Consider the following 249,618-nt stretch of genomic DNA (forward strand, 5'->3'; position numbering starts at 1 on the left):
ATACTATGCACTGTGGAAAAAGCCTGTTCCTTTGAGATGATAAACAGATTATCTACAACAACCCCCTATCCTAGGACCACTGCAGTCCTGACATTTCTAGACTAAGTAAATTCTGTTCCTTCAAACTGCCATTACAGGTTGCATTTTCTACTCCCTCATTGCTTCTTGGCAGCACTTTGCTGCTTTTCCCCAAACTAGCAGTACCTGAAGCTACACACAACATGAGCTGAGGTGGATTGCGAACACTCCTGGCTGGCTCATTCCAAAAAGACATTTGGTGTCTTTACCACGCAGCTGGCTCCTATTATAACTCCAGACTATTCCCTGTAAGTAATTGCTGCTTTCAGTTTCCCTTCCCTAGCAGAGGACTTGCTCTCAATTAAAGAAAGAAAACAGTTCTGTATGACAAATCTAATTTCTTCACTGAATTTTAATTCAGTCCTTCAAAACACCCACTCTGTTGGGTAAAATCCACCAATCTCGTAACAGTGTGCTCATCAAGATGTTTTGATCAGTAAGAGGGAGTGCTACTGGACCCCCAAAAAACATCCTCAAGACTTTACTTGATATGGCCTCCTCAGCTGGAGAGTTGAGCCTCCATAACTACTGATTACCAAGTTTTCACACACCCATGCTCCCCTAGAATAATTTTGTCAGGATCGTGTCCATACCTAAGACTCATCAGATTTCTATAAGTAAAGCCTCTAAAAATTCCCACTGACTGACTCTACATGGATCTGTTGCACAGATCTCTCAGTGTAGACCAGAATATTCCTGTGGCTTCCCAGAAACAGCTGAACAACCTCTCACCAGCCTGAAGATGCACAGGCAAAGTCAGATTTTTCTCTTTAGTGAAAAATGCTGCTGGTAAGCTCTATGCAGCAGCAGAAAGGAGCAGATAAGGAAAAAGAAAGAAAAACCACAGAATCAAGAGAGGAATGGAACCTAACTGGGAAAAAAGAAGTGGAAGACAGGGAGCAATGCCCATAAACTAAAATACATGGAGACACATCTCAGCATGAGGAAGAACTCTAGACTGAGGGTGTTAAGGCTGCCCAGTTACCTGTATTATATTAAATTATTCCTATTTCAATTCAACAAGGACTATAAAAAAGACCTGCAAAAAATTCACAGTAAACTCTTATTAGTCATATTTAGACTTCCGGGTTTTGTCTTTTTAACCTGTACAAGTAATGTCACTTATGTAGCAGAAAAAAAGGTAATATAATATATTTAGGGGAATTTTTGGCAGAAAGATTTTTTTAGTTTATTGCATATCGTATTTTTATTTCTTCTGCTTTTTGGTTATGTTATTTTCATTCTTCTGAGCTTAGTTTTGCACTCTGATGCTAACAGTAATATGTTACACATTTGCCGAGACTACTACAAATGAGGATTTAGGGTTGTATCAACAATTTTGTTAAACCAAACAAGCAGCTTCCCTTAAAAATAGTTCTTGAAATAACAGAAGATAGGTAAGAGCCAGGAAAGTAGCAAATGTGGAGGTTTGGGATGAGCTGTAAAACAGAGGTGAGAATATGGATGAAGTGCATAAAATCAAGTATGCAATTTATCCACATGCCAGTGCATAATGATGTTTTCTAGCAGCCTTCAGCCTGTCACACACATTCCTCTATGGATATTTATGAATATTTCAATAGAGTTCATTCACTGCTACAGACCTTTAAAACTTGGAACTGTATGTCCTTAGATAACCATCCCCCACGTGCTAACACAACCATCTTCCATTTCTGGTAATTCCCAATGGGCTCTTATGAAGGGTACCACCTTCTTATGGTGAATAATTTATTGTTAATAAAAGCCATTAGAAGAGTGATATTTATTGGGTATTTATTTCACTGTACATGACTGATTTCTGCAAAATCACTATCTTGTAGGGCTCTGATTCTGGGATCTGACCCACTCAACAGCAGAAGCCTGCTTCTGAAAACCTAACTAGAGCCTGGAGACCAAGTGGTTTGGTTCTGCTTTAATTCATGAGATTGTAATATATTTATATATATGTGGCATTACAATGCCCACAAGTGATCAAGCAAAAGTCATACAAGTAAGTCATACTGGAGAGAGATGTTTTCAAAGAGATGACAAACGTGCTGCTCTGGCACAAAGCAGATATTTGTCAAGCGGAAAGGTCACCAGTAATTTCAGATGTAGTATTCGACAAGAAAATGCTGACAAAGGAAAAACTGTACTGTCAGATGAATGAAAAATTATGTTATTCAGCTGTATGCTCAGGATTGTTCAATCAGGGCAAAGTTTCAGCTCTGGGATTTAGCAGGCTCTCTCAGTCCATGCAGATTATTTTTTTTGTTTGTTTGAAATCACTACAACTTTAGACATGATACACTAAGAGCAGTGACTTTTTACAGCAGGGTACAAGTCCCGTAGTGAGCAGCACAGCACTTCATGGCTGCCCTTGATCCTGCCAACACAGCTGGACTAGGCCACCTTCTGTGCCTGCACCAGTGCCACAACAAGGATGTAGCCTGGATAACCCATCCTTCCACATCTGGGAATCATTTCCTGTTTGCACAAGCATCCTTTTGCCTTCAGGGACCTCACCTGCCCAGCCAAGCACCTGTGTCCCCCTTGTTTGTGCTGAAACAGTGCTTCAAGCATCAGACTGAAAGTTTGCATAGGAGATATCCCACAGAATGAAAACTGGGCCTATGACAGCTACTGGAAAGGAGCTACAGTAGCATTTCAGACAAGATGCACAACTGGGAGGATGCTGAGTAGGGCTTTTATTCACCTGGCAGCAGCAGACACCCAAGTGAGTAACCTTGGTAGACTGCAGGCTGCTGCTCTGCTTCCACCTCACCCACCCTGAGTGCCACTCCACCACCTTGCTCTGAGACATGAATTTCTCTATCACTCACCAGTGAAAATGAACAGGGCAACTCAGCCCCAAAAACTATTTCCAGAACTCTACTCTTTCCAAAACTGTAGTCAGCTTTTTTACAGCCTTACATGGTACTGCACAGCCTGCAGAACAGACACAGGTTTTCTTGATGAAAATTATCATTAGTAGAATGATTAGGTCAAGGTCTTCCTAGTATCACAAAATTACTTCTCCAGAAATGTTTGCAATTATCTTCTAAATACACATCATGGACTCAAGCAGTTTAGATGGAAAAATCTTTCAGCTTAGATCTTCAACAGTTCTCTGAAACTCGAGAGTGAAGTCAACAAGCCTCGGTTCTGACTAATTTACTTTCATTTTCTTTCAGAAGGACAGTCTAAGTGTGAGCTGACAGTGTAAATTTGGGCTTTTAAGAATCAAAGCAATGTACCAGTTGCATGTATCAGTTGACAACTAGTATTTTTCAGTCAACATATGCAGAAAGAACTAGAATAATCAATTTGCTAGAATAACCTATTTTACATGGATACACACACATACAGCGCAGAATAATGATGTTGCTAAAAAACTTGGTATTAATCTTCATCTTGGTAGGTAGCTCTCTGAGGATATTAAGAAGTACACAGGTTTATAAGTCTTTTGACTATCTATGCTATTTCTTGTTTGTTGACCACTGATTTCTACATGTATCCAAGTCAAAAGAAGTAGAAATAATAAGCAAATAACAATGGTATAGAAATAATCTACAATTACTCCACACCATAGAAAACCCTTAAGAGGAGAAAGCACATGCTCACATTAGGACTAACTACAGTAATGACCAAACAGTTTCAAGTCATTCTACAGGAAAGTAGCAAAAAAAGATATGTGAGGCCCTTACCTTTCATAGCAGCACTGCTAAGGCTGTTAGGCTAACAGCTGTCGAACAATACAAGAAGCCCATTCACTCATTTTCACTTTTGCCCATTTTGATCCGTTTCTAATATTTTAAATCCATTCTTAAAACGGTTATAATTCAACTTATCTACTTACAAGTGCGCCCACACGGTCTCTAAGCCAAAATCTCCACCAATGAAGAAAAGTTTCTAAACTTAACTGGTATTTTGTCCTCGAGAGCGAAGAGACGTTAATTTTGATTCCTGTGCTGTAAACACAGCTGCCCGTGAGAGGAAGACCTTCACCGAAACAGCCGACACGGCTCCTAACAGGCTCTTTCAAGACTGGAGTTTAGATACAAACAACCGGTGCCCTAAGTGGAAAAGGGTGGAGCTGGCCACAAAAAAACCGCCAAGGAGAGAAGGCTGGCGGGGAGAAGATAAGAGTCACAACAAGCGTTTGTCAATGCCGTGAAAGAGAACAAGGGGGAGAGGGCTTCTGTGTTAAGAAAAAAAGAAGTAGCCTCAGTAATAAGTATGGGGAATTAGCTGAAGTTATAATAATCTCTCACTCGCACTGAGGGTACCTGGGCTGGATTTAGTGACTTGGCTGACAATAAGGTGGTCCCATCACAGAGCTCAGCTTGTGCAAGTTTTTCCAGCTCCTCTGACCTGGTGCACACTGGCTGTCCTCGGTGAGCTGCAGCAGAGTGTTCACTCCTGTGATAAGCAGCCCAGAGATACCCTATGATTACAGCCAAACCTGAGGCACTGAACTCCTTTGCCAAGCCCATCTCCAGCACACCCAGCCTCAGAGTCCCAGTGCCAGCCACTCACACAAATGCTGCTCTGTATGGGAGTCTGGGTCCCTCCCTGGTGTTCTCTCGTGGAGTAAAGCCATGCTACACCTTGCTAAATTTAATATAACCAATGAAGTTTAAAATGCTAGGAGAAATCAAATTTCAGCTTGTCAGGGGTCTCATGCATTTCTGAGCATAATTAATTGGGTTTTTCAGTAAGTGCAGGACTTGGAAGGGTCTGAGCACACGTGGTGGAGATGCACTAGGAGGGATGGCAGAGCTCTTGCAGGGCGTCCTGGATGCACATGCTCCTGCAGCCAAGGAGGAAAGTCACCAATCATGGCTTTCCAAGGTTTTCCAAGTACTGTTCAACATGCATCTGCTGGCATTTATATCTAATGAAAACCACAGTTCAAACTAAGTGGAAACGAGCACAACATGGAAATAGGAGGGAGTAAAAGGTAACCCATTTTTAAGGTAAGAAACTAGGAAATACCCACGATATGCACTTGTGGTGCAGGACATTGGTGTGAATTGACAATGCATTGTTGCAGCTATAGAAATGATACCTAGGCAGTGGGATTTCTTGGGTCCTCACAGAGATCTAGTGGATGGCCTCGATTTGAGACATTACCCTAAGCACGAATTCCCTCTCACTTAAAATGTTGTCACAGCACAGAGGGGATCTTTAAGGGACATTTTGCAGTATGTCTTCAATGAGGTGTCAAGTTGAGCTCTTGCCGCTGGGTGAACAAAATGCCGCAAAGGTTGTATGACAAAAGCATGCAATTAAATAAGCTATTACAAGGAGAAGAGAGTCATGACTTCCCAGCAGGATATCAGGAAGATGTCAGAGAAGACAAAAGTCAGAGAAGGGAAGCTGCAAGGCGAGAGGACTGCCCAGTGAGGAGGTCCTCAGGTGATGTAAAGGATTGTGAGTCCTTTGTGGCCAAGGGGTGAGGCTTCTGAAGGATGTGAAAGGCTTTTGAACTTCTGAGAAAAGAGCAGTAAAACCCAAAACATATGAGGAACCGAAAGGACTTTGATATTTTTAAGAAAATAAACTGCCCCAAAAGGGAGTGGTATTGCAAAAATACTGGATATTCACATGATACAAAATAAAGTAAGCTAAACAACTGCAAAAGCTTGGGAAAAAAAATAAATTAAATCATCCTTCATCTCTGTCCTGATGGTTTGAAAATAACATAGCCAGAAAAAAAATTCAAGTGTGGGTGGGATTGCTTGTTTTTGAGGAGAAAAATCTGCCTGCATGCTGCATGCTAAGGCAGACCTCTGAATAGAAGAGTTGCTAAGCTGTATGGTTATCTCCCCACTTTTTTTGGGCAAGACCGGCTAGTGTGGGAGGCAGGGGGGTGTGTGCATGTACAAGGCAGGAAGGAAGAGAGGTACAGTAGAGAAATACATTTTTAACCTCATCATAACCCCCCAGAATTTTGCAATCTGATTGGGTTGACCTGAACCTTCACACAATGGCAGTGTCAAGGCAGAATGGCCCCAAACACACTGCAGAATCGTGATGGGGTGGTAGACACTCTCATAGATCCAGCATGAAATTAAAGCAAAGCCTGATGAGATCCTGCCAACCCAGAGCTCAACTTAAGAAAAAAACAAACAAGCTCCAAATAGCTGAGTTTTACATGTAAAAATAGCAAGCACACATCCAATGAGTCTCAAGAAGCCACACAAAACTTCACTGGTAAATTAAAAACATAAATGGGACATTTAAATTCCAATAACCTTTACATAAAACAGCTGTCCCACTCAATCGCTTCAGACACAACTTCCTCTTAAATCAGTAAAAATAATGAAGTATATCTCATATATGAGCACATCTTTTGTATAAGAATGCATCCTCTCCCATTTCCACCCTGACCTGTAGCTTTTCCTTCCAATACAGCAATATTAGGAGATGTCAGGTACTCCTCAGTGAAATTTAAGCCCTGATCCTAATTTCCTGTTTGGTTACACACACTGTCCTGTTAGCTAAAGCTTGTAGTTAGCTTTTCTGCTGGGTGGATAATTGTTTCCCTGGAAGCAGTGTGGCACTGCTGCCTGCCTGCAGAAACATCCAACACCTTCCCTGCTTCGCGATGGCTGTGGGGATTTTCTCTCATCTATATGTTCGTTCAGCTCCTCAGTGCTGAAGTGGCTGTTCAGTTTTCACAAACACCACAACTGCACAAACATTGCCCTTTTTTTCTTTTTAAGTGTTTTAAGAGTTTCTGGTTGCTATGGTGAAGGCATCAGAGAAATGCTAAAAGGAAATAAAGGCCAGAAGGACTTGTATACCGTAACTGAAATAAGGGGTTTGATGGTACAGCAATGATATGTTTGCTCTTTGAAAGACATAGTTACTCTGTGTAACAAACAACATATGACTGTTTAGCATACAGACAAAACTGTTTTTCATTGTAGAGTTTAGTTGGAAAATATTAAAAACCCCAAAACAACCAACCTATCTTTTCAAATTTTGGCTATATTATAGGGCAAGTATATTGGACCCAATAAGCAATAAAATTAGGCCACTGCATAAATGTAGTACCCTTCCTTTAAAAATAACAACATGCTGCCTGAGTCTTTTGAAAGTGAAGACGTTACTGAAATAAACCTAAATAGCTTTATGCTAAAGATTGGCCAGCAGTACTTCTGGATGCTATCAGGCAGCTCAGGCCCAGCTGATACTAATTTCTTTCCACCTTTCTAACAGACACAGAACAGCAAACATGTTCAGTTTATCAGATTCTCCAGGCTATCAGATGCTCAGGGGCTACATGCAGTATTAGGCAAACACATCTGAGAACTCAATGATAATGTCAGGACATTCTCCATGGGCAATGGTCATAAAACAACCATGATTTGTTTAAGGTTTATTATGAACAGACTCCAAGACATTAGCAAACATCAGAGGTAATGGAAATAGCTTTTCAGTAGCTTTTAAATTATTTAATTTAGGAAAGGGAAATTGTGCATCAGAGAGGAGTAGTCAGTTTGCACACTAGTATGGGCACTGAGCAGCACATCAGAGAGATGCAGCAGCTTGATGTCTGAAGATGTCTGGTCAGGCCTGTAGCCCTTACAATAATATGCACTGAATAAAATATACTGTGATTCCTGGAATATATTCTCTAATTTATTTTCTTGCTAAAGGATTTAGATTTTCCTACATGAAAGAAAGAAAAAAAGCTTGTTAATAAACCATATTAAATTAGTCCCTAAGCTTCCTACTATGTGACAGTGATTAACCCTTTAGTTTTACACCTTTGCTCAGAGAAAGTGCATGTCCAAAGCTCACCTCAAGTCCATACATGCTCATGTACATTTAAGACAGTCACTATCCTTGCAAGATACATTTCACATTTACTAATATTTGCCAGAAGAGGAGTCAATGACTGTTTCTTTGATTTGAATGCATATATCAAGGCTTGGTGAAGATACGCATTTATGTATCTAAGACTGGGTGAAGATTTACCAGCGAGCAAGCTCTTCCTTAAACTGTGTCTCATAACTTGTGTTCCTCTTCTTCAAAACACTTTCAAACTACATTCTCTCTGTCAAGTGGAATAATCCAGAAAAGCAACGAAGTTCTACGAAAATGTCTAACACAATGTAATTCTGCAGCTATAGGACAAAACCACTATGGACAATACTCATCAATTCAATCCTGAACCTGTGTCACACAGACTGGTAACAGGAACAGTACTTTCTGGCCATTTTGTGATGAATATCAAATTCAGGAGAACAAGGTTAACACTTTCAGTCCTGAGTCCCAGGAACAGTATGGCACACAGCAGCAGGAGCCTGGAAGACATACTGCACCTTCCACCCCCAAATAAATTATGAAATTCTCTTGATGGAAATTTGGTCACAGATACTGTATAAAAATGCTTTTATTTCCTTACATGAGAAATCACAGCAGAGTTCCTTTAAATTTTCTATATCAGGAAAAGAGAGAATAAAAGGAGATACTTGAGGGGAAATGGGAGCTCAGACAACTCCTCCTCATGCCTGATCACACACTCAGCTCCCACGTTCCCATTTCTCTCTAAGCCAAGCAGGCAGCAGGCCCCTGGCTTATTTGAACAACTGCTCCCTTACACAACAAAACCTTGCAACTTCTTGGCAGCTCCAAAGAGTCACTTTTCAAAAAGTGCTGGGCTCAGCTTCTCTTGCAGCAGGACACTGACAGCAGCCCAGAGGCTCTCCGTCCCACAGTCTTCTATTACAATAGCAACCTAAACTCAGGGGGTCATACTCCTCTTCACACCCCATCCTAAAATCTGCATGCTGACACTGCATCTACTAATAAAAACACCACAGAGGCTGCAGCAAAGGGACATTAATTACATCTGGCGGACTTGGCAAAAGGTGCCCCAAAATGTTAATGAAATAGTTACGCTCATCAGATTCAATACTGTCATCAAAAGGAGCAAAAAAACCCCACACATACAAACCCAAATGATCTCTCCAACTTATTTTAACTGATAGGCTAAAGATTCGGTATTTGCTGTGAATCCTGGCTACTCATAAGCATTTTAACAGGAATGAGCAGACTCTGATCACATTTTACAATTGAGTATTTAACATTAAATTATCATGATTAAAACATTACGCAGTACCTCCGTAGAGTATTTTCTTTATAAAAGAGCTTGGCTGCAAACCCAAGCTTGCATAAATTGACTTGAAAAATAATAAATTCCTTAGTCAACAGGTTCACATTATACTCAAAGCAACACACAGATCCAAGAGACACTCCACGACAACACTTTAGCAAACAATCCTGTTATTCATGGATGACTATAATAGGGTGATTACTAACAGCTGTTTGCAATCTCATTACATATGGAAAAGCTTTAAAAAAAAAATTACAGAAGCACCCCAATTTACAGAGGAACTGAAGACAGGAGGATATGTAAAGCTGCTTAGCCCCTTCCCAGTCCCATTATCCGCAATACTTGCATTACACCCGGATACCCCCAAAGGATCACCCTTGCACAGGCCTTACTCACTACCTATGGCTTCAAAATACTCAGGGCAACAGTATTACTTTCTAATGTATTTATCAGGTTAAGCTCAAAGAATACATATATTAAAATATAAATTAAAACTATTGTGAATGTGGTTCAATAGATTTAATAGTTTTACATGTAGTCGATGCAAGCACTGAACTTACACAATCAGAAAATGAGTGCTAATATGGCCAAGCAGGGGTATGATCACTCTCAAGGACATAAAAAGAACATAGTCTAGCTTTTAAATAAACTTAACCCAATTATAAATGTTAATTAAAGCATTCCTGATGCAAATGATAGGTTAATATTCAAACCCAGAAAGCAGAACACCACGTAATGCCCTAATTTGTTCCTATTTGACCAGTGACTCCTCCACTCTCTTCCCTGACCCTAAGTTTTAATTAAGTACCCTGCAGCCAGCCACGTCTTTTTGTAATACTGCAGTGAACCATAAAAATATAAAAGTATTATGAAGAGAAAACCAACACAATAAAGGTTCCTTGTCCACAGACAAAACACCATGCCAACAAAATGTTGGATAATCTGTTTAGTGACTTTTTGTAGAAGATGGTCCAGAGATATTCTATCTAGCTGCGACACAGATTTCTTTTTTTATAACATCCTTTCCTTTTTTACTCCCCATTAATGGCACTCACAGGGCTCTGCAGTATCTGGGTGACCCTCTTCCTCTGCTCCATCATATTGAAATCCTGTCTCAGGTCAGGGGACATGTTTCTCTCCCGGATGTACTCAGGGTCATTCTCATTGATGCGATCAAAGTACCGCTCTTTGTGAGGCATCGTGGCAGTGGGAGGAGTAGTGATCACCACCTGGCTGGCATCAGCACTCATGCTTCAATAGTGTGGATGGAAGGCTTTCCCTGGAACAAATGGAAAACAGGGAACAATGTTAGTTCAAAGGAGGGCAGTGCATATCACTTCCAAGTCTGGACACAACTAGTATTCCTTCTCATCTCTGTTGACCATCTAAAATGAAAGAAGAACAAGTGAATAACAATTACAATTTGAAAACTGAGGAAAAATTCTAGAAAATGTTTAAAAGCCACTAATAAGTTCCCTGATAGTGCATAACCATCTGTATTAGAAGTTAAATAAAAATCCAACAGAACAGAATGAAGAATGACATTCAAAATGACCTTTGTACATTTTATGATAAACCTCCCTGTATCATTTTACACTACTCTTATCACCTCCCAAGGTTTTTATACAGCTCTCCTTCCTGAGCTGTTCAAGCAAACACCCAAAAGATAAGGCCTGTTTAATATCTGTTCAGAGCTCATCTCCCAACTTGAGTGAAGACATTCCTCAATTACAGCATTTCCAAAGCATCTCATAACCCTGGTTTAAAGACAAGGCTCCAGGACACTCAAAGACCACCAGGGACTTTCCACATAGCTCCAGCTGGTGCCTGCTCTTTCAGGAGACACTTGGAGACACTGAGGGAACTGCAGAGAAGGTTGTATGTTGGGTTACACAGCACTGAGGCTACATCCATGGCAAACGGCTGAGCTTTAGCTTTTCTCCTTTTGTGTGCAATTATATGCAAAGATTCTCACTGAAGCTCATTACATTGGAAAAAGAAAAAAAAACTAAAAAAAACCCTTTCATGTCTTGGTAGAAAGCTTAAAAATCTCATTAAAAAATCTGATAGGCATTTGTAAACACAAACAGAACTGGATCAAAAGCACAGAAGCAGACACCTGAATTTTCATACAAAGAATCAGTCTCAAAAGCATACTCAGGAACACCATTCCTCAAAAGCTAATGATGAGGGACATCTTCTAAAGTTTGAGGAAAAAAGAGAAGCAGGATTTGAAGGAAGAGATAGTGTACTATGAAGATACCTTTTAACATGCAAATATCTAAATTCAATAATACATTTAATATAAAAATATTTGCATGCAAAAGTATTTGGTATGTAAATTCACATCTTCAGAGGAAAAAAGCTTGAGTCAAGCTGTGTTGAACAGCGTGGTCTGACATTCTGGTATCAGTGGATCAAAGTGTCCTTCCTCTGTGGCACAGTTCACCCATCCCTCATTTGGGTCACTGCAATTATCATTTGGGGTATTCTGCCAACAGTGAGCCAATGTGGAGCATCTGAACTGCTTCCACTATAATCTCACATATTTCCCAGGTGAAACACTGGGAAACCCTATTAAAACCAGCTTCAGCAGCCCAAGCCCTCCTCCTGCCTGCAGCAAGTCCTTTCAGTCCTTGCGCTGCACCCTCTGCTTCACAGCCACGCCATGACCCAGACTGGCAGGAGGATGCAAATTGGTTTCCAGCCAGTTTCCCACACTGATTCCCAAACAGCTTTGCTGACACACTGCAAGAGAGAGCACAAGGATGAAATCCTGGGGCACCGCAGCCCTGTAACCAAGTACGAAACTCCAGACAGATACCACCTACACAGCTGGGAAACCATTAGCAGGTAAGAACCAAGAAAACCATGTCTATGACTTTCTTATATATTACAGATTGTGATAAAATTTGGGATTGAGATGAAATACAACAGTTACTACAGGTTTAATTGGTTTTGTTCTTTTTGCCTTTTTCTTTTATTTCCAGAGAGGGAGAGAGAGAAAGAAAACATCATCTGGGATGCAACATTATCCAGCTGCACACACAGAACTCCCAGGAGGTACCTGGCATGCTGGATGAACATACCATGTTCTGGGATTTATAATTCACATCCTGGAGACAAGCTCCATGAACTCTGATGGCTTCATTCCAAAGGCTGTGGAAACCCATTGGTGAGTTTTGCATTCACTGCTCGGGTGCAGTAGGAGTTCATTCAGCATTTGCTGACTGACTGCTGGGAAACCTGGTGTGTGTGATCAGCTTGGGGATGCTGGGGAGAAAACAAGGGCCTTGCTTCAAGGAAGTGAGAGTCAGGGAAAAATCTTGTAGAAGTATAAAAGGAGCTTAAGTTTTTCTAAAGAATTAACTCTTGGGATGGTGTCTGGGGATCTGACCACTGCTCAGCTTAGTAAAGACACCCTTATAAATGTAACCATGTATTATGTGTCCTCTCCTCTGCCCTGTGTCTACCTTCCCTTTCCCCCCTGCTCAAAATGGTGAGGTTTAAAAACAAAAAGAAAAAAATAAATCGGGAGAAAACATAAGACTGTGAGATCACTGGCTAAATGCCAGAAAGTATGAAGAGCTTGTGACCAGACCTATCAGCCTCCACTGCTCTCCATCTGTGTTGGGGTAAGAACCTCCATCTGAGCCAGAACAGACACCTTCCAGCACCTGCAAGGAACTAAAAGGACTCTAGAAATGCAGATAGCAAGAACCTTGCTTGAACTGGTGAGCAGCTGTGACTCCTGCTCTTTTCTTCCTTCCCAGGAGTTGGCTTATTTGACCGTTTTTTCCCCTAAAATGCTCCCGAGTCCTGTTAACCCCAAGCAGTTCGACTCAGTTGGCTGGATCAACTACATGCATGTCTGAACTTCAAAACACATTTATTGTTATTATTATAGGTTTATAGGGCATAATTAGTTCAAGTCCATTACTTTACAATTCATTCTCACAGTGACAGAAAAGCCCATTCATCTGTAAAAATGGCACAAATGTGACTGGCAATACTCAAAATCCACAAAAGAGATTTTTCTAATTGCTTTGGACTTTACTTTTTCCTCTTTCCTTTTAGCCTGGTTTGTTACCTCTAGCCATTAAGATTACAACATTGAAGTCCTTGTAGTACAAACCCCCTCCATTACTGAACATAACATGGGTGTTGGGTCCAGTTGTTCTTATTAGGTCTGGTTCAATGCCCGCTCTGTTGGGCCCAGGCTGACTCTCATATAACCCCTACTGTTTCCTGGAAATTTTTCAAACAAATCAACCATTCTTTTATTATTTATTTGCATCTTTTACTGATTTTTTTTTTAAAGAAAGAAGACATTTGTTAAAGATGCCATCAGCTGTTGGGGACCAAAAAATCACGACCTCCTTCCCAGCACAGAACCAGCAATAACACAAAAGAATTTACAGAAAATCCAGGTCTTAAAATCTATGAAGTGTGATAGAGGATCCTCTCCCCCACCCTTTTTTTTTTTTTTTTTTTGTGCATGCATGTGTGTGTGACATACTTGTGCCTAGAGAAGAAATCAGCTTTGCTGCAAGGCTACTTTTGGCTTCCACCCCGCCAATGATATTTATGAATTAAAGAAAGTGAGGTACCACCTTCCTGAACAGTACTAGTTAACATTTCTTATGCATGCTCCAGAGTGGTTCCAGAAACTGAGGCACAGGTAGAAATGTGAGACCCTGTAGCAACAAGACACTACATCTAGACTGGTGAGAAAGGACAAACATACACAGAGAAATCAAACATAAACTTGAATCTGATTCTATTCTGGTGAGAGCCATCACCCTTGCTCTGCTGAAGCACACATTTTAGCCCACATTTTGGCCTAACATGCACGTGGCTGACACGCCAAAAAGAGATTCAAAGTTAAAGAAGACAAGTTTTCCCACACATGATTCAGCTGCTCCATTGTGGGGAGAAACTAAGAAGAAAAAGTCAGAATGGATAAATTTTTGTTAGACAGAATCCTAATCTCTGGTGAAAATACTTTTAAAGACCTATAAAACAAAAAGGCTCACAAGCTCTTGCTACAATGTAACTTGCTAATCTAACACTACTTCCCCCTCCTAGTTCTGCCCTTCTGGTTCTTGCTGAACTGAATTCTGATACAAAAGAAAACAGGTCGTGTCCTCCCGTGCTTTGATGCCTTATATAGCACATGGGTTTGGCTTCCATATCCTGTTCTGTATTTTATACCCGTAACTGGGCTACAGAGAGAAAGTAGAACATACCCCCTCTGTCAGCAAGCTGTGTATCTCTCTACTTAGGAGTAAGTTTTATTTATTGAAAGCTTCAATTTATTCCAGGAACTCGGAACTGTTGATTTTAGGTTGCAACATTACATCCTGAGCATCCCCATCTGACACTTTGTAAAGTCTAAGTAACCGGCTGTGCTGCTTTTGTTGCAATAACTGTATTCAATGTCACAAATCACAAAAACAGCTCAAAAATAATAATGAGGTCAGAGAAACAAGAAGTACTAAAGTAAAAAAAGTGCGAGAGACCAAATGTGAGGAAAATTTATACTGAGAAAGAACCCCCCAGAAAGCACTGACTTGATATATTTACATCTTTCATAATGTACTGAATGTATAAAAAAATAAACGCCACTGTAAGACAGAGTAACAGAAAAGGGACCAAATTATTAGATCACCTAGCAACAGAACATTAACCTACCTTTTACGCTGATCTTTCCTGGCTGGTTTCAGACATCTCCATTTTCTCTATGCAGTGCAATCCATCTTCCTGAGAGCTCCCAGCACTGCAAACCAGCAGTGTGTGCATGGCATCATTAACTCGTGCGACTGCTTTGGGGTCCGAGCACTCGAGCTGGACTGCACTGCATCGGAGAGCTTCCTTTCTCAGGAGCACCTTGAGCTATTCTGCTCCTGCGATTTCTCGCCTGCTTGTTTTTAAGGAACAGCCTGCTCTTTCTCCCCCCTACTCCCCCTTCCAGTATCTTGTCTGCCAGGAGACTTGTTGGAAGCAAACTGGGCGTCTCTTGATCTCAGTTCCAGCCTCTCTATGAAACAGGTTCCAGTCTGAATCAAAGACTTGGCTTTAGCAAATACCGTCAGCTACGGTCGTCAGCTGGCAGCAACACACACACTTCAGGAATAGGAGGGGATGGTTGAGAGGGTCAGGGAAATATGGAGGAGAATATGGACTCAGAAGAGGGCCACCAAGGCTATTTCCAGATACTAAAAGTCAACTGTTCATCCTCCCTCCTATCCATTTTAGTAATGACATAGAAATGAATAATTGCAACTCCTCTAAGGCAAAAAAAAAAAAAAAGGATAAACACCTCAAAATTAAATTAATTCTGAAATTCACCTGATGAGGATGTCAAATACCATAAATATCTGAGTTGACAGATTTTCTTTTTCTTTCTTTTTTTTAATGTTACAGTGGATTTGGGATTTTCTTACTTTACACATTGTTCAGGCGAGTAAGACGTTCAGACATTTTCAAAACTCCTCAATTAGTGGAGCTGAAAATAACTCAATAGGTAGCATTTGTTCAAAATTTTATTAACTGATTTTACTAATATACAGTAATTCTTTACACTAGCACTCAAGTCAAACTACACCCTTAGATTGACACAAATTATTTTGCATTTTAAAAATAAAATAGTCATGCCTCCTCCCAACTTGCCCAGCCATTCAGTCTTTCTCCCTTTATCACACCTTCAGATTCACATCAGCAAATGCTTGTAAGGGTTTTTTAAGGTTTTGATTTTTTTTTAATGGATTAATTTTCAGCTGTATCAGTTCCCCTGCCAGTTAACCGCATATCTACACAAATGTTTGTTCTGAAATAAAGATAATGATAATACAGGAGTGTCTAATACCATTTCTTCCAGTAGCAATGCAGTCACAAACAATTTGTCATACTACAGCCTTAACTTGTTACTAATCAAACAGTCTAATCCAGCACTGCATATTTAAGTTGCTCTGCTTTTAAACAGAGCAAGCTAATAAAATTATCATCTCTTTTCAGACACCATATTAAAGAGACTATATGGCAGCAAGATACATTTTTTCCTATGAAATAAGCACTTGAGTGTATTTGAATCTTGTTTTTGTGTTGGTGCATTACATCTAAGGCATTATTTTTCCCCAATTACACCATGCAATGTTAAAGTCAACACAAATAGTCAAGCTGTGCAACTCACACTTTACTCAGTGTAAACTGGAACTGAGCCAGACATACTTTATTGTCAAGAAGTGAGAATTAAGTGGGTTGCTGACAACCACATAGACTACGAGAATTTGAGGCCTGTAGCTTTACCTTTAACTGCTGGGGTGATGTTTTTTCTCTTTTAAGGAAGCCTCCTTATAATGCACTCAGCCTGTAGCAGGTGCAGGCTGCACCTCCACATTTGCAGGCTGGCTTGCCAACATTTTTCAGAACAAGCAGTGGGGAAAAAACTTCCGGAGCCTAGGATGCTGGTTTGATGCATCCAATATGCTCTAACACATGGCCATAAATGCTATTTGCATGTGTTGAGTCTTCTAAATGAACTTCCACGCTTAACCCTGTAGACCCAAATTACTTTAATAATTTACATTTTGCTATGCCTTCAGTGTTTAATGAGTTTTTCCATGAAAAAAAGGGGGAGAACTTGAAAAACAAGTTACCCAGTCACCCTTTTCTGAGAGTCAGTATGATAAAAGACAAAACTGGTCTCAAAAGCACAACCTCGAGAGCTCAGATCCAATGTCCACGCTATGGAACCTCTTGTGCTCAGGAAAGGCAGTACATAACTGGGCTGTTGCCATCATTGCATTGTGTGACACTTCAGCAGTCAGCAGCCTAAGGGTTTCTTTGCTTCACTCCACAAAATGTTTTCTTTTAATGAAAATTTTTAAGATTGTGCAGACAATATGCACATTTTGAGATTATGTTCTGTACATAAACCATGTGAGTCAGAACAAATGCAGTCACACAAGAAAACTGGTTACAGAAAAGTAGCAGAGGGAGAATCCAGAGTTTGTTGGTGAAACAATTCATGCAAGGTGACAATAAAAAGCTCTTTTTTATTTTTAAAGACTCACCTCTGCTTATCTACATAATCACTTGTGCTTAAGTTACCTAAAAATATTTCAGGAGTCAGTAGACAACAGAGAGCTAAATTAAAAGATTACGTTCTGGTAGCACTTATCCGTACTAAGCTGTGAAAGTAGGCAAACACATAAGCCACACACAGAGACAATGGCTGAACAATGTCCCTGTGCCATTTGAAAAACGTGAAACCTGGGTTCTTCCACAGTATAAACTAAGAATTTCTCTGTGAAAAAAAAAAAACAACCAACATTTAACTGGAAAAGCTGATTGCAATCAGAATCTTCCATATTTTGCAATGCTCTTCCTCTCCCTCTCTTGCAAAAACTCCAGCTTCCTCTGGTAACTTTTTTCTTGGGCTGTCCCTGACCTGCACAGAGGCAGGGGAAAAATTCACTCTATATGCAGATCTATGTAAGGTCATGGAAGAAAAGAAACAAGTCTGTTGTATAAATAATTTTTTAAAAATCCATTGATTTACACCAACCAGGATAGAGCCATTTGGAGTAACAAGGACTACTCCCAGCAACCTGCACTGGCTGGGTCACTGGTACAGCGTGTGACATTAGAGAGCAGGTAAACCTCTTATCAATCCCAGGGCACATGAAAAGCCTTTGTGATTTATGGCAGTTTGATTATCCTGAGAAATGTCATGGCCAAAGCAGCTGCCTCCTGGGTTTTGCTGGAGGGTCAGAGGCTGTGACGGTGGGCAATCCAGATGATGGACACGAGGCAACTGCTAGATTTTACAAATATTTACACGAACAACCGATCTTGTGCATGGCAGCATGTAGCCAAACCTTTTTATAGCCCAAACCCCTGGAACTCCTCTCTCTTCCCATCAAATCCTGACCTTTAGCACCCCAGGCAGCTCAGTGTAGACCCCATTTAAGACCACCACCATGCACTGACCACACTGAATTGCAGCTCAACGCCCTCCATAACTCACAAGTGAGGACTGGGAAACCTGGCCAACAGCTAATCTCAGTAGGACATTTGTAACTGGAAACTTGAGGAAAAGATGAAATTCTGCCAGTTCTTCGATCATGCAGTCTTCAGGACAAATTGTATCTTTATTAATATTAGGCACCACACCCTGCACAATTCCCCCCAGTTTGTCTTGGGACCTCTGAATCATTCTGCCATAAATTTTAAATAAAGAGCTATAACACAAGTCACATTAATACATCAATATCAGCTTGAGCATGTCAAATTAAATTCGCTAGCCTCTCAAAAAAGGAATTTTAATATTTTACTGACTTATACATCATTCTCACGTTAAACAGAAAACAAGAGCATTTCAAAAAAGCTGATTTATGATAGCTATAGTTAAAAACTCAAAGTATTTTAGATAAAACAGTATAACTATGTATATTGATTTCACACAGGAAGAAGCAGCTTAGTGGGAATGTTATGGTTGTCTTAAAGTTTTTAACTATTATTTACAAATAGTAATTTCAGGGACTGATGAAAGTGTGAGATAAATGATATCAGCCAAGCCCAGGTCTGAGTGTGCAGCAGGCACATTGCCACTGATGGGCCATGAGCAAGTAAAAAAACTCTAGGCATTGTGGGAAAAAGACTACACACTTACTCTAGTAAATGCTTAAAAAAGGCAAGCTCAAATTGAGGTGTAGAGACAAGGCTCTGTTAACAGGACTTTAACAGCTTATATCAGCCATGAGATGGCATAAGGGACAAAAAACTGTAAATCATGATTTCCAGATTCTGCTGAGAGTGTCTTTTCTCACCCCATTCAAGACTCCAAAGGGTGTCTTTCTTTTTTTTTCCATTATCAAAATTAGTTTTCCTTTAGCACATGGGACACTTTTTCCCTCTTTGGTCCATTTACAAACAAATGTTCATGACCGTCAAAACATAACATAGGAAAAGTTAACAAACATGCAGAATTTGATTGAGGTGATAGTTGCATCCCCAATACTTACAAAATTATCATCTTTAGAGGACTTAAATATACCTTATGCTAATGTTCTCCTGGCTGGCTTGAGGCAATCCTGCCCCTCCCAGAGCACATGTTTCAGGCCCCCATCTCTGAAAATGTCATTCCCTAATTGTGTTAAGCACATCTCTCCATGAATCTTCAGTCTGCATTGCTTACACAAAGGCATCATGGTCAAAAATAATCTGGGGGAGGAGAGCAGGGGAAAGTGTAGAGCAGAGCAGGGCCACAAAGGCCTGGCTGCCCCACTCAAAAGTTCAAAAGGCAACTACTTTATTAGCTGCATTCACAGCATGTTGCTTTAATTATCTTTCCCAGGGAAATCCCTTGGATTTACAGTGGTGATAAACACTTTTTCTGTGTATAATCACATGGTTAATATTGTCTTCAGCTTGCTTGAAAATAATTAACCCCTCCAACAAAGTACACGACTAGCAAATGCAAGAAGTTTCATTTTTATTCAAAGTTTAACCTATATAAATACACACCTCAATCTCAATTGACTTGGCCTGAATTTGACCTCCTTCTTGTCTCTGCCACCTTCTGCTCATGGTACTAGAAAAGCAAATTGAATTTAGAGAGGCAAAGGTCTTCTGCACCTTCAGGAATGGAAAATATTCCTGAATTTCAAGCAAGCCCAACTGATAGCAGAGGGTCACTTTGGATTTAACCACAGCACTGAACAGAGAAGCAGATGTACCCAGAGCAGCAGCCAGCACAACTCTGAGCGAGTGCTGAAAATTTACTAACAAAAGCTTTGGTAAAACACACAGTGAGGGGTTGGGTGAGTCAGCATCAAGCCCGATAGTAAGAGCAGTATTTTAAAAGTCAAAAGCAGAATATATAAATATTTCATAATTAGGTTACTACGATTTTCCAGTGCAAGTAAGCAATTATCTGTTATCCCATAATTCTCCTCCTCCATCGTTACTTGTAAGCCCTGGAAACTTGGATAAAATAAAAGATACTTTGCAACAAACAAAAGCCAAACTACATGTATTACAGAGCATGGATGCATCTTGGCATGCTACATAAAATCATGGGGACTTGCACATGTCTGTGATTGTTCCTAGAATGGAAAACCAGCTGACATTGAACACTTGTCCAAGAGATTTAAACCATCCTCTCTTATGTCCAGAGCAGTTGCATGAAGCATGAATATTTCATGTCTAAAGAGGAGTTGGTCCAATCTACTGGGAACAGAGCTTCCCAGCAGCCAAGCTGGTACAAGCAACCATCCACCCCAGACTGCTTCAGAAGACACTTAGTTTATACTACAGCATTGTCAGACAATTGAAGAAAAGCTTCCTCGAACCAGGGACTTGAATGAGCTGCAGCATCACTCAGAATTCCAATTGCAAAGGCGTCATTTATAATTTTGAAGGATCTTGCAGCTTTTGGTCAGCCACATGCAGCACTAAAGACTCTCCCTCAAATCTTTCCCGAAACAATTCTTTCAGTTTTGATGTTTATTTTTTTTTGTTTGTAATTTAAAGAATATTCTGAAGCAAACAAATATATTAGATGGATCTGTCTCCTAGATAAAACTAAATAGATAAGAGTTGTTTCATTTGAATTTCCAAAGCTCATTCACAAACCTGGCCTGAAAATGCTATTAGCTTGTTTGCAATTAAACATGTATATGTTTATATTGAGTGCAAGTATCTGACATGTTACCCATGGGCTGAAGTTCAGACCCTGGGATGAAAAGGCAAATTTTTCCCTCAACTAGAACATTAATAATTAAAAGCAACAGATTTAAAAATCAATTAGCAATTTTTAGGAAAATGACATTATGTGCTGAGCTTTGGTGATGCTTTTTTTTTTTTTTTTAAATATTTGAATATGTCATGGAAATCATCCCAGGTAAACAGCATTTTGGCTTATACTATAAGAAAATTATTGGTGATAAAGAAAAAAGTCTGAGGCTGTACAGATTACATCTGCTTGATGAATAAAGGTAAGTAACATCTTTTCTAGGTCTTTCAGTTATCCTTTTTTCCACTTATGTGTTGGGTGTTTTGTGGGGTTTTCATAAACATCTGTAAAAACCTAACACTGTTTGAAGAATTAAAGATCTCCATGTCACTGCAAGAACATGCCAAAAAATACCACAAAACTTGATTAATAAAGTGCTGAATAATAGGTGATTAGATGCTTGCCAAGGGGTTCTTCATGACAGCTCTCACAGGCGTGCTGGAATGCTGTGAAGGACGACACCGACCCAGGGCAGCCGGAGCTCTGCCTCAACCACAGTGGGGATGAGGAGGAACCACATCTTTTTTTTGGAACTCCTTCCTTAATCCAAAGAGGAAAAAAGGAATCTGCAGAACTAATCTGGTCTCAGGAGTCTGACGTCAAAGGTTTCTGGAACAGTAGGAGTAGGTGGTGCTTTTAGAATTGGACAGTATTTAGATTTACTCTTTTTCCTGTAAGATGCGTTGCTCTAACTTGCTAATTTCTTGCACTGTTTTGGGCAGGGAGGTAACTGGATTTCTATTTTTATCTTAATTACTGAATGATGCTTCCAGTGTGCGCTGAAATAGGCATGTAAGATGCCATTTGTGGGTTGCTTTGGGTTTATCATTTTGTTCTTTTTAATTCTCTGGCAAATTGCTAGGGAATTCTGATTTCAGCCTGCCTCATCAGTACATGTTCTCTCTCTGTGATAAATTATCAAAACTAATCAAAGTTTGTACTGCAAAGCAGTCAGTATGATATGATGAAAGCATGCAAAGTTTTGTGCTATATGAACAGACATTTTCTTGAGACTTCTGGCTTCAAACTCAGAAAAGTGGAATTCATAATGAGAAACACTCCTACCTGGCACACAACCCCCATCTCTCAGAGAGGACAATTATACAATAACACTGGATGAAACTTGAAGAAAGGTTTTCATTATGTCTATCCTGTATTCATTTCCATGTCATATTCAACGTCTTGTTTGTAACTGTGAGATACTGGACTGGAAGAGCAGCGGTTTCTAGAAGGCTAAAATGGACCATTTATTTTTTTGAGGTTATTTTTAACTGTCACATTCACAAGGCATGGCATATGAAGCCTTTAATAATTATACATCTGATATATAAATAGCAAAACATGAGAAATAAGTAAACAAACAAATCCATCCCTTCCTGGCAGCTCCTGGCATGGTGCAACAGATCACGGGCATGTCTGGCTGTCCAAAAGTAAGTCATCAGCCATCCTGAGCCAACACCACATTCCACCTTTTTGTTCTCTATTAGAAACTATCATCCACAACAGTAAGTTCTCCAAGTTTGCTGTTTCATCCTTGTATCCATGAAAAGTAATTACTAAGTGCTGCCTTGTGTAATTGTGACAGAACTTTCACAAGTTCAGAAACACAATTAATGCCTCGAAGGTACTGTAAGTTGGTAATATTTTATGCACCTAAAAAATTTTTGCCCTTTTTGTAGTGGAGTATGTTTTAGTCTTTAAAACTGAGAATTTTAATTGTCTCTTGAGTTTGCAAATTTGTGATCAAGTTCAGTTAATTACCTACGCTTGACCTGGACTATTTTTAGTCATTGTCCTATAATCAGATGGAACGAGCAACTTGTACTTCAAGTACTGAGGGTGTTCAACTTCAGCATCAAAATCCTTCATCTTTCTTTTCTAACCAGATATCAACTTCTGCAATGCACAAGCAAATTATGCTTTTACCCTTGTACCAAGTTTGTTTTCAAGTAACCAACAGGTTCAAAAGTTAAGTGGCAGGAATGAATACATGCACAGTGTGATCAGTAAGATCTCATTTTCATAGAGCAGCAGGTGAACAATAAGCAGTACCTGGATCTCTCTCTGACCTGCAGCATGAGCCCAGACACAGGTTCAGGCATTTAAAATAACCTCCCATGATAATTTTAAGCTGAGCCTGTGAACAAGCACAATTTTGTGACCATGGAAAGTCAAATGGAAATTTGGATAATGCTACAGAAGAGTTGGTAGTTTTCTTTCTTCTTAATAAGCAGTGTTTGAGCACATGGTGGGAGTATTTCCTGAGGCACGAACAAAGCAATAGGTATATTTGGAAATTTAAATTTGTAGGAAAAATTTACAAACAGTATGAACTCTCAAAGCATACTAAAGCCTAGCCAGTGTCAAAACTGGTATCTATAAACAGCTCATAGTTCTGAGAGGAGACCAGCATTCAAACTTCCCCAAATGCCAGTGAGTAATGACCTGAGTTAGTTCTACCTGAGCAATAAAAACACTCAACAAAAATGCGAAATGTACTAGTAGGGGAGAATAGGTTGAATTTTTTTGGTGCCCTCTTCTTCCATTTCCAATTGAATCATTATCACTAACAGATAGATAAATCAATTCAAACAACGATACTCAAGTGATCCCATGTAAAAAAAAAAATTTAAATGAGTACCATATTTTCATTGTTATTCTTGCACCTCATTTGACCTCCTCAGTACAACCATGAAAAAGCTCAGAGAAGGGGGGAAAAAAAAGGAGGAAAAACACAAGACCAAACCAAAAATCTGAACAAATTGCTGCATAGGCTCAGAGTATCAGTTAAGAAATATAGCTGCTCTGAAACATTTAAAGAGAATACAAAAGGGCCTCTACAATAGTATAACCTTTGCTTCTGTCTGCCAGCATCACAGTTTACACGGTTTCCATGGAAACCCTCTGCAAACATATGAATGTGCTTGTTGCGTTAGATGTCGAACAGAAAATCCTTTGTGGCAACTCTGGAGGGCCACGGCCAGTGCCAACCTCCCAGAGGAATAATGCCCTTCACTATGCCTTGCCCAGCAGGCTCATGACACACTCGCTCACATGGCACAGCTGCTGCCACCGCTTGTTTTTCCCCAACTGATAAAAATAAAAATAAAAAAAGAAAAAAGATGCGCACATCATAACTATTAAGTATTTCCTCCCTCATGGAGAGCCTGTTTTGCCTTCATCAAATTGACAGCAAACTCTTTGGTTCTGGATTCTCAGATGCAGCCCAGGAACTGCACAGTGAGGACTGACTGGGAGGCTTCCAGCAGGCTTCCACTCAGGGCATTGGGAATACATTTGCATACTGAGTAGATAACTACTCAGGAAGGGGATGTCACAATTCTTCATTATTATGTGTTTTCAGAAAAACACATTAAAAAGCACACATAAAATCTCAGCACGCAATAGGTACACCAGTACAGAAGATAAAACTAGTTTCATCACCTTGTTATTTCTCATCATGGAAAGATCAACTGGCCTACAAATAACTCACTGGATGGGCTCTTCCTCCAGTCCTGAAGGCAGGAAAATTCTACCCAAGACAGTCATCAGGAGGCCTGGTTTCTTTTTGTTGTGAGGGGTATGTGTGCTAGAGAAAGCTGAGGAACTAAAAAAATGGTTTCTGCTTTACAAAACAGGAGTTTTGCTACTAGCAAACATCTGAATGTTGCGCCCCTTCTCAAAACTCATGTCCACTCTGCAGCAATACATATTTTACCAGCAACGAAATATGAGTGCTTCTAATGAAAGTGCACCTTTCAGACCAATGGCACACACAGCTGGAACATACCTGTAGATTAAAACATTGTCCTACATCCTTATTCCTCTGAAAAAACAAATTCTTAGTACGCCAAGTTGGATATTAGAAAAAGTTTCTTCACCCAGGGGGTAGCTGGGCACTGGCACAGGCTCCTCAGGGCAGTGGTCACAGCATCAACTCTGTTCAAGAAGTTCAAGAAGTGCTTGGACAATGCTCTCAGGCACATGGTGTGATTCTGGGGGATGTTTCTTAGCAGGGCTGAGTTGGACTTGATTTATAATGGGTCCCTTCCAACTCAGCTTACCCTGTGATTCTGGGACTCTAATTTCTGAGATATCAATGGCATAATCTACCTAACTGCTTACAGATGTGCACAGTCTCAGGGAGGACACCTCCAAAGGCTACATTTCAGATCAAAGCCTTTGGACCCTGTGTAGGATATGAAAGCCTTCTTGATCCATTCCATGCAGAACTGGGGAGGCCAGCACCTTTCTGCTTGTGACTGGACACTTCACCTGCCATTCAGCCATTTCCAGCCACTTCTACAGCCACAGAGACAACAATCAGCAACGTAACATTTTGTCTTAAAAGCCGAACAGCGAAGGAAAACAGACCTTGTACCAGAAAGAAAAAACAAACCGAACACGTTTAACTTTGCCAGCTCTCCCTTTCTGTGCTTCTTTCCTTTTTACAGACAGCCCTGAGGGGAAGCACGCTCAGCTCCCTCATGGCCACCCTCACCTCACAGCCACCACCAGCCCAGGCCCCTCACCTCACACCCACCACCAGCCCAGGCCCCCTCCCTCACACCAGCTGCCAAATTAACTCTGAGGGCAGCCAATCTCTCCTTCTAGCCTGTCCCGCACGCCGCAGTGCCGCGGGGGTCACTCAAAGCCCGCCTTGTTCCAATGCTCCAATAACCCATTGTTCCCCCGCGGTTGCCCCGGCGAGATAAAACGAAAGGCCGCGTTTTCCGAGGGTAAGCAAATTCCCTCCGCCGGCCAAGGGCTCGTCCTCACGGCAGGGCCGGCCCGTCCTGCGGCTCGGCGGGGAGATGTGGGTTTGTTTGTGTTAGTGGGGGTTTGCAGGCACATCTGCTCGGTGAAGGGATGGCGGGGGTCTCACTGTCATCTTCCCCGCAGGGCTGTGCAAAGCCGCGTTTGCTCGCTCCGAACACGGCTGTCTCTGTAAAGATACCGCATCGACAGTCCCGTGGCTAAAATCTGGCCTAAAACCTGCTGGATGTTTATAATCTGCTCCCTGCCTTAAGCTGTGGAAGGATTGAAAAGCTAATGGTTGCTACTGTAAATTTCCCAGGAGGGGAAACAGGGCAGAGAGCCCACAGCAGGGCTGAAGCATCCCCAGTATCACCTCCACCAGGTTCCAGGTAATGTGTAAGTACTGGGATGGGAGAAAGGACACAACAGGCAGAAATTAATCCAACAACACAAGAAATTATAAGATTGAAAAGTCACTCGTTTTATATTTTCACCCCTTCCTCTTGTCCAGTAATGAAGTTCACTGAACATCATTAACATTCCGCTAATGAGACGTCCAACTGCCCAGAAAAGCAATAACGAACGTGAGCTCTGTTTCCACCAAATCTACCAGAAAGATTTTTAAGGGTCTGCTTTCCCACTGACACGAACACATGACTCCCATTAGCCTTAATAAAGGAAGAGTGCATTTAGTGGGAGAGAAATTTCCCAAGGTTGCATAACTGAACTGTAGCATGCTCAAGACACAGTATAGATTGCTAAGAGAAGTTAGCAGTCCCAAACTATAGGGACAGGCCAAATTCTTTTATTACTTTCCCTTTAACTTTTTTCATAGCTCAGACTTCCTTGCTTTAGGCTAGTGAAAGTACTCAAAGCTTTTTTTATGACAGAAAAATGGAAAAGTAAATTTTTAATGGAAAAGCAAATCAGACAGTGGGATGTTTAGATTCTATTTTTAGGCTGAAAAAAATATAATTTCAGATATGCACTTTCTTTATCTTAATGCATTGTCTCTACATACTATTCTTGACTCCATGGTATATAAATTCTTACTTTTGTAACAATGCAAATTTGTTGACAGGATGACAGGTTAAAGTTTATCTTTCAGGCTGTTTCCCTTGCCCCAGTCACAAAAATCTAGTTATGTCAATTTATGTCCCTTTCAGTGCTCAGTGAGGCGAGGAAATGGAGCGGAGTGCCAGAATGTGGAAACAATGCAAAAAACTAATGCCAGAACTCAGTATCTGCCTCCTAGGCTAAGCTCTGCACGCCCTCACAAAGCTTTGGGATTAATACTGCATATCTCAAAACTGTGTTTAAGAAAAAACATAATTCCAGATGTTGAAAGCATGATTGATCTACTGAAAGTTAGAAGCTTTTCCTTCATAATTTCTTCCTAGTTTATGTATTTTAAAATACTTGGGTACTTGCCTTTTTTTTTAAGCAAGGTGCATATATGCTTTTGGATAGCAGGAAATTGAATTTAATAGACAATTTAAAACTAGTTGGTCATTCCTGTATCCTAAGAATCTCTCTGATGTAATCAAAGAAATTCAATGAAATTGCAGTATACATTAACGAAGGCTGCCTCATGCATTCTGCTTTAGCTTTAAATGAGAACAGACTTTTCTATTATCTATCACACTTAAATTACTAATTTGGGAGAATATCTAGTCTATTACTACTCACACACATGATAAGAACCCATTAACACACATACTCACCGAACTTGAGCTACTTTAATACTGTAAAGGGAAATGAGGAATTACAGTGCAACAATTGCTTTAACTGTGTGACCTGCAACAAGCTGTGCTTTAGAGTCATGTGTTAAAACATATCAGGATTACCTACCTACAAAAAAAAAACCCCAATCCAGCAACAACAGCAACAAAAAAAAACCAACCCAAACCCAAGTCAACCACAAAACAAAACATCTTTGATTTATTTTATTTTACAAACTTTAAATTAAAACCTCAAATGTCAGTACAGGAAACCATGCCACTGCAGCACAGCAGAATCAGCCCTGTGCCCCATGTGGCTGTGTTCACTTCAGCTGCCAACACATACTCAAAATTCTGAGTCCAATCCTACTGAGTCTGGCATTCTCCTTGGCTTAAGCAGAAGCAAAGTCACATCTGATTTCCTAAAAAGAAAAGAACCAAACCAACAAACAAACCAACACACTGCAAACCATCCCATAATATGCAGAACGACCAATGCTAACAGCCATTTATGGATGCATAGATACCAACTACAGTGGAAAACTCTATTCAAGTACAGAAACTGTAACTTACCAGTCATGTCACAACACCGAAGATAAGAATCATGCAGGTCTCAAATAGCAGACACTCAAATTACAAGACAACTTTCTGCAGCATCCATCCCCAACCATTCTGTCAAACACACAACTGCAATAGCACAAAGCATCTTTATGACAGGAATGAAAGGCTCTTTAAATGCTCCTTTTATTTTTTATTGAATGAACCCACTCTTATACAAGGTTCACTCAACGATGTCTCGAGCTTTAGTACTGCCAAATCCTGTATTTCATTAGTTAACTATGGCTTGTCAGTCACATACAGAACAATCTGAAGTATTTATTAACTGCATACATTTTCTTCATGTAGCAAGTCAGGTGATTGTTTAAGACACTGAACTTATTACTATATTGATAAATGAAGTTGTCAGGAAGATAAAAATCTTTTCAGTGTTTCACCACAACCGACCAAACACTTCTCTGCACCAAGTCACTGGCAAAAACCAAAGGGAGTTAAGAACCAAAGCCACAGACTCCTCCCAGCCACAGTCAGTTTCAGCATTTCATGCAGCTGACTCTTCTCACAGAATCAGTAATCTTTACTAACAGTGTTCCTCCCTCCAAGGAAGCACATTGCACCACACCTCCCAATTGTTTTAGAAGTACATATATACAAAGACCACAGTTGAAAACGATATCATCAGACATGGTGAGTCCAGAGAAATCTTGTCCTAAATATTTTTCAAGTTTATTCATGAGAAAAGGGTGGAGAGAGAAACCACAGCTAAAAGATTCACAAACATGAACTCATTTACAGGTTTGCAAAGCAAATCATGCCACCAACCTGTCATGTAATCCACAGAAAAATGCAGTGCAGATTCTCTGGATCAAGATACTTGCTGTTGGATGAAATTAAATTGCCCAGCTACTATATGAGTTACTCAAAACTGGTTGGGTTTTTTTGCCACTCTTAATCTCTCAGTCAGACAGGCACTAGATCAAAGTGAAGGCAGAGCAGAGAACAACCAGTTTCTAAACTTTAACAACTTCTTACACTCCAGGGCAATTAAGAACACTGTTCTCATACACTGATAATTGCCTTGAAAGGATCACCAGTTGGTTACTGGCCATAAAAACAACTGCAGCTCTATAATTCCTTAAATATTTACTGACAAGATACACCAGAGTGCAAACCCCAGAACTCTATTCCTGATACTCAGACCTTTCTGTTCAAACACAAATTGACAAAAAGACCTTCTGGCAAAACCACTCCAGAATACTTTTACACTTTGGTTTTGAAGTGCAGATCTGCCTTTCCCCCCCTCCCTATAACACCACCCACTCTTCCAAACAAATAAGTAATCCAGTGTTGCACAGGAATTTTAATTGTTTCCATAACTTCTACTACCTGCCAAAAAAGTACTTAGTATGACAGATATGGAACAGGGTGCCTATGATACATGTATATTTATTATAAGACATGAACCTATATATGCATATGTATAACATACAACTTATGTAATAGTTAACTTTTGTATAGCTATAAAAACTAGAAGCCTTTCAAAGAGGCAACCTTTGTTCTTTGAAGTAACAGCCATGATTTGAGTTACTGACTCTCTGGCTCAGATTTACAGTCGAATTACTCCAGCTGAACTTCCTGCATACCATGTGAGCCAGACTGGGGTTGGTGTCCCCTTGCATGCTGTTAGCTTTGACAGACACAAGGTCACAGTGGAAATCCCTTGCAAGGAAGGCTGAAAAACTAGGATGTAAGGATGCACTCCTTCGTATTTGCTGCAAGTACAATCCCACAGCTCTCTGCAGCAGTCTCTGCAAGAGTTTGGCTGACGTGGGTGCTGTGACTGAAAGCTTGGCTCCTTTCAAGAGTTGTGCAATTTTTATTTATTTATTTATTAAGATTTTGGTCTGTCAACCCTTCCTCACTCCGCACAGTATTTACCACAAATAATGGCCCTGGTTTCAGTGGGACCTTTGAAATACTCATCTTGCGGTACAAGGAGTTGCACAACCCAATCTGGTTGAAACATTTTCAGCATATTTGTACAACTTCATTTATTTAGTTATTAAGACCACGTCTTAAAACAACAAAACGATTTTTGAGCATTTGTTTAAACAATGCATTCTAGGTATGAGACTATTTGTAAATACATGGTATGCAAATGCTGCATACTAGTAAAATACCTAGGAGAGTTGTAATTATTTTGGCAAAAGAGCTTAAAGATCTTCCCTTGAGTAAACTGCGTGGCAGCATAAGCCTACTAGCAGGGGAGGTGTAACAATTCCATAAAACAAAAGCGTATTTAAAACAGTTTAATAAACAGGGGAAAATATCTGTTGCACTTTCATACTGGAAACTCACAAAATATTATCTTCAACAATAGGTACCACACATTTTTCCACCAATTTTACAACTGAGCCCAGCATGCTGCAGCTTCTGACAGCATTAGGGCTCAGAATCTACTTTTGACAGCATTTTTTGATTTGTGATGGGTGGTTTGTTTTTGGATTGTTATGGGCTGGGTGAAGCCTCGAGGCAGACATGCAGCCCTGTTGATAACATATGTATTTTCCAACCCCGTGATAAATTTCCCATAACTGCTGGCCTGGAACATGACTTTCAGCGACTTGACTGTTTCACATTTGGCTAAAGCAGCATCAGTCCATTTTAAATAATAGCTCCAAGACTATACATGGAGGACAACCATTTTCATAACAGATTGCTTTCAACGCTCCACTTCAGATTCCTATTTTCAGAAAACAATGATTATTGCTTTCAGAAATCCAAGTCTCCTCAAATAGATTTTTTTCTCAAGTTGGAAATCCGAAGTCAGAAATTACTTTTGGAAGATGCACCTGCAATTTGAATATCAACATCAACAGTGCTGGTTGTTACAGCTTAGGAGAGGTTTTACTTCGTATGCAAATCCTAATCTACACATATATTTCAGTGCTTTTACATCACTCCCACAGAGAGGGTCTGCACTGTTTTCAAAGACTTAAAACCTTGCCTTTCACAGCTGCAAAGGAAATGACAAGAGAAGAAAAACACAGCCAGTGCATATCAGCAATTAATTCCATCCACAACTGCCCAGCTGTTTGCGCATGGAGGAACTGGCCTGTTTCCCCTCTGAGCTGTGGCCACTGAAAGCTGATATGGCACTTTCAGAGATGTGGGCTGCTGGTAACGCGTCAGGAATGCGCGCGAGATCACACCGAGCTGAGGGAGAAGAAATGAAATCCAGACTGGAGTGCTGAGTATCTGCGTTATGAGGATAAAGTTATCTGGGGGAGAGGGTGGCCCAGGGGGGACGGGGAATTGCCAGCAAAGCCAGGCTCAGCATGCAGGACACAACCATCACTGGCACAGACAAGGTGGGATGACCTCAGAAACCTGCACGTCTGTATCAGCTCTGCCAAGATGTTTTTACGTTGGCTGATGTCAGCTAGCTAGATCTGGGGGCACTTTACCAAAGCTGTTCCTCTCACTTGGGATCGCACTTTCCCAACAAAGTTGCTATAGAGACTTGGCTCCATCTATTCTGGAGCAAGACTTATTGGTGAGAAATTACTACTTAATGGTAAGTAATCTCACCAACACTTGCAGCCCTGAAGCTCCAGAACTTAAGGCAGAATTCTGTCCTTCAGAGTCTTTCCTATGAATGAAATCCCCCTAAGCCACCCTTGGGATTTCAGGAAAGGCATGGATGGGGGATAAGCATAAAAGGGGGATAAGCATAAAAGGGGGATGCTGTTGGTACTATCAATAAACCTCACCCTACTGAGCCCTGGAAATTTCATCCCACTCAAACTCACCAGTTTAGATGAACAGCTCTTTTTTTCCAGTAATATATGGAAAAAACAAAAACAATACATATTTTTTTTCCTCCCTTAACTCAAGCCAGTCCCCATTTAAAAATTCCAAATGGATTCCTTCTTGCTGGGTAAAGCCACACACAGCAAAACACTTCTAATATATATTACTGGCATTTTTTTCTTCAGCTCCAACACCACTGGTAAAAAAGAGCTCCTTTGCTCTTTTGTAGCAGCAGGTCACCTTTTCATTGGCTGGAGCACTCAATCCTCTCAAACTGCACAGGTATTTAAAAGAATGACACTAATAAGAAAGTATTTTCACTTGACCATTTTCAAGAACAGTACCTAACGTTAAGAAGTAACTACCATAGGGCTATTTCCTTTACAAAAAAAGCAAAATACAAACACAAAAAACCAAGAAATACCAGCTTGTGTATTTTGCTGAATAAACTGAGTCTGCTAAAACTACAGGCTTGTGCCCCAAAGTGTGGAAAAAAACATTCTGCAGAAATAAGACTGTGATATAGTGTCCATACAGTAATTTAAAAAATGGGAGAAAAATATCCTTCTAGCAAACAAGATTGATGAAATATTTAAACATTACCTTTTTAAAAAAGGATCTCTAAAGTTTAGAGCTATGCTTCTGGAAGATTGGTATAATCTCCACTATACAAGCGCGCAGTGTTATCATTTGGAAAATACAAAAGCAGAGGATTTTCAGTAATTTACAGCTTCCCAAGGAGAGCAAATCCAAATCCTATGGTTGACTGGAAGATATGAATTTGTACAAATGGCTTAAAATGCCACATCTTTTTTCTCTCTCGGAACCAATGACTCAATAATGGGTAAACAGAAGCAGCACATTTTTAAATCAGAAGCATAGCACAATTTAGACTGCAAGTAATCTCAGTATATTGCTGCATGAACAGTTCCACTGCTGCTGGAAAGCAGGAGCAGCACTCATCATTCTTCCCACAATTTCATTTTTAGCTACTCAACATGGGGCAAATCCATTGGGGGATGATTTCCTACATTGCTTATTGTTTGCCACAGCAAAACCTGGCTTTCCCACATATTAGAAACATGCACAGAAAGTTTCTGGAGGTGATCAGTTAATCACACCAGACTGAGCAACACCAAGACCTCCAAGTTACATAGGCCACCTTCCCAAGACCATTAGTTCTTTTCACATGAAGTGCTGCAGTACCAATAATCGTATTTCTTAATATGCTACTTATCCTAAATATTGGGCAATACGAGACAAAGCTATTCTTAAACAGCAGAACATGGAGAAGTCTTTAATCTAAAAATCCCAGAAGGATTAGAAGCTTTCTGAGACCTACCACAAAATGGAAGATATATCAGTAAAGTAGGGAAGGCGACAGAGCTGTAGATGCCTTAAAAAAATTATGTAGCTTCAAAATTACTCTCCCCCCAGTCATACTTTCTAGAATAGGTGTTAGTTATTGATTTCAAAATTGTTTCTCAGGCTCAGTTTTCAGCAATATTTTGATAGAAAGCTGTGAAAATACTGATAAATGTTAAAAGTGATAACAGTAAGTTTCACAGCATGAGTAGAACTCAGCTGAGCACTACAAATAGAAACCTTTCAAGGGAATCTTGCAAGTGCACATATGCCAACTGGCTAACTAAACACAACTCTTCACTGACTAGTCTCTTCTCTGTTTCCTACTTCTTCTTCAGAGCAAAATTCTCTCTTGTGCAGCAAACCTATCCAAGATCTATGTATTGCTCAAAAACATGAAAGATCTGTCCCAGAAATAAATCACAATTCTGCTCTTAAGGAATTACCATTGAAATTTAGGCATGATGCTTCAAGCTGGAGATAAATTTTAGTGACTAAGGCTAAAATTCAGATGCAGAGAGGGTTCCAAGCCAACATACCACTTATGTCCCAAACCAGACTTACAGGAGAGTAATAATGAGTTTTAGCAGTGCACATCTCTGATTTGATATAGAGCGAAGAATTCCACACTTAAACAATGCAAAAGGGGTTTAGAATGTCCCTCATTTTCACATCCAGCTGTAACACAAACAAACTGCTTTACCTATGCTGAATACGAACACATATCCCATTTGCTGGAATAATTACTGAAATGTGGAAGTTGTCTAATAGTGCCTAGAAATGCTTACATCACATAATTGTTAAGGATAAATAACACCATCTGAACTTGCAAGAGAAGTTCATACTTCACGGTTAAATAATTTGTGAGTCACTTGGGATGACTTAAGTTTTTCTTTCTCCGAGATGTGAATCAGGAACAAAGTTGCTCAATGTCTAAAAGTTCCCCGTTTGAAAGAAAAATTCCTAAGTCCTAAAGTAACAGTTTTCATTTATCATCCACGTTACGTACAAAGTACTGAAACTTAACATCTTCATGTTCAGCATTTGTGTTTGTGAAACCATTAGGTCCTAGAGTGCAATTCTTTTTGCCTAATTTTAGATAATTACATACCATTTGAATTCACTGTCTAATTAAGCTCTCTCTCTAGCATGAAGTGAGTAATTTTCTAGACTTCATTGGCTGCACCACAGACTTGCAGCGGTTCCAACAGAGGCACACAATCCACAAGTAGGCATTGATATTGCAGAGATTGTGAGTTATGCAAGGCACGTGCTGCTCTATAACACTGACAATCTACAGGCAAGACGGAACAAACACATAAGAAGAGATCACTTAACTATTTTATTAGCCCAGGGGAAAAAAATCCAAATGGCAGATTTAAAAACCTATTCATCAAATTCTTGCAATTCACGTGCACAACGGGTAGTACACTTTTCTGTGTATCTCACAACCAGAGTTCTTTTTTACATTGCCCAAGTCAAGAACACATCTTATAGATTAATTCTCAGCAGTGAGATACAACACAGCATAAAACGAGAACCTCGCAGTGCCAAGCACATCCCAGGATCTGGCAACAGTGTGAGTGTAGACTAAAATATGCTGTGAGAAACTGTCACCAGGCACAAACAAAGTTTCAGAATACAAAGCTGCCAACACAACAATCATTAAGTGAAAATATATATGACCAATTCCTTAGAAAATAAAAAGAAATAAAATCTCAACATGGAGAGAGTAGAGCAGGAGGAAAAGTGAAGGAAGGAGGAATGGGAGAAAGGTAGCAGACACATTTTAATGGGTTTGTGATCAAAATACAAATTTACTTGATCACAAGAATGTTCATCCATGGGGACTACTATAAAATGAACAAGTTTAATAGGAAATAGTGTTTAATAAATTCCATAAATGATTTTCAAAGTAATGACAATACTTTCTCTTCCGCTCTCAGTAAGTGCTTGAAGCTAATATGCATCTCAAAGACTGTCTTCTGTATATTATTATTGCTGTCAAGAAAGAAAAATGAGCCAGAAAGATAGCAAATGCATTACACAACTCACATTTCTGGACATCAACATGGTACTAGAGTCTTTACATCTCAATGTTAGCAAGACATGTAAATAAACAACTTTATACCAGAAATCCTTTAACAGTTCATGCTGAAAGCTGAGTGAAAGCAACAACAAACCCCTCACATCCATCAGCCCGCTATGAGCACCTTGCTGTATTCACAGCAATAAAGAGCTTATTGCAGAGAAATGTATTGAATACATTGCACTGAAATGTACTTTGTAAAAGCTGATTTAAGCTCATGTCCTTATATGACAGTTGGATGAGCCAGGGTTGAATTGGCATGATTCATGACGAACACGCAACACTAAGTTATGGTGAAGATGAAAGGATTTTGGAATACTTTTCTAAATCATACAAGCTTATCAGAACCCACCTACAAACATATGCTTTCTTCCATATGACACAACGTGTGCAAAATAACAATGGTAAAAACTTCATGTTTTATGCTTTAAAGAGAATACCACAAATTTATCTACAGTGTATATTCCCAAAGTGTAACAGACAGATTTGGTCAAAGAAAATATTTCCATGGAAGTAAACTGACCTTTCTGGTAACCTTTGCTTACTTTGTAATTCTTTGGTACAAAGCTGGTATAAAGCTGACAGATGCTTTACCTTTTGCTGGTCTAGGAAATCTGTTTCACTTTAAAGCTATTTCACCATCATTAAGTACCTTAAAGAGGCTGTACTCGTGAAAAAGCTTGAAGCCACTTTTAGCCCAAACAATATTTTTTCCTAAAGCCTGGTATCTGATGCCAAGATGACACTTAACCTTATTTGTTTTCTATCTTCTTACCAAGAAGTGTGTGTTATCAGCAATGTAAAATGAGAGTCACACACATTCTGTCTGACATGTGCCAATCACATACTAAGACAGGAGAAAGTTCAGACTTGGCAGATTTCATAGGAGTCTATTTACTGACCATGCCACATTTACCACAAACTAAGCTTCACCTACATCTTGTGGTCAGAACTAGACCAAAGTTAAACAAACATTCACATCTAAATTAATGTACGTCAGCAGTCTCAGACTTTTACTACATACATGTCATTTAGTGGTCTTGAGGCAATACAGTTTATTTCAGTCCACTACTTCCTATAATCCAGTTATTTATTGACATCCTTCTAATTCACAAAGTTACCTTGCAGTATAGTATTCTGTTTCTGGCTGTTAAGTAAGTACATTTTCAAAAAGTTTTATAATTACAGAGCAAATGATTTGGGTTATTTTTTGCATTTGACACCAACAGCAAGTTCAACTCTAAGCTGAAGAGGAGGAAAAAGAAGAGACCTAAATAACTGCATGTCCCACCCTAAGGTTAAAGGCCATCTATTTGAAATGCACATGAGTACTTCCCTCAAATCCTGAGATAAATCTTTGCCCACATATTTGCCCACGCGTTTACCAATTTTGTGGCCTTTGTTCCTAATGAAACATACCAACTTGCCTGTGCAGACCTGCAGGTCTGTGGTACCCTGACTATTCCTGGAATGCTTTTAATATATTGAAATTGTGTTTGGCTATCTTCCTGCCTCTGATCTTGCAGCCATTTTAAGTAACAGATCACAGCTGCCAGATCAATGTTGTCACTGGTGGTTACCGTAAGCTCTCTTGGGCAAATGGTATCTACTCCTGGCAATTTGCTGCTTTTTTTTCCCTATGTTCTAAAAATCTTTAATACCAGCATTTCGATTTGAGACCAATTCTCAAAATATGACCTACAAAGCGAAGTTGCTGCTTTAAAATCTCTCAGGAAAGTCAACCTGGATAACAATCATTTACTTTTTGTTCTGTGCCTTACCTTCACTGCGTATTTCTTCTATACTTCAGTCATCTATCTGCTCTCCAGTCTGTCTGGCAGGATGTTCATTCCTGATGTACTTGAAATGATTCTATTTAAATGATTTATCGTAGGCTCTAGTATCTTTAGCAAATTGTTTCTCAGAATATCTTTTGGCCAGACTTATTATACTTTAAAATTTAATTTGTGAGAGAGGTTTTTTTTTCCCCTATTTTCTTCAGCGAAAACTTCAGCTTTTGAAAGATGGTTCCTTGTTGCTAAGAGATTCCTAAACCCTGCTATAAACCCCTTCTTGCCTCTTAAAGATAAAAAGTAGCAACAACAAAAACTTTGAAGTCTTCGGCAGGTGCGTATATATCTTATCCAGCTTCTAATTCATTCTTTAAAAAGCCACTTCACTACCCACATGCTTTAACTTCCTCATAACAAGCGTTCTCATTTTTATGACTAGCAAAGGCAGAAGGCTGGCAGGGAAATTGCAGCACTCAGTTCTCCTCAGATGTAACCACTGAGCTTGAATCATACAAACACATAACTGGGAGCCAGGTAAGAACAGCTTTCCTATACCAGATGAGAATGTACTGAAAGCAACACTGATGCTTTCTGAAGTCATTGCCTTCAACAAGTTTGAGATTTTTATCAGCATGCTTTGGAAACACAAAATTCCTCCTTCCATACCTTCATGGTAGCAGGTTGCTGATCCAAACATCAAGGTGATATGGTCAATGCATTATAACCACTATTGGGATTCTTGTGTGTTACAATGTTTCAAAACTTTTTTTTTTAAGGAACACTTACTCAAAGACTGCAAACAGGACGCAGATGGGTTTGTTTTATTGTTGTTTAATTGTAATATATGAGGGATTGACTGCTTTAGCTTATTAGAAGAATTAACTCAATCTAAAGTAACAGCCTATGTCAAATATATATGGTCCATTTCCACGGAGAATAAACACATCTGATTCAGCAATTCACTCACTGATTTGTGTAGCTGCAGTACTGTTAGTCCAAAAAATGTGATTAAATAGAATTTAAAATTAAGATAATTACAGGTTACTCCAATTACTGGCATAGATAAGCTTCAAACTGAACTCCTTGACATGAACCCCTCCATATCTCTAGGTTAAGGTGTAGACACTGGGCAATAGCAGCAACTGTAAACCACTGGAAAACTTCCTGAATGCAGAGCATAAAGAAATCAAACTTTCATGCTTTGTTAGTGATTGTTTTTACCCCATTCCCCTTCAGCCAAGACTCTCCTCAGCCTAAGATGACACAACACAAATCACAGTTCCTAGCACTCCACACTGATAACCCACATAGACTTGAGTGTTGGCAAGTCTCAGTTAGCAGCAAAAGCTCTGCAGGAGGAGCAGAGTTAAGGGAGCATCAGCTGCAAAGAACTCAACTGAGTTGTTTTAACCTGACACACAAAGGTGCACAACAAAGCCAAATCTTAAACCTGCTTCCACATTTAACAGATTCTTTTCTATGAAGAGTCATTGGTCACTAGCAGACAGAGAAAACCTTCATGTTACTACAACTGAACTGTTAAGAAGCTATAAAAATCCAGCTTCAGCAGAGGGGAAACAAAAAATCGACTTTCTAAATATCAGCATTTGCTAAGGACATTGTAATTTCTGAACACAGCTTAATAAGTGAAGGGTGGGGGGAATCACTAATATACATCTAGCCACATTTGGGTTTTTTAAACTTCCAAAGACTCAGCAATTTTAAGCCATCAGGGACAGACTTATTCCTAAGCGAAGGAGCAATTTAAAAAAATTAAGTAAAATGTGGTAGATGTAGAAAGATACATTTAAAGCCATTTCATTAACAGCTAAAATGCTAGTAAAATAGAATGAGTTTACCTTTTGGAAAAAATATTTAATTTTAAGGTAGATCTGTTCTCTTGCAATTAAAAGCCTAATGATTTAAAATATACCAGTCTGCAATTTGAATAGCATTTCCAGCTTTAATTCCAGCATCACACAGAAAGAGCAGAAAATCTGATCACCATGTCACAAGCAACTGAAGAATTATATCAGCTCCTCTTTGCAGGGCTGTTCTTCATTAATTTATAATTAACAGGATGTGATAAAACAATCTGTACTACTAACTTTTAACAGCCTTCTTGTGTCAACTGAAAAAGGACAGGTTTTTGTGTGGTGAATGCCAGAGCTCCAGTGCTTCTCTCCCGTGCTTGGCAATGCACACTCCCTACATTCTGGAGGTGCCCACCAAGTTCCTCTGCCCCCTGCTGCAATCAGGGACTTCACATGAATGCTGTCCTCTTCCTCCTCCTGCCTCCCATGAAACTCTTTATCACATGGACTGAGGAATTTGACAGGCAATGAGATACAGAAACTTATCTGCTGCCAGCAAACTGTTTCCATGAAAGGGACCTCAGAAAGGGAAAGGGGAAAATGGCAAAGAGCAATCCAACACTCTTCAACACATTCCAGGCACTCATGGGAAAAAAAGCAAAAGACAAAAGAAAAAAAAAAGGCAGCACCAACAATTCAGTATTTTAACATAACTAAAATAAAGCCTTTGACAGCTATGCTGTCTTGGAAAGCCTGAATGTCTTTTTCCTAAATCCACAACAGAAGTAATAGCTACAGAAATTCTGTACGAACTTGGGGATTAGCAGCATGCCCGAGGAAGCAGGATCTTCGCTCCAAGAACCCTATTCGCATTTTAAAAGGTTGCAGGAATTTGGATAAGCCTTCCTTACTGCTGTGGATCATAGAAGTAGCAGCAGTTCTGAAAGTACCCTAGGGTGATGTTTTCCTGTTTTAGTTATTAAACTTCCTCATCCTCAACTCCTAAGCTACTCCAGCTTTCCATCACAGTGAGAGAAGCAGTACAAGTGCTCAGATTTAGTCTGTTTATGCCAGAGAAACTTTAGGTTTGGCTCTTTTGAGACAAGAAAACCATCACTTGGTGCTGAGGTTACAGAAAACCAGGTTCTATTTTGTAATAACAACCTATGCTGAAAATTACTGTGTTTTTAAAATAATTATTAAAACCGCAATCAATAACTCCACAGGTCTTTCACATATGTACTAAAAGCAACAGGAGCCACACCAAAAGCAAGTGGTTTTTTGGGCAACAACTATAGAAATGTTGGACAGGATCTCGTCTTTTTTTTTTTCTTTTTATTCTCTTTGATTGCTGTAACTTGCACAATATATATCCCACATTTTATTTCATTTGTTTATGAGTATCTGGGCAGAGCTCCAGTGCTTTGATGAACTGGTCACAGTGAACAGCTCAGTTCAGCAAGAGCACTACCACCAGCAGGGAAAGCTGCAGAAATGGAGGAGATACAACACCATTGTCTCGTCCATACAGGACAAGGTTGAGACAGCCAAGTAAACAGGAACTGAGTTCCACAGAGTTTCTTCACCTCAACAGGAAAGAAAAAATCCAAAAAATGCAGGACTTTAAATGCAAATCGTCTTCACAATTAATGGGGTTAACTTTCAATCTGAATGAGAAAAATGCAGAGTGCAGACACAGTATGAACAAACATTACTGTCTAAAACTACAAATATTTAGTGAGATTGTCAGACTCAGACTTCTATGCATTGAAGCTTCTCATACTAGGAATAAAAAAAGCTCTAAATTGATTCACTAGAGAATGAGGCATCAGATTACACGATTGTATGAAATGTGCATAAGCCCAAATCCGTGTTTAATTTTGTCTTTGTTATCAGACTGCAAGACAACTTCTTTTTACGAATATTTACTGGAAACAAGCATTAAAGGCAGGAATACACTTGTATCGCATATTCTGTTTCATCATTCATGCAGACAGGATTATCTACAGTCACTGACATTTGAAGAGCCACATCTGGGCAACTTAAACAGAACCAATTAAAAAACTGACCAAAATCAGGAAGTTCACTCTGAGAATAGGGCATGGAAGGGACAATAAATTCACATTTAGCCGGAGGACCCCAGGCTTCTAGGATGTTTAAATATGGTTCCATCAGGGCTGGTAGCTGACAGAAGATGGAGAACACAATCTTTTCATGTTTGCATTAAATACTGTACATCCAAGAGTAAACACTTACTAAACACTTTCCCTTGCTTGAACCTAAGAAGCATCATGTCTAAAAAGGGATTTTGAACCAATGTTCATCCCAATTCCTCCTCGATGGACTGGAAGGGTGAGAGCTGTATGGAGAATGGAGAGGAAGTGTTGAAAGATGCACTGGGCAGGGTGGGAGGAAAGCACTCAAGAGCATGCTTAAAATAGTCTCACAAACACCATCTAGCCTCTCCCAAGGATTAGAAAGCCCAGGGGCTCAAAACCACCAAAACTACAGCAGCCTAACTGCAAACATGACCTTCAGCAGAACTGCAAGCCATCCTGCAAAACAGGGTGTGTGCAGGTGGTGGGAATGGGACACCAAAGTCTGGCATTTTCAGTAGGACACTGACAAAACTTTTATCCAACTCCACATCATTTACATGCAAAAACACTTTGGCAACTGTCCTGCTCTGCCCTACTTTGGCCTCTTCCTCAGTTCTATGTGTAAGGGGATTTTAAAAGTCTAAATGAGTAATGCTACCTGCAGCTTAGAAATGTGCTTCTTATCATAGAGGCATTGAAAAAAAATCAACTTTACAAACTTGCTGAATCTTAGAGTTTTGTGAGATGTTTTCAGAAAACAATCCCGACAAGTCCCTTGAATGTTTTAATAGTTCAAGATGTAAGGGCTCCTCACAGAAACCATGTGGGAGTGCATGAAGGGAGTGCAGCTTGCCCAACAGCTAAAAGACAACATTGAATTTTATTTGACCAGATTAAATGGTTACGGGTAATGCAGCCACACTATCTGTATTTCAGGGCTTGGGGTTTTATTAGCATTTTTTAAAGAAAAATCAATTCAGGTGATAGATTAGAAAACAGATTTATGTTAGTCTTGCATCTTACTGTATTTTTTTACAAATTACTTCTAGACTGCTCCTTAGACAGAACAGGAAATAAAAAGGCAATTGTTTTACCATGTTCTCCCATCACTATAATGAGATGCATCACAGTGGAGTTATTGAATAAGCTCAAAACTCCGCAGGTTACATTCTTCTTCATCCTCAGCCTTGCCTTTCAAGTGAGCTTAACTCTTATTAAAAGGACCAGGGCTGTCCTCAGGCACACCCTGTCTTTAAAGATGAAGCCCCAACCACATTTTATGGAAAAGACCTCTCAGTCTGTACCTTTGCCAAACTGCATAGCAGGTTTAAATAATTATGCAAGACAGTAGATTTTGATTCCAGGCTCCTCTTACTCAGTCTCAAGTTCTAAAAATAATATTTTTCTTTCTGCTAGGGCACTTCCAAACAATGATGATCCAAAGGCATTAAAGAAAAAGAAAGTTACAACTTAAACAGCGTGACACAGATTATGAACAAAGAAACCCTTCCCATATGGAAAAGTTTTAAAAATTTGACATTTCTTTTCAATATGTGTTAATCAGAAAGACAGTAGTGAATTCTCACTGCTTTAGACAGAAAAGAATCAAACCTCTTGGGACACATTACACAAAAGAGCAATTGCAAAGAAGGGAGAACAATCCTGTAGTTTCTTTTAAAACCAAACTCCTAACAGTGTTTTCTTAAATGGCTGGGAAAGTCAGCATTTTGGAGCCAGCCACATGTTACTTATCAATGCTTCAAATGCAGGGTGAATAAGAAAGGCCATGCCTGGTTCCTTTTGCAATTGGGAAAAATCTCTTTTGAAGTCTTTCTGAGGGACTGACGGGGGAGAAAGTGTCAGGAAAAGGATTTGACAGGTTCTGCACAGTGAGGGGCAAAAAAATGTCAAGAGTAAAATCTCTTGTCTAAAATGAGCAAAGAGATAGAAACCTCTCCTTCAGCACTGGAGACACCAGATAAAATGTCTGAGAGTCTCTTGTATCTTTTTTCCAGCCACACATTAATTCCTTTTTATGCTTTTTGCCAGCTTCTCATCTTACCAGGAGCCTACAGGAGAAGCCAGTCCAGGACTGCAGGGATTGCAGCCTCACTGGGGCTCCATGTCTAGCAGTCTCCCAAGATCCCAGGAAAACACCTTGTATTTTAAATACCCCAAGCATCACAGAAGACTTCCATTTAAAGGTGGAAGCAATGATCTGAATGATCTTAAAGCAGAAGGCCCAATAAATTACCCAGTTTCTTGAAATGAAAGGCATTATCAATGAACATGTCAGTGCCAACACTGTTGGTTTTGCTCTTGGACAGGATTTCTCTCCTTTATTTTCAATTCTGTGCAAATAACAGACATGAGTACTTTTATATCACCTGCAAAGCACAACTACCCATCAGCTGGTCAAGAACTGAACACATTTTATTTTTTACCAGGACTGCAAGCTGCTCTGCCCTTTATTTTAAATTCTCATACTCTTCAAACAAAAATAAAACACTCATTATTTTTTCCCCTCAATCATAAAGACAAATGCTTGATATAACAAGTCTCTAAAAGCTGTATTAATAGTAGAAATTTGAGAAATTAATTCTGTACAAACTGTATTGTTATCTGTAGCAACCTACACAGCTACAAACAATGCAAACTTGGCATTAACAAGACAGAAAGCACCAGAATTCACTACATCATTACTCTCAAGTAACAATTTGATACACTCTTAGTGGAAGAAAGCAGCTCAGCACCTCTCAATTTGAAGTGCACAGAAGTAGAAGATCAGCTTTTGTTAATAAAAGCCATTGTGTTTCCATTCTGATGAAGTGATAATATTTTGACTTCTTTTTTGTTTCTGCCTCGTAGTGTTCCATTTGCAGGGTACATGGAGCATTTCATAGCAAATAAAGGAGAAAAACTTTCTCCAACTAAGAAAAATCCCCCAAAAGAACCCCATCCAAGCGCTAGCAACAGGATTATTTTAATATAGTCTTTTCAGTTACATAACAGACATGAAAATGCAAGTTATAACACTGTCTTATTTTAATAAAGACCTGGGGAGCTATAGGAAAGAGTGGTAGAAAAAAAAATACTTCAGATAAGAGATTAGGCACTCAAATCCCTAAAAGACTCCACTGTAAGAATGTTTGCTGCCTATTATTATAAAAATGAAGACCACAACATGATATATGTTAACTATACCACAGATACACTTGTAAGACGTAACAGAAGTCTCTCAAAAATGTATAAAAGAATCCCCAGTTCCAACTTGTAAAGCACAGGCTGCTGCTCAGGTTCTGCCATCTTCATACCACTCCTTTTGCACCTTTAGGGACTGTACTTGTAGCAGGTAACTGCTGTGAGCAAAGTCTGCTAACTGCTGAGAAGAATGTCAAAGCTGCAAGCACCACATCCACTGATCTTTGATGATATTTATCATCATCTGGTGCCTGTACCCAACTGAAAATAGGGAATATCCACCTCACTGTGGCTGGAATTTGCACGATATCCTTATGTCTATGCAGTTTTATGACAATTTAGAGCAAATATTATGCAGCTTTGCTCACACTGTTGCACTCACACCAAAGCTGAGGTACAACTTCATCCCACAAAAGTATTCTGCACAACATTAATGAGAATATTGTGATGGGTTTTTTTGTCTGTGCTTTATAATAAAACCACTTTAAAAGTGGCAGTTCACTGATTCAGTTCCCTCTTCTCCCTTAATATTGTTACACTACAAAACAGCAAGAACACAGCCAAGAAATCAGGCAGTAAAATGTTTTAGGTACCTTGATTTTTTCCACGTCTCTCTTCCTCTCTAGTAATATACTTGATCTGTAAAAGAGAAAAAAATACATTACTGACTCCTGGTAGGTTTCTCAACATTACTGGAATACACTGTACACTTAAAGCATTAACAAAACATTTAGCTTCTTGAACTCTTTCAGAATCTTTCATTGAATTACATATTATCTTGTTATCATATAATGCATTTTTCATTCATCAAAATTGCAAAGTCTTATTTAAGAGCACCTAGTTGGGAATCTCAACACTGACCAGGTTACAAATCAGAAAATCCAGACTACCTGCTGGATTTCTAAAGCAGAGCATAACAGCCACAATCCACAATTCCTCTTGTAGCCCTGAGGAAGCTGAACTCCAGAGCAGCTGCTGTGCTGCAGAGCTGGGGCAGGAACACAGGACAGGAACACAACACCTCCTTTCGAAAACTGACAACTGCTGGTGCTCAAAGTTCATACGGAAACAACCGCCCTGCTCTGACCCTTTCCCACCACTGAGCACTAATGGCTTTTCCTCTTGCATTCATCTTCTAACATGAAAGTAAAATGAGTAAATAAAATAGCAATTGTTTACTTCTATCATCTTTTGTCTTCACAGCCCTTGAGCACAAGTTATCTTCAGTGAAACTTGACAAATTATTTCCATCACCTTCCTTTTCCCCTCAACCACTCAACCAAGAAAAAACACTTATTTCCAGGGGGACAGGGGCCAGACTCCCTCATTTCATACATACATACAAAACATATGCTACATTTTCTTTTTTAAGGTCTATACATTGCAAATTAGACATTTTATGCATTGTGAAAACACTGAGCTCAGCCTACCATCAGGCAAGGCTGGTACTTCTCACCAACTTAGAACCCCATTTTAATTCATCACGCTGTAATAGACTCTTTGAACCATTCCCAGCTTTTCCTTTTTACTCTTTCATGACCTTCACTGTAGTATCCTCAAGCATTACTGCTTAGGTCTTCTCAGCATATCACACTACTTCAGCAGTTTCAACACTTCAGCAGGCTGGTTATCCCATTTCCCATCATCATGAAAAGCTGAATTATTCAATGTGCCCTATGAATTTCAGGAGAACTGACTTCCCAAAAAAAAGTGTGCACAAAAATAATGCAAATAGAATCATACAAAACTTACATAAGACACCATTGTCACAAGATACTCTGAAGCAAAAAATAAACTTCTAAGAGAAGTCAACGTAAGGTGTTATTGCATCTTGTTATTGCTCCATTTGTCTATTTTCCCTGAATTATTTACTTATATAAAGTCAAATCCTTGCTCAGCAAGTTTGCATTTAGGCATGAACAATGTACCTATACAGTGTTACAGCTGTAATACAGGTAAACAGCCCCAAAACTATTTCATCTACTTTTAGACCTGACAGGAACACAGATTTAGGGGAAATTTAGGGGAAAGAATTCTCTACCCAGGTGCTTTAGAAGGAGCTTGGGCATATTTGTTTATTTTTCTGCCCTGCCAGCTGCTCTCTGGCAGACAACAAAGCGATGGCAGTGATTGGGGAAAGAGGAAGAAATATATTGGCATCAAAATGCCATGCTAGAGCAGGAGTACTCCACAGCACCAGGAATTTAAACACTCTAACGTGACTGTTTATCCTTGGCATGAGTACAGTTTATTTTTCATCTACTTCACACTGTTAGAGATAAGGCAATGCTATTTTTACGCAAGCTCCTGACATGTTAAGTGTAGCCATCACAGGCAAGAAGAGACTCTGTCTTCCAGGCTAGCAGCTACTGTTTCCAGAGGGCATTGGAAGACCATTCTCAGACACGAAAATTTAATAGTCTCTCCAATTTTGCCAGCTTCAGGTCTAATGGCATTGGTTTGCAGCAGACAGAGATGCCCATATCTGACGGTGTTTGACACTACTTTGGTTGCTCCCATGGGGGTCAGAGCTCTTCATCCCTCCCCAATTCAATATACTCGTCATTAAAACAACAATAAAAATACTTGACAATTATGAAACTACTCTGCCATGTAGTGCCATGACTCAATTCCCTCTTCTTAATCCATCGGGGTCTTTCATCCCATTCCTCCCACCCCAGAGTATGAGCAAGAAACTCTGACATAGGTACTGATCAGGAAATCTCTTCACTGCACTTTGCGTTGTTTATGCCACATTCTCAGCTCTTGTTCATCAGTTAAATGCCTCTATGCCCAAAATAAAATTATATAATCAGTAACAAAGGATGCAGATCATATCAAGAATGGGAAAAAGAAAATCTGGAAAGGAGTAACAGTCACACATTAAAGAACAAACTCAGAGTTGGCTGTCAGATCAGGGAAAATAACAACAATATACATTCTTGGATGAATAAATTAGGAAGAGAGATGGATTTTAACTCAAGATATGACAGCAGTAAGACAGGTATTGAATGTGAACAGCTTCGAAAAAATTTGCAATACATCTGAATAAATGCGTATGTCAGAAATCAGACATACTACACAAATCCTAACAGGATATTGAAAATACAAGTACAAATTAAATGCTAAATGAGGACTTCAGCCTACAGGACAAAAGAATTTGTGTGTCAGAGATATCATTTATCTTCTTGAGAATTAAAGTGTAAAAGCTACTCAGTTACTTGAGAGCTACCTCTCCCTCTCCCTCTCTTAGAGAAGTAACATTTTAAAGCTGCATCCAGAAACTATGAGTAATCACAATGATGGATAGTCCAGGAACTGATGGGATATCCCAAAGAAACATGGCCTGGAATGAAATCATAATCTCCCTCAACTACTCATATTATAATGGCTGATCAGTGTGCATTAGGAAAATACACTTCTGGTTTGAATCCAAACCTTGAGTATAAAAGCAAAGCTCTAGAAAGCTCTAGTAAATATTTCAGAGAATTTTGAGTTCCAAACTGAAGAGCTGGCAACTAAGTTCTTTTTTTTTTTTTTTTAACAAACAAAACCATCAAAAGATTGTGCAACTCAAAGAGCCCTTAAGGAAACAATTGGGAATTTTTCATAACATGGTATTTCCTTATACTGCTGACCACAGGAATGCAAACAGTTCCACCAAACAGAGATTTCTTCATTGGAAACAACTGACCATCTAACCATGTTTCCATCTTTTCCATTCTCAGCACTCAGCATACAAAACAGATGATATAACAGAGTACAGAATTGTCATACCAGGGCCACAGACATCTTCACTAGAAATAAGCACCTGAGAGAATTAGCAAAAACATATTTCTTAGGGGTTAGGGAGAGAATTTATGTCTAATTATTTAGCATCCTTGTCTAAACAAAATTGCGATTTATTACTTATTCATCGAATTTCCCCTAAATACTGTTAGCATCCCTGTCAACCAGAAAGAGACCCCTATCCCCAACCATAACTCAGCGTATCAGTAACAAGACTCAATCCCACAGCACTCCCTGACAGTAATGCAGGTGAGGCTAGCAAGGCACAAAACCATGGGCTGGTACTCAGCCGAGTTAGTGAAAGGAAAAGCAATGCTATTCTTTCTATACCCTTTGTACCTTATAAAGTATCTATCCCTATGTAAATCTAATGGATGAATTTCCTCACCACTGTCTCCATTTGGGATTATTTGAGCAATGCCAACTGGCAACGTGAATGCCTCCAAATGAAGCTGGAAATGTTGTTGTATCTGTATAGCAATGGCACTCAGAACTCACAGTCTACCAGACCCTACATGAGGAGACCAAGTAACACAGACACCTCAAGGGAAAGGCAAGACAGGACTTACAAAAGGACTTAATTTTCCTGACAGATAATTAACAAGTCACTATCGTGGAGAAAGCAATTTACACTCTGTGCTGAACTTCATGCTGTGAAGAGAAATAGAGGATAAATGAACATAAGCAACTGTAAAAACAGAATATTGTCAGAATTCAGGAAGGCACCAGGAATGGTAAAAGGTGCTACATCAGCACCCTGACCAATATCTGTCATTGCAAATTTGCAACTCAATTAAGGCAAGATTTTAATCAGAGCTACAACTGCACTTAATTCTCTCCATTCAAGCTGAAGGAAATCAAGAGGAACAAGTCATAAAAGCAGAACAACACTGGAATGTGCTACAGAGAGACCAAATTGTTTTCAAAAGGAAAAACCAAAACAAACAAAGCCAATGAAAGACAAGGCTTGATGGAGTTAGTTTGCCAAACAAGTCAAGAATTTTGGATGGTAGAAAAGACAGACAAATGTCTTAGCTTCAGATAGAGACATAAAAAGACTTTGCTTGTGTGGAAGTGTTTATAATCCATGGCAGAGAGATTATTACTCTTGTAGTCAAGGAAACCACTCTTACAGTTACAAGATTTCAAATTTTGGAATTCCCCTTTTAAGAGGGAACATGGAAAAATCCTTCATGCTCTTCTAAAAGGAGAATGGAATATGGCTCTGGTGTCCCATGTGTGGACAAACAGTGCCGCAAGGTTTTGACAACAAACTGGTTCCAAGGGCTCTGCAGAGGAAGAGGTCACCATCATATATGAAACATCTATACTTTAACCTTCTCAGATCATCAATGATAAAATGGCCACAACATCCCAAAATATTTTCATATACAAAACCATTTACCAGGAGTTACTAAACCAGAAGCTAAAATTTTCAAGATAGGCTTTATTTAAATTATTGGATTTCTTGATCTTTTTTTTCAACGAGATGCCCACTGAACTCACAAAAGCTGATGTTTCATCACAGCACACTGTTAGTGCTGGAGAATTCAACTTTTCTGATGCTACAAACACATGAAACTTCCCCTCCTTTTTAGATTATTCTGAAGCTCTAAACATAAATTATACAAAGAAACATGTTGGTTTAATTATAACAGTAGAGCAAAACTTATTTTTCCAGTTATTATCTTAACTAGATAACCAAAACCCTGCTTCAGCTGATACGCCAGAGCATGCTGAGATTTAGAACACTACTCAAAAACTATCTTTTATTTTTACTGCTGCCAACATAATAAGAAAAAAATATGCCCCAAAAACTTTTCAATTTAATCTCCTGGATGATGCTAGAGAACTACCCAAACTCTGCAGACTGTAAAGCAAAGCAACAGATACAGCACACTATGACTGCCATAGTTAGAACATAGTAATACCAAGCGATGCAAGAAATTATTTGCTGGTTTTCATTAAAATGCACAGCTCATTTTTAATTTTTCCTACAGTCATTGCACCAAGGTGCATGTTCAGAATGGCAAGAATCTACTGGGCAAAATTTATGTAACATTCATACTCAAGTTGACTTAGCGCTACAATCAGTAGAAACTTCGGTGCTGATGAGGAAGCAGAGACTGATTTTAGAGAAATATTACAAATCAAAGCTATTGAGGAGTAACTGAAAAGCTTTAATTATGACTTCTGGCTGAAATAAATACATATAAAAATGAAGGTCCTAATTCACACTCACCTTATAGGTCATAGTTTATAACAACACTGGTTATTTCATTTTACCATTGACATCTAATAAATCCCATTAACAAAGGCCCAATGCTCAATAACTCAGTGTTGTAAAGAATAGAGTTGCTGTCTGGTACCTCTATTAATGACTGCTTCTCAGCAAGACTAAAATTAGTTTCAAGTGGGGTATTTTAAGTACTGCATTATTAAATTTTCACATAGATACAGTCTAAGCAATGGGAAATGGCACTGTCAGAAATCATCTGAGTGGCCTTATCTGACTGCTGGGTACAGTTTTGCAACAGACCTTCTAACTGGCCTCAGGGAAGTAATTTCTGCATTATATACTTCTGCTGCCCTTGCTCCCTTCAAATGAGGTGAGGTCCCTGCTGAGACTGGCATGAGAGAAGGTGTGAGTTAATACACTGCATCTCTTTCAGTAACAGGTACTTCAAACCAGACAAAACACAAGTGCTAACTGCAGCTTCAAAAAGCCTGTCAAGAGGAGGCAGACAGTGCTCCTTTAGCCTTCATTACAAAAATTGAAAAAGCATAGGTTAAAGTGACACCAAATCCGTTTAAGCAAAATAATTTTCAAGCTATGTCCAGGGTCTGGGCAATTGTGAAGAAAGAGACACCTAGCATTTTTCAGCTGCTATTTAATGCCCCAACCTGCTTTTTTCCACCTTTTGTTTTCTTGTCTCACTCCACATATATTCTTGTATTCAGACTTCGCAGATTTTAAATCACTCCCGAAAGAAAAAATATCTTACATTCCTTTTAAAAAAGAAAATGAAATGTGAAGGCCCAGCACGACTCCTTTCTCACCTTTTGTTAACACAAGTTTCCTGCTTTCTTCTTGTCCCTGAGACAAAATCTCTCATTTTCTACCAATCTTTCAGTGTCAACTTCAACCCATTAGCTTTTCCTGCAGTCTCATTACTGTCCTCTGACCTCACCTACTCATGTGTCTTGGGCATTTTCAAAGTTGCTTTCAGTTTCTCACCAGAAACTATCGACTCCAGTCACTCCTAACCCGCAGTTTGCAGGATCCTATTCCTAGCAATACACACTCATTCCAAAATACCGAGGCTACTAATGGTTGTAAAGAATCCTACCCTCCACCCATTGCAAGTCCCTCCTTTCCTGCTCCTTCTGCATTCTGTTTTCAGCACCATCAGCCCACTCCTCCTCTTCCACTGCCATGTGAACTGCTGGCAAGAGAATTGCCCAGACACATTGTGCTGGCCAACTACCTCAAATGCAAAATTGGAAGCAACTTCTTTGTGCTGTACACAGACCATCCACCTCATACTCTGCCCCAGAGACCTAACACAGCATCAAAATTTCAAGAAAGCACTTCAAGAAGCAAGACTTCTGCTCCCTTGGTTCCAACTCCCACACAACAAAACCAAGACCAACTTCCCAACTCACTCAGGTATGTGCATTTGAGACTCCATTCTCATTAGATTAACTTGTAAGAAATACACTTAAACATTCACAGTTATAACAGTGCTAGAACAGCAGTGTTCTGCCTAAGGATACAAAACAAGGCAAGACTCATAGGGAATGTAAAGTAAAAAAAAGACCTAGCACATTCTCACACTATGTTTAATTTCTCAGCAATTTTTTTTGCAAGCTGCCTTTGTTGCTTCAGTCCTAAAAAACGTCCATTCAGAATGTTTTCACTAAGAAGTGATGTTTGCTAAATTGGTACTTCAACCACCTGAGCAGCCACTTGTTCCTTTCTAATCTCCCCTGTTCCTTTAATGCTATGTTGGTTTTATCTGCAAGCCATCAAGTCCACAGCACCTCTACACCTGCACTCACACACAGTTTTGTCTTTCAGCTCTGAAGCTGAAGTGTTACTCTCATTCCACTGCAGCAACATTACTTCTGAGCATTCCCAGCAAGGCTACTGGCACTCTGCAGCTCTTTCTGAGACTGTCAAAACTTGCCTCATGCTGTGCCTGCAAACAAGAAGAGAATAGTGGAAATAAAAGTGAAGACCTGCAGCTGAAGTTTGAAGAGGCTGGAGAGGATTTTCCCCATGCTCCCAACAGTGATTATTGGGGCAATTAGCCCAGTTGCATCAAGATGCAACAAAACCACCCACGAGGAATCTTTACCTGACAACAGATGATCAGAAAGTGTTTCATGACATAGATTTCAAATGTATGGTATTATTTTCTTCCAGCATTAACTTATGGATAAAGCCATAGCTGGATTCGTGACACCACTATTGCTGCAAAGCTAATAATGTTCAGTGTACATAGAGATGTTAAAATATTTTTCCTGAGCTCCAAAATACCAAGCCCCTTATTTATTAGAACAAGCTGTATTTGGAAGTTGAGATTATGATTTGTTTACAAACTGACCAACTCCACTGGTGAAAGAAAAATACATTTTCATCAGTATTCCTCCTACTTTTTTATGGCATTATAAACAGAAGCATTGCCTCTTTATATTCTTTTATTTAATCACGCTCATGAAACAGTCAATCCAGCCTCCAAACCTGACAAAGAATAGGAACTAACTACACTTTTTTTCTTTTTTTTTAAATTCTGTATCTCACTTGTTCACTTTTGACTTCTACAAAGCTTAATTCAGCCAACCTCCACCCTAACCCCTGGGAGCATCTTGTACTTTCCAGCCATCTGGACTGTATTTACATTACTAAGAAGAAAGTCAAACTTGCTCTTGAACAAAGAAAATTTCCTTACTATCTTTCTGTCTTGTCTGCAGTTATTTTCGAAGTTCTCATTTTTTCTAAAAAATTACTGTTCTCTCTGGGGAGCTCACTCAATCTCCCTCATGAGCTCTACTGATGTCATAGCACTTCTTCACTTACCATTTCCTAGCTCTGCCTTTTAAAAAAAAATTAAAAATTAGAAATTACTCTTTTTCCCCTCAGTTTTCACCCTCTCTTCACAAAAACCCTTACAAACAGCACAAAAGTTCATGCGTGATGGATTAGGATAGAAGTAATTGTACCAAAGTGTTTATTTAGACAGTAAAAGTGACAGCTTTGCAAATAAAATGAACTATTGCCAAACTAAGACCAGAGACAAGTTTTAAAAGGAACATAGACAAACATTTACTCTTGATGGTGTATCCATTTTAATGGTATCCCTCCCCCTGGCAGCAACTGCTGCATCTTGGCTCCTCCACAAGAGATGAGCACATAATATTTTTTTAATTATATTTTCATCAAAATATCTGCACTGTGACCCCTCTCCCAACACTGCTGATCCAATGTGCTGAGAAAACTTGAAGAAAAAGCACAAACTGCAGAAGACAAGAAACTACCTCAGACTGGCTTTGCTTTCAACCACATGTTCTTAAACCCCACCTATTTTTTATTTTGTCTGAGCTGCTGTATAAGTCTGCCTTTCAGTATTTTATAACCCTATTTTTCAGGGCACACTATCTCTTTCGATCAAAGGTAGTCAACTATAGCTTATCATTAAAAGCTATTTTGCAGATTTACTCTGCTCCACTTGACATGCACCAGAAATCTGCATCAAGTTTAAATGAAAGCCAGATTGGTGCCTTTGTTACAGGGAAAATTAATGAAAGCAGTGAGCAATGCCTGACATTCAGCTAACTTTCTAACTCGGAATTGAAGAGCTACAATGCTTTGAGATGCTTGACTGAAACATCTGATTAATTTCAAATATTAATTGAGTTTAATGAGCTAATTTAATACCTGCATAAAGGAGAAATGCCAAAGCATACCTATAGTGTAACATTAAGTAGAGAACACTTCCTAGGAAGAAAAATACCTTTCCAGAGGGGTGTTTGTTTAAAGAGAATTACATACTGGTGTTTATGTTCAAGCTGAACCTATAAATTTAATTCAACAAAGTGACCCTTCAGAGGCATAATGACTTCTAACAATCATGTCAAGTATCTTCTTGTCTCTTCAGCAGCTCTTCTGAAATACCAAGGAGTAGAAGTTCAATTACAGATGTATGGGAGGCTGCATACCACAACCACAGTAAATTCATTACAGCAGGAAACACTCAGTGGAGAGGTAACAGTGAATTAAAAATGTAATTAATATGCCCACATGAAAAAATAACTACTGAAATATCTCACCCAAACACTACCACATTCTGCTTGCTCTCTTTTATAGTTGCCAGTTTCTAGAATGATTCAACATTGTCCCTTCCCAGTTTTTTCCTCCTCATCTCCAAAACTCACAAAAGATCATCAGTATGAATAAACAGGGTTTGTCATTGGAAATAGCTGAAGTATTGTGAAGATGCAACATATCTGTGCTTTAGGGAAGCACAGCCAAAATACTTAGCAGAAACAAAACCCCAGGAGGTCTGTTATCAGTTGAGCAATACCTGTACTAAAAAGGACTTCTCCCCTCCATGCGATTTCAAGCTGTTTAAATTTTCCCCAAAATTTGCAATATTCTTTCTTTTTGAAGTGAAGACATGGACAGTAAACAATCAGGCAACCCTGGACTTCCTTTTCTTGAGACACAAGCCAAACGTTTCATGTAAACTACTAAAAATAAGTTTTACTTCCAGCAGTGACAACTCCTCACAGCTTAATCAAAGGAACAGCAATCACAGCCTAATGGGGCCTGTTCTCTGGAGCATCCAAGATGAAAAATTATCAGTAGGACAATATTCACTGCAAAGAAGAGAAGAATCTGCAAAGAAGAGAGGACTAATATATTTGCACTTAGTCTGCCTAAATTTGATTTTACATGTTTCTTACAGAGAGAACAAGAAGTGACTTGATGCTCAGTCTGCAGCTACGGTATGAAATTAGTTTCTAAGGAAACAGGGCAGAATCCAAGGGACAAAATTTCTGTGTTTGTGCTGCTTCTGTGGCAAACACAGCGTCATCTGCAGAAGGCACATGAAGCAAAATTCCTCCAAACCGATTAAGGGATTGGATCTTTAGCATCCTGAACCAGCAATTTAACCAGCAGCCTCCCTGGTGAGGCACATGCATCTGTTTGAGGAGGAACAGCACAGAGGTGTAAGCAGGATGAACTCAGCTCACGGCCACTGCCAGCCTACTGCTCTCAACTGCAGTGCAGGAAGAGACACTAAAAATAATACAGCTGGCACTTAACAGAGTCTGCTCCTCCATGCGTGCAGAGGCTCTGCTATGACTTTTAGAAAAACCCTACTGCCCACATCTAATGTGGGTTCCTCTTCATAGGAAAAACAAATTTTGACTAGTGAGGCAGAAAACTTTTCTGTCCAAGAACTCAAGACGGGTCAGGTAAAAGGTGCTGATTTTCAGGAGAGGTTTCCACACCATGAATGCCAAGCAGGTTTCCCTGCATGATGAGCACTGAGTGTCCCTCCAAGCCTGATGGCACGGGGCTGTTCCAGATGCTCTCCCCAGCTCTCCCAGGGATTGCACTCAGGATGCAGACAGCCCCAAAGGGCAGCTACGCCAGGGAACTCCGGGTGATGAGATCCTCCAGGCCAAAATACTCAGAATTCTTTGGAGAATTTAAAACTTCAGAGGTACATGGTGCACTTCCCAAACTTTGAAATGAAACATTCCTCATATCATCACCCACTGCTTAGCAACAGAGGTTGCACACGTGTACCTGTCTGGAAGAGGCAAAACAGTTCTTGTTATCCATCATTCTCACCACAGAGCAACACAATTTCTCTCTGAGAATACACAGGGTTTGTTTGGGTTATTTTAAATTATCTTAAATTCACATTTCAATATAAATCCAGGTCTCCTCTACGTTCAATGAAAACTAGACCTTGAACTGAAAATATAATATTTCTAAAGCAGTTTCAATACAGGTGTCTGAGTGAGGCTAATTTAAACTTGAGAGGGAACTCTCCCTGGCTTGCTTTTTCAGTTCAGACAATGACAATTCTTTTTTCACAGCTTTCCTTTTTAAAAGGAAAACATCAATGCACCTCAAAACCTCAGTGTTAAGCATCTACTTCTAAAACTGTTTGCATGAAGGCCAGCAGCCCAGCCCTGAAATCCTAAATACATTACCACAGGCTGTGGTATTATTTCCACTATGCTGTTCTACTGCAGAACACACATCAATATTCCTCTCTATCTATGGAATCAATGGAGCCTATTTTAGGCACAAAAGCTTCAAAATAAATCCTTCTGACCAACCTCTCAAATTAATTATGCAAATGCCATATCAAAGTGCACAGATAATTTTTACTTCAAATTTTTAAAACCCTGCACAGATACTCTGAAAGGAAAAGTAAGTAAATGCCTAATTATACACATTGAATAATCCAGATAATGGCCTGTCAAATGCATCATTCTGAATGCAAATCAGAACGATGGTTTTAGCAGTAAACACAACATGGAAAACTCATCTTTAATCTCATCTTTGGCAAGAAAATGCTTCTTTAAGATTACCTTCTGTATTCAATAGGATTTTTATATTTACATACATATATATATATATATGTATGTATGTATATAAAATATAATGTAGCATTTCCCCCTGTTGAATCTCAAAGCTTTTCCTTACAAAACATACTCTATAAGATATTCCAAGAGAGATGGATGGTATTTTTCCAAACAGAAGGATGCTGCCTCTTATTGCCCTGCTAGAAACACTAAAAGCAGCAATATTTTGTTTAGTGCATTACTTTTGTTCTAGCACAGTGTGATTGGTTTTGTATCCAAATGTCCATGAAGGAAGGCTGTACTCAAAAGCTCCAGTGCTGAGGAGCACTTGGCAGCTTAAGAGAGAGGAAGAAAGACATACTCAGAGCAAACAACTAACCTAATGCCTGCCTTGGAAATGAGTCCTAGCACGCACTCCAGGCATGTTTAAGAGGTAGGATTTTCTTCATTTCAGCTTACTTCTTCCTAACATAGCAAGCAAACCATGCAGAAATCAAGCAACCTAACAAAGGAAGGGCTAAAACTGAATAGATGAGAATGCCAGGTTAGACATGCCATTGAAACGACTGCTCTCCTCTTTTCTTCGTTCTAAAAAATTCCTTACACCACTGTCCATGCTATTAAGACAAATTTCAGCAAGTATAAAACCTTATTTCGTGACAGTGTTATTAAGGGGAGATTAGGCTTTTAGTGAGACAGTTCCACAACTCAAGAAATTGAGGCTGTAAAGAAAAAATAAAGAATTTCAGTGGCAACAGTGAACTATGGCTAACAGTGAACTATGGCTAACAGTGGCTGAAAGGTGTAAGTGCAACAAGAAAGTCTATCTGCAGCAATCTTCACTTCCCACCCAGGCTTTGCTTTCTAACATCTTTTGCCACTTACACATAAAAACCAAGATACGAAATTTCATGTTGAGGTTATATTGGTTTTAAGGCATGAAGAAAGTCTAGGAAAGCACCCGTACAGGAAAATAAATGCACAACTTTTAAAAGTTACCTCTCAGTAGTCACGTTTCTAACAAGATCCTCAGCTTAGGCTAAAGGCATTTGCTGCACACACTTGGATCCCTTCAACAAAAATTACTTAAAAGAAGGGGAGGAAACATGTGCTGATCAAACAGAATGCTACATTACATGATGATACAAAATGCATGAGATACACATTGAAGGCCAGCAGAATTAATCCACGTCCAGGTCTAAAATAAAACAGTACTACAGAAGTGTAAGATTTCCTGAGTATGTACACCTCACTCAATTTACACAAGCTCTTACCTATCTCTGCAACTCACTTTTTTTCCACTGCTGAAACTGCTGAACTCAAGAAACAAAACAGCCCCTTTCATGTGCTACTTCTACAAGGCGGTCACATCGAGAACTTGTACATCAAATTCAGTTAGGAAAGAGAACAAAACTAGGACAGACACCTTCAACTTGAATTTGCTGAACATTTTAATGATTCAAGTATCTTCTTGAAGTTTTAGCAAAGCTTTTCTTTTTACTCTTTTACAGTAATATCTGCCTATCCAGACCAGGTTTCAAAATGTAAACAGGGACTTGTTACCTAACTAAACAGAAATCCTATCCAGTGTAATATCTATTAAGACAATACTTAAAACACCATCCATGTTCTCCCCTCACTGTCTTCCTGGACATCCACTCATTCCTCATTTGCTTTTCTATTCAACAAACTCCTGTTACTTGGACCATTTCTGTTGGTCAAATGCACAATTTTGTGTGCTTGTATGAAAACAACCATAACTACCTGACAAATACCTTAGGAATTGCAAGTTGCAATTATCAAAACATCTCATGAGCTTTCTCCTAAGTTTGCATCAGCCTATAGGCTTACTAGCAAAGGGCAGTCATGCACTCAAGTTTCCTGTTTTAATACTCCTCCTCCTCCTTTTTTAAGCAAGATTATTCTCATCCTTAGAAACAGGAAGTCATTAAGTTAAAAATGTTTATACTAAACGAAAACACACATATTGCCATGACTTCTACTCGGTGACTATTGGGTGGTCTCAATCTGAATCCACTTTCTGACCAGCAAGTGCTTCCCTTGGAGAAATTATCAAAGCACACCCTCAGAGACCAAGGACTGGAAAGGTATAAACTATCAGCTACTATAATTACAGTTCAGGATTTAATTTTTTTTTTTTTAGAAGACTTTACTATACCCCAACAAAACCCTCAAACATCTGTTTTCAGTAAGTATTTAAATAAATGTTTTTCCTGAACTATATCAGAAATTGGCTAGTGCTGTGTGTTTCTTGGGATGAGGTCAGCAATGTGCGTTAGTGCAGAGCCTTTGTTGCAGTAATTACCATGTTTATTTGCGACAGAGTGGTTGAAGGGGGAAATCCACAGCCCACTGGCATGCTCCACTGAAACCTTCAGAATCCCATCTGCAACTGCCTGTGATCAGTGTCTGCAACATGCCAATGTCTGGTCATACTCTTCTTATTCATAAACTCCTCATGTTTCCTCTAAAATTTGATAAACATTAAAAAAAAAATCTTCATTTTAGTACTGGGATAATAATACATTGATGTGTGGCCCACAAAGACTTCCCATGCACAGAACATCTGACTACAACTCTCCCCATACTAAGAAAAATCTGTCACTTGTGATTCAAGTTCATTGTTAAACTTAAATTTACTGCTATTTGCTCTTCATGGATATAAACTTCAGTCCATCAGCACACATTTTCAATTGCTTTTTCAACATCACCTGTCCTTATTACAGGAAAAAGTACTTCCTCCTAACCTTAGTATTTTAACTATTAAATAATATCTGGAAGAAGTGAAGAATGCTTCTCAGAAGGGAGCTGCACAGCAGTTCCTCAGTGAACATGAGCACTTTCGGGAAACTTGAATGCTCTTCCAGCACGCCCACTTGCTTCCTGTGAACAACCAGTGTGCAGAATTACTTGGAGAGGTCTTCCAGAGTGCTGAGAACATGATTTCTGTGCATTTTGATGCTCTATGAATCACCAAGAACGGAATATGAAGCCAAGAAACAGTAAAACATGCACATGCACATGTACAAACAACAAATAGAGCTGCTAAAACTAATAATACCAAACTATATCCCAAAAATAGCAGGAAAAGGCCAACAGGAAGTTACACATTATGCCACTTCCACCTGAGACTCTTCACTTTTGTTTGGACCCACAGATCAATATGAATGTCAGGAATTAATAAAGCTAAGCAGCAGAGATCAGCTCTCCAGAGACCAGCCACATCTGCTCAGCAATGCCAAGCTGCCAGCTGGATGGAGTCCCAAAAGCCTTTAAAGGGTCATCATGCACAGCAAAAGCTTGTACTTGAGTAAAAACCTTTTAGCTTAGCAACTAAAAAGGTAATAGATATTCTGTTAATTACATTAAGTAATTAAGTCATGTTTAGCTCTGTTAATTAGGGTGCCTAATTTTAAAAGGTCTAAAAGCCACAATATTTAAATTTCTGGTTTGTTTGGGTAATGCAACAAAAATCTATTCTAAACCACTGCATTTTTTTTTCTTGGCTGACTCAAAAAAAGAAGTTATGCTGTTAACAGAAAAGTTAATCAGTTGCAATGCAGAGTCAAATAAATTATTACTTGTTGAGTACTGCATATTCTAAGCAACTTTAATATATGAATAATCAGTTAAAAAATCCAAAACTAAAGACACCCTGGATCTCAACTGAGATCATCAACCACACAAGGATATTTATTCTGGGTACAAATTGTCAAAATGCCCTTTCCTTGAGCACATTTGTAGCATGTTCAGGGAAGAAATAAACTCTGCAGCAGATGACATTTGCCTCCCTCCCCAGTACGTCCCTCACTGACACACAAGGTCTGGCAGAGTAGAAAATCTCCCATCAAGCTTTTGATACATGAAGCTATTTCTGAAATATCTGCTGGCCTACATGGAAATTGCTCCTTCCAAATACCTCACATTCAGGAGTACAGTACTGTACAAGCTCAGTTAAACACAGCTTCATCTACAGCTTTTTCTACAGCTGCAGGTGGCTCAACTTGCATGTGACAAAGGCATGGCTGACACCCTTCAATACCTTGGCAGGCATGTGCTGAGGAGATCTGTTGTTTAGGATTACAAAGCTGAAACCCCATTGCATAGCTCCCCCTGCTCTGAGGGCATGACAGCCCAAGACTCTTTTTAATACAGGATATCACACCTCTGATGTTTGCAAGGTATTTCCAATTCTTATCATTTGGCTTGTTCCAAGCAGAACCCAAAAGGTAAGTCCAGGCTGGACCACCACAAGCCCCACAGACAGCTTGTTTTGTAAGCAGAGAACCCACTTTTAAGAGCACAGTTAAGATCAACCTGCTGAAATATAGTCTGAACAATTCATGTTCAGCACAGCAACTGCAGGACTATCTATTTTAATAAAAGCAAATTGCTGCTCTCAAATTTTGCTCATAGCAGTGACCAGTTCCAGGGGGTTACTACCAGTCCTAAAAGGCATTGTATCTGTGAAGGTTTGTCACTGCACAGTAATGCTCTTTCTGACCCCATGCAATGCATCATGAGCACTACCAGCATCAAAGTGCCACTACAGGATGTGGGACACTCCCCATGAAGGCACCTGGAATTATTAGCCCCCATTCAATTAGCAAATTCAGCTACTAATTTTATATCCCTTTAAGCAGGGCTTATAAACCACACAACAAACACAGTGCCCCAGACCAGCCATCTGGAAATGCAGATGTCATCTGCTCACCTTGGTAATCTGCTGCAAGGTTTTTCAGATGAAGACGTATTTCATCTTGTGGTGCTATATAAATAAACAAAGTATTATAAACAATCATTTTATCTGACTGGGGTTATGTCATATGGTTTGCTTTCTCTATGAAAGAAAACACGTACATAAAGTGCAACCAGATGTTGTTGGCAGAGAATCCATTTAATATGGACTCATTTCTAAAAACATGATTACAGATGTGGCCTACATCCTGAACCCAATGTTTAAGGAAAAATTCTCTCTATGTGAATTTCACCCATTTTCTATGTTTTCTCTGAGTCTCCTAACTCACACACACACACAAAAAAATGTTTCCTAGAACTAAAAAAGTTGCACACCCTCCCCTTTCACAAACCCACCACAAAAATAACTCAAGCACACCTTAATAAAAAAAAAAGCTGAGCATGTTACTGAGAAAACCCTGCTTTGTAGCAGCTCCCTGCTATACCAGCCATGAGAAGGCAATGATGCAGGTTATGACTAAGTCTAGACTGAGTTTTTTGCTACAAACAATGCTTAGCTACGACTGCACCCGACCTGTAATTTGATTTTCAACGTGCAAAAATAGTTACTACAACTCTGCTGACAGAACTGGGGAAACTACAGACACTCTAGGCAATTATTTTTAGTGTTTTAAGTAAAAAAAATTAAAAGTCAGCTGAAACATACTTAAGTTTTTGATGAATAATATCAACCTTGGAATCTTTTACAAATTCAGAGAGCCCTCAGTAAGGCAATTAAAATATATGATAAAGATTTAATTGGTGTACTATAGGATTGCTTAGAATATAAAAGGTTTTTTAATTCTGATAAAACTCCAAGCAACCAACAAAAAGAATAGAAACAACTGATAAGTTTTAAATTCAAAATCAGTAAAGTCTGAATAAGAACTGTTCTTTCATGCTTGTTGATTTATAAAATCCCATCTAGAGCCTCAAGAAAATTAGAATAAAGCTCAAGCTCTTTTCAAAACAGCAGAGAAACAGCACAGAAAGACTGACTGCATCATTCCACATCTGAACCCAAGAGATTTTCACCATATTTCATATCCAAGTATTGAATTAATTAAGCACAGTCCTTTTAACAAGCACACTCCTGAACTAGATCAGACAAGTTCATGTTCATATGAATAGAGAATCCAATATATAAGGAAAATTTTTTCACTATATAAATCCTTACTTTCACTCCACATTCATGATCATATAAAGTTAAACTAGTAAACCCCAACTGTTCAATGAAGACTATTGCCTTATCAACGTATTTATTGAAGGAATGAAAATACTTGAAAAGCTAGGTTAGTTAACTACCAGTAACATCACTGAGAACCAACAGTTGAAAAGAAAACAGCCTCTTTCCCCACGTTATCTTTTGATTAGACCTTTAAAAAATAAAACTAAATAACTCTTTCAGAGGACACTGCCACTTAGGAGCACCTACATTTATTGGTAAAGGTCTGATATTTGATTAATCTAGATTATCTTCTCCAAGCAAGGTATTAAAAAGGTCATATGAAATGATGAAAAAATCAAAGAATAAAAATCCAAACAGGGAAAAGTCCTACTTTCACCTAAGAAATTCTGCATCAGATGATGTGAATGAAGCTACAGTTTTAAAATCCTCTCATGATGAGCCAATTTCTAATCAACAGGTACATAACTATTTGCTTCTGGAGCCAGGAAGATGAGACAACTGGAATTTTACACAACTATTTTAAACGTCCCAAGCGACCTTTAACAAGAGCTTTAAACATCTGCTTTGAGAATCATTTTCAACAGGATTAAATATATACGTATGGCTGTGTAAACACTGTCTTCAGTGGGGGAATCAGACTGATTTAAAGTGTGGTTAGACCTAACAGCTTTGTTCCGAGAGGAAGCTCTGGTGAGGATGGATAAACAAGCACTCTGAGCCCAGAGGTGAGCCAAGCACTTGTTTCTGCCCCACGAAGGAAAAGTTCTCTCAGGGAGAGAGGCTGCTGAAGTGTCCAAGCTCTGAAGCTCAGCTATGCTCTCACCCAAGTGTTTCCAGCTACTTTGGCTGGTGGGTGTGATGCAGGTGAGTGACTATCTACAGGGTACCTAAAAATTGCTCCCAAATTTCAACTGCTACAGCCTCACGCAGAAAGAGAGCCCTGATGTGTAGGTGCACTTACATACTACTTATAACAGAAGCCTCGCTAGAAAAGCATTATCTTTAAACATAAAAGAGCCCCCAATTTGAGAAGCCTACCTATGGATGGGGGTAGGAGAAACAAATGAGGATGTGTGTGCATTTGTTTATTTTATTCAGAGGGAAGAAAAATTAACTGAATTGCTTGAGAACCCAAAACATCACAGGTGGTTTCTGGACACATTAATAAACCAATGGCAAAACCTTCGTTCATGTGCTAGTTGCCAGCTACTTCACACGAAGGGTTTCACTGTTGCCAAGACGGATGAACACAAGCAGCTGTCACATCAGTATGGGATAAAATATCTTAAAAGGAGAAAGATAACATATTGCAGCATTTACACAGCTTGTGGTAAAAGTCTGAAAAAAAAAAATCTCACAGCCCAAGTCTTCTCAGAGATTAAGCCAAAACGCAGACAGAATATTTAAATGTAACAGCAATCTGTATAATGAGCTGAGAATTAACAGAGAGGTGTTATCTGGGTGTTATCTGCACAGAGCTGAGAGGACCCACGGATCCAGGCTCCTCTGCATCAAGAATCTGTATGCAGGCACCACAACCTAAGTGTGCTATTCACTGCTCTGCTGGGGCACCTCAATTAGCCAGCCAAGCCCGACTTGAGTTTGCCTTGTTTTAAGGCTTCCGGACTCCTTCGAGACTTCTCCAAAAAGTAACTCAAAGAAGGAATATGATTAAGGGGGAAGCCTTAGCTGGCCACAAATAGTGCTGTAAATACCTCCTGCCTTTCTGCTCCCTGAAAGTCTGAGCCAAAAAAAGAGCTGTGGCTCAAAAGTCTCAGTAGCTGTGGGTCTGAGTCCAGTGCAAACTCCTCCCCATAGGATGCTAGAAGGAAATCACTGCATCTCACAACCAAGAGAGTTCTACTTTCTGCTTTTATAATCACCACCCCTCAACACTGATCTATCAAATACACCGAAGAGAGCAGCATCATTGAAAAGCTGCACAATTGCACACTTTTGGCCGTTTGTGTTAGTTCACAAAGAACAAACAGCTACAAGATGAGATCCTCTTACAGTAAATACCGTCACACTCAGACCTCTCAGGAAACTTAATTTCACACAACTGCAAAGTAAATAAGTGATTTGAAGGTATCAGCTGCAACCTTTTATGTTTTTCACACTGAGTTACACAACCTTGCAACCCTCAAAATCCTCAGGCTCCTGCAGATGAGTAGGATTTTACAAAGCATCCATGCTTATTTTGCCTCTGGTCAGAAATGGACATTGCAAGAAATTTCTGGACAGGCAAATCCTACTTTTACGAATGCTTTAATAACTTAGGCACTTCGGGGCAACCTTTTTTCCTTCTTATGTAATGCCCATTGCTGGAATCCATAGAAATATTTCCAAAATTTTATCCTTGGGGCAACATGTAGTTTTACTCCTCCTGTCAGCTTGCTTTCTTTCATCAAGCAGAATCCTCTTGTACCACATTTGGCATAAAATGACTAAAAACGCTGTGTCCAACAAATTTGACCATAATGCACAGGGCTGATGCATTGCAAGTGCTGATCTCAAATCACATACAGCTTTTTGCTCCATGAGGAATCCAGTTTTCATCCTCCAAAGTGCTACATGATAGGCCACTGTAAGGTCTTTCATTTTTACCAGAGTGCCTTCTAAGCCACTAAAGGTAGAAAATATGAAGGAACAGAAGTTAAAGTTATGTCATTGAGCCTAAATGAAAGAGCATTAGGAAAGCTTCTCCTAGATTTCTACAAATAAAGAATTGCATAAGGTATATTGAAGAGCACATGCAGAAATAGAGGGGAAGAGGAGACTTTTTTTTGTACTGGGTATGATTCAACCATTGCACCCTATTTTACTAATGCTCAAAGATGAAGAAGTTTTTGAGAATAAGAGTGGGGAAAAACACCCCAAAACGTCCCAAAATAATTAAAAGGACATTAAAACAATGGCTACAGTTTCGACTTCAGCTTTACTGTAGTATCTCTTAGGCTGTAAATGTCAAAACTGTTTTTTCTTCCTCCTCTCTCCTGGAGAACTATCTACAGAGAAAACTGCAGTAGTGCACACTCTCTACCCTGAAAGACCAATGCTCTGGCACAGCAGAGGCAGTGAAAAACACATTCAGCATCATTCCCCTTCTGGCAGCGCTGAACATGAGAAAGAGAGAAAGCTACCGGCATACCCTGCGCTCTTGCTTCACACCGTATTTCTGGCTGAGAGGCACAGTCATTTATTTATAGAATCTCACACCAAATTTGCTTGCATCCTGAAGTGCATTCTGATTATTTTACCCCTATTTTAGCCCATTACAGTTAATAACATTTTATAACCGTAGTAAAAAGCAAAATATACCAGTAACAGCTAAGACAGTTGCAGCGAGAGGTGACAGAAATGAAGGTCAGGTACTCACTCTGCCAGAAAACAGCACTGCTTCTCACTAAGAAGAGCTCAACGCTTGGAATCAGTGTTTTAGAAACCCCAGGCAGAACCAGGTCTGTTACACTGGCTTTAGTGATAGCCCTTTCAGTGAATCTGGATGTCTCCTGTTGGATTTACTGCTTTAATGGACTTTGAATCAAGGGAACTTCCTAAGTGAGCCAGAATTGAAAATAAATGCACAAAGATAGGATATAGTGATTAAAAGTATCATCCAAATCATCTGCTATTGGTCTCTCAGTTCCTTCAGGCACTCAAACTGCCTCAATTTTAAACTCTGCTTAAAGTAAAATGAATGAACGCCAATAAAAAAGTTTGATGGAAAGTCCAACATCATCCAAATCTGGCATTGTTGGTTTCAGTTATATAGAATCGTTGTGTCCGGTCCTTGGATCCTCTTTATTATATCCTCATTTCCCCTGACTGAAGAAACCTCTGTAACAGAAAACCCTCAGGAGCCGTAATTTAACAAAGAGAGCATCCAAACTTGATACAACGACTGTATGAATGAAGCCAGTAATCTGGGTATGGTTAGAGATGAAAAAAACCCAGTAATTTCCAATGGACAAAATGAAAAACTACATTTGATAATAAATCTTCTTTTTATGAGTAGGCTTAATACTCTTCCTCTCAGTACAAGAATGCAATACTGTCTTCCTTGCCAAGAACCAAAAAAAGGACAGAAAACCCACACAGAACAAGAACTGTAAAAAACAGAATAAACATCAGATACACAAAGTACTTTCAAAAAGCTGTACCTTTCTTTTTTATACAGCCGATATCTCATTAAACGGACTTTTTAAGGATATCAATGCTTTAAAAGGGTCTTCAGAAAGGCAGCAGAAGTCAGAGACACACCAGGGCTGGGGCAAGATGAGACATCTGCACAGGGATTACTAGAAAGCTTCTCCACGCATTTTACTATCACAAGAAAGCAACAGCCTAAATGTGTGCAAGCATGGCAGTCACACACACAGATGTCGGGCTGGAAGGTACTCACACCACTTTTTTCCTACAAACATCAAACAGCTGAGAACCCAAAATGAACTGAGCTCAAATGAGGGTGGTGTTTGCAACCAAACCCAGGTACTGCTTTTTTGACAATGTGAACAAGAGCAAAGGTTCTGCTAAATGCTAGAAGTGCATTTAAAAGGTGCCCACTGCAACAAGCTCTCTCTGAAGCCATTTGGCTACTCACTTTTAAAATTCAAGGGCTCTGTTGTGGTTTATCTAACAATGAAATGCTAACAACTGAAACCAAGTTCACACTGGGGCAATATTGCAACAGGCAAAGTAATTTTGAGAAGCTCTCTCTGCTGAAGTCAGTATCAGGTCGTCCAACACGCTGACACAGCCAGAGCTGTTATTTTTAAACACAGCCATAGTCTATTTAACTAAAGCATCTTTACTCTGACTGAGCCAGTATTACTTTGATAAGACTCCTTAAGTCTCCATGCTGAAGCCTGCATATCATAGGAAACATAGAAAATGCAAACTTTTGAAGCCAATCCTTCACTGCGGCAAGGAGAAAAGAAAAAAAGAGAAGAGAGGTCCAGGAGAAAGCTGGGAGGACTTGGCACTGCAGACAATAAAGTGCAATCTGCAGGACAGCTATTCACACTGAGAACTTGTATCACTCACCACCTGCACAGAGCTGCACTGGAACAATTTCAGTCAACTCAAACAGCAAACAGCTTTCTGCTGTTAGAAACTCAGCATTGCACTTCTAAAACAATTCTTCTGCCAAGTTTGTTTCTAGCAACACTAGGTTTTCTTTACACATCATTTAACTGATGAGAACCTGGATGGAAGGAGAAGAGAGGCAATGCCACTGTCAAAGGCACATAAGAGACTGCAAGTTAAAATTATGCATTTTGGGCAGCTCTCTGAGATATGCTACCCAACTTATTTGTATACATTTCCTTCACTGTAATTCTGAAACCTTTATATATAAAGTTGTCCTGTAAACACATGCATCAGTTCATTACTAGAACCAAAAGCAGCCCCACCCTTCCCTCTCACCAGAGAAAGAATTTGCTCTGTACTATAGACAGTGTGGCCTACCTGCTATAATAAAGTTCTCCTACGGCAGTATTTAGCCTCCACTTCTTACACATAACTTATGAAATAAAAAAATTGTAAGAGTAGCAATCATACACACTGCTCAGTAGTGAGAACCTTTGGATTTTACAATAGAAAATTTAGTTGTGCATCTTGAGCTATGCATGGATACTGCAGGCTCTGGATGCAAGTGAAGGCTGCTGTGGAAATCACCCCCAAGAACCCAAAAGCAGGACACCACACAGGATTGTCACCCACTGGCAGCCACACAGAGCTGGGACATGGCAGCCACTCAGCCTAGCATGTTGAGATTATTTTAACTAAAATATTTTTGAAATCTGTGTAGTGTTTCCAAAATATTGCATTTCTCCCAGAATCTCCCTCTGGACATGACTGTTCGCCCTCAGATTCTGAGAGCACTGGGAAGGTAAAGGGGAAACTCCTAATTTGGAGCTGCTACATTGTATCTCAAAGCCTAGAGAAATGGTTATTTCATTCTTACTTCGCTACCGATCAGTCCCCTAGCAGAAGACTCAGTTTACCAACACCTTCCACACCCATTTCTGACTGCCTCCCAGTGCTGCAGGCAGTGCCTGGCTGCAGAGCCGTCACCACCCAAGGATTAAGGGGCTGGAATCCACCTGAACCCGGCGCTGACAGAGCCCCATCTCCCTATTCCCCCCTTTTCCCTGCTTCTCACTACTGCCTTCGACACCTCGTACACACCCTGGTGTTCACTCAACCCTCTCTTGAGTTAATTCAACGTATTAAAGAGAGTTAATGCAGTCGAGGAGGGGAGAGGAACTTTTCTGCTGCAATTCACAGCGAATTGCACAAGTTCAGCAAGCAGCAGGGCTTACACAAGAGAGGATGAGGCAGGACCACAGGGCCAGGGGGGAAGAGCAGGATATCCCCTTTAGATTGGTTGTAATGTACAACCCAAATATTTCAATCGGATGGAAATCGGTCCTAGAGAGGAGTGACTGCATTAAAGAGGTGATTATATTTATTGGAACAGTGACATGCAGACTTCTTATTCGACAGGGTTCTTAAATAGGATTACAGGGCTTTAATTTGGTTCTTTAAATTGGTTTTGGGGAGGGAGGGAGAGAGAGAGAGAAACACACACACAGAAAAATATTAGAGAGAGGGTGGAATAACCTTGGAGCAAGTACACTACATTATGCCATGTCAACCATAATAGCTTCCCCAGCACAAATATATGCTAGTGCACATTCTCCAAGTTAACTAATAAACAGAAGAGCCATTAAAAAAAAATTACTTGCACTATGCATTTGCACATTGCAACTAGTAATTTTGTAGCTTTAGTGCCATCTTTCAACTATCACTTACATTGACAAGGAACAGTGGCAGCAGGAGTAAACAAACGGCCTTTATCTAACTTTATTAAAGTAATAAAGGACAGAAAGAACAGACTTTTTTTTTTTTTTTTTAACTTACTTCAAAGAGAGTTTTATAGCTAACTACCAGCAGGGTGTGGACTGAAGCTAAAAACTTTGAAATGGGTCCCTGTGAAATCTGAAACCAAAATACAGCAGAGGTCACCTCTCTGTGAAGAACCGCCTTGTCTGTATGTATACTATAAGCAAAGCACTGTTAGCTCAGCCTCAGTAATAATGTAATTCAACTTAGCCCCTGGGAATAGCAACAACATCAGGTTTCTACTACAAAGATAAATTTACTGCACACAATACCTGTTACTATATATTTGTAGCATGTTTCGTAATAGCCAGACACTAGTGTTACATGGTATACCTCAAGCTATTTTTTTCTTGTTAAAGGCTAACCCAGGCTATAAATAAGACATTTTTGTTCTTACTCTTACCATTAGCTAATTCTTTTTAGTCAACATTGCATGTACATTAATTTTATGCAATATACTAGCCAATATTAATAGGAAAAGAAGCAATACATCTGGTTTGTTTGTTCAAGTTTCAGTATTTTTCCCTTAAAGGGGAGAATTTCAACTTGGAAACAACAAGGAAACTGATAATTTTTCCAGTAGAGAGACAGAATCCTTCAAGACCAGTATTGGGGCAGTAAGACTATTGTACTTTGGTCTGTCTTGTGGGTTCCTGTGAAACAGGTCACAGACCCAAACTTGGTGCCAAGTGCCATAGAGCCACATTGCTCTGCTGATACATGTGGGCTGCGCTGTCTATTCTTCCAGCTCTAGGAAAAGACCAGGCAGACAAAGCTTCTGGCATTGGAGCCACTGGATGAGCCTGGGGTCCTGCTTGCCCTGCCTGTGGGGCAGAGCACTCCTAGCTCCTGCCTCCATTCAGAGCTCTCCCTCCCTTTCCCTCCCAGGTCTGCTGTATGTGTTTGCCAAAGCTCCTCTCAGATGGAGATCTCCATATCCAAGCAAAGATTTCCTAAAGCACTGGACTGAAATGTTGACCACTCTGGCTGGATGACACTTCTCTGTACAGAAGAAATCCCACCACACTTAACTGTCTCCATTGGCCACTTTGGGCCCATCAGTGCCTTGGTTCAGGAAATTGGAGACTTGCAGTCTTAGGATACTTTGAAAGGCACAGGATCCCACCTGGCAATACATTAAGTACCACTTGATTTGATTAGAAACGCCGACATGCAATAAAACACCCATGTTAGTAATGGCAAGAAAAAAGAACACTTTCTGCTGACCAGACAGCAAAAACTTCCACTTTGAATGGTGTGGTGCTTGAGAAGAACTAAGCAGACTTTGAAATCCAGCCCTTAACCAGGAGCTGTCTTAGGACATGTTAAAACTAGGGGCACTGCTCTTTAAAAACATCTAAGTTTAAGCAAACACACACAAAGAGCATAATGTATATGCAACAACCCTTCAGAGAGGAAACAGTATTTCAGTTTTTGCCCAAGTTCTTGGCTCGCAGGAAAACATCTGATGTAAAAAGGGAACCAATCCAATCTGCCCCTCTGCCACCTAAGGGCAAATTATCCAGGCACCCATAAAAAAAAACCCTCCTGACGCTTTACAGCTTAAATGTTTTATATAGTTAAACTGAGTTGTCTTGAGTTCACATGTTTTATGTTATTTGATATGTTTTAACTAGGAAGCTACCTGGATTCATTTCAAGATTTTCTTTTTTTTTTTTTTTTAACTAACCTGTTTCTGAGCACAGATTCTCTCATGCTAGCACTACACAGATGTATTCAATCTCTCTGCATGCAGCAAAAGTATTTAAACAAAGTTTGAAACAGAGTAAAAAATGAGGGGGGGAACCTGACTGCCAGACCACTTGGTTTGGTTTCTGCTTTCGTGTTGGTTCATTTATTTATTTTGAAACACCATAAATTTCAATGTATTTTCAAGTTCTTCTGCATATTTTTTTTCTGCTCAATCCCAGACTCATGATTTTGATCAGGTTGATCAGGAACAAAACAAACACCTAAAGAGGGCTTTGCTGGTTTCAGACATACTTGGCTTTACAAAACATTGTACTAGCCATTATTAAAACATATATCACAAGTACTTTTTTCTTTTTCAGTTGCTCAGGATTAAATTTTTGCAATAAAAATATTTATGAAAATTTGACTGAGAGATCTACTTCGGACAGTTTGTCTTCGAAGATGGAGCTTTTTGTTCCAAATCATGCACACACAGAGGTATCTGCCAAGCTCTCCAACTGTGTCACTCCAGTCCTTAAGCCATTTAACACAGAACATGCACGTGTCCTTCCAGTGCCAAGTCAGCTACGTGTCAAAGACAAATAGCTCTGCATAGCCAACCCATTCCAATCAGTACATCAGTAAGAAACCTCATTTGGATTTAGTATTATGCCCATCGATGGGAATGAGGAAAGAAAAGAAAAAAAATTAACACATGCCCACAAATTCTTCTACAACCCCAGTAACTTTAAGAACAAGAAAGTTACACAGACTGTGGCCTAAAAATACACAATTTGCCCTAAGGGGGAACAGCTTCTATTTACTAAGTGAATTAAAGACCATGAACATCTTTGCTTTCTGCCCTGATAGCTGGATCAAAAAACATTTGAATTACCAAAAGTTTTGCCTTTGTCTATATTACTAGACATATTTAGGCATTTAAAGACAGCTGCAATTGAAAGCCAGAAATGGTACAGATTAATTGTGAACACTACAAAGACAATTATCCCTTAACCAGGTATTTCATATGTAAAGTTTCATATGCAATCAAGATCTGAAACAGGATGATGGGCTTCTTGTGGGCACTATCACAATTTAAACATAACAGAAATATCTATTGAGCTAGGTATTCATTTATTATTGCAGTAATGCTATATCAGAAAGGCTAATGTTGAATTCAGTTAGCATAGCAATGCAAGGTATTATTTTTATACACAGGTTCTTACACCCTAAATCTCAGCACCTTCACAGAAATTATAGTCAATACAGCTGAAAACACTCATATGAGAACACTTGATCTGACCTTCCACAGGGTACATCTCCAAATACAGTTTGTATGTTCCAAGAACAAAATTTTAGGTTAAGTTTTGGTAGTTTAGGATACACAGCAAATATAGTACATTGTCTGGTGTGTAGCAATAATTTAAATAATATTGAAAGGCAGCTTGCTTAAATTGTGTTATTCTCCTGTTTAAGCATGGACCAGGACCCTGGAGAAACTGTTATACAATTCATTAACACTCCTAAAAATGGTTGTGTATCTGAGTCAGGAAAACACAAAGGTACTTGTGAGGTCAGTACTTTCGAATCATTGTGTTCAGCTCTAGACAGAGCTGGATGCACTGCCTAGTATTGTCCACTGTTTCCGTCCCAAAATCCTATTTTCAATTTCACCTAACTTCTCATATGTTAGGTTGAAGGTTGCCTCTGCTAAGTGTCTGCTAGATCTGAAGCATCTGAGCCAAAACACTTCTCCCTTTCTGACATCAGGCCTCCTAAGTGTACTTTCCAATGCCGTAATTTAATTTTTAAATTGAAGATATTTTCTTTGGAAAGCACTACCCAGCTTTCAAACACTTGACTTTGTGGCCTTAGTGATGCTCTTTATAAATAGAGAGGTTTTTTGTATATACATCCATAAAGACTAAAACGTCATAGGGGTTGTTAAGGAAGTACTGGGATACTGGATTATATGAAATGACTTACACTAATACCAGCAATCTCTCTGAACCCAGCCAATTTATAATTTACATTGCTCTAGAAACTATTTATTTGAATAACACAGACAACTTCAGTACCAAACTGCTCCCACAGCATTCTGCCAAGCCTTCTAGAGCTGACCAAAAAAAAAAAAAAGCCAGTCTACATTTTTAGGGGGAGAAATAATATATATTTCAAACTATATTTTTTCCTTCCTTCTTTTGACTGTATTGAACAGTTAAGCAAGCTTTACCCATTAAGTAAGCCTTCCTATTTTGCACTCTATTTACCATCAGAAGGACACATGCAGGTTGGGTGGTAAGCATCCTCCTCCCAGGACTGACATTTACTGTACATTTGCAAACAGAATATGCAGGTTCACCTGGATGCTAAACTATGTTGTGCTTAGTGCAATAGCAATGGATGATATGCAGAGGGATACTTGTTTTCTACAAGACAAAAAAGTCAAAATCAAAACAACGAAACCCCTGTATCATTTAAAACTTAAATATATGCATTAATATTTAAAAAAAAAAGGAAAAAAAGTTTGAGATCAAGTATTATAGGTATGGATGAAGACAACAAGCAGAGATTTTCAAAGCAATTCAGTGAATCCTCTTAGTCTGGCCAACACAGCACAGTTCAGCTCTTGGCTGAAGTGCTGCCAGGTACTCGCTCAGGGCAGTGCAGTGCAGCAACAATAGGAACAGCAGCAAACTGCTGTCAACTCTGTGCTATTCAGGAGTGCCACGTACTTCAGCTGGAGAAGTAACTTCAGGAGATTCCAACTGCACAAGGGAAAAGGGATTTACCAGCTGTTAGCTGCTGTGGGTCAAGAAAGCACGTGAAATGCTGCAAAGCAAGCTGGAGCTCTCACACCAGCCTGTGATTTACAGATCTTCACCTCAGCCTGCTGACTCACATGAAAACTGCCTCCTGCTTTGATGTCACTTGGATTTTAACACCTTAGACAATACAAGGCAAGAAAAGAGTTTCTTCCTAGCCAAGACCACAACAGTTTAAGTGATGAGAACAGTGAATGAGGCTATTAGACTACTTCCTTAGCACTGTGTAACAGCTGATTGCATCCTTGTCAAGCAGAATTGACATTACTACCATAAGACACAAAGTACATTCAATATGCTCCCGGAGTCCTAAATAAATAGATACCTACATCACATTCACCAGACTGTAAAGCTCTAGAGGGGAATAAAAGAACTGGGAGCTGTCACCCTCACACTGAGGTCTGAAGCTCTCAAGCTTTCTTCCACTATCCAACTTTTCAATGAATCCGTAGAAAATCTCAACTTTTTACTTTCAACATTTTCCACTTTACTCTACAGTTTTGAACCACCATCCCTCTGCTACCAGCCCAGATTAAGAGCATGCTATAACTGAACATACCTTCTTATCTAACTAATTAATTAAAATTTGTTTCTCTAAACTAATAACCTGGACCACAAATTATCTGCAAAAAAAGCTGTGTACTTGCTAGGATATCTTTAAATGAAATCCCTCAAAATCCCATTTGTGATGATGTACAATGACACATGTTATCTTGAATACAGAAAAGAAACAAAAGTGTTTTCCCACATGTCAAATGACTCAGAGTTAATATAGAAGCAGAGTGGACTCTGTGGGCAAATAGAGCTAATATTAACACACAATGAGTAAGTTACTGCTTGTTCCCTAAGGGTCAAGTAGCTTTTATTCATCTTCATCTGCCAAAAAACACTAGACAAAAGACAACTACCCCCCAAGAATCCTACCAGAAGCCACACCACCATCTACCACCATCTCTCATATGGCAACAGGCATTTCAAAACATAGCTTGAAGAAAAGCTTGTGATGTAATGGGAAGCAGTGTTATTTAATAATATAGATTGCATTCTTCTAAGTCAATACCAAAACAATGACCGACTCAGTTTTTGAAACAGCAGCATTATGAAAATGCAAAATTGATTTACAAGGGAAATAATAGCCAGAGGTTACTATGGCTGCTAAAGTTACAGGACATTTTTAAAAGAAACTAGAATTTGTATCCAGTTTTAAAAAAGCTAGCAAAGGCAATTTTATGCACCATCTCAAAGTGAAACAAGCTATTCTCCTAAATTAAAATTGTTTTTTTAAAGTATTATCATTCCAGCACCATCCACAGCGCAGCAAGGACAGCGCTGCAGTTTTAACTGGCAACAATGATTTTAACAAAGGAAAAACTAGCAGCCTTTTGCCTTCTTTCTGTTTCGTTCTTGATCCATAAAACATTCCCCTTACAAAAGGAAACAAACTAATGCTGGCCTGTCTTAAAACTGTTTTCATTTCTCATCTCTTGCATGTTAATTTCTCACGATTTTCACAGCAAACAGAGCCTTATGCCAGGTCATTTGGCCTGTAACAAGTGGAGCTGAACAAAAGCAGGCGGCCCCTGCGTGCAATGTCACCTCTAACATCACATGCAACAGGGACCATTCCAGCACAGTCACACCGAGCCCAGCTCGGTTCAGCCAGCCTTGTCCAACAGCTCATTTCACAAGCAGCAAAGGGTTGACACAAGAGCTGCAGAGCACCTTGCTGGCCAAGGAAGTGACACTGTCCCATTCTCCCAGATCGCTCCACTCCAACCACCCTACAAGCAGGGCAAAGCCTGGGGTGTCAGAAGCACCACCTGGACCTCCTCTTTGGGTTAGATGATTGTGGTGTACATGACAGCCTGAATGCACCACCCTGAAACCACCTTTCCCTTAAATAATGTCAGCTGCTTCAATCCTCAGGCAAGAGTCAAGGATAATGACTGATTTAACCAAGAGACCATTAAATCCCCAGATATCCTAAAGCATAGCAGCACTCCATCTATTGGTCAGGAATTAAGGACGTGCTTAATCATCATCATCATCGTGCACAAACCTCTATCATTAAACACTCAACCCCTAAGCAGCCCACCCCTGCCTGCCTGGGACTTTGAATTCTTCCAGCAAAAATTAAACTCGAGTAATAATGTCTTCTGAAAAATAATGTGAGTAACACTAAAAGCATTAAAATGACAACATCTAAGGTTAAAACTGCTATACTTTATTAGTCACACAATTATCATTTTGTTTCATTGAGAAATACACGTTCTTCTTACTCAAAGCAGCATTGAGGAGCTTGTCTGATAACAGCCAAAGAGCTTCTGCCGTTCCCAGGGCTGAGAATTTCTTTCCCTGCGAGTACTGGATGCCACCAAGGAGGTTTGTACAATTTGTTCGCACACAGTTTCCAGCCAGCAAGGCCACTTAAGTGACAGGGTGTGCAGTCCTGAGAAGTCCCTGGTACAAGGCAAACCCTGGCAGGGAGGCAAAAGGGAGTCTTTCATAGTGGAGCTGCTGTCAAAGCAGACACGTGCAGAACCTGCCCCGTCTTGCACCGCTCCCCCCAAAAAGCCACTACCATCCCTTCCCAGCAGATCGCACACAGCCATACATCTGCCACACCTGTGCTTTACTCCAGTCATCAGCAACTGGACCAGAAGGTAAGTGAGACAGGACACTGCCCCAGGCACACCAAAGCGCTCTTTGAAAGGCTGAGGTTACATTTGTCAGCTTCATTCCTCTGGTACCAAAGCTCATTTGAGCAGCAACTTCTCCCACACAATTCAGCAATTCCGTACATTCATGCTTTTGTAACCCTTGGCCATTCATTTTTTTTTTTCTCAGATATTCATTGCCATTGATTTTATCTATTTGTTTTTTTAAACTTAACTCCTCCACACAGTGGCACCACGCAGATGAGGCACAAGCCTACACATTTTTTCTTCCTCCTGGTATCACATCACTACCCTCCAGACACGAGTCCAGGACATGTGAATGAAAACCAGCAGATTCAGGCTCAACCTGCCTGTAACATAATGATGCTGAGAAGACAGAAACAGACGCAACCCACCTCCACGACCGGGTTGTTGCTTTTGAGGCATGCTTTACCCTCCCTACAGAGCCAGTCCAAGGCTTCCCTGCCAAAATCACATCGCCCAGCCGTGCAGACCCTGCCTGCCCTGAAGTCTACAGCGAACACTGACTGATAACTCCACTCTGAACTCCTTAATACGCTTTTTAATGGGAGGTGAAAACTGACCAAAACCGAGGAACAAACTCCCAAAAGGCCCATCGCAAATCCTCATTTCTGGAGCCTAAAGTTCAAGGCAGCTATCTTGAATTTCCTCCTCGCTAAGCCAGGCACAGAACGGAGCTGATTCCGAGCTGCGAGCAGAGCCCGGGGCCGGGTGGGCACGGCGAGCCCGCAGCGGCGAGCGGCGCTGGGCTGATGCTTGTCACGCCGGTGGCTCCGCGCTGCCGTGACCGGAATGCCTGAGCCCGCACCGGGGCAGCGCATTCCCGGGCTCTCCGCACCGCCAAGGTGGAGCTGTGCGCGGCTACAACCCCCAAATAACGTACATTTTAAGAAGTTTTCCAAGGCGCGCAGGGAGTCCGGAGCCTTACGGCGGAGCAAGGACGATCCACACTCGCGACAATTACTCCCCGGGTTTTATTTGATTAGCGGAGTTTCCGAGCGGAGGCGCATTATTTAAAGCGCCGTCCTCCTCCTCAGCCCGGCGCCGAGGCAGCGCGACAGCACTGCAGCATCTCCCCGGGCGGAGAGCTGGCGCAGACCCGCGGGCAAGTTCCCCCCGGGCCCCGCGGTGTCCCCGCACCGCCCCATCCCGCCGCCGGCCGCGGCCCCGCGCTCCCCCCTCAGCCCGGGGCGGCGCGGCAGCGCGGGGAGCGCTCGGGGCCTCCGGCCGCCGCCGCCCCCCCTTCCCGACCGCGGCCCGGGGCGGCCAGGGCCCCGCGTTCGGCGGGAAGGGACATCCCCCGCTCCCCCGCCGTCCCCCCGCCGGTGCCCGCAGCCCGGGCGGCGTTACCTCAGCGGGCCCGCGCCTTTGTGCTGCAGTCCATCCCCGCGCCCGGCGGCGGGAGCGCCAGCACCACCGCGGGAGCGGGCGGGGAAAGGGGCGGCGCACTATGTGGCAGGAAGGGACACCTGGGCTCCTCCTCCCGCGCCCGGCCGCCCGCCCGGCTCACTATCTGGCAGCGCTGGGGCTCGCCCGCCGCCCTTCCCCGGCCGCCCCTCGGCCCAGTTGGAATCGCGGCCGCCTTCCCTCGCCCTTCCCCGGCTTCCAGCTTGGCCGGGGGGCGGCGGCACTGCCACTCCTCCGCCGCGGCTGCCCTCCATTGTTGTCCCCCGCCCCGCGCCTCGGCGGTACCTGCAGTGCGGGGCTGGAGCATCGATCCCCGGGCCGTGCCGCCCGACAGGCGCTCCTCGGTGCCCAGCGCACGGCTCGGGCGGCTGGGGGGATACAGGGAGGTGTGTGCAGGGAAAATGGATACAGAACCCGCGCCCCCCAAACAAACCACGACAGCAACAACAAAACCCTGGGCTCGAAGTGAAATGTTGAGAAATTTAAACAGTTGTTGGGGCTGAAAGGCGGCAGACGGCTTCTCCAGATGGCTCGTGCTGCTCAGGAGAAAGCTCTTGCGCCGAGAGCAGCCCTGGCTAAAAAAAGCTGCACAAAATGCTAAAGTCATCTTGGCAAACGCTGTCCTTTCTTTCTCTCCTTCCTCCCCCCCTGTGTTTTGTTTTCTTGGCTTTCTGTAGTTGTTCCGCTTTGCAGCTGAAATCATCCCTGTCTTGGTTCCCCACCCAAAGTTCCTTGGTTTGTCGGTTTCAGGGCTGGTTTGGTTACATCTGGGCGGCTCTGACCAGACGTTTGAAGTCACAGAAGCACTGGGTGATAGTTCTACTTTTTATGCAAAAAACTCCTCTGTATTTTAATTATATTTTTAAATATTTCTAAGGTGCAGAAGTCCTCAAGTCCAACAAGTCCCCATGATTCAGGCTAAGAGTGAATTAAAAGCAGGATCAAGTAGCAGCTTCGTAAAATATGCTTGAAAAGCTTAGAAGGTCCCTTTGAAATCAGCACTGCTGCTTACCGGTGTAAAGTTACACATATTAACTAACTCCATGTACGTTCAGGGACAAAACCTTTTTAATTCTGGGTACTGCTCACTTTTAAAGAGCCCCTCGAGTACTGTGGTCACAGGGAAAGCAGCAGGGCTGGAGCAAGGATAGGATGGACACTGTGTGCCAGGACCCTCTTCTGATGGAGTCACCACAGAGGTTCTAGCCCAGCTGGCTGCTGCCACATCAGTGTAGGAGCTGCAGGTCCATCACTGAAAGGTGACCAAGGGCCCTCGGGAGCTAGAGAGGTCCTTGGAGATAAAAGTGCCTGAGGCACCAAACTGTCCAGCCACAGGGTATTTGATTTGAATAGGGAGAGGACGCAGAACATGTTTTGACTTTGCAAATGTGTACATGGCACTGAGATGTCTCCACCTGACCAGACCAGCGCCACAGTAACCTGCAGGTACTGGCCACTAATAAGGGGATGAGGTGGTACAGCATCTGCTATTTCATACAGGACTTCTAACTATGTGGTGTCTGTCGGAAATTAAAACTTACCTTGGGCACAGGAAGAATGTATAACTACATGTGGAGTGTGCTATGAAGGTTAAGCAATTTGCTTTCTCCAATTCACACATTTATTCAGTTTAACACTCATGGAATTAGTATGGCTGTCCCATCCTTGTTCATCTCCTCTTTTTTATTTCCTTTCAGAAGAAAATTACATCTGTATCACATTTTAATAAACTTTCAACCTGAAAAGGCCAAGAAATTACAAACTTTAGGTGTGGTTTTGCAAATGAGGGTGATACTGGAATGAAATTGGTGGATCAGGACCTGCCTTGAGGTCTGAGCTCTGGCTCAGACAACTGCTTAGCTAGAGAGAGGGTGCTGGCACATAAGCAATTGACTATGAACTGGCCACACACAGCTTTCAGCTGGAAGCTAGAAGAGAGTTGTTAACCACTAGAGCAATCAAATACTGCCTTTTCCAAGGGGGGTATTGGGAATGGAAAAATCTCACTGCTTTTGAGTTGTAGTTTATTACAGTCATTATACCATGCATTGTCTGCAGCAGCAGGGGACAGACTTGATGTCTCAGGAGGCTGATTTGAGTGCTAAGGTGCTGCGTGACATTGATCACACACCCTGATATTTGAATTTCAGAGACAGCAGTTGCTTATCCCAGCAGATGCCTTTCCTGTTTATTGTAGGGTGAGTTTTCTTCTCCTGGGCATGCAGATGAGTTTTACTTTAGTCTTGGAAGGATTATGAATCTGACAAGCAGTGATGATTCAGGCTATAAATGGATTACAAGCAGGATCAAGAAGAAACTTTCCTTCATGAAAGAGACTTCTCCCATTAGTTCTGGAGCTTTAGTTCCCTCCTTCAAAACAACTGCCAGGTGCTCCTGGAGAGTCAGGGGCCTGGGCCAGCTCTAATAAGGCAGATCTCTGGGCTGCAGCTCCTGCAGATGATGCAGCAAATGGAGACCTCTGCCTGTGCTGCCTGGGGGCTCCTGCAGTGCAGACATCCTTCTGTGGAGTAGGACAGGTAACATCTAGAGCAGGGAGGAGAGATTAATAGGCAGGACTGTTCTTTTGGGGTTGGACTGTAGCTTAGCATTAAAAACCCCCCTTAGCAAGTGAAACCAAACCCATAGTAAACTGCAACAACAGTTTTTGGAGAGTGAGTCCTCAGACATACATCTGGCTTTGTTACTCTCTCTGGACCTCACAGTGTTTCTCTCCATCTGCCGTGTCAAGGAAACCCTCTCTCTGTACATGAGTCGCTAAATACATTGAAAAAAATCCGCACAAGAGGTAAAGTGTTCCTTTTCGGGGACCCAAAGTGGTAGAGATGCTTTGCCACTTTTTGCCGCTGTACATGGTAGTGCAGCCTTTTCACCCTCCATAAAGCCATGTGTCTAATCAGTGGACCTAGCTGAGCTACTCATTAGAAACTTGGCCAAACCACAAACATTTGTTTCCTTGCTTTATGCCAAACTCGGAGAAAGGAGAAGGGAGTGGCATGGAGCTCATGTTAATGAGTTCTTCATTCCCCACAGAGAGATAATCAGAGCACTGCTCAGAGATTCATCAACTTTTTTTTATTAGCACTTTAATGACCTATATGTTTGTGTTTTTTTTAAGAAGTTACTTCAGCTAAGAGCTAGATAATTCCTCATGCAGCTGTGGTTTAGGAAGCAGCTCAGGGGACACACATGCCAAATCACTTTAGCTCTAGTGAAAAAAAAAAAAATATATATATATATACCACAAGGTTTCCTGGGTGCCTCCCTTTTCAATCAAGGGCATTATGTTCTCAATCTGTCTCTTCTGGGTCACGTGTGGGGGGGTTGGTTTCTTTTGCAATCTTTGCAGCTTCGTGAGCTGTACAGCAAAATGCCAAACACTGGTGGTACTGCCTGTTCCCCACGGACAAAGGACTGTAACAACTCGCTGACCCTGGTCACTCCCGGAGTGAGGCAGCCTCCCTTGGGAGTGATTAGAGGCATTTCCGGGGACCAGCACAGATCCCACAGAACTCATCAGCTTCAGCGGGCTGCATGAGGAGCAAAGCTAAGTGCTGAGAGCTGGAACCTTTTCCATGTTGCTGCAGGGTGAGCCTCTAACCAAGGCAATCTCCAGTGCCTGCTGAGGAGTCTCTGGCCCGGCACATGTTGTGGGAACTCACTGCAACCATCTGCACATTGCAGGGAAGGCCAGTGGGAACAAAAAGCTCTCATGGGCTTGGCAGAGGCTGCTCAGAAATTATCTGAAGTTTGGTATTTGCAGCTTTCCTCATGTAAGGAACTGCTTATGATGGCAGTCACTAATGGCAGCTGCTCAGGAGTCCCTCTGGTTTAAGAGTGAAGAGCTGCTGGCCTTTTGCTGTCACTCAGGAGGGCCATCGGATGGAAAATGCTGTAAAATCTCTTCCCATGCCTCCCCCGCTCCCCAGTGGCCAGATTTCCTTCTGGTCTTCTGGAGAGAGCTGTGAGAATATATACATTAAAGACAGGGATGCAGTCAAATACTGCAAGATAACCGGGGTTATGAGAGTATTATAAAGGGATACGATTTACTTTTTCCTGAATCAAACCCCAAGTGTTTCCTGTCAGACCTCAGTACAATGGGATACAAATGTACAGTCCATTACGTTCACATTTCCTCCAAACTGCTGTCTCTTTCCTTGAACACAGAGCACAGGAAAGGATGCTTTCTGCCCCCACTCATGTCTCTCAACTGACTTTACCTCATTCGAAAAGGGAATTGAGACATTTAGCATGCACTGTCTTCAGTAGGTTGCCTCCCATCTAATGCCTATTGCCTTAGGATGAGAGAGGTTGTAAACATGGAGGAATTCCTTTGATATCAAAGAGAGCTTCGCTGGAGTAACATCAGCATGAATGAATGCAAAATGAGGTCCACAGGGAATAAAATGCTAAGCCTGGAGAAAAAAAAAATCAAGATTCACAGCACTAGTCCAGAAGAATAGTCGCTCATACCATATAAGAGCCCCATAGTTCTCATTTCCTCCTCATCCCTTCAGGACAGGAAAGAACATCCTGCTCTTCTAATATGAACAAAATAAAAGTTATTTTTGGAAGCAAAAACTCATGTTCAGAGCACATTTTTAAAAAGACATCACTAATCTGTGATTCTGATGATGCATTTGGAGCACAGCATGTCCCTTTGCACCAAGAATCCCACATTTATTGCCTCAGCACCATCTAGGCTCAGGCAAAAGGTTTACATTAGTTGAACAACAAGGCAGGGATTCTTTGTCAGCACATTAACAGTGACTTGAACCTGAGGTGCCATCTCTGCCACGGGTCTGATGTCACCAGACACACACCAGCTGGGAAGCACAGTGCAACTGCCTGGGGGAGAGGAGCGTGGAAGTATGGAAATGTAAGGTCATGGGCTGGTGGATGTGAATGTTGATTCAGTAAGTCTGAAAAGGGTTTTCTATGACTATCCTGGAGTTCCACTTTCTTCTTCATTACCCCAAGACAAATTGAACATAGGACAAAGCTTGAGTCACTCCCTGTCCTCAGTGGTGAGGTATCTCTGCATGCTGTGCTTGTTGTTCTAGCTCAGGACCCACAGAGGAGCATGTGGAGTAATTTCCTGGACAAATGTTTTGAAGTTTAGAGCATCAAGTCAAATTGAGAGCCATTTGGGCCAGCTGTTGCTTTTCATATTTGATGGATCACTTGAAAGGACAGCACCACAATGAAATCAGCCTCAGATTTGTTAATATGCCTAAACAATATTAACTAATGAACAATGCTTTATTTTGGATTTTGGTAAGTAGCTGTCACTCCCAAAGCTTCTTAGAAAGCAAGTAAGATAGAAGAATGTGTATTAGTGCAATATCTAACAATAAGGATAAACAAATTGTAGAGGAGTTAATAATTTACCAGTTCAAGATTACCAAACAGCTAATGTACTATAAAAAGAGTTCCACTTTCCCTTTAAAAGCCATTCATAGAGTATAAGATTTTAGCTCCTCTCAGTGTCAAGGGCCCCAAATACCTAAGCAGACTCTTGGGAATGACCTCATCTGTAGTTTCTGAGTGTATTCCCAGGGATGTGTAATGCTAGGAAGGGCTGGATCAAAAGCTGGGGGGCAGGAGCTCCGTGCCCCAGCACAGCAGGGCTCCCCAAATTGCAGCACTGCCCAGCAGTGCCTACAGAGAGCTCCTGGAACCCTCCTGCAGTGTGCAAGAGTATGCTCAGGGCAGCGTCCTTCTGTCACTGCAGCCATCGAGAGCAGGCTGAGAAAGACTGCCCAGAGATATTCCTATGAAGTCAGTGGATTACTCACATATTTAAAGCACTGATTTCCCTGGCGGGACAAACTGTGTTCCGTGGTTTTCATAGGAAAGGATGTGAGATTGCTGCTGCTGACTGTCTCCATTTGTTCTCAGACAGGAAGCAGAGAAGGGCAGTGGGACCGATGATCAGGTCTGTGCAAACAGACACTGGAAATTCAAAACAAATCAGTCACAGAGGTATGTGGATAGAGAGGAAAACCTTTGCTTCTCTTTGCCCAGCAAATCCTGGTAATTTTTCAGAATGTGTACTAACCAGCTCCAAGTCTGTCTCTTACCCTGTGATGATTTACTCTAAATTGAAGAGTCTGTGGTTTTAACTGGGATATCTGAACTCTCTGGGACTCCACAAGGGAAAGATAAATGAATCTGTGCAGCAGACTTCAGTGTCACAGCCGTTTTGCTGAGGGAGATAAGGAAATTGTGGAGGAATAAAAGCACAAATTCCCTTTAAGAACAACAATGTGTAATTCTACGTACCATCACTTACATATCAGAAAATAATACACAGATCCACTATCTAATTAGAGTTCTGAATGAGTTTGTTATACAGCAGAAGAAGCAGCTCAAACTACTGTGCAGAAAACAGACCTTGGATTGTCTAAAGATAGATGATGAAAAACTATCAAACATCCACAGAGTTTCCTAGACTTCAGCAGAGTGAGAGATACATCAGTACAAATTGAGTCTCTGGCCTCCTGGAGCTCTGCAAATCATCAAAAAGGACATTAATGTCATTAGCAAAACCAACAAACGTGCCTATACTTATTACTTGTTTGTAATAAGATTTGGCTAGTGTATAATTAGCAGGCTGCAGAAGTCTTTTACGACCTCTGAGAACAGTCTCTGCCACACTGAGGCTCACCAGAAAATTCCCATTCTTTCCATGTAGTTACAACTTCCCCATTGGTTTCTACCCCATCAGATGGACTGACATAAGCATATGCAACATGTCATATGAATCCATGTGAACTATATTTATATATATACACACATACACATGCATTAGTTTGGTTTGATTATTTATTCTACAAGGAGAATCTTTGACCAGGAATGCTTGTTTCCCAAGAGGCAATAACACACTTCTGCCAAGCAGAACAGTGAGTTATCTTGTGTATTTGTGGTACACAGACACAGGATTACCCATTAGTTGGCTTGAGCACATCTCATTGTGAGTGGTTGATTGAGCTGGTTCTCTGCCCTTCTGCTGGGATGCTTTTTTCTCAGGGATTAAGCATGGCTGTAGTGAGTAATTTAAACCTGTGTCTAACTGGGGACATGCACAGGCCAAGGGAGACTGGAATGGGACAAGTCATGGGGTAGTGCTTAAATGAGGCCCTGGTTTGGATCCCAGTGTCAGCTGGGTGACAGCAAATGGCACTGAACAAGACTGCAATTCATGCCACCACTCTATAGAAAGCTGGGGGAACTTTAGTCTTTGGTTTAGGCTGGTGTTACGCTGGATGGGAAAATGGCACACAAATACTCAGCTGACACTAAAGCAGATGAGAACAGCGGTGTTGGAGTTGGCCCTCTGTCAAGCCAAACTGCAGCTACAGATCCAGCATCCTGCCTGGCTTTCAGATAGGAAACCAACTCCAGACCTCGCAGCTCTGCTGCATTTTTCTACAACTGGGGGGCTTTTCAAAGCTGTTGAACGTATACATGAGAACCGGCTGTTTCACTTCCTTTTCCAACACCAGAGGTGTAAAGAGGCCAGCATGCAGCCAAAAAATGGGGCTGTGAGTCAGCTGGGATTTTCTGAGCATCTGATTGATAGATACCCCTTTTCAGATCAAGCACTCCAGCTGCTGGGGTTGGCTGCTACTGCTGCTCAGGTCAGCTCTCAGGCTCCTATTGTGCTCTCTGTGCTGTGCTCTGGAGCTCAGCTCAATGATGCAAGTGCTTTGGGATGCTGGCATGGAGGGACCTGTTTTGTGATTCACCCTCTGTCACTTGCACCAGTGTTGTGCCCCCCATGCTTTTGGAAAACTGCTCTTGGTTTGCAAAATATGTAACTCAGATGTTGTCTCTCTGCCTTCCAAGTGGGTCCTTGGGACAGCAATGTGCTGGGTCTGTGGGAATGGCTCCTCCCCATCTCATGGATGAACAATACAGTCCCTTCACTTGTGATATTGTTATCAATGATTCAAAATGAGATAGCAAAAATTCTTTCCATGCTGTGTAACAAGCTTCCTAGCAGAGAGATCCAGCTGCAGATATGATACCCACGCTCTGGTGCTTTCAAGGATTATCAGTGTAACGTTGGATGCTAATGGAAAGATAGCACTGAGTGTTAAAAAAACCCCCAAAACAACTGCTGTAATAATATAAGACTGTAATTCTGTTGCTGCTACAAACTTGGTGTATGAACATGGGCAAATCTTCAGGAGAAAACATCAAATTTGTATGCACACATCTGACAGTCCTAGTTTTCCGATATCCTGAAGGATGGCTTTTCAAATCCCACTGCAGCAGGTATGGTCATGATTCATAACCTTTCTTCTACCTGGGTGTTCGTGTTCCCAACCCTTGACTAAAGTGTCCTGAGCCACTAATTTCTCTAACTGGATCCAACACTGTGCTTCTGTTTCGAAGCCTGCTAGCAGACAGGCAACGCCAGCCAGCTTTACTTACAGAGTCCCTCTGGTTTCTGGGGACCTTTCTCTCAAAGTCAAACTGGTGATTCAAGACTAATGAACTGCTGTGAATACTCTGCTTTATCAGAGGAAATAGTTGGAGGCTGAAGTCTTGGTCCCTAACAAGTCTTTGCGAAGATATTAACATGTCTTGCCAAGACCTAGTAATTCCCTCGCAGCCAATGCAACATTCCTCAGAGGCCATAAGGCAAGATTCAAAAAGGGGATCATGTGGCTGGGTCCAAGCTGAATTAGCTACTCCAGAGAAACACCCTGAGCATGTGACTCCTTTGCAGACACAGATCTAAATTAACAAAAGCCACCAGATTTTGGTGAATCCGTTCAAGACATATATTCTCAAGATGTCTTATGTAGGAAAAATAAGAATAAATTTTCAAAAAGCAAACAAAGAATTGTCCATACAATGTTGTAGCCATAAAACAAGCAGACTTGATGATTGGGGTAAAAAAAGGACTTGGGGAAGAGGACATTGCACAGCTATGTCTATATTTTAATTTGCTTACTCTCCTGCGAGGAAAGTGTCAGGAGAAGAAAAACAGAAAAATGCTACGCATATTCCCTGTAACTGATTATGCAAAATACTGCCCTTCTGGGAGCTGCTTACAATAAGTTAAACCTGACTTTCAGAAGATGAACAGCAGGTTTTCAATTATGGCATTTGAGACCTCTGGAGCAGGGATTATGAGAAGATAGCATAAGTCAGGTGGCCCTTTTGAGACGTGCTTTTTATTCAGCGACAGACGAGCCCTCACACTGGTACTCTTGCTGGCACTCAAGGTATGTACAGTAAAGGGCAGCACAAAGATCTTCAAACAGGCTCCAGGAGCAGTGGAGCGTGGTTTGGGCTGGGGGAGGATCGGTGCCTTGGATCCCTGGGTGTTACCATTGCTGTGCCTCTGCTCAAATGCCATGCAGCTAATTAGTTGTGGGAGCAGCCTTGGAGCCTGCTGGGTGGGTTACCTCTGTGCCACATGCTATTGCTGGGCTGTTTCTCCAGCCTGAAGGGCAGTGGGAATTTTACCAGCAGCTTCAGTGAAAACAGGCCAGCAGGCAGTGCTTTGCATCTCCTACTAGGAATCTTTACTTGGTTCACCACTCATTGTTCTGACAGTTGTCTCATTTATTCACTTTTTACATCAAAATCCATTCCTCTAAAGCTTATGTTTAGCCTTAAGCTTCAGCATGTGCTAATAGTATTAATCATTCTGGAAATAGCTCTGTCTGCTCTGCTATCAGCAGCTATCTCGATGACACACTGTCCCGGCTCCACATTGCTTCCCTGCTCCCCGGGGGTGGCTCTGGAGCAAGTGCACAGCAGGGGAGGGGGTAGGAGGCAGAAGGAAGCAGAGGGAAATGCCCTTGGGCTGTGCATCCATATTTTAGAGGCTGTGCCAAGGTGCATTTAGCTGCAGTGCTTTTCAGCCGTGGTTCTTTCTGGGGGGTCTGAGCTTCCCCTATGCATCCCATCTGTCCTGGAGGAGGCATCACACAACAGGTTCAGGTGGTAAACATGGTCTAAAAACCTTCCAAGAAGGATCCCACTGTCACAGGCATTAGGGGCAGATGGGACTTGCAGATAGGAGAGCCAGGTCTTGGAAGTGCTCTGGGGTCCTGCAGTTCAGCTAAATGTTGATGTTGCTGTGTGACTGCCCATATGGTTTTGCCTTTTTACTAGCCTGACTTCTGTGTATGTATACTTTCAGAAAAAGGAAGGATATTCTGGAGGGCTTCAAAACCTTCTCCTGGATATATTAAGAAATAACACCATGTGTGGAATCACCAGTAGATAAACTAAGACTAAAAATAGACTTTCTTTTTGCTTTCTTGTTAAAAAAAATGCTAATGCCCAGATCTAGGATTCTCATGTTTCTTTATCTAATGGACAGTCTCCAAATAAAAACATCCTCTGGGGCAATGCCATGTTCCCTTCACAATTGCCTGAACCAATTTTTCCCTTCTTTCTGATTGTATAATATCTCACAGCTAGCTATGGCAATTGTGGAAAAATGCCAGTAACAGTAGTAAGGGTGCAAGTAACACATTGCTAGATTTTTTTAATATAATTTAGCTGCTGAAAACCAAATGATGGCTACAAGCATATGACCAGTCACCTGCCTGCTTCCTGGCCCACAGCTTAAGATCTTCAAAATAGTACAAAAATATTTCACAGTTAATTAAAAACCTGACTTTTATGAAGGTCAATAGAGATGGCTCTGCCAAGGAATGCACACAAAAAAAATTCCAGCACAATTGGCAAATCACTTCCCATGTCTTAGTTTCCCATTTTTAAATAATAAAAAGTACTTGCAGATCTGAGTTTTCCACGATCCACAGCAGGTGCCAGAAGAACAAATTTCCACATAGGGTATTTGGTCAGGTAAAGTACTACCATACTGCAAGTTGCACATGATGGAATAGTCATTGAATAGGAAAACATGAGGTCATTCTTAGCTATTGATAATTAATGGAAATGTAAAATACCTAGGGCATAAGTGGGAGTGCATCAGAATACTGCTATGGTAATTGTCCAAGAAATGTTATGTTTTTATTCACAAATCAATAGACAAGTCAGCAAGTTCATCTGAGATCATTATGTATCTGAGGTACTTCTACAGTACTTGAATTTTAGAACCCTAGTATCCCATAGCAATGTCAAAATATTGTATTTATAGTTGAAATTAATGTAATTACCTGGCTTCTTCAGCACTGATAATTTATTTTGATTCTATGGTCCTTGGGGTAATATTCTTCCTTCAATTCAGAGTATACTGTCAGCATTAACAGTGAATCATAGACAGGAGAGAATAATCAGCTTGCAGCTTCATCTCTTTTCCAGCTAACCTTTTGCTATGAAGCCTTTAAAAAAGGCTGGAAATGAACATAAAATTGAAAGTTGACTGAGCTACTTCCTAGTTTTTACAGCAGCAACAATACCCGTGCCACTAAACAAATTTACTGGGAAAATGATTTTTGCTGTCAACACTATTGGGAAAAAGCCAAAGTTCCCATTCAAATTGCAGCAGCACTGCCCAAGCTAAACAAATTTAAAAAGTGAGGATTTTGTGATTTTTTTTTCTAGTCCCTCCAAAACTGTGGCACATTTCTTGCATCACAAGCTAAGACATCCCATTCAGCCACGTTGTTTTTTAATCAAACTCTTTCCTTTACCTGTTTCTTGACATTAACCCCTTGCTCCTCCTCTGGATCCTCTCTATATCTGCGCTCCCCTTTCCCTTCTGCTGCTGTGCTCTTTAATTTAACATCACTTTTAAAATTCCCCCTTTAATCAGCCCAGGCCTGCTGGCACGAGCTGTCAGAAGCTGTCAGCAGAATTCATTTCTCTAGGCTCTTGCCTTGTGTTGCATTGCCTTGGCAACAAGATTTAGCAGCAAGGCAACAGCCTTGAACTTGTCAGAGTCTGTTGCAACGCGCCGAGCATGTATTACTCTCCAGTACCTCAGGTTGCTATAACAACTACCAACAATAAAACTCATCTCCTGGCTTTTAAATACAGGAACTTCTACAGTCTGTTTCCTGGCAGGACTGCAGCAATATTATGTGATTCCTGGCTGCGCTTGTTTTGCTTTCTCCTTCCTTTTTGCACATGATAGCAGCCTCCAGGACCAAGGCACGGAAGGAGCTTGGGCACTGCCAGTGCTGAGTGGGGCTGGGGGAGCAAAATTCCAAGTGATCCCAGAGACAATGCAGTGCACAGGGCTCCAACAGCAAACCCCAAATGCTCCGGGCTGGTGATGCTCAGCACCTGCCTGCACCAGGCTTTTGGCAGTGGCATTTTGGTTTTTTCCCCTGTTCCAGAAAAATACACCCTGTGTGGCTGGTAATGGCATCCTGGGGGGGAGACTGCAGCTATCAGAAGGGCACTTGTGGTCTCTATCAGCACAAAGTGTTTTCTCCCATCCTGGCAAATGCTCAGCTGGCAGTACTGATGAGAGCAAAGGAGCAGTCTAGTGTGGAGAGATGTGCAGGGGACCAATGACTATCATAGGATCATATAACATCTCAAGCTGGAAGGCACCCATGAGTCTCATTGAGCCAGCTCCCTGCTCCTCTCAGTACTACCTACAAATAAACCATATGGCTGAGAGCATCCTCTAGATGCTCCTTGAACTCTGGCAGGCTTGGTGCCATGACCACTCCGCCAGGGAGCTTATTCCTGAGATCAACACCCTCTCAGTGAAGAACCTTTCCTTAATGTCCAGTCTGAACTTCTCTTGACACAGCTTCATTCCGTATTCTTCTGTCCTACCACTGGTCACCAGAGAGAGATCAGCACCTGCTCATCTCCTGCCTGCTGTGAAGGAGCTGTAGCTTGCAATGAGGGCACCCCTCAGTCTCCTCTTCTCCAAGCTGAACAAACCAAGTTATCCCTGCTGCTCCTCTCAGTCTTGCCCTCAGGGCCTTTCACCATCTTAGCTGAACTCCTCTGGACACACTCTAATAGTTTGATATCCTTCTTATACTGAGGAGCCCAAAACTGCACAGAGTACCCTGCAGCAGTGCAGAGCAGAGGGGGGCAAACCCCTCCCTTGACAAGCTGGTGATGCTGTGCCTGGTGCACCTCAGGACATGGTTGGCCCTTTTGGCTGCCGGGTGCTGTTGTCTCATATTTAATTTTCCATCAACCCAAACCCCCAGATCCCTTCCTGGGGGGTTGCTCCCCAGCCTCTCCTTCCCCAGCATGTACATATAACCAGGACTGCTCAGTCCCATGTGGAGATGTTTGTACTCAGGTACGTGTTCCCTGCTCAGCATGGGTTGTCACCACGCAAATGTTACAAATTAAGTCTGAATCACTGGTGCTAGGTATTTGAAAAGCCTTTTAGCAGAGACTAAGAATTCTAGTGCTAGAGGAGCCCTTAAGGAGAAACATTTTCAGTCAATGGAAATGCAGGGTAAGTCAATGGAAATGCAGGAAATGCAAATTGAGCCAGTGCAGACTCAGGAACCATGGAAATTTCTCAGCAGTTCACCCAGTGCCCTGTCACACCTCCTTCCTGTGGCTCCATTCATGAGGACAGAGCAAAGCACTCATCCTTTTCCTGTATGTCACATCCATGAGTATCTCGTGCAGACTCAACATCATTCTCACTTTTCCATAACATGGGTCACATTTCTTCAAAGGGACAGAATTCATAACCTGTGACATGAACAATGGGAAAGCCTCTATGAGAACAAGTCAGGATACAGCTCATTTCAAGCGTGGTAAGGGATGCAAACAGGAACAGAAAAGAAGCAGCAGATCTTTCCTTCTTTATTGAGTGAAGCTCAGATTCTACAGCCAGGAAGCACTGCCTGTGATACAGTGATTGGTGGGATGTGGGAGGAGGCTGAGCTCTGTCTGAGCAAAGGTCTGTTTGTTTAAACAGATTCTAAAATGTAAAAATGGTGCTTTTCATTTTCCACAGTTGCTGCCAGCTGAAGAACAGTGGTTGCAGGTGACAGGAGCTGCTACAGGTCTGGCCACACTGCTTTCCACTGACTTCCACCCTGCAGGGCCAAAGGCTGAGATCCCTCAGGGTCCCCAAGCACAGAGCACAGCCTGGACCCACAGCTCTTTTAGAAATGACCCCAAGCAGGACCCCTGTGGGTAATGCTGATGATAAAAGAATCAGTGCAGGACACAAAAGTTGCAGGCAAGGAGCATCCCTTGGTTTGCATGATCTTTCTACAGGGATCCTTTTCATTACCTCATTTGCTTTTTTGGGCTCCTGTTTTCTCCTGTTCAGAGTTCTGAGTAAACATTCCCTGTACTGAGTTGCTAAGAGTCAAGCAGCCAGCCTGACAGAGACGCCCCAACCACCAAACTTCTCTGGAGCTCCTCATATTTCATGTTTCATTTGGGGTAAAAAGAATCAGTCCAGGTTTTTTCATTCCTAATATAAAGCTTTGGCTTAAGAGATAAAACAACTAATCAAACATAATGAGACTTTATTTTAAGGAAAACAGCTCATTTGAAAAGCCCAGGGCTCAGTTCTGCAGTTAGATCTTAGGACAGCAGTGTCTAAAGGTATGAAATATCATAGATGGGGGTCTCAGATGGTCCCAAATCTCTCACAGATATTGCCTATGGAGCACTGTCCTCTGAGCAAGGGAGTTAAGGAATGTGTCCAGACATCAGACTAAAGCACCCAAGTCTCAGAGTTTGGTGTAATGTGCAGGGCAGTGCCCAGGTTTGTGCCCAAGTGCTGATCACAGCCTGGGAATGCCTCATGGCAACTGCAGGTTTGTTCCCATAAGGCCAGGTACAGAACCTGGGCTACATTTTTAAGGTTTAAAGTTTCTACGCTGAACACACAAGAATGTTTAATCCCAACTTTTCTCTGCTTTGTCCTGTTATCTGAGACAGACAGTAACCCAATACCTTGTGTCTGGACTCCTGCACTCACTGGAGTAAACATCTGTTTCTTGTACTATGATTCATTTAATATATTATGCAGCTTGGGACACCAAATTATTTCAACACGTTCAGGCTCAAGGGATTTTTCAGCAGGTGAGTGGGCCTCACTCACAAAGGCAGTGACTTTGGGTGGGAGCTGGGGCTTGTAAAATGTGACCCTTTTATATATATGTATAAATAAAAGTCTATTACACTGCAAATGTTAATTAGAAGCAAAATCCATGTCTGGTCTCTCACTGGCAATCCCAGATGCTGAACTGGGGTTAACACTGTGAGAAGTGCCACTATCCCAAGCCATGGCAGAACTCACAGGAGGGCTCTCATTTGCCTCCCAACCAGACAGGACCTAGCAGACACCTGGCTCCATTAGTTTTATTGCCAGAGCAGATAAGGAAACCTTTTGTAATAAAAATATTTCCCAGGTGTCAGGCCAAAACACAGGCAGGTCATTGTGCCCTGGTAATGTTTGTGATAGTGAAGATTTTGAGGAAGATTGGCATCACAGGAACTTGATAAAGTCTCTGTTGTGCAATAAACATGATTTTAAAATTTAAATGTGGAATATATCCATAAATATATGCAATTCATCGGGATATACTTCCTTCGCAGCATGGAGTTTTATGCAGGCTGAACAAATGATCTCCTGAAGCACTTAACACCAGTGTTGCACCAGCGACCACTGTGGTCTCTTTTGCATACATTAGATCTAGCCTTTCCCATCTCTCTTCCTGCTACAATGGATATGGGAAAACTAAGGAGTCCTGGAAATAGCCACAAGGCTCAAATCTGGGCCATTTGCAAAGAGGCAAGTGCAGGTGAGGGGGGATGTGTGTGCACTGTTTGGTGTTGAAACAAAGCCAGGCAGAGAACGCAGCAAACATTTCGTTTTCATCTGCGTCGTTAAAGGTTTACAAGCAAAGTCCGAACATCTGGTATTTAACTTAAAAGAGCAGACGTGGAAGTACTCAGCTATCTACCTGGCCTAGTGCTGCCTCCCTTTCCTTTCCAAATGTGGCTGCTGGGAACCACCCAACCATGATCAACTTCCAGTGCTGGCCAGATAAATTGTCTTCCCAAGAAAAACGAAGATAAGATCTCTAGATAGGCTTGTTTCTTCTCTCCCTGCTATCTTTTCCCCCAAACACAACATTTGTTGTTGCAGTTTCTAGTTTCACTGTTTCCAAACATACAAAATTTATTTTAAACGTGATCCAAGAGAACTCACGCCACATGTTTGAAACCCTCACTTAACTCAGAGCTGAGAGCTGAAAATACAAACAATTTTTTTGCTGCTCTGAGGCCCTTCCTTGTCTTGGCACATTACAGTGCTGCTGTTATATACTACCAAAACCCCGGCATTAAATGTTGTTTGGTAATTTTCTAGGGTGGAAATAAGAAGAAAACTGGACTAACAATGCTTGCTGTCCCCTGCATGGACACAGGTGTGGCCCTGGGCAGGAGGATGTGACCCTGCCCAGCCAGCACGGAGACGTGAGCGTGGCCAAACTCACTGTGGGCTTTTGTGAGTAAAACAACTCTCACGTGACAGTTTGCAGGACAGCCCCTGGAAACACAAACACAACACACTGGAGGGTGGGTTATTGTACAGGCAATACCAGTGTTGTCACACGGATGGGAGGGACTGTTCAGTCATGTGTGCAACCTTGTAAAAATGGGGTTTGGATCTGTGCTGGCAGGGACCAAGTGATCCCACACTTCACCTCCAATCCCCTGAATGTCTCTTAATATTTCTCTGCTTGGAAACAGTGCTGAGGCTGCGGCACTGTGGGGCCATGGCAATGGGGGAGCCCAGTGGTGCTGGTGGCACAGCCTGTGTCAGGGAAGTGGGGCTGAAAGCACCCTTTCACCTGTCTGGTGGCCAGGAGATGTCCCAAGACACTGGTAATCACCACTGGCATCCCCTGTACTTGGTGAGAGCTGTGTAGATACTCAGTCCCCTGCCACAAATCCCCAGTTCCTATTGCTCTCTGCATTACTCTGAGGGGAAGAAAAAAAATGCATCCTGATCACTGACTGGTAGCTGGGTCGCCTTCTGGCACCACAATCTTACCAAGGTGCCAAACAGTTTCTGCCACGAAAAGGCTGTGGGATGCTTGAGGTGGGTGGGAGTCATTTTTGGAGATTAGATGGCAAAGCAAGAGTCTAAATTTCACAGGTGCCCAACTGGAGAAGGTGAAGGAAATGAAAGTTACGACCACAGTAAAGGTATAATGGGTGTAGGTAGGTTGATAAGATAAAGCAAATTCTTTTGTGGCTTATTTCCTGGCCTTGATCACCTGATACAGATCGAGATTACAGCAGTTAATGGCTCTGTCATTTGGTGAGGTTGGTCTCTGGGAATTTTGGTTGCCACTCCTCAGGTCTTTCTCCCTCATCCCTCTCTTTTGTCATCAGATGCAAAAGCAGCATTATAAGGACATAAAAGACATTCCAATTAGGACAATTTAATTCAAAGCAAGGTAGATTGAAGTGCTTCCATAAAAGATCATTGCATCAGAATTTTCACCATTTTATTTGAGGTCAAACAACCACTTAGAAAGGACAGTTTCATCTCTTTAAACATTTCAGAACATACATCATAGACAGCGCTGCCTGATAAATTAATTATTAAAGATTTTACATTATCTACATTGGCAAGTTCATTAGGACCACTTCAAAGCTTCCCAGAGACTCAAAATGCCCAGGAAACAAGCATCAAACATTTTGGCTTAACCGGAAGGCTCACTCTGCTTTCTCTTATTTAACTTATTAGTCATGTATTATTCAAATGAAATAAATAGTGCTGTCTACTGTGCTCATGCAGGCAAAGCCTTTAGCAGCAATCCAGTGGCTCATTCAGCCTGGACATGCACCAGCCATGGGCCTTGCAATCCAGACCACCTCAGGGCTCATCCATGGGCTCATCCTGCTGGCTCAGGTGGCACTGGGATGCTTGCAGTGTTTAGACCCAGGTCCCTGCAGACAGACAGGACAGCAGCTCACATGGCACAGTCTCACCTCTACGTGACATAGGTGTTTTCTGCAGAGGACTTGACACCAGCGTAGGCAGGAGATGTCTGCAAAATGCTTTGTGGTCTGAAAACATTTTTTCTTACAAGATCATTACTCTTCTGGAATGAGGTTCCTATGCAGAATACCCATCAGTTTGTCATTATTAATTCTACCAGGAAGGAAAGCAAATTAGTCTAAATTTCAGTGCTCAATGAGTCAGAACCAGTTAGAAGTCACCTCTGGCTACAGAAACCTTAACACTGTGGCTCTGCAATACTAGGCACTCAGTAACAACCTAGGAGCTCTTCCAGACATCAATATTTTCCCTTCTGTTTCTGCTTTCTTTAGCACATTTTTAGGAGATGGGAATGCAGACTTTTTTTTACCTTTATTAAATAAAGAACTTGATGAGGAAGACAGAATGGGGGCACATTTTGGCCACTAGACAAAGCAGTAAGGTGTTTTTGAGTGGTGGCTTAATTCATTTTAAATTACATAGAGACATCAATATCACATTGATAGTCTGTCCACAGTGATGCTTGTTATTTCTGCCTTGAGCTTGGTCCAAAGTAGAGAAATTCAATCAAATTCAATTCTTGTGGTTTGTTCTCCTCTCACACTGGGGTTGTAGGATAGCCAAAGGAGGGAGGACAGATCTGCTTTCACACTGTAGTTGTTTTCCTTGGACTGGCTGTGGACAGGCAGGATGGCACCTCTAGACCTGGAGGAATTGGGACAAATTCTGTGAAAATGCTGAGCTTTCCCCTGTCCTATCCTATCCTCCCCCTGGTACACTGGGATCTGCCAGCAGCTTGATTATTTCATGCTGTGCATGCTCCCCAAGTCACACTCCCACATAGGAGTAGTGTTTTCTTTCCTTTCTGTATCTGATTGCCACTGCTCCCACAGTCCACCAGCTAGCCCAAAGTGATATAATAATGATGTGCTGGCAAAAAATAATCCAACAATTTCAGTGGCACAGGCTGATTACCTTGTGTTTAGCCACTGTCCTAAATTCATATAAACTGAGAATGCTACAGAACAGGAGAGGGAAAGGTGTCCCCACTTGGAGAGCTGGAAAGGCACATGACAAAGGTTTGAAATGTTTCGGACTGATCCTTCCCCCTTCCCTGGGCTGGTGCACAGCTCCAGCAGGTGCAGATTTCCACAACCCTCTATTAAGAGCCACAGCCAAATTCCAAATCTAACCCCAAATTATTATCATTATTATTATTATTATAGTGAGTCAGAGGAGGCTGAAAGGACCATTTCACAACCCTGATTGGATTCAGCTGCAGAGTTCACCATTGGCAAATGATCTCCGTGATCATCGTGCCAATGTTGCAGTGCTTTCAAAATGTCCTGACACGTGCTTTAGTATGAGCATCACTGGATTCTGGCTGGTTTCCAAGAAATGAATCTTCTCAGCAAATATTCTGCAGGGTGAGCATAATGTGGTCTGTAACACAAATGCAAAACACGGCTGTAGTTTACCCTGAGGGGGACACTGATGTGTGATGATCTAAATGGGCCTTTTTGGCCCAGACTGCCAGGATTGTAGGAGTCCCTTGTGGGCAAGGCTGGAAGATAAGGTGAAAATAATCGGGAAATAGCAATTAGCTTCACCCAAGGAGGTTAATGAGGAAAGAAATTTTCCTGTTATAACAGTCCTGGTCACCAGCCTCTCCCTCCCCTCTCTCCTGCCCCTCCTCAGGGACAGTCTGCAATCCCAGCCCCATCCAATGACCCTTCCCAATGCTGGGATGCTGGTTGCAGGACAGACCTTTTATTCTCTTCTGTCGGATTACAAGTTTTGCTGTGCTGTGTTATGCCCTAGATTGTATTCCAGAGATCTGCAATGTGGAGAACACCACAGCTGCTGACTGGGGCTAACTGCAGGGGAGCTAGAATTTTTGAGCCTGGAGAACAGTCGGAGAGAAAAAGGAGCCAGACCCTTTCCAGATGTCCACAGCAAAAGGTCAAGGGGCAAGTTGCAATGAGGAAAAATCTGCTTGGGTATCAGAAATAAACCTTTTTGCTCCATGGTCAGCACTAGCACCAGCTGCCCAGAGTGGGTGTGCTTCTTTCTTGGAGATACTCAAAACCTAGCAGGACAGTCCCTACACAACCTGCTCTAGAAGTTAGCCTTGCTTTTAATAGAAGGTTGGACTGGAGACTCCAACAGTCCACTGCTGCAAGCAAACTCCTCTTGCCTGGACACAGTAACAAAGCAGAATTTTTTTCTTTTGTTGTAGCTTTTCTTGGTGGTCTTCTCATTTGTCAATGTCTGCATTTCTGTAACAGCCTCCTGTTCCTGTCAGTAGGGCTCATTTATAGCCCACCTGTAAAAAACTGCTGGGGCAGAGCAAAGTGGTGGAAAGTGTTTTCTTTAGGGAGCGTGCAAGGCAAATGACCATGCTCATAAAAACATACAATAGTTTGGGCTGGAAGGAGCCTTAAAAATCATCTAGTGTCAACCACGGGCACTGGACCAGGCTGCTCAAAGTCCCATCCACCCCTGCCTTGAGCATTTCCAGGGCTGGGGCATCCACAACTTCTCTGGGCAATTTGTTTCAGTGCCTCACCACCGGCACAGCACATTATTTCTTCCTAATAAATTTCAGCCTGTCCAGCAGTTTGGCGGTGGAGGGGGCGGTGTGACCCGCAGCCTCTCCGCTCCTGCCCCTGCCCGGCTCCTTCTCCGCCGCACTGGGCCGAGGCGGGCGGGCCGTGCCGGGCGCGGAGCCGGGAGCACTCGCCGCGCGGCCTCAATCCCTTTCCAGGCTGGGTTTTTGGAAGTTTACGAGCGAAGCGGATGGCGGAGGCGAGCGCAGACCGACGTGCGGGACAGGCTTCGCTCCGGTCCGGTCTGTCCCCGCCGGCTGCAGCGCCCGCGGCTGCCCTGGGCTCCACACCGGCCTCCCCTCACGCGGGACACGGAGCCACCGCCGGCGGGGACGGGACGGGACGGGACGGGACAGGCGGTCCCGCAGGGCTCTGCCGGGTGGTCACGCCGGGAAGAGCGGCGGTGACCGCGACGGTGACCGGTGTGTGGTCCCGATCCCGATCCCGATCCCGATCCCGATCCCGATCCCGATCCCGATCCCGGTCCCGATCCCGATCCCGATCCCGATCCCTATCCCGGCCCTGACTGGTCCCGGTCCCCGTGCCGGTCCCGCCCGCTCGCCCCGTGACGTCACCGTGACGCGGGGGCGGGGCTGTTTGCCCACGTGGTTGTGACGTGGCGGCGGGCGGGCCGGCGGCAGGTGAGGCGCGGCGAGGCGCGGCGGGCGGGGGCAGCCCGGGTGGGTGCCCGAGCCGATGGACAGCGGGACCTGTGCCCGGGGCCCGGCCCGGCTTGGGCCCGGCGTTCCCCTCCAGCCGGTCCCCGGCGGGTCTCCAGGCCCAGCCCGGGCGCTCAGGCCCTGCAGGGGATCCGGCAGTGACAGCCGGGCCCAGCCGGGGTGGCCAGGCCCAGGCGGCCCCGTCAGTCCTGTGGAGGGCTGGGGGAGGATTTTGGCCAAGGTGGGCAGGAACATTTCATTGACGAGGAGATACGGTGGGAGCTGGGCCTGTTCGGTCTGGAGAAGACTGAGAGGGGATCTCATCAATGCATGTAAATGTCTCCAAGTGGGTTCAAGAGGATGGTGCCAGGCTCTTTTTGGTGGTGCCCAGTGACAGGACTAGGAACAATGGCCATAAACTAAAACACAAGAAGTTCCACCTCAGCATGAGGAAGAACTTTACGTTCAGGGTAGCAGAGCACTGAACAGGCTGCCCAGGAATGTCCTGGTGTCTCTCTCCGTGGATGTGTTCCTGTGTCACCTGCTCCAGGTGACCCTGCCTGGGCGGGGGGGTTGGACTGGACCAGAGGTCCTTTCTAGCCCTAACAATTCTGTCATTCTGTTTGGTGAATTTGAGGTGCTGCAGGTACTGTGGAGAGGGGACAGGCAATGGGCTTTGTGCCTCAGTGCTTTAAAGGTCGGGTGATGAGTACTTGGCCCTGTGTGCAGCCAGCCTGGGCCAGAGAGGCCTGGCTTTGAGGTGGTGCTGCTGGCTCCTGACAATGCGAGCTAATGTGCTTATTTTGAACAAGACTATTCATAAAAGAGAAAGCAGAGAGGAAGTTATCAGAAGGATGAGCATATCTGAAGAAAACATGACATAAACAGTCAGGATGGTCTAACACAGCCGCCACAGGCAGACCCAGCTGTAGCCAGACCTCCTGGCCTCTCCTCCCTTCCCCACTGTGGCACTGACACACACCCTGACACAGTGGGCCTGGTGTCCCTGGCCATTGCTGGCGCCTGGGCTTGCAGCAGCCCATTGCTGTGTGTACATGTGGGAGGCAGGAGGACGTGTCTGGTTCCTCTGGCAGCATTTTCGTGGTTGCTCTTTGCCCCATGTGTCTGATGGAGATGCTGTCCAGGCAGGATCTGGTCTGGGCTCTTGGAGAACTGCTTCCTGTGGTCTGAGTGAGGTGTAGATAATATTTGTCTAGACAGTGACAGATTTTGGGATCCAGCTCTGACTGCAGTCTTGCTACAGTGGTACTTTGCATGTTACTTCTGCTCTGCCTTGATTTACCCATCTGTAAAATGTGGAGCAGCCTCTGACAGAATGACTAAAAAAACAGATTGGCATAAACCAGAGCACACTTGCAAATTTTAATCATAAGTCTTGACAAGCAAATGCCTGGCCCTTGACGTTCCCTGTTGCCTCATGGTTCACCCTCAATGCATCTCTAATCTTTACACCGAGAATGTGGTGTTAATGCATTTTCAGCTCATTGCTCTGGGATGAGAATGTTTTATGGGGGGGCAAAGTTTGTTAGCCACTTCATTTTTGCCCTTTGCTTTCTCAGGCACAGGGGAGCTTATGAAGGCTGAGCAAAGAGCTGGATGGTATTTTATGTGAGCAGAGACAAGCAGCATCCAGACGTGGGGAACTGCAGAGACAGGTAACAAGGGAGCCTGATACCTTTGAAAAAGTTAGGGCAGGAAATGGGACTGGTTCTTGCACTGCTACAGCTGCTACCTTAATTTCAGCAGTGTTTGGTGTTAATCACTGGACTGATAAAATAATGATAGAAATAATGATAGAGAAGCTGTTTTAACTTTGTAGAGGCTTGCAGTTATGGCCAAGGAAGGAAAAGTCACCTGTTAAAACTTACAGAAGTGACCAGAGTAAATGACTACCCAATATCTCTGAGAAAACAGCTTTGTGTTTCTCTGGAAATTCAGAACAATTTTGATTGTAGAATTTGTGGAGGATATTTTGAAAGCCATTTCTTATTATGTGGCAGTTATCTAAAATAGAATTCCTTCTTAATATGGGTCTTGTTGCTAATCTATCTTAGTTGTGTTTTTAATATTGCAAGCAAATCTTTCAACAGTGAGAGTACTTTTTAAATGGGTTTTTTTTGTCCTTGAGAGAATCTCATCTTGCTAAGAAAACCATGGCTTGTCAGCAAGGAGCTTTATTAGAAGGCAAAGCCTTGTCATGCCCTGCCTATTTATATGAGACTTCTAAACTCCTGGAGACAAAGCACAGGCCAAGAAAGGAAGCTGTGTCCTTATGAGTTTGTAGAAAGAGATTCTTTTCTGCTGGCTAGTCGCTATGTTGTTGCTCTCTCTCCTTTGTGTTTCATTCTATCTGAACATAAATCAGCAGCAATGTTATAGAGTGTTACAGCAGCTCGTTGTGGAGGACAAACAGAAACAATCACAGTATTATAAAGTTCACTGTAGCTTGCAAACACTATAAAACAATGAAATTTGTCCTGGAAATAAATCTGAGGTGTAATCCCCAGCAAAGGAACAAGGTACCAATTTGAGGATATAGTGTATGGAGTGTTTTGAGCTTGATTTGCTTATTGTGGTCTGGTTTTTAAAAACCAGTGTACCTGTGGGCAGAGTCAGTCACACACAAGTCTGGTGTGCTCTAAATTTCCTGTGATGAGATATGTGAATGGTGGTCTTGGGTTTTTTTACACCTGAATGCATCAGATCTTGGTTCAGTTCCTGACTTGGTCACAGTGCTGCTGTGTGACCTTGGTCAAATCTTGTGATTTGTGAAAGGGAGGCAGCTTTTCTGCCTTCCTGTTTAGATGGCAAACGTCACAGGGCAGGGACTGTGCCTTATTGTATTCTGCCATAATACCATAATGTCATCTGGGACTCCTGGTAGTTACTGAGGTGTAAATAGAATAAGTGCCTGGATAAGCAAAAAATGTTTGAGACTTGCATGCTGTTTGCTTCTCCCATCTATGGCCTGCTTGTAGACATGGCTGTGAAATGAGCTGTGAAATTAACTGGTCAGAATAAAATACTGCATAGCATGGCTTTCAAGCAGCACACCACAAATGTGGTGGTTTTGATTGGTTTTGATTGACAACAACCTACCCACCTTGCCATGGAAAGTGACAGTATGAAAGTTATAAGAGTTCTTAAAAATGTGAAAAGAGTGGTCAGGAAACCAGGAGGGCCCCCACTTTGGGCCCTCTTTGGAGATGTGAGTGAAGAAAAAGATGGAGAGAATCTCTGAAAAGGTTCAGGTTACTTGATTTTCATAGTCTTTCTGGCCAGGCATCCCCCACAGCTTGAACATCCTGTGCAGCCACCACTTGCCTCCCACTGCAGCCATCTCTTGTGCCAGCACAGCAGCAGGGCCTGATGCATCACTGCCTGGTGCTCACAGCAGGTTCTGGCTGGTGAGGGCTTTGGGGGAGCACATTGAGAGGCTGTTGTTCACTGCAGTGCCAAAGATACATCCATTGCAAAAACACAGCCAGGGAGGGTGACTGGCCTGTGCCCTTGTTTTCCCCTCTGATCTGCTCTGTGCCATCCAGGCTCTGCCCCACCCCTGCCTGACAGCTGAGATCTGCAGAGCATTTGCCAAAGGTCTTTAGAGAACATTCCCATAAGCATCCTTAGTTGTCCTTTGGCAGTCACTTGTGAGAACTCATTGGACTGTTCCTCCTATTATTGTTGTGTTCTTGCTAGGTGAACTAGCATGTAGCCTAGAGGTACATGTGGCCACTGAATGCATCCCTCTGAATGTCCCTGAGAGCAGATTTCTTTTGTCTGTTAATTCTGTCACCAGTTCACCATGAAACTCTGGGCTGCAGCAAAACTTATAAAAATTGTATTTGTAATTGTTCCATTTCTGGGTTCCTGACGTGCATGTCTTCCTCTCCCAGCAACCTGTGTTCCTGTGGCATACAAGCCACAGCATCTCAGGCCCTGGAGTGAAAAGACTGGCAGTTTTTCTCAGTGCACATCACAGGTGGGGCTGATTCTGATCTGTGGGTACTTGGGACCATTGATGTCCCATGCATGCCAAGACCATCCTGGCATGGTCACAGGGTGTGTCTGAGGTGCTTTGGTTCCTGATACTGGCTCCTGGTCCACGCTTGGCCAGTGTGTTAAGCTTGTGTGGATCACCACAGGGCATGCCATCCTTCACCAGGTGGGAAAAATCCTTTCCAGGAAAGGCCAGCTTTGACTCTCTGGCCTTAACCTGATTCCTTGTTCTCAAGGAACATGAATGAAGAGACAAGACAGGTGAAATTCTGGTCTGAGAGGGATAGTGTGAGTGCAGGTGTCTTCAAGGGGAGTTTCCAGTGGTGACAGCCTCCTCCAGCCTGTTCATGTGGGTGGCCTGGGATGGCTGGAGAAACTCCAAAGTTTCATGCTTTGTTTTAGTCACAGGTAGGAAGATGAGTCCGAAAATTACAACAGAGCTGCTGAAGCAGCTGCGGCAGGTGATGAAGAATCCCAGGTATGTCCAGGAGCCTGTCCAAGCCTACATAGTGCCCTCTGGAGATGCCCACCAGGTATGTATGGATGCATTATGGGAATGGTCACACTTTCCTTCCCTGAAAAAAATAAAAGCCAAGTGTAATTAGCATCATCCTTCATTCACTTGCTTTAATGGTTCTAGCATAAAAGTCTGGGGACTTGAGAAATACCACGTTAGAAAACATTTCTGGGGTCTTTTCAGGAGACTGAGGTTTTTATGTTCTGGTAACAAATCAGAGTGAAGGTACCACTAGTGGCTTTTCATCAGATTGTCTTCAGGGAGCTCACACTGTAGAAAAGGGAGCTTGCCAGGGCACTTGCTGTGCCCATCCTGGCTGCTGGGAGGAATGGGTTTACTGGGGGAGGAACAGGCATTATCTGAGCTTAACTTTCCCCAGTAGCACTTCCTGATCAACACCTACTTTCAGGCAAGATAGCAAAGGTCTAGTTGCAGAGTTTTCCCTTTGCTAGATCCAGTTCTTGCTGGAATTCATTGCCTGATGCTAAAGCCTTTCAGATCCCACATGGAGGGGCCTTTGGGGAGGCAGGGGAGGAAAAGAACCCAGTGATCCCTCCCTTTCCATGCTGCTCTGCATCATATTCTTGGCGTGAAAGACAGGAGGGAAGTCTGGGCCCAGGGTGGTTAACCCATGGCAGTAACTGTTGTGTGCTGCTTCCACTGTTAAGAATTTTGTAGTCCGTGACATAAATTTTAAATTGCTGAACTGCCTTTTACCTCCCCTGCTTGCTTATGTACAAGTTTCACTCTTCACTCTGTTAGGAGACCCAAGAACTGCCGAGGGTTTTTCCCTCCTCAGCCATTTTCAGGAAACAAAAGACCTGAAGTCTGGCTCACACCCAAAGCTCCCTTTTACCCCAGGGTGCACAAGAGCAAAATGCAACTGAATCAGAACCTTTGCCCTTGACTTGGCACTGGGGTGAGCTGGGTCCAGACTTGCCTGTGCCCTGGGACCATATGTGCAGCATCGTGTTTCCTCACAGGGAGATCCAAACTTGGGCAGGTAGGGGGAAGGCGTTTTCTGCAGCTGCTATTGTCTGCTGCATTCCTGCCTCAAGCTGCCTCTGTCCATATATAACTCTGGTTTCATTTCACTAGACATTAAATGCTGTCATGTGAGTTGAAGAATGTGACCCTCAGGACTTCTGGGTTTTTCTGTTGCTTTCTTTTCCTTGACAGAGTGCAGTTAAGCAGAGAACCCCATGTTGCTATTTCCTGCCAGGCGAGTTGGTCAGGTTTCTCTGCAGAGGGAATCTATCTGAATGGAAACGATTACTAAAAACTGCTGATTCTGGTGCCTCCTGAATAGCTGGTGCAGGATTTTTTCTGTGAGGGCTGGGAATTGATGCAGTGTTTGCCAATGACAGAAACCTGTTGATCCCAGAACAACCTTACTGGTTCCAGGTAAATTGAGATGACCTGTGATTTGAAACTTCTCCACATTTCAAGCAAGGGTTTGTTTCCTGTGTGCAAACAAGAGCTTTACAGCCCTGCAGTCAGATTTTGCTCTTAGGCAGCTCCCTCCATGACTCAGAAAACTGTGGTTTAATGATACCCAAACGTTTGGTGGCCTAAGCCATTTCCTCCCCACAGCCCAAACAAGCTGTGTACTGCTGTCCTCACCTCTCTCAGCTATTCCTGAGGCTGTCCTGGCATCCGCATCACAGAACTTGTCAACAAATAGGGCTTTCCCTCCTGTGGTGTTGCCACAGGGTTTAGATTGAGGGAAGCTTAATTCCCTTCTGTGTTGCAAGGGAGCCCCTGGATTGGATGGATGCTGATACACCCTGATGCTGAAACTTGCTGACTGATTTCTCTTTGTAATGCCGGGAATGTTGATGAGCTCTGAGTTCTGTGATACTTTTAATATTGGTTTTTCTGCAAGACTAGGAGGCTTAGATTATCATACTGCCAGGAGTCTTGCTACCAGTTGTATCCTTTACTTTCCATGCTTAGTTGTGTAAGGAATTGAAAGACTTGCAGAGCTTCTCAAACACACCTGACTCTGACTCAGGCTTAACCAAGGCTGCCTTGGATTTGTGGCTCTTGCACTCAGCCCTGGATGTTGATTGGCTGCTTTAATTTTTGAAAATTTTGATGCTGATGATAAGAAGTCAGGGAAACAGACTTTTGGGGACCTGAGTGGTCCAGAGGCTGAGAAAGGAAGGCAGTCCCAGGGAAAAGTGGAATGAAGCCCAAAGAGTCCCACTTTTTTCATGTGTGCTGGGTGGCTACGGGTGTCCAAGGATCGTGAAGGGATGAAAGGCCATGCTTTTGGGAATGAGGCATCTAAGTCCTTTGTGGTTTGGTTAAAAATGTCTGTGAGAGCTTTTGGGATGTTGCAGTGGTAAAAGCAGGATCCATTTTTGTGTTGACTCGGTGTGTGTTTACATTGAATATGGAGTTTGCCCATATGGGACTATTCAGAGATTGGAAGAGCTTCTTAATGGGAGGGAATGATGTTTGGATTAGAGCCTGGGTTTGGAGCCAGTCAGAGCTTAACTGCGGCTGGCTTCACCCTCCAGGCCTTGACTCAAAACAAATTTGGTCAGATTTGGCTGGTTGTCCATATGAAGGAAGCACCTGCCCAGCTCAGGGCCCTGTGTTTGGGTTGGCAGAGGTGCTGTCTCCTGCTCAGGGCTGGCTCCCCTGACACACTTGTGCTGAGCTGAGGAATCAGCCTAGTTACGAAGCAAGAGGTGGCTTGTGCACAGGTTGCTCTGACCTGTTCCAGATCTTACCAATGCAGTTAGGTTTTTGGCAGTGAATACCTCCCTCCCTTCAGGTACACGGCAGTGTTTATTCTTTAATGACACCAGTGTTGTGGCTCTAAGGGTAGCCAGATGCACTTTGCATTGCTGATCTTGGTTGACATTAGGCTAGAATGAGCTTCAACATGTTTACAGCACAACCATGCAGGCTCTGGGGATAAGCAGCACTGATTTTTTGGGGTTCTTCCTAGCTTAGCTGAGGGGTTTCTGTGATGTAGCCCCCAGTTTTGTCTGTGTGACTGACAGGTGTGGTGAGAAGCAGATGTGAAAGGACAAAGGAGGGCCAGGTTGAAGGCCATCAGAGCTACAAGACAGGCCCCAGGGAAATACCTTGTTCTCACTGTGCTGTGGTCTGTGCTTTGTGTGGCGTACACAGGTGTTCCCTATGTAATTTTAGCTTGTGCAAAACATGGGCTCATCTTTGCACAGTGGGGGTTGCTGCATGGAGCAGAACAGGTGGGTGTGCAGGAATTCAGACTGAGAGATGAATCAACTTTCTTTCCCTCCAGATCCCTGATACTCCCTTTTAAAGCCCTTCTGCCTCATTGTAAACTCTTAAAACACTCCCTGGATTTGTCTGTGAATGGGACAGCGTGAGGTATGTCCATGCAGTCAAGGTCTTTGCCAATTTGGGTCAGCTTTTGCCAGATCTAAAACTGATACACTTCTTTTCTTTTGTATTTTATTAAAATTGTTTCCATCCATTTCACTGTTCTGTGGTTAACCCATGCTATAAGTGTGAGGTTGCTTGTCTGCACAAGCAAACTAACCTGTAGTCTCTGCTGTGTTGGTCTAGTGAAATGAAAAAGAAATCGCTAGTCTGATTTGGGATTTACTTAAGTGGTGTGATCCATGATGGGAAATTCCCAGTATCTCCTTTGGACCCTGGGAGATGGTGTTCCACCTGTGAGCTGGGAAGTGTAGGAGAGGGGAGTCATAGCAGCCAACAGGCTGAGTCTCCTCTAGGAAATGTTGAAATGAGGAATCCTCAGGTCTGGCATCGCTCTGCCTTCATGTTCTGTTCTGCTGCTTTGAGACAGGCCACGGGGAAACAGCCACTTGATTCTGTTCCCTGAACAACTTTGTCCTCTGTCTGCTGATGACTTTGTCATTATTTTCAAGGCAGTCAGTGGTGACAGTGAGCTGTGTGGGGCTGAGGGATCCACCCCATCAGCTAGAGCTGTGCCAAGGGCACTCATCCCTTCCCAATGTGGGTATCATGACCTCCCTCTTGGCAACAGATGCTGACCACATCACAGCCCTGTGGGGCTGGAAAAGAAGAGGGAGAGGAAACTAACTGGGTCAGAGAGGAGAATACACATGGCCTCCATACTCCCCTCCTTTCTGCCAGCTTCCACCAGTGTTTGGATAAAATGGAGGATTTCTTTGGAGCATATACCAGGAATCTTCCCTGGCAATTGAGAGCAAAAGCCTCTCAATGAGATCCTCTTTTGGGCCATGAGATTTGCTGTCCCAAGATTCAGTTTCAAAATGTTAGTGGTGAATGGTTGGTTGGCTTCTCCCAGGAGGGGAGAGACATGGCTTTTGTGGAAGGGGTTTGATCATGGCGTGATTTGGAGCAGAAATAAAGTGTTGGTCTCAGGTGCTGCGATTTGTGCTGCTCGCTCACTCCTGTGCTTTGAACCCTCTGCCTTTAGAACAGTGAAGAGTAACAGATTTGAAAGGAGTATTTTTTAACAATCAGGTGATTCTATCACAGTAGAAACTAAAACCACCCGAGAATTGGGCTGTGATTCCTTAGCTCAGTTCCTAAGATGTTTCTTTTGCCCCACCACAGCTGGGTGCCGAGAAATTTTATGAGCAGAAAAACAGACTTGGGTTTCAGACCATTTGTAAGGTACAAATCCAGGGGTTTTGCAGCTCAAACAGCAGTGCTGTCAGCCTGGATTAAGCTGATTTGCTGATTTGCACTAGTTCATTAACAGGGCTACTCAGCAGTTCTGACTTACAAACTTGCCAGAATGGGATCCCGTAAAAAAGGAATGTAGGCCGTGTGAAGGTACAGTTGTTCCTTTAATTTTGGCAGTTCCTGTTAATATCAGGTGTCTGTGCATTCTCAGGCTCTTCTACAACATTGCCAGGAGCTGTGTCCAGAAACACAGGTTGTGACAGGTTTGGGATGAAGATGGACTAATAACCTTTGATTCCCTCTCATCCGTCAAACCATGGTCTGGTGGTTTTGGCTGTAGTCTGATTTTGAGTAGGCAAGGAAGAAGTGAGAGGATCAGTATCTATTTATGAAAGGTCCCAAGGTTAAATTTTTAACAGTTTTACCACCTTGATGATTTTCATTCAGTGTCAAAATGCAGAAAAAAAAGTCTTAAAGGAATGCTTATAAATGCCAATGAGGGGACTTCACTGGAGTTAGTGAATTTTACAGATTTTATGCGCTGATTACTCTCCAAGATCAAGGGATGCTTCTCGTTTCCCTTCCCTTCACGTTGTAGCTTCAAAGGCATGATTTGTTTGTTGCCCAAAGGGGAGGTTGAGTGTGAAATAAACGTCTGCAAACTCTGAAGCACTTCAGTGTTTACAGATGTTTGTGGGAGAAAAGTGCTGCAGCTTAAAAAAACGCACCAGTTGAACATAAATACAGTATAATCACAGTGGAATAGAGCCCAGGAATTTTTAACTCATTTTATTCTCTCTGTGGTGTCCTTTAGGAGAAAAAGCTTATCAAAGTATTTGTCATCAGCTGATTGTTTTTTTTCCCCTGCTGCTATAAATAATTGCTGCCTCTTTTGTTTTCTAGAGTGAGTACATTGCACCCTGTGATTGCAGAAGGGCATTCATCTCTGGATTTGATGGCTCTGCAGGTATCTTTCCAGAACCTGGGTTCTTGCATAATTCTCCTCTAAAGAAATAGTTCCATTCATGGCATAGAGGCAGGATGGAAAAGAAAAATCTATCCAGCTTGTTTGGACTCTTTTATTCCCATTTCAGCATCTGCAGAATTATGTCTTGGCTACCCGCTGGAATTATGTAATATCAGCGGAATAACAAGTTTTCAGAAAACGTTTGACCCCTGAATGAACCCCTCATAAAGCAAAATCCTGTTAACTCTTTAATGTGGTGCTCGTAACCTGCGGTCATTTCTTTTGATGTACAGCCAGTACGAGCAGATCTTTACGTTGCCCGTTCGGGCTGGGCGAATAGTGGATGGACTTTAGGTGGCCTTTCTGTTTAAACAGAGCCAGGGCCAGAAACTCTGCATTTGGAAACTGAGCACTGTGGAAAAGTTTGCTTATCTTGCCGAGACAGGATGTTTTCTTGGCTGTAGGACAGGTCTGTGTTTCAAGAGACCTAGTTTTTACCCTAGCTGTACCCTAAGCTGTGCAAATTACTTTGCTCTGTGGTTGTTGGAAAGTCACTTAAGTCTACTGAAGTTTTCTTCCCCCTCTAATTGTATATCAGTTTGATAAATACTGGTACCTATATGTTTGGAGGATCCATTCATCAGTTCCTACGAGCTCTGGGACCTCATTTGGAAGATGATAAATCCAGGGCTGTGGGCTGCTGTTAATGGCTAACATGAATCCTGTATTAATTTTGCACCTTCTGCGTGACCTCTTCATAACCTTCCTCTCTAATTTATGCCCTTGTCATATACTTGGAAGGTCTGTTCCTAGCCTAATGCTCAGCAAATCAGTGAGGTTTCACTCAGGAGCTCACCTTGTGTTTCTTGCTTCATCTTTTCAGGCTGAAGCAACTTAAAATGGGGTTTGTGTTGGGAGAAGTTGGTAGAAGACAGTGAGCTCATATTTGGAAACTGCTCTGCTAATCTGGGCTTCAGTTTTTGGTGGAGGAGAGTATGGTCAAGATCAGACTCTAAAGACTTGGATTCAGTTTCAGTTTGTGCCATGGTTTGTTTTGTTTTGTATTGTCAAGGGCAAGGCAGCTGGAGTGCCTTGCTGGGATGTCTCTGCCTCCAACTTGCATCCCTTCATTTGGAGTCAATGGAATGGGACAGACAATGAAACCAACAGAAGTTTATGATGTTCATGTTTCCTGTTCAGCCATTTCTGCTAGAGCTGTAACATTTGGGAAAGGGGTGCAGCTGACAGCTGGGAGTGGTACCCATGTCTGCTGGCCTGGTATCAGCTGTTTCTTTTGGGTGGTTAGCACCCAGGCTTCCTTCCCAAAAGAGGATGGGATGGAGTTCAGGGATGTACAGTATGTGTTACTGTGACAACAGCCAAGTGGAGACCACAGTTGCTGTTACAGAAGGTTTGAAAAACCCCATTTACCCGGTTCCACTGGCTGGCTGAGATTTGCTTAAGTTGAGTTCATCTGAGGCAATTCATTAAGGTGCATCCTTGTGCATACTGTCTCCAGTAGGATTTGGAAGGTCACAGTGCAGGGGAAACAGTGAATATCTCCACTGAAACAGGAGTAACTTTTGAAGAGTGATCAGAGGTGCCTTGTGGGGAACTAGGGTGAACATCAAACACTGTCCCTGCTGTCTGTCTGCATGGTAGCAGCCTACCCTGAATCACCCCTCCTTTCTGCCTCCCTGCCTAGGTACTGCCATCGTCACTGAGCAGCACGCGGCCGTGTGGACTGATGGACGCTACTTCCTGCAAGCTGCACATCAAATGGATAACAACTGGACACTCATGAAAATGGGTATGCAGGAGCCTGGGGTACTGCTCCAATGATTAACAGAGAACAGTCACTTTACACAAGTACAGCTTGAGCTGTAGGGATATCCCATCATGCAGGGACTTAGGGACATCTTGGATACACTGCTTCTGCTTTAGTGTCCCATGACAATTTTTGCCTGTGGGTCTAGACATTCATTAGTAGACGTATCTGATGCATTAGCTTGGACTTTATGCATAGTGTGGGAATGTTTCAATGTGACTGCTTCTTTGAACTTTTTTTTAATCCTTGAAGGTCTGAAAGATACACCCACTCAGGAAGATTGGCTAGTGAGTGTCCTCCCAGAAGGCTCGAAGGTGGGAGTGGACCCTTTCATTATTCCTGCTGGTTGGTTTTGCTTTATGTTTATAATTTTGGGTTGGGCAATTAGATTTTGCTTCCTTTCTCCTCTGGCTGAGCTGTCATGTGATGGTGTGCAGCTAACCATGTTTCAGACGTAGTGGAGGTTAAACTATTATGCAAAACAGGTTGGATTTTGGTTTAGCCATGTATCACAAGAGTTCCACAGCAGTGCATTGACTCCAAAACACAAGGGATGAGAACTACTTTCTAGGCTTGCAGTGACTTTCTCTGAAAAGCAGAATCCTGATCACCTCTTTCTGTCTGTACTTTGGCTTGTCATGGGCACTTCAGTACAAAGGTGCAATTTTTGAGTTTGACCTCTGTGAATGGAGCTGTTGTTGAATGTGTGTGTGTTCATTAAAGCCACCAGTCTTGACTTTTTTCCCTTTGGCAGACCAGTGGAAGAGAATGTCCAAAGTCTTGAGAAGTGCTGGTCATGACCTTGTGCCTGTCAAAGAAAACCTGATCAATACAATCTGGACAGATTGTCCTCAACGCCCCTGCAAGCCTCTCATCACGCTTGACCTGAGTTACACAGGTGAGAAGCTTAACTCCCAATAAACATGGGTTGTTTCTATTGCCCTATCCCCCTTTTGCTTTTCTCTTACAAAGGAGAGAAGAAGACAGTACTGCAGCACAATGAATAGGCCAAGAAGGTGATCAGACCTTAGCTAATGACCCCTTTGTCCTCAAAACTTCAAATAACCATTTGCTAGAAGTCAGGTAACTTTGAAACAAATCCATGGGCATCTAGAGGGCAGCTCATTTGAGATAGATAGTTCATATCAGTTATTAGAAAGGAATGAGTAGCACAAGCATGATATGTTGGTCTTTGTTTACAGCATCATCCCCAGCAAAGTGAGGGTCTGTAGCTTCTCCTGTTGTGTTTTGCAGGGGTCAGCTGGAGAGACAAAATTGTAGCCCTCCGTTCAAAAATGGCTGAGAGGAAAGTCATGTGGTTTGTGGTAACGGCCTTGGATGAAGTAGCATGTAAGTCTTTGCATCTCCTTTCTCAGTTCTTTCTACAAAATAAATGTTCTTCCTGTCTTGGAAAAAGAACTATGCCAGGGTGAGAGGCACTTATGACAGCATGTTTGCTAGACATCAGTTAACTTCTTATCAAGTGCAGTGGTGGTAACAGGTCACAGAGAGCCTATATTTCTGCACAGTGCCTTATTACACCAATGCAGTTCCTGAGTACATTTTTGGCCCAGGAAATGTAGCAAATCACCACCTTTGAAAAACAGCCCAGGCAAAGGGAGAGGAAGGTCACATATAAGGCTTGAGGCATCGTGATGGAAAAAAAAAGACCTGTGAGATTTTCTGGCTGTAAAATACCCTGATGCTGCCTCACCCATTGGAAAGATGGAGACTCTCCTCTGCTGTGGAGTCTAGGCTATAAACAAAGCAGTGCAACATGTGGCTTTGTATACAGAAGGCAAGGGTGGAGTGCACCGCATTCACAGTAATCTTCCTAATTGTCACAACTTCTTAAGTCAGTCTCTACCTCTCCAGTGTTCAGCTAATGCTTTGGTTAAAACAAGTATGTCAGGGCTCAACTTGTTTTTCCAGGTCATTTCAACCCAAGGTCTCACTAAAGTCCCCTCTGTGTTTGGGGCCCCAGGATGGCTGGGTCTCCACACCCTGGCTCCCAGCCCAGTGTGTAGGAAGGCAGAATGGCCAGAAACAGCACTGGTTTCCCCAGGACTACTGTTCCAGTGCTGTGTGTCCTTTCTGCAGAAATCACCAGTGCACAGACTGGTGTAGGGGGAGTTTAACATTGGCAGAGTGTGAGTGCTGCTCATGCCTGTGCCCCATGTCTGATCTGGAAAGGTAGAAATGGAGGTGGTGTTTTCCTAGCTCCAGCTCTGCCAGCACAATGTCCCTGGCACTGGGTGAAGCCAGCTTGATGAGGTCTGTGGGCTCTCCTGGATCTGGGACACTGAGCAAAGAGCTTTTTTTGTGAAAGAAGTACTTCTGAGAGTGGTGAATATGATGCCTCCCTGGGGAGGCCTGCATGAGCAGAGATTGTATGTCTCACCTTTTCAGGCGCATCTCCAATTAAATTAATGATAAATTGGTGCCCTGAGGTGGTTTCAGATTAAATGTCTCCAGCAAAGTGAAGCTTGGTTATGAATCAAGAGTGTTAAGATGAACCAGAGAAGGTCATGAGAGAAGCTCATTTTCGGGTGCCTGGTTGATTTCTTATCCTAGAGGGGGAAGGGGAGAAGTTTCTTTTAATTTTAACTAATTCAATTCACTATATTAAACTCCAGACAAGTTTCTGGGGACAGAAAAAGAGCCACAAAGGAGATTGTTGCCTTCTTACTGCATTGGGAGTCGGCTGAGCGAGGAAGTTTGTGCCCATGCAGTAAAAAGTTCTTTGTGGCTCTTCCCTGCATTCAAGTGACCTATTCCTTTCCTGGGGAGAATTAAGCTCTATTTTTACTTTCATGGCAGAATTTGCACAGTTCGATGAATACAGTGCTGGGTTGTAATTTAGGACATGTTGGTTCTTTTCCCAGCTGTCCTGCTGGCTGGCCTTATTGGCTTGAGTAACTCATTTCAGCTAATTGGATACCCTGGAGTTTTTCTTTGACCCTAAAATCAGGATTTTAGAGATGCTGAACATCTACTTCTCCTCTTGACTTTGTCTGGAGTTGTGTGGGATAAAATCTTTGTGAAAAATAGCTAAGACTGTACAGTCTGAATCTGAGATATTGGAGGGGCCCAAATGAGAGGCCTTTTTGGGGTATTTTAGTCTTGCCTATTGTGTCTTCCTCTTCCCTGAAATGCTAAAAGGATTGGAATGAAATGATAGTTTGTAACTCTGAAGTTTTCTGACTGTTCAGAAGTGAGCTTTTATTGCATTGCACAGACCAGAAAGGGCAGATACTCCTTTTTGTATAAGTGTCCTTGTATTTCCTTGCCTGTACCTGCTTTTTTCCAAGCCAGCCCCCCTTTAGAAGTTAAATACCAATTTAAATACCGGGCAGTGTTTATACTGTGGTTCTGGTGCCATCTCCTGGCAAAAACTTAGGATTGCCAGGAATGCAGGGGGACGTGGGACAGCTGGGTGGGAGCTGGACGCACTGCCTGCATCCATGATGTCTCGTTGCTTGCCTGTGTTTTTGTGAGATTATTTTTGGCTTTCTCTAATCTTGCAGAAGGTGAACCAGGACTGTGATTCTTGGTGTTTTTATTTTTCAGGGCTTTTCAACCTTCGAGGCTCTGATGTTGAGTATAATCCTGTGTTTTTTGCATACGCCGTCATAGGAATGAACACAATCAGGTGCTTGTATTCCCTTCTTCTGTTCCCCAAGATGCATTTTTCTGTGGGAGAGCTGTTCTACCAAAGCATTTATCTTTTCAAAATGCCTGCACTTGGATACTTTAGTGTCCTTTCTTGAGCACTTTCGTCTTCAACATTAGTTACTCTCCTCCCCTGATCAGAGCTAGAGAGGCAGCCAAGAGCTCTGCTGTGTTCCTCTCAGCACCTTGGCTGCCTTGCTGGATGACCTTGGGCATGATGGCTGAGCCCTCTGTCTGTCACCCTGAGATAATGTGTAGGGCCCTTGGAGCTCTGGGTGAAATGTGGGTGAGAGCCAAGGCTGGCCTGGACATTACAAAACTCTAGGGAAAAATCTAATTGCTGAGTCACTTCAAAACCGCAGGGACTGTGCAGGAAAGTTTCAGGGCTGGCTTACAACAGAAGGCTTCTTTCCTGTGACTGTCCCTTTACTGAGCCTCAGCAAGCACAGGATTTTTAGAAGCAACTGTAAGCTGCTACCTAAATCCATCTAAGGTAAAACCTGACTGGGTGAGTGAGTACAGGTTGTGTGTGAAGTCTTAGTTGAGCTTTTCAACTCAGTGAAAGTGAGAGCAGCGTGATACTTAGAGCAACAGTAGTGTTTCTATTTCCAGATGTTGCCCTTAAAAATTAGAGTGTGGCTGTTATTTGCCTCTGTTACTTTCCTGTTTCAAGCAGTGATGGGATGTAGCCATTTTGAATGTGTCATACAAACAGAAATGCTATCAGCTCTTTCCTCTCAGTGGGGTGGCGCATCTTAATTTCAAGTTGGGATTTAAGCTGTGTGAAAGCCAGTGTTTAAAATCACGTAGGACAAAGTAGAGTGCGTAATTCACAATCTCCTTTCTCCCTGAAATGTTGCCAGAATGGTTTGTCCTTCCCTCCTTTACTCCAGCCACTATCAGATGTGGTCTCACTTACTTGTTCTCTCCAATTTTGTTCTCAGGCTCTTCATTGATGGTGACCGTATCATGGACCCAGCTGTGAGGGAGCACTTACAGCTTGACTCCACCCTGGAGCCCGAGTTTAAAATCCAGGTGATGCCCTATGGATCTATCCTGTCGGAGCTGCAGGCTGTTGGTGCAGGCCTCTCACCCAAGGAGAAAGTGTGGCTCAGTGACAAAGCCAGCTATGCTCTGACTGAGGCCATTCCCAAGGTCAGTGGCCCTTGCAAGGGAAGATACTTTTCTCTGCACATCGTGGTTAGGAAGGGTTTTAATGAGGGCAGCTGGCCTCAGTTTCCCCTCTGCAAAGCCCCACACAGGCTGGGGCTTGTGCAGGAGGGATCCAGCTATGCTGAGGTATCGAGGGGTTGTTAATCCTGGGGTTGCTCCTGCTGGAGCTGCCCTTCCAACTTGCTAAGCCGATTTATCCAAAGAATTGTCGGCTTAAGATAAAACAAGTACTGTGAGAGAGGGGAGGGAAGAGGCAGCAGGGTAAACTCAGGTCATTCTGCCCACGGGTAGAGCATCAGCCTCCTGTGGACAAGCAGCAAGAACTGGAAAACTGCAAAAATCAAAGCAGGAAAGTTGAGCAGGACTTCTGGGAGGGTGCATTTGGTTTGATCTGAGTGTCTGAAGGTGGTTGCCATTATTTAGTTCAGTGACTTGAGGATATCAGGCAATATGTGATGTCTTACTGAAGGCAGTGACAAGATGACAGTTGTTGTAGCAGGGAACTTTGTGAGGACACAGATAACCTGCAGGCACTGGTTGTCCATGCAGTGAGTGCATCAGCCGAGGGACAGTTGTAGCATCAGAATAACTTCTGTATATCCATACTTGCTATGTCTTGCTACTCTTTTGAACTTGGCTGTCTGGGACTCCTACAGTCCACTTAATATTCCAGTAGCCATGAAGGAAGATACTTGGGGAAGGGTACAGCAACTAAGGACAAATAAGCTGGTTTCCATGCATCCTTGCATACATCTCTGGTTTGCTATAGATCACGTTCTCTGGAATATCATCCAGTTTACAGTGCTGTCTAGTAAGTAGCAGATACTGTGACTTAATATTCAGTTTTTTGTCCCTGTCCAGACTTAAATCTTCAGACACCATCGATACATTTCTAGGCCTCCTGATACAGAATACTGACAGCGTAGTGTCTATGGTGCATTCAGGATAAATTGTTCTTTTGACTTCAGAATAGAAACTCCCTTGCTGTAGTTGTAGTCAATGGTCTGTCCCCAGTTTGGTTGAGCTGCTGTAGTTGATTTATGCAGAATATCCATATGGAGAAGTACAGAAGGTCTGACCTAGATAAAGGAATATAATGAGTTGGAGTGACATTATTTACCCCGTGAGCACTGGAAGTTTTGGCTGATACTGAGTCATTACAGTGCTGCATGCCCTCTGTATGTAATGGGCAGAGTCCCTGCCTCAAGGAGCTCTGTGCAATAGAAAGCAGGCAAGGAGGAGTGAAATGTCTTGATTAAAAGCCACTTAGAGAGTCACTGAAAGAGCCAGAGTTTTTCTAGTTCCTCTCTGGCTCTCCACCACTTCACACCAGCTGAGCAACTGGCCTGGAGTGCTTTGAAGAACACCAGCGCTGGAAGTCCATCTACTGTCTGTCTCCAACAGAGCCAAATATTGACACTGGCAAAAATCCATTCCATTATTAAACACAGATCTGCAAACCCTTTATAGATTTGTTTACAGCTGCATGTAAATATACTTTTCACAGAAGATTAATAGTACTTACCAGTATCTATAAAAGGCAAGCCAACCTAAGAATCTGACTGATAAAAGGATTTTTCTGACTTTGTTGTGACTTCTTCTGTAATTTAGTTTCTGCATTATGTAGTGTAATTGTTTTGCTGTTTTTAAGAATTTGGAAATTGTAAGCTGTTGGAAAACGCAGTTTCCCAGCAAAACTTATGCTAACTGAATACATCTAAGCAGGGCCTCAGCATACTCAGGCCTCAGTAAAATCCTAACAAGCTACAGTGACTTGTTTACCTGAGAATGTTCTGTGAGAAGAATGTAATGGGAAAGAATAGGGAGTCAGAAGTGTTATGAGAAAGAAAAAGGGATTTACCAGGAGGATCCCTGAATGTGTGAGAACAGACTGCAGATGTGTGTGTAGCTATAATTAGTAGCATCTGTAACAGTATATAACTCTCTCGTTTGGTGAAATAAAATGGAGCTTACTCTATATCTCATATTGAGACTGCCGTGAGTTCCCTCTCGTTGTTATGTCAGTAAGCCTGTAGGATTTATGTGAAATTAGTCTTTGCAGAGGGTTTGCCAGGCCTTTCCTTGAATTTGAGTGATATTTGTTTTGTATACTGATGCATTCAAAATAGGAAACACCATGTTGCTTGGGCTATGCTTGTGTAGATGCTCATCCCATCTCCTGGTGTGTAATGGGTAGAGCAGAGGACTATGGGGCAAAGGACTTGATTCTTCTTCCTTCTTCTGATGCCAAGTGTGATGAGACTTGGGCAAATCACCTCAGCTGGTAAATTTCTGAAGATGTGCTCAGAACCTGCCAAGCATTCCTACTAATCTAAGGACAGCTGGTGTTTGAGGAAGTGTGCAGTGGTAAGGGATCAGTTACTAGTTCTTAATGCAGGGTCACCCCATCCAGGCACAGGAAAGCTTTGTCTCAAACCACAAATGTAAGCTCCTTTCAGAATTGGCAGTCTGTAAAGCTGAGCTTTGCAAAGGCTTTCATGTTTCTTGGGGCCTTGGATGTGTTAGTGAGAGCTGCTGATCATTAACAGTGGTGGTACTCAGTGCTTGGTACCTGGGCTGGGTACCCTTTGCTCCCTGCTATTTTAGGGTGACTGTCAGGTAAAAAGTCAAGGTGGTTTTTGGGTCTGTTTCCACAGCCTAAGTTCCACCATAGTGCCTGGGATTAGTGTTTGTTATTGGTCTCTGGGCCTCCAGTGTATATCAGCAACAGGAATCATATGGCTCAGACATTGACATAGATATATGGTATTCAGGATATCCAGGTCTTCACCCTGCTTCATGACAAGCTGTTGTTTAGTTCTTTGGATTTCCCTATGGCTGTTCTTCTTCAGTCAGGGACTGTTTCTCCTCTCTGTTCCCCAGTGCACTTAGCTGACTACTGGCAACCAGCATCTCACAGCGCTGAAGGTTGAGAGAGGCTGCCAAAGTACAAATTGTGGCCAGGCTGAGTTATTAAATCTGTAGGATTATGTAGTCTGACTAATCCACAAGTAATCCCTGTCCTTCTGCTGCAGGCTTACCGATACCTCACCCCATATACCCCCATCTGCATTGCAAAAGCTGTGAAGAATTCAGCGGAAACAGAAGGCATGAGAAGAGCACATGTAAGTGAAGCCTTGAGTGTCTCCTTGCACATGGCAACAGGTTTGCTTTACCTTTAGGGAAAGAAATAACATTTTCCTTTCAGTTTTAATGTTTTGGATAAAAAGCAAATAAGAATTTGGATGGCAGGATGAAGAAGGTTTTCTGTCAGACATCTACTGCTGTTGAAGCAGGTTTTTTGCTTGTTTTGCATTTCCCTGAAGAACAACATTTGCAATAGTGTGAGGAAACAGCCTTGCTCTGTGGGAAGACCATGCAGATTTGAGAAGTGTTGTTTGGAGTGTGGGCCCTTAAAGGGGTGTTCTTTCCCCTTTGCTAGTTCTGTTGTCTTTGTCAGTGGAGTCTTCAAATTGTTATCACTTGAATAAACACAGCCTAAAGAACACAGAAATTCTTTGACACATGGTGCAAAACGCAGGCCAAGATGTTCAGAAGCAGCCAGTGTCCTCAAAGCACTCTTTTTAGTCTCGTCATCATGACACTGGAAATGAGGCTGAATTTCCAGGAAGTTTCATATTTTCAAGCAAAGAAACTGCCTGTAAAACAGGTTCATGGTGGGACTGAACTTTTCTCTTGTGTATTTCCTGTTAATTTTCAAGCAGTGGTTTTCACAACAAGAGAAATAGGCCACTTGAAGCTGGCCTGGCAGTTTTGGGAATGTCCCATATTTTCTTGGGAACTAGTACTTTCTATTTCAATGCTTTTCTCTCCCTGTTAGTTAAAGGGAAGTAAAAATAGTTATACTGAGAAGAGGCACTTTGTCACCTGCCACCTGAGCACAAAACTGTGCCTTGCTCTTGTGCACATCTCCTGCTTCTTGCCCCTGCATGCTGCAGGCATGTAGGGAAAAAAGGAACAAAAATGGGTGTCATAAGGCAAGAGAGCCAGAAGCTGTGTGACAAGGGACTGTGTGGTGGCCATGTGCCCAAAGGACATGTTCCCCTGTCACATCACCAGATGTGTCGTGTGGTTACCTTCTGTGATCTGAAATACAAGATCTTGGGTGTTAAAGCAAAATAGTCTGAAAGTCATGTGTGGGGTAAAGCCAGTACTTCACACAGTAAGTTATGTCCCAGCAGTTAACCTTTATTAATGTTTATTTGACTCTCCAGATAAATTTCCAGTGCTTATGTTAATTACAGGATGCAAAACCTGAAAATACCTCTTGGATTATCTCTTAATTTGTGTTTCTGAAATGTACAGGTTGAATTCTTTTGCATCAAAACCTTTTCATATTGAAGCTTGATAAATCTATCTTCTTCTCAATTCCCTTTTCTTGTGCCTGTTTTAACACAGATTAAAGATGCTGTTGCCCTGTGTGAGCTCTTTAACTGGCTGGAAAAGGAGGTATTGTATATTTTTTTTTAAAATTTGGAGATTATATTGCTGTGTAAAATTCTTCATTGGCATAAGCTTTTTGCCAGTCTTTATAGTGCTTTTGCTAAAGGTGGGAAACAGTTGGGGGTTTATCTGGTGGTTTGGTGTTTTTTTGAGAGGATTTCAATCGTGCTTTCATCCAAGGCTGAATGAATTTTTTTGAAAACATGCTCCTATTCATTTTATACAGACCAAAGCTATAACAAGTGAGAAATTATCTGAGCAGGCTTAGTGTAGTGTTAATGCTGTCTTGTGTTAGTTTGGTAGTGTAAATCATGAAGTAATATTCAGCTTCATACAATAATTAGGAGTTATTCTCATGATAATCAGCATTGTCTGCCAGTATGAACAAATTTGGCATTTATGAATGGGAGGTGCAGTGAAAATGGGATAAAAACAAATTACTTGTGTATTTACTGGGTTAGAAGTACACAGTGGAGGTGCAGAGTGCCAAGTGTTACACAGCGACTTACTAAGCTGAGCTAATGCATGTCTGAGTCTATTGACTTTATTTATGGAGAAGGCTTGATGACTTCCAGAAGGTTCCTTTTTACATGTCTGAGTACCTAAGGAAGTCAGCCTTAGGGTTATGAAACCTAGCTCTTGGCCTGCTTTGCCTGTTTTCCAGTCTGTGGGAAGTTGTGTCTCAGGTTTGAATTTATCAAATGCCTAAAGTAAAATTTAACACGCTTCGTTTTTTCTGCAACTACTTCAATTCCTGATTTAAAAGCATAAAATTTCTAATACCATGGGCTGTTGAAGAGAACTGTTTAAGCTTAGAGTAATCTGTCTGTGAGGAGATGTTGCTGACCTCTGTACATCTCAGTGAAGTTAGTACTGCACTAACTGCTCCCTAGTCAGGGTTCAGCAATCCTGCTGTGACTGTCTCCACTTCCTGCTTCTCAAATGCCCTGACAATGTTGCTGGGTTTCTGTTTGTCATTACTGAGGAATGAGGACAGAAAACCTGGAAAGAGGCCACTTCTAGACTGGGTTTCATAATGCACAGACAAGGCCCAGTGCTTAAGCATATAGCATTTTCGTTGCTGTTTGCTGTACTAATCCAAGCCATGTCTTTGTCCACCAGGTTCCAAAGGGAACAGTAACAGAAATAATTGCTGCAGACAAAGCAGAGGAGTTCCGCAGGTAAGAAGTAAATCCATTCTGAGGAGGTTTTCTGGGTGACGTTTTTGTCCTTTGTTTTTATTTTATTCTTTAGAAATGCATCTCACTTGCAGATACATTTTACCTGAGGACCAACCTTTACTAATGGATTTCTTTGAAAACTTGAAAGAGTTGGGAAGAATTGGGTCTCTTGGGAGATACAAGTCCCAGCCCACTGGATCCTGTCCACTTTCCTTTTGAGATAGCAATGAGGAGTGCTGCAGGTTAGGACACTTAAATATAAGACAGTTGCCTTCCTACCACAGAGGAATTGATTTTAAGAGTTAGATTTCCTCCTCTTCTGATGGAGAAGGAACACCATTTGTTTTCGGAATTAATCCCATGTGTACATCAGGACAGTAAATAAGAAACAAAGTAGAAAACACATCTCTTCCCTGGGTGGTTTGGGTGGTGAATTTTCTGCTTCCAAGGAAAGAGTAAATCTGGAAAAAAGGTTTCCACATGGTTGGGAGAAGAGGGCTTAAAACTGTACATTTCTTCTACCCAAATCTGCTCGTCCAGACAGCTTTCAAGGCCAAGGGGAAGGCTGAGGTGATGTGAAATTGAGTATGGGCTATTCCAGGTGCCCTAGGTGCCTGGTGTGCTCCTCTTATATGTGCTGTAGTGATCACAATCTTTTCTTTCAGTCAGCAGAAAGACTTTGTTGAATTGAGTTTTGCTACCATATCAAGCACAGGTCCAAATGGAGCCATCATTCACTACAAGTAAGAGAAACACAGCTTCTCCTTTCATCCTTCAGCAAACATACTTGGAATGAGCTGTCTCTCTTCTTCATGGAGTCACAACAGAGTACTCCAGGGAGATGCTGCTTTCTATCCTTCTCTACTCCACATTTACTAAATAAAGATCTTTCCCTGCTGGCAGCATGCATGTATTATGACGCTGATCTGCTCAGAGTCATAGAAAAGGGCTATTTCAGGGCTAGAAGTCTGGGAAGGATGAATATGAAGTGCTCTGTTCTGCAACTGTTCTGAAATATGTCCAGAAACAGATGTTGAGGGTTTTGCTGGAAGCAGCAAAGCTCTGTACTGTAGTGCTATTTGCTGTATACAAATCCTCTCCTCAGTATGATCCCTGGCTCAGCATGTGTGGGATTTCCATCACTGCCACAAGAAATCAGAGCTGACACATCCAGGCTTGCACTTAATATGGTTTTTGGACTGTGGACGTGGGCTGGAGACCTTAAAATTGTGGAACAAAAACCTTTGTGTTTAACTGAACAGGCCAGTTCCTGAGACCAACAGAACGCTGTCTGTGAACGAGATCTACCTCCTGGACTCAGGAGCACAGTACAAGTGAGTGCATGAATGGTGCTGAACTGCCACGTTTTCTGCTCCCCATTACCCCTGCACAGCTCACACTTGCCTTGGCAATGTGGAGTTTTAAGTAGGACAGCAGATCAGGGCTGCTGACATGCCTTGCTGGGGTTGGGGACAAGATGTCAAAGTACGGTTCCCATCTGAGTCCCATCCCCAGCGTGAGGGGAGCTGTGTTTTAGCTTGTGGTGCATGTTTCTGTCTGTTACATCTCTGCACGCTTGGCACATTGGTGTTAGAGTTGCAGGAACAGGGAGCAGGCCTGCCTGCCCTGGCTTAGCCTTGGGCTGCCAACTCAGCAGCCTGCACAGCTGGGTGGAGCACCTACCCTGCCAGGATCTGCCCTGTGGGCAGATTAGACTGATGTTGAGGTCACAACAAGGTGGGGCAAAGAAGCAGGACGGCACTGCCTTGTGGTGCTCTCTGCCTTTTCAGAGAGATTCACAGTCAGGATTTGTCATCCCAGTGGCCACTTGGGTGTTTTGTATGTTTTAGGGAAGGCATCATGTCTGAAAACTCACTCAATGCTGTTTTGACAGTGCCATTCAATGGCCTCAGTTCCTTTACTGTGGAACTCTTGACTCCATGGAAAATGAAAGAAGTGATGTTTTTAACCAGTGTAAATAGATGAGAAGTGGCTTGTTCAGGAAGATGCAGGAGAAGCCTGGCTGCTCCTTTTAGATGAGCTTTGTCTTTAGAGCTATGCCTTTTTGTTATGTCAGTCAGGAAGAGCTTTGAAAAAGAGCCATACAGACATCCTTTGATAAGATTTTTACAAGGAGATCTTTTTTCCTCTGCTCTGATGGCCTAATTAACAATTTCCTTAGTGCCACCATGAAAAGCAGCCCTTTGAATACAATGTGAGCTGGACATCAATGGCACTTACCACAGCATTGTGACAGGGATGCTTTGCTTGTCCCTGCTGGGAAGTTAAACCGTGAGTTCTTTGTGGCCACGGCCTGTGTGTGCTGGGGAAGAGCACAGGGACAGGAGTGAGCGTTTCAAAGGGAACTCGTTATTTCAAGAGCCATTGTGTTTTAGACACCAGGCTCAAAATGCTATTTGCAGAAGGAACTTAGAGCCAGTTTCTGACGTATTGGATTAACCACTATCCAAATGGAGGGTAATTTATAGAAATCTTAGTGCAGGACATCCCGAGGATGAAAGAGATACTATCCTCCCTTACACTTCCCTTTTCTGAGCTGATTTGTCCATAAGTATGTTTTAAAGCAGTTAATGAGTTGCCTTCCATACAAACAGGCTAAATTTGGCCTGTTCTAATTGGACAGGTACCAGCTGCTAAACCTCAAATTAGCATCATTTTAAGAGCAATTTAGATTCTAATTTGTCAAGAGCTTTGGGATGCTTATGGTTGAAAGATAACAGTTTGAATTGTAAATCATTATTGCTACATCTGGGGCATTGTGTTCAGGAATTTTTGAGATTAGGAACGGTTACATCATCAGTCTTGTGTAGCACAGAGCAGATGACTTTATCCATTTATGAGCTTGGTTGGTTTGCTGCAGTGTGACTGGGTTTTCTGTGCATTCTCACTTTGATCTTTTTTTTTCCCATCCCTTTGGTTCCTGCATCTTTGTTTGCCTCTGAAGAGATGGTACAACAGATGTTACCAGGACAATGCATTTTGGCACACCATCAGCCTATGAAAAGGTAAGTTGGGATTACAGTGTGGTTTGTGATCTGACCCTTACTATTAGAGATAATTAAATTAGTAATGTGCCCTATTGCTATGTAGTCTAAGTTCTCTATCGAGTTACCATTTATTTACCAGTGTGTGGCAGCATTTGGATAAGGACTGAAAAGGAGTCTGTCAGACTTCAGACTTCCAAAATATAAACTGTTTTAGAGAATTTATGCCTTTCTATCTTGAAATGCACAGCTCTCACCTGCAAAATTACATGTTTCCTCTAAGAAATAAGAAAATCAGCAGACTGAAAATAAACATTACTGGCTTATGCAGTATAGGAGCCAGAGGGTCATAATTTATTGCAAAGCTCAGTGTCTGATGCAAGGTTCCAGTTATGTGCCTAGTGTACCATATAAAAAATCAGTCTCAGACTTACCTGAAAAGGTCTGTGTTGGAGATTCAGCAATGTAGTTTTGTTTCTTTTAAATTGCTTCTTCAATTAAAAGTAATTTAATTATTATGGTTCGCTTAGTGACAAAAATAGGCTGTAGGTATGCCCAGGAAGTAAAAGTAGAGTCACAAAGAAAATCAGTCATGTAGATCAGGTGAATGCTGCTGCTAAACCTGCAGTCTGGATTTGTGATGTTCTGTCCATAATTACTGGAGAAGGATCTTCAGAGTGATTTAAACTCCTTCTGCTCATGGTTTGCTTTGGCGTTACCAGCCACAGGAGAGTACCAGCAAGTCTTTCCAAATCCTTCGCAATTTGCTACAAGATGCAGCCTTTCTTTGCCTTCCAGGGAATACAATGCTTTGCCTTTCCCTGTTTACTTATGGCGCACATTTCTTTGACAGGAATGCTTCACATATGTCCTGAAGGGACATATAGCTGTGAGTGCAGCCATCTTCCCAAATGGAACCAAAGGTGGGTTGGTGAGTTGGAGTGTTTTGACCTCTGAAGAATCATTAAGTGATCTGAGAACAACGTTATGGTCTGGATGTGTTAGGCAGATGTTGGTGTAACTGTCTGTTTCCATTACAGCAGTTTGGATTCTGGATTACTGATGTCTTCTCTCTCAGCATCAACCAGTGCTGAAAATTCTGAGGAAGTGGGAGAGTCTGAAGGATGTTAGAAGTGCTCTGGTTCTAGGGTGATAGTGACTTTCATCAGTCAGTTGCACTCTAACACATCTTTGACCTTTCTGTGCTTGGAGGCTGTCTTTATTCTTTACTAATGGCCCTATCAAAGTGAAAGGTCACTTTCCAGCTTCATAAGGACTGGCTAATTCTCTTCCTGTTACTGTGGAATCTCCTTTATCAGTGGGAAAATAAGACATAAAGGAGCTGTTTTGATTTTGTGGTGGAGAAGCTGTGACATACATCCACCTCTGCTGAACTTGTTACACTTGTTACAGAGTTGTTTCCTCTCTGGTCACACCTTATACAAAACAGCCTCTTTATAGCAATTTCTTCAGTTTGCATTCTTGGCAAGTTAAAAGCAGCTATACACTGCTATGAGAAACCCAAACTGAAATTGTAGGGTGTCTGAACTTGGATACATGGGCTCAGTGTTCACATGCAGGCAACATAAATTCCATGCCCTCTAGTTGGAACCGTGTGAAATGAGTGGCCATCCAGGCAAGAAGCCTGGCTGATTAGTCTGCCAAATACAATTGTCAGGTCTCCTGTGTTCAGTTCAATTAGTGCAGCTCCTTTAAGAAACGTACTGAATTCTCTGTGGGACCTCTAACCATTAGATTTTTTCCTGAAAATGCCAGTGGAGCAAGGAGCAGTGCAATGTTCCTGTTACAGACCATCTTCTGAAGACCTTTGTAATGGAAGAGAGAGGGGCTCTTTAGCTGCGAAAGCGCTTGAATTTCAGAATTGCCAAATCTGCCCTGTAACTTCTAACCATCCTATGACTTGCTTTCTTTGGTTGGTGGTGGGACTTTTTGAGAGGGTGGTGGTAGGGTTTTTTTTTTTTTTGGGTAGGGGAGGTCTTTGCATATTTTCCAGGCATGAACCTTCACTGTGATTATCAGTGTCTCTGAGGGAGCCTGACTTGATTAAATTCTCTGTCTGTGTCTGTCTACAGGTCACCTTCTAGATTCCTTTGCCCGCTCTGCCTTGTGGGACTGTGGCTTGGATTACCTGCACGGGACAGGACATGGAGTTGGCTCTTTCCTAAATGTACATGAGGGTCCTTGCGGCATTAGCTACAAAACCTTTGCAGATGAGCCCTTGGAGGCTGGCATGATTGTCTCTGATGGTATTTAGCACTGGTGATTCTCTCTGGTCACTGGGGAGGGACCAAGCTCTTTAAGATGCAGAGGGGATAAATGTGACAATGATGTAAAGGAAAGGCTGGATAAAAAACTCTGGTCATGTCTCCTCAGCTTGTTGTTCTAGTTCTCTAGGTTCTCTAGGTAAAGTTCTCTAGGTAAAGACCATCACTTTAGCTGTTTCACCTTCCATGGAGCACCTTTGCCGTGGGGTGCTGCAGATCTGCTTCCCACTCTCTACAGCAGGAGAGCTGTGCTGACCAGCTGGTTCTGGCATACTGTGGAAGAGCTGGCTGCAGTACAAAGTGGACACCAAGCTTCCAGGAGCTAATCCTGTCTTTGCTATGGGCTATTTGAGGCAGCTGTTAAATCTTTGCATGCCGTATTCTTCCAGGAGTAAATTAACAGCCTGCTGCGGTTTACTGAGAGACTTACATTCCTTCAGGGCTGCAAAGTCCTCTCAGGGAGTCAGGGGAACAGTCTCTAAAACAGTGTTTTGAGGAAGGGGTTACCCACCTGCCTTTCATGAAGACATGAATATTTTCAGAGTTTCTGGTATTTGAACACATGTATTCTGTGCTCTCTCCTGACTTTCAAGGAGATTCTGAAGCTTGAGGGCTGTCTGTCTTGTTTCTTCTCTCTTTGAGAACTGCTGTCACCTTGCTCCGGGCTTCTGTGCAAATTTAGTAGAGTCAGAAATTTGTTTCCCTCTGTGGTTGCTTGATGTCAAGATTGCTTAGTGACTTCAGTGGACTAAAGCCATAGAGGGGATGTTTGGCCACAGGGAATAAGTACTTGCAGAATGCAGCAATGTGGCTTAGTTAATTACTGTCTGTTTCTGCAGAGCCTGGCTATTATGAAGATGGCTCCTTTGGGATCCGAATAGAAAATGTCGTCCTCGTGATCCCTGCCGAAACCAAGGTGAATGTCCTGCTCAAGATGCACCTTTCTCCATTACTTGCTGGTTATAAAAGTATTGGAACTTGAGGTGGGACCATGCTGCAGACAGTTGAATCCTGCTCAAGATTCCTGCTGTCCAAAACTCCACACTGGTGAACACTGGTTCTAAGTCTCCCTTGCCAGTGGGGGAATGGAAGACAACTTTGCTTCTGCGGTTTCCATGGGTTGAAATATGTGTGTGAGAGTTGTTTTCCATCTGTGTGTTGAAGCAACTTTATTCAGCCCCTTGGAGTTATTGCTGTAGAACTGGCTGATCTCAAGTTGGGGTTTTCCTCTTTGGTAGAGAGTCGTCAGTGGCAGTAGAAGCAAAACTACAGACAGATTTTGATACTATAATTGCCAGTCTGGCTGGGTTATGCTTTTGGAAATGCCAAACTGAAAAAGATCTAGCTGAAGTCCTGTACAATTTTGACCTTTAGAAAGGGACCACTGAAAGAAATAACTAAGGTTTATATTGAGATTCTTTTCTTGAGCTGTAAGAAAAGTGTTATTGTATGTTACTACCCTCTCATCTGAATGTTACCTGGGTTGTTCTGCAGTGATGACATAACCAAGGAGTAAATGTGATCCAGGTAGAGCTGTTTCTAAAACTGTAAATCCCTTTGTCTTTCTGCTGCAGTACAATTTCAAAAACAGAGGGAGCCTGACTTTTGAACCCTTAACCCTGGTTCCAATCCAGACAAAAATGATTGATGTTAATTTGCTGACTGAAAAGGAGGTAAGTAAAACAGGTTTGTATTGCCTTCTTTGCACTAGAACCAGCTTGTTCTGTTCTGTTTGCAAGAGCCACTGGACTCTGTTCCATTTCATAGATCCAGAGAGCAATCCTGAGCACTGACTTACTTTTAAACTTGATTCACTTTGAAGTGAGGGGGTGAACTTAACAAGCTTTTCAGAGGTCCTTCCTATCTAAGTTATATGATGGAGGCAGTGAGGATCCCATCAATTATGTTGTTTTGGTAGTTCCCTTAATATCATACTTGCTGCTATCATCTCTTCTCTTTGCCTACTCCTGCCTTAATTTGCTTCTGGCAAATGTCTGTTTTATCATGCTGTCTCCCCGAGGACTACAGTGATGACTGTCCCATCTTGTTGTCTGTATCTGTTTGTGACCAGTCCCATTCAGGCACACCCCATTGCTCAGTACATAGGAACTCTGAGCAGACTTCTCTGATACCTGTTCAGCTGCATTTATTTCCTGAATAGCTTCATACTCTTAAGCTTTAAGTCTCCCACTACCTTCTCCATGGCATATTTCATCCTGTTTTTCTATCATACTCCTTATTTTACCTCAGCACATCCTCCTTTTTAGAATGATAATGCTGTTTTGCATTTCTGTTTGAGAAGAGGGTTGTTAAGGGTACCAAGACCTGCCCTAGGGTTATCTGTTCAGATCAATAGGGCAGCTTGTGCCTCAGGAGTGCATTGTCCAGTTAAAATTTTGCAAAGCTATTTATTAAACTGTGCCAAGGTAGCTATTCAGACTTGCTGGAGGCAGTGATTTGCAGAGACTCTACTTGTCAGCTGAATTGACCCTTGGCTCCTCTGAAAACCCAGGACAAAATGCTTCAGTTCCTACCCTCATCGAATTTACAAGTCACTTCTATATAATAGAGATCTATCTCTTCGGGACAGGATTCCAGCCCAGCCTAATAGCTCAGACCCAAAGAGCACAAGGGCCTACAAATGTTTTTGGCTGTACATAACTAGTAGGGTCACGAACTCTCTCCTGTGTTTATGCTGAATGTCCTACCCCTCCCTTTCTCCAGTGTAACTGGGTGAACGAGTACCATCAGAAGTGCAGGGAAGTAGTTGGAGCAGAGCTGGAGAGGCAAGGACGGCATGAAGCCCTTCGGTGGCTCCTGCGGGAGACGGAGCCTCTGGCCAGAGTTCAGTAGCAGCACCATTGTCTGCGGCGTGTAGAGCAGCAGGACAGCTCTGTGTTCCGATCATCTGCGTCTTCCTGGACCTTGGCACCGCGGGGAGAATGTTCTTCAGTAAGCATTTGGAAATCAGGAAGGGATCTCATGTAGTGTTTCTTGCCCCACAACACGTGCGGGTGATGTGGGGCTGAGGAGGGTCACTGTCTGAGCAAGTGGTTGGGGGGGAGGGCTTGAGCATAGAAAACAAAGTAAATAAGCACGTTGCCTTTGAAACAGGGGTCTTATTTCAATAATGGTTCTAAGAGGCAATACTGGAATATTTTATACTGTCGGGTTTTTCACTGTGAAAACTCAGTATTTTTGCATACTTGGGTTCCAGTTGCTAAGATGTTACCCACACAGCAGGACTGATTACTGAATAAAAGATTCCAACCCACTGTTTGCTCTCTCTGTCTTCTCTTGCAGTCAGTGAAGCGTTGGGTTGGGCAGCCTGAAGAAGGGCAAGAACCTCACCTTCCCACCCTTATGTGTGCATCCAGCTCAGACAGGGAAGAAATATGTATAGGACTGTGTGGTGCCAGGCGCTGGGCAGAGGTTTTGGACAGGCATGGCAGGAGCAGTCAGTTCTGCTTTGTGACAGGTCCTGGGAGGATGTGGAGACACTCAGCAGAGGCTTGTGTGCGCAGAGCCCCCGGGCCAGTACTTCTGTCTATTGTTATGCCTTACTGAGTGCTTGTATAGCCCGTGGCAGTGCAGGATGTGTGGGCAGTATCACGGAATCCCAGCTCTTCCTGGACGCAAAGCAATTAGTAAGTTAAAATAAATAAATATGCCCACAATGGACAAAGGCCGAACTCTGCGGGGTCAGCGAGCGCGGCCGGGCAGGGCGCAGGGACACCTGGTGGCCGAGCGAGGTAGTGCGGGCTGAACGCTTTGCTCGGGCATTGCCTTCAACGCAAGCGTTTGATCAAAACGGCTTCAGTATCAGACAGGAAAAGAGCAATCGGGTAACAGCAAATCAGATTCCTTATATTTCAAAGAAATTTTCAGAGCAAATGGGAATGTTTGTGTATGTAGTTTTCTTTCCCTCTTCCCCCAAGAATTTCTGAGGGAAATACTAATCTCTGTTAAATGGCATGAGATAGGTATTTCCCTCAAGTTCTGGAAATCAGAAACAGTATCATGCAGCCAAACGGAATAGGACTGGGAAGAGGAGCAAAGTTCCTGGCCTCCTAGCTCTTTCTTCAAAGGAGCTGATAAAACGAAAGTGCAATAAGTGCTTTAAAAGGTCATTTTCACCCCCCAGCCTCTGCAGACAGGTACATGTATTAAAATATCCAAGTGGTTTCCAATCACCTTCTGGAAGCATCAGCTTTCAGCTCAGCTGTGTCTGTAGAAACCCAGCTCACACATCAACCACTCCAAAGTGCCTCATGAATATGTGCTGCCGATTGAAGCAGATCAGGGCAAACCTTTCTGCTGAAGGAGCCTGCTGCTTCTGTGGGTACAGGATCAAAGGATGAGTGAGGGATCTCTACACGGTCTGTGCTGTGACAAGGAGGGTCTTTCCAGGAAAATCCACGTGTGTTCAGTGAGGCTGAGCTCGGGACATTGGCAGCCCAGCACTGCAGCTTCCCTGGGGGCTGAAGGAAGGCAGCAGCTCTGCAGGGCAGTGCCGGGAGCTCGAGCAGACTCTGCTGCTTGGTGCAGATCTGGGGGGCCACTGCAATGGTCACCCAGGTGTTCCCAAGGACAGCATCCCAGATCTCCTGGCAAAGACCCAGCCTGGATAGGTCTCTCTTCAAATGTAAGGGCAGGTGTTTCCCACAGGAAGGGGGAAGAGGAGGATTTACACGAAATGGAGAAACACAGAAGCCAGGAAAGCTTTTATTCCCTTAGCCCAAAGCCAATGTGGCTGGCTGGGACACTTTAGTTTAGCACAACACCAAAAGCAATTTGCTAGGTTTGAATCAGACCTTTCCCCCATCTCAATTCCCTCTTTACAGCCAGATGCTGCCCTGGGACCATTCCCACACATATCACAGAAATTCATGGCTCATTCCCATCCCTAAGTCTCCTCCAATGCACAGGACCAGAGGTGGGGCAATCCATTCTTCTCCTCTAGGCACCAGCCCTGGGAGTCTCAGCTGATCTCTCCCACCATTCACTCCCTAGCCCATCTCCCCATGCCACACAGCCCTGTGAGCTTTTGTTGCATGGAATCTGACACCAGCTCATGGTCACAGCTTGGAGATCTTGGCCCCCTTGTCAGATAGGTGTTTTGCAGGGCAGGGCTGCTGACACACATTCCTAATTAAGGCATTTTTCCCCTTCCCTATTCACTCCTTGAAAACACAGCTGCGTTTTGCATCCTGTCCTGTCTATGCTTTAGGTTTCCAGTGGAAATTAAACTTGGATTCTTTTTTTGCCTTTTCTTTTGGGTTTTGACTTATCCCATCAGTGCCTGCTTTCCCTGAGTGGTCTCTCCCTTCCCCTCACCTGGTGGAAGGAAAAAGTTAAGAAAGAGCAGAGCAAGGAAAAGATTGAAGGAAACCAAGTTCCTGCCAGGTTTAGGTTTTGTTTTTGTATGAACCATCCACAGAAATAGCCACAAAATTATACTCTTCAAGTGAAAAATGTAATTGCATTTGACTTTGAAAAACAAAAATTCCGTGGAGGCTTTTGTTGTTGTTGTGGGAAAGCAGGAAGGAAGGAAGGAAGGAAGGGGCATTTTCAATGACAACATACTTAATGGTCTATTTTCAAACCATTTTGTTTTGCAGTATTTTTAACCTAGTGGGCATCCCATAGCTTTAGATCATGCTGCAAAGCACAGTTTCTGCTCCTCAGACAGCATCTCCTGAAGGGGTGCTTGTGGGGTAATCCCATCCCATCCCATCCCATCCCATCCCATCCTATCCCTGCACCAGCCCAGTGTGTACCTCACCACCACCATCTGATCCTGTCTCTGCCCATGGGACATGACTTCAGCAAATGCAAACCATACTCAAGGTCCTGTGGCCATCCTGCTTTATGTCACCAGAGCACTTCCCTCTCTCTTCCCTTCCCAGCTGTTTGTTAATGTCTATGCTAGAAACTCCAACTATACTGGTGCTGCATTTAGGGGCTCTGGCATTCTTTGTTCCCTTGGGCAAAATATGTTACAGCAGGAGACAGGCCTTATTTTCCAGTGAAGGAAAAGCCACATCTGCTTCACTGTTCCTTCACAAATCATGATGCACACATTGGCAATGTGCCTGTTGGTGCACAAGGCATTTGAGGCAAATTAACTATTTCTCCTTGTGCAGAGGGATCCATGTTCATTCATTACCAGCAACACATGCTCCTTCCCTCTATAAGCCAGGTGACTATTTGGCTTCTGCAGTCACCCCTCCTTCCTCAATCTGCTCATATTACCTGAAGTGTGCTTGGTAGCAGTAAAATTCAGTTGCTTTTTAACTTAAATTGCTCATAACTCACCTATAATGGAAACCCCACTATTGTTTGCGTGACTATTAAACTGGTCACTTCCCACAACAGCTGTTGGAACAAGTTTTGATTTACCCCAGTGCAGCATTAGAAAGAAGACAACTTCTGAGGACATGGCCACTGAGGGCCTCCTCAGCAAACCCATCAAACCAGCCTGACATTCAGGCTACACACAGGGCAATAGTTGCCCAGAAGCACTGGAGGGCTGGGGTGTGTTGTGGGGCATGGGTGCTTGCTCCTGTGTTTCCTTCAGAAGAAGGTGGCAGTGACAGCCAGGTGGTGGGAGCAGCCAAATGTCAAAGCTCTCCTGGGGATCTGGAGATGCCATCTTTTTTAATTTGCCACTTCTCTTCCTCAGGGATCTGCTCTGGGTGGTGTGAGGCAGAGGACAGCATGGAGCATTTTGGAAGATACTCACAGTATTCTGAACAAGGCTCCTCAGTCGTTCAGGCAATGGATAAAAAGTCCACCTGATGCCTGCAGAGGACCTCTCTTTGCCCAACACCACCTCCTTTTTGCACTCAGTGGGGGTGAGTTGGCTGCTGGTGCTAAGGGTTGTTGACATTTATTTTTGCTGACTTGTAGCAATTCACATCTTGTTCCTGGAGTCCTCTGGCTTCTTATTTTTGGAGAAGAAACTGCAGGCCTGGACATCTGGCAATGGTGTCTGGAGATTAGGAGTTAAATAACTTGCATGGTGTCACTGCCCTCAGCTTGTTTTACATGATTAGGACAAAACTCCCCATGGCTTTGGATGTAATAAGAAAAAAAAATGAAACAAGAGCCTCTGGAGGGTAGAAATATGAACTGTGTTAGTGCTTAATTAAGTTGCCTATTAACAGTTGTGTAGTGGCCTGGAAGAATTTTAATGTACCAATTAAAGCAAGGAGCTATCTCCTCGGCTTTCCACCACCTCTGGGGACGCTGTCAAGAGCGGGGAGCTTGCAGATCAAGTGTTGTTTATTTTGTTGCTTCCAGCTTGTTAAAAATCGTTCTAAATTTGGGATGCCCATGGATGTGTTTGCTTCCTCGAGGCTGTGGAGTGATGTCTGTCTGAAGGGGATTCATGTGGTAAAGAAGCAGGGCTGTAATGCTGTCTGACCCCATAAATCCCATAAACCCCCTAAACCCCCTCCTGTTTCTTAGGGTTCCTCTGTGTTGCAGCAGGAGGAGGAGGAGGCTGGTGGCCTCAGGGCAGCTCCATGCTGACAGTGGGATGTGCTGGTTTGGCACATCCAGCCTGGACATCTGGATGTGCCAAGTTATCCTGTCTGTTCCCTGGCTGTCCCATCACTGTCACTCCACCTCTCTGGAGTTTCCCACTGATTTAAACCACAGGGATGGGATCTCCCCCTCCAGATGTGTCTTGTGTGAGGTGGTCAGGGAGTGTGGCTGCTCTGATGCCTAAGATCTCTCTGATTTACAGCCAGAAGGTACTCAAGGCTATTTTAGTGCCAGCAGATATAAGCCTAAGACATATCAACAGACAGAGAGGAATGCTTTTTTTTTTTAAATTTATTTTTTAAAATTTAATTTAAATTGCTTGTATTTTACTGGCCTGTGGGCTGGTGAGGGTTTCAGGGAATTGGTTCACTAGGGCTGCCCACTGCCATGGGCTGCTGGAGAACAGTGTTGTCCTGCTCCCGTGAGGCACCATGTGCAACCTCCATGCTCAGATGGCATTTGAATTAAAAAAAATCCAATTCCATCCCTTTTTCACATCCCTGCCGATGGATGGCTTGCTCTGGTGCCTGGTGTCAGGCCAGGCTTTTGCTCACAGGGCCTGAAGGTGGGTGGCCTCCTGTGTGCAGCTCTCAGAGCCTGTGACTGCCATGCACAAAGCCACACTGGGCTGATCCTGCTTGGAAACCAGTCTGGGGCCAGCATGTTGCAAACATCTCCCAAATCAGAACATTAGCCAGCTGAAGGATGTCTACTGAGTACCTTTGGTATCTCCCTGTCAGCCCAGAATCCTCTCAGGCTTCCCTGGCAGGGCATCTCTGGAGCTGGGAGTGATGCCTTAAAAGCTGGTAAAAATATGAGGCAGACACAGCAGTGTAGGGAAAAAGGGTATTGGTTTTAATAGGATCCTAGGTGCACACATGGAAACATGCCAAGGAGCACACCTGTGTACAGCATGTATAAAAATTTATGGACCTTGTAAACTAGCATATTTACGTAAAATCCCCCAATAAGAAACTTAACAAATGCAGTAATTGTCCCCCTATTCTAATTATCCCCTCCAAAGTGAGACTACAGCCTAGTTTACAAAAACATGTTCCAGAGAGGAGGCTGTGTCTAAGGTTGGAGCCTTTAGTTTTGAGATAGTTATGAATGTTTTGTCTTCCCCCCTGGAGAACCCCAAACTAAGCTAAATATCAGACTACAAGAGTTATAAACGTGGGGCTAAGGTACGAGGAGTGTTTGTGAAGGGTACAAGGAGATGGAAAGGGTATAAAAATGTATAAACAGGGTATAAAAAGGACAAAAATCACCAGGCACCAGGGGAAGTCCCCACCCCCTGCAGTCTGTCCCTCTGTGCATCTTCTCTCCTGCACAAATGCTGCTCTCCCCTCTGTGGGAACAGGCAGTGTCCTCTGCTTCCATCTGCTTTTGCAACACATCTTCCAGTAAACACTAACACATTCCTCTCGAGGTCTGAATACAGAATGAGCTGGGGAATTTCAGACAAAGGTAGCATTAGTTTGGAGCACCATGGTCTTCCAGGAGGGGATTTAAGGAGCTTAGAGTGGTTGTGAGAATATCTCTGCTTCAAATCCAAACAGGCAGCTCGGTAAGTGCAAAGTTGAGGAATGTGTCCTCTTCTCCTTGTATTCTATTAATATTTAGGGCTGGGCTTCAATTATTCATTCCTGCAGGGTGTGCTTTTATCATCTCAGTGCTATGGAATTAGCCTGTGCACTGTCTCTGGGCGCTCAGAAAAGACCTTTCCATAATATTTGTGAAATTTCATATCTGAGAGGCTTTTTGCAAGCAAAATGTGTGCCATGCCATTAGTCAGAAAAAGCAAGTCTTCCCCATCCCCACCCAGGGCTTCTTTAACCCCACCCAGAGCTCAGCCTCAGTAGAAATACAGGAGCTGGCCTTGGCTGGGGATGGGCTAATCCAGCACTTTTTGGTGAGAGATTATTTATTTTTTTATACAAGAACAAGGATATATGCCATGATATTAGCTAGACCCAGCCCAGTTCCATACACACCCATGGCCCTTGGCACAGGCAGCTCATTTGTCTGAGCTGAGGACAAATTGAAGTGTGCTGTGATTAAATACTCCAAATTGTTGACATCTGTGCTGTAAATACCTGACTTGTTAACAGCCCATCTTCCTGCTGGGGCACAAAGCCTGACAGTTTGCTAAAATGAGGATAATCAGATTACATGTTTCTGAGTGCAGCTTGATCAGGGCAGGGTCTGGGAAATATTCTGCTTTATTTGCACAATATTTGGGCAAGAATATTTTTATTTCATGAAGTAAAGCCAACCATGAAATTAGCATTCCCTTACTCCCTTCAGGAGGTTGAGTGCCTGTGGGAACTCAACACTACAGAAATTTCAGAGTTGGTGAAAACAAGAGACAAACAGAAAATCTTTTTTTTTTTTCTGCCTTTTGAAAATATTTTGTAGGGTTATTCTGTTCTGAGTTGAGATGATAAGAGCATGAAAAGTTTTGCTTACAAAAAAACATGGAAAAATTATTGAGCTGAAAGAGTCACATCCATCAAACATTTTAGTTTTTATTATTACAAAGATATCTTGTAAATAGTGGCTATTCTAACTAAACTGAAAAGGTTGGATTAGTTTCTAAAGCAAAAGAAAAAATATTAGCTGGAGATTTTCCATTTAGAACTTGTTGGAGCAAGGTAGTCTGACATTTTTTGAAACGGTGTTAAAATACTTTTTGACATAAATCTGATGAAACTCCTAGTTTGGCCCTAAACTCCTGTGCGGGCTGAATTTTGAAGAACTTGAACTTTTCAGATAAGAAACACAAAAGCATAAAAAAAAATCCCCTGCAGCAAAACATTTTGTTAAAAAACTGCTGCAGTGATCGCACTACTGAGAAACAGGAGTATGAGCTGAGAGACATCTGAGTGTGGGTTTATCCTCTCAAACAGGGCTAAGACCTTGCCTTTGCACAAGGTACCTTGTGGCCAGCAGCTGTTTGGGCATCACTGCTGCTGCTGAGCCCTGCTGTGGGATCTGTGGGCAGCCAGCACAGACCCTAGAGCAAGCTGCATCCCATCCCCACTGCCTGCAGCTGGGCCATGGCAGCTCGTGTTTTGTCTAACATCTTGTCTAGATTATGGCAAGGCAGATAAAAGGGCTCCCCACCTGGGGCAGGGGCAGCAGGTGCTGGTGCTGTCTTTGGGTTTTGCACAGGGGAATAAGGGCAAACGTTTCTGCTTGGCAGCACAAATAACCCTGGGCATTGATGCTTCTGCATTTCCTTTTCTGGAGGCTGAGGGTAGCTGCACACCTCGTGGGGCAGGGGATGGGATGGAGATGTCTCGTGTGGTTTGCCTTTCTTCTTCTGCAGAGTGGAGGTGACAGGGGGCAGGTCTGGGCCATTGCTTGGAAAATAGCCCCTCTTCACAAGTGCACTGTTTAAAGAAAAGCACTGGTTTTATTATTACCCCAGGAGCAAAGCTGGGTGTTTCCACAACACCATAAAGCATAAGCTCGTGTTTGCCCCACAATAAGCAGTGAGTCAGCAACACAAGCCTCTTCCTGGGCAGGAAGCAACAGGTAAGACTGTGGCTATTTTGGGGCAACCAGCCCTTTCTGTAGCCAGGCTGAAATATAACATCTCCTGCAGAAAGCTCCTCTGAAAGCACTGTGATAATGTGAGCAGCCTGATGGAGAGATACCCAGCTCCCTCGCCTTTCCTCACAGGGTCTTTCCACAAAAGCTGCAAACCCATTTTGTATTAAAGGTTCAGCATAGCTACAAGGAGGCTCAGTGGGACTCAATTTTTCTTTGTGAAATATCAGTAGAGACAGCTTTTTGCATGCTCTCTCTTGCTCCTGCAGCAATGGCTACAACTTGTTATCAGCTATGGATTCTGCAAGCAGCTCCTGCTGAGCACCAGGGAGGTGCCAGCATTAAAGAGGGACATTGTGGGCCCTGATGGAGAGCAGGAATGGTAACTGGCAGTAAAAGGTGACAACCACAAATTAATGTTGCTTTTAAGTATCAGCTCTCAGTAAAAATAAACCTTGAATCCTGCAGAGCTGTAAAATTGCACGGATCCTTTAATCACCAGCTGAGCACCCTGTGCTCTCTGCCACTGTTTTGGGGAGGATGGCTCAGTGCCTCGCTGTCTCATTTAACTAAAAGTGGAGATAATGTGAATTCAGCACGCTAGGAAGGGGTGTTGGCACTGTCCAAACTGGGGCTGTCCCCAGGGAACAGCCTTGTCCAGGAGCATTCCCAGCTGTATCACCAAGGCCTGCTGTGTCCTGCCACTCCTGTTCTGGGATGGAAGATGAGCTCCAGGGCAGGGCTCACTGTGTTCTTCCTCCTGAGCTGTGCAAACCACCTTCAGTACAGTTGGGACACCTATCTTTTCCTTGAGCCTGAAGATAGGAAATTAATCTGCGACGTGTGTGATCGCAGGCTGTGCAAGGTCTGGATAAATGAGAAAGCTCCTGAAAAAGTAGGAGGCTTTTCTTCAAGAGAAAAGTACAAATACAAAGACAGAGGAGGCTGTCTAGAAGGTGTTCCAGCTCCATTTATTCAGTTCTCTGTGTACAGAGGGACATCACTCAATCACAGCTCAGACAGTCTTTGCAGGGTGAAATATCAGGGACTCAGTTAGACCTGCAGCAGGAGAAAAGAGTTTCCAACATGGGGTGGAAAAACTGTAAAAATTCAGAAAATTCCAGCTGAATCAAGATGAGACATGCAATGGCACCAGATAAGCAGCAGTCACAACCTACCTGGTAATCACCCTGAGTAGAGCAGGTTCCCATTACCTTTAAAGAACAAAGCAAGTGAGCTTTCTGCTGTACAGCCAAGCACTAAAAAGTGCATTTCATAAACATAGAATTTTTAACACAGACCTTCCCACCATTAATAACAATCTGCCAGCATTACAAATTGCACGGCAGATACATGGTTTTGCTAGTTTTGAAACATCAGCTAATTTAGTTTTAATCTGCTGTAGAGCTAGAAACATTCCCTGTAAGGATGACACTGTTTTACATTCAGTGCCTTTATTGAGATGAGAAAACCAGCAAGCATTAATTTAAAGTGATTAATTCAGTAATATGCAAATGTGAAGGCTGCGTGGAAGCAACAAATAAGGTGTTGCAGAACCAGAGTTGGGCTCCTTGGCTCCCCTGGGTTCACACCTCAGAGCAAACCTCCTGCACACAGGGGGAGAGAGCACAGTGTGAAGGAAAAGTGCTGATACCAGGGGGATCCAGGATGGGGTTTGGGTTGGCACTCAGCTGCCTGGGTGTCAGAAAATCATCAAGGAGGGTTTCAAGGGCTGGGCAGTGAGCTGGACACAAGCCTGGCCAGGTGGGACACTGTGGTCCAGAGATTTCTTGCACAAGAGGCCTGAAATGAATCCTACCCAAAGAGAGTGCAGGGGATCTCTGTGTAGGAGGAAGGCAGTGTGACCTAGCACTGCTGTGCATATTGCATATTGAACATGACTCTCAGCTATCTGTGACATTTTCACAGGACTTGACAGTGTCAAAGTGCTTTTAAAAGAGAGGAAACAGGCCAAGGAGAGGAGCCTTTCCATAGCCCTCACAATTTGTTAAGAATGGTCAAGGGACCAATGCAAGCTCTGCCCTGCTGAGTGGGGCAGCAGCAGATTCAAGCCCAGCACAAATTGTTCCTCAGGCTCAGGATGACTTTTGGGACGATGACAGCCATAAGTATCCTTTATCCCATTGGGGAGCTTCCCCCCCAGGCTGCAATAAAGAAACCACTGTAGTGATTTGCCCTCCACTTCTGATGACCAAACCTTGGCTTGGTCTGCAACACACACATTCCAGCTGGCAAAGACAAACTGGATCATTAAGAAAATAAAAACAGCCAACGTATAGGGAAACATGAAAAAATTACCCTGGGATGCATTCACTTTTTATGCATTTGCTGGGATAAAACCTTGAGTCTATAATATTAAATCAGAATGTCAAAGAGATAGCTTATGCTAATTTAATTAAAGGCAGCATCCTGGCACACATGGGTAAGGAGCTGAATTAATATTGTGCACCACCCACTAATTTTGCCTGCCATGGGTTGCTTAGTCTGGGTTGTCCTGATGTGCACTTGGCTTTGTTTATTTTTTCTGGACAGAATGATTATATCCCTGCACACAGAGTCTACCCAAATTAGGTAGGGTCAAATTTAGCACTTTTAAGTCCCAAAGCTCACAAACTCTGTAATAATTCCACCTCTAGGCACCTGGGCACTAATTTATCCCCTTGTGCTAGAGAAGTGGGAGTACTTGCCTGCCTTTGCTTCCTGTCAGGGGAAAAAAAGAAAGGTTTCTCAAGAAAGTCTGTAGTTAAGTGCTGTGAACTGCTACCTCCTGTCCCTTTCCCTAAGCATCAAACAGGACTGAGCTCTTGGAAACAAATCTACTTGTTAATGGAGTTTGAGACATCATAAAGGTATCATAAGCCTTCAGCTTCACATATCATGTGTCTATATTCTAATTTTACTTTGGGCATATTCTCTTCCCTCATGTGTGTGGGAAAATCATCTTTCACGAGCACAGTAGGGCATGATTTTGGAAAGTTTGACCTTTACATAGGTGCCAAAATGGAGCTGGGATCAGGGGATGGTGAACTCTGTCTGCCATTTGGTTGGAGAGATGCATCCAGGCATTGCTCTCCTCCCTTCCAGCCATGTCCTCCCACTCCTGGCAGTCAGAAATTACAGGTGTGGATGTCCCTGTTATTTATACAACAGACACACCTTAAATCCTCAAAGCAGAAACAACTAGCTTACATCCTTATATGCTGGACCTTGGCAAAACCTGGATGACTCTTTAGGAAATTGTCTCTGGGTGCAACTCAAACCTCAGCCAAGCTAATGGGAAAGTTTTGGTGGATCTCAAAGGAATGTGGATCAAATGGATTCTTGTCTCAGGGTTGGATGCAGAAGAGAGCTTATGGCTTCTCTGTGCAATATACTGTAATGCACTGAACTTGCAGAATATGTTGAAGTCCCTTAAAATTTCTTAGTAGCACTGAAGCTGCCAGACAGCTTCTGAAATGCCAGGTCCTCACTGCTTCTTTGGCATGGTACTGCCTGTGAAACAAACCTGTTTTTCTTTCCCAGCCTGGGTTGTGAAAAGAGACAACAGGCAGTTAAATAACTTTTGGGTAAAACCTGGTATCAGTCCATAATACTGATTTCACATTTAGATCTTCAAATCTTCTTGCAAGGAGCTTGTTGAATGCTTTTGCCTTCTGCAAATCAGACAGAGAGCTTGAGTCCATTGCAGATGGAGGTACTTGGGACTGAACCTGTAGCCTAATTTGAGCCCATCAGAATCAGAGGCAATGTGTTTGTCAGCTCCCTTTTAGTGGGGCACAGGCACTCCTCCAAAGTGCTTGGTGGTTAAGGGTGCCAGGAAAGTGGAGTTTCATTACTAGCTGTGAGAATTGTGGAGGTAAGATCATCTCTGAGGGTATGAGGATTGCCTTGCTGGGGAATAAGACTGTCATTATAAGCTGGACTAGGTGCAGTTTTGATGAGAAGAAAGTAAAATAGGAATGAATTGCAGTATAAATTTTCCTCTTAGTGCTCTTTTTTCCAGGCAGAGGAAGCACTAAGCATGAGTGCACTGTAAGACTGCAGTAATACCTTCTGCTGATAAGTAATAAGAGCAAAGCATTGTCTGGATGGCACCTGTAACTCCTCACTGTTAGGCTAAAAATGGCTTAGGGGATGTGTAAATGCCTTTGCAAAGGAAACTGCTTGTGTGCAGAGATGTCTGTGTTCTGCAGCAGACTTGATCACAAGGCCAGTTCTGCCCATGAGCTGTGAGCATACTGAAAGGAGTTATTGTGGGGCAAAGTATCCAGTACCACAGGAGGTGCTGAGACTGAGCTCTTAGACAGTCCAGGTGTCACTGAGAATGAGGGGTCATTGCCACCACCCAGGATATGACATGTATGGGACCTCTCTGGAGCACATCACTGCTGAAACACAGCAGCTCCATTGTGTGGGCTGTAGAAGAGATGCTTCAGAGTTTTCTGAGCTGCCATCCTCCCTGGTTCATAGAACACCTTGCTGCTGCCTTACAGCACTGGCAGAAAGCTGGCACACTGCCCATAGCAAAGGTGCAGCTGCAAACATCTGTATTCAGCAAACACGAGGACTTTTGTTCTTCTGTTAAAGCTGAGCTCTTCAGATGATAAACACCTACTTATGAGAGCTGGGAAAAGCTAATATGCCAAACCAGGAATGAAACCTGAAGTATTAGGGACTTGGATTTGCACTTAGTTCTGCTTCCCACTAAAGGATGTGAATGAAGCAACTTAATAACTTACTTGTCTGAGGAGTATGTAATGTCACACCCCCAGAGGAGTTGGAAGGACTCCTCTCACCCCTCAAAATTTCCTGCTGCTAACCAGGTATTCTTTTATCATCACACTTTAAAGTGAAAACACTCTACATTATTCTCTATGAACTGTATTGCAGAACATGACTTGGGAATGACCTGAATAGGAAGGTCTGACAGATTGCTTTTTCTAAAGGCTCTTTAGGGAAAAAAACAGACATGACCCTCTGCTAAATTATACCTGTGTTAAAGCAGTGCATTGCCACTGCTATTGACAGCTTTGCACCTGGCTAAATGAGTGTGAAAGAAGGATTGGGATCAACATCAAATTATTTTCCACTTAGCAGAATTGCTATGGTCTGCACTGAACCCAGGGGAGTCTAAAGAAACCTCCTTGGTTCTGACCTCCTTCCCCCAGGTTTGACAGGTCATTAGAGATGGTGAATCATTCATATCTTCAGTACAGTGATTTGGGGCACTTAGCATGTAAATAGTGTTCTAAATAAGATTTCATTATTTTGGACTACATCAGTGGGAATGTGCTGTCGATGATTTGTGAGAAAAGTATTGGATGACAATTTGTTGGGTATGAGCTGCTGAACTCATGAAAATCACTGTTGGCCCATCCTCTGCCCACTGCACTAAGATCATCCATCCCTTCCCCATTCTGCCTTTCCTTCCTGTGTGGGGATTTGGGATTTGTGTCCTTGTCCCTGTTGAGGAGAGTGGCTATAGATTAATTTCCTTAAAGCTGGGGAGGAATAGTAATTCCCGTTTGCAAAAGTTCAGATTATTTGGCAGCCTGAAAACCTGAGTGCAGGCAGTGCCTTGTTTTGTATTTGGGTTGTGATCTGCTGATCCCCTCCCTGCTCTGAGGTGGAGGAAAGGATGCTGTGGGGCCACACTGCCACCTGCACTAATGTGGGAAGAAGCAATCCTACGGCCCTGGACATGGGGGTTATCAGCACTGTCCTGGTGCTTTGCTGCCTGCCCAGTGGGCTGTGCACCACCACGGGATCAGATCCCATCCAGCCATGCACAAAAACCCAGCTTAAAACCACAGAATCATAAAATTGTTTAGGTTGGAGAAGACCTCAGATCACTGAGTCCAACAATTAACCCATCACTGCCATGGCCACCACTAAACTCTGTCCCTAATCACCACATGTGCACTTCTTTTAAATACCTTCAGGGATGGTGACTCTACCACTTCCCTGGGTGTTTATTCCAATGCTTGACCACCTTTTCGGTGGAGAAATTTTTCCTAATATCCAGTCTAAAACTGGAGGCCATTTCCTCTCATCCTGCTGCTTGTTACCTGGGAGAAGAGGCTGACCCTCACCTGGCTGTACCCTCCTTTCGGGAGCTGAGAGAGATTGACAGGGTCTCCCCTGAGCCTCCTTTCTCCGGGCTAAGCACCCCGAGCTCCCTCAGCTGCTCCTCATTTGATGTATTTTTCAGACCCTTCACCAGCTTCACTCTCCCCTGGACACACTCCATCACCTCAATGTTCCTGTGATACAGAAATCAAGCACAAAACCGAAAGCACAGAGCTGAGTCCGGCAATGCTGGGCCGGGCAGGGTGCGGGACACCCAGCGCATCCCGGGCTGGCAGCAGCTCCCGGCAGGGAAAGGCAGGAGCATCCCAGCTCTGCTCCGCTTCCCATCGGCAGAGGGAACCCTCGCCCTTGCCATGGTCCCCAGCGCGGGTCCGGGAGCTGCCGCCGGGACACAGCGCTGCAGGAGCGAGCCAGCCTGGGGGAGACCTGGGGACGAGCGAAGAACAGGGGAGGGGGAAAGGAAACAGTGAATAACCAAGTCTTCCCAATCACCTGCGGTTTGTTCAGTTTTTGTTGGCAAAGTATTTGAAATTATGAAGAGGAGTCTTGATAAAACTAAGGTCTGTTGCTACCAAGCTTGTTTTGTAACAGTCTTATTAATGCTTTGGTGGGCACTAAGACACAAATAAGGAGTGATTATGGGTTTAGGTGGATGCAGGTTGCAGATCTCTTTGCTTGGAGAACAACACTGTTCTCCAGCTATGCTGGTGGCTCAGTGAGTGTCATCCCTGTCTTCATCCTCTCCCTCCCAAGAGAGGAAGAAATGTCCCATCAATGTCCTGGTAGTAATAAATAGAATCATCATAGAATTATTAAGGCTGGAGAAGATCTCTAAGATCATTGAGTCCAACCATTATCCTAAATTAGCAATAGGAAAAAAAGCAGAGCAATCAAAGGGCATCTGCTGCATTTTAAGAAACTGCTGGACTTCACTGTGCTAAAAGCTGCAATTATTAATGTAACAGATAATGGGGTTGATTTGAAACCTTTAGTGAAGTCAGCTGTAACATTTCTTTTCACCCCATCAAAGCTAAAATATGAATTACGGACTTGCAGAGAACAGTTTTTCCTTGGAGGGAGTGCAGCTCCTGGTTTTGAAGGAGAACACAAATTCCCCAGCTTCGGCTGACTCTGAGAATGGCCCTTTGGAGAGGAGTTTGCTGTGCAGCCCGAGGGCCACGTGCTCAGGCTGCTCCAAGAGCTCCCTGGGCACCCCTATGAATCCTGCATCTGAAAATGCTTCAGAAAGTTCTTGTCTTTCCCCTGTCCTTCAGAAACTGCCAGCTGGAGGGGGGAGAATTTTAAGTGCATTGATCAAGATCTTTTCAGGAAGCCAAACACTTCGGTTTGTCACTCTTTCTTTTTGCAAAGGATTTCCATTCTTTCATAATTACCAGCTGCAGTGTTTTAGGTGTGCCTAGGAGATGCCAAACACAGGTAGACAGACCTCCAGCCTGAAGCTCTATACCCAGCTGAAGTGGAAGGGTCCTGTCCTGACAGTTTGAGTCATCTGTATTCATCTGTGCTACAATAATCCTTCCTGCAAAGCCAGCCATATGCCTTCGGTACAGCTGCGTGACTAATCCTTAAGTAATCGTTTATTTGGGGAATGTCACCTCTGGGTGTGCAATTTATTGGTCCATAACAGTACATTTTGAAGGGAGCAGGTTGAAATAATCTAATTAGTGTTTCCTGAAGGGGGATATGACCCTTTCCCCTTTTCTCCTTGTCCCCAGCAGAGTACGAGGAGTACATGGTGTGCATGTGAAGAGATGGGAATCTGAGTTTCAAGGAGATGAGGAGTGTCTGAAGGCTGATTGCAGTGTGAAGGACAGACCTGGGAGGAAACACAATGTGGGAAAAGCTGCTTTGCCTGGCTCTTGGGGCTGCCAGCTGTACAGCAGTGGAGTCCCTGAGTGCTTTTTGAAGACGTGGTGGGAGCCATAACCCTGTGCCTTGCTGTGGTTGCTCTGTGGCTGGAGAACACCTGAGCTTCTGTGTCTGAGGCCCCATCATGGCCACGCTGTGCTGCATGAGTTATATGCAACACAAGCATTTCTATACTCCTGAAATGTCCAGGTCATGACCCTCCAGGTGGAAAATTCTCTTGCACTGATCCCTTGAGAGCTTTGACGGGCTGGAGGAGTGTAGTTGGGTCTAGATGTGTCTCTCCTGTTACAAGCTGGTATGTTGGGAAGGTCACAGCACAGCCAGCTAGACTTTCAGGGTGCTAGGAAGTCTGGCAGCTAGGAAGAATTTTGTGTCTGGAGCCAAATCCCACCCCAACAGCCCCCATGGGGTGGAGAACTTGCCTTCCCAAAGTCTGGCTCCTAGACATAAAGCTCCAGCTTTCATGTGCTGGTTAACACCAGTGGAAAGAACATTTTCAGTCCAAATTCCTCCTGCTTTTTTGCTTCATATATTTTTTCTCCTCTTATAAGACAACTTAGGAACTCAGCAGCTTTGAAGAGGAGGGTGCTGGCAGTCCCTGGGGCTGGTTCCCTGCTCTGGCCTGCATCCCAAGACATGATTTGAGTTGTTGATAGAACTCAGGGAAAATCCAGCCCATTGCAGGACTGGTTGCTATGACATTTTGTAGAACCCCATATCAAGAGCTATTGGTGCAAGAGTAACCTACATTCTGCTTTGTGTCTGATTAAAGCTTTTCTGACAGGAACTCTGTGTGTTTGACATGAATATGGATGATTTGGGCTTCACAAACCAGAAAAATCTCTATTCACCCAGTGGTGGTAAAGTATAACTCCTGTGGGACAGCTTTGGGGTCCTTATGCCTTTTCAGGGATAAGATAAAAATAAAGCTATTATGTATTCATCTGTTGCTTCCTTTGGCAATAATATTCATTACTTATATTTTGACATAGTGGGGAAGAATTTCTAGGTGATGATTTGATTTGAAAAGTCAGAGAAAATGCTTCTAAAAAACCTGATTCCCATAAAACAAAGAGTGGGCTATTTTTTTCCTGTAGTGTAACATGCAGAGATCAAAACTAGGCATTTCCAGACAAGGCTGAAGGTATGTTTCTGTCCTGCTCACTAAAAACTGGAAATGGTCAATAGGTCACTGGTCAGTTGTCCCAGGGGCATTATATGTAAGACAACTTTGCTGACTTTCAGTCAACCTCCTTAACATTGCTGCGGTGAAGGGAAAAATAGCTGGTTCAAATGAGGACCAAAATCTGGATGCCTGGTTCCAAGAGGACTTTTAAGGCAAAGCAAATGTTTCTTAAGGCTATTTTTTTGCATTCTAGTTCAAACTGCTGTCTAATCCTGTCTAGCATCTGGTGCTTCAGAGAAAGGAAGAGAAGAATGAAATGAAACCTCCCTGTAGACCCAGAGCCTTCAAGTAAACTGCAGTTTTTCTTGTCTTAAAACAAGATTAGCAATCATCAAAAGGACATCCAAGAGAAGAGCAGTGCTGGGCTGTGGTCATTTCCGTGAAGTTATCAATACATCCCTAGGCATGAAATCTTCATTTTCAGTGAATCCCATTAAAAAAACAGCTCAGTGGGGTCATCACGAGGTCGCTGACATTACGTGCATTGGTTCCTTTCCCAGCTGATGCTATTACCTATTTTGACTTTGCCCTTTGGCTTGCCTTTGGCACTTGAACTGTATTAACCACTGGCAATATGAATCAGCACACAGGACTGACAGTCTCACAGCCACTCAGGCGAGCTGGAGATGTGCCGAATAAATAATCAAAGCTACTAATGAGGCTGCATAACGCTGGGGGCTTGTAGGGAACTTTCTTGCAATGTGGTTGTGTCACAGTTATTTGAGTAGAAGAGGAAAAACATAATGTTTGTTACAGTGGAGAGAAAATCCAGCTAGAATATTTTAAATGAGCAGTAGCGATGGTGTTGTTTAGATTTTCTTGCCACATGGCTTATGATGTTCATTATTTATGATAGTGCAGTTGGAGCTGCAGTGGTGTGAAGAGAAGAGCAGAGTGATTTTTAGAACAACTAAAAGCTTTTAGTTGTAACAGAAGCTATTGCCTCTATCTAAACCCACTTTGTTTCATTGTTTTCACACAGTTGTCCACATCTGCGGAGTGATTGTGCAAATTGCAAGCAGATCATCTACCTTTTTTGGCAAGAAGGATTCCTCACTATAGCATTTGAAAGCTATAGACTTACCTCCTCCTGGAATTTCCATGTGTTAAAACAAGAATATTCAGCTGGAATTTGGGGCAGCCAATTGACTAATAGGTCCACTATGGAAAATGCTGCTTCTGCACTTCAGATTTACCAAGGGAGGGAAAAGAAAGGAGATGCAGAGCTCACAAGCAGCACTGGGAACAAATTGTCACAATCCTCAGTAACCTTCACCACTGGAATCTGCTGCCCATTTTGTGGAGGGCAAACAGGGTCAGGTCTTGCTACGACAAACTACCCCTGAGTGCATTTTTCCTCATCTGGCCATCCAGCTAATCCCTGCCTGTCCTTAGTTTTGTGCCGTCTTGCTGTAGGTCAAGGCCAGGGAAAGAGGAGAGAGTAGGAAGCTTGTCCCTTTCTGATCTGTGCTCTAACATATATTTTCAGCCTCTTGCTCTGTCCCCCCACGCAAAATTAAAGGAGACGGGGTAAAACCTGATTTTATAGAGGTAACTGGAAGAGTTTGCCAGGTAAAAGCCTATGGGCCACCAGGCACAATCCACCAGTTCTGTGCAGGAACTTCTCGTCACATTTTGAGTATTTCTGAGAATCCTTTCCTCTTTCCCCATCTTTCTGAATGCTAAGTTTGGAATTTTTCAGCCCACCTTTAAAAAAACCCAAACAATCAGGTGTGCTATACAGTCCCTTCTCTTGGTCTCTTTCATTTTGCAAAATTTTGCTTTAGTCATTGTTACTCCTCAGCCACTCTGCTGGGAGCTTCCCAGTGCTGTGACTGCTAAATCCACCTGGGTGCCTCTATGTATGGGGAGGGATAGTGGACACAGCACAGGGGAAACTCTTTGTTCCTCCTGGCCCTGGTCTCAGAGGACCTGGATACCACTTTGCCTGGCTGATCCAGGGAATATTGCCTTTGGAAACAGCTTGCACAGCCCAGACAAGTGAGGCAGAGCCACCGATCACTTTAAAATCCTCCGGCACCTTATGCAGAAGTCAATTCATTATGCCCCAGCCTCAAAATCATTAGTCAGCAGTGGCCATTTTTTTTCAATTATGGGGTTTAAGGGATTACTGTGAGTCATTACCCTGAGGTATTAATAGCTGCATTGCTTCTGAAACGATTCAGGTAAGGAGGTGGCTCAGCAGCTGCACCCAGGGCAGCCAGGAGCTGGGAGCATGACCCTTTCTTTTAGTCTCTAGAGCAGAACTGAAAGGAAAACATGCCCTTGTGTTAAAAATTCAACTCCTTCCACAAGCTTTTCACTTTGTCTCTCGAGGGGTCAATTAAAGCTTCACGGTCTTTCCTGCCACACTGGCAAAAAAGATCTTCATCTCCCCTTCCTTTGATTAACTGTGTTGTTACAAACAGACGATGCAGCACAAGCAAGGGAAACTAATATGCCTTCCCCCCAGCCAAGGTCCTTGTAAATGAATCCATTAATTTGAACCAGGGCACCCCTGTGCTTGAAAAGGTGCAAAGCTGGCACACAGCTAAAATCCTGCTAAAGTCTAGGTGTTGTGGGGCAAGTGGCCTCTGACAGGGGAAGCCACCCCTGCACACACAGACTTCACACATGCACCTGAGCATGGGCTTGCTGAAGTGGTTTGCTGCAGATCTTTCCCCCAGTTCGGCCTCTCAGTTCCTCAAAAAAGATGCTCAGAGCAGGCATTTAAATTTTTATGAAGTACTTGCTTTATTATCTTAATAAATCCTTGTTTGGTTTGCAGAATGCATCCCCATTGAAGTTAAGAGTTTATATGAAAATTAAAACGGCACTATATCTTCTTAATTAGACAAATGTACAGATAAAAAGAAACAAATGTCAGCTGGCAGTGGAATTTAGCTTTGCTGGGAGGGCTATTTTATATTTCTCTCTCAAGATGCTTGCAGAGGTTAATGCTGGTGCTGCAGGCATTCAAAGGGACAGCAAAACTGTCCCTTATCAGTAGGCAAAACATAGGCACAGTCCATTCTTCTGTGTTGTGCATCTCATCTGTGCTGAATTATTTACTTCCAAAAATAAGTTACATAATTGTTATCATATAAAAATTAAGCATATTTAATTTTTCACAGGTGAGCAGCCAAGGCTGAGCCCATGAAGCCTTTGCTCTGGCACATTTTTTAAGGTACACTAACTTACAGGCTTAATTGGCGAAAAACAGTAGGAGAATATTGATCAAATAATTTTTTATTCAGATTGTTTTTGGCTTTCAGAAGCAACACATTTAAGGAGGTCATAATTACTTCTTACATCTCCTAAAGGCTCCAGCTGTAAAACAAGGGGAGTCATCCAATGCTCTTTACAAGACAGACTTTTTTTTTTGAAAGAGACAGGAAGAAAAATTTAGCTGAATTGGGGGAACAGTTTTCTTCTAGCTCAGAGCTGGCTACAGGGTGGATCTCAGACTGCATTTGGTCTCTTAGATACACATGCCAGAAGAATATCTTGTTCTCAGAATGAAATAGAGTGGGAGAAGCTACTGGGTTATAATGTAAATTCTTGCAGCTACTGGCTCTGATGTCCAGGGTTTTAATAAGTGTTTTTGTCCCATGTAATAGATTGGGATAAATGCTGTTTTGCAGCACATCTAGTGCAGCAGAGATGGGCCTGACTACAGGGCTCCTCATCCTCTTTCTTGGGATGAGGTGGATGGAGACTTGGCAGGAGGCATCAGTCTGGAGATTTCCTACCAAATTGTTCTGAGACACTTCGTTTTATAAGGAGGGCATTGGCTTCATAACCCTGCCCTGAAGCATGAAGAGATGTGGTAAAGCTGTCACTGCAGTGGCTGAAATGCAGGTAGAAAGCAGAGAAGGAAATATGTAATACAGAGTATAAAGTATATTCTTAAAGCAGGTTAGATACTTTCTGTTGACGGTATAACTTGGAACACTATTGTCAATGAATTCTGCTTAAAAGGTTTTTCATCTTGACTTCTCATCCTTCTTTTGAAACTTTCTAAATTAGGGAATTTCTCCTGCTTCTAAAGGGAACATAACAGACTTGAAGAGACTTTCACACTTACAGAATGAAACCAAGACCATCAAACTCAAATCCTTGATTAGGGCAGTCTTTTTGTCTAGTGGAAGGCACAGATGGGTATTTTCAGCGTGAGAGGAGACCTGCAAAGGTCACAGTGGCATGGGGTGCAGTGGTAAAACATCAGCATGTGGGAGCTGGGACCAATTCCATGAGCACTGCAAGTCTGTGGCAGGTGCCACTCATCTGCCAGGCTGGGTGTCCCTTGCTTTGGTGACAAGTTCTGTCACTGCTGAGGGCTGAGCAGGGGCTGGTGACTGCTGGGCTTGGATGTGCACTTGGACGATCACTCTGTGCTTCAGGAAGTTTTTGCTGGAGAATTTGAGGTGAGTCCACCTCAGATTTTGAAGCATTGAGCTGTGACCCCTTGAGCTGGGGCTGGAACAGAACGTATTTTCTGCCTGGGTTATCCAACCTTCATCTCCTCTGGGAAAGGCAGGATGGAACCAGCAGGCTTCCTAGAGAGAGCAGCCTTTTGGGAGAGATATCCTTTCCAAAGCACACAGCAGCAGCTATCATTAGTTTTGTTGCAAGTGTGTCTTCCAAATGGGGAGATCAATTCTGAATATTTTATGGCTTTAATTACACCACCCTGCATGCAATGCAGAGAATGGGTTATTAGGCTGCTGGATGCTAATTTCCTTCTAGGATGAGGTTTTGTTTTTTTTTCTCATGCTTTTCCTGCTTTAGATAGCAAAATATTGTATGCAAAGAGGCAAAAATTCATGGCTGCATTGAACTAGTGGTTAAGCTTAAAACAAGGGCTGGCAGAGCAAAAGGTCTCCACTCTTTTCCAATATGACTCAATAGCTGAGTTGTCAACAGTGTATGGATTTCAAAGGGCAGGGAAGGAATTATTTATTACAAAGTCGTTCATATCTTCTGCCACAGAGGTTCTCCTGCAGTTCAACCAAAAAGTTCCTGGAGTCTCTGGGTTTTGGTCTACCACCCAGGACACATGGATGGTGCTCAAGTGGGGATAATTCAGGCCAAGAGTGTTGCCTGGCCCTTCCATGTCCAGTTCAAAGAGAGAGACTAGGCCTGCTGCTGTAAAGTGCCACCAGACTCACTCTTAGCCAGCACAGTCAAAGCCTGGGTGTTGGAGCTTCATGCAGGGCTGTGTTTCTTCCAGGGAAACAACAGCAGAGATGCAGCAGACAGGGTCTGGACTCTCTCTTCATGCTCCCTCAGCTCACCTGCAGGCAGGTCAGTCTGTCTATGCAGACAGGTTTGCAAGCCCTTGCAAAGTCAGGTCTAAGGAAACAACACTGCAAGCTCAAATCAGAGCTTTGATGAAGGGTTTGCCTTGTCCCATCTGAGCCATCTGTCTGCCTCTCCCCTGGTATCTTTTACCAGATCTTTCAGTCATTTATTTTGACAGTCTGCACGATGACATGATATAGCAGAGGCTGTCTGCTCCAGCAAGTAATGTCTTCAGATATTTTGCTTTGCATATGGGTGCAAAAGGCCATTGCCCTCAGGTTGGATAGGTTGCCCTATCATCACATCAGATCTCATTAATGAAACAGGCTTGAATCACAGAATCAGCAATTGTTTAGATTGGAGAAGACCTCTAAGATCATCCTGTCCAACTATTAACCCATCACTGTCAGGTCCATGACTTGTCACTAAGTGCCACATCTACACATCTTTTAAATACCTCCCGGGGTGCTGACTCCACCGCTTCCCTGGGCTGCTTATTCCAGTGCCTGACAACCCTTCTGGTGAAGAAGTTTTTCCTAAAATCCAATCTAAACCCACCCTGATAATCTTAAGACCTTGTCCTATGTCTTGCTACTTGGGAGAAGGGACTGAGCCAGACCTCCCTACAGCCTCCTTTCAGGAAGTTGTTGAGAGTGAGAAGGTCTCCCTTGAGTCTTCTTTTCTCCAGGCTAAACAACCCCATTTCCCTCAGCTGCTCCTCACAGGACTTGTGCTCCAGACCCTTCACCAGTTCCATCACCCTTCTCTGGAATCACTCCAGCACCTCAATGTCTTGTCATGAGGGGCCCAAAAGTGAGCCCAGAATTCAAGGTGTGACACACACCTGGCCACACATTGACTCATGTTCAGCTGCTGTCACCAGCACCCCCAGATCCCTTTCCCCTGGGCAGCTTTCCAGCCACTCTGCCCCAGCCTGTAGGGCTGTGTGACTTAGGGGCAGAACCCTTCACTTCCCTTTGTTGAACCTCATACAGCTGGCCTTATCCCATCAATCCAGCCTGTCCTGATCCCTCTCAGCTGACTTCACCTCAGCATCTCCCAAGAGAGTGGATCGGGTGATTGAAGGAACCATACAATCTCTCCTGAGACTGAATTCCTGGTCCTGGGCAGCCTCAGAGGGGCTACACAAGCACATTTGTTATGAAATTTCCAGCTGCTTAAACAGACACACACATGCCTTTGGGCAGCCATGGGCCAGGGGATCCACCAGAGCTCCTAGAGCATGGTGCCTTCTCTTGGCCCTTGTGGGAGTGCCTGAGCTGCTTTCTCCTCCACAGCAGGTTCTGCTGCTGTCCTGCTCTGTTTAAAAGGCCCAAGTGCTGCCCTGGCAGAGGCTGTGCTTCAGAGGATGATGCTTTCAGCCATAAGCTGCACTTGGCTGAATTCTAAGGAACTGGTTATGGCTGGAAAATAGCTCTCCTCAGTTCCATCATTTATCAATGACACACATTGCACTTATCTTTTTTGGGACTGGATTTATAGTTTGATAAAGTAAATGGCAGTCTCTTTGTTGACTTAAGAGGATTTTTAGGTTCACGGTTATGACTTGACACAGTAAAAGTATACTGCCTTTAAAAATCAAGGAAAAATAACCCATATTAGACTAAATTTTATTCTCCTAAATAGTCTACATTCTGTTTTTTTGGCACAATTTCATGTAACTGTTATCTTAGAATGTCTATTTTGTAATTGTGCAGAACAGATAGTTCTTTTCTTCTCCAAATAACTTTCAAATACATCTTTCAGTCGTGCTTTTTGCTCTTCATCCAGTGCAGCTGAAGGCTTAATGCATGTCGACCTTTAGCAGATCTGCCTTTTTAAGACCTGCTTGGCTCTCTTTGAGAGTGTTCTTTGTGGGGCAAGGAAATGACACTTTTCTTATATTACATCCCATAGCAGGAATTTCTGTAAAGTATGGTTTCCTCACAGAGCCCTACGAACACTGAGAAATTCTGTATGTAAGTCAAGTGTATCTTATTCACCTCTTTAAAATCCTCAGTCTTTTCCTTTTTCCAAAGGGTATTTTTTCCAGGAGTTCTTTACAATCTTGTGTGAATTAGCTGTGCCTTTGGAGGCTGAGTTAAAAAGCTTTTAGAGAGTAAATCTCTAACAATTCCTGAGGTTCTAATCTTGGTTACAGTGATGAGGGAGGGTGAATTCCAAAGAGTGTTAGCAGAAACTTGGGAAGTTTTCTGAGAAGGAATCTGGACCAGTCTTTTCCTCCCATCCTTCATCTGACCTCTATAGGGTTTGCCACTTTGGTGCCCATGGGAAAGCCATGATTTTTATTTCTTACAAACAGGGAATCAAGATAACAGGGTGGTTTGGAAGCATTCCTCATTCCTGGAATCATGTAGTTTCTCTTGTGTGTCAAAAAAAAGATTGTCTCTCCCTATAACTCTTCCTCTCTCTTCATTGGTCTCCTGTTGTGGTGCAGCCAGAGGAGAAGAACACCTGCATTTGCATTACTACAGATCATCTTCTCATATCTTGAAGATTTTCTCTTCCCAGCAGAAGAGATGATCTGCATCTATGCTTATCTTTATTTTCATTTCGTTACCTATGGTTCCATTTGTGATTTCATTAAGTGTCCCTTGTGCTTATCTTGGAGAAATTTAGAAGAGCACAGGAAGATCCATGTGATGAGAAGGTGATGAGAAAGTGTGCTCTCAGAGGTACACATCAGGTAGGGAAGAAATAATGATTGCAAGATATGTGAATACTATTGCTATGGGGGTCAGAGCTAAGGTTAATTAAATGTCTTCATTGTGCATTGTCTTCCCCTTAAGGTGTTTGAGAGCCTTCTAAGAGAACCATTAACTCTGAGCAGCCGAGGTTTTTAATGAATATTTTTATTGATTTTGCTTGCAACAGGTTTGCTCTTAACTTACCTCTATGTATTCCTCATGTATTTTGCCTTGAAACTATATTTAAATTTTCCCAATTCAGTATTACTAACTGGTACATTTTAAATCAGATATGGCATGTAAATATTCTTACTTTTTTAAGAGAAAGCCATCAAAGTGCATATACTCCTTTTTTTCTTCAGTCTTTCTACAAACATGATATGAATAAAATATTCTGGAAATTACATGCAGATAACTAATGTGGCTCCTACTGAACTAGGCAATTAAACCATCTCCATATGAATTGCTTGGTGATATGCAAAAGTATATGTTTTAGCATTTCCTGCATTATACAGATTAAAAAGAACATTGCATCCAGATAAGGATCTGAAAGTTGTTGGGTCTCTTGTTTATAACCTCCATGTTGCTGTGAGAGATTTAAGCGGATATTAAGTATGAGTATTTGTGATTCATTCCCTCTGTATGTATGAGCATTTCCTTTCAGAATGCCTGCTTCTCATTTTGCATGAAAACTACTGTTTCGCTGCCATGGAAATGAGAAATTGTGAGAATTAATGGAATGATGAATCTCCATTGCTTGAAGACTTTCAATCAAGGCTGGCTGTCTTGAAGAGTTATTGTTCTCACTGTGGAAGGAACTAGAGGAGGTAGTGACCTATGTCTTTCTTTAAGGCCCTTTTCTGGCCTTAATATGATGTCTCTGATGCAAATTTCTTTTTTTATACTCAGTCTGGCCAGATGCCCTGGAGGTCTCAGCTCCTGCTGACAGTGCTGTGTGTGTCTTTAGGAATGCTCTTGGTCTGACACTGGTTTGGTTAGAGCTCATTTGGGACAATGCTATGGGTTTCCTCCACTGTATTTTGCTTTCTCACTTTCTGCAAATCTCCAAGTAACTGCATTCTGTGTTTAGGCTGTGGGACATGTGACAGACACAGAGGTGTCCAGAGCCCTCATCACTGATTCTCCAGCCTGGGGATCCAACTGGAGCATCCATGCTGCTCTGTATGCCTTTTCAAAGGACGAGTGGGCTAAGGACAGGGAGAGGGAAGTGGAGTTTTAAACTTGCTAGATGCCTTGTTTGTCTTACCACTGTTTGTAACTCATCTGAAAAAACTCTCAGGTTTCCTCTGTATTTACAAGAGGAAATGTTCAGTTCTGCTCCTGTTCAAACAATCTATCAGCCCCGTGTTTTAAAATACAGCAGTACAGATCTGAGGCCATTAGTTAAAGACATAAAGAATCACGCCCAAAGTTGTAAACATAAATTTTTGTGAATTATTTTTTTATTGAAGTATGTTCAAGAAATTTACATATAGATTAAACCCTAAATATACCAAATGTCAGTCTGTTTACATCCTGATGCTTTCACGTTACCGCTGTGAATGGATTGCATTCAGAGCTGGAGCATTCTCCTCATTGCCTCTCTAACTAAAATACTGCAGCAGTGAGGGTTACAAGGGATCCTTACAGGTCACAAACATGCTTGGGAGATCTTTGACTTTTGGGACTTTGCTATGAACTTGTCAGAATTTTAATGTATGTTGCCTGAAAAGCTAATGAGGCTCCATCTGGAGACTTATAACTGATTACAGGCTCAATTCTTTCTCCTACCTGAACAGCTCAGTCCTTTGTTCATACTCCTATAAAAAACAACAGCAGCAGCAACTCAGTGACTTCTCCTCATCAGAAGGAGATATTGTTTGCTGAAAGCTGTTATTCCGTGTACTTGCACCTTGTGCAGGCAAGTGTCTTTTTTTTCTTTTCTTTTTTTTTCTTTTTTTTTTCTTTTTTCCTTTCTTTTTTTTCCTTTTCTTTGTCTTTTTCCCCTCTAAATTTCATTTCTTGGGCATTTCAAATGCCTCCCCCCTCAAGGTGATCTTGTAGTGGTTAGCAGTTCATCAGGATGGATGTACAGACGATATCAATATCCTTGCCTTCACGGATGGGGCAGTCTAATCTAATAGCTGAGGCACCTGAGGGGTCAGAACAGTGGGATAATGTAGAGTGATCACTTCTAACTAAAATGTGATAGCACTGAAGGAGAAGATAAAAGCATATGGGGCAAAAGAAGGTAAAGAGTGCATTTGAGGTTTTTGTACGATGGAATAACAGCAGGAATATGTCCACAAAACACTGCTGATTGAGCCTGGCTGTCAAGGCAAAGGATTTGAAATCTGCCTTGTAGACTCACTATTTCCTGCTGCAATTCCCTTCTTTCACCTTTCTGTCTTCATCTGGAAAGGAATCAATGGTGTTATAATCTGTCTAAACAAAGGCTGTGCACAGCACCTGCTCTGTGTGAGTTCAGCACCATTTGCATCCCTGAGTCACAGGTGTGAGCTTGAGCAGAGGTGATCATAGCACCCTGACTATCTGCAGCACTCCACTGCAGGATTTGTAAACCAGAGGGAATAGGGGGAGTTCCTAAAAAATCTAATAACTCATTTGTGAATTTCAGTTGATGTGTTTAGTCCTCCATCTGTTTGAGAGCTTGTTTCTTATGGGCATTTTTGTATTTTAGAGCACCGATCGTAACATTTTTCTTGCTGTCCCTGTTGCTTTATCCCCATGAGCAGTGGCCAGCCTGTCCTGGAGGGTCCTCTCCAGTTCAACAGGGTAGAATATCATCACTTCTGCAGTGAATTGGGCTGGGGCAATGTCAGCCTTTCTGCTGGATGATACCCAGATCACTGAACCATGGCAGGCTGATAGGGTGATAGGCAGCAGTTAGCATCTTCAGCCAGGCAGAAAAACTAGAAAATCTGTGTCAGTGAGGGAACAGGATCTGCACCATGATGAGACGACAGATGCAGCCAGATGATGATGATGGTGATGATGAGGATATTAGGATCCCCATCCTGCTTCACAGGAATGTAAAAGTGTTTTTTGACTTGCTGGGAACTGGAGGAAACTATTCAGTGCCAACTGTAAGTACTTTGAAAGAGATGAAAAAAAATGTTTTGTTTCCTTGGCTAAAACATCCATCTGAGATGGTAACCACCTATGCCTGGCTCTTGCAGACAGCCAGAGAAATGTCCCTAGGTCTTCAAGGCAGCCGTGAAATGAAAACTTTCTCCTAACAGATGATACATTCCCCTTATTAGTTACAGCCCAGTGGCCACTGTCAAACACATATTAATTATTTCTCTATTTTTTTTCCTTTTTAGCACCTGCAAGAAGCTTTTCCCTTCCATAAGCAGCTCTTTATTGAACAGCAGTTTGTTACTGATTTCTATATTCAATAAAAAGCGTGGTAAATGGGGACATTAAATTACTCTAGAGCTCTCACTTTTAAAAATGCAAGAGAAAATAGGACATCATGATGTGTTATGTTAACAAATGCAGGATAGAAACAGAAACTTTGCTGAGGTAAGCTGCCTAAAATTTGTCCAGTTTGGTTGCAAACAGACAAAATTTGTTTTGTTGCATGTGTGAGTACATGTGAATACATGTGCACAGACATACATGTGAGGATTTTCCTCCTGAGAGAGCTGTAAGTTGTTGTCTCTCATTTGAATCCCAAGTCTATTCATTCTCATTTGGATGAAAAATAATTTGTGAGGCCATATGATGACATTCATTAGGCAGAACTTTGAGCAGAGTCTCTCAGTCTGCTATCAAACCAGTCATGAACTGTGATGTGGGTCAGGACTGGGGAGTAAATCTAGTTTAGGTTATGAGACTGGTTCCTTTTTTCCCTGGGTAAAATGAGGTCTCTCTTTTCCTCAAGTTTCCTTCCTATGTGATTCACAGTTTAAAGCCCCTCTAAGTGCATCTGGACTGTGCTTGATTTTCTGTAGGATTTTGTTTTTCTTCAAACTGGGAGATGAAAATGGGTCAGGCAGTGTAAATGCAACTAAGCAATCTGTTCAATGGGCAAAGTCAACTGCAGGACAGGGCTGTCTTTGGGGGCCTCCCTGAATGCACGCCCCTTACTTCCAGTAAGTTTAGGACTCAAGAGAAAAAACAACGCGCTATTGCTTTATGCCCTGCTTGATTTTTTCCCTTTTAGCACCCTAAAAAAAAAAAGTGGCTCCAGATTCTCCTTCCATGCTTGTGTCAGTCAGGACAAATTGATTTTGAGCTCTGTGGAATTACATAGGAGTGGGGGTGGGGAAACGAGATGTTTCTTTTCTTCCTGCTCTGGTCTTCTGTAATTCTTCCCAGTCACTGGGTTCTTGGATATGAGTTAAGGAGCCAGATGCAGTGACCTGGCTTTTCTGCTATTGCTTTCTTGCCTGCAAAGAGAGACAATGTGGCTGTTCTGTGAGCACAGCATGAGCTTCATACAGCAACTGACTTAATCTGCTGTAGGTACAGGTATTTCTAAACAGAACTGAATGGTGGCCATGACCATTTATCCCAGAGGGTGTGAAAAGTGCCAAGCACAGTGACATTGGAGCAATGACAGCAGTAAGAACCTGTCCAGTCCAATGCCTCTGAGTGGCTGACAGTGTTGAGCCTGTGGATGTATGAGCACTTCTCTCGTGGTGCTTCATTAACTAGGTACCCCCAGCCTTCTTTTGTCCCCAGGCAGCTGCAGTTCCACAAACCTCCCAAGTTTCTTGATGAGATGGCTGTGGAGCAGTTCCTGGTGCTGGGTGAGAAGCAGGAGGGACCATGTTTGTAGACATCTGCTCATGTTGCCAGTCTCCAGAGGTGCACTCTGCTCTGGTGTGGCTCTGCCCTGGAGCAGCCTCTGCTCTTTGGGGTAGGTTTGATGACATACGAGAAGGGTAGAGCAGATGTGCACAGGAAGATTTTCTTTCCAGATAATTTCTCTTTCCCCGGAGACACTTTCTGTAGTCTTGGAGGTCTTCACCTGAAGGTTTATGAATGACACTGTGTTTGCAAGTTGAGATTTGAGCATGTTGAGACTCTGACTTCCCTGTTATCCACCTCACTTGGGTGCTGGTTTTGGTTTTGCACCAATTTCTCAAAGGAGAAGAAGTAGAGAAGGACTGCGTCACACTGGGCTCCAGCTGGACACTCTCTGTGGGCATAGGGATGCAGCCTTCTGAACTCCTGCCTTCCCTGTGCACAGATAATGGAGGCACAAGAAACAACAAAAACCCATCCAAACCTCTGAACCTCTAAATTTTGAACTGGGCAGGCCTGAAAGGGAGTAAAAACAGGACAAAACCCTGCTCCCTTGTTCCTGAACTACATTATGCTGGATGTTGTGCTGGCTACTGAGGGACTGCTAGGACCAAACTGTCCTCTCATCAGGTGTTGAACCCCACATTTCCAGCATTTGTCTTTACAGCATTTGGGACCTGGGGAAGAAGTGAAGGTAGACAACTACAGCCCAGCTACTCCTTCTATCACCAGAAGGGGCTCCAAATGGCCATGGCATCACCACTGCTGTGGTAGCACTGCTGACCTGAGGGAAATGTTCAAGTCCCACTGATGGATCTTCTCCCCCTGCAGGCACATGTGAAAGGATAAAAACAGGCCACAGCTCTCGGTCTCAAGAAATGCCTGTGCTTAGCCCAACCTGCACAGAAGTGGGGAGGAAGAGGGAGGTTTGTGGCCTGGTAGCTCCACAAGCTCTGCAGCCCCAGCACACTTTAACCTCCCCTCCTGGAGCTTGCACTGCTTCTCTCTCTTTCCTTGAACAGGAACCTTGAGCCTTTTGGGCCATTTGTCATTTTTTATGAACACACCAATTCACTTGAAATTCTCCCACGCTCTCTTCCTCCCGGCTCTTGCTCGGCCCATTTGGTTGATTGCTGCATGCTCCTGTTAGTGCTGTGTTGGGCTGCTGATGTATGTTTAGTAACTCTCTTTAGTAGGCTTCTTCCAAAAAAACAGTGTTAAGAATTTTTGACACAGTGAGCTGAAGATATATATTTCAGGGTGCAGCCCTGCTCTTGGCCCCCTGCCCTCTCATTGACACTGCACGATGGGATTGACAATGGAAATTTTTGCTCCATGTTCCTGCATTAAGGTGACTTAAACAGGGCTGGGTGTTTGGCAGTTAATTATAGTTTAGCAATCGTGCTTTGTGATGATTGGAGCAGCTCTGCATATAATAGATGTACTCAGGTAATTACCTCGTCTGTTTAAAGAGGCCTCATGGACAAATAAATTTCCCTTTCTCGTTTTTCCCCCTTTCTGAGAGGAGGGCAGGAGAGGAATGCTGAACAAACACTGGGTTCATCCTGACAGAGCCCTGACCTACACCACACACAGCCTGACACACAGGCATGCAGAGGAGCAGCTCTGCCTCTCTCCTGTGCCACGGTGGTGTGGTCAGACCCAGGATTCCCACCCTGTGCTATCTTCACGCTACAGCTGCACTAAGTAATAGCAAAATCTTCTAATGGGTAACGCTTGCTGCTTTCATGATATGAACCCGTCAGGCTCCATTTCCTTCCCGCACATATCGTGCTGTTTTACAGCTTTCTCATGCCTTGGGTGAGAATAAGCTTCCTCTGGCTCTCAGCTTCGGCTGGAGAACTATTTTGTTGTATTTGAGGCTCGGCCAGCAGCTCCCTGCTGGTGCTGGGGCAGCCCCACAGCGTGGGGGATGAGAATGGCAGCAGCAAGAAGTGCTCTGGGCTGCTGACCTGGTGTTGGCAGGGACACAACACACAGGTCTAGGTCTGCAGACACTAAATGGGGTCAAACTGTCCACTGCTCCTCTGAAATGATTGCTCCGCTGGTGGTGCAGGGAAATTGTTCCAGATTGGGTTTGAAAGGGATTGAGCTCCTTACTGCCTTGCTGTCCGAGGTTACCTTTGAAAGGGCTGACCTGTGCTGGCAGGGGCTTGGCCCCAGGCACATTCCCATCGTGTGGGTAAATGGCACTGCTGGGCTGCAGCAGCAGTTATTCACAGAGTATGCTTTGATACACACCTCCTGTCTCACACCTGTGGCATCATCCATGTTGTGGGTTGCCAAGAGAGTGAATCGGCCAAAAAGCTTCTGCTAATTAATGCAATAAGTCATTTTCTACATTCAATATAACCACAGATACAACATTTTACGTCTGGGACTAGAAGGAATCATTTGCTGGAATTTCTTTCCTTATGATTAAATTTCTAGTCTTGAAGTCTCCTTAGGAAAAGGAGTAATTATGAGAGGTCATTTGTCAAAAAGGGTTCATGCATGTGATTAATTTACTGCACTTCAGCAATTTACCATGTATCAGCTGGAAGAGGGAGACTATTTGTGTGTTGCTTGCCCTAAGCATATACATGGAGCTAGGCTAACATGAATTTACATAATGATATATTTCTATAGGATGAATTTTCAAAACAGTAATGAAAAGCCAGAGATTTTTCTGGGATCACTTTTATTTTCTGTGAAGTTTGTGCTATTACTGTACTGTTACTCTGTCACAGATCTCAAACTGTAACCTGGCAATATTTCCTAGAGGTGGTAGTGCTGCTGTTGTTTAAGTTAACTTTCCCTGTAAGATGCTTTTGAAGCCATATCTTATTAGCAGATAAGGTTTTGCCCCCAGCTATCAAACACTGCATCCTTGGTTTCATGAAATATCTCTATCCAGAGAAATTCTCAGTCATATATAGAGTAAAACTTTTACTCCAATTAATTTTGATCCCCTACTGGTAACGAATAACACTCTTGTCAATGTTTAATATTGAAGAATTATTTCTCATTTCACTAACTTTATTTTGATGATTCTTATGTAATATATGTAAGGAAATGCTTTATACAGGGTCATTCAGGGAGAGTTCTGCAGTAAATGAGTGAAGGCATCATCAGTACAGTTCTGCTGAGTTCACAGAGCTTTTGGATCTGTTCCTAACTTTGTGTCCAACTCAACTGACTTCAAGAAATTCCTCTTAGTCTTCAATCACAAGAGTTCACGCAAGTTTTTCCAAGCCTTTCTTTTATGTATGGTTTATTTTATTGCAGCTATGACTAAATACACCTTAGTACTGGGAGATGACCTAAACAATGTACATTCTAATAAGTAAAACAGAGGAAAAGGAAATATGGTTATGCATATTTTAAGATGGTGAACTTACTCCTAGCGAGTTTAAGTGGCCTTTCCAGTATCATGTAAAAAGTGAATAATGAGCAAGGAGTAAACTGAGATATCCAGAGTCTCCAGCTGGAATTTTAATCACAAGATCACCTTCCCTGGTCTAGCTAGTCCCCAGAAATAAGAAAATTTGCTAGTACATTTAGACAGCTCAGGGCAATTTTGTCCTTGTAACTCCATAAAGGGAAATATGTGCACTCAAGGGCTTCTCTCGTGTAGGGAGGTGGTGGTTTGGATGGGAAGAGGAATCTCAGCCTAGGATTTTTTGTATCATTCTCCCTGAATTTTCCATACAGGAAATGGAAAGATCTCCCAACGGTGTGGGGTTAAAGTTTAAAAAAATCCTCTCCATTACAAGGATTAAAAAACCAGCAGTGTTTTAAGAGTCCTTATAAATTGAGGCTTCACTTGCTGAAACAGCATCGTCCCTGTCCAAAAGTACTTGTATTTCTCAGTAAAAAAGTACTTACTCCTGCTTTAGACCAAGGCTTTATGCTTGTACTGAAATGCCATCAATGAAACATGGGCAAGAAGAGACCTCTTAGACAGCTTATCCTGTAATTGCCCACTTCACCTTCTGAAATCATCATTCCTGGATATAGCAAAAGGCTCCTCTGTCACCTTTGTTCCTTTTGCCATGATCCCTTCAGCAGCCATGGGAGATGAGCAATAGGATGGGGAAGCTTCAGGCAGAACATTTTTGGGAGTCAGAGCAGCTGTGGCTTTTCAAGCAGGGTTGTGAGATGTGGTTAATCTTCTTTTGAGCTTCCTCAAGCTCGACCCAAGTGGGAATTAATCAAAAGTGTTGATGATGTAATGTCTATTTCACTCATCATTTGACAGTGATGATAACCAATGTTTATTATGAAATAATTTTGTACCACTTCCGAGTTGATTGGCATTAGGACAGGACACCTGGTGGGAAGGCCTTAAGATAGGATTTCGCTTGGTGAAATAATCTTCCACGTTCTGCAGGGTCAGAAATCACATGCATAAAAAGTGCTGCCTAGGGCTTTCAGCTCCTCTCTTTGAGCTGAAAGACCAAGGAAAAACATGCACACGTGTGTGGGAGGCTGAGAGGATTTAGCAGAGACAGGTTTGTGCTCTGTAAAGGTGAGGACTCCCAGGAACTTTCTTGCCCAGGCAGTTACCAGCTCTTGCTCAGTCAAGTCAGAAAGCATTGCTAGATGACAGTGGCCTTTTCTGCTGTAGGAAAAGAATGTTTCCCTGTTTATTGCTCTCCCTTTTTCATGAAGCAGAAGCCAGGTCAATTAGTTGGAGGAGGCTGGCAGCCTGCTGGGAAATCTGCAAAGCTAAAACCAGTGTTAAGAGAGTACTTCAATAAATTGCTGAATCTGCGCTCGTTAAGATGTAACAAAAATGCTTAAGCATGAGTTTAGGCACAATAAGCTTAAGGGACTTGTTAAATTACGTAAACTCTAGGGCTGCACAAGCACTCTATCTCTCTCTGGAACAAAGATGACTCTGAAGATACCAAGTAGACAATATTATTAAAGTTCAGTTGTTGCTTAGTTGTATCAATCATACTATTTCTTGACATGAAAAAGAGCAAGTAATTTCAGGATCTTTTGGTTTATACTTCTCACACCACGGAGGCTCAACATGGAACTAAAACTTTGCCTTTTGAAGCAGAATGTGTGCACAAAAAGAGACAAAAATCCACAGTCAGGATTTTCAAAAAGTCTTTTGAGGACATCATAGAGCTAATGACAGGCACAAAGGCTTTCAATTTCCACTATAATTTTGCAGATGGAGGAAATATGATTAGTTCAGAGATGACTGAAGTCCCAACATTATTGCATTATTATTTCACCTAATACAAATCCAAGATCCCTGTAATCCTCTTCTATCCCTTTCCCCAGCAAACAGGAAAAGCAGACAGGGGTGGTTGGGACCTGAAGTTATGAGCAGCAGGGTTAGGAATTTGTTGTCTCTGCCAGCTGTTAGCATAAAGTAGTACACAGGGCAATAATCTCATTCTTTTTCCCTTTTTACTGGGAAGGTATGTCCTCATCTGACTTTGAGTGAGTGCATCAGTGCTGGATTATTGTCCAGGATGCTTTCCAGGTGAATTGTCCTACCTGCTGCTGTGGTTCTGAGGGATGAGTCAAACACCACAGCATTGCCTGGGTGGACCAGTGCCAGGAGGGGATTGTAAAAAAGCAACTTGTTTTCAGGCCAGCAGATGCAGCTAATGAGGCATTACTGGATTGTGATAAAGCTGGAAAGCACCCCTCTGCACAGACCATTGGGAAGGTCTACAGGTTCAGCTGGACCCTCAACATGAGAATCCTGACCACATTGGATTGCACCCAAAGTCTGGGCCAAATCAAAACCAAACCAAGCCAACCAACTGAACAGAAAGCATGCAAAAGAAGTGTTACTAAAGTAAGAAAAAGAGACAACAGAAGTTGTTTTCCAAAACAGAGCGAAACAGTCTCAAAACAAAATGAAACAGCAAATATGTTTGTGCATATAGCCCAGTATGTTCCCTTGTGTGCTCATTTCTCTTGTAGAGAGATCTTATCATGATCTTATCAGAAAAGAGGATCACACAGCTGTTGGAAGTCACCATCAGAATATCTTCACTGTGATATATTACTGTTCTGAGGCAAAGATATACTGAAACAGCTGTGTCTTCATGTTTATCTCAAAAATAAATAAAACATTTATGGACTAATATTTATAGGCTTGCAATTTTATCTTCTTTCAGTTACCTGCAGTACAGAAAACCCCTGTGCCATCCATGTTATAAACAAGGAGTGATGATGTACCTGCTGACAATCAGAAGAGACATTTGTCTTTTTTTATTTCCCAATAAGCTCATAAAATTGCAAATATTTTTGTCTGCCTGCTATGTCTTTATGTAAAGACATGTGTGCATATTTGTTTTTAGAGTTGACTGAGTAATTGGAAACAAATCATTTATTTAACATGTTTTCCTTCAGCTGAATCTACAAAGAAATGCAGCATAATTGGGAAAGCAGCTTTGTGCTTCCCAATGCAGAGAACCTTTGAGTGGGATTGATGGAAAAGTTGTCAGAAAGTAATTTCTGAAGGAAATGTTCTTATCAAAAATCAGGGAAATGAAACATGTTTTCTGTTTTTCTTTCATTCAAGCAAAGGACTTCAATGAATTATTTTATTTATTTATTGACAAACCATCAGGGACAGATGAGTGGGAAGCAAGACCAAACAATTCATTTTCAAAGGCTGGGACAAGGAGCTGGTGCACCAAGAAAGATGGGACCCAACTCTAGTGAAACTCCAGACAGCCTGTAATGCCCTGGGGTTTTGGGACAGGATTTGGGTCCTTGCCAGCCACACATCAGAGATCTTCACACATATATGACAGGGATGTGACATTTGGTGTGGAATACTGCTTCTCTCTGGTAAAACACGACCCTGAGAAACACCTCCCACAATACTAGATTAATTATAGAACTGAGGAAGAATATATTTGAGAAGTCATCTTACATCATTGGCGTCTAATGACAGAAAAAACAGCTATTGGTTTGCAGCAGTTCCCAGCTCCAATTGATCATTTTTTACTGGAAATTAAAACTCTCCATCTCACCAACAAATATCTGCTGTCCTTTGATAACAGGGTCACTGTTCTGTTTCACTGCCAAAAACTGCTGCAGCAGCCATTGACTGTGTAGTCTTATCAAACTGCTAAATGTGGAGCTCCACAGTGAGTGCACAGGCTAAAAGTGACTGTTAATTCAGTATCTCTCCTGGTTTTGAGCTTCCTTCATGTTGCCTTTAGCTGGTCATGCTCCTTCTCATCTAAACAATATCAGTTCGTTACAACAGGACAAAATTACATATTCATATGTCTAGGAAACAGCTTAGGAGTGAATATATTTCATGGATCTCCCTGAAAGTATTGGCCATGCACTCCATTGCCTGAAAAATTTATTTGGAATGGTGATAGAGATAATATCTCTAGGGGTGCATTTATCATTCATGCTTCTGAAGTGAGTCCTGTGGAAAACAAAAGCTGACATATCTCTTTCCCTGTTCAATTAGTAACATTAGCTGCTCTTAAAATATTAATCTTACAAGCTAAATTGCAAAAGAATTTGCGGAAAGAAGACCGTGCAGAGTTACAGGGATGCTGGAATGCAAAATCTCTTCACAGTGGTGCTATAATTCAGAGTGAAAATATTTTTAACAATAAGTTGCTGCAGTTATTTGATACCTTTTGTCTTGGGATTACAAAGCATCTCACAAGCCTCAAACCAGTGTTTGTGTTCTTCTTAATGTTACAAGGCCATATAGAGACAAATGATTGATTCCAGATGGTTGGGAGGATCAGAGGAGTTAGAGAAAGTCAAGTCTGCTCTCCTTTTCCATCCAACTCACTTTTCTTGCTCTATTTATTACTTAAAAATATGCCTGCTCCCTCATTTCACCCCAACCTGTTCTTCATCCCTTCCACCAGTGGGACTTTCTGGCCTGGTATTCAGTTGACTTCCCAGAGGGCATTCAGGGACATGACCCTCTGCATGGCTGCCCACAGCTGGGACATCAAATATGAAGTTTGCTGCTCAGGATGTGGGGATTTCAGGATGTGGCACTTTGAAAACCAGATTGCTTATTTATAAGACCAAAAGTAGAAACACATTGCTTATATTAACACAGCTGTAAATTAGTTTCATTGTCTTAGGCATGGCTTGAATGCATCCTGTGAGCCCCAGAAATGCAGGAGCTACTTTTCTTGGACACACACATCCAACTGATGGTTGGCAGCAGTGTTACATGATTCATGCCTTCTGAATTCCCATGCCTGTGTCTACTAGAAAGGAGTCACTGGCAGTGGTACCCTCAGCATTTGAAGACACAGACAATGCCAAAATCGAGATGGAATTACTGAACTTTGGGTACCATTCTCAGTTGCATTTGGTGGAAGCATGGCAATACTCAGGCTCCAGATGTGCTGAAAGCAATGTCTCAGTGCCGACCCAGATGGTCATTTTGTCTCTTTATATTCCTTCTTTTATCTGTTGTCTTACCAAGGAAAGTGCTGAGAGCAAGGAACATATTTTTAATCTGCATTTGCAAATGATCCAATAAGGGCATGGCTTATGAATGAGCCCTTGAGGCACTGCTGCAGTAACATAAGTGGTAAATAACAATAATTATGATAATAACGGAGATTGCATCTATTAGCAGAGACACTAATAGAGTTCTAATAAGAATCACAACTGGGTGATGCTTTTTAATCAGAATTAATGACGTGTGTTGAAATATGTTGTAGTAGGATGCCATTGATTCAGCAGCCGTGTATCTAACAGAATCTTAGGCTTTTCTCTAAGTACATTCAGGCCAAAGGTAATTAGTTAGAATACAGATAAGGAAATTATTAAAAGTCGCATTTTCCTTTCAGAAGAAAATCTGTCATCTATCTATCTGTCTATCTATCTATCTATCTATCATCTATCTATCTATCTATCTATCTATCATCTATCTTTTTATCTATTATCTATTTATTACTTAGTGTTAGAATGGATATGTGAATGCATTATTTGCCACTAGAACCATCAGAAAATGCTGGCATATGTGTCACTTTTCCAGGTGTCTGCACATGTATCAAGCACAAAATGTTTAGATATTTTACCACAATGTCATCATCCTCCTAAAACACTGAAACACAGGTTACCTTGAAAGTGATGCTAACAGAAGCCATGCATTAAGCAGATAACTGTCAAGATCTTGTATGTCAAAGTAATCACCTCTGATCAGTGAAAAATAGTTGTAATAAACACAACCTCCCATTTTACCACAAGCTGACCTACAGCTCATCACTTAGTGCAAGGCTAAAGAGAAGACTACCTCACTGCAGTATGGCAGTCAAGATTTCATGTGTTTTCTGCTGAATGTCGCTGCTCACTCACTCAGCAGCCTGTCAGCACCTCATGGCACTGTTGTGCAATTACACAGCAGCAGCAGCAGTGTCAGTGGAAGGTGACAGACAAGTGACAGTCCATGACTGATTCACCCTTCCTTCCTCAGGGGTTTTCCCCTGGTCTTGAATGGAGAACACGAGGACAAAACAACAACTGCTGCTCCTCTCCATTGGCAACTGGGCTGCTCACGTTTGAGCCCCTGGTCTCTGGGAGGATTTCCCTCTCTGTACACACTCTGTCATCGATGGATCTCCATGCCTTGCTGCTGTTCTCTGCTAATGAGCAATCATGAGTTTCTTGATGTAAATCTCCTTGCATCCCTCCTTAATGATACTGAGTTTGTTATGATCATTGTTCTTCTGACATCCCATCTATTATGGCACCATTTATTTAGTGAGAGTTTTTTTTTTAAAAAAAAAAAAAGAGAAAATAATTATTCCACTCTGTTCTCGTTCCAGATGGCTTCTATAATTAGTTTAATACTTTTGCAGATGTTGTATGAAAACTTCAGGATGTGAGCCAACAATGGGGAGATGAAGCTAATGAAAGTGAGTTTTCAGCTGATTATTCTCAATGTGGAAATAAATACATTCTGTGTGTCAACTAAGTGCAATGCAGAATACAAAGCATGTATCTGGAGCATTTGATTGCACCAAATGGAGTGTGTTGTGTCAAAGTCTCTGGCTTCAGGTCATGTTCTTGCCCCATGTTTCAATGGGCAGGAAGCAGGGAAAGGCCAACGTCTTTTCTGCTCAAAATACCAGGGTGCCATGATCAAGAACAAGAGTGAAGTCTCATTTCCAGTCCTTAACTGCTAACCACTTTTCAGCCTTACCTGGATCATTTCTCTCCCTGCTCCAGTCTCCAGAAAGGAGGATGTCCCTGCTTGTTTTTCATGCCTGCTTTCCTATACTTCACTGCTTTTACAGCAGCTGCACCACAGAAACAGACATCCTGCCCTCCCTTCATATGATAATGAGATGATCACATATTTGCTAATTTTTTGGGATGGCAGTTATTTCATTAAGGGCAATTATTCATTCCCCCTTTGAATTTAGATTGCAATTAAATAAAAAAAAAAAAAGAAAAGGAAAAAAAGAGACTTGAGAGAACCTCTCTTGCATTGGAAAACAGTGTTTCCCTCTAAAGAACGCCAGTAACCATTTATAAGCCCTCCTGGATAGGTTTCAATGTTAATATCCTTGGCTGAAAATGCGTAGTGATTAATAGCATTGACTGGCTAGTTAAATACACGATCAACCTGGGAGCAGTTATGCTTCTCAAGTAACAACAGTAATTGACAGAATGTTCAGCAAATAAAACTAGTTTAATGCTGTACTAATATATAATTAAAATACCTGTAACTCTTTCCCCCAGTGGGGATACAATGCTGCCACAGAAATGCCAAGCGTTCCAGCTTAAAAAAAAGGCATCAGGTTTAAAAAGCCTGATTTTTCTTTTTGAAGCCTCCCTCCCCCTCCACCCCATAAATAGCCAGGGTGGTAATTTTGCATTCAGAGGTGCCAGCAAACACAAGACCATTTCAGTTTACAGTGGCTCCCACACATTGTGCCTGCAAACAGGAGGCGATGTATATTTAAAGAGCTGCTTATTGGCGTCCTCCCTCTCTGCCTGAAACGAGTCCCACCTACAGCTCGGCAACATGAATTATTTACCGCCGAACAAAAAGTGGGGGCGTTTAGCCACGACACCCTGATGGTGCGAATGAGAGAGCTCAGCCTCTCCTGAGCATCTCCTCCCCTCCTGCTGGGCTGAGCACTGTGCAGGGCTCTGTGCAGCCTCTCCGTGCCCTGAAGAGCAGGGCTGCTCCTGCTCGTGTGACAGATATCAGCTAAATATTCCTCAAATTTATTGTCCTGCCCTTAATCTGCCTCCACCCCTCTTCAGGCACATCCCAGAAGGGATTTAGGGGCAATGCACATTCAAATGTTGCACACGTCTTGAGCTTCCAGGGCTCTGCAGCGTTGTGGTCCAGATCTTTCACTGTCCCTGAAATCAGGAGCAGAGAGGAGACATTAACCCTGTGTCTGTGAATTTCATTGAGCTGCCAGACACAGCAGTGTGATAATCTCCTTTCTCCTTCCATTGGCAACACATCTCCAGTTATAACAGGATTACGAGGTGTAGTTCCCCCAGCATGGCTGGCACTGCAGCAGATATTAATCAATGTGTGCTATCCATGGAACTATTTGTTTTTCCCAGATATGTTATTAACCTTCTTTCCATCAATTCAGTGAGGGCCAGCACTGTTTGGAAGTATGTGTGTGTTCGCTGCTTTCACAAAGGGTATAGTAAAAAAATTAAAACTCTATAAAATATCAGGTCAGACTCACACCAGTATAATTCTTCTGCAGCTTGTGAAAAGACCAAAGGAGGGCTGGAGTCTAGTCCTTCCTATAGAAAAGCAATAAATGTGTGCTAAATTTTGCTTCTCTGTTGGAACAAGAGAAAAAAGAAGAAATTAAAATAATTACCTTTATTAATTAAATTAGTTTATAGAACAAAACAATAACCAGAAGTAAAACCATGGTAGCACAGGACTATTAATAGCAATACTTTGTAGTAAGGAAGTAAAGGAATCAGGAGCAAGAAATGGGAGCATTTAAAATCTAAATGCTGCACAGAAATAGAATGAAGCATGAGCCTTGCCCTAAAGACTTTAGAGTCTTTGAGCAGAAAAAGAGGGATATTTCTCATATTTTTTTTCAAATTAGGAAACATGATTAGGATGAAGTGACTTATTAAAAGTTAGACAGAGAGTCTGAAGGATGCCCGCGAATTATCTCCAAGTGTTGGGAATTATCTGCTCTTTTAAAAGGTTGGCTCCTCTTTCTTTGGAGAGAAAACAACAGAAACAGCTATAAGCTCCTTAACTGAAGAGGACATGGAGAAATGCAATGAAGATAAATTGTTGGAATAATGGAAAGTGAGAAATTTGATTGATTTATTCAGTGATCATCTCTGCTTTGGGTTAGTGCTAAATCATTACATTGCCCAAAAAGAAAAATATTAATATATATATGTTCACAAATGTATGAAAATAAATCAGAATTGTGAAATATTCTCCATTTTATAGCAATTTCTATGTCAAACAGCTCCTTTCCTCTGTTTTTATTATCATCATTCCCTGCCTGTGCTTGGGTGCTTTGTGCAGCACCGTTACAGAGCTGACACCTGTTGTGATGCATCTATTCTTATAAACAGGCCTATCTTTAGTACCAGGTGGTGCCTTTTTTGCTCATGTGGTTGTTCATGTTGTTGTTTTCCACTGGTTTTACTTTTGAAGTTAGCAAAAGGCAAAAAACAAAAAGAAAAGTAGTCAAGGAACTTTGCAGTAATTTTGCAGAGTTACTTGGTTATGAGTGTGTTGGATCTGGTGGTGAGAGGGGCAAAGCTCTAGAGACAGGTGTGAGAGAGATGTTGAAACTCTTTTCTTCTCAGAAAAGTTTGTTTCATGATCCAAATCAAATCAAAATCATTAGGGCAGAAAAGATTTAGGGGAACATCATACTAAGACACTGTTGTAGCAATGCCTTTCATGAGTTCAGGGTGTGGTTTAAGCAAACTCTTTAGCCTTTTGGCTGTAGATCTAATGCTTCCTAGCTCCCCAGTCCAGATCCATTGCTTTTAAACTGTCCTCTGGAACTTTGTCACTGATAGTCCTTTAGACTGACAAATCCTCTGTGCACTTGAACACACAGATCTGTTAATTTGTATCTGCCTTCATAGAATCTCAGAATGGTTTTAATTGGAAGGGACTTTAAGGATCATCTTATTCCCCCTCCCCCCTGCCATGGGTAGGGACATCTTCCACTAGCCCAGGTTGCTTTAGTTAAGATCTCAGTGAAAAGAGATTATTTATCATGTTCATGGGCTGGCAGGGGGGATCTTTCAATTGCCACCATCATCAAGATGAGGAGTCATTCCAGAGTGATTTGCTGCAGGAATTTGTGGAATGGTTGCAAGCTTGAGAACAAAATAAAAACATGATCGCAGGTGAAAATAGCAGGGCTGATCACTGCCACTCACCTTCAAGTCTGACTAGCTGTGGAAGTTTTGTCTGAAAATCCTCCTGTTGGCTCAGAATCACCTTCCTGATGAAATCTGATGTATGATTCCAAAGTGTCGGTGACAAGTGATCATCTTCAATATAATTTTAGGCTCAGTGTACAGCCTTGCAAAACCTCTCATTTCCCAGCACTAACTGTACAGTACACTGCCTCTTTCAACAGACATTTTGGGCACTAAAATCCTTAATGCTCCTCACCTGCACAGAGGGTTCTTCAAGCACCAGGTAATAATTGATTATCAAGCAGATCCACAATATGCCATTAGTGATTTCAGTCCTGAATTATCTGAATGGTTGAATCACTTTTAACAGTGGAAGGGGACTTGGCTAACAGGTTAGGTCAAGGCTGATCCTAAACCTTGAGGTAAGCAGCACTCATGTCTGAATTTCATGGCTTCAATATTGACTTTATGGGCCATATGATGGCTCTCATGATGCATTATTCTCTCTTTCACGTTGGACTTGTTCTACAGTTAATGGCTTAACGCTTTTGAGTTGGCACTTTTAGCAGAGGGGACTGCATTTCTTTTCACATGGCTCATGAACAGATAATCAGAACACTGAATAATACAGCTCATCTTCTTTAGGCATTACCTTTCTAAGGGAAAAAGGCTGTGGCATGTTAAACAGCTTTTAGGGATAGTTTCTTTTAATGTGATATGAAGTCTTTCTAAGAGTGATCTACATGACCACAGGACTGTTTTTTCAGTTGTATAATTCACCTGAATAAAAAGTCTGTAAAACTGAGGAGCAAGTGTGTGTGGATCTCCATGTGGCAATTGGCCCCTAGAATCAAACTAAAGTCTGAGGTTCAGTACATCCAGATCAAAAATGGATGTCCTGCTATTGCCTTGGCTCAAGCTACATCAATTCCCTGTCTCATCTGTGATAAAAATATCAGAATTAGGACATGATTTAACATCTGTAACTACTATAAAACTGTGCATTGTGGTGCTTTTAATGTCATGAGCATGAGATCTCCATAAGATCTTCTGCTCAGATAGCAGACAGAGTTAAACTTTTCTACCAGGAGAAAGTCAGCAGACAAAATTGACACAACTCTAAAGAGAAACTAAGGACAGGAAAACCAACATGGTTTTCTACTGATCTGAATTCACCACAGGAGATGAATGAACAAATGGAGGGACCTTAAAAAAAGGAGCAAGGTTCTGGTATATGAGAGTTTTACATTTTGGGAAGGTTATTTCAGAACCTGGGAGGGAGATTTGGTCATGGACCAATTAAATGCTGAAGCTTGAAAATTGTTTAGTGTTATGTATAATTACTTTTCCAACAATGCTGGGAAATTATTTAAATGCAAATTAAACTATGCTGCCAGAAGGTAGATGTATAGCACTGAATAGAGCTGTTTTAGAAAACAATGTAATTTTAGGGAAATTACCTCCCTTGTCCTGAAGAAAAAGCAACGGCTGTGGAATTAGTGGTACAAATAATGTATTGGTAAGATTGGTTAAACATTGTTATTCTCCAGGACTTGAACTGCTGTAAAACTCCTAAAATGAGTAACAGGGGTTACCTAGGTAAGTCTGAAAGGACACTTTTGAAGTGAAACAATTTCCCTGGATTTTTTGTAAAACATATACCACCTAACTCCAGCTGGTTGGGAGGGTGGGTGGAAAGTTGGGAAGGTTTTAAAGCTTCAAACTCTCTTCTTTTGGCTCCCAAAACTAGAGGCTTTCTACATGCCAGCCAGATTGGTCTAACTTTGTAAGAATCCTGTAAAGCTGCTTGCCATTTTATTTGGGGGATTTCTGGAAACCACTAAGGTCCCAGAGTGCACCTCTATGAGTCACTTCATGAAAGACACAGGAGGTCCTTCTAGGACCTTCAAAGGGAGGAAAAGGGAAAAAAAAACCATCCAAAAGTAAGAAATTAACTTAGATTGATGTAGAGAGAATACCACAGCATACTGGAAGTGGGAAAGTATTTTGTTTGGCTTTCATGAGAGGACTGAATGTTATTGACATTCCCTTTCCATCCATCCAGGTTTACTGCAGGACCATTGCACGCCCTTCCACTGGTCCAAAAAGAGTCAGGCTGGTGTGAGAAATCCCGGAATGTAACAGTTCTTGTGGCATAGTCAGACCTTCGTTTTCCCTCGGGATGTTAAAAAAAAAAAAGAAAATGTTTTATTGTAAATTCTGGTTGGTTTGCTCAGCCTTGTTTTTTCCCATCTTACAGTGAGCATGATGAGGTAACTGGCAGTGTCACAAATTGGGGTTTATTCCTTCAAACAGGCTTGTGAAAGAAAAAGTTAGATGATTAAGCAGAAATAGAGCCAGTATGTGTGGAGTGGAGATGGCATTAGCTCCTGTCCTGTTGGTCTTGCTGTCAGCTCTGCTGGCACAGGCTTGGCAACAGCTCAGAACCAGGTTTTCATATGTCCAGAATTTATCACCAAGGGCAAAATCTGAAAAATAATTTGAATCACTGGTGGGATACATGTCCTCCTCAAATGGAAAAAAAAAAAAATCCTCAAAAAACCCAACTCAAACTAAACCTACAAACATTTTTCCCAAGGAGTACTGGAAGCTGCTATCCCCACAGCCCTTCTGATGATACTCTGGAAAGGGGGACACAGTGCCAAAAATGAAATCTTCCCTGTAGGCTGTCCCACGGACTCTGGAGTGGAGTGGTTTTCCAGGACAGCAAGTGATTTAACACTGCATCTGATACACTTGCCCTTGATGTCTAGGGGTCAGTCACAGGTACAGAATGTGGGCAGGGAGCCCAGCTCCTGCCTGCTCAGAAATTCTGAGAAGAGTTGAGATACAGCCCCTGGTATGTAGGAATAATGCAATGGGAAAATCAGATAGAGATCTTGCAGAGGATTGGAATTTCCACCAGTATAAGGGAGCCATCAGGTACACCAGTGACAGGTGAAAGAGACAGAGATTTTGTTACATTGATAGCACCCAGCATGGACCCTCTTGGGCAGGGAATATCTGCACCCTTGTGCAAACACATATGGCCAAATGTTTCTCTGGGGTGTATCATAAAGCACATGATTGCAAGGCATTTCCCACACCTCCCGAGGAGCCTGCTGTGACAGCTGCTGAAGGACAAATGCCAGTAGCAATCAGCATCTGGCTAGCAGTGTTTCAAGCAATTGCTTGCCCCAGGAAAAGTTTCTTTGTTGCCTGTGGTGCCAAAAGCGAGAGAGTGTCTGGGATGAGATCTGCACCCTGAAACGTCAGGTGTCAGTGGGCCTTGCACAATTATAGGGAATTGGGGACCAATCTCCCATCTATTCCCCTCTTATTTTCCCATTTCCATCAGCCTGCACCTCTGTCTCCCTGGCATGGGAGTATTGAGAAGGTATTTGTGTGTGCTTGGAAAACTTCCTGTCCCTTATTCCCATGGCTTTTGAAGGCCTCTTGCAGCTCACTGGGTCAAGAAAGTCATTGCTGAGGGGACTCAAAGCCATCATAAAGACACAAAGCCATAAATGCTGATCAGGTTGCAGTGGCCAGGTGTGCACCACATGCAAAGAGCCCTACTGGAGATAAAAGTTTAAATTACTATATTGCAGATACAGCAGCCTTGTGGTGTGCTGAGGCCTCTTTATGTCACCCTGGCAGCAGAAAGTAGTTTTAAACCATTATTTTGCCTAAAGAGCCTCCTTGAATAGGGCACAAGTACATGAATGCTTATTCATAGTTGAAATTAAACTGCCTAACAGCGAGGGTTTTGCTTTCCAGAGCCTGTGGGAAGTAGAGGGTGAGGCAGAGCTTCTCCACAGGAATGTGAATGTACTTTGTGGGGCAGGTGAGACTCCTGCTGCACCGTAGGGCAGGCTGTTTTCACGTAAGCATTGCTCTACCCTCTTTCTCCCAAAAGATTGTTCCAAAAATGAGACCTTCATATCCCCTGAGAACAGTTATGTGGGAAGTAAAAGCTAATATGAAGGCATAAGTTCAGCAAAAGTCTGTCAGCAATTTGTTGAGGGAAACACTGAAGCAGGAATCAAGCTCCCTGTGAAATGATGACTTCTGCCGACAAATCAGCTCCTTGTTGAAGGGTTTTGACAGTTTGGCCCTGGATGCCTTTTCTCACAAGATTTTTGTTGTTTTGGCACCTCTATCTGGCCTGAAAGAATTGGCAGAGGAAGGTCATGTTTACCTAGCAATATATAATTTATATAACTTGAATTTGAGGGGGACTCTTTTGATATGAAATATGGATTGTGCTGCAAAGTCTGACAAGCTGTCACACTGGAGGAAGGGACCCTGTCCTTTCTTTAGCTCTGCAAAAAATACAGCAGGATGGTGATAAACACAAGATGTGTGCTGCCTTGGGAAGAGGCTAGACAGAGCATTTCAAAGGTGTGCCCAAGGCTGTTACAGATGAGCTGAAATCTTTCTGCCTACACAACTAGGACACCTTGGTACCTCCAAGGTCCTCTTCAACCAGTTAAGTTCCTGGCTTTGTTTTCACACTGCTCAGGTATCTGGTTTTAGGCTGCTCATTTAGGGGAGAGTAGAAATGCTGCCAGAGCATCCTCACCATGGAGGAATATGTATCTAGGGAGAAGCTATGATTCAGCTTTCTTGGCATCTTCTTTCTTTGCAAGTACCAAGAAATAGAGGACTTGGAAGTTCAGGCAGCCCTTTGCATTGAGCCAGGCAGAGTAAGTGAGAGGTGTTCATTTGCTGGTCACTGATTGTGTGTGAAGTTCAGGTCTGGGGTAGTATCCACTCTGTACACACTGGTTTGGTGAAGTTATTGTTACTATTGCTTGATCAGGAAAGATATTCTTTAATGACCTTCACATCTGAGAGGAAAAAAAGATTAAAAAAAGTCAGAGCAGTGAAATAAGTTCTCTTAAATGCTTAATTAAAATATGAAACCTTTGATTTCAGGCAATTAAATGAGACATTTTGCGCCTTTAAATTAAGTGTTCCGATACTCTCTAAGCAGAATGTGCTCATGGCTGGAACTGTTGTCGAGATTATAATGGTCTGGATTAGCAGTGTTTCAGATGTGCACCTCAAAGCAAAACTGAGATTTTTCTTCCCAAAGGATAATGAGAGCTGAAGATGCTCTGCTGCCAGCTGTCAGCATTGGCAGCTGCTTAGGAAGCTGAAGGACATAGGTGAAAAAGCTATGGAAAATTTGGAGAAGAAAATGTAAATGATGGTGCTTCTCTGGAGTCTGATGGCCAAGTATAGGTGCCCATAAACATCCTACTGAATGTTCAGGAGCAACCTGAGACAGTCACTGTCCATTTGGGAGCAATCTCAAAAAGATGCCTATTTCTCAAAAAGATGCCTTTTTTTTCCAGCTGAGCCATTCATCTGTTCAGCCTGAGGCATCCCTGAACTTTTGGGTGAGGGCAGACGGGGAAGATGAGCTTGGTTTTCAGCCAAATCTCAGCTTTGGAAAGTACCTTTTACCTGCCTAAATTTAATCTAATTGCACATGGTTGTAGCTTTTGCTTTTACACCCTGCCCTAAAATACTGAATAGCAGCATGGAAGGTAATTAAATACCTGTCATGCCTTCTCCCAGATCTAACAATGCTTTGGGGATATATATATATATGATGCATGATTTGTACAACCAGCTAGTAAAAACTTTGCAAAGCACTTTGGGATTCATCTGAATGAAAGGTACGACCATAAATGTAAGATAATTCTCATTATCATTAATATTCTTTTATGAGGGACCTTATCAAAAGCATTTTGGAAAGCCAAGTAAATTATATCTACCAGGTCACCTTTATGTACTATTTTATTAACTTTCCAGGTGAGGAATTGCTTTGAAGGAACAATATTTCCTTACAGTGACTGAAGTGGCTTTTTCTCCTATTGTCATTTGTTTTCCTTCATTATGGTGACACTATGGGGTACAGCTGAGGTCAAGGGCCTGTTGTGCTTAAGGCTGCATAAACAGGAGAGGCAAGAATGGCCACATTTTAGGAAACTTTAAAAAAAAAATGAAGGAAATAAACTTTCTGGTTTTGTCCATGCTGAGATGCTTGTACTCATGTCCTGTGTGGCACGAGCTGGATGGTGGCTGCAAGGGATGTTTTCCCTTGCTATTGTTGCACAATGGGAGCCAGCACTGAATCCTTCTGTTTGTTTTCACGGGGGATTTCACCCCACGAGGCAAGCAGGGCACCTTATTTGACAGGTTCACTATTGTGTGGTTTGTTTTCTCTACAGCCTGGGCTGGGAAGCAGCTGCTCTGGGTGATTTACTGCCCCAATGAGCTCCTGGCCACATAACTCCTTCCTCAGGTCCTGTTCACCTTCCACAGTGTTAAAGTAAATCACTGCTGAAGTCACTCTCTAATTTCCCACAGAAAGTGGCAGAGACAAGGAATCTCTTTAGTTACATCCATACAAATAACTCAGGCCCAGGTTTTATTCCTGCTTCAGCATCCTCTGATTTTCAGCCTCCCTTCCTTCCCCACAAAGATAGAGGGCTGTGCAGAGAAATGCCTGCTTTAGCACATCTGACAGCAAGTAACCATGGAGAGTGGTGTCTTCCAGCAGATACATATATTTGAGTTAATTAGGTACAATAAAGCTGTCACATAACAACAGCGCTTCCTAAGTTTCACTCATTATATGCCTGGTTGGGGGTTTAATTTTTTTCTTCTCTACTGCATCAGAAATACCTTGATTTTTTTTCTTAGTAGACCTATAGCTCTACATCCCTTTCCTTTGTAGCTTGTCTGCATTTATTATACCCTCTCCTCTTTAGTCAGATCTCTTTTTAATTTTTAAAGGAATGTTTATTTTCAATAAGCTCTGATCAGCCGTGCAAATTTCATTCTTCCTGTTCTTATTTTCAGATCAAAGGTCCAGCCACCATCTGCCTCTCTAGCACAGATTCTTAAATAGCCTCCAGACTGATTATATTAGCCAAACTCACCCTTGGTACAACTCTTGGGGCTGCTAGAGGAGATACTCTAGGAACAAATTTGCTCCAAGTTGTTAAAGAGTTTCACTATGCCCTTGAGCCTTCTGTTAATAATTTTTTTCATAGTTTTAAAATCTGGCCTTTTAAAGTTCACCCTCACTGCATTACCCCTAGGAGAGTAACCTTCTATTATGATATCAAACCTAATTGCACAGTGATTATGATTACCCAGTGGATTTCTTACTCTCACCTCCCTTAACTCCTGTGCATAATTTAGCACAGAGTTGAGATTCAGTCCCTCCAACAAAGGACTCCTCTGAAAAGCAGTCTTTAAATAATATCAATTAATTGGCTTTTCATACCATGGGCTTTTCAACTGATAGACAGCAGAGGCATGGAAGTCAGAGCTCTTCTGCTACTGACTCAGTGCCCTCCAAAGGGTCAATCTGCACTGTCCCAGTGGTGGTTCTCAGAGTCATAGAATCATGGAATGGCCTGGCCTTGTGCTGTCCCCAGGGTCTCTGCAGCTTGGCTAGGTGGCCTTGTCGCTGGCAGAATGGTGACAGGGAGAGAGAAGAGCCCCTCTAAAAGCCAGAAAGGTGAAAAAGCATAAGGTTTGGAAATAAAAAACTCTCTATGTGATGATGGGCAGAGGATAAGAGAAAGGAGGGAGGCTGTGGGGTTCAGGGCACTTTTGGGGTGGGTGTTTGGTGGCTGCAGATCTTGCAGCTCATGGGCAATATGTGTTCATAGAGCTGCACACCCCACTGAAGTCTCTTGGACCCTGCCCTCTCTCTCCTGTTCTTCCCACAACTCTTTATAAGGAGCTTTATGGCAGACCAGGTCAATTTGTTTGGGGGTTTCCACAAACTGAGACCAAAGGGAGAGAGCATGCTGCTAATTTCAGAATGTAACAGCTCCTGGTGACTGCACTGAGTCATTACGAAAATGTTTCCCCTTCAAGGGCTCCTGGAAATTCAGTGGAAATATTTAGGGCTAAAGTAAATATTCTGGGCTTTCTAGGTTTCTGAGTGGTAGTACTTTAGCTGAGGTTCTGTCATCCCCTTTATAAATAGCGCTTAGCAGAAAATGCAATTCACAGAATAAAAAAATTAACTCGCATTTTCTTTTTTAAAAAAGCTGTGGTAGCTGCAAAGAAATGAAGGAAACAAGAACTAGCTCATAAAGATTAATTCATCACAGGAGAAATTCCCTCTATGAGAGGTAAAGTGTAGTAGGGTTCTAACTGCTTGTGATAAACGCAAATGAATATTTTCTGTTTGCCCTAGCGACTGCTAATATACATATTTATCTTAATGCATTTAGGAAAAAAAATATAACTAAAATAAAATAAAGCTCAATGGCTTGTTCTAAATGGATTCCCAACGTTGGCAGAAAAAGACATACAAGGCACTTTGCTAAACGCTGTATGAGTGTAGAGCAGCGCTGCTGAAAACAACATAATGGGCTATTGCCTTTCAGCTTTGCAATTGTGGCTGCATGGTGCTGGTGGGCAATCTCCTGCTTTATGTGTGGGACGTGCTGGGCAGAGGCTGGTGCTGATGCTGGGCCAAGCAGTCGCTGTGCTTGGATTGATACCAATCCCATAGTTTCCTGCTTTTCCCCTGTCCCTGATGCGAAGTCCTCCCTGCTGATGGCTCATGATTTCCTTAGAGATGGGAGGTGGCATGACAAGCTAAAGCACTTGCAGAAACATTTGGAAGCTGCAGACTTTTATTTTTACATGGATCTGACATGCCACTTGAGTGTCCTCTCTGTTGTCTCTGGCTGGCAGTTCAAAATTGCCCTGGTCATTTTCTTGGGTTGTTGTTTGCAGCACTCTGCTTTCAGGATGTGGTCATGCAAGCATTCAGATTTGTTCAGACAATCACATCAGCCTCTCAGTGGTTTCTCAAGCTTTCTCTGTGCTCCTTTTCCTTTTGAATCATTTGTTCTCCAAGATGCATCCTGTGCATTTACACAAGGACCCCAGGCACAAATCAGCTGGGATTTCATCTCTGATATATCAAGAAAACACATTCTTGTCTTTGAGGACATGTGTTGTAGAATGCTATGCAATAAACATAGGAATAAAAATCACAGAGTCATTTAAGTCCAGAATAACAAAAAAAAAAAAATCCCACTGATTTACTGTGCCTAAAGGCTTCCTCTCCCTGCAGTGGATGTTTTTATTAGTACTGGATGCATAGAGAAATTGAAAAGAGAAATCCAGCCTGGCACCATCAGATTAAGTCTTCGTCTCACCATGCTCTAAGCATTCTTACCACCAGCATCTATAAGTGCAGGATGATATGAGAAGAAATAAATAGTAGACAGGCATCCACAATAAGCCACATCCCACCCTGCCCATCCTGCCAGGCTGCTCCAGGCTCTGTAGGAAATGGGTGCCTGTCCAGGGTAGGGAATTACATGAGTCTGTTACTGGATGGTACTGAGAGGTGAGCTATGTTCCCATTAGGTAGCTAATACATTCCTTGCCAACCTTCCTCTCCTGGAGTAAGTCTAGCTAAACCAAATCAATTGAAGAGCTTTCAAGGACCTAAGAGTGTACCCAGTCTATGCAGTGGGGGATAATTTGTACAATCAGTGGAACAGAGGGCAGAACTGTGTCTGAACCAGGAAGCCAAAGGCAATAATAACTAACGTGTATCCATAAAAAATTCATGGGAAATTTCATCTTGGGTAAAAGAGAATGAATAACTATGTTGATTAAGTATTAAAAGTTCGTTTTATTTTTAGAAGTACTCAGAAAATTGAAAACATCTGGGAACATTATGCAATTCTTTTTACGTAATATCTTCCATTTACATTTCATCAGTGCCATCAGTTTAACCCTGACATGTATGGAGGCAACCCACAAGATCCAATCCTCTTTCTTGCTGGGCTGCAAGGAGTGGCTGAGTTCAGGCCCTTCTCCCTCTGTGGAAAAAACCTTGTGTTTTATAAATGATGGTCTGTGTCAGAGCATAATGTCCAAACCTTTCTGCACCTCTGAATTTCACTATCCCACTAGCAAAGATGTACATCCAACTGTACCAAGTCTGAGATGTAAGTGTCAGGAAGATGTCTTAATCTGTTCAATCTATTAAAATGTTAAATCCCTGTGAATTTGCCCTGGGACACCCCATAGGATTGGATGTGTCCCCTATTAAATCACAAGCAAGAAGCTTCCAGAGAAAGCTTAGATCTCCAAAGATATTTTGACAGGTCATGACAGAGGTTGGCATCTTGAGGGCAGAAACTGAAGTGCCTTAAAGGGTTTATTGTCACTTCTGCAGTGACAAGCTCAGGTCTGTTGATACTTAACTGCAAGATATTTTACTTGGGAAGTGCTGTGACATTGTTCTTTTAATTTTACTTAAAGGACGTGAAACATAGAGCCATCAGGAGTATTAATAGTGTCAGACTGGGCATGTGGGGTTGTGGGAGAAAACATCAGAGAGCAGCTGAGAGCAGGCAGAAGGGGTAATTTGGAGCTCCAACCCCTCTAAAGGTCTCTGGCAGAGGGTGGAGCAAAAGGACAGCAACTTTTTTGGATCACCTTCCACCTCCAGCAAGCATCCTTGCTTTGGCCCAGATTTCTGCAATTTCCATCAGGTACAAATGCACCAGAGAAGATTTATTTTGTCCATCATTAAAAGGCTCATTCACAGTCATTGCATCAGCTCTCAACATGGGGGTGAGACTCTGTCCTACAGGGAGCTCTATTCCATATCCCGTGGAGCAATCACCTTTCAAGGACAAGGCTCGTCATTTCCTCCCATGCAGAGAAGCTGCCAGCAGGAGGAACCTGGTTTCATTTGTGTGTATTTTCAAGACTGTGGCAGGAGATTAACTCATGTAGGATTTACCAGATGTCTCTCTGTGGAGTGGGCTGCTTTGAAGAGCAAAAGAGTTCTTCAGTCTATGCCTAACCAAAGGAATGAATCATACACCTGCGCACTCGCCTTTCTTTCAAGGACACGGTGCCCTGTGGAAGTGGGGGGTTCTTTTCTTGCCTGCAGAATCTCACATCATCACAGGCAGAATATTAGAGGAATGGGGAAGAGACAATGCACTGACTTTGCTTTATAGCCTGCCTCCTTCTTAGTCTCTCTGGCAGGTCAGATAAGCCTTGTCTAATCTTGCATTAAAAAGTTTTACCAGTGTCTGCTTTCTTTCTTTTTTTCGCCCCTGTTTTAATGTCCTTTAACACTTGCTCAGCTAACATAAAGTCTTTCACCCTTTAAGTTCTTTCAGAAATACAATTCTCTGGCTGATTTCCAGTGAAAGGAAAGTAGATGGCACAGACTGAGAGCTATCTGAATCTAAGCAGAGGCTTCCTAGAAAGTCTAATTGCAGTGGGGGCAACTCAGCTGGTCACACTCATAACGAGCACTATTGCTGGCTGGGATATTCCCAGTGAGCAGTGCAAAGTAGCTGGTGCAGGAAATTGTTCAGGGACAGTGGCCTTTGCAGGTGTCTCAGGAGCTGAGGGCAGCAGTGAGGTGTGGAGTCCACTCTCAGCCAGTGCTGAGCAGTGTCTGAACTCATGGTGACAGATGGGTTGGATGGCTAACACGGTCTGGTCTTTCTCACTGCCTTCAAGGACTCTGATTGATTTGTCCAGCTTGCTATGATGAAGTCATTAATCTTGATGACACTTGCTGCAGCTCAGCCTCTGGCATGCCCGAGTAATTCTTTTTGCACCTGCCAACAGACAGGTCAGATAGCAGCATATGCGCCGTCTGGAAGTTGTGGACCTGATTTCTAAGAAAGGTGTGATAGGAAGCCACTAAAGGGAACAGGTCAGGAGATGACCTGCCTTTGGTACAGACTGGAGGCAAGCAGCTTGATTCCTGTAATGAAAGAAAGGAAAGCATGGACCATGTTATCAAGAACTCCTATGACACAACATTCCTACGACAAATACCACTAATATTAAGCCTGTGTGTGATGGTTAAATGCTTAAATGTCTGTCCACTGAAAATCTACTTTTTTTTTGTTAATTATGGCTCTAACTCTGGAGGAATGAAAGTTGAAATGATTAACCATGAGTCATAGTAAAGTCCACTGCTAGCAAGGCTAGAGTTAATAGATTATCTATCAGTGTAATGGTAAGTGGTAAATTAATTTTTCGGCATCAGCTGTCTTAACAGGTAGTTGCTTTTTAAGATGTATCAGAGCTTTGCATTGAATTATCTTGGAGAGTTAAACAGTATGAACAGCAGGCACATTCAGCCCAGCACACCACCAGAGCCCTCTGCATTCTGTTGTTCAGACACGTTTCAAAGCTATTTTTTGCTTTACCATTGAGACTGGTAAATCCTTTGTTAAGAGCCGGGACAGGTTTGCAAACACTGAGATAAGAGGACTGTATCTCGCTGTACCATCGCCCACTGACACCTGTTTGCGCTTGACTAATTTTCCAATTATACAGAATCTTTGCTGCGCTGTGATGTGGTGTCCCTGGAAGAGAGGTTGCTAGTAGTCTTGCTGTGCTGGAGAAGATATCTGAATATGTGATGGCAAGCAGCTGTTGAGGCACAAACTTATGGAAATGTTGTGCTTACATAAAGGGGATATTAATAGTGCTGGAAAAATTATTTGTTCTGTGCACTTCTAGAAACTGAGTGACTGTAGAGTTCCCTACTCCATCACTACAAGCACGCTTTGGACTTGAAAAACGTCCTTGACTTACTCTGCTCTGTTTGTATGGCACAATATAATTTACAGCTTCCAGTTTTTCGGATGAGACCTCTTTCATTTTCACAGACTCCCAGGCTCAGAAGGGTGAGTGAGAGCAACCTGGTTCCACACAGTGTAATTGTCTTGTGGCAGAGCATATGGATCTTCTTTGGGCCTCAGGGCTTTGGTGGACACTTGACACACTGTTCCTATTACATAGACTTGGTCTGGCAACCAAAGGTGGAGTTGGTGTCCAGCTTTGATCATCCACTCAAAGTGAGATCAAAGCTGGTAAGTCTGGCCTAGAATAAAATAATTTATTTCTTACACGAAGGTGTAAATATCTTATCTCGATTTGCAAAGCCTTACTCTGTGCTGACTGATGCATTATCACTGTGCATACACAGAGAACACTAAGGCACCCTGTACTTTCAAGAGCTTGTTATGCCACCATAGCAGTGGATGGATGTGAGATATATCAATGGGAAGAATCCATGGAAACCAACATGGGAAATCAGCAATGACCCTTTCTCAGCCATACCTCAGAAAAAAAAAAAGTTTTTTCACTCTTGGAGAATTTCTGAGATGAGAATTTCTGAGAAGAATTTTTTCCTCTTCTAAGATGGAATGAAAAAATCAAACTCTTGATTTTTTTTCCATTGAACCAATAAGCTGTAAATAAATACATAAAAAGATAATTCCAAACACTTCATTTTGAGCTCTTGACATTTTCCAATGTTTAATTCCTCTAAAGTACAATTTTCAAAGCAATAAAACTGCATCCCTTCTCCCTGTACCTCAAGTCTTCAAATTACATTTTACAGGTACCTCTTGCCTGGCTCTGTTGATAAGGAGATGTTAATTAGCAATCTTAGACTTTATCATCAGGCAGAGAGAGTGGTTTGCCTGGGCTGGGTTTAGCTTCTTTCTCCTGTCTGTACATGCCAGGACCCCTTGGCCAAGCCATGCTGGCACAAGGATGTGAGATGTTGATCCAAACACTTTTCCCATTGCCCTGGCTGGGACTGCTGGTTTGTCATCACAGTTCTCCTTCCAGAGAGTTTTTCCTGAGAGGTGGCAGCAACCCCTGGCTTATGTCCCTTTGTCACATAGGACCTGAGGTGACCCCTCTCCTGATCATCTCTCTGGAGAAAGCATTAGCTGTTGGGGTGGACCAAGCAAAGCAGATTGTGAAATTCATCTGCTCCTGAGGCTCCTCCTTCCACCCCTGACTCAGGGTACCACCATGGTTTGTACCATGGATAAAAGCAGTGCCATTCAAGAGATATTAAATTCTGTGATTTCTCAAGGGATCAGACACCTTCTTTTGGTGACATGGAATTTTACCAATGTGAAAATTACACACACATTCATTCTTCCATGTAGACACAGACATACACATTACATGACAATATACTTACATGTACTTAAAATTGGTGTTTATACTTTTATTTGTGTTCATACTCACATGGAAGAGAAAGGTTAGTGTGTGTTTTGCAAAGACAGAGGACACTTGTTTGTTCACCAGGAAAGAAGAAGGAATCAATATGTTTGGCTAGGGGAAATGGATTATCCTTAAACATCCTACACAAGACAAAAAAGTTTCTATTTGATGTTGATGCTGACGTGAGTCTGCTCTAAAGGTCAGTCCAATCACACTGTTTTGGCTGTAGCCAGCACAATGAAACACTGCATCCAATCTTTCAGAAATTTGCATGTATTTTTCTGTTGTTAGTGCCTTAAAAGCAAGTTTACTGTGTGGAAGTGGAAGTGGGCAGGTGCATGCGGTGTTTCTGAATAGAGATGAATAGTTTTTGTTTCAGCTTCCACTTATATCTTTCCTTTAAAGAGATTTTTTTCGTTTTTTTCCCCCAGTTATTCCGTTTGCAATATTCCAAGTTCCCAGACAATAAAAATCCACTCAACCCTAATGCAGGAGTAATGTAAGAACTTTGGATCTGATATTTTTCATTTTTTTATACTCCACTGTATACATTAGGATGTTGAAAAATTTAGGGTGTGTGCACATGTATGATCCCTGTTGGTCCAGATTTAAACCCCATCTTCTGGTAATCCAGATGTCTATGCAAATAAACAGTGTTTGTATAGAGTAACTCCATTAGCAGATAGCAAGTGTTGGCTCAGATCTTGCTTCAAATAACAGTGAAGGGGAGCACAAGATGTGCTTGAGATTGCAGACAACCTGGCTTTTCCATCCCAGGCTAATTTTGGAAACGATTTCCCAGAGTAATTTTAGATAAAGAGGTAAAGTCTTAAGTATTTTAGTGAAGTGAAAAGATCAAGTATTACTCAAGGGAATAGGAAAATTTTATTTTTCAGGATTTTTTTTTGATTTCTGGCCTCCACAAGCAATAAGATTTATAAAGGAACAATTGTTTAACACCTCCCAAGTGAAAAAAAGAACAAAAGAGCTACACCTCACACCAAAATTGTGTCTGTGAAACTATCACAAGTATCACTGAAACAGAGATGGGCTGCAAATGGCCTTTTCCTGGCATCTTTTGCAATTTTGACAAATTCACCAGGTGTACCGAGCTGCAAGTGCATGGTGAGCATACTTTTAGAAGTGACAGTGTTGTACATGAAATCAGCACTGTGTAAAAATCCTTCTGTTCCTCATTTGTACTTTTGAAATGCATGTAAAGGTGCTGCAGACTTTTAAAGCCTTCGATGTTCAGCACTATGATGTGGCCACAGCAACCCAAGCATTTATTTCCATAAAATATATCCAGATGTTTGCCTTTTGGCAAGGATGGGAGCAAGCTGAAACAGCAGTGAAATAAATTTTGTGAGTAATAAAAAGCCTAATACCCTGTTCCTTTCTTCAGTCCTGATAGTTTCATTATTTGCTTTACTTGATTCGAGGCTGCAAGATGGAAACACAAAAAGAGATTTTTTTGTGAAGTGTCCAAAATTAATACCACTGACCTGACACAGCAGCAGCAGTGACATAAAAAACAACTAATGCTTAGCTACAGAGTTTTGTTTTCAGACAGATAATCAAAAGGGAACTTGGAGAAATAATCAATTGTGAAGAGACCTGGGAACAGCATCCCAGTACAGCGTGCCTCTGCTGCGGTTGGAGGCACACAAGATTGGAAAGGGCTGATGGGGAGGAGGGAAAGCTCTTGGGGACACTGGTTTTGGTGGCATCTGTCAACATCATTGTGCTCCCATCCAGCCACAAGCCACAGCATCTGATGGCAGAGCTTGGTGGAGTGAGGGGGAGAGGAGGGGATGTGCAGGGGATCCACCAGAGCTGCATGCTCATCTCTCTCCACACTCCTCTGCTCATGCTGTGAGACCTTGGCCCTGCTGCAGCATTTTCTGAGTGTGTCACAGAAATTCTGGAAGCTGTGTGAAGTGACACAGATGTCTCCAGCTGCACCACGGGTGGATATCAGATGAAAGTGCCCAGCTGTATAATTAGATGCCAGCAGTGTCAGGGTGCTGCACAGTGGGTGATGTAGACAACTCACCTGGAAATCTGTTACTGCTGAGGATCAGTGTGTTATCACACCTTTACAGAGAGGTGGAATTACTCAAAGCAAATGAAGAGCAGCAGCAGCATGAATCTCAGGGTTTTTCATCTGCTGATGTTCATGCACCTGAAGCAAGGAGGCTGTGGCAACTGCAATCTGATTTTCCTCCTGGCTTGGCAAGAGTAGTTGGGGTGATAACTAAAGAAATGGTTCTCCTCAAGTCTCTTATGGACTCCTGTGTGTTTCCTGCAAACAGTGGGGAAACAGTGTTTTTCAGGACTAACTCAGGGAGAAACTCCCTCTTGGGGAAGACCTTGTCACTGGCTTCAGCTGCCTGACAGAAGGAGCAGAGAAAGCAGAGACAAACTTTTCTCAGCAGTGAGAGAAGAGACTGTGAATACCAGTTGCAGAAAGAGAGATACTCATGTTTTTCCCCCAGTGATAGAGGCCAAACAAGGGAACAACGGTCCAAGGAAGCTGTGAAATGTCCATGCTCAGAGATACTCAAACCTTGACCAGGCACAACCCCAAGAAATCAGCACTGAATTGGCTCCATCCTCTGCAGTGGTTTGAACTGGAGACCTCACAGCTCCACTGCCATTGTGGAAAACAGCATTAGGCTCCTCAATGCCTCAATTCAGGTGAAGTTTTGCAGTAAACAAGAATAAGATCATTTTCCCTCCTCCAAGCTACCTTTGTGCAGAAATGTCAGAAACTTTGTCTGGAAAGGCCAGGCTCCACATGTAGCCTTTTGGTTTTCATTCTGCATAGGTCATAATCCTCCTTCATTGCCTGTAAACCTCTGTTTTAATCTGTAGCTCCTTGGTGACCCTAATCAAGGTATCACCAACTCAATCCTTGCTAAATTACCCAAAACAGATTCCTTAACAAAAACATCACTTGAGTTTCCCTCCTCCAGGAGTTTTTCTTGTTGTTAGCAGAGGGCTGATGTTCACCCTTAGTCCGCAGAATCACCATGTTACTTAGTTACATTAAAGTAATCTTCTTAGAAAGGACTCATTGATGACTTATACTCAAATGTGCAAATAATATGCTTGTAGAACATTAAAATGGCTCTAATAGTGTGGTAATAAATTTCTTTTTTCAATATAGATGATTAGAAACTTCAGTAGTTAGAAGCTATTAATGTACTCCCCATAAAGCATGAAAGTCCATCCTCATGAAACCCTAAATGACAGTACTGCCTATAAATTTTACTGGAGGTGGAAAGAGCAGTAATTATATGGCTGGCATTAGATGTAGCTCTTTCTGCAGAGTGGCAGATCTTTTCCTCCTGTTGTTAAGCACTATTTTTGGCCATAGCCAGTAGCCAGGGTATACTGTAAATAATATTCTTTTCTGTGATGGATTTCTGCACAAACAGAAAGAAAGATATTTTTTATTAAAAGAAAAATTGGCAAACAGTCAAGTGTAGATGGCTTTGAGAGAGGCAATGCAATAAAGAGCACTGAGCATCTGGTTCAATGTTGTTTGACTGACCTGTGTGGATGGTGATGACTGAAAAACTCATTAGCTGCTGGCAGAGAAATGTGTCTTATATTATCATCCAGACACCAACATGGATGTGTTGCAAAATCATAAACTCCATTGGCATTCTCACTGGTAGGAGTAGTGGAGCTACCAGGGAGTGGGTAGTCTTGTATGGAGACTAGATTGTAGCCAAATAATTGTCTGAAACACCAGATAAATGGAAAAATATTTATGATTTTTTCCCTGCTCCTCCAGCTTGGGCAGTGGAATGACATGTAGGTACAGTCAAGGTTGTTTCCTGCCTCCTACACAGCAATGATTTTGGGGTAGCAAGGGCACATGTCTTCCTCCTCTACAGCCCACTTTTGAGCCTCTCATCCAAACCAAGCCAACCTTGGATTCTGTAAAACACTTCACACAAGTATATCTCTCCTTCTCTAGTTTTATGACTGCAATGTACTTCTTTGACAAAACACCTATTTTTACATTCAGTTCTTGAAAGAAGTTCATTGTGCCAGGACAGACTATTGTACTTCTTAGTAGGATTTTTCAAGTAGCAGGATCTAATTCTCAGGCTGGCAAACTGAACTGTTTGCAACACAGATCATAATGGAAAGCATCTAGCTGGCAATGGCTTCTGATTTCTCATTAAATACATGAAATACATTCAACATGATGTCATATATTTCTGTTGGAGCTAAAAATACAAAGTTATGCCTCTTCTGCCACCCAAGCTATCTCTCTGATAGCCTTTGATCATGTATATGGAGAAAAACAAAGAGAAAACAATCATTATCAGAAATACTAACAGTTGACCAATATGATATACAAAAAATTTGGTTTACATGCCAATTGTATCAACTGCTAAAGTACAAATCAGTTAATTGGAAAATAGGTTTTAGGATAAATTTAACATGTAAAGATCATGACAGGTTGGATAGAACTGTCTCTGCATATGATATTGCTTAGTCTATATGATTTTTTTTTTAAATATTGAGTTCTAATTCAGTACATAAGTCAGAAGAGCTGTTCTTGGGCACAGAAAGTTTTGAGGAAAAATGGAACATCATCTTCCAATGTTCAGGACCTCTTGAAATCTTGCACTCCCAAACTTTCCCTGTGACATCATTATGCCATCAAACCCCAGTGTTGAAACATTTGGAAGGACTAAGGTCTTCTGATAAATAGGATGTCACAAAGGAAACCTCAAAAATTTCTGCTTGAAAGGTTTTTTTTAGAAAGCATAGATGTGGGCATGGTTCATTAACCCAGTATATCTTTTCCTGTGTCTTCTGCATCACTACTTCAGTGGTCAAGTTATATGGTGCAGACCTCAGCAATAAATGTTTTGCTCAGAATTATTCAAGCGTATAACAGAGGGAACGTGCAAAAAGTCAGCTCAGAGAAATTTGATTTAAGGTCTTGATTTCCTGACTCTAGAAGAAAACTCCCTAGTGAGTGGTAGGAACTGGCAGATTTAGATGACAGATGAGCAGACAGAGGTTTAGGGGATCAAACCCAAAGACTTTTAAGACTTGGTCAGAATGTAGAAACATGTGAGAACCTGCTCAGTGTGAAGGAGAGGATACTGATGCCCAAGGAACCACAGGCTAGACACCTATTTGTGATTTATGATTTATATCTCCCTGGAAATGTGGCTTGTGTGTTGCCCTACCCCTCACCAGCAAAAAGGCTCCCTGTGAGGCTCCACACTTCTGAAAGCTGGGGTGATGTACGGTGGCACTACATAACCCTTTTCTTCTGATAACTGCTTTCCCCTGATGATGAAAAGCCCTTCTCACGGGCTGCTTCTGATGTGAAAAATACCACTCACATCGATTTCCAAGCTGAAAGTATCTTTTCACTTCTTCTGGACCACTTTGTCCTTGCGTGTCAGATGCAGCCAAAACCAGCTGCCTTTGAGAGCATCACAGAATGTTTGGTGGGTAAATGAGTAGCTGCTGCCAGTGACATGAAGTTACACAATCTCCATGAACTCAGAGCCCTTTTCTCACCATATGTCACAGAGTGCAGCATTATTAAACACATTAGGCATTAGACATCACACAGTGGTCTTAATTAAAGTAAAAAGAAAGCACCCACCCTTTTCAGAAAATTGATGCCTCTGAATATGTTGCTTAGGGTCATGCTCAAAAGACCTGATGCTTCATCAGCCTTTGCAAGTAAATTGATTTCATCCTGGCCAGAATTTAATAACATGAAAAGTGTCCTCTTACCACTGCACTGGGGATATCACAAGCTGTAATTAGTTAATGATCCTCATGTTTCAAGTCTCTTTGGATGAATAATTTCCTTGTTGAAACCTGAAACTTCATGTAAACCAAATTATTCCTATTTGGTTGAGTATTGTTTTGGGGAAAAAAAAAGAACAAAAAATGTTTGTTTTATTATGCACAGAAGGCATCAAATTTTCAATTTGATGGGAGCAACCCTGGCTGTGTTTAACTTAAAAACAAATAAAAGTAAAGCAAATAACATGAAACAAATTATTCATTATCTTGGTAAACAAAATATTGTACTTCACCAGACAGCTTGTGAAGAAAAACAATGTCTGGGATCAACCAAAGGAATATTCTGCTTTTATTCTTCATTTTTAATGAAAAAAAATTGCTCACAAAGCTGTGGGTGCTGAGTCTATAGAGGGTGTTTCTGACAGAGAACAGAAGAACAGAGGGCTCTCTCTTGTCTCAGCTGGAGTGTTGTGCAGACTCCCTGTCTGGGCTCACTGTGAATGCTGAATGGCTGAAGCACTGCCTCACAATGAAGCTGAACATTTGCAGGTCTTTAACAAACGCGGGGACCAGTGATGGGATTGATGTCAATTTAGTCTTCTGTCCTCAGCTACTAATAAAGATTTCCTTTACAGTCAGTGGAGCCAGGGAGAAATATTTCCAGCAAAGATTTATCTCTTCCCAAGACAGACACCTGAACGGGATTGGATTTCTCATGGATGCCCCTTTCTGTATCTACTGTGTAAGGTGATGGAAAACATCCTTTGGATGGGTCGAAATGCTTCAGATGAATCTCATTGTTGTGCACTATTCCTTATGCCAGGGAAATTCTGTGCCAGGTATTTCTCCTCATTATGTCTAAGTAAAAATGAACACCATTAGCAACCTGACATTTTCACTGAGACGATCTGGTTCTCTTTTTACTTACACAGATATAAAAAAAAGTGCATCTTCATTAAAGCCAACAGATTTTATCTAGTGTAAAGCTGGTGGAAGATAGTGAAGACTTTTTATGTGCACTGTACATATGAAGAATGTCTGAGAACGGACCTGGAAGGTGTTAAACATAAAAGGCAGTTCACCCAGATACCTTTGCAGGCTACAGCAAACAATCGTTTCCAGCCAATGCTTGAATTAATTTTGCATATAGAAAGATTTTGTTACTTGAGGGTTTTGTTCTGATCTCTTACAATACACTCACTGCATGGAATATGCAGGGCAACTACATCATTTTCTGACACCATAAGAATTAGAATGTTTTTCCCAACAGGAAACTGATGTTCCTGCCTTAAGAGAAGGTTGAGAACGAGATGACACTGCACACTCCCTAAACTTTTGAATGTGTTAACATCAGCTGGAGAAAAATTCCAAGATGTTTTCTTCAGCACCTTGCCCTCAGCAAGTGATGATGGTGAATATGTAGCCACAAAAGCTGTGGCACTTCAAGCACTCTAACCACTTCAAGTTCCCTAACCGTGGCGAGCACAGAACAATGAGTGAGCACTCCAGCTCTGTTTTTGTGAGGGGATGGTCTGTCTGCAGAGCCAAGAAAACACCACAGTCAGGGTGAAGAGATCCACCAAGTCAGGTCACCAAGCCAGGACTGGGATGACATACCTTCTCCCCTTGCTTTTCTCTCCCCCTCATCCTTTCACTTTGTCTGCTGTTGCTCTTTGGGAACAGGGGCTGTTCCTGGCTGTGTGTCTGCATGTGGCAGTAACAGGCTCATCTCTGATGGATTTTTTGTTGCAACAAACAAACCTCAATGAACCATAATAATAATAATAATAATGCAGGGCAGAAATGGAAAATGAAAGCAGTTGAGGACTGCGTCACTGAAGGTTCATTTTTGAGGAGCAGCCTTGCAGTCCTGTCCTTCAGCTGGTTGGTCTCACCTGTGTGTCACAGGGTCTTTGTGCAGTGATAAAGAGCTGAGGTACACACTGAGCTAATTATACTGTTGGTTGTGGTCCAGTGATGGCTTAAATTTTCAACTTATTAGAGAGTTTATTGGATTGCCAACCCAAGCATTTCGTAGAATAAACAGTTTTCCCTTAATTTTGCTGAAACTTCACATGCTTATAATATGATGGCTAAAGGCAATAAAATTTCAGCATGTTAAATATCATAAATTTTGGATGTTCAGTAAAGCAGAACTAATCTAGTTTTAAAGTGGAAGTCTACTCCTCTAACACATGGAGTTTGCTGAGCAAGCCAGCCTTTAGTCCAGCTGGAGGCAGAAAGAGCAGGATGGATTTAGTTGTAGTGCAATATCCAGATTGTGCTGGGGACCTTGGCACCTGGGCTGTGCCTGCAGACAACTCCTCTCCCTGCAGCAGCTCCTCTGCAGCCACATTTAGGTTTGCAAGAGGAAAAAAGCCAAGGAATTTGGAAACTTCTGCTCCTCCTCCATTTGAGACCCAATTTTATCCTGGACTGGGTTCAAGCTTTGTTGGAAAGGATAAATCTGGAAATTGCTCGGAAATCTGGGAAGTCTTCTGGGTATGTACTCAGATTTCTAGCGGAGCAACAGGAAGTAAATTCTGATCCCATCTACCTATCTGCAGCTTTCTGTGGATCAGGAAGAAAATTTTGGTATTATTGTTGAAGAAGATTGAAAAATGGAGTTTCCCTCGAGGAATTCTGATATTTAGACACTTGTTTTAATCACAAATGGGGATGAAAAATTAAAAGATCAAAACTTTTGGAAAACAAACATCTATTGATCTATAAATGTCAAGATGCATTGCTTCAACATGTTTTATTCTAAGATGTTTTGACTGCCACTGATTGACAGAACTTGTTTGAGTGTGCTGGCTCTTTGGGATTTGGTTATTGGGAGTCTCTGTGCCTGTGCTGGCACTGTAAAATTTTGTGCTGTAAGTTCATGTATAAGTTATGCAAAGCTGCATCTCAGTGCCTCATGGGGCTTGTAGTCCAAAGAGGGCAAATAACCTGTAATGAAGGGTGAAAAAGTGATCATTCTGATCACTCAGATGCAGACTTTTAGGGTGACTTGGTCCAACCAGACATTTTTCTTTTCTTTATATACAATTATTTCAAAATTATTTTTCTCCTGAAAATTTAGACTAATATAGGAGTGAGATTCTGTTGTCTCAGAATAAAAATGTCATCAATGAAATAAATCCTTCTCTAAAGGAGACTAACTTCTTGTTTAGTTCCTCCACCACATCTGTCTTGTTTCCAAAAGCAGGTCTAATCTGATTGCTTTAATTTGTCTCAGCCACTTTTCAGAGGGGATGAGGATATCCAGCTTTCATGTTTTCCAGAAGGGAGGGCAGCAGAGCAGAGGGTCTGCAGGGCTCACCCAGGGTAAATGCTGGAGGATCTATGCAGGAGAAAGGCAACTCAAGTGTTGTGAGGTCCCTGTTCCCTGGCAGGCATCTCGGGGGCTCCCTGGGGCTGGCTGGAAGCAGAGGGTCTCACCCTGGGGGTGATCACCTCTGACTGCTCTGCAGCTTGCACGAAGTGGCCTCTGGTGCTTGGAGTGCCTCTGGGACCAGCTGGGCTGAGATATGTAAATATTAGACAGATAACATGCAGAGAGAGGAATCCTGCCCTTGTCAACAAAAATCAAGTCAGGCCTGAACTTTCCCTCTGAAGAAGGAAACATTGCTCCCCTGTGTCTTTCTCAGAACAGGGGATTTGCCCTGACCCTGGTGGTACTTGTGACCCTCTCCAGGCCATCAGAATTTGGGCACTGTGCTGTGGCCAAGGCTGAATCATCACTCCTGGCTCTGCTCCTGCATCTTGATGCTTTGCACTTACTGTCATATTCTAGCGCACATTTCTTATTCAGAGTTAAAACTCTTGAGTATAAGTGATCAGTTCTTATTGATTGGAAAAGGCTGAACTATAAATAGTTGTAGTTTAACATCCTGGAACATTAATATTAGATTAGAAAGATGTCCCTGACTTGGTGCCCTGAACATTAGAAAATGTTTGCATCAAACAATTGTTTTCCAGGACCATTTGTGACAGTATTGTCCTGTAATAAAGAGTTAACACTTGGGTTAGGGTTCCTTTTGCTGGGCTACACAGAACAAGGGAGAACAATCTGATCAGTCATCCCAGTTCCCCTCAATCTCAGGAAAGTGTTGCAAAGACTGAAGTCAGAAGCACCCACAAGACCAAACATCTTGAGTTTCCAGCCTAACATACTCAGAAAATGTTTGTCAGCATCCCATTATGAGCTTAAGACCTTTCAGGAATATTAGACCAAAACTCTCCAAAACTCCTTTGCATCACAGAAGAGAGCAGTAAACATTATAAACTGTTGGTACAGTTTATTTTCCTTCTCTTAGCAGTTTTCTTAAATAAATCTGAACTACATGTTTATTATTATCACCTTTTCTCTAGTCCAGGAAGTGCATATGTACATGCAATATATCCATAATCCATGCATGCACATGACCTCTGAGTGGGTCTGTATATGTGATTTATGTGGATGCTTACTCCTATACCTTTTAGCTGCTCTCACTTTCTGTTAAGAGAAGTAATTTTTTTTGTCAGTAAACTTTCAGATAGTAGGAGTGTAGCTTTTTAAGTTTTATTGTGAAAAGTTTTTTAAATGGTTCTAAATCTCCATTTTCCACAGCTGCCCCTCCAGTCAGATACTCCCTTCTGGCTTGTTTGGCACATTACCATTTTCAGAGCAATCCATTATAATACATTTTCAAGCAGCAGGTAGTTGGAATCCTGTTTCAGGTTGTGTTTTGTCCCTGCATATGGCAAATGTGATGAAATTAGAGTTATTGCATTGTGTCACTGGTTAAATTTCAGGTGCTTGAGAGCTTTAGCTGTTGCAAATAAAGGTTATATTCATGTCTCATAGATGCAACCCCGTTTGAATTTTTCTTTTTCCATGGCATATTATTCCACTCACTAGATAGTAACTCTTCCGTGTAGTCATCATATCTTACACAAATTCTTTCTTTCTAAATGTCATAGGTGGCTGTAATGATCAAGTGAAAGAAAATTGTGCTACAGAAGGACTTAGCAATTAAAAAAGCACGACAACAAACACCTTCCAGCCAAGCAGAACAGCAAACAACTCATTATAATTATTCCACCCTGTTTGAACCTGCCTTCCCCTCATGCACTCAGGCAGAGCTGCAAGGCACTTCTTCTCCATCACGTCTGAATCAGTCTTTTGCTCACTTATAATACAGCATAGATAAGAGCTCTTCAGTGGTAATTTGCTCGAGTTCTTAATAAGGAGAGATTTTAGAAAGCAGAGACTAGTGCAGAAAATAAGCTAAATGTATCCATATCTGTAAGTAAGCAGATCAGAGTGCTGCTTCTCTCTCTTTTCTTCCTTGTGCTTTAGAAACTGAAGCAATTAAAGGGCTTGGGCGCATTTTGTTTTCCTCTTGGCTATTTAAACTATGTGTTCCTACAGTTTGCAAGATGCTGTTTTCCCAGCTGTTCTCCTGGATTCGTGGCTGTGAACCAGGTGGTGTGGCAGCAGCCTGAGGCTGCTGGGTGTGTGACACTGTGAGCTGTGCTGCTCTGAGGGACTGCAGTGGCTCACTGAGGTCAGGGCTTGGGCACTGCCCAGACAGAGCCCCCGAGAGCTTTGTAGTTATCACAGAATGTTTGGCATGCAATCTGTGTTTGGAGGGTACAGATAGGTTGTTTCAGTGTACTGCAGTGCTATTCTCAACCTGAGCATGAGCTCTCCAGGGCAACAAACAGGAGTTCCAGAATGAGCTTAAGGCTGGGGTAGAGAAAGAAATACTTTGGGGTCAAGGATGATGAGTGAAGGGACACCATAGTCAGCACCACCTCTCCTGGGTTAAGAAGGAGTTTGGGTATCAAGGGACTCACAAATAAATGAAAGTAGCAGTTTGAGGACATCTTGGCTCCATTGTTGTATTCACAAACTATCGGAAATCTGTGGTGTTACGTCATGATAAAAAAACAAGGTGAGCCCAGTGTTGCTGAGGTGTTGTGGGGACATGTCTGCAGTGTGATTTGTGAACAACACAAAAGGCAGTTTGACCTTTATGACAAGTCATAGGCAGGAATGAAAATAGTTGGGGTGGACCTTTTTAAATGGAGGTCACCAAGCTGTGGAAGTTAGGACACACTGAGCAGAAGCTTGGTTGTTCTTGAATGGTTTGGGTTGTGCACTGTCATGGTTGGGCTGAGATGAGTCAGGGAGGAAGATGGGTTAGTTTTGCAATGCACTGTGCAGTGGGTAATGTGCATCCATTTATTTGGAGGCTGCAGGTGAATTAATCAAATGGCCAGATAGGATCTATGCACCAATTGCATCCCACTCAAACCTTTGTGCACAGGAATGAATTTCACCTTGTCTGACCCACAAAGATGTGTGAATACTTATCTTCCTTTCTTTAAGAATTTATTTTAATAGTTTCAATTAGCTAGATTTTTCTTTTTCAAAAGTAACTTTCCTTGATGTACATCTGTCTTTAGTTTAATACTTACCAGTAACTTGACATGAATGGCAGAGATGTCTTTTGTTTGCAGTTTAATATGGAATCAACTGAATAATTTTCACTTATAAAGTGAAATCCATTTCTTCTCAAGTCTTCTGCAACTGAGGTAATGTTTGCAAAATGCTTTGAAGATGAAAGGCACTACAGTATATAAATATTAGGTATTATTTTTATATCTTCATCATCTCTGCTTTTAAAATTAATACAAAAAAATCCTATTAATACCCAAATGCCCAGTAAAGTGCATATCCTTCTTCTAATCTTAATGCTTTATTTTCATCTATGAATCCTCTTAATCTTTGAAATTAATTACCATGATTAAAAATGGGAGATGTGTTTTCCCAGAACAATCAAATTGTTCTGTAGCAAATTTTCATATTAGTTTTGCATCAGTATTTTAATTTCTTTTGATATTAAAACACAGACACACACACTCACATTCCTGGATACAGCACCTGCTCTCTCTTTAGAGCAAGTGGAAGTCTTATTTTGCTTGTTGATGACTGCAGCCAGAGGTGACCCTGAGGAGAGGAGAGGAGAGGAGAAGAGAGGAGAGGAGAGGAGAGGAGAGGAGAGGAGAGGAGAGGAGAGGAGAGGAGAGGAGAGGAGAGGAGAGGAGAGGAGAGGAGAGGAGAGGAGAGGAGAGGAGAGGAGAGGAGAGGAGAGGAGAGGAGAGGAGAGGAGAGGAGAGGAGAGGAGAGGAGAGGAGACTGCACTCACCCTGTGCAGTGGTGACCTGAGAAGGAGAAGGGACACTGCCTTGCCTGCCTCAGGGTTTCCTGTCCAGGCAAAGGCCAGGGCTGTTGGGTTGTCAGCCAGAGCTCAGCAGAACACATTCATCCACCATTCAAGAAATTTCCACTTGTAAAAATGACAACTTCAACAGGGGATATTCACACTGCTGATGCAAATGCTTCACTGCCAGTGGAAGGGAATAAGTACAGCTACCTATAAAAATGGCAATTTGAGTTTAGCCTGAAGTCCTGTTTCTTTTAGTCCTCATGAACCATCTGATTTCTACACCAGTAACAGAGAACCACATGTGAGAGTAATTTTATTCCATTGGGGAAGCAAAATGGAAAAGATGTATACTTCAGAGCCTGACTGGTGAACAGGGCCAACACATGTGTTTCCTGGCAATCAAAGCAAGAGAAAATTCTCATTGCAGTTGGGTTTTGTTCCAGTTCTCTCCAGATATTGGTGGTATTTGAATTCAGGCTTGTGTCTTGTTTTTGTTCAATGCCTACTGCAGGTTTGCACACCTGAGCCCTGTTCCCTATTAACTGTTTACAAAGGAAAGTGGGAAAATATCAAAGACCTTACACTGTCCAGATTCCCTCATCACAACCAGTGGGAGAGAAGGGGAGAAGAAACACTTTAAAAATATTAGTGTCAGTACATTTAGAAGGGCCTCTACATGCAGCACTCACAACCTGAGCCTTTAAGTTAGTCAATTGAATGGTTCCCTCGGAAGATCTTGCTTTGATATAACACAGAGAGTTCCTTTTGTTGCAAAAATGGCAAAAAGAAAGGGGACAAAATGTGTGAGCTGAAAAGGAAGAGGAACTGAAATAGAGTCACATCACAAGTGCTGAAAATGGATTTTTTTTTTTTTGTAGATCACAACAATACAGAATTTCTAATGCAGAAAGCATTTGAGAATAGAAAAGAAGGCATCCGGTCTGCAAGAAAGGCACAAGAAGATATGTCTTTTGTTGCCTTTTTATTTTTTTCTGCCCCCTCATCAGAACAATGGGAAAGGTCAGGCATGAGATGTGGAGATTATTTTGGTAATACAGACACTGTTGTAGTGATATGTGACAGATAAAGCAGGGAGATTATCCACTTGGAGACTTCACTGAACTAATTGTTGGTCCAGAAAATGGCCAGTTGGCTGTGAAAGAGGTGCATGTGTGTGTGGGAGGGAAAGAGAGACAGGGAGTAATCTGATATTTCCACATTTTCCAAAGCAGGAAGTTCCAGGTTATCACTCAAATTGAAATGACAGAGCAAGTGACTACAAAACTGCATCTTGACCTCTTTCCTCCCCTCCTCTCACTGCAGAGAGAGAATTAGCTGTTAGCTCCATTCCATGGTCAGTGCCTGCACTCACTCTATTGCTTCCTCTGTCTCTTTCTGTGGTTGTGGAAAGTACAGAAAAGCTTTTATGTAATGAAAGCTAGACCAGGAGAAGGATCTGCTCTGATGAGATTCCCCAGAAGACAATACTGGCTCTAATTCCTCCAGTTTAACTTTCTACTTCCGGAGGATTTGCCAAGGAAGGAATTTAATTTTTTCCCTAGACGAATGTATTAATATTTAATAAAAAGCAAAGCCAGATGACACTCTTAGAGAAAATAACGAATTTACATAAATCTTTTGCTGTATTTGAACAGAACAAGATAAATTGAGGGGGCTTAACTCAGATTTTTTTTCTTCTCTAAAAAAATAGTAACTGTAAAATACCCAAAAGGCTTCGACTTCTGAAAATGGGTTTTTGTGTTACTCCATATTAAGTTATACAGGGTGTTAAAGAATGTATTATATCCTCTTCCCCACTGATTTGTCTCCTGATTCTGACTTGCCTTCCTAGCCTGCTCTTGCCCCCAGTACAAGGCACTGGCTGATGGCTTACTAAGCAAGGAAGGACTAAGTCAAAGGAGTTTTTCCACCTCAGGCTGTCTCCTCATACTCTGCCTAAGTTATGTAGCCATTTCTCAGCATTTCCACTCATGAATGTTTATGGTTCATCCCCTTTTACAAGAGGGTCCATACAACCTGTGTCATTTTTTTCAGGTTGTGTGGAGTCTGAAAGTTTTGATGGAGTATTTCAAAGAAAACCAAGAGTTCACCCTAAGGGAAGTAAAAATGAACTGTAAAACTTTCTGCTGGTGTGTAGTTCTGCCTGATGCCAAGCTCATTTCCCTGTCCTTTAATTTTCCTTCAATAGCCTGTCAAATATGAACTCCCTTTGGATGCTGGGGAGACGCAGATTTCACCTCAACAACTTGACAGGGATCGCAAAAAGTCCAGGATGCCATGATACAGCACCTCCAGCTTGGCACACTGAAGTAAGATTTGACTTTAGAGTGCCCTTACACCAACCTGTTTCACTGGTTTTCTCTTCCCTCTGCTTGTGTGTACCCCAAAGTGGTGAAAGCACCAGTAAAAGACTGTTCAGATAAAGAACATTTCTCTCCTTGCTCTCTATTTCGCTTGAAAGACTGCACAGGGACATTTACTAACTCTATTTTAGAAGGATATGTCAAGTCTCCTACCAGGACCCTGCACAGACTTTTTCAGTATCAATTCACTCTCCATTGCCAAGCTTTTAAACAAAAATAAACCAAGATAATGTCAATAAATCATCTTCCCTCCTTTCCAGCACAGCACCAGTGGAAGACTGTGGTAAGTTATCATGTTTTTAACTATGAACTTGTCTGGCTCTTTGTCATTTATCTTGTGTCTCCCACTCTGGTCTGGCTCAAGGCTGAACATTAGCAAATGATGAATGCAGGGCTGTCTCTCCTGGTTTGTACTGGCATTATTAACCCATATTCTCCTGAATATTTCATACCACATGCATTAATCATGAGTTTCTGGAGTCATGGCAATTGACTCTCAGGTTAGCTGCTCTGTGTGTGAGGGCAGGACAGAAATCGTTGCTATTGGGTAATCCTTGTTTTGCATTCTCAAGGATTTTCTTTAGCCCTGTGATGCTGAGCATTGTAAAGCAAATTGGCTGGTGTAGATTGGCCATTCCACATGTATTTACACCAGTATCTGTCCTAATTATATTTTCTCAGGTGGCTATAGTATCATATTTTGATTTATTGGGATTCTAAGAACACCAAGAATCAATTGTAATGTCACAACTGTGTGACTGTAATACATAGCTTTCTGTTTATTCAATAATGATCCATCGACTATTGTCCTCTTCTTCCTTCCTTCCTTCCTTATATATCTATTATCTGCTCTTTTTTTCCCCCCTCAGTTTGTGTTCTTTTTTGCACTTTGATTCATTGCCTCAGAAAACAGTTGCTATAAACAGACAGCAGCAATAGAATAAGACAGATCTTGTATTCCCCTCTGGACGTGGCTAAGCTTGTATAAGACAAACCTCTGGAGGCTCAGAATTCAGCAATTTGGTGGGGAGAGTTGGACTGGGGAGGTGTGATGGTTTCTTTTTTTGTATGTGGGAGGCAAGGTCTTCAAATTCAATCTGGAAGTTTGTAAAGAGCCGTCTTTGTATCACACTCTGTTTTACTGTCTGTTTAGGTGTACATGTCACAGAGCAATAGCTTTATGCCTCATTTTTCTCCAGGGAGCCCCTCACTGAAAATAGTTCAAAGCAACTGCCAACACTACATATATATAGGCCTGGGTTTTCCTGGGAAACTGAGGCATCTCCCTGCTGATCTCCTGGCCGTGGAGCCTTCTTCATTTTCAGATTGACATACATGTGATTCACAAGTGTGGTGGTAAATGAACAGATCCCTGAGCAAACTGCTGGCACAGATTTCAGGGTGTTTGGTTCTGGGACTATAACCTGCATTTTGTTTCTTTAAAAAAATAAAATGGTGAGTAATTTTGACCCACTTTAGCCTAAGAAATTCTCCACAACTTATCCTATTTCCTCCCCAGTCTCCTGTTCCAATGGTCCATATTACCACTTCAATGTGCAGCATTGCTCAATTCTGTGCTCCTGAAAGACAATATTTAGATGCTCTGGTAGTAACTAAGGGAAGGACCATAAGCCTGTGCTTTTAACACCAATATAAGTATTTAGCAAACCTGGGAAACATGATTCCTGAGAAATGAAAAGATGCTCCAGCAGTTGCAGTCATAAGCTCCTTCCTCCTGCAGCAGAGGTGGCTGCACTTCTGTCATCAAGGAAATACAACCTAAAAATGGATTACATTGCTTGTGGCTGTTTGCATATGTACAAAATTATAACAAAGAGATAATCTCCAGGAGAGCTCAGGGTCATGGCTGGAGGAGCTGGGATTTTCTGCAGAACATCTGCAGACCCCCCTGCAGTGATGATTACCAAGCTGTGTGTCATGTAATGAGGGGCTAAATATGGCTGAGACTACAGGCACTGTGTGGAGATGGTTAATGAGGTACTAATTGGGTAAGAAAAAACAAAAAGAGGAAATGCATAGGGAGGCTAGCGGATCTGATACTACAGAAGAGAACTGGAATGGGGAGTTACACAGGGAATATTTAGCTCCAGCTCATATTCCTTCATTTTCTCCTGTGTAGGAGATGAATCTTTCCCCTGACTCAGCTGGAGCCCTCCTTGTTCAGCATGACCCCTCTGCTGGTGCCCAGACATGGGGCTCCTGTACCATTTCATCCAGTGGCAGCTCAGCTCTCCAGCCCTGCACGGAGGGAAGGAGCAGGTGCTGGGCTGAAGGTCTGGCAGGAGCTCCTGAGAGCTCCTCACTGATTCTGTGCCTGAAGCCAACTGCTGTGGCTGGCATGCTGGCAGATCTCCAGAGGTCTTCGTGTCCTCCTGACTTTGGGCTTCAGTGCAGCCTGAAGCCTGGCACGGTGTGAGGGCAGGGCAGGAGTGATGGAGGGGCCAAGGCTGTCAGCGCAGAAGCATTTGGAGCTGCAATCATGCATAAAAGGCTTCAGAGGTGAGCTAAAATACTTTATTCCATCTTCCCTATTATCCAGCAGCAAAATGAGCATTGATGTTTGTTAATCACAGTTTTGGGGGCTACTGGAGACAAGTCTGGGGGCTCCCAGAGGGAGGCATTGCAGGTGGTTTGAGTTCACATGCAGCTCTGTCCACTGCTACTATTTCTCTGCTGCCCAAGGTCCATGCTGGTATCTGCTGCCTGAGATAATCTCATTATTACCTCTGACCATTGTGGGAAAGGCCACAGACACTGTTTTCTTCTTCTGACCAGGTTTTCCAGGCTCTAAACTGCTCAGTGACTCAGTTATTGTAGTTCCCCCTACCACACCATTGCTTTGTGAAAAGCATCTTCCCTCTCTCAGCTCTTGATGAGAAATGTTCTTGCTTCTCTGTCTTCAGTGCAGGAATTATATACATTTGGGAAAACCCACTCATTTCCTCCCTTCTTCTCTGCCATGTTGTGATCTGATAATGATCTTTATGAAAACATTTCGCTTGAACAACATAAATGTTTTTATTAAGAGTTTAGAAACTGTACTCGCAGCCTCAGTTTCTCAGTATAATTGAATTTTCTTTGAAGTGTTTAATTTAAAAAAAAAAAATAACTATGGACAAACTCCTAAAAATTTAGATTTCACTGACAGCATTGATTTAGAGTTTTCATGTGCCATAAAACACTTCCTGTGGTTTAGCTCTTTGAAACAGAGTGTGCTATACCCCTGGTTGTTGCAGGGTAGGCAGTAGATTATGGTAATCAGTGATCATTCTTTGATTGAAGGAGCATGCCCATACACATGCAAAATTCTAGTGTTCAATATATTCCTGGTGCCTATAATTTTTACCTGCCTTTCAGGCTGAATTGCACTGCATTGCTCAAAACACATTTAGATCCTCTGGGTACAGCAGGATTTTCAAGGTCTACAACCATGTGCAGTGAAAGATGTGATAAATGCTGAAGCAGTTTCCTAAGTGGAATGAAGAAAACGAAAATGATACCAGTGCTGATGAAGGTGAGCAGCAAGCCTGAGATTTAAAGAGGGAAAATGACAGTATTATCAGTCAGGTATCATGGCAACCAAGGAGCCTACAATGTGGTGTCAACTTTCCATTCATATTGTCTTTTTACTTGGCACAACAAGGTACATTTTCCTTCAGAAAATTTAATCACCTCCATTGAAGGTCATTCAAATGTTTAAGCACCTGGCCTTGCTCAGGAACTTGAGGAATCCAAAGGGCTCATGGATACCTGCATCCATGTATTTGTATAGGGGGAAAAAACCAAACAACTCCCCCCCTCCTCAACAACCCACCAGACAAATCTGTGAACCCCAGGCAGAAAAATCACAGCTGTGTAAAACACCCAGTTTATTATTGCAACATCTGGGTTTATAGGAATTTTATGCTCAGTGTTATTCAGTGGCTGGAGTTAAGATAGTGTAAATCCAGGCCTTCTCTAGAGGCAGCACAGGCCACTTTTTGCACAGTGAGCTGAACCAAGGATGGTAGCCAGGCCAGAGGTCTACCATGAAAACTCATCTTTGAGTGAAATGCTTGTCTTGTTGTAGACACACATGTGTCTCACATCTGCATTGCAGTCTGGGATGAGGGAACTGCAAAAGGCTTTAGAAGGATGGATTTAGTCAGGAACAACTTTTCTGTGAGGCACAGAAATGAGATTGTGATGTAAAATAAATCGGTGGCAGAATTAGAATGCAGAAAGTCTGAGATCAGGAATGCTTAATCCTTGACCTGTTGCTCAAATGATGCCAAGAGCAATCAGAGTACACAGGAATCCTCTTACTGAGGGTAATGTATTACTGAGTTATGAACACATAATGTATTCCTAAGTTATGAACTGCAGGGGATTTATTCAGACCTGATTTTCTTTGTTATCTGAGGTGGGTCTGAGAACAACCCCTGCAAGATGTAAATGTAAGAAAATGGTTGATGCAGATGAGGGGATGGCATCTTCCTAGAGCTAATTGTTTCCTTCAACTCGTGTAAAAACAAGGCATGCAGGGTTTTTTTCATATTGTTATCAGTAACAGACCAAACTATGTCAAAGAATGTTCTTCAGCAATCTAGTGCTATATAAAACAAGGATTTGATACTGTGCTACTGCTTTTATGCAAAGCTTTCAAGCTTAACTGTATGGCCTATACACAACCTTCACTCTTTCATTTCAGTATTGAATTTAAATGAGATTGGAGATTCTCAGCATTTTATTCTGTTTCTTGCTTGCTTTTAAAACCAAATAGAGGGTGGATTAAACACTGTTTAAAAACAAAACAAAATAAAAACCCAAACAAACCCAAACATTTTTTTGTTTATTGTAATTCAGAAAGTCACATCAGGGTTTAAAACCATGTTTATACCAGAAACATTACTAGTCCAGTGGGAACCAACAAAATTTCTCACCCTGACACTAAAATTCACTCAATATGAGAGTCACTAAATATCATTAAACCACTACCATCCTGGGGTCATTGCTTTTTTCTCAAGGTAGAGAACTGGGACAGGACTTCAGAGCTAATTGCATGTCACCATGAGCAGTGTCTTACAGATCTCTCCAAAAGGCAAACTCTGATGAGCGAAGTTGTAGGACACTTGGAGCAGTGGCTCTGTTAAGATTATTGCAGTATGGTTATCTATGCCTAGGACTTGGACATGCTCATCACAGCATCATCTTCTCTTTCCCAATCCCCTCAGGGGATGGGATGTGACACAGGATTCAAGCTCCAGCTCAAGCAGAGTGGTTGTTGTTGAATTCTAGTTTTGGGGACCTGTGTGTGTAACCTGTGCTTAGCTGATCCTTGGTTTGGAAGTCACCCAGCACCACTGTATCTGTCCAGCACAGTGCTTCAGCTGCCTCTGAATCTGGTTCTAGGTGTGCCTCGATGGACTTTGATATGGAAAACAATGCTTTGTATTTATTCCTCCTGAACATGTATCTTCACAGTATGATCTGAGAATTTTTAGATGGTTTGTGGTCCAAGGACAGGAAGGCAAAATCTGGAAGAGCTTGTTTATGCTGGGTATGTGACAGAAAGGGCTGTGCTGGGAATGATGATGTTTGGGAAGAAGAGAGGCATTAATGACATGAGTGGTGGCAGACACAACAGTCCCTCAGGGCTATTTTAATTAGTGCACAGTGTCTCAGAACCTTGCATCTGTTGAAGTGCCACTTCCTTCTCTACAGCTGCACTTTGGAGGGGGGTGTGTGTAGGGAACAGGAAACTGGGAGCTTTTCTGGTTGTCTTCCACATGAGGGGAATCCATACCTACTATTGATCAGCATTTGGAAGTCCCCTTAGGGCTGCTACAGTGACACAAATAGGATTATGGAGATGAGCAGATTTTGGCCCTTTTTGTTCCACAGAGAGTGTGTGAATCTGGGCCCTGGGTGTTGTATCCTTCTGGAAAGAAGTTGTCCCTTAGTCTGCATTTGACTTTTTGTACTCATCTTTATTCCAAGTTCTTTTGTTATAAAGTGAGTTTATTGCTAGAAGTTATATGAAGGTCGGTAAACACCATTACACATTAAACGTAATTACCTCAAAGTCAAAAGTAAGAAAAAAAATGCTGCCTCCTATAAATGTGTTGTCAATTGTGCTAAAAGTTGGAATTAAACAGGGAGTCTTGCACAACAAAGTGCTATGTAAATTTGCTGTTTCACATGCACATTTTCTCTCCAAAACCTGAAGGCAAAGTACCTCTTCTCCCTGCCATCTCCTGGCTTCAAAAGCCTCCCCAAATGGCAGTCTATTCAATACCACAACACTTGCTAGAGACATTAGTCAGGTCCATGCCTCCATGAAACAAATTAAGACCAGAGGAGACTTCTTGCAGGTATGAGAAATGTTGGGCTGAAATAATGTAACAGCAGACATTATGGAAGTAATTCTGCATCTCCCATATTTTTGGCTGGTAGAAAGCTGGCAGCTGCCAGACATGGAAAATGATTTTCTAATGTGATTGCTCTGAACCATCCTGCAGTTAAGAGTGCTTCCTTATTTTTTTTTTTTTTTCTAAACAGAGGCACTTTGCTTCACTGGAAGATCAGAAGTATAGGAAAGTCTTTGCCCTGAGTTTGTCTGGAATGTTTGCTTTCTCTTGTGACTGATATTAAGTGCATTAGTGAGAGATCATGTTTATGCAGTTCAAGAAATCAGGCTGAATCTGTTGGTGAGGGAAAAGGGGAATGGATACTCCTTAGTTAGATACTTGACTGTGCTATAGCCTTCACAGACTTGTAAACAGGAAAGGAAGGAGTGTGTCAGAAACCCTCTGCATTTCTTGCAAGGAGGTTAGCAGAAGGTATTTTATTAGAAATTTATGCCATCAACTGCATTTTTGCTTTGAGCTCTTCAGAATCTCACACCAGAGTTATATTGTACTGTTATTGCTGTTGCTGGCAGATGGTAATTTCTAGGATATCTACTCATGGATGACAACCTTAACGTGCCAGGTTCTGTACAAACACCAGCCTTCAGTGGATAAGGTTATAATTAAACACATTCCCACAGACCACAAAATATAACCTGAGGGGTTTTAAACCAGGCCCTTCCACCCTGGAATACAAGTCTGACCGAGCTCAAGAACTAACTGGTCAAAAAGGAGCTGGAAGCAGGTGATGCAGAGGGAGTTGTGCAGCTGGAGGAATGGCTGCTAAGCTGCAGGAGCATCCATCCCCCACAGAGATGTGTCAAACTCCATCACACTGGTGGAAATCGAATCATGTCAGCTCGAAGATAAGGAGGTTGGTGTGCCTATTGCTGTCTCTATCCAGCTTCAGTTCCCATTCTGACTTCAGTGCCTTGCTGTCTGCATTAAGTAGAAGGCTGTAATTTATCTCCCTTGTGACGAGAAATTCACCTGCAGAGTTGTTCTCACACTTGTTCTCCATCTCCTTTTCATTTTCCTTCTATTACTGCAGTCTTCCTTCCTTCATCCCACCCTGAAGCATCCCGTGATTGCTGCTGAAGGAAGACAAATTGATGTGATATTGCACTGATGGGCTCTGAGAACTGCTGCCAACACTTGCCTCAGTGTGAGTTTCTCTTGCTTGGGACAGTCCTCTCCCCTTCTCCTCCTGCACTAGGGAGAGGCCAGGGAGGATCCAAGGGACAGAAGGTGCTGTTTTGAGTTGCAGTGGTTTTACAGCACTTGTCATGTCCAGCAGTGACTTGGCAGTGACTGCAGGTGTGTGGTGTGGTGTGCCATGTGAAATCCTCCTGAAATCCTCCTGAAATCCTGCTGAAATCCAGCAGGTTTCTCTCCTAGAGATTGCCTCAAGTAGTGTTATCCCAGCTCCTGGGGCTGGGTAGCCATGGGGTCTCTCCCTTCCTCTATCTGCATGTTTGCTGTGCTGGGATCCCTGTAGGAAAGGTGTGGGGTTTTGCTGCTGTCACGTTAATCAGGGCTCAATGGAAACTGACTGTCACTAATGCTAATGTTACAAAGGCTGGAGTTTTAGCTCTGGGTCTATCTATAGTCAGGTTGGAGGTAGTTTCTGCTACCTCTGCAGTCTGATGTTCTCTTTCAGGATGGGATGAGGATGAGTCAGCCTGTTTCTCTGCTGTATCTCTAAGAAGTCTGTAAGCTAGCTTGAAAAGGGTTCCCAAATTCAGAGTGCATTTTAGCTGAGCAGCATCGCCCTTTGGGAAGAACCTCACTAAAGGATGGGCTGCTAATTTCCATGAAAGTGTCTGTGAACAAAATCTCCCCCAAGGTCCCTGCTGCTTTGTCAGCAAGCATCAGAAGCTTGTAGTGAAGCCTTGTATTACTAAGATTTCATTACTTATACTAAATACACTCCAGAGCATTTATTAATGTACTGTAAAGCAAAAGGAATAATTAAAAGTAAACTATGCTTGTCAAAGAAATAAAGTGCATCTTATACTGAATGATCCTAGCTTTTTTCCTTGATAATTGCCCGGGTTCATTTTGCCATTAATTCAGGGCATGAAAGAATTGCAGTAAGGTCTGCAAGATGTTAAAACTGTTTAATGATGCTTTTCTTTAAAGAACAAAGAACAGCACCTCCATTTACTGTAAATGCAGCGCCGATGACAGAAGCCCTCAAGCCTTTTACACCAGGATTTCAATAGCATAAGTGATTTCAAGAAAAGAATGTAAAGTCTCTGCCCAGTACACACTGGTCCACCTATTTGAATTAGAAGCAGTCCTCAAAATGTTTAATGATCCCCTCTCCAGGTTCAACAGATGTTTTCTCTGATTGGTTAGCCTTTATTTTGCTTCTGAAATAGAAGCTTCCAAAACTGTAACTTGTAGCCCAATTTTCAGGTTCTTTCTTGGTAAAACATCCCTTCTGCTATTCTGTCAAGAAAGAGACCAGAATAAAATAAGGATAAGTTCAAACCTAACAGCTGGAGACCGTATTCAGAGATAGCTGTCTGCTTCCCTAACATAACATCCTTAGATTTGAGCCCGTACAGAAACAAGAAATGCATTTTAAATTTAATCAAGCTATTATTGTCTCAAACTATGGAACAGAACTGCACTTGCTTATCTTTCCCTCAGTATCTCTATCCGACAGGAACGTAGGAGGAATTGCCTCCAATCTCATTAATGCACTCAGACCCATTCAGTTGTATTGTTTTCCCAAAGGAAAATTAGGGAAATTAAAAAAAAAAAAAGTTATGGTGGGAATGTTGCCAATACATGCAGACAGAATTCAAGCAAAAAGCATCATTCCTACACAGTAGCTGTTGGGTTTTTTTTTTTTGCTTTTGTTCAAAACAGACTTGCTCCTCATTTCTGTACTCCAGGGAAAGAGGCATTTGCAGCTAACGATGTTTGCAAGTAGAAGAATAATTAGGAAGAACAACAGCATATAGCTCAGAACTAACACTACATTTTAAGCTTGTTCTCTATATTTTTGTTGGTTTTTTTTGTCCTGACCTAATGGGATGTGTTTCTCAGATGTAAATGATATGAAACAAGGGTTGTTTATGGAGCAATTGCTTTCCAGAAGATGTTTGCATGCTAAAATGCTGCTCCACTGGTTGAGTTTAAACCATTAAGGGAAAGAATAACTTATCCTATTCATAAAGATAGGCCTGAATGAAAATCTGTGATTCAAATGCACTGTCAACTCTACTTTTTTTCTGCTTTTACCAGCTGAATGTGTGTTGAAGAGTAAATGGTGTTTTCAGCCTGATTTTTACCAGGGTACCACTGGATGAACTTGGGGAAATCCTCATCCCTAATTTCTCCACCTGCAGAAGATCATCCTCCATTGACGAACCCTTTGCAGTACTTTAAAAACCTGTTTTCAAGAACAATGCTGCCTGTATATCTTACAGAATAATTTTCATCTGTAGTCATGAAAGTACTTAAATAACAGTGGAAAACTTTTGGAGTCCACTTTAACATAATTTGTTCCAGCAGTAACCTGCTCCATGTTTTTTACACAGTACCTCACATGATGAGATCCTGAGGCAACTGCAGCTGATAAAAATAATAAAAGACTTTGAAAAAGGGTAGCAAATTTGTTTCCATGCTACCAAGATGCTCCTTGTTAAACCCTGAAATCTTTTTACCTATGGGTATGAATGAGGTTTGGTATTTTCAGTCACAGTTCTCTAGGGAGGAATATGGGCAATAGTTCTTGTGAAATACTGGTACCTCAACAACAGAGTAAGCTCAGTCCCTTTCCAGCCTTCTGTATTTTAAATAAAAATTAGAGTTCTGAGAGGTTGAGAGAGACTTTTGTCATCTTTCACAGAATTCCTTGTGCATTCATTCTAAAATCTGACACTCCAGATGGGAACAGAGAGAATAGAAGGTCGGACAATCATGCTTGTATATTTAGGACAAAGTAATAGAATTTTAAAATGTTTTCTTTTCTGGGAATCAAACATATTCATTTTATTTTATTTGTCTAATTATGTCTGCTAGTTCAGCTGGACAAAGAGGTCCGCACTGGGTTACAATACAGACAAAATAAACAGCTTTTCTACAGTTTGTATCCAAATACATTACTTCTGCCCCAAAGAGAGAAAGGACTCTAAATCAAAGGAGCAAATCTGAACAATTAGACCTAAATAAGAAGAAACAGCATTTCCCTTGCCATGATTTGAGTCTGGGAATCAATTAAAACGAGATTAATTTTGGGAAGAGTTAAAAAGTTCCCACTGCCACGTGCCCACATGCCACTGGAATGAGGTCACTTGGTTTCCAGGGAATTTGCCTTTTTTTCTGTGTTATATATGCAAAACTGACACCAGTCCACCCAGGGGTATTGGGAATGAAGAAAGCATGCACATCCTAAGGTTCAACAATCCATGGTAAGTGACTGATAGCCCCATCTTTCTCACCTGCCTCTGCCTCAGAAAAGAAAAGTTCTTTTTTTGCCCGATTTGCAAAATTTTGCCCTATTGTTTTTGTTCAGGAATCATAATCCTAAATTCACCTCTCAGTTGCTGGGGTAGGTGCAAGACAGGACACAGCAAGAAAGGAGCAGTGTAGTCTGCAGGCTGCTCCTGGTGGTTTGAGTCCCACCTGAGAAGCAAATCACAACTGATACAACAAGTTTTGTACAACAGTCATACTCTGCAGCTGTCTGGGTGATGTCCCACAGCCCTCCTGCAGCAGGGAAAGCTGTGTCCTGTGGGGATTGGGGTGACAGCATTGCAAACCCCAGGAACAAGAGTGGAAAGGACTGATTCTCACTGTGAGAAGTGACTTCCTGCAGTGGAACTGCCATTTGCACTAGACAAGGAGAGGGTTTGCTTGACAAATTTACCCTAATCTCGTGTTACCACAGCCTGTATCAAATCTTGCTTCACATGAGTCTTTCTGTAAGAGCTTTATGATTTCCAAAGTTAATTTGTGGTTGGCAATTTAATAGTCTTACATAATGGCAAGCATATTCTTGATTTTCTTGCCTTAGAGTCAGCTGATGACTTTCACTACCTAAAGCAGAGCCAAAACTGTATGTCTTATGCATTTTTGGGGTTGGGTGCAGTTGAGACACATATTTCCAAACTGATCTAGATCACATTTTTCTTTTCAGAGCAAACAATTTCTCCCCACGTCCTTGCAAACACTCAGGAATATAAAACCCAGCACAAAAAAAAAAAAGTCTGAAACCAATGCCACCCATTTGCATTATGCCGATAAATCAGGCAGGCTGAAGCCATTTGTCAAAAAGATATTTGCTTGAATCAAATGCACTTTTTGTGCAGGGGATGGTTGGGAGTTTAGTACTTGCTAAATGATTAATCAGCCCATGATTTTTTCAAAATACAAAGGAAAAACAAAGCACAAAACGAAGCTTTCTGCTAATGTGGCTTGAGCATTTGAAGAACATTTAATTATGTCATCCTTTGATCAACACATGCAGCCTTTAAATATAGACACAGAAAAAGAGTTTCAGTGGGGTGGTTAACCTTCTCATCTATTGATACACATTATTAAAAGAGGAAAAACCTCACCATTTTCTGGCTTATTCTTTTCTGATTGGAAAGCACTGTCATTTCTTTGACTCCTAAATCCCTTGATGTTTCCTGGCAATATTTTTTGTGGACTTGGAAAGCTGTGAGAAAACCAAAAGTGTAGTTCTGATCTCTGACAGAGCCACTAACACCTACCATCCTGTTGAGTAGCAGAAGCAGCCTCTGGGAAAACTGGTAGAGAGTATTTAGCACAACCATATCTTCCTTCTGGGAAGCTTGGGGTGTTTCATGTCCCCCTGGGTTATCTCATTTGTCTACAGGTACAGTTTCCATGGAGCAAACTGGATCAGTGGGAAGGTCAATGTTATTTCCAATTCCAAAGTATTGCTCCCAAGACAATATGACTACACCCTCCTCTCAAAACAGCAGTTACTATTTAAGGAAGTAGCAGGGAATCCATCTTCACAACATCCATGGAGAACCCATCTGCACCTATCATTCTGGGTGAACAGTAATATCTTCTGGTGCAGCTAACACCAATTTCAGACACAATTAGGAGTAAGGTGATACTTGCATTTATGCTTTTAATCAAATTTGAAGTAGAGCTGTACATTCTCCCAGGCTTGTGGAGCTAGGGGATGAGTCCCTGCAGGAGTGCCATTTGCTACCCCCACTAATGACTCAGTAGTGAGGTGCTTGTTAAACATATGGGCCTTGTCAGCATCCCAATAATTCTGCATCCCATTAGTGCTGCTCCTTGCAGGATCTCTTTGCTTACCCTGTGTGTCACATTCAGTGCTCTGGCAGAATTGACAACCAGAAGATTGCAACACTTTAAATTCAGTCCATAAGTATTTGGAGAGTGGAGGCTGACACTGTTACAGGTAAGATTCATGGTTTTCTAGAAAGTGCTCACCTGAGAGATGAAAATGGTTGTATCTCACCTTGTCATCAGTTGGAACAGAATGCCTCCTGCTGTTATGCTAAAGATGTCATGTCTAAGACTTACAGTGTGTGCTCTGATTGTATTTTCAGCCTTTTTTTTTTTGTAAGAGACTTTTCAATCTGAACCTACTTTGTAGGGTTACAGGGAAAAATTTAGATTATCACTGTTTATGGACAGTTCACAGGTGGTGTTGAATATGGCACAAGATCTTTCACTATTTAAGAACACAAAACAGGAAACACAGGTTCCCATGGGAACCTGGGTGGCATCTGAAACAGCCTCATATTTCAATATTTGTCATTTTTATGGTACTAAGTTCACAGAGAACATTAAAACATTTGCTATAGGCAGAGCTGATTCAGGACTTCGATGAAAAAATTCCTATGTCCATTTTACAGGAAGACAAAGTGAGTTTGAAAGAGGTTAAGTAATCTGCCCAGAGCTTGAGAATAAATCAAGGGCAGAACTTGAGAAAAGGCCCTGGGGTGTTGACACCTATTCTCAAAAGACAAACATGCATTAAAAATAAGGAGCAGTAAATCAGACAGTGCTTCCTAGTTCTCTTGATTAAGGAAACGATTTGTACGAGCCATTTTCTAGGAATTTATGGTTGATTCCTAATGTGTATGGAAAAGCAAGTTCCACTCTTAGCAGCAATTAAATGGCATGAAACATCAAAGTGTAAAAAGTCAGAGAGAATGCTTGATTTGATAAAAACCCCATGACTTCTTGGCATAATTAAGAATGTCATGAGGAGTATTCACTTGTGTATTGATTTTATTTTTTTAATTTTCAGAAGTATATTTTCATAAGCCCTTTGAGCTGCTCAGCATGCTGCGATTTTTGTTAATTTCCTCTTTACCAGGTTTATCAGCCTTAATTATAGCTGAAAGCGATCTTTGTCTCAAGAAGATGAAAACCCTTTGTGAAAATGCACTGATGCAGTTTGTTTCCAAACCCAGATATATTTCCTAATTAGTTCCTTGTTGTAATAGGTTGCATAATTAATGAAACACAGGGAAATATTCAAAGTAATAATTTTCTTTGAACAAATGTATATAAAAAGGAGAAAACTAAACTATTACTTTAATTAACCTGCTTTGAAAGGCACTGTCAATATCAAGCTGAGTGTTAGCCCTTCTGGGATGTGTAATATTTTGTATCTTACCTGGCTGTTAATCTGTTTAGCCTAAAGACCTGACACCTCCTCTTATTTTCATGAAGCTAAGCAGGGTCAGACTTAATTAACATTGCACTTGGGTGAGAAATCTTCATGGGAAATCCCACATTTCTATTTGTTCTGATGTTTCTGTGATGCCTGTTTCATGACTGGCTATAATGACATGGGCCTGTGCCAGCAGTGATCCACAGGCTCCAGTGACACCTTTCCACTGTCCCTTCTCGCTGTCCTGGGTGCCACCAGCTCAGCAATCTGGCAGAAAAGTGCCAGTGGAGAAACTAAGAGGCCAATGCATCACCTGGGTAAGTCAGTGCCCTCATGGGGGTGACTTTGCAGTGACAGGGCTGCTCTCCTGCCATGTCACCCATGGCAGCACCTCTGCTGATTCCTGGGCCACCCTCCAGGTGGGAGATAGCAGCCACTGTTTGTCCCCTGAGGTGGATCGATGTTCTGCAGCACTGTGGGACAGCAGGGATGTGTGCTGATGTGCTGGAGGAAATGATTGATCTTGGTCAAGCTTCAACTCAGTTCCAAGGTCTCCCCATGTTTGAGGAGTCTTTCTTGCATGACCTTGTTCAATTTCTCTTCATTTTCTCAGACTGACTGAGGCAGTATTCCCGTACTTCAAGATTTGCTGCTGTCCATGGAACACCTGCTGTTTCAGGACACAGACTGAGGCTGTGGTTAAAGCAGGCTTGGGGCTTTCAACACTTTTTTCTGCCAGGAATGTGCTTGAACCAAAGACCCCCCCATCCTGTTTCTAAGTTAGTGCCTTTCCCAGCTTGTGCTCTAAAAACATCAGCCTGCTTCTCAGGGCTCCTTCAAGGCACTGCTGTTTTGTACTGCAAAATGTCACAAGACTGACAAAACCACTGTCCAGCAAAAGCAGCTGAGTGACTTTAAGAGCTAAAGCACAGAGTACACACCAGCTTCCTCCCTGTTGCATCAAGGACAAACCTCTCACTGCTCAGGCGGAGCTCAGGGGGTTCTTGGGAGAGCTGTGCTCTTGCCTCAGCTTGGGGGAGATCCTGCAGCTTCCTCAAGATCCAGCAAGGTTAAGCCCTTCCCACCCCACAATGTGCAAACATGCTGGAAGTATCAGGAGCATTTCTTGGACGTGGTGTGGGGAATCTCCAGGGAGCTTCAAAAAGAGCATTGGTGGCTCCCTGCTCTTGATTCCTTCACCTCCAAAGGTCAGAGTTGACATTTGATTTAATGCTATGCCTTTGTAGTGCTGTTATTACATTTATATTGCTGAGGCACCATTTGTGGGACAACTGCTACACACATTAGCCAAGGTCTGTGAGTGACAGATAAGTCTGTTCTGCTTTTCAGATAATGTAGCACCCCTTGGTTTTGCACAAATGAGAAAAGGGAAAGGACTAGCACTGAATATTTTGTCCTGGCCTCTTGTATAGAGCAGGCCTGCTCCCTGCCATGCAAACACGAAGGACATTTAAAACAAAATAGAAGGGAAAATCTAGCCAGCATCCTCCTTCCTTCCTCCTCTACAAAAGACTTTTTCAGTCCCCAAAAACCAGGACACAATTCTTGACAGATGACTAAATAAAGGAAGACTTGATAGGAGGTGACTTAAAGGTAGTCAACTTACTTGGAAGCTTTTGTATTGTATGAATTTATGAGCAGTAGGAGGGGAATGAATGCATGGTTGCACTTAGATTCTGAATTCCCCAATGCTATGCTGACATTAAATTTTCAGGATGTTTTTTGCGTACATAAAACACAACAGCTGTCCTATGGGAGGTATAATTACAATTAAAAAAACAGGAAAGAAAATAAGTTGCGAGCATACAATCAACTCTTGAGGGAGGGAGCCAATATCTGAGGGAAATTACAGAATCAAAGCTGCCTGAAATCTTTTAAGGCACAGCTTAACAAGCAGTTAGAGAGGAAAGGCCAGACCAGAAGTTTCCAAAACTAAAATGCTAGGAAGAAAAAGGAGTAGCAGAAGTGGGTATAAATATCCAGAAAGGGCAGAGAGTGATCTAGTATTCAGTGTCTACTTTGAAACAGGAGCAAGGAGCCAAAGACTGAAAGTCCAAGGTCCCCACAGCAGGTGCAGCCAGATTTCAAATGAGCAAGAGGAGATGGTTCTTCACAGAATTTGTGATAGACCTGTATAATTCATTTCCTGGGGATATTCTGGATGCAGACACACACAGGGTCAAAGCAAGGCTAGAGATATACTTGGAAAAGAGAGATCTTTGGGCTTATTAGACAGGCAGACCACAGGAGGCTTAGGGAAAACATCATATATAATTGTGCAGTTTTACTTTTCCCTAAGAGCTTATGAGTTCAATAGTGTCAGACAGAGTGGCCATTCTTGTGTTTTTTGCTAAAGTTGATTGACCTTTAGCAGGATAAGAATCTGGAATTTGTGTTCATTTCCATGCAGAGAAAAGAGCAAAAGCCTGTTCAAATATCAGCCCTTCCCGTCTTCCCAAGTGTTAATAACATGGCACATACTATCTCCATTTGTGAAACTTCTAAAATGTATAGAATCAGATATAAAATGTTTAATCCTTCCCCCTTTTTTTCTCTTACTGTAAAATTGTTAACTCTTCTGAAAGGTCACCACTTAGATGTGAATAGCACAGCACACAAGAGATAATGTGCTTTTCCTAGGTGGTAGGGCTGAAACAGAGGAGGAGAAGACTGCAGGCAAGCCTGCAAGACTGGAGACAGGTATAATGGCTCTCAGTTGTCCATGCCAAATTGGGATATGGGACACACACCTTGAAAGAGGATCTGAAATCCCCAAGTTAAGAGTCTGATGGTGTTTGGATCTCATTTTTGAGTCCTTCACAATCCTACACAGACTTACACACAGACGCAGAAAAAACCACTCAACCCACTTGGCAGCATCCCAAATTCATCAGAAAGAACCAGACAGCACATATCAAAGCCCCAGTAAAGGCTACCTTGCTTTCTGAGCAGCATTCAGTCACTTTTTTGAGATTGTCTTAGTTATGTCTCTGTTCCTGACCAGAGATCATCCCCTCTGTGCTCTGGTCCTGCTCTCTAGCCAGCCCTGCAGAACCAGGACAAGCCAGCAGGATGGCTGCATCCTGACCCCTGGAAATCCTAAGAAAAGGAGAGGTGGGCTTTGGCCAGTAGATCCCTGAGCAGCAGAGACTCCTGGGTGGCTCTGCAGAGACCAACTTGAGTCCATCCAACTTTGTTATTGTTTTAGGTGCCTTTCTCCCAAAGTCCACGTGTAGCCCTTGGGGCACTGGAGAGCCATTCAGCCATTCTGGGTCTGTTGAAAGCTGTGTGTGGTGAACAACTTCATCTTCAGGGAAAGGACTGTTATGAAGCCAGGATCCAAGCTTATCCCACTGATGGCACCAGAGAGGATATCCACTGGACCTGCCTCTCCCCTCTGTCCTTTTTCTCTCACCTTAATTTCTAAACACTTCTCAGCAGAGACCAAGGCTTGACTTTATGTTTGTAGATTGTCTGACTCAACAAGGCCCTCCTCCTGATGTATTCTTTCAAAGCAAGGAACAATAATGGTGGCTTTGTTCTGCTATTTAATGAGATGATGTCTTCCAATCCTTATTGCAACCTCCAGCTGTGTAGAGTGTAGGGCCAGGAGAGATGATTAGATTATCTGACTTAACCACCCATAAAACACAGGATGCAGAATTTCATTCTCCATCACAGCAAAAATAATAAATAGAATAGTCCAAGGCAAACTCTAATATCCAATTTTTAATATCAACTACAATATGCATGTAGAGGGAGACATTAAACAAACCCCTGTGTCTACCAATCTACAACCCCCCTGGCAGTACTTACATATTTCTTATTGCTCACTAGCTTATTTACTGCGAAGGAACAAAGTTAATGCTGAGCTCTGAAGCATTTCTAATGTGAACCAATTTTGCCCTGTGGTTTCATAATGAGCTCCACCCTTCATCCACCTCTGCTCCCCCTTCTTTCTACTTTCCCTTATTTAATTTAAAAATAAAGTGAAAATATGCCCTTTCCATGAAGCAAAATTCAGATTAATTTCCTTTAAGTGCTGTTTTGTGCCCAGGGTAGTAGCTTGAAGCCAGCCCTGTGAATCACAGGTTTGATTACTCTGATAGGGCAGGAAAGTGTCTTGCTTAAAAGGGAAAAATGAAAAAATATGTTAGCAGGATTGGGTTATTTTTTTCAGGAGGGAAGAGGAAGACAGAGCTTTATGGGGAAACTCTATTAAAGTCATCAACTTTCCTTAGCTTAAGGTCAAAAATTGTGCAATACCACTGGAATAATATAATTTTAGAAAATTTCTGTGAGGCCTTTTTTCATTTTTTTTTCCTTATCTTTTTTCTCTTGTCATGTTTATGCCTGAAGGCTTTTTATTTGATCACTGTTCTATTAGTGCCTTGAATCAATGAATGAGCAACTATCTACAAAGTAAAACAACAAGTAAAAAGGTGGGGAGCAGGAGAAAACAGATGATGTGGACAAACCACATGCCATGGGGAACCACACTGACTTACTGTGAGCCCTGGAGACATCTTGGCAAGGGAGGTGTTGCAAAATTACTGGGAATAAAGTAAGGCACAAGGGGAGATGGCATGTGGAGTTGTGTAGAAAGATCAAATCTGTCCTTCTCTTCGCCCAGCATATTTTATAGCTTCAGTGTGTCATTTGCTGCCTGCAAATAATATATGCAAACTGCTTTACCCTGAGGTAGGGATTTGATGACAAGTGTCACATTTTGCCAATCAGGACTGAAGAAACCTGGGTGTGATCAGAGCCTGAGTAGCCCACCATGGGTACTGTGAAGTATCTGAGCTCGTTAGCTCTAGGACTAATGAGCCAGAGAGAATAAATTCATATGCAAAAGAATTAAGTTAGTCATTACATTTACTACAGTGAGTTTAAAAATTTGTCCCTGGTCTGTCATTCGCAGCAGCCCCCTAATTCTTGCATTCACATTGGTTTTCAGCAAAGTCTCCTTCTGTAGCTCAGGGAAACTAATTTCACATCCATTTCTCAGCTTTTCAATCTGTAAAATGGGAGGCAATGCTTATCTTGTTGCAGCTAAAATTTATAATTAGCACCTTAACAGCCCTATGGAGGGTCTATGTATGTTTTATTTTCAATAAATAGCAATGCAAAATGAATTAGGGCTTGTCTGCAATAGTCTTCCATTTTAGGCAATTTCATATGAAATTGTAGCATTCCACACCAGCAGAACTGGACACTTCATATTCTACATGTGTGGATTTATATTTGCTTAAAAAATGAAGTTTTTTTGAAAATGGTAAATCTTAGGGGATTAAGCAGGATTAGGCTTCCATTTTGCTAGGTGTTATACAAACATATGACAACAACCTCTTTTTGCTGGAGTTTACAATTTTGAACTTTGGTCCCAGCAGTTTCAGAAGTACAGAGATAAGTATTAGTTTAAATACTTTCAATGCCATCATATTCAGGGAAACAACCATGGATTTAGCTTCCCAGTAATTATATAATCACAGGCTAATTTTTGCTGCTACAAAAAAACAGTTTCAGAGTCTCCTTCAGGGGATGAGGGTAGAAAGACTTCAAAACCTTGCCCATAATGTGAAATTTGGAGTGAAAAACAAACTTTCAGACCTTCTGTTGATGGAGCTGATGAATGCTAACCTTTTGTCTCACACTTGTGTTTGGATGGTCAAGTCCCGACTTTCATGACCTTGGGGGCAGTTCCCATGTGCTAAATCCCTCAATCTCTTTCAGGGTGCTTCACCCCTTGCTTCCTTACAGAGACAGCTTAAAAGTCACAGAAAAATGCTGTCCTTGCTGGGAGGGGGAACAGGAGGAGAAGAATCTCCACATACTGAGGGTTGGACTTGCTGCAAGTGGATTTGGTGCTTTGAGTGGTTCAGTGGTAGGTGGCAAGGAAGGGAGGAGAAGAAAGGGAAAAAAATTACCTCATATCTTTTTTAAACTCTGGCTATAAAGCAAATGCTTTAGAGCCTGAACGAAGAAAGAAAAAACATAACTTGTTAATACAGAAAAAAACCCCATTTCTTTCAAATCATTTGCATATGATGTAGTACTTTCCACTATAACTTCAGGATTAGCATCAATTACAATGTGACCAAGGCAGGACAAGCAAGTAATTTAGGACTTCTCAGGTATACTCAGACCTGTGTGATTCAACTTCCGATCTTCCCCTTTCCCCTCAGTATTCTCTTTGTTTTTAAGGTGTTTTTGTGGGGTTTTTTTGGTGTGTGTGTGTGTTTTTTTTTTTTTGTTTGGGTTTTTTTTTTTGGTTTTTTTTTTTTTTAGATTGAATTCAACAACACAGATGTGTAACACAGAGGAACCTCTGGCTCTGCACCCCTGGACCAGTGTGTGCTGTGGGCTGCCTCCACAGCTGCTGAGGGTTAATGCTCTGGGATCCTGGATCCTGACACAGATTGCTTGAGTGAAAAGAGGAACTTGTCTAGGCTGAGGTGCACTAAATCCTGCTCTTTCATGAGGACAGATTATCCACTTATTCCAGGAATAAAATGAATGCAAGACACTACTTTCATGTGTACAATACTCTTACTTTTCATGGAGAAAAAAGGACAAAAGTGATTAAAAAAAGGACAAAAATGATAAAAGTTTTATTTGGGGGAGAAAATAGGGCTGCAAGAATCCCTTTCATCTACAGGATGTTACATTGTAGTGGGTTGGAGACCACCTCCATCAACTGTCAGGAGGAGTTTCTGGGTTTGGATATTAGTGGAAAGGGAAGGTTATCTGTAGAACACCAGGTCTTAAATTCCTAACTCTCCCTTGCCTTTCCCCTCTGCTCTTTCCCCGACAGCACACTGCAAGATGCTCTTCTCCCACCTCTGTCTCACAGTGCTAATCCCTGCCTGCCTTCAACACCCTTAACTTAATGCAATCTCAACCTTTGGAAACTGCATTCTTGGAAAGAACAGACTGGAAACTCAGGGAAGACAGTCTCCCAGAGTCCCCTGTCAAGGTCTGTGCAAAGTCCTTGTAGCTCCTTCTTTAAATAGATGCTGGCAAATTACAGCAGTGTCATTTGGTCTTTTGCTTAACAAGCTGCATTCACCGTTTCTTACTGTCAGCTCTATTTTCCTGGGGTTTGTCAGTTGTCAGATATCTGCCAAAAGGAGCAGATGAAATCTCAGCCCTCAGGGGAGACATTGCTCCCTCACTTCCCTTTAAATCCTTTCCCCCACTCAATTCTCTTTTTGGCCACTCTTTATTTATAAATCAAATTCAACTGAAATTGGGTTTGAGGAATTGGCCTTTTTCTGTGCGCTGGTTATGAATAAAGCATGGCACCTCTTTCAGTTTTAGATGCCTCTCATTTTTTTATTCTATCACGTAAAAAATTACTCCAAACTGGCTTTAAAAGAAAAAGATCACTGATAAATCAGCGCTGGATAAGCTGCAGTAGTCATGGCTCCATTGATAAACGGTAATTCACCAGTGGACTGGCAAACACATGGTTAAAACATATCAGCTTGCTGCAACATTGTTATTTCATAAGAGGTTCTGGTTATGGAGACTGAGGTAATTAATAGGCCAGGCAGATCCTGCAGAATCAAGCCTGATGGATGGAAAACACAGGATACATCTGAAAGCTTCTTCAGCCCCTAAATCCCTCCCAGGATTAGGGCAGTTCCAAGCAGTAACTTTGCAATCTAGAATTTCTATAAATACTGGTTAATAAGATCTTCTGTCCCCCCTGGAGGAGAGATTTTGTATCCTTAAATAAATTAAAAGAAGGATATTTAATATCTCAAACTATTCTTAAGCATCAAAATTCATAAGAGCTGGAAAATTAAGTATTATTAATTTAGATTATTTTGGACTGGTTTAGCTCATATTCACAGTTTGTTTAAAAACTGTAGAATCTACATGATTTTCTTTGGAATCTGATAATCTGTTTTCTCTGATTAGAGCAAAATGTATTCTTGTAAATAAAGAGATAGCAAGGATTGAGGACATAGGTTATGACACAGTGATGAGAGAGTTGGAGTTAACTGGGATATGGCCTAAAGTATAGTCACTATTTTGACTTAATTCTTTGCAAAATGGAAAATATGAAGGCAAGGCTGGCATTTGTGTAGAGAACCAGCATACAGGAAATGGAAATCATTGCATCTGAGGTGGTAGCAAGAATTCAGAGGAACTCAATATGACTGAGCTTTGGGACATCTGGCACTGTCTCTCTTGGAGAGAAGAGGTTTTGGCACAGGAAATGCACTCATGGACTTGTAAAGGAAGAGAGGGTTTCAGTGCCAAGCAGGAGGCTACTGACACACATGGTGCCCAAGAGAGGGTGGGGAGGGAAAGGGAAGGGAGAGGGATGTTACTCCGACCTTGAAGATGTGGAAAACTTTAGGGCAAATCTGAAGAAAAGAATAATTAAAAGATGTGGTGATAAATGGGAAAATATTACATAAAAGGTAACAGGGTTTACTGGAGGTGAATGTTGCAGAGTAGTGTGATCTATCTGTCCAGCCTGATTTGGTTCTAAACCAGAGAAATTCAGTGGAACTAATCTCCCTGAATTATGGCAAAATGCTGGGTTTGAGGCTGGGACATGAGAAGGTAAGCCAGAGAGAATGAATGGGTGAATTACAGGTGGATAAAGTAACTGATGAGACAAATTGTGTTGGAAGAGGAGCTAATTGAGTTGAAGTTTTTTAAAGGATTATTCTGGGGACTGATCACATTTGATATTTTCCATAATAACCTTGGCATGAAGAGTGGGCCTTTGCTGGTAAAACACAGATAAAAAGCTTTGCCAGTGTGGAGGAAGCCTGAATTGGTATTTTGGAACAATCAGACTAGAATAATATAATGGGATGAAATGTAATTACCCACATTGCCAGGTCATGTGTATGGGGACTAATGAAAGGTGTTTCTGCTTTGGATGGACCCGTTGGGGATGACACCAGCTGGAAATGAGAGGGAAAGGGAAAGGGAAAGGGAAAGGCCTGACTGTCTTAATTGCAGGATCTCTATAAGCCAGCAATGAGATGTGCCTATAAAAATGCAAATACAATCCTATCAGGCAAGACTTTCCCAACACCTTTGCCAAATTTTTTTTGAGACAATTACCAGAGAACCCAATAAGGACCCCTGTCTGGAGCATCCCAGATGTTAAGGAGGAGAGAAAACCTCAAACAGATGAAATCTGCACAGGTCACCACAGGAATACAATCTATTTCATAGGAGGCAAAGGAAGATTCTGGTGGTCTTAGCCTCAGAAAGTGGAAGAAGTCAGATGTGACTCACTGCAGTTGTGATTTAAAAATATCCCACTCACACGAGCAGTCCAAGTAATTTCCTATCAAATAAAATCACTGCAGTGAAAAGAATTGTCATATAGCAGACATTGTTGTCCAAATCAAGTGACTGATGAGGTGTGTGTGTATGTCAGACTAACACATAGCCAGCAGCCAGCACTGAACTGAGAGGGAAGTGCTAATGAACATGGGAGGTACCTGATGCCTTTCCTTCAGGTAACTCAATCAGGGTGACAAGAATAACCCCTTGGTTTTTTCTGTTAAAAATGCAGCAGAATAAAGTAGCTGTGTACATGGTTTGAGATCTGCAGGGGAGATGCTCGCTGGGATTCTGGATCTGTCTCTTCTCCCAGGAGTCTGACTCTTGGAAAAATTTCAAAACAAGACAGTAAAAAGCTTACCAGAATCAATACATTCTTGGCCTCAGAGGACTGTGTTCAATCTCTGGTTAAATATTATAAAACAAAGTATGTCTGCTCCTTTTTTAATGCACAAATCACAGCCTAACCATGATTCTGGAACTGCAGCTGACACCACCACTTTGTATCGGGGAAACCACATACTATTTTCATGTCAGATCTAGCAAATAATAACCAGATCTAATTCCTTCCTTACTCCCAGGCCTGTTTGTGAGGCAACCAGGTCTCCAGGTTCTCATTGACCACTGCCAATATGCAACAAAATCTGTCTCCTGAGAAGGTGAAGTGGAGAGGGAGACAGGTTTAATCTTCTCAAGGACACCTCCACTGGTTTTTTGTAGGCCTCCCACAGTAATTCCCAAACCAGTAGAAAGCAAAAAGAAAATACAGTTTCCCCAACCAAAACTGATCACTTGGGCCCAAAGACTACCATGAGCAGTACCTTCCTGTATATACGCATAAGAAAAAAGAGATTATGACTGCACTGTTATCAATGTGAATTATTTGGTAGAGGTAGGAAGAGCTAATTGAAATGAATATTCTCTTTAAACCAGTGGAAACTTCTTGCCACTGTCTGGTTTCACACTCAAAGATGTATTTTGTTTGAAGGTGCAAACCAAGAAGGTTTTTAGGGTATTCAAAATCATTTCCCATGAAAAGAAACACCCAGTCCTGTACCCAAAGCTTCCCATCACTGTAGAAATACTAATGTGTCTTTGAATATCCCCAGGGACAAATCCTTATCCAGCTTCCCTGAGGACACTCACCTATGGACTATTAAAAATGTTTCTGTTAACCTTTCAAAGTGAATGAGAGAAAATTAATGAAAAAAACACTCGAAGTTGTTTCCACTGGGAGCACACCTTCCATCTCCACCCCATTCTTACTCACAGGATTTTATGCCTCCTGCAGAAATTGGTTTCAGGTCTATCTTGTACCTTGTACCTCATGCTGGAGTCCTGGTAAAGAGCAAAGTATTGGAACCCAAGACTGGCTTTTCATGTAATTTAATCACTCCAAATCATGTGTGGGAACAAGGACCCAAAGAGGGATCCATCAGTCCTCAATCTCAGCCTCTGCTCTCATAAATCTGTCCTCTTATTTTGCTTTCCCATTGCTCTTATGGATGAGTGTACTAGACTGCGAGGATTTTTTTCCCCTAACAACCTATTTATTACTTTAAGTTAATTCACATTCTCCTTCCTCATAACTTTACTATTTGGCATTACCTTTTAAACTAAGCACCTGCCTTAGTCACTGTAGATCTATTTTCAGTAGCAGAGACACAGCCAGTGTTACTTTAGGTGCAATATTTCCAGTGCATCCCTGTGCAAGGATGCTTATGAAGTCTCCATTTAATACTTGAACTCTCTTGCTGTCCTTCCTAGTAGCTTCATTTCCATTTTTCTTCCACCCAATCTTTCTTCTTGAAACACTTTTACGTTTTGCAGGGCTAGATATATGTACACATTCATACACACACACATATATATATACATGTGTAAACCCAGCCCAGTTACAGAAGTGAAATAGAGCCTTTCATTTCTTTCTTCAAATCATTTCACATCTTCTTTTCCAGCTGCCTGAGAACTAGCACTGAAAAGATATTCTTGGCATTTCTGAGTATCGAACTTTTATCAGGAGTGCCTTTTGTATCTGAGACTGTTTAGTCCTGAAAGATTTTTCTGTCTTTGTTGGGTACACACAGAATAAAGGTGTTTTACAACATAACTTAAGAAGTACAGTACAAGATAAATTACCTGTTGGGCAACTAAACTGGATGTCTAGGTAAAGAGCTACAGAATATGAGATCCTGGTGCTCCTGAGAGCAGAGATCTGCTGCACACTGCCAGATTGCATCACACTCATCCAACATACTCTCCTCTACTACCCACTGCTTCAGTTCCCTTTTTAATTGTCTTATAATGTAGCCTCCCACTCTATTCTTGGGCGTGGTTCTCAGGCATTTCCAGTCTTTGGATTAATGTCTGCATGTTGGAATAATTTCATTGGTGTGGGAAATTTCCCTGAAGGATCTTGGGCAGATAGACATAAAATACATTGTGGAAATCAAAGAAGAACAATCCGCAAGCATGGTTGCTTCCACTAACTGCAGTGATGGAGGTTTCCCCCAGTTCAGCCAGTGTATGCCCACATTACATATTTGCTGTGATTTTCTCTAGTATCACTCTAAAAAGTCTCAAGCAGTGTGTCTGCCTCTAATTGAAATTCTACAGTAATTTCCTTTGCAAGGGTTGATGGACAGGGTGAAAAACTGATCAGTCCTCTTTTTAAGTCCCAGAACTGAAGAATAATGGTTCATTTGATTAAATTAATGACTTGCAGGTTTCAAAGAATTAAAAAGTACTCAAGCTGTGAAATTCACTTCCCTAAGAGAGTCACTGAGTCAAATGCTGTTAGAAGGTTTTAGAAGGGATAGAGATAGTGTTACTCCCATTAGAAACACACAGGTAAGGTTTACTTGCAAAGAATGACCAAATCCATTTTGTTTTAATGGTGAAATTCTCTTCTGCTGAGGGCCTGTAAGGATTATTTTCCCTCCACTTCTCACCTTCTATGTCATTTACTGTGGGATTTGCTGGTCAAAATCTTACCCTTTTTACAAGGTGGACTTTGCATAGGTCTCGCTGACATGGGCCTCGCTTGTGCCCTGACCCAGCCAGCTCAAGCAGAGCAGAAACATGGCTGTAATGCCATGGCAGCAGCCCTTGGATTGTTCAAACATCTGGTAAGGGCTGTGCTGCTCTCCTAGATAGCTCCAGCAGCACATACACCAGTGCCCTGTTAGGACAGGCAACAATGGCAGCTCTTGTTGCACCCTCCAGATGCTGAAAGCTGTCCTGGTGAGACAAGGTGGACACCCTACATGTTTTTCTGTCCCAAATGCTCCCTGTGGACAGCTTATTCTGTTTTCTTCTTCCCTAGACTACTTAGGGATGTTATGGCTGTTCTCCCTTATTCCAGCATCAGCTGTCCCTCCAGGAAGCAGGGCAAGAGCCAGTCCTAGGCAGGAAAACATTCAGGTGCCTTGCACATTATTCCCTTTGTGCCACCTCTCAACTCCAAGGGGCATTTTGTGCAGAGTCAGTCCCACTGCAGAGGACACCTTGTTGGCAGGATCTCCCCAGCCCCTCTGGAGCACACTTTCACCATGAGGAAAAGCCTCCACAACCCATGGAGCTGTGGCCACGTTTTGTCCTGACTGTACTCCAGCCAGCAAATAACCTCATGTCCCATAGAAATGTTTTCCAGTTTGGATGAAAAGCTATGAAATGATGTCACCTTAAACCATTTCAATACTAAATCTGTGTCATCCTTCTCTGTTTATCCTTTGAGATTTGACTTTTTCTTATATAACAGATAGGGTTTTTTGATATATGGCCTTCAGATTAACTCAAAGGCAAAATAAATAATCTTTAGGCCAGAGAGAAAATAAGCATCTGGTTCATTGCAGCAAATGCATTCAGTGAGCTCAATAGAAATATCCCATGGAGATGTTTGAAATGACAGGGAAATCGGCTCTGTGAATCAATATGTTTTGTGAAAAAAAAAGGCTCAGTCACATCTTGTTGGGCATAATGGAAATTGATTGTCAGTTATCTATTAGCGATAATTTCTGTTTGATGACTTGCCATATGTTATCAAGCTCGAAATCAGAAGGGGATGGATTAAATGAATAGATTCTGTCACAAAAAAGCACAAGGAACCAGCAGCAGCATAGCAGAGGATGCATAGCATACACAGCATCTTTCTAAGAGAAACAAATTCTTTAATCTACCCTAATTTTAAATATGCAGGGTCTGTGTCGACTGGCAGATTTACAGATTTGGGACTTGAAGGAACCCTTTCAGTCAAATCTTTTACTTGCTGCCTTTCAGTGACAGGCAATCAGTAAAATGTCTATAGACTTTTCAAATGATCTTTCCTTTAAGATTCAATAGGACTTTACATCTACTGAGGCAAACCTATTAAAGGAGACTTTGTGATACAGTCCAGAGCTCTGCCTAAGTGCTGCAAACTGCACCGAGCTCTGTTCTATTTATGGGAATGTCACTTGGGGAGGAGGGTCATCTGTAAAGCAGTTCCCCCTGCCAATTATAATTACAGTGAGTTGAAGAACAGATCCTGAAACTCAGTGTAAGAAGTTATGAACCTCCAGTCAAGTAAAATACTGTTCATTCTGTTGAAGCCCCATTAATCCAATGTACCAATCCGGGCACGGAGCATGAATTCAGTAGTGTGAAAGCTGCCTTATTTCATCTTCAGGAACTACCTCTGACAGTGTTAAAATTTTGCTTCATTCTTCAGAGAAAAATACTGTCATGATTACACAAAAGATGCTGTGCAATGCTTATGAGCAAACACATCTTAAGGGAGCTCATTTCAGAGAGTGCTGACAGAAGTTCTAAAGCTGTCTGGGAAAATCCAAGCACCTGAATTATCCAACTACCTGAATTACTCAGCCACCTGATGTCCTCTTGTGGTAGGAAGAACAGGAGATTGAAGAGTTTGAGAGAGATGTATTTCTTAACTGAGTCTCCCCCTCTGATTATCCCAACTGTGGCTTTATAGCAATGCTGTGTATGACACCAGAGTTTTCTCATGTAGAGCATCTTGGGAACACAAAGAGTAAAACACTAGTTCCCTGCCATATAGGATTATGTGAAGGTCTCCATTTATCACACAGTGGTAAATGATCAGACCTAGGTTTTCTGTGAATCATTGTTTCAGAATCACTAATTTCCTACAAATTATTGAAATTTGGCCTGGAATGGTTTCAGATTCAAATTCAAACCTCAGAGTTTTAGGGTTATAGGGTAGTAAAGTTGTAGAGAAAGCTCTCCCTGCCCCCTGAGTCTCCAGTCCCACTCTGGAATGTCTGAGAGGGCTCTCTCCACTTCTCTGCTGACTCACACAGCTTGACAGAAGCAGAAGCTGTAATGTGAAGGCTTGTGTTTTACCTCTGAGAGAAGGAAAAAAAAAAAAAAAGCACTTTCCATTTTAATTTGAAAACACAGGCCAAAAAGAAAATGCTTCCATTATTTATTAAAAAAAAAAAAAAAAAGAGCAGTACCAATCCAATGCTATATTCCCAAATTTAATAAAATAGGTTGTTAACTAAAACTACAATGTCTGGAATGACTATTGATTTGCAAGCTATTTGTCCCTGGTGGGAGGAGGAGAGAAAGGGCTTGACAGTTTCCACTGAACAGGGAGCTATGTAGGAAAAATTAAGATGAGCATGTGGGTGCTTTTCCTTCTTGCATTATGTGGGGCTTGATGCCGCAGTACAGCTTTGATATCCAAGGTGGCTCTGCCTGTTTGTGGCTGAAAGGCAGTGATTAGCATGGTGTAGAAGAAAAATAGCCTCCCTTAATCAGCATTACACCTTTTTGGAAATAGCAATTTGCTAATTTTTTCAAAAGAGTTGAATTATATCCTGGCAAGGGGAGAGAAGTTTCTTAATCACTTAACACCAAATAGCTAATGACTAATAAATGGATACCTAATGCTGCCTTCTGCCTTGAAGAATCTCTGCAAAACTTCTACTTATTCACTGCCAAAGGAAAGGTGTTATTTTAGCTCAAGGAAAATGTCGCATTTTCAGTATAAATGGGTGTGAATAAATGTGGGGCCAGAATTAGAGCCAAGCCAGTATCCAGCAGAGCAATTTGCTTCTGGAAAAGCTTTCTGAGCAGCACAAAGCATCCCTCCCAGTACGCTGTTCCAAGAAACCTGTAATGCACCAGTAGGAATGCAGACACACCTGTGTGGAGGTGGGCAACAAACCAGCTGTAATTGTGTCTGTGAAACAGTCATTTTGTGCATGGAGTGCTTTGTGGTTCTGGCAGGAGCTCTCAGAGATAGCCATGCCGGTAGAGACTGAAGCTTTCAAGATTTAAATAGTTTTGGGTGAACTGCTTCCTGCTCCTATTCATTTGCAGGCTGGATTTGCCAACAGAAGGATTAGAAAATCCCGTATGAGATTACTCTCCTGAGACTGGCAATCCAATTTTGCACACTATAGAAACCCAGATAAAACTCCAAGCTTCTGGATGCTTTTACTGCATAAACCCTTTGACATTTATCAGGCTTGCACCTTCACAAGGTACTAAACATGCTAGAGAAAACTGATAAAATAAATCTTTGTAGTGTTTGATGCTCTTCTAATCTATTCCCAGTCGTTTAAAGACTTAGAAATTGAAGGTAGAGAAAATATGGCAGTGAAATAAAGAAAGAAAAGGTTGTTTAAGGCTAGTTATTGGGCAATTCAGGCTAAACACGTTGGCTGGCCTGCAGAACCAAAAAGCTGCATTATCTCCACTGTGGGTTTTAAGGACTGCATCTCATTGCTGGTACTGGTGAGTCTGCTGTCAGCTTGGCTTTCCTGAAGGAAGGTGCAAGGGATGGAAACTTAGGGTGGGTGGGAGCTCAGCACACTACATGGCTGTGGGAGGCAAGGGGGCTGCCACTGAGAGAACTGCAGCCCTGGAAGTAATTCAGACCTCAAAAAACCCCAGAAAAAACTGATTTATTGCCCTAGATTCAGAAGGGACTTTAAGAAAAAGTAATGAAGTTTGCACTTTGAGGCAACTGTGCTAGTAGGAGGAAAAATAGTCTGATGGCAGCTTTTTGTGCAACTGGATTAATCACTCCTCTGGGCTCACATCTGCACCTGCAAACCATCAGCAATCTCCCAGCCTGTGCTTTGCCTCTCTGCATGTCCCTGGATGAAGCCATGATCCCATCTAGGCCACTTGGAATGAAGGATACACTCCTCCTGAGCTCTTCCCTTTGTCCAGGATGCTGGCTCAGAAAGCTGAGTGCTTCCCTTACCTCTTAATGTTGTATTTAGGAGGAAAATTTTGAATTACTCTGGGGCTTTCTCTGGGCTTTTCATGTTTGCCTTACAAAACAGAGGGGACTGTCTATGGAGCACAGCTTCAGCAGAGGCTCTGGCACTGGGAAGGTGACTCTGTGGAAAACCCTTGGAGCTCGAGAGCTGTCACAGCAGCCCTGGTGACAACAGCACTCCTCTGTGCCCCTGCTGGGGGTATTTGGGGACAGCCCAGGTGTTACATATAGTAATATTTTGTTGTGCCTCAAGTTTGGCTAATGCTTCATTTGATACAACCTGAATCCTTTCCTGTTGATTAAACAGTAAATTCTGTATTGATAGAAAGCAGCAGACCACAGGCTGAGCTGCATGTCTTGCTTTGCACAGTGTCCCTGTTTATGTGGTCTCTAAAGAATAAAACAGCAAGCAGATCTCACCTCAGTAACCAAATTGACTGAATCTGTAATAAATACACTAAAGCTGAGCCTCACTGCTGCTCCTGTGCAAAATACCATTGCTGGATGTGAGCTCTCCTGAATTATGTGAGAAAACTGAGACAGCCAGGACTGGTGTGGAGGAAGAGTGGAGCAAGGGCAGCAGAGCCCCAAAACCCTGCACTGCCTCTGCCCACAGCATCCCTGACTCTCCCATGCCATCAGCAGTGCTGTGCTAGTGCTGCACAAGAAATAGGACCAAATTTCATGCTTGAAATTCCACACAGGATAAGTGTTTGACAGAAGGATGTCATAATAGAAATCTTAACATTGTATTAAGGCAGGGTAATTCATCTCCCTATGAAGACTTGAAGGGTTGGCATTCAATCTCTTGCTTTAATCCTCTAGATATTTTCAATGTAAGGTAATGGATTTGGAGGGAATTTGTTTTGGGGATCGAAATAGTTAGGGAGAAATTATGTCAGTAATGTTTTGTCAGAGCCATAATCAGAGAAAATATTTTTCCACAGCATAAAAGAACTCATTACTGTGCCACTAGGAAGTTTAATTACTAGATGACTTTAAAACATGGTAATTTAATCCCAATTAGTGTTATAATAATTTATTTATAAAATTCCAATATGAGTAGTTATGTTCCACAATCCATTTACTCTTGTAAGATGTGTGCCCCATTAGACAGTGAAGTAGAAGGTCATTAACTTGCATTTCTAGTTCAGATTATATTATTAGATTAAATTTAGTTTCTTCACTGGTGGGTGTTGACATTTTAGAGTGCTTTCAGGATAATTTATCTATCATCATTCTGTTCTTTTCAGCCATTCAGAAACATTGTGGATCTAAAGTAATGCAGGCATGATGAAGACAGATTTCTTGGTTAAATTTCAGATGTGGCTTGTCTTTGTGCTTCTGATATTTTTCATGTTTGTTCTATGAAAGTCAGTTTATGGCACCACTGATGCAAAATATTAAAAAAAATATGAGTCTTGTCCCATCAAAATCAGCAGCTATAACTTAAACTGATGAGTTTTAAATATAATCAATTCTGTCTCTTTTGTTCTGATGTTTTCTGCATTTAGAGATTTAAGGATTTCCTTCAATGCATCTGTTTTTCCACAGCCTTTTTTTTTTTTTTTTGGTGAGTTTCTTCCCCCCACATCCACCTCTTGTCCACACCTTGAATAAGCAGATGGAGAGAGCTGTCCCATGACCCCAAGAATGATGTGTCATCCAAGCACAAGCTTTGGCAAGTGAGACCTGGGAAGGGAGAACCTCCAGATTTACAAGTGCAACTTCAATCAACCAGTGGCTCCAGCTGAGGCTGTGCCTCTCTTGCTGCTGGCAAACCCATGGACCTTGCACAGGGCAGGAGCTGCCTGAGACTCTCACAGCTGTAGAGAAGAACTACCAGGGACAGGATGGTCCAGAACAGTGGCTCCTGCTTTGCCTTCACTGCTGGGTTTGCTACATGAGGAACTCAGAACAAACCTGCCATGTCTCCTCTGGTGCCCACAGCCCCTCAGGGCTGTGCTTTTGATGGCCAAGCTTCAAAGAACAGGTGATGTGAAAATGGGAAGTCCAGTTTGGTTAAAAAAAACCCTAAAGAAAGGGGCAGTGGAGGGGAAGGTTTTAAATATGTGGTGCTCCATCTGAGCTTGTTGAGTAAACATGCTTTATTCAATTCCCAAAAAAACCCCACAGGAAAAGCCTCCAGACAAGGGACAAGACCCTACTGTTGAGAGTTTGCAAAATTTTGTTTATTCCCATTGCTTTGCTCTGACAGAAGAGCAAAGGCCTGTCTGCTCACAGTGAGAATTTTTTCCCCAGCTACAAATCCCACCTAAGCTTTCAAAGCTCTTCCTTTCCCAAGAAAACCTTTTGGTCAGCCATTTCAATTTCTTTTTAATAAATGGTCTTCCCTCAAATTGTTTCTGCTACAAGAGCAGTTCTGGGAAAACAGATGACTCTGCACACTCCTAAAAATCCCAGCCTCTCAAATGGCATGTGCAGATATCATACAATGGTGCTAAAAGGGGTTCTGTAAATTGCTGAAAGGAAGAACCAACCGCCACCTGGTTTGCAAGGAAAGCCTTGTCTCTGAGAAGATTAAAAAGAAGATATTCTTGTCTTGGTCTGCAATTTTTTTTTCTTTCTTGTTTTGTGTGGGTTTTTTTGTTTGTTTGGTGTGGGTTTTTTTTGGGGGGGCTGTTGTTTATCTTTGGTGGTTTTTTTGCAGGGTTTTTTTGCCGGGTTTTTTGGTGTATGTTGGGTTTTTTTCAATTTTTATGTTTGTTGATTTCTTAGCAGCTTTCAGTCTTATCCTGTCTGACGTTGATTACTCCAAAACGCCTTGTATCAGGAGGTCAGATCAGGAAAAAATGTCCATCTCAGGAGAGGAATCTTGCAATTCCTTAAGTTGCTTTTAGGAAAGATGCTGGGAAACCTGTTTCTCACTTTGCTTGCTTTTGCTACCTTGCCCAAAGGCTCAGAGGGGGGAGAAAGTGTCTCTGAGCCTCAGACACCCATTTGATTATTTGTGTACTTAAACTGGGAGGTCAATTCAGCATTTCAGGGCTTGGAAATGCAACTTTTCAACTCAATTTTGTCAGAAGATCTGCTGACAGGGATATTGTGCTGACTTGACCAGCAGATTTGATGGCAGGAATATTGAGGACATTTGACCCTGACTGGATGTATTCCAGCACTCCTTTGGTATAATTAACAATTCCAGCTTAGGATCTGAACTAAAAATAACAATAAAACACATGAGTGAAGTGAATAAATCTCAGCTAATCAAGTGGACAGCACTCCTTACAGAGGAGAGAAAGAGGATTACTAAACAGTCTTACAGTTTCTATATAATAAAAAGCATAAATAAACCATGAAATTTTATATTCACGCATTTATGTCCATTAGAGATAAAGGAAATAATGCAGTTTTCACTGTTAACTACATCTTTCCTGTTGGTTTGAGACAGTATCAATTATTTTTTAACTGTTGACAGCAGAAGTACTACCTAACTTGTCAAAATCTTGTTCTGTGTTTCCTGCCCTGAGTTTGGTCAATAACTAGTCAGGTGGAAGTGGATTGCACAGGTCCAGCCACGCTGTAGCTCTTACAGCCATCAGCTTGTCTCACTGCCTTGCAGTTTGGATGCATTTATGGACTCAACAGGCTGGCTGTGGATCATTTTATCTCTTGATCCCTTCTCACATTGTAAAGAGCTTCTTCTCTGTGTTAGGACAAGAAAGAATAACTGCTCGGGGAGTTTCCAAAGGAATCCAGGCAGCAGTTGGGTTGTAGTGACTGTAGATTCTCATTAGCACTGCCTGGTGTGGCCTTTGCACTCAGACATGGGGAATCAGGATGCCTTTTCTTCGTGATGTAGCCTGGCTAGATCCAACCTCAAACTGTCCTCCTAAAATTCATGGGGCAATCCAAATGCCACTAAATAACTCTGCAGGATTTCAATAGCCTGTCATTTTTTTTCAGACACACTAGCCTGATAGTGAATGAATAATTGGGGTATCACTGGGTGGAAGAGAGTGGGACAGCCTTAACCCATCAGTTTAAACCATGGGGGTAACTCTGAATTCAAACTCCTCTGGAGAAGTCTGTGATTTTGATCTGTGGTGATTGGCAGGTGAAGGCAGTGGTGAAAGGATGGTGGAAAATGTGCTAAAGATGGAGCAAAGTGTGAGGTTTGTTTTAGCAGTGGGAAAATCCACGGAAGGAATATTTCCAAAGTGTGATAAATACTCCCGGAGTTCTGCTCATCATTAATTCATCATAGTCTCGAGGCAAATTCCTGCTCAGAAAATCTTGAAACTGAGGATTGCCAGAAGCTGAAAAAGGTTCTCAGGAAATGAAACCTTTTAACTTGTCTGATGCAGTTCCCTAAATGTCTGCTACTGGCCAACATCCAAGGCAGGTTACTGGGCTGGGATACCACCCTTGTTTATCTGTGAAGAGCCCAGTAACCCCCAGTAAATCCCAGTAAATCCCAGTAAATCCCAGTGTCCACTGGGCACACATCCTGCAAATCAGGCAGGGATTACAATGCAATTAGGTTCCCTGGATCCTGACACTGCAATTAGCACTTCTGGCTGGCTGAGGCAGGTGAAGAGGAGATTCACACAGTCACCCACAGCTTCCCTGACAAAAATCAGGCCAGCAGCTCCTGGCTCTGGCGAGTGTTCTGCTGGTGCCATAGATGCCTTCGCAGCAGGCAAAGCTCTCCGGCTGGCAGCACTCTGTGAGACACACAGAGCTTCAATGTGTCCAGGTGTAAGTATAGAAATAAAATGATTCAATTCCTCTTCTTCCCTTTACACATTTCTGTTTCAACTCAGCATTGTCTCTGCTCAATAGCAAGACAGAGTTTTTGCAGATTTTAAAACACTAATCATAGGCAATTATTTCTAAAAAGATTTGCTTGCAGCAGGCAGACTTTTCTCTTAACTTGAAAGCCTTGCTTTTCCATTCTTCCTTCTGTTAAAAATTATAATCATTTTCTGCCTTGTGTTCTCTACCAGCTGAAATACCTCATCTTCTGACATAGTTTGAATCTAACTAATCTTCAATTGGAAAGTTTTTTTTAGAAAAAAGAATCTATAGCAATAAAAGCTTTGCCAGCAAATACAGCAAAACAAGCAGCTGAAGCTGTTTATGTGTATATCTTAAAATATAATTTTGGCCTTTACAAGTCAGCAGCCTTTATTTTCTAAGGTGGTCCTATAAAATGAAATTAATTTCAACTCTTAGAATTTCAGAACAAACCAGCAAATGCAGATTTCATGGCACAGACACAAAACCCAAATTTATGTTGCTTTCCCACAGCTGTTTTGTGATTAGATAAAACCCACAAGAATCCTGAAATCTATTTAAATCAGTAATTTCTTTCCAACACTTTGAAACGAAATATTTCAAAATTTTGCTACAGGACTTATTAATTTTCCTATTTCCCTTTAAATTATCAACACTGAAATTCAATATTTATTGCCTCAGGATGAATGGTTTATTTAATGTGTTTAATTAAATATGTGTTTCACCTACTATCTGTTCATCACTCTCCTAGAATATATCTGCTTTTCTTTCTATACCATGGGTATTTTTCATAATACATCATGATCTTTCAGATCATAATATTTTGGAAGCTGGCACTGATTCTTGCCATAAGCATGGATATCATCTCTTTTTAGAGGGTCACAGCACCCAGCCATGATATATCCTGTGGCAAACATGAAGTGACGGGATCAGGATGTATTCTTTTCTGCAGCTTGGTGAGCAGTGATATATTTGGTGTTGTGCTGATTAAGGCAGCCATTATCTGGGTGCAAACCAGGGTCTAAACATACATTTTTGGGTCCAAACTTAGAAATCTTATCGACTCCTCAGATCTCACCTGTCTCTCAGCTGATAGGCAATAAACCTAACAATTATTTCAGAAATATGTGAATCTCTTAGTGCACCATCTGAATATTGCACCTTGCTTTCCTTCTCCTGTGCTGAAGCTACAGGACTGAGGGACTCTGGCCCCTGAATTTGTCCTGAAATGCTCCAGATCCCCCTGGGCAGGGGCAAGCACGGTGCTCCACACCCCACAGTCTAAATGACTCCATTAATAATACATCAGTTTTCCTCAGAAGTTCTAGATCTAAACAGAGGATTTGATTTAGATTGGAGTAGTTGTGAGGTATCATCCACATGCTGTTTCTTGGGCATCCCCTTACAAGCAGCTTTGCCAAAAAGGGGGAATTACTGCCTTCAACCAGGCTGGCTTCTCACTGCTCACTTTTTCTCTGTCATTAAAGTGCCAAGAGAATGCACTGCTCTGAAGCACTCACAGGCCAGAGCACTAAATGAAGGAGAGTACTGTGGCTTCTCTTAACAGGGAAGGTCAATAGAGATGAGGTACATATGTAAAAACGGTGCCTTTTTACTCCTTTTTAGCTCTTTTTAATATTCTTTCATAAGCAACACATTCCCTTTTCTGGGTGTGGAATAAAGTCCCATCTTCTGCCTATATTAAATTGCAGCTTATACTTTTAACATGATTACTCTCCATGCAGACCAGATTCATAATGAGGCCTGCATTTTTTTTAAATTTTTTTTTCCCCTGACAAACTCCCAGTGAAACAATTACTGCTGCCATGCACTGAAAATTAATCTGTAGAGTTTGCTCCAGGGGATGCTTTTTGGGGGAGCTCTTTCCCTCAATGTTCTCAACTTTCCAATGAAGATAAATAACCACATCGTGCAGCTGCAGTTTTTGACTGAGTGACAGGTTAAAAGAAGTTCTCTGTCAACATTTGTAACAGAAGAAGAAATTGTTCCAACAAATTGTTCCAATTCTTAGCAAAACCACCAAGCCCTTTTTCTACAAAACTATTTTGCTGTCCTACTGCTAAATTGCAGCTCATACTGAGGTCCTGCAGGTTGGTTTCTTACCACAAAAGAAAAAGAGTGACCTGAAGCCAGGGCTTCAGACATGAAGTATCAACTTCCCTTGTTTTAGCTGGTTTAATTTTTAAGTCACAAATGCAAGTTGAATCCAAAAAGCTGGCAGGTGTAATCTCTCTTTTAGGGATCTCAGTTCCTCAGTTTCTGTATCTGAGGAACTACCATTGTCCCATGTACAAAACTGTACTTAGAGAAAGGAAGTTAAAGAGCAAATGTTTGCTGATCTCAACAGGCACCATCCAAAATCTGTGCATCAAAGAAAGCACTGGCATGGCAAGCTCTTCTTTGAAGACTGCTGAGATGAAAAGCAAAGGTGACCTGCTGAGTATTCAGCTGTTTCTGGGGTGAGCTGTGTCTCAGCTGCTAACTGAGAAGGACTCAAAATGCTTCAGCATCAGGTGAGAAGCTACGCCACCACTTCACAGCCATGAAGGTCAGGTGGGAATGGAGAGTTTCTCATACTTTTTCAGCAGTTGTTAGTACTCTTTGTGCAGGCTGGATCCTTCTGAAGGTGGTTATGGCTCAGCATTCAGAGGGTGGCACAGGCAGTGAGAATTGACCATGGAGAACACAGAGGTTTTGAGAGCGAGGGGTTGACCCAAACCAACCTCACTTTACCTTAGCCTTTCCCATTGGCTGGTGATGAATTGTACCCCCCAACTGCCCTGAATTGCTCACAAATACCCATGTCCTGTGCCACTCCTGTGTTAGAGAGCACCACAGGACATAGAGGAGCATAATGTGTTGTTGTGGGACGGGCTATAGAGCATGGTGCAGTTCTGCATGAAAAAAGACAAGCAGAACTGGGGCTTGAATGAGGACTTTGGGGTTTATTTCTCTAAACAATTCTGAATAATGCTGCTTCTGTAAGTATCAGCAGCTTACATCAAAAGGGAACTGCTCAACAAAATGTTCATTCTGGAAATTTCACTGTTCAGGTTTGATTTTCTTCCTTGAAGACATGAGTCTGCAAAGGAAGAGAAATGACAACAAAAAGTGTGCTTTGTGTGTGATACAAGCAAGATCAACAACAAAACATGCTGGGTTTGGTGGCCTTAATGACATTGATAACATTTCTGCTGGTTTGTGCTCAAGAAAACTCAGGATGTGGGCAGAATAAAAGATGGCATTGGTAATTGCAGGAGAAAGAGACTTTACACTTTTTCTTTATGGATGAACTCCAATCTGGTTTAGCTATAAAACCTTTTTTCAAGTGTTGTCTGCTCCTTCAAGGGTGATGGGGATCAAATACTCTGCTCTGCTAGTACTGCCCTGCTTTACAAGAGAAGTTCAGCCCCTGAGAGGAAGGCAGCTTGGAAACACTGCAGTAGCTAGAAAGAAGGTCAGGGAGATCCTTTCTTTGGGGATCCACAAAACTTGTAGACACAAAATTGCCTCTGGACTATCACCTGTAAGAGACTCTTGGGAGGAAAGTGGAATTGGTGAGCAGTTGTGTAGGTCAGAGAGCAGGATGAAGTGATGGGAGAGGCAGTGGCTGCTACAGTCCAGTTACAGAGATAAGGGGCTTGGACATTGGATTCCAGGTCCTTGTAAAGGTGGTCAGAAAGTGGAGATGGAGCAAAGCTAGGTCTGAATGCTTCCAGGGATCTAAGTTACTTAACTTCCCTGCTTTATGCCCAGGCAGAAGCAAAACTGAAAATCAAAGAAATCCCAGAGAAGCCAGTTGCAGAGCTAGGCTTAGCCACAGCCTTTCAGAGAGGGAGTGTATGTAGAGGGAACCAAGGCAGGTTCACAGTGCCAGAAGATTGACCCCACTACCTTTCTTTGGAGCTCTGATAGTCTCCCAGGCTAGTTATTTGCTTACTGTGGTACTGGCCCATTCCCATGTGTGGTCTGAGTTTCCGGCAGCAGTGATGCCATCCTTCGGAGTGAAGGAGAAACTAAACACTGCTACTCTTGCAGAGTGATAGAATAATTGCATGGTGAATTTTCCAAAAGAGTTACTTACCCTCTCTCTCCTGCTGAGCACCAGCCATGGTGCTAAGAAAAGGCTGCATTCATTCCAGCAGGCATGAAGACGATACAGGTTGTAACTTGCAACTCAGCTAATTTTGGCAGTACTCTGAATTCTACTGTCCATCCCAAAATGAGTCGGCTCAGATTTTACCAGACAAAAAGAAAGTGAAAACAGGAGCCAAAACCTGAAGTAGCATTGATCCAGACTGATGTCCTGTTCCCTGTTTCTTGCTTCTGCTCACAATCCTTTTTCTCTACATACAGTCCGGGTAAGGAGGGCAATGTCCAGCCAGTTTTGTGCTGCTTCAGGAGCATCTTTATGCTGAGAAGACATGTGGTGGGTTAAACTAGAGAAGATTTTGTTTGGCAGTAGTAATAGGCCTAAGACACCTGTTTCTCAAAGAATGTGGATCACCAGTTTTAGAAATTACCTGGTCCAGATCTGTATTACCTGTAGCAATAAGTACTGCAAGTATTACGATTTATTTGAGCCAAGACCCAAGCCCTCATGAGACTAAATAGGAGGAAATAAGATGGGAGAGTTTTCTGTTTAAGGGCTGTATCACTGTTGAAGACATTGTCCAACCTGGATACCCAAGACGCCCTCTTTGAAGAACAAAAAGTCTGCTTTATTTTTACCAGATGTGGAAACTTCCAGAAGTCAATGCTCAGCCATGCAACTGAGGAGGACAACTCAGGTCAATTGATCCATTATGATGGGATTCAAGAAAGCACACAACCCCTATTTCATCTGAGGCTGCGACAGTTCCTGACACCTTAGAACCAAAGTTTAGACATTTTAAAAGGCAAAAAGTCTCAGACTGGTTTTCAGGCATCTCCATAATTTTTCTTTTGTAATGGTAGGTTAAGTTTCTTGCATACATGTTTGTCTCTGATCTGAGGAAGTTATATCAAAGACTGTAAAGGTGGTTGTTGTCCAAACTTTGTGTTGGTAGCTGGATGATCCTCTTGTCTGCTAGCAAAAGAAGTTGTAGAAAGGTTATTTGCAATGCAGAAAATAAGGGAACTTACTGACTGAAATAGACTGAGATATCCCTAAATCCACTTTGTATAAAGGGTATTTTTGATTTTGAGGTACATAAGTGAGGAATAGTTGCTGTTATAAATGTTCTAGTGGCAATGTCTCAAAACACAACCTATCAACCAAATTTCAAATCTCCCAAGCCCTTGGATGTTCATTCAACTGCTTAAGTTATCTACAAAAATTAAAATAATATAGAATATATCTTTATTCTTCAGGTAGTTATTGGAGTAGTTCTAGGGTGGAGCAAACATTTTAAGCGTGATGTTTGCTTTTTCTGAAAGGTTATGTAAACAGATTTTTTTAAATCACCAAAGTCACCTGGAAATATTTAGGCTTCAGGCTTCCTTCTGAACACAGCTTTATTGGTTTTTGCTGTAGTGTGAAACAGTAGAGCAAAATTCTCATGTTATCTGTCTCCAACAGATTTACAATATTGCAAGATTAATTATATTAGCTGCATTTCACGACTCAGTGCATTTGTATTACCATTTCAAAAGCACAATCATTTATCAACAGCAAACTTCGGGGCATTTACTTTCCATGCCCTGGCATTGCAAACTTCAAAGTATGTAAGTTTACCTATGAGCTGCATGTGGGTTTCAGCTGCTTTCCCAAAGCAGCTTCAATGGTTTCAACCTCCTTCATGGGCTGGAGAATATTTTTCTAATTTGGTTATGACTGGTTGGGTTAGATTCTGATGCCCTTTTTCCACTCAGATTTTGATACTGTGAATTTTAAGTAATTATAATAAATATATTATAAAAAATAAATGTAAAATAAAACATAAAATTGTCTGGCTAGATGTGATTTCCAGCTTCTTGTGGAGGTTGTTCTGAGTCACTTCATCTACCCCTCTCCCATTACAAGATTGCTTTCTGTAGTCTGTTCTCTGCATCTTAGCTCTAACCAGTTCCCAAAAAATCCTTTCTGGAACGAGCATCACCTAAACTTCAGCCTGTCTGAAATATATTACCTGTACTTCACCATATCATATATTCCTCTTTCAAATTCAGACATTTTCTTCTTTCAGACTTGACTTTTTTCTGCACTCACTCTGGGAATACTAGCATTAGTTTTCAAGGTGCCAGAAGCATCTACACAGGTACTGCTCTGATTTTACAGCAAGCTGCTGCTGAGCTCTGGACTGTCACTGTTACAGATGGTTGGTAATTTAAAGCTTCCTCAGGTATGTCCATATTACAAGGATTCTTATCGTGGCTGCAGCTAACCATGCCCTGAATTTTATCCAGTTTTCTCCTTAGCTGCTCCCACTTAAAACCCTTTAAACATTTCCAGTCCTTTTTTCAGGGCAGGGTGCTGTGTGAGCATGCTGCAGTGCCTGCTGACCGCTGGGAACACGAGCTGCTAGGAGGCTGACAAATTGCACGTTGTGTTTCTGTGTGACTGGGTCTGGCAGGGTTTGTCATGTCAATGGCAGTGCTGTGTAAATAGCAACCTGGCTCTTGAACACCTGTGTGGGAATAAGAAACCTCAAAAGGGAGATCTGCTGTGGGAAGTGCCAGAAACCCCATTTCACTTCTCCGGTTCCTCTGATTTCTTTGAGTCCTGTGGGAGTTAAAGTTGCCCTGTGGCTCTTTTTAGAAAGTTATGATTTCTTTTAAATTGTCACCTCCTTTTCTGGAGAAGGAATTATGCAAAGAGCAGACAGACATGCATTGCCTACCTTTGGATACAAACACATGGATTGCCCATCTGCCCAGCAAGCAGTCACATGCTCAGCAATTTAAGCAAAAACCACCTGGTACTGGATAAAGTGACAATCCTACTCAATTGATAGTGGGCATGAAAAGTACAGCCTTTCCTTCTATTTTCTACTACATTATGGTTTACAAATTCCCATCATTCTGAGCAATTCAACAACAACAAAAAGAAATATCTGAAGCAGAAGTGGGCTGAATGCTTCAAAAAACACATAAATTAGTTCATGTTCATTTTTACAAAGAAGGTGGTTTGGGACTGCAGTGACTCATTTCTGTTGATGAAATTGGCTCACAAGAACCTCAGGCGTGTCATTTTACCTTGTAGAGCATCAGATTTCAATGTAAATAATCACAATTTCACAGCACTTAACTCCTGAGTATAATGATACTAATTTAATGGCAAAGCATTTTGAAACCCTGGGGAAGGACATGTACTCTATGAACATATATTGAAGGAGAAGAAAGATCAGGCCTGATCTCCTTTAATAAGCTTGACACCACAACTTCATTTTTACTTCAATTTACATGGATGTTGACTGTGTTTTGAATACAGTTGTCCATATGTAATTATCCCACAAAAAGATTAAGAGATGTATTATGCCTGTGAATGCCGTCTTGGTGTCCCTGGGACAAAAAAGGTAACAGCTTCATAGCTGTGAGTAGTGCTACATCACTCAAGAACTCACCTCAGAATACAAATGTTTACCTGTAACAGCTCATTAGCTTGTGGTGGTCAGTAAAGTTCCTGACCTGCCCCTTGATGCACTCTGTTTCTTATACAGAAATTCACTTCAGATTCTGGGAAAAGCAGCAAAATGCTGGTAAATGTTATCATCATGCAGGCTCTAAGGAGCTAGAGATAAGAGATTCCAGCTCTTCACCACCCTTTTTATTATTGCAGGAAAAGCAGTTTGGATTGCTCACTCTAAGGGTACAGAATCCAGAAAAGAGAGTATATAAGGCTAAGAACATTTTCTGTTCACTAAGTCACTCCTTGGATAGTGCAACTCCATATAAAGGAGGCATTTGAAAGTCCACTGAAATGTTTTCTATCTTAGTCATCTCTTTTTTTTTTTTTGCCTATGATGTGTGAGTGCCAACATAAGGGAGCACTATAAATCACAGTAAGAAGTAAATAGTCCCATTTAATCTTGCAGAGGGATATTAAACTTTCACAACCCCTAACTTCCCATTATTCCTTCACAGACCCATTGAATACTTCAGTAGCTTCATTCTGTGCTGGAGTGAAACTGGGACTTAACTTACAGTAGATGAGGCTTAGAAAAGCATACCCAGATGTCTATTTTCTATGTACTCGCTTTCAGCCACTCTCCCATCTGACTTTTGCCTAGACTTTCTAACACTAATTAAAAATCATGTAACAGTTCAAGTGTGATGTGTTTCACTTGATCTGGGATCATCTGATGAAAGAATATATGTCCCATTGTGATTAAAACGACTTTTTTGCCCACCACTTGTGTTTGGAGGAAGGACACAGGACCCTGAGCCATGTGATGGGCAAGAGCAATCACAAGAGACTTCAAACAGACTCTACTCTCAAGTCAGGTTTTGGGAGAAACCAGATTATTTTCCACTGTCTTTATTCTCTTGCAGGACCCATTACTGTGAGTGACTAATAAACTGTTGTTTATTAACAACAGTTAATAAAGGGGTTCTCTGGTGTCCTTGTGTTCTCTTCAGATAACATCTAGGAGAAGGAATCAAGCAATTAGCCAGTTAATGTGCTGTGTGTCAGTGCTTCAGATGGATGCTTGATTGTGCTCTTCCTTGCTCAGAATCACACTGGAGCCATTTCACTTATCAAGGGAGCAGAATTGCTCCCAGGAACAGCATCCTCATCCATTATTTGTATACAGAGCAGGTCCTTACCTTACAGCAGGGTCAGTCTGGATCCACTGTGTGTTGTGGCACCACCTCCTTGCTGGGAGGGCATAACAGTTTGATAGACAGGGCAGTGGTTCTGGCAGCCCCAGGAGTAGTGAGAACTTCAAACACTGGGAAGAGAGGGGCTTTTGTCTCCTCATCAATGCCGAGGTTCCCACTGAGTGGGAAAAAACAAATTAACAGGCTACCCAGTTTACATAGAAATCATAGTTTGTCCGTAGTTTGGACATACAAAGTTCACATAATTGGAAGCTCAGAGGCATGCAGGAGGGTACAGGATTAAAATTCTCTTTCTATTGTAACTGGAGGTTGGAAGAACAGAGTAAGGCTTTGGAGGGGAAGGGAAATGAGAGGAGGTAACCAGTGAAGCTCTTAAAGGACTGGCGCCTTCTTGGAGCCCTTGGCCTTCTCCAGAGTGCCTTGTAATTCAGCTAACACAATCCCTTCATTTCATGCTCTTGGCCTGTCCCCATTAGAGCATTCCCCAAATGTTGTTGGAGACAGCCACAAAGGGCAGCATTGTGTCTGGGGAGTAGCTGGTGTGTAGCTGGGTCCAGCTGAACGAGAAAGACAAGCGAAAGCACTTCCCAGGGACAATGAGAGGCCTTGTGTCTCAGGAAGCTTCCCAGTCCATCAGCATCTGTGGAGGACAATGGCCTTGTGTGGTGGAGAGGAGGAGAACGTGGCCTTGCTGGTGGCCCTGTCCATCACTGGCTAGGGGCACTGCTCTGGCAGGACAGAGCCTGAATGGGCTGATTCATGGCCAGGCAGCCCAGTGTTCCTCTGGCAAGGAATGGCCGTGGCAGGGGCTTGGCTCTGCTGGGTTGGGCTGGGATATGGAGTACCTTTCTGACCTCTGGCTGTGCACCAGCCCAGCCCAGAGCCTGTCCTTTCTGCTGGCAGGCAAACGAGGAAAGGCTTGTCCAAGGGGAGCAGCTGGGGAAGGGTGGGAGTCCTCTCTGCAGGCTCAGTCCTGGATGCTCTCATCCTCTGTCAGGACAGGCACAGTCCTGGAAATGAGGGATTATCCTCATGATTATCTCACCTGCTGAGGGTGAACAGTCACCTTTCTCCTGCACAACTTTGTACACAGCCTCCAACAGACCTGAAAATAGTTTTTTTTGGAAAAAAAAAGTGCCAGCATTTGCTGAACAGGAATGGCATACATTTTGAAAGCACTGATATTTTTCCTCCATTTCTGACAGTTTCAGCTAATTTGCTCATTCTGAAAGGCATTGAAAGTCTTGGTTGTGCTTTTAACAAAATAGATGTTTGTTCCATTTTAAGACACACTGGAGTTTTTCTTTTTGAAGCAACTTTAATGCACTTTAAAATCGTTCATAGAGTTCTCAAAATTCCACATTACAATACAATGTAAAGTTTGTTTTTTTCATCCATGAAGCAGTTCCTCTGATCCAAAAATTTGTTTCCTCTTTTCAAATGGCCAATTTATTTTGTGAAATCACCACCACCATGGCACAGGACCAAAAGCTTTCAGCTTCTCTCAGGAGAGAGCTTTCTTTTGTGGAACTCATGTTCTGTGGCCTTTTCTAAGCAGAGCCCATGAAATACGCTTTGATGTTGAGGAGGTTTTGTGGAGCAATACAATGTCCTTGTCAGAAATATGGAACAGATACACCCAGGACCTGAAACAGTAAGTTTGTCTTTAGTTCTCCTTTGCAAGCACTTGAAAATGGGATGGACTTTAGTCTTATCAGGAAAATCTCCTTTCGAGAGAGAAATGGATTTGTGAACCCAAATGGCCTTTACCATTTACAGGAAGGGGAAAAAAGTGTCCTTTGTTAAGAAAACGTTAAGTCAGGTTTACATTGCATCAGTAGGGGATCCACTGAGTCTTTGACACTTAGGAGCTGAAATACACACTAGCCCTGCCTCAGGTCCTGTGCAGAGAGAGCCCGTTTGGGATTGGGGTACACTAGGTGCATCTTCCAGTTTTGTTTTCCGTGGAAGTCCAGAGAAGCACAAGAAACAGGTTCAATTTACCTTCAAATATCAGTACTGATCTGACCAAATGCACAACTTCAACTGTGCCTGATCATAAAACACATCCATGCCCATATGCACACTGTCTTGGATTCTAAGGTGTTTTGTGGGGAAATAGAAATATTTTATTCTTGGAGCCAGAGGGAGAAAAACCATCTAGTTTCACCATCAACATGTTTTCTTAACTTTAAATAAGGTTAAGAAAGGGAGTAATTCAACCGTGGCAACTCTAATTGGCTACAAGTATAATCCAATAACCTAATTTCACCCATATTGTTAGTTGAGTTAATTGGACCTGCACAGCCACCAGCTAAATATATCGGTGTATGCAAATGGTGAAACTAATTTCCTTCATAAACCTTTCTTCTGCCAAAGTAGGAATTAGGTAGAAGGAGTGGGGGGGAAAAGAAGGCTG

The 249,618-nt window shown here is 42.2% G+C and overlaps 1 protein-coding gene and 3 long non-coding RNA genes across 6 annotated transcripts; 2 read left to right on the forward strand and 2 right to left on the reverse strand.

Moving 5' to 3' along the window:
* Nucleotides 1–10,223: 10,223 nt before the first annotated feature.
* On the reverse strand, nt 10,224–78,175 carry LOC146435173 (uncharacterized). The gene is made up of 3 exons (XR_014853167.1): nt 78,026–78,175; nt 44,795–44,840; nt 10,224–10,469 (listed from the first exon to the last, which is right to left on the reverse strand). It is a non-coding gene; the product is annotated as an uncharacterized LOC146435173 (long non-coding RNA).
* Nucleotides 78,176–95,435: 17,260 nt separating this feature from the next.
* Nucleotides 95,436–99,143, reverse strand: LOC146435174 (uncharacterized). Its single transcript, XR_014853168.1, has 2 exons — nt 96,990–99,143; nt 95,436–96,719 (listed from the first exon to the last, which is right to left on the reverse strand). It is a non-coding gene; the product is annotated as an uncharacterized LOC146435174 (long non-coding RNA).
* A 34-nt stretch (nt 99,144–99,177) lies between these two features.
* On the forward strand, nt 99,178–130,310 carry XPNPEP1 (X-prolyl aminopeptidase 1). Of its 3 annotated transcripts, none has more exons than XM_085064884.1 (21): nt 99,178–99,264; nt 100,863–100,958; nt 103,705–103,835; nt 109,364–109,427; nt 111,133–111,237; nt 111,508–111,600; nt 112,010–112,153; nt 112,510–112,605; nt 114,826–114,907; nt 115,872–116,082; nt 119,136–119,225; nt 120,520–120,570; nt 121,687–121,745; nt 122,411–122,488; nt 123,008–123,079; nt 124,711–124,771; nt 125,604–125,673; nt 126,844–127,017; nt 127,875–127,951; nt 128,610–128,708; nt 129,760–130,310. In XM_085064884.1, the coding sequence occupies exons 3-21, from the start codon at nt 103,719–103,721 to the stop codon at nt 129,886–129,888; spliced, it is 1,872 nt and encodes a 623-aa protein (XP_084921010.1). In that variant the 5' UTR covers nt 99,178–99,264; nt 100,863–100,958; nt 103,705–103,718; the 3' UTR covers nt 129,889–130,310. The 3 variants fall into 3 exon arrangements, with proteins under 3 accessions (XP_084921010.1, XP_084921012.1, XP_084921011.1); XM_085064885.1 differs by lacking the exon at nt 99,178–99,264 and adding an exon at nt 99,378–99,523; XM_085064886.1 differs by lacking the exon at nt 100,863–100,958 and having other exon boundaries at nt 99,227–99,264.
* Nucleotides 130,311–153,267: 22,957 nt separating this feature from the next.
* LOC146435176 (uncharacterized) lies at nt 153,268–166,205 on the forward strand. Its single transcript, XR_014853169.1, has 4 exons — nt 153,268–156,170; nt 158,691–158,892; nt 165,564–165,628; nt 165,739–166,205. It is a non-coding gene; the product is annotated as an uncharacterized LOC146435176 (long non-coding RNA).
* Nucleotides 166,206–249,618: the final 83,413 nt, after the last annotated feature.

Source organism: Lichenostomus cassidix, chromosome 6, assembly GCF_008360975.1.
Source record: "Lichenostomus cassidix isolate B80296 chromosome 6, HeHo_3.0, whole genome shotgun sequence".
Lineage (NCBI taxonomy): Eukaryota > Metazoa > Chordata > Aves > Passeriformes > Meliphagidae > Lichenostomus > Lichenostomus cassidix.

Excerpts from the sequence above, each read along its gene's own strand:
- XPNPEP1 (XM_085064884.1), top strand. The coding sequence starts at position 103,719 with ATGAGTCCGAAAATTACAACAGAGCTGCTGAAGCAGCTGCGGCAGGTG. Across the intron at positions 127,018-127,874 it reads TGGCATGATTGTCTCTGATG|AGCCTGGCTATTATGAAGAT; the intron begins GTATTTAGCACT and ends CTGTTTCTGCAG. Across the intron at positions 127,952-128,609 it reads TGATCCCTGCCGAAACCAAG|TACAATTTCAAAAACAGAGG; the intron begins GTGAATGTCCTG and ends TTTCTGCTGCAG.